Source organism: Pleurodeles waltl, chromosome 4_1 (assembly GCF_031143425.1).
Source record: "Pleurodeles waltl isolate 20211129_DDA chromosome 4_1, aPleWal1.hap1.20221129, whole genome shotgun sequence".
NCBI classification, from domain to species: Eukaryota; Metazoa; Chordata; class Amphibia; order Caudata; family Salamandridae; genus Pleurodeles; species Pleurodeles waltl.
The window spans coordinates 768,127,832-768,416,189 of NC_090442.1; the positions used below are offsets into that span (position 1 = coordinate 768,127,832).

Below are 288,358 nucleotides of genomic sequence, written 5' to 3' on the forward strand. Positions count from 1 at the left end.
GAGGACATCATCAAACCCATAGAATCTTCGGAGTAGTTAGCTCCGGTGGTGGTAGCACCAAAGGAGGGTGGGAAGATTTGCTTATATATAGATCTTAGGGATCTCAACAGGTGCATATGGGTCGACCGGCAACCATTGCCTAACATTGCAGAAATGTTGTCAGTAAGAGCAAAAGGGAATGTATTCACTGTCTTAGATATGTCTTCTGCGTACCACCAGATAAACCTACATACGGATTCGCGACATTTTACATCCTTTGTGACTCCGTTAGGGGCATTCCGGTATAAGAGGATGCCCTTTGGACTTGCCTCTGCCTCTGCGGTGTTTCAAAGGATAATGGAGCAAATCTTTGGTGATATGACTAAGGGGGTCATTCTAACTCTGGCGGGTGGCGGAGGCCACCCGCCAGAGTTCCCCCGACAGAACACCGCTCCGCGGTCTGAAGACCGCCGTGGTGATTCTGTGTTTCCCGCTGGGCTGGCGGGCGACCGCCAGAAGGCCGCCCGCCAGCCCAGCGGGAAACCCCTTCCCACGAGGAAGCCGGCTCCGAATGGAGCCGGTGGAGTGGGAAGGTGCGACGGGTGCAGTTGCACCCGTCGCGAATTTCAGTGTCTGCCAAGCAGACACTGAAATTCTTTGTGGGGCCCTCTTACGGGGGCCCCACGACACCCCATACCGCCATCCTGTTCCTGGCGGGCGAACCGCCAGGAACAGGATGGCGGTATGGGGTGTCGGAATCCTCATGGAGGATTCCTGAGGGCAGCGGAAAACCGGCGGGAGACCGCCGGTTTTCCCTTTCTGACCGCGGCCAAACCGCTGCGGTCAGAATGCCCTTGAGAGCACCGCCAGCCTGTTGGCGGTGCTCTCGTGGTCGTTGACCCTGGCGGTCAATGACCGCCAGGGTCAGAATGACCCCCTATGTTTTCAGGATGACATACTGATTGTGGGCGAGAGTGAATCCGATCATGACCTTTTATTTCTGGAAGTGATGCACAAGTTGAGAGGGAATGGACTAACAATTAAGAGAGAAAAATGTCAAATTCGGAAACAGGAGGTGACGTATTTAGGACACACCATAAGTAAGGATGGTATCAGGCCCAAAAAGAGCATAGTATCTGCAATTGAACATGCGCCTGAACCCAGGTCAAAAGATGAGTTAAGGTCATTTCTGGGGCTCGCAGAATATTGCTCAAAATTTGTGAAACATTTTACTGAGATTGTTGAACCACTAAGAATGCTCATGAAAAAAGGTGTAACGTACAAGTGGGATGAGAGTTGTAAAAGTTCCTTCCAAAAATTGAAAGACTGCATCTTGAAAGTTCCTACTCTGGGTATATTCGATGCAAATGCCAAAACCTTTTTAACCACTGATGCCAGTAATGTGGGTATTGGAGCTGTACTGAAACAGGTTAAGGAGGGTGAGGAACGCTTAATTGGTTTTGCGTCTAGAAGGCTGCAAGGTGCTGAGATCTCATATTCTGTAATTGAAAGAGAGGCCCGGGCGTGTTGTTGGGGAATTAACCATTTTAAATTCTACTTGTGGGGTTTACCCTTTAATCTGAGGACAGATCACAAACCATTAACGTATATTTTCAAGGGAGGTCATGGACTGGAAGGTAGCATAACGCCACGAATTTCTAAATGGTTATTATCGGTGTTGAGTTACAATTTCGTGGTGGAATTTGTAAAGGGGAGCAAGAATGTTGTTGCAGATTATCTTTCTAGAGTGCCCGTGAATGAAGAGGAGTTTGTAGAGGATGTTGTGGAAGATACTGTAGGGACTGTTTTGGGTGAGTTGGCTATAACGGCTCAGGAATGGGAAGATGCTGTGACTACTGATCCTGTCCTAAAGATTGTGAAGGAAAAGGTGGTAAATGGTTGGAGAAATGACGGCGAGCACAACTGTGGTGACCTGGTTGGACATCTCAAAGTCAAAGATCAGTTAAGTATAGTTAATGGGAGGTTATGGATGAGGGATCAGCTTGTTCCTCCTGCTGGCATAAGGAAACACATTATAGAGATCACGCATCAGGGACATCTTGGCAGGGTTATGATGAAGAGAAAGGTAAGACAATCGTTTTGGTGGCCAGAGATGGATAGACAAGTTGAAGATGTGGTGAAGAATTGTTTTGCGTGTGCCAATAGTGATAAGACCAAGGTATTAAGACAAGCTCCCCTAGCACCTGTAACGTTTCCAAGTGGGCCCTGGGAGAAGTTGCCAGTGGATTTCATTGGACCAGTATTCAAGTTAGGTGCGAAATGTAGGTACATACTTGTGCTAATTGATTACCACTCCAAGTGGTTTGTCACCAAGGTGGTGGATCATGTGAGAACTATGGAGGTTATTGAGTTCTTTGAAGAGGTGTTCTTGGAGGAGGGAATTCCTAAGCCCATAGTGTCTGATAATGGTGTACAATTTGTATCATTTGAGATGATTGACTACCTACGAAGAGTCGGAATCAGGCATGAAAAAGTAGCTCTTTTCCATCCACAAGCCAATGGTTTAGTGGAAAGAATAAATCAATTGATCATGGATAACATCCAATTATCCCTGGCCAACCAACTTCCTTGGAAAAGAGAATTAAATAAAATGATGTGGACGTATCGCACCACTCCCCATTCTACAACAGGAGTGTCACCTTTTGTATCATTGAAGGGTAGGGAGCCTGGAGTATTGGAATGTCCAGTATGGTTAAAAGGCAATCGGAAAGTGATGGTTGACAGGGAGTCTATAAAAGCTAGGGTTGAGAAATTCCAGGAGAAAAGTGCTTTACAATATAACAGAAGAATGTGTGCTAAACGTTGCCATATACAGAAGGGAGACTGGGTGGCAGTGAGAAAAAGTGGGATTATTGTGAAAGGAGAAAGCAAGTATTCTCCTCCCCAACTTGTACAAGATGTCAGAAAAAAATTGTGATCTTAGAAAATGGCTCCACATGGAGTATGGGACGCATTTGTAAAGTTAATCATTACTATGCTTATAACATTAGATATTATTGCGTATGGTTGTTTAGTTCCGTAAAACAAAGTTAAATTATATTTTTTTCCCTGTTATATTAAAAGGGGGGAGGTGTGTAATGATGTCACCTTCCATTATTCCTTGGGACATGTTTCCCCTGGAATTTGGAATGTGATGAGGTAATGCTGAGGTCAAGAATGGAATGAGGGGACGGACAAGGAGAGCGGAGAGAAGGGAGGTTGGATCAGTGGCTATGCTGAAGGTGTCGTGATTTCTTGTATCTGAGTAAAGAAAATAAACCTGTGACAAAAGAACAGACTTCTAAAGAACTAATCTTTACACTTTTCCCGACCAAGCTTGACCTCTTTCCCACCCCCCCTCCAATTCATAGGTCCCGTACTAGCACCTCAGCCAAAAAATCTCCGGGACCAGTGGTGCCTGTTGTTACAGGTATGTGGAGTGCACCGGGCACCAGGGCAGCCAGTGTGACGCAGAGCCACAGCACAGCCAGTCCCCCCCCCTGTGAAGCACCAGAAGTTGGACAGTGCCCGACGGCAGAGGGTGAAGACTCCAGCCAGCAAAGCCGCTCACAAGGGTCCCGGGGGGAGTGTCGACTCAGCTGTGACTCCTCCCAAGGTGGGGAAGGGGCAGAGGAAATCGCCAAAGTCTGGGAGGAGCAGCACGGCGGAGAAGACCGCCATCATCCTCGCTGCCCAGGAGGCCACCGCCAGCCCAATCGTCACTGGCCAGGAGGCCACCGCCAGAGTCAGTGCCCAGGAGGGCAGCCCGATCGTCACTGGCCAGGAGGCCACCACCAGAGTCAGTGCCCAGGAGGGCAGCCCGATCGTCAGTGGCCAGGAGGCCACCGCCAGAGTCAGTGCCCAGGAGGCCACCGCCAGCCACAGCCCAGTTGCCCAGGAGGGCCCCGGCAGCCACAGCCCAGCTGCCCAATGAAGGACCGCCAGACCCAGCCCAGCTGGGCAATGAAGGACCGCCATGGCAAGCTCCGCTGAACAGGGCAAGCACCGCTGAACAGGTCAGAAACTGCAAACTCAAGCACCGCTGAACAGGGCAAAGACCGCCATGGCAAGCACCGCTGAACAGGGCAAGCACCGCTGAACAGGTCAGAAACTGCAAACTCAAGCACCGCTGAACAGGGCAAAGACCGCCATGGCAAGCACCGCTGAACAGGGTAAGCACCGCTGAACTGGTCAGAAACTGCAAACTCAAGCACCGCTGAACAGGGCAAAGACCGCTGAACAGGGCAAGCACCGCTGAACAGGTCAGAAACTGCAAACTCAAGCACCGCTGAACTGGGCAAGCACCACTGAACAGGTCAGAAACTGCAAACTCAGCACCGCTGAACAGGGCAAAGACCGCCATGGCAAGCACCGCTGAACAGGGCAAGCACCGCTGAACAGGTCAGAAACTGCAAACTCAAGCACCGCTGAACAGGGCAAAGACCGCCATGGCAAGCTCCGCTGAACAGGGCAAAGACCGCCAACTCAAACCCCGCTAGCCCATGGACGGCAGGGGCAGTGACGCAACTGGGACCGTCACTGGGTGAGTGATGCACTCTGGGCACCAGTCCCCCTCCAGAACCAGTGGAGACATGCATCCACTACCTCTGTCCTTCACAGGATGAAGCACTCTGGGCACAATGCCCCCTCCAGAACCAGTGGAGACATGCATCCACTACCTCTGTCCTTCACATGATGAAGCACTATGGGCACCAGTCCCCCTCCAGAAACAGTGGAGACATGCATCTACTACCTCTGTCCTTCACAGGATGAAGCACTCTGGGCACCAGTCCCCCTCCAGAACCAGTGGAGACATGCATCTACTACCTCTGTCCTTCACAGGATGAAGCACTCTGGGCACCAGTCCCCCTCCAGAACCAGTGGAGACATGCATCTACTACCACTGTGGAGCCTGTTATCCACTTGAGAGACTGTGGCTTTGCACTCCCCAGGATGGTACAGTGGGCAAACCACCCACTGTAGAGACTTGAGAGACTGTGGCTTTGCACTCCCCAGGATGGTACAGTGGGCAAGGCAAACCACCCACTGTAGAGACTTGGAGAGACTGTGGCTTTGCACTCTCCAGGATGGTACAGTGGGCAAACCACCCACTGTAGAGACTTGAGAGACTGTGGCTTTGCACTCCCCAGGATGGTACAGTGGGCAAACCACCCACTGTAGGGACTTGAGAGACTGTGGCTTTGCACTCCCCAGGATGGTACAGTTGGCAAGCCACCCACTGTAGAGACTTGAGAGACTGTGGCTTTGCACTCCCCAGGATAGTACAGTGGGCAAACCACCCACTGTAGGGACTTGAGAGACTGTGGCTTTGCACTCCCCAGGATACATCAATGGGCATTGAGCCCCCTCGTGGATCTGGCGTGGTGCACTCATCCGGCTGAGGTGCCCCCCCTTCCCTTCCCCCTGAGGTGCCTGTTGAATTTCTATCTGATGCCCCAGCAGTGTTCTCTCCGTTTTGATCAGGTATCTAGTGTGGGCCTCGCCCATGCATGTTGGACCCAGTGGTCCATGGACAATGAATGGTGCATTACCTGCACTACTAATCGTGGTGTATATTTTGTTTAATGTGTATATATATATATGTATATATTTGGTTACTGTATTTTGATATATTACAATGGTTCCACTCATTTCCTTTTGTCTTTGCATTCTTCCAGGGGGGTTGGGGGTTGTTACTATAATGTTTGGATATGCATTGGTGTATGTTTTGTAGTGGGTGAGGGTCGGGTGGGGGTGTTGCGTGTGTGTGTCCATGTCTTTTGCCTCCCCCTCCCCTATGTCGTAGGTGCAGTACTCACCGTTGTCTTCGCCGCCGGCGTTGATGATCGTCGTAAAGGAGCAGGAAGACTAGTGCAGGAAGAATATGGAGTTCCGGCTCCATGGTGTCCTCGTTCTTCGTGGATTGTGTATAGGTGAGTGTTTTCCCTTTGAAATTCCTGTTTCCGCCGTGTTTTTATCCGCGGTGTATCCGCCCCGGAAAAGGTGGCGGATTGGTAGGTTGTGATACTGTGGGCGGTACTTTGTCTCCTGCCTGTCTGTTGGCGGTGACCGCCGCGCTGTTTGTCTGTACCGCCGTGGCGGACGGAGTGTTAAAGTGGCTGTCTTTGTTGGTGGTTTCCGCCACGGTCATAATTCCAAACTTTTTACTGCTGGCTTGTTGGTGGTCTTGCCGCCGCTTTAACACCGTCCGCCAGGGTTGTAATGACCACCTATGTTTGGCTTTCAAGAGGTTTCTTTCTGCTGATACAATGCATAATATACTTTGCCCATTTCGCTTAAATGACATCAGGCTATTTGTGGACCTTATCGGTCTTTTTTGAGCCTTGAAAAAGTTGTCATAAGATGAAACACGTCAGCTGCCTGTTCTGTGTGGATTAACCAACTTCATTTCGCTAATGGACTACGATCTCTCTGTGTACTAAATGGACAATTCATGTTGTCTTGCTACTATTATTCAATTTACTTGTTTCTGCTCTAGGATTTTGTGCATATTTTTGTGGATGGAGGAATTTCTCTCCCAATGCTTGTGACACTACTGGGGTAGCATGGTGTCTCCTACCTATTGAGCAGACAAAGACGACTTACCTGTACTAGTTGGTTACAAACTTGAAGTGCGGTACTGGCTTTACCACTGCTACCTTCTTTGCTTTTTTGGATCCAATTTATTACCAAATGGATTTTGCTGCATTTGTGCCTTTCAATTGTAAGCCTGTGTCTAAGAAAAATGACATCTTGAAAAATACTCTCGGAATCATATGCTAGTATGGGTACCCACAACTTTAGAGATGTAGAAATAACCACTGATCCTAAACTCCATATCTCATTTCAGAATTACATAAGTTTCTCTGATGCCCATTTTTCACTCTGCCTATTTTGCTACAAGAATTGGTCTATACTTGGTAATCAATGGAAAACAAATTGTAAGATGCAGCTCAGTTGTTAGCTCTCAAAACATTACAAACCCTATATATTCCCACAATCCGAAGGGTCTAGTGGATGTAATAGTATATTGCTTTTGTCAATCAGCCATTGTGACAAAGATTTACAGATGAAAATGTCAAAAATGCCTGTTTTTCCTTCTAATTTTCAATATTTCTTTATTTCAACATTTATTTTTCTTCAGAAAACCTTGAGGGAACTACAAACATGACCTCATACTGAATTCAGAATTTTGTCTACTTTTCAGACATCTATAGCTTTTCTGGCTCGCCCGTGGGTTTCCCACTGGTCACCACCACAAAATGGAAGTAGGTTGAGAGCACAAAAAAAAGGGCAAATAGACTACCTCTTAGACAAATGCTAAAACTGGGGTACAATTTTTTTTTTTTATTCAGCTCAGAATGTTTCTGAAAGCTGGGAAGATGATGACTTTAGTACATCAAATCATTCATGGATGCCATTTTTAGGGGAAAAACTGACACTTTTATCTGAAGCACTTTTTCCCTATTTTTATCAAAAAACTAAGGCCCATATTGATACTTTTTTAGCACCGCATTTGCGCTGCTTTTTGACGCAAAATCGGCGCAAACTTCCAAAATACAATTGTATTTTGGAAGTTTGCGCCGATTTTTATGTCAAAAAGTGGCGCAAATTCAACGCTAAAAAAGTATTAAAATGGGCCTAAAACGTTTGCTATATTTTGCCTATTTTCTCAGTCCCCCCTAGGGGAATCCACAAACCCTGGGCACCTTTACAATCCCCAGGATATTGGGGAAAAAAGGGGGTTTAAGGCCCAACAGCGAAAGGGTTAAAATTGTGTGGCACTTCAGGCTTCAGGAGTTCCTTCAACTATTAAAATGATGATTATTTGTTGGGAGTGGGGACTCCAGGTCATCAGGTAACACCAAGGATGGTAGCTTAAACCATGTGCTATAGAGCCTGGATGTGATGCATCCTTCCTCCAGACAGGAATCGAGTTGTCCTGTTTGGCAAATAATGTAAAGGTGCTGTGTCCTCGGAAATCCAGTAGCAACAGAATAATAGCTGAAGAAATGTTTTTAATCTGCACGTTTTCTACCAACATTCCTAAACAACCTTAAGGAAGAGGATGCCCAAATAGAATGTAACTGTTGTTTTTGAAGGTCTAGTAGGTTGAGACCAATGCACTTTGCCTCCCCCGTTTAGGAATGGATGCATAGGCCTACTTTTTTGGTCTGGTGTGCTTAATGTTGTACCACTTTCACAAATGTCTCCACATATTATGTAATTTACCAAAAAAAAAAAATCCCACAAGTAATTTTAACTTTGGTTTTGATGATTCCTCAGTAGCAAGTGTTAGCCCCTCCCCAGAAGCCAGAGTTTGTTGTCTAAGTATATTTAAAAGAACAAAATATCTAAGGTAGCAGTCTAAATTGAAAGCTAATAAAGCAAGAGGTGTTGTGAAACTCCCTAACAACTACCACCTTTCTTGCTGAAGCAGGCCTGTTGGTGATTATGCCCTCCTTCAGAGTCCTTACCACTATGGCTGGAGATAGAGAAGACTCTTCTCCACCCAATGACCTTGCTGAGGATTGGGAGCTCCCCACTTCCCCTTTGATAAAATAAACATTACACAGTCCACGATGATTAAAGCAGTCTTGAACATGGATCATAACATCTCCCACTACGTTGCAAGGATCCATTCTGTCATCCATATAGCCGAATCCCCAAATCAAAATGAATGGGAAAAACTGTTATGGAAAGATTGGGTTAAGTTAGATATACATACTATTCAGAATTTAACTCAGCCAGGTGAATATCCCATCTCATTCACATCATTACAGGATGTGCATAACCCACCTAGTATATATTTTATCATCTTTTAAAACTTGGGAGTGGCCATAAAGAATATACATAGTTCACATTTTCCGGACAGCAAAGTATTTTCAAGAGAATAGCCAGGTTAAGACGTGTTCAGTAGATGCTTTAATGATCTTGAAAAAAAGATAGCAATAAAATTTAAAAAACAAAAATTGAAAATGGAGGAGTTCATGCTATGCTTCAAATGTTAGACCTCCTACAGGAGAGCAATGGATCAAAATATGCAATTATAGGTTAAATATAAAATGTTTCCCCTACTCCTCTTATGCAATTCTTGGACTTTGAATTGTTGTGATTGGTCTCGTGAGAGACTATTTGCACAGGGTCTATCGGAGACATCATCTTGCAGGACATGTACAGAAGAAAATGACGATTTAGAACATATCGTCTTTCATTGTATTAATGGTGACTCTTTTTGGTATCAAATTAGAGAAACCATAGAGTATATATTTCACATACAAAGGTCACTCAACCCCTGCAACATCATTTTAGGTCATGGCATGAATTCTCGTTAGCCTTTCTTTCGGATCACTTTCTTATTGATTTATTACTCACAATAGAGAGCAAAACTATGTCATGCGTATGGAAATATTTTAAAAATCTTTCTTATTATACTTGATGGGCCTGGGTCTGCTTCATTGGGAGTGAAGATAATAACATCTTAAACAACAATTCACACACAAGAAACCCAAAACCCCTATATCTAATCCCCTGTAGAGATAGACAAAATTGACAAAAAGAGGTACCTCTCCCGAATAAGGAATGTTTGTGTTGTTTCCAACCCTCTTCCCCCATCTACATCACTGCTCCATAGCCCTATATTAGTTTGAATTGTTTGCCCTACAGCAGTGGTTAATAACCTGTGGTCCGGGGACCCCTGGGGGTCCGCAAAGCCTCCTCAGGGGGTCCGCGACTGCTTACAAAATTAAGTCATTTTAATAGATTAAGTCCCCAGCTTCCAGTACTGACTTAGTGGGGGGTCCCGGATTCCAATAATGATTCAGTCGGGGTCCCCGGACTCCAGCAATGATAAAGTGGGGGTCCACAGAAGTTTAAAGGTATGGAACCAATGCCCTACAGTACATTAAGCTGTAGTTTACTCTTTTTACTTTTTTTCTTTACTCCGATATGCATATTTGAATTATCATAACGTTACACAACTGAATACTCAATTTGTTTGTTAAATGAAAGATTAGGCTATTTTGTGTTATAACACTTAAAGCTTCTTTTTTTTGGGGGGGGGGGGAAAGAAAGAGAGATAATTACATTCATACATCATTTGCCGATAAACATACAGTTCACAATGAGAAAAAAATAAATATATGATTACATCTTCCCATTACCCTGGAAAGGAACACTTTTCCCATTTATCATCAAGATAAAACCTTAGATTGAGCCTTCATTCATTGGCCGAAAGCCAATTCCGAAATTGTCCCCAAATTACTTTCCCTTTTTTCCTGGCAAATCTCCCCTTCCGTTCGTATAGGGCAATTTCCAGATGATACACAGACAATAACCGGCCCAGCCACTGCTGCCATGACGGTGGTTGTGGGTTCAGCCATGCAGATGAGATACATAATCGATAAACCGCCATGACAAGGAAAATAAATGCTCTCTGTCGTCCCCTTATTTGCTCAGCAACCCCTAAGACCATGATCTCCGGGGTAAGGACCACATCATAACCCAATATTTCTTTTATCATGAGTTGCATGCCATCTCTCAATGTCGTTAATTCCCTGCACGTGGCAAACATATGAACTATATCTGTTTGGTGGACCCAACACCTTGGACAGTTTATTCCTCGTGAGCCCCCCCACTTAACAAGGTGGGCTGGTGTATAGTACAAGTCGAACATAGTCTTATAATGTTGTACTTGAAAAGACGAAGAGAGTAGCATGGTGTGTCCTAATTCAAATGATTTGAGAAAATTAGCACTTCCATCAACCAGTTTGCCTTTCCACCTTTCGCTATGCTTCCCCAAATCATCGGGTTGTTGTGCCATCAATGAGGAATAAATGTATTTGTTACTCATATTAGATTCCCCCAGGATACCTTTTAACAGTAGGTTACTTTTAAACCCCTGTGGCCTGCCGTTTTCTTGCCCAAAAAGTCTTGTACCTGTAAATATTTGAAAAGATCCCTTTGTTCTAGACCGTACTGTTCTTGAAGACTCTTAAACACCTTCATTCCAAGGTCGTCAAAGAAGTCTCCTAACCTCACTATGCCTTGGGAGGCCCATTTTACCATATAGGTATCCTTAAATATTTTAGGAAGCGACGGGTTGTTCTTAATTCAAGTATAATAGTTAAATCTTCTGAGCCAATTCTTTATACACCATGGCCGCCAGCATTTATAGGCCGCCTCTAATACCTTGTATCGAGCTTTCTTATAGTACCCAGGTTCATGGAAGGTTAACAAACACCCATTAGCGGCGGATCCCACAAGCAAATCATAGATATTGGAACCATCTTCAACCTCATTCTCCCCTACTCTTTCCCCCCATAATGGGCGCATATATTGAAATGCTACTGCCGTTTGATATAGCTTCATATTGGGCCCACCCCCCCTTTTCTCGAGGTAGAGACATAAATTTACCCGCTCTTCTACACTTGCCATATGCCCAAACAAATCTCATAACAACCCGCTCCATATCATCAAACCGAGAATTTGTAAAGTTCAAGGGTATGGCCCTGAATATATACAATAGTTTTGGAAGGAGAATCATTTTGACCATATTACACCTCCCCATTATAGTTATATGCAAATTGTTCCATCTATGCATATCGTTTTTAGCCTTCACAAGTATTGGATCTAAGTTCAGGTTGATGATTTCTCCTACTCTTGGTGTAATATTGATGCCCAAGTAAACTGCATGCTCCACCCTCCGATTGTCCTGAGAGTTCGTATATTGGTTAACCAACAATTGTGTTTTAGTTCTATTTAACAAATACCCAGAGAACATTCCAAACTTGCTCATCACCTCTTCGATTTCTTTCAGTGCTGAATCCGGGTTAGAGGTTATAATGGCTATATCATCCGCATACGCTAGAACTTTTGTATCCCATCAGTGCCTACACACTGGCAAAATCTTCCTATTCCCTTCAAGCTGTCTGAGCAGGGGATCTATGTATAAGGCGAACAGCAACAGGGAACATGGGCATCCCTGCCTAGTGCCTCGCCCTACTTGGATACATTCAGACTGCCCTCCCATTAGTTGTATTCTCACTCCCGGAGACTTATAAATAGCTTTTATTGCCAGGATGAACTTTTCCCGAAAACCATAGTTCTCCATAACCTGCCAAAGATATTTCCAATTAACGAGATCAAATGCTTTCTCTGCATCTAACAATGCGACAGCCATGGGCTCCTCCGCGACTTCTGTTGCGTTGAAAAGCGTGATAATTCTTCGAATATGTTCTACCGTGTCTCTACCAGGGACAAATCCATGTTGTCTAGGTGTTACCAATTTCTTAATCACCAAGGATAATCGGGCAGCGAATATTTTTTAATAGATTTTAGCATCGCTATTAATTAATGTTATCGGCCGGTATGAGGCTGGGCTCTGTGGAGCCTTCCCTTTCTTTAAAAAAACTACTATGTTGGCCATTCCCCATGATGGTGGGGTTTCTCCACCATTCTGTACCTGAATAAATAGCTCTATCATCAGGGGAAGTAGCAATGTTTTGAAAAATTTTTAAAACTCTAGAGGGATCGCATCAGGGCAGGAAGCTTTCCCGGTGGCCAGTTCACTTAATGCCTTGTCTATTTCTAAACTACCGATCTGTCACTCCAATTGCAAATAATTCTCCTCTAATACTTTGTTAAACTTGATGGAGCTTAAAAATTCCTGCATCTCTGTCGCTGAAAATCCAGTTGTATCGCTATAAATCTCAGTATAGTATCCCTGGAACACCTTCCTAATTCCATCCGCGTCCACCACTATTTGTCCCTGATGATCTTGAATCTCTCTAATGACCCCAGCTGCTGCTTTATGGCTTGCCCTTACCACCAACAGGTGCCCGGTTCTTTCTCCGAACTCATAGCTTTCAGAGCGTTGCGCAAGATATTTTTCCACTATTCTTTCTGCAGTGACTTCATTTATTGCTGCCCTTGCTATAGCAATCCGCTCTTGGATATTATTTGTATCTTCCCCCCTTTCTATGGCTGCAATCAGCTGTCTTTCTAAATCTCTGAGCTTCAAATGCGAGTCCCTTACTTTACTTTGTGTGCTTTTTTGTTTCTTCAGGCTGAAGCTCAAAGTTGCCCCCCTTACTCCTGGTTTCAAGGCATCCCAGATTATCTCTATAGGGGCAGACCCCAAGTTAATCTCTAGGAATTCAACTATCCAGTTCCTCATGTAATCACAATATTAAGAATCCTTAAGGAGCCCTCTTTCAAAGGTCCACCTCCTGGTTTTGTACTCGAGACCATTTAACTCCAAGTCCAGTACCAGTGGGTTATGATCTGACATAATCCCTGGATATAATTCCATACTAGCTTGTGTTAACAATTCGGGAGATGTCAAGAAAAAATCTAATCGAGCCAATTTCGCATGAGGGGCTGAGAAATAAGTGTACCCGGGATCTAAATCACATAGCTTAACCCAGGCATCCACCAATCCTAACTCTTTCTGCATACCAACCATTGCCTTAAATACACAAGGCTTCCAACCCGGATATTTCTTAACTACGGGCGCTAGAAGATTCTGCAATCCATCCCAAGAGCCATTAAAATTGAAATCCCCACATAGGATATATGGGGGCGGCTACCCAGTTAGTTCTCCAGCCATGGTGTCCATTACAACTGGGTCATCGGTTACCGCCCCATATACAGAACATAGCGTAAACAACCTTTACCATAGGAATATTCTACAATTGCCCATCTCCCATTCCTATCAGCCTTCTGTCTAGAAACTTTTACTCTATTACTCCGGTCCAATATCGCCACCCCTTTAGTTTTCACATCTTGTTTTGAACATACTATCATTCTCATACCAAGTGACCCTAAAATTCCACGGTTCTTATATTCCACATGTGTCTCTTGTAAGCAGTAAATATCCGCCCAAAGGGTTTTCAGATCTTCCATAACTTTCCTTCATTTCGGGGATCGTTTAAACCGCAAATATTGATAGAAGCTATTCGAAGTCTAGTCATTTTTATCCCCTTTTTCTTTTTCCCTCCTCCCCCTTTCCCACCCTTTTGTCCCTCCCAATCTTTTTCGTTTGATTTCCATCCCGGCTGTATGAAGTCTCACATATACCTCCTTTCTCCTTTCCCTCTCTTGTCCTTATATTCTTCTCAATTCTCTTTATCCCTTCCTTTCCCTTTTTCCTCCCTTTTCCCTTTCACCTTCCCCCTCTTCCACCCTCCCTACCCTCCTCCTCCCCTCCCCACACCACTCCCATCCGCACCCCCTCCCTCCCCACAAGGGCTGGTTGGGATCCCTCTCTCCCTCCCCCTTCCTGTAGAGCAATCAGACCACCTTTGGCCCGAATGTTGGCGTTGCGTAGATATGGGGTGCCCGCCCACCACCGGATTCACTTGCCCTCTTAACCCACATCATTTTAGCCCCATCAAATATTCCTTTGCTTGGATCTCTGACGTAAACCATCTCACTTTCCCATTCATAACCGTTTTTAGACGAGCGGGGGCTATCAAATAGGCTTCCCCTCCCGTATCCAAAAATGGTATAATCAACTGTCGGAGCCGCCATCTACGCTCCACAGTTGTATGACAAAAATCCAGTCGAGTGAAAAAAGTGACCCCTTCTATACTACGAGGGGCGTTAGGGCGAGATTTGTCAAAAACAGCCTGCTGCAGCAAATAATTACCAAAAAACACCAGAATAGCTCTAGGGTATTTTGAGTCTGCTGAGTGTGCTCCCTCCCTCCAAGTGGGAGGAAATCTGTGGACACGCTAAATCTCGTTATCCCAGTCCCAATGACTCAATTAGGGAAATGCCCCCTGTAGTAGCTTAATCGTGTGAGCCCGAATGTCACTCCCTTCCAGCCTTTCGTTTATGCCCAAAAAGCGCAGATTATTTCTTCTCTGTCGGTTCTCAAAGTCTACCAGCTTCTACATTATGTCAGTCAATTGGCCCTCCTGCTTAGCGTTCTGTTGCTTCAGGATATCGATGTCCTCTTCGACTACTGCTATCCTCTCATCCATTGAGCCTAATTTGGCATCTATCTCAGTACATGATTTTGCTACTTTACGAACTGCTCCTTGCAACCCTTTGTGGCTACCCTGGCTGGCGACTTTCAATCCGAGTTTCTGTTTGAAATTCTTTAATTGAGTTATATATCGATTGTAGCATCCCAGAATCAGTGCTCACCATGCATGTATCACTTATCATACCCCCATTACTTCCTTCCATGTTTTTATCCACCAACTGTTGACCACCCATGGCAGATATATCTGTTGTACCCCTTGTATCCGTTAGTCTAATGCCGGAGTAGTCCCATTTTAAAGTCTTACTACCACTTGATGCAGAAAATTCGGTGCCCTCCTGCGACCCAGGCTTCGTTTTTGTACACTTATGCTGCCGCCGCCTCTGCAGTGCTGTGGGTTCATTACTTGATGATAAATTTCCCCTCTCAGAGGATATACTGCTACCGGATTCGCTGAGGCTATGCTCACCACCACTACTGAAATCGGATTCCTCTGTCAGAGAGTAAAATTTGTCCCCACTGTCTTTTGCCCAGTCCAAACTTTTCATCTCTTTTTCGTTTTCCTTGTCATGCCCTCCTGGGTTTAGTGATGTATTTTGCCCAGCTTCGATACCCCGTGTAGGTTTTATATTACTTACATCCTCTGCTTGCATTAAGTTCACAGGCTGCTGCGCTAGAGGCCGCTCCTGACTAATGGGGAAAGCCTTTTCCAACCTTCTTACCACCATGCAGCTGTCTAGGCCCACTAATTCACCATCACCGGGTTGCGCTGCTATTGTAGGGGGTTCCTTAATTTACATAAGAGTCTTTTCACTGAGGGCCCCCACTGGTACACTTTCTGTGACAGATTGACTATCTCCGAAGGAGGGGGTTGTAAGCGTATTACTGCTTTCTTGCATCCCTCCTGCAAGAAAAGACGTGATAGTAGACTGGGTTTTACTTTTCCCCCTAGTCTCCAAGAGGGGGGTAATGTTATTGTTGACCTTAACGTCTTTCCCTTGACTAGTTATGTTTCTCCCAGTTTGTCTGCCCATTGTCAATATAGGCCGTCTGTTTGCCCCAGCTGGGTCCCCTTTATCGTTTCCTGGCCGTGAAATTTTGGCTCTGTCGGTCTTATCTCCAGAGTTCCGAGCCATTTTGGGTGCCATACTTATTTTCAAGGAGTGGGGAAGTGCTCTCACAAATCCAGCTAGTCCTACTACTACTGCTATCACGTTGTGTATCACTCTTTCAATAACACCCCTTGCAGACTGATAGGGGGTGCAAGAGAGATCAGTGGTGCTGACCTGGGTAATCAATAGCATTTGGAGTTGCCCAGTACTTGTTAAGATTGTAGCCTGTAGAACTTTTAATCTTCAATTTTCTTGCTCTCAATGTATTATGCTAAAAAAACTGGTATCTTCGCTTGTTTTTCTTTTACTATAGTTCACGTGGTCAAAAATTCAGTGGGGTGAGTGCCCTCAGTGACCTCAGAACCTTATATTTACATTTAAATCTGTTAGGCTCTTTGAGAGAAAAAAAACAGAATCCTGCTAGTATCTTCTTAAAATTCTAGACCTAGCTAATCCAGTCATTTCCAGCCACTTTCCCCCCTTTTCTTACTTGGTTTTTTTGCAGAATCAGGAGAGAACAAGAAGTCAGGCAGGGTGGGGGTATTTCTCCATCAAATACTCCCTCTTCTCTTGGCTTTTCCTGAATTTTCCAAAAATTAGAGGGCAGCGTGTGCTCGCCCCTTGTGGCGTCACTGTCATCAATCAAAGCGTTCTTCCCGTTCTGTTCACGAAGCCAAAATGGTGCTCTTCTGCACCGCACTTATGCCCATGGGGTCACTCCCGATGCCTCCTTTCTTGCCGCCTTGAACCACGGCATAACGCAAACCAGCCAGTGTTTCATGAAAGGATAGAGCTTCTCTACGGCCTCTCCGCGTCCGCGCCGTGGCACGAGCTGGCAACCGGTATCCGGGGTGGGCAGGGCCGACGAGCCTTCCCCTCGCTACATGACGGCCATCTTGCTCCTGAACACTTAAAGCTTCTATGCATACTTCTAAGCTCATAAAGCGATATAACATTTGTCTCCTTGTGATGATAATGCTAATACCACTTAGCATATGTTCTTATGGTTTATATTTGAAGGAATAAGATATATATTGAACTTTAAAAAAGCCTATCGAATGATGACAGCAAGAATATTCTACTCAGTTTATATACACTGCATGGAATACCAAAACAAGACGACAAAGAGTAAAGGAACCCGAGGTCTCCCGTGAAACCAAAGGATGTCCAGCACAGAGATGTCTCCACAAGCAAAACTTTGACAATGGGTGTTTTGCAAGAGTAGGCTATGCATTTCTTGAGAAGACTAGGTGTGCACATTTTTTATTGTTGGTGTATTGCAAGTAAAGTCTACAAGTTCTGATGGTTGTTAAGAATTCTGAGAAATAAAAAGCAAACTGATGCAAGCTTATTATTGTGGGTGTTGAAGGAGAGAGAAGAATCAAAATGACACCTATGTTATGTGTGAGCCCATCAGTGTAGGGCAACACCAGGGGAGTATGGTCATCAGGAACCAGTACACAGAGAGAAATTATTTCAAAAAAATTATTACAATTTTCCATGAACTGGCGAGAAAGGAATTGATGTCCATCCTGGACCTTATGAACTGCTTAAACTGATTCTGAGAAGCAGGACAATTGCTTGTTAGCTGAGCAATTAGATGCACATCATCTGCATAAGCAAAATGACAATTGCCAAAATATCTAAACTGGGGCTGCAAAGGGGCTACATAGGCATTGAAAAGGATTAGACTGAGAACAGATCACCGAGGAGCATCACAAAAATGCCTTGCAATCAAATCAGTAAGGTGCCATGGACAAAGCTTGTGAGTGGTCAGACACAAACAAGATTGCTACCAGCCTATGAACAGACTATACCACAGCCATCCAACAATCGATCCATTGACTCTGTCCCTTCCAGAGAGCGGCCACAACATATTTACTTGTACCAAGATACTTTATTGGCATCTTTGAAGACCTTCTCCCACAGAGCCTCACAACTCTTCAGGGAACTGGGAAAGTAAAATTATTGGCTCATACTCACCTTATAGTCGAGGTCTTATGTGTCACCTTGCAGGCATTGAATCCCAATATGCACTATGCCGGATAGACAAGGTCAAGATCTGTGGTGGCCAACACAACACATACAGTCATGCCATAGGATGGCCTTAGACCAAGAAGTGAAAGGAATAAAGCCATACCTCCTCCTGCAATGCACCCATGATCTAGAACTACCCAGAAACGCATGCTTCACGCTCGAATTCTCTTCAAGGGATAACGCAGCTGCAAACAAAAAAAGCTGCTGCCCTCCCTCAAGGGCACTGTCTAAAGAATGACATCAACAGAGTGGATTGTACGTGGGTTACTTCGGGGTATCCCACCCACTCCTCCTGCACAGCACCCCACAGTTGTATATTGAGGGTTACACTGTGTAGGCACACGTTAATATTTATACATAATATGAGAGAACAAAAGCAAAGCCTAACACTGCAGAATGAATGTAGACAAACGGTGAACCAACAGGCAGAGACACAAAACGAGGGCAGAACACTGCCAGCGTCACCCTGCAGGCTTCAACCACTGAATGGTGCCACGCTGCAAATGGAGACACTTGATGTTAAGAGACTGCAACAGAAGGCTATCCTGTGCCCAACACTGCATAGAAGAGATGTGACTTCAGGCACATCTCTGCAAAAGCAGCAAACCGGATGTCCAAACACTGCAAGGGCAGCGAACCAAGCGCTGATACTATTCTTGGAATTGTGCCATGCTCCAGCAAGCAAAAAAAGTTTATAGCAAGCCTATTATTGCTCCGAACGCAGCTTAAAAGATCCGTTCTTGGAATGAGGTTCTGGTTTCAATAACTGCGGAAGTCATAAAAGGGTTTTGCCATCTGGAGTGTAAAGGGTCAAAAGCATTGAGGACAGATAAGAAAAAGGCAATACCTGAAAATAGCTGGAACATTTCCCATTGGCGAGACATTGGTATGGAATAAATAGGTGGAATAAAGGCATATGTTGTCAATACGTTAACACAGTAACAACAAAAAAACACTTGAGAGTTGGTTGGGACTCCAATTTGTGAGCTAGGTCAAGAATTTATATCTGGCCATACCCTCAAATTATAAATATTAAACTATACAGTTTTACCAATACAGAATGGCCCAGCCTTAAGCAGTATTAATTCCACCTGCTCAAGTTTTGGCAGAATCTATATATTGGGAGAGCAGGTAGAGTGTGGTAAAAATGAGAAGGAGCTGTCAATGTAATAGGTGGGTTTTTGTGCCAGTCATTAAGTCTTGGATTCAGGTCAGTACTGGAAACCTTGGGATCTTCAAGGCGGGGCTGCTTGGTGGACCTGAAGGCTCCAGTGGTGCAAGATCCAGGAGCGGGTGGTGGATGATGCTCTACTGCACTTTATGGTTCAACTTCATTGGGGTGTGTTGTGGTAGACAGAGCACACGCTGGACACCACGCTTTCCAGATAGAGGGATTTTAAGAATGGTCTCTGCCAGGACTGCTTGCAGGTCACAGTGGTATAGAGTTTGAATCTGGCAGACTTGCCCCATAATTTATCATGTTCTGAATTTTCCTTCAAAAATAGGGGGTAAGACCATACCCTGTTAATATGTGTGGAGTGGGTGAGGGATACTGTCCTCTACTGCACCACAACTCGGTTGGCCTCCTAAATTTGATTACCAGACTTGCAGAATATGTAAATGCGCAGAACTATAAAATTGCAATAATTGTGCTAAAAAGCAAATCATGGTGCGCAGACAAGAATGCAAAAGGGAAACAGTTTGTTGGGCATGGAACAGGGTTAAACTTCAGTCAGTTTTGGACCAGTTACGTTGCATGACTTTTTCATCGGATTTAGAGTGAAAAATCCACATGACATCGACCTAGCAAATGAGTCTGAAATAACCACTAATTTTCTGATGAACTGAATTAACTTTATGGCGTATAGACATTGAGGTCAATATTGAAGGTATTTTAAGCAGAAGTGATTAATGTACTTAAGTCACAACCACTGTATGGAACACGAACAACCTTTCTAGTAGGACGTCATTGGGGCTTTGGAATGTTTCCCCACTTTTGGCTACAAGAGGTTGCAACAACATGCAGTGTAGGTTATTTAAGTTTTGTAATACCTTGTTTTCAGCGTGCTTAGGTTGTAAAAACGGTCTCCTTAACAAAGGATAATCCCTACCCACGAGTATAACTGTACAATATGGTGATGCTTCTCAGGTGGCCAGTTATGTGAATGTTTTGGAGCCTTAAAAATGAGAAGTCTATTAAAAATGAGTGTGAAGAAGCTCTGCTACGACAGGAGTCATGAATGGGATTTGAAAGCTTTACATAGAGAAAGCAGTATCATAGGGAGGGAGACAAAGCCAAGAGCCTTCAATGAACCATTACAAATGCCAGACCCACATTGTGGCAGTAAAAGAAGTTGTAATGGTGACCACAGGAACACTTGCATACCTGGTCTCCCGCGCCCATGCACCTGCGCTAGTAAAATGGTTGAAATACGGAGCATATGTGGAGTTTCTGTAGAATAAATTCGATCTGGCACACTTTCACTCATTACTCCTAATGTGGGCATAAGAGGATCCTTTAGATCCTGGACTGTGGTCGACCAGATCAGCAGAAGCCCCCTGCCATATTTAGAAATCCCCACCTACCTAATGTGGATCCCTCAACCTACGTTGGAGCCAGGCGCAGCTCCACAGTAGGCTTGGTGAAATTCTGAGCGGGCACCCTGTTGTTTCCGCCTGCTCGGCATTTCTGTTTGCTCTACACATTCTGCAAATATGGAATATGTGTGCATAAAACACGCATCACTCACCGTGATGCACAGGAGCTTTCCTTCCTGCGTTTGGGAGAGCCATCTATGATGTTTCACTACCCAGGAACGCCACGCCTGCACAGAGGACCAGGAAGGTAAATAAATCTAGCAGCAATCGCACCCTGTCCCAAATACAGCACGGCGACTGTTATTGGTACCTGGCGAGCCAGTCACGGACTGGCTTCTGGTAATGTGTTTCTCCTGAAAGAGCCAAGAGAGGCTCTTGTGGTGGAAAGCCAGCACTATTCCCACTTCTAAGTGAGGTGGACGAAGTGCAAGGTTGGCAAGCCCGGAGCCCATCGGATTTATGGCAGGACTCCTACTCTGTCAAACTCTGAATAACCCCAAACGCTTAATAGGCGACCTGTTCAAACTCCCTTGGGCGTTCTGGGATTTACAAGGTGAACATTGCTTTGGAAATTCCAGAATAACAAAATCATCGTATCATTTTATGTGGAAATACACCCTGAATTTACATATGAGATCAGGTTAAAATAAATTGATCACTTACAGTTTAGGAGATGGTTCGGCCTTTGAAAACGTGCATTTTTAATGATACAATCCTGAAAACGTTCAACCTGATTTTTTGAAAACTTGTTTTGTTTTTGCAAAAATAAAATGTAGAAGCCCTTCGTGTTTTCACGATAAATTTGCTCAGAATTTGGCATTTTATTCTTTTGAACTGTTTAATAATGCTATTGTAAATCATAAGGGAACATCAATAATGTTTTTGTGTTTTTATTTGAATTGTGCGAGTTCTTGTCACAGGTTTATTTACAATTGTAATGAAAGTTAATTTTACATAGGATGCACTTTAGTGGGAGTGGTTAGCTCACCCGTGATCTGCGATCAAATGCTGATGCCGTGCAAGAAGAGATTTCAGTCGCTGATACACTATTATCACATTCTGGCACGTGCCGAGGCGTTGCCAAATAACGCTGTCTGGTCCTAAAACACTACAGTGAATTCTAATAACTAAACATGCCTAAACAATAGCAGAGTACAAACAAAATGAAAGCCTATTAACTGAGTGGACAAGGAACACATACTGGTGTACAGTAACTAGTCATGTGCTATACTGTTTTGATGAATTAAAAAGCATTTTGCACATTTGTCAGCGTCAGGGATAATAACGGGAAAGAGACACAGCTTTCTGATACTTTTGATAGATAGAAAAATCTCCATTCTCTGACATTAACTGGTGTGTATGTTAGAACTACTAGTGCCCCTGGCCGCACACACAGGTTTCAGCAAGTCTGCACCGACTCGTGCCCTGCTCACAAGTGTGCACACACCCATACTCCAGGATATGAACACTCCAGAAGAGGCAGACTGTCTCCTGGATGTAAACACACATTCACAGACGCAGGTGTGTGTATGAATATTGCATTGCGTACTATATTCTTACACAAGATGCACAAATGGTGTGTGCAGCGCATGTTTACTCCAGCCCTACCACGCTCTCCAGTTGACTGATCTCCAGCCTACGGTAGCCAGCCACAGTCCTAGAAAAACTGATCATCAGACGCCTCACTGACCCCTCAGCCACCACACAACTAGGCTTCAGGCCCACCCACAGCACAGAAGCAGTACTCATTGTGAGCCTAGACAGGGGACTTGTCAGCCCTTATCTTCACACATCTATCAGCGGCATTCAACACTGTTTCACCACCCATCCTCAGCAGACACCCACACGAGATCAGATTCTAAGGATCCACCTTCTGCTGGATCTGCTCCTTTCGAACACAGGGCACGCATGCTGTTATACTGGCACCATACTGTTTGGAATCTGTAGAGCACCCCAAGGATCCTCACTCAGCCTGACCCTCTTCAACACATACCTTTAGCCAGCATCATCTGTGTACACATAAGCATCCTTTTCTATGCTGATGACACACAACTGATTCTCTCCCTCTCTGACAAGCCCCAAACACAAGAAACAAGTTCACCACCTGTCTTGTAGAAGTCACCGAATGGCTGAAATCCAACTGCCTCAAACTCAACACCTACAAGACAGAAGTAGTGATCTTTGGCAGCAACACAAAAGGCAGCTATCACCTGCTGGATGGCCAAACACAGACTCAAACACAGCACCCATGCAAGAAATCTTGGTAGCATCCTCAACAGTAAACTAGCTATGGTTACACAAATCAATACCATCACAGGATCATGCGTTCACACCCTGACGATGCTGAGGAAGAATTTCAAGTGACTCCTCAACCGCACCATGAAAAACCATCACTCACACCCTTGTCACCAGCCAGTTGGGCTATGGGAACACCCTGCATGCTGGAATCCCTAAGCAACTCATCAGAAGACTACAAACAACCCAGACCTTGGCAGCAAGACTCATACTAAACCTTCCATTCAGAAGTCACATCACACCACACCACACCTCAGGGAGCTCCGCCGCACCACTTTCAACCAGCAATACAGACACTCCCGCTCCACTGGGCTACAAGCAGCACACATCCGACACACATACAAACATAGATCCAGAACCGGACATCTCCTATGTCACTCCTAAAGAATGGAACAGCCTCATTCTACACATCAGAGCCTCCTCCCCCACTTCTCATATTCCATATGAAACTGGAGACCTGGCTCTTTGACTAAGCTCCTGCTAGGCAGACTTAGGACTCACTCGTCCTCAACACCATGATAACCTTATATGTGATAGCGTGCTGTACCAACATAAAACAACATAACGCAAGATAAATGAACATGACAGGACATAACACAACATAACAGGTATGTACAGTTACCTGTTTGCAAATGAAGTGCAACTGGGGAGGGCAGGACTTGAATGGAAGACTCTTAGATTAATTGTACAGTGGAAGGGGCAGGATGGATGGTCATAGCCCATTGGCGCAGTCTACAGAAATGTCTCCTTTTGAAAGAATCCATGAAGTGTGTTGCCTGGAATACTAAGAGCTATACATCTTTAGCATACCATAACAGAGACAAACATTGACTTAGTTAAAAAAAATAACCCTGTAGATGATATCATGATGCAGTAAAGACCCCTTCAATGCTGCCAGTGTTCCACTGATTCCTTACACATTTAGGGCGTACATATTAGCCCATAGAGTAGGGAAAGACAATTGAAGAAAGGAGTAGAGCATCTTCCATGGCTCCTAGTCTTCCTCCGTAAATCGAAGCATCTCTCTAGCGGAGACATTGCCTGGGTGGGCAGGGAAGGAGAGTTGCTACAGAGGCTACGGTGGTCCCACTATGTATCTGGAAGGAGTTTCTGGGAGTTTACATAATTTGGTCTTCATGGATGACTAGAGGAGATGGGTGTGAACCCTGAGTCGGTGATTATCAAGCATAATCTGTCATGCTCCTATGAGTCCAGAATGACCCTGTCTGTTAGAGTGTGAAACACATCAGATGCTAAGTGAGGACTCGCCTGGGGGGAGATGCACTGGGGCATCATCAAAGAGGCCCAGGGCGATGGACGTTCTTGTGCACATAAGAGCAGTCAGAGCTGAAGCAGGCCTGGAACCCAAGGAGTCGCTAGGTGCTACACTAGGCCAGCATGCTGAAAGACTTCATGGCACTACTGATCTTTTTCTCCGATCAATTGCTGCGCATCTATCCATGTGCACCCACACAACATATTTACCCAATAGGCACTTGCACTCACCGGACATACGGTTGCATTTAACTCAGGTAGGCATATGAGCACTCACCCAATGCACATTTACACACGCCCCAACCACACTGCAAATCAGACTATATATTACATGTTTGGGAGCTTTCATTGCACAGATGCAATGGTATAAAACTCATGTTTCACAGGGACCAGTAAAACATCAAAAATATGTCATGGTCCCCTGTGAACTATGGATGTCATCATCATAGTGGCAGCACCAAACAACTCTCCTGAGCTTTACCTTTGTCAGCGCTAGTAGGACTGTGCCGCATGGAAGACCAAATTATGTGAAAATGTTATCTAATTTATGTGGCAAAAACACAAATTATGTGGCACAATCTGTGGCAGTATTGTTTTCATTCATTTTAGCTATTAAAAACTTTTTATGAAATATGCATATTATACAACCTGTTTGGCAAATTATGTGACAAATTAAGTACATTCATAATTATGCAGTAAGCGCTGCAGCCACAGAATTGCATAAATCCAATGACTTTTACCACTGTCCATTGTTTTATTAACAATTTGTAAAACGTAAACAAAACCGAAACATTCTAGTTTAAATCGGATGTCCATTTTTTACTGCACTTTGAAGAAAACAGCTTTTTAACCTACATCAAAACAAACATGTAATATAAAAAATACATAATGGGCAACATGTACAATATGATCCTATGTTGCTATCTCGGGTTTCTGGTTACATTTACCAACCACTCGGCTTTTGGCCTCGTGATTTATGATGTCACCATAGCCCTCTAGGCAATATTGAAACATATTACACAGTTACTCGTTATGTAAGTGTGTGTTTATAAATATACACACACACACACACAGGGATAGATAGATAGATAGATAGATAGATAGATAGATAGATAGATAGATAGATAGATAGATAGATAGATAGATAGATGTCAGTTATCCACGAATTTACAGATATAGATACAAACGCACTTCTTTCACGCAAAAACATACACAACGACTAAAAACTTTACAAAACGCATTCCACATTGACACACGAGTCTCCCTTTTAGGTGCATGACGTAGAAAACGGACATCAACACACGGACAACAACCGTAGGCTGTTTCTCGCAGATACAGTCTCTCTTAATGCACTTAACAGACACACGCAGATACCGTACGCCCCCAGGTGGCTGGCTGGGTGAATGCAGGGTAGAATTACTTATCACTCTTGTCTTCTGCGATTCTATGCACTAAAACTCTGCTAACCCCCAACGCCCTGTGAAAACGTCTGACTGGGGTTTGGAGGAGGAGGAGAGGCGGTGAGGTTTGCATGTGTGTGAAGAGGTAGGAGCAGACTGAGGTGTCCTGAAGACTGGTGTGAAAAACACAGAAATTATGAGAAGCTTAGAAACAGACAGGCCAGTTCTCCAGTACATGCCGGTACGGAACCACGAGGGCATGCGTTACATAGAGTCCAGGCCGGGGCAGATGCCGCACGCAGCTCAGCCGCTTTAAACCCAGTTTGTTTGAGAAGGAAGGAGGCAGATAGTGCCGAGGAGGCCTAGTCCAGAAACAGCGCGGGACACATGCAGTCGTGTGCCGGCGCAGGGCCCTCACTGCAGAGGGCCGCTTAACAAGTGCACGGGGCAGCAGAGTGCAGGCTCGTACCCACTCTCTGCCATATGTACAAAGTACGCAGTGCCTAGAAGCACGACCAGCAGCCGCATCAATGAATATATTTAAACAGAACACAAGCTGGCGTTCGCTATTGCCTCGACGGGCGAGTAGACCCCCCAGCGGCCGAGAATCAAAGCAGCAGGCGTCTAAAGGGGTTCTCGGTGAGCGGGTGGCAGCAGCAGGAAGCGTCCCATGTGACTGGGATAAGAGAAGCAGTCTCTGGCCAAAGTTCGTTTACAGCAAGAGGATGCCAATCCGGGTGCAGGAGGAACGAAAGGGTGTTTGACAGTGTAGTTATATGTGACTGCATATCTGTGCGGCTGTGTATGTGATTGCATGCATGCGTGCATCTCAATCCGAGTGTCTGTGTGAGTGAGAGGCAGCGCTATAAATATGCCTTTATGCGACTGCTTTTGTGCAGCTCATGTCTTTCTGGTAAGTGTGTAGTTATATACCTATGTGAGTGCGCGTGACTGCTGGATGTCTGAGTGGGTGCGCGTGTGTGTGACAGCATGCTGGTGTGTATGTAACAGGATATGATCCTGTTCGAGATAAACTGCACATATGTGTGAGAGGGAATTTGACTGTGTTTGTGGCAGCACAGGTGTGTGGGTGTTAGTCTGCACGTATATGTGTATGGATGGATGGATGAGTGTGGACGCCTCCATACCTAGTTATGTGAGAGAGAAACGGTGTTGATTGAGACTGCACGCGTGTGTATGTTCGTGTGGATCTACATGTTTGTGTGTGTAGATGTGTGGATCTGCGTGTGTTTGTAACTGCATGCCTGTGTACAAGATCATCTTGTGTGGATGACTGCATTTCTTTTAGTGACTGCACTTCTATGTTTGTGTGGGCGTATGCTGGTGTATGGCTTTATGTGTGTCTTTGTAAGTCTCTGTGCGACTTAAGATCTGTGTGCATGACTGTGTATTACGAAATCCGAGTCTGAAAAGTAACGTCTTTGTCAATGCGCTGGTACTTGCTCTTTAGTGCATTGATATATGTTTCTGTGTCAATACGTTTAACACTTTGAATCTGCATGCATGCCTGTGAAAAGCATCTCATTTTATGGTCAAATGTTTATATGGGTCAGTACATTTAGGTCAATCCCTGACTGTAAATTCATGTACATTGATTTATATTTGTGTATAAATGCAGTTGGCAAAGTGTGTGTGTCAGTGCATATTTGTGTGTGAATACAACTCTCTGGATGAATGCCTGGCTGAATTCATGTCTGTTAATAAAATGTGTGTGTGTATATGTGTAAATACATGTCTACGTCGTTGGACAAATGGGTAAATGCATGTTTGTAATGTAAATAAATATCTAAAAGTCTAAGTGTGTTGGACACGTTTGTAAATTCTGATTTGTTTTTAAATTTTGTCTAATGCATGCACGAATACATGTATCTGTGTTAATGCATTCCGAATACACATCTGGCTGTCAACATGTGTAGCAATTGCCTGCATTACACTTTATGCCAGTTAACATATTTGTGCATGAAAGTGCGTGCCTGTGAATTTGTAATGATGCATGTTTGTATCTGTGTGTCAGTGAATATTTTTGTGGCCATGCATATCCATGTCTTAACGCAATCTGTATATTAACTCTGTTAAGACTCTTTATTAATGTATTTGTCAAGGCATGGCAGCGTGTAAGCAGTTGTTTGTGTGACAATGAATGACAAAAGCATGGCTGTGTACATGTGAACTGCAGGTGCCAGCTTGTATGTCAGCGACGTCGTGTGTTAGTGGATCTCTGTCTGAAGGTGCAAGTCAGGCATCACTAAATGTTTGTAGGCTAATGCAAGTCCGCGGCAGTTCTGGTGTATGCATCTGTACTTGTCCTATGTGCTGGCGCTTGCCTGCACGTCTTTGTGTCAATACTGTCGTCCGTGTGTCAGTGCAGTCTCTCAGTTGGTGCCGGGCTGTCAGAGATGCAGTGTCAGTGCATGCTTGCATGTCGATTCCTGTTACGTGTCACTGAAATCAGGGCATGTATTTGTGTCATGCATACCTTTGTGTTAATGTATGTTTGTGCGAGTGCATACCTGCAGAGTGAACATCTCTGAGCCGATGCCTGTCTGCGCGGCTGTGTTTGTGTGTGTCAACGCATGGGTGCATGTCAGCGCATATCTGGACGTCATCGCATGTCTGTGTGTTGGTGCTTCTCTGTAAATGCAGGTAGACCTCGTTCAGTGCTGAAAGGGCATTCGCGATCGTCAGTCCAGTGCTTTTTTCAGGCCTGGGTACAGGATGACAGCAGCTGTTGCGATGGCGAGGACCACGAGTGGCGTCCACACCCCGGAGGGACCCTGCGGAGAGAGACGAGAGAGCAGATGTAAGAGCAGGGACCAAAATAAACCGCGCCTCCTCAGGACCCACTGTTTACCCAGGCGTCCCTGACCCGCGCCCGGTGATGGGGGAGGGGCCGGGGAAGGCAGGTGTTGTGGCCAACTGGCCATCGCTGTATAGAGTGAGACAGACCGGGCCCGAGCCTGTCTGTGTGTGCTTAACTCCTGTCCCTGCCGGCTGGAGATGTCAGGGGCCGCAGGGGAAGGGCAGCGTGTAATGTCTCAACAGCTCGGTCAGCAGGCAGGCTAAAGCCAAACACAGGCTTCACGTTACATTGAGGGGGTTTACACCTTCGTACAGAAACCGCGCCTCCGAAAAGTATTTTTGTTAAGTATGAGCTGAACAGGGAAACCTAAAAAGAGACCCTAGGGGTAGGCGATTGCAAAATACAAGAGTTGTGTCCACACCAGGTAATACACACCTTTAAGAGAACGCCCTTATATAAATATACCACATACAAAAGGTAACACCCTCACCCCCTCCTCAAAACATCTCGTGTCTCATGCCCTTTGCCCTACCTTCACTCAAGGCATATCACAATCATGGCCCGCCAGATTTCCATAATTCTGGCTATAACTGCTCAGCCACAAGTGCACAAGAGGCCCTAAAAAAACTCCGGATAATGGCATAGTTCAGGATTGCTGATGGCATCAGGAGTCCTCAGATTAATTTTTAGCAGTAAGCAAATAAGTAGCATAATTCAAGTTAAACCTAATCCTTCAAGTAAACACATCGATTAATTGCAAGTTAAATACAGCCGGCCGTGGAAAGAAAATGAGGAAACGGGGCAGGGAGGTAGAAGAAAGCAACGTGGTACTGAGGTCAGTTAGTTGCACAGTCCTCAGTATATACGAATAATGGTTATTGACCTTATCTCGCATATCGTCGCAATACATCTTTTGCATCGAGTTCTGTTAAGAAAAAACAATTTAAACGATCATTAGTATCTGACCCCTGCATGTTGCATTCGAATGTTTTCAAGAATTTGTCTTTATTAAATTTCCATCAGATATGCATCGTCGTTTATTGCTCTAATAATGCCTTTCTTCATGATAATAAAGTTCTAGAACTTGATGTTGCCAGATATATATGTCGGGGTAATAATACTTTTCCCTCCTTTAGAGTGTTCTTTGTGAATGTGCCATTAGATTACCCAAATATGTGAAGTCACGTTGCTGATTGCTGGTGACTCGCATCATGATCACCCCCTTAGGATCGAATATGTGTCAGACCAAGGAAAACTTTCACCCGATCTGCCGCATAGAGATGGTATCGAGGACATTGCCCAGATGAATGTGAATTTGGGGACCACATAAGACTGTTTTGCAGGGAGGAAATAAAAATCAAACAATATTTTGTATTGATGGAGTTGATGCTTTTTTTTTTTTGTCCTCATACACCTCTGGCTTAATTAACTCCATATCGTCCAGACGAAAAAGAAGCCTCACTCATATATGGAGATACATAACGGCAGGGAGCCCAGATCTCTCTCACTTAACCTCAACGCAAAAGTTTACGTTTAAGGATAAAGTTTGATCTGGCCTGTAATCATCGGACAAAACTAAATAATACATCCACTTCAAGTACTACTCTCCTATACCCCATTGTTCCATAGCCCTGACCATATTTCTACCTTCTTTTCCTTATTTAAATAATTCCTCGCCACATCCCACTTTGAGATCCCAATAAGTGCATTGAACTAATCCATATATGGAGTTGATGCTTGCATAGTCCGATATTTAGAACATCTTGTTACGCAACTCAAAAAAACGCCCTAGGGCAATTTCATATGTAGCCACTCTGACCATTTCATGGCCCATTGTACAATATGATCCTCTAGGCTACAAGAGAATGCTTGGTAGTACAGAGATTCTGAGGTGTCTGGGTTTACATATGATCAACTGGATCTCTGGTGAAAATAGCTGGTTTGTGCTCAAGTTTTAGTGAGGAAGTCACGGATCTGTAAACACATTTAAAGAATTTGTAGAGCGGGATCATAAATTCACTAGAGAAATTCTGGAAAGATTTTAGAACCCTTTGATCATATTGCTGATGGAGTAATTGCAAGTCTGTTTTGGGCAATGTAGCCATCGCAAAGATGTGTGTAAATTCAGGGTTATTCTTGATGGGCATATGGCCTTGAAAGGATGGAATTCTGTGTTCCTGGTTCAGATCATGCCATGCGTGCCACGGATCTGTAAGTCCCTTAAATTTGACGTTCTTGGGGTGGAATCGAGGGCTAGTATATCCATAAAGATACAGTTCGAAAAGGGAGATTTAAAGTATATGTTAATGTAGGAGGATTTACATGAGGACACATCTTGTATTCATTTGGCTAGTGCTGGGCTAAGGAAACCCTGTATTTTACACCTACACTGGGGAGTGCACATCCATCTTTCACAACCAGTAATTGTAAAAATGTTGTGTTCAGTAGTTTTTTCTGCATCCAAATAAATGGTGGCTTGTCTACTGCAGTCCTCTTAAAAAAGGTGACAGAAAATATACTAAGAGGGCACAAAAATAAAGTAATTTTGGGAGGAGTTCCCTTTTTATAAGGTTTATGTGAATGATCAGTGTTAGAGGAAGTGTTTCCCATTTTTTAAAGAAAGAGGCTCATATCTTAGAAGACAGGTTCATAATTTAGAGCTCTGAGTTTAAAATACCTTGGCGTTAGCCGGATCCCTAAATATGTGTGCTGAGGTACGATTAACAATCCTAAACTATCTCTGAGTCTTATCGGAAGAATTTGTGCTTTTTCTTTGTTGACTTTATATCCTGAGTTAGAGCAGAAACTGCAAGTCTGATATTTAATTGCTGGGAAAGCTTGCAAAAAGTCTGTAATGGTAATTGGAACATTGTTGAGTAAGACAAAACTCTTGAAGTCCCTTTGGAAAGTAATATTCAAGGGTATGTTTGGGTAGGGAAATTAGAAATTGTTCCATAAAGAAAAGGAAACATTGGACAGCCGAGGGCGGGCATAAAGAAATGTTGAAAGTGACTGAAGATTGGCCGGCTGTTGGTTGTGAATATTGCCCAGGAAGACTGATAAAGGCTTGGGTCCATCTGATGGACTGCACCGGGAAGTCCATCTATCTCATTGTGGCCCACAGGAGTATCGACTCGACCCAGCTGAAGACCTTTTTGGCACCTAAGTCAATCAATGGGAGTTTTATTGTTTGAATCCAGTTGATAATAAATTTGGTGTCACCGGTAAGGTCTCTGCCTCGGGCAAATCAATGTTGTCAGTGTAAGGCTTCCATACCCGTATCTAACTGATTGCTAATGATCGGGCATATATCTTGTTGTCAACATTGAGTAATGGTATTGGCCAATAGCAAGCGAGTGCTAGATTGGGCTTACTATTTTTTCAGGAAAAAAACACTGTTCGGGGTAATTTGGACGATGAGGGTACCACGCATGATGCCTTGAGTCAGATGGACCACCACAGACAGTAGAGCCTCTTTGAAGGTGACAGCATTTACCAGCACCGTTAGTGGTGGGGCACTTGCTATGACTTCTAATAACTTACCTAGCTTTCCCGGGCCAAATAGCTCTTCAGTTTGTACAAAGGATAGCGTTGGTAAAATAACTGCACCCAAATAGCGCTCTGACGTAGGCTTAGGTCTGTTTGACATTCGTAGTATGTAACTCTGGAAGCGTTGGGTGCAGAGGATGTGTGTTCGTTACCGGATCTATCTACAACTTCCACAGTTTTAATGGTATGGTGCTTGTTCCCTCCACCCTGCACCACAGGCCCGTGCCGCAGCTTCCTGTCCTCGTGCTGACACCTTCCCTGAAGGGGACCAACAAGTTGTGTTGTCAAACCGATGATAAGATGCTTCGGCGAAAAGTACTTCAGGAGCCCAAAGAGTAACTACTACATTATTACTGGAACAACTGAGTATAGCTGTAATGGTTTTAATGTTACTTGACACAGCATCTCTCAGCAAGGATGTTGCACTTGTAATGGGATGTGCTAACAGTGCGCAGCACGACGGCCCTATTGTTAGGGGCCGATTGTGGGTTGGGCAGCGCGGTATGCAGGGGCTGGACACCACCGTGCAATTCCAGGAGACCAGTGTCTCCTTAGCTGTACTCGGTAAAACCACTGGGATTCATGGCAGAAACAATGCTCAAAGACTCAGGGTAGCCCCTAAATAAGCCCCTCCCACGGCGCCAGGGGGGGCGGAGCTTGCACAGCTTCCCCAGCAGCCCTTGAGGCGGCCCTGTGCGCCAACACCCTCCCCAAACCACGGCTCAAGCCACTTGCTTAGGAGAAGTGCTAAATACGTGCAATATTTGCCCAGAATCAAGAAAAACCTGCAGTTAATTCTGGATCGGTGTGGCTATTCTCAGAAATTAAGACTCGCACAGGTTATGAACTCACGGGAAGATACGAACCAGAATCGTTAATTCCTCGCTGGCATCTTCCCACAGATTTGTAATCGGGTCCACAGTTTGCAGCTCTTCTGTACTGGCAATGGACAGGACCAGCATTTCTGTGCAAGGCTCACACACACATTTGCTTCGCTACACGACTGTCATATTTTTAAAGTGACAGTGCGATCGCCTTTCTACAAGAAGCATCTATTAAAGAATAAATAATTGCACGTAGGTGTAACATTGCACTTGGAATTTCCAACTATACATAAACATAAAATATTTAAATATTACGGTACAAAGTTCAAGTAAGGTAGGAGATGATCGGGCAACCCTTTTAAACATCACCTCATTGTCCTTATTCGATATTTATCGCTTGAAACGTCCGAATTCAGAAATTGGGAGCGCGTTATTATAGGGCAACACAGCATGTACAGGTTCGGATACTCCTGGGTGATATTACAATTCACATAATTGTGGGATGCTAGGGGGCACTTTTTAGGTCGTGTGCACAAGCGCTGCTTTCCCGACGTCTTGGTATCTATGTGGGTTCGTTCCTGGGCTTGCCTTTTAAAAATCCTTTGTTATCGTTGGTAAATGCTTTACATTTGTCCCTCCTGGGTGGGGGGGTGGGGGACATTTGTTACTGCCTTGGAGACTTATCCTGTTACATGGTTAATTGCCCTTTTGCCCATACTATCACTGCAAGCAAACTTCTTTTTCCTTTTGTGTATCTCCTTGGCGCTCATGCTCATGGTGGCTGTGGTGCTTTGAATCGGCTCGCTTTTGTCAACTGTTTTACTTTTCATTAATCCTTTTGTGTGTCTCCTTTGCTCTGACACTCGTGGCAGCTGTGGCGCTTTGAATCACCTCGCTTATGTCAACTGTTTTACTTTTCATTTTTCCTTTTGTTTGTCTCCTTCGCGCTCAAGTTAATAGCGGCCGTGGCGCTTTGAATCGGCTCGCTTATGTCAACTGTTTTACTTTTCATTTTTCCTTTTGTGTGTATGTGGCAAGAAAAGTCCATTTAGGAACTTACAACACTAATAGCTCTAACTCGAACAAACGCGAGTCCCATTACATTGGAAATGCTTGTTTTGTAACTGAGCGCATCTGCCAAAGATAACACTAACACGCTAACCTCAGGGGAAGCCCTGTGTTTAGCAATAACGTACGATTTTAAAACACCTGCTTGCAGAGTGCCTTGTGCGTCCAGCTTTCAGGCAGCAATACAAATGTCACGATAACTCTTGTGGCTAAAGTTCCTGTTAGAGAGACCAGAGTTTTGTCTAGTAGCAGTTTTGACTCACTATAAAGTAGCACAGAGGGTTAATATGCCTGCTGCAAAGAACAAATCTGTATTTTATGTGGATAAGCTAAGTGGATCAGAAAAGCCAGATAGCTGAGTGGATGAATGCTTTTGTCAGAGAGATTCTTTTGTTACAGAGGTTCCTAAGATACAACTGTGATATAGAAGAGGTACTGTTACAAACTGTCATCAAAGAGCTGCATGCAAACTGCATAAAATTGGTTAGGACGTTATGTTTTTTCCCCCCGTTTTTTTATATCGGGCATGCAAGCGCTTTCTGGCATGTTGTTATCTATCTGTAGGCTTTTAACCTCTTGGGTGCCTTGGACGAGATGATCTCGTCCAAGGCTACAGTTCCCCTGTGCCTTGGACGAGATCATCTCGTCCATGGCACAGGGGAACTTGGGGGCGCGCTAGCGCACCCCCCGTGCACCCCCCCTCCCACCCCAAGGCGGGGATGGAAGGGGAAGACCTTCCCCTTCCACCCCCGCCCCCCCGCCCCCCCCTGTGACGTCAGCGCGCGCGCGCGCTGATGTGTCACAGGGGCCTCCCTCGTCGCGCTGGAAGCTCTGCTTCCAGCGCGATTGAAAAAGAAATGCAAAAGCATTTCTCTTTCAATCACCGGGGAGGCCCGGAGGGGCTTCAAAGGGAAGGAAAAGTATTTCCTTCCCTTTGAAGTCTCTCCGAGGGTTTCAAAAGCCGGATTGCTTGCAATCCGGCTTTTGAAACCCCACTAGACACCAGGGATTTTTTTTTTTTTATGATATTGACAAAAGGGAGCGACCCCGTGGGCAAGGGTCGCTCCCATGGGGGGCATGTTTTCTGGAAGGCCTTTTCTGCAGATCGGCCTACTATTAGGCCGATCTGCCCCCAGGGGGGGCAGAAACCTCTAGGGCACCAGGGACCATTTTTTTTAATTTTTTTTTATGTGTTATTTTTTTTTTTTTGGGTGGGGAGCGACCCCTTAGGCAAGGGTCGCTCCCCTTGGGGTAAAATTATATTTTGGCCATTTCTGCCCCCCTTGGGGGCAGATTGGCCTATTTTAATGAGGCCAATCTGCCCCCAAGGGGGGTAGAAACCACTAGACACCAGGGAGTTTTTTCTTTGCGTGAATTTCAAATTTATTTTAGGCCATTTCTGCCCCCCTTAGGGGCAGATCGGCCTATTATCAGGCCGAACTGCCCCCAGAGGGGGGCAGAACCCTCAGGGCACCAGGGCAATTTTTTTTTGTTGTTTTTTTTGTGTTTTTTTGTTTTTTCGAGATGGGGAGCGACCCATCAGGCAAGGGTCGCTCCCCTGGGGGGCAACTTGTATTTAGGCTTTTTCTGCCCCCCTTGGGGGCAGATTGGCCGATTTTAGGTCAATCTGCCCCCAAGGGGGCAGAAACCACTAGGCACCTGGGATTTGTTTTTTGTCGCCAATGTCACGCAGGGGGAGCGACCCCGTAGGCAAGGGTCGCTCCCGGGGGGGAGTGGGGGTTGGGGGTTCAAATTTATTATAGGCCATTTCTGCCCCCCCTGGGGGCAGATCGGCCTATTATTAGGCCAAACTGCCCCCAGGGGGGGGCAGAACCCTCTAGGCACCAGGGCACATTTTTTTTGTGTGTTTTTTTTTTGTTTGTTTTTTTTTTTTCGAGATGCGGAGCGACCCATCAGGAAAGGGTCGCTCCCCTGGGGGGCAAATTGTATTTAGGCCATTTCTGCCCCCCTTGGGGGCAGATTGGCCGATTTTAGGTCAATCTGCCCCCAAGGGGGTAGAAACCACTAGGCACCTGGGATTGGTTTTTTGGCGCCAATGTCACGCAGGGGGGGCGACCCCGTAGGCAAGGGTCGCTCCCGGGGGGGGGGGTGGGGGTTGGGGGGTCAAATTTATTTTAGGCCATTTCTGCCCTCCCTAGGGGCAGATCGGCCTATTATCAGGCCGAACGGCCCCCAGAGGGGGGCAGAACCCTCAGGGCACCAGGGCAATTTTTTTTTTTGTGTTTTTTTTTTGTTTGTTTGTTTTTTTCGAGATGGGGAGCGACCCATCAGGCAAGGGTCGCTCCCCTGGGGGGCAAATTGTATTTAGGCCATTTCTGCCCCCCTTGGGGGCAGATTGGCCGATTTTAGGTCAATCTGCCCCCAAGGGGGCAGAAACCACTAGGCACCTGGGATTTGTTTTTTGGCGCCAATGTCACGCAGGGGGAGCGACCCCGTAGGCAAGGGTCGCTCCGGGGGGGGTGGGGGTTGGGGGGAAGAAATTTATTTTAGGCCATTTCTGCCCCCCCCCCCTGGGGCCGGCTGAGCTACAGGCCAAACTCCACAGGTAGGCACCTTGCAAAAAACACCTCTGTTTTCTGTGAAAAAATATGTTGTGTCCATGTTGTGTTTTGGGCCATTTCCTTTCGTGGGCGCTAGGCCTACCCACAGAAGTGAGGCACCATTTTTATCGAGAGACTTAGGGGAACGCTGGGTGGAAGGAAATTTGTGGCTCCTCTCAGATTCCAGAACTTTCTGTCACCGAAATGAGAGGAAAAAGTGTTTTTTGGGCCACATTTTGATGTTTGCAAAGGATTCTGGGTAACATAACCTGGTCAGAGCCCCGCAAGTCACCCCATCTTGGATTCCCCTGGGTTTCTAGTTTTCAAAAATGCGCTGGTTTGCTAGGTTTCCCCAGGTGCGGGCTGAGCTACAGGCCAAAATCCACAGGTAGGCACTGCTTTTTATAAAAAAATGTTTTGGGCCCTTTCCTTTCGTGGGCGCTAGTCCTACCCACGCAAGTGAGGTATCATTTTTATCGGGAGACTTGGGGGAACGCTGGGTGGAAGGAAATTTGTGGCTCCTCTCAGATTCCAGAACTTTCTGCCACAGAAATGTGAGGAACATGTGTTTTTTTAGCCACATTTTGAGGTTTGCAAAGGATTCTGGGTAACAGAACCTGGTCCGAGCCCCGCAAGTCACCCCTCCTTGGATTCCCCTAGGTCTCTAGTTTTCAGAAATGTACAGGTTTGGTAGGTTTCCCTAGGTGGCGGCTGAGCTAGAGGCCAAAATCTACAGGTAGTCACTTTGCTAAAAACAGCTCTGTTTTCTGTGATGTGTCCACGTTGTGTTTTGGGGCATATCCTGTCGCGGGCGCTAGGCCTACCCACACAAGTGAGGTATCATTTTTATCGGGAGACGTGGGGGAACGCTGGGTGGAAGGAAATTTGTGGCTCCTCTCAGATTCCAGAACTTTCTGCCACAGAAATGTGAGGAACATGTGTTTTTTTAGCCAAATTTTGAGGTTTGCAAAGGATTCTGGGTAACAGAACCTGGTCCGAGCCACACAAGTCACCCCTCCTTGGATTCCCCTAGGTCTTTAGTTTTCAGAAATGCACAGGTTTGGTAGGTTTCCCTACGTGCCGGCTGAGCTAGAGGCCAAAATCTACAGGTAGTCACTTTGCTAAAAACAGCTCTGTTTTCTGTGATATGTCCACGTTGTGTTTTGGGGCATATCCTGTCGCGGGCGCTAGGCCTACCCACACAAGTGAGGTATCATTTTTATCGGGAGACATGGGGGAACGCTGGGTGGAAGGAAATTTGTGGCTCCTCTCAGATTCCAGAACTTTCTGCCACAGAAATGTGAGGAACATGTGTTTTTTTAGCCAAATTTTGAGGTTTGCAAAGGATTCTGGGTAACAGAACCTGGTCCGAGCCACACAAGTCACCCCTCCTTGGATTCCCCTAGGTCTCTAGTTTTCAGAAATGCACAGGTTTGGTAGGTTTCCCTAGGTGCCGGCTGAGCTAGAGGCCAAAATCTACAGGTAGTCACTTTGCTAAAAACAGCTCTGTTTTCTGTGATATGTCCACGTTGTGTTTTGGGGCATATCCTGTCGCGGGCGCTAGGCCTACCCACACAAGTGAGGTATCATTTTTATCGGGAGACGTGGGGGAACGCTGGGTGGAAGGAAATTTGTGGCTCCTCTCAGATTCCAGAACTTTCTGCCACAGAAATGTGAGGAACATGTGTTTTTTTAGCCAAATTTTGAGGTTTGCAAAGGATTCTGGGTAACAGAACCTGGTCCGAGCCACACAAGTCACCCCTCCTTGGATTCCCCTAGGTCTCTAGTTTTCAGAAATGCACAGGTTTGGTTGGTTTCCCTAGGTGGCGGCTGAGCTAGAGGCCAAAATCTACAGGTAGTCACTTTGCTAAAAACAGCTCTGTTTTCTGTGATATGTCCACGTTGTGTTTTGGGGCATATCCTGTCGCGGGCGCTAGGCCTACCCACACAAGTGAGGTATCATTTTTATCGGGAGACGTGGGGGAACGCTGGGTGGCAGGAAATTTGTGGCTCCTCTCAGATTCCAGAACTTTCTGCCACAGAAATGTGAGGAACATGTGTTTTTTTAGCCAAATTTTGAGGTTTGCAAAGGATTCTGGGTAACAGAACCTGGTCCGAGCCACACAAGTCACCCCTCCTTGGATTCCCCTAGGTCTCTAGTTTTCAGAAATGCACAGGTTTGGTAGGTTTCCCTAGGTGGCGGCTGAGCTAGAGGCCAAAATCTACAGGTAGTCACTTTGCTAAAAACAGCTCTGTTTTCTGTGATGTGTCCACGTTGTGTTTTGGGGCATATCCTGTCGCGGGTGCTAGGCCTACCCACACAAGTGAGGTATCATTTTTATCGGGAGACGTGGGGGAACGCTGGGTGGAAGGAAATTTGTGGCTCCTCTCAGATTCCAGAACTTTCTGCCACAGAAATGTGAGGAACATGTGTTTTTTTAGCCAAATTTTGAGGTTTGCAAAGGATTCTGGGTAACAGAACCTGGTCCGAGCCACACAAGTCACCCCTCCTTGGATTCCCCTAGGTCTCTAGTTTTCAGAAATGCACAGGTTTGGTAGGTTTCCCTAGGTGGCGGCTGAGCTAGAGGCCAAAATCTACAGGTAGGCACTTTGCTAAAAACAACTCTGTTTTCTGTGATGTGTCCACGTTGTGTTTTGGGGCATATCCTGTCGCGAGCGCTAGGCCTACCCACACAAGTGAGGTACCATTTTTATCGGGAGACTTGGGGGAACATAGATTAGCAAAACAAGTACTATTGCCCCTTGTCTTTCTCTACATTTTTTCCTTCCAAATATAGGAGTGTGTGTAAAAAAGACATCTATTTGAGAAATTCCCTGTAATTCACGTGCTACTATGGTCACCCCGGAATTCAGAGATGTGCAAATAACCACTGCTCCTCAACACCTTATCTTGTGCCCTTTTTGGAAATGCAAAGGTTTTCTTGATAGCAATTTTTTACTCCTTATATTTCAGCAAATGAATTGCTGTATACCCGGTATAGAATGAAAACGCACTGCAGGGTGCAGCTCATTTATTGGCTCTGGGTTCCTCGGGTTCTTGATGAACCTACAAACCCTATATATCCCCGCAACCAGAGGAGTCCAGCAGACGTAACGGTATATTGCTTTCGATAATCTGACATTGCAGGGAAAAGTTACAGAGTAAAACGTAGAGAAAAATTGATGGTTTTTTCACCTCTATTTCAATATTTTTCTTTTTCAGCTGTTATTTTCTGTAGGAAACCCTTGTAGGATCTACACAAATGACCCCTTGCTGAATTCAGAATTTTGTCTACGTTTCAGAAATGTTTAGGTTTCTGGGATCCAGCATTGGTTTCATGACCATTCCTGTCACTGACTGGAAGGAGACTGAAAGCACAAGAAATTGCACAAATGGGGTATGCCCCAGTAAAATGCCAAAATTGTGTTGAAAAATTGGGTTTTCTGATTCAAGTCTGCCTGTTCCTGAAAGCTGGGAAGCTGCTGAGTTTAGCACCGCAAACCCTTTGTTGATGCCATTTTCAGGGGAAAAACCACAAGCCTTCTTCTGCAGCCACTTTTTCCAATTTTTTTGAAAAAAACGAAATATTCACTGTATTTTGGCCAATTTCTTGGCCTCCTTCAGGGGAACCCACAAAGTCTGGGTACCTCTAGAATCCCTAGGATGTTGGAAAAAAAGGACGCAAATTTGGCTTGGTTAGCTTATGTGGACAAAAAGTTATGAGGGCCTAAGCGCGAACTGCCCCAAATAGGCAAAAAAAGGCCTGGCACAGGAGGGGGAAAAGGCCTGGCAGCGAAGGGGTTAATCATGCCCATCACTTTCACTCGTTCGTGGGCTCGCGTTTCAAAAATCCTGTAATGTCATTGGTAAATGCTTTACGATTGTCCTGCCTTGGGGCGGTTTTGTTAACGCCTTGCAGACTGACCATGTTCCATGGATAACTGCACGATAGCAGATATACTTCAGCATGGGCAAACAACTTTTTAGGGTTGAGCCTGCAAGTGCATGCACTTATGCATGCGTCTCGCATGCGAGACACTGTTGTGTTCAGTAAAGGGCTTGGAGCCCGCCTGTCGCTCACCATTTGTTGGTTTATGTGGCACTCTTTTTTACAGCCTCGTAATTTGTCCAGGCAAGTCTGGCATAATTTCAGTTCAGCTGTGTGGAGCAGGCATCAAGCATTAATCCATTTCAACTTAATTAGTGCCTGTCCCCTCCTATCGACATGATCGAGGTATTATTTTGGTCTAACTTCCAGTGCTGTGCAAACAGAAGGTTTGTGACTGGCAAAACTGTGCCCAGCAGTACAAAACAAAATTGCAAAGTTTTATTTTTTAAAGCCAACTTTATTTTGTTAAGGTGTCTTTTCTCAGTTTCCACTCCTTTTACTTTGTTTTTGCTCCTGGGCGCTGTTGTCAAAAGATGACAATTAACTCGTTCAGAATTTTAGCGATCCATTGCATTGCAAATGCTTGTTTCTTTTGTCTCTTCCCTTTGTGCTTTATGGCAGCCATGGCCCTCACAGCGCTCACAGAGCCAACAGCATGAACTCCATCAGCGGTATTGGAGCGCTGGTCACATTGTTCACACTGTTACCTAAACAGAGTAATTTCTTTTGGCTCTCTCCTTCGGGCTCCATAGCTTTCCTAAAAATGCTTGTAATTGATAAATGCTTTACTAAAAAGCACAGAAATTGCAATGTGGCAATGTGACTAGGTGAGTGGGGACCCCAAAATAATAACCCCTGCCACCATTCAGTGTCTTTTTAAACTCTCTCATGGCTGGAACCTTTGTTTTACAGGTGGGAGTAGTTTGTGTTCTAAGGACTTTAGTATTGCAGTAGGCTTGCTAGGCCTGACTTGTGTAAGGCACTACACCCTCTGGGAGCTAAATATATGACTGTATTGTATTACATTCTGTCATTATGTTTTCATGTGGTTATGCTCTTTAGGGGCTCACTATATGGTTACATGACAATGTTTCTCACAAATGCTATTTTTATTGTGGTGTTCCCTGGGGGCTGTTCTGACTGAGCATTATAGTCAACATAATAGAATATTCACTGCACTTGATCCCCAATAATGCTTTGCAGGGTATTCTTTAAAAAAATGTTTGCTCATAACTCAGCCTGTGGTGGTCCTAGGATAATGGGACCACCTTCGTTCACCACAACCTGCTCTTTCTGTCTAGATCATCTCTGGGTCCCCACACATGGTTAGTGGGGACCCCAAAATAATAACCCCTCCCACTATTCAGTGTCTTTTTAATCTCTCTCATGGCAGTAACTTTTGTTTTATAGCTGAGAGTAGTTTGTGTTTTAAGGGTCTTGTTTGCAGTATCATTGCAGTAGGCCTGCTAGTCCTGAAAACAGCAATCTGATGGTGGGGTGGTAAAAGTGGTATTCTATGAGAATTAGCATGGCAGATTTAAATTAGGATGCTAAATGCCAACATTTTCATTTTGGGCTGCAGGTAGAGGAAGACAGCATATGGAAGTGCTTTAGTTATATGCAGGGCTTCTGGAATCTTTTGGCAGGGAAAGACAGAATTATTTTCCAACACCAATAGCTCTAACTCAAGCAAGCGCAAGACCCATTGCTTTGCAAATGCTTGTCATTATCTAGTCATAATGTTGCTTAAAAAGGTTCACATGGTTAGTTATACATTTTTATTAGTAAAGCCAGCCTTTACAAGTATTTTAAAACAAATGAAATGTGTGTGAGAGAGGGGCTATGGAGCGATAAGGGGCACTTTTGCCCAGTGGTAGTGAGGGATTTCGAGGAGGAGTCATGGGCAGGCACCAAATATGATTGTCACACCGGGCACCACCAGCGCTCAAGCCAGCCCTGACACAGTCGGCCATTAGTGAGGCATCACAGCACTTTAGTCTAGGGGCGATTTTCTAGACAGCCTTGAGTTTTACATTGTGCTTCCATGAACATTCAAGTTTACAACCCCCACCCAAATACACTGTTCTATTAGCCCTCTGAGTCGCCTTGTCTACTAGGGTGTGAGTGCTGGAGAAACATGCAGTACTTCAACAAAATTCTGCTGTCTCTCTGCTACCAAGTCAGTGATAGGAGCTGGGTTTTCCTAAAGCTGAAGATCCCCTGTGGTAAAAATGCAGCTCCATGTCTGCTCAGACACGATAAAGCATCATTCACCCATGACCCAAGAATCAAATATAGGCAGTTTAACAACCTGCACCAAAACCATTTACCCTGAAACACACTGACAAACTAACGCGGCAGGAAATAATACATGCCGGAGATGTAACACTGGCGAAGCAGGCTTTTTCCACATGATGTGGAACTGCACACTGATTATTGAATATTAGAAATCAGTGATCAATACAAGAGGAGAAATAACATTTTAAAAAACACAACCACACAGGTTCAAATATCTGACATACACACAGGGCAAGAGGAGAATCGCTAGAAGTTGGAAACCACAGTGAGGAGGAAGATTCGAGGTTGGAACATCGGGCACCCTCCACTTAGAGCTAACTAATAAAACAACATTGAGACAAAATCTCTGTTGGCACAGAGCACATTGATGAGAAAGCATAAGTACATCACAAGTATTCCCTGGTAGCACTGCTTAAATTGAGCCAGTTGTTTCCGGTGCTTGGCACCAGCATTTAATTATCAACACTGGAGCTTATGATGGTCTGCCTCATGGTGGCGCTGTTTGTCTGATTTAGAGGTGAGCATAACAACAGTTGTTTAGTAGTTCAATATACATTAAAATAACCAATACCTGCTGCCCGAGCCATTCTTGTGTAAAAGAAGTATAACAAAATGGATTCCACTCTGTATGACAAGCACAGGATGTAACACATTTTAAAACAATAAAGAGTTATTAAAAAACAAGAAAAAAGCATCATCATAATTACAGTTTATAGTTTCAGGAGGTAATTTGCTTCGAGTAAACACTCCTTAATTAGCCAGTGTATCCTTGCGAGGGGTGTCTGAAAACTCAAAAAATATCTTCAGCAAACTTTGTGTATTTCTTGCAAAAATGATAAACTATAAACAAAAGTCGCTTAGTTGTAAGAAGATTAGGCTTTTTCATGTAAATCATAACTTTTACCGTATTTACAAACGCAAGTTTAAGTCATGATTAAGGAAAAGCTATGCAAGATATGCAATCACAAACAAAACTCTTATGTGTTACCAGTCTGACACAATTTCACAGTTCTTGCAGTGCTTTTGCATGCAGGTTCGTTAATGTACCTTTCCCTCATGACTATTGAGTATCTTGAGTCACTCGCCAAGGTAAGCATTATATGTTTTTGCATATAAAATGCTCACAAATTACCAGTGTGACATGGTTTCATAGTACTTGTGAGAAAAAAGGCATCCAATTCAGTACTAATACCCGCAAGAGAAAACGAGGTAGGGGAGTGGGTGAAGCAAGAGAGTGAAATATCGAAAATTATGAGAAGGCATTCTCATAAGAACACAAACTTTACATAGTCCTACTCAATTCTCTTACTGCTTGTATGACCCAACCAAAGCTGCATCGAGCTAGCCAACATGTGCAGTAATTAGGATCAACATATACTGACATAAGCTGGAAGTCCCTGTGCCACTCACATCATTTTCTCAGTTTCTGCAATTTTTATGCTCTGGTGATGGCATCTAAAATAGGGGAATTTAAGTAGTTCACAGAAGTTGCAGCCTACACATAAAAACAGGAATTGGAAAGGCTATGCATGTGCGTAGAATAACAAGACACAATTAAACAGAGCATTGGGTAGCAATCTTGCAATGGTATTGTACACATATTTACCACATTTAGAGGTAAAATGTTGACCAGTTAGGAGCAAAAAAAGAATGATACACTATGGGGAACACTATTCCAAGATGACCACAAGTAAACTTTACACTAGGTGGCCATCTTCAAATGTTGTAGTATATCACTGTTGTACTGATCAAATATGCCCATCATAATGCTTCTGAACATGGTGGCTATCTTGCAAGGGTAAAGCGTTGTTACTCTATGGACAATACAATTCCAAGATAGCCTCCCGGTTTAGAAATTGTGACCACACAGGATGCAGCACATGGCAAATGAAATGAGCAGCAACCAAGGAGCCCAGGAGGTCTGTGGAGAGACAGGGTTATCTAAAAAGAGAAAAGAACAAAAATAAATTAAAGGAGAACTAAAGGACTGGCCACCAGCCCAGACACGAAAATGAACTCGGGTGGATGCGCACATTGGGTGATGATAAATGCTGCTACTTACAGGGCAATACAGCAAACCTCAGAAATGGGCTAACCAATTGACCCATGCATTGTGATGTCATGAGTAGAAGCAGAATGTGAATGCAATTCAAATGGACAAAAGGGCACCGATCCAAACAACCTCTATGTATTTATATGTTAGTAGAGTGTGTTTTTTAATACCAGGGTCTGGAATACAACTATAGCTACCAGGCTGTCCTTCGTGGTAAGTCTGTCAAGTTTATCATAGCGCAATTCCCCTAGCCCAAGGACAAAGGAAGTAACCATTACTGTCCGACTTTTTTGACTATGCAGGGTCATCCCCAATCTTTTTGCCTCCTGCCTCGTATTTTTTCTGATCTGCTGCTGTTGGTTTTTCAACTCTGAGCACTTTACCACTGATAACCAGTGCTAAAGTGCATATGCTCTCCGTGCAAATTGTATTGTTGATTGGTTTATCCATGATTGGCATATTTTATTTACTAGTAAGTCCCTAGTAAAGTGCACTAGAGTTGCCCAGGGCCTGTAAATCAAATGCTACTAGTGGGCCTGCAGCACTGGTTGTGCCACCCACATAAGTAGCTCTGTAATCATGTCTCAGACCTGCCATTGCAGTGTCTGTGTGTGCAGTTTTTAACTGTAAATTCGACTTGGCAAGTGAACCCACTTGCCAGGCCTAAACCTTCACTTTTCTTACATGTCAGACACCCCTAAGGTAGACCCTAGGTAGCCTGAAGGGCAGGGTGCAGTGTATGGTTAAGGTAGGACATATAGGGCCATATGTACGAACACTTTTTCCTATAGACACAGAATGGGTAAAAACCTTTGCTACATCTGGCCCATAGTGATGTGTTTTATATGTCTGGACAGTGAAATATTGCTAAATTCGTTTTTTACTGTTGCAAGGCCTGTCCCTCCCATAGGTTAATATGCAGGCTACCTTTAAATCTGATTAAAGTGTGGATTCCCTTTGGGAGCGGATGGACATGTGGAGTTTGGGGTCTCTGAGATCACAATTTAGAAATATTTTTTTTATTAACCCCTTCGCTGCCAGGCCTTTTCCCCCTCCTGTGCCAGGCCTTTTTTTGCCTATTTGGGGCAGTTCGCGCTTAGGCCCTCATAACTTTTTGTTCACATAAGCTAACCAAGCCAAATTTGCGTCCTTTTTTTCCAACATCCTAGGGATTCTAGAGGTACCCAGACTTTGTGGGTTCCCTTGAAGGAGGCCAAGAAATTGGCCAAAATACAGTGAAAATTTAGTTTTTTTTTAAAAAAATGGAAAAAGTGGCTGCAGAAGAAGGCTTGTGGATTTCCCCCCGAAAATGGCATCAACAAAGGGTTTGTAGTGCTAAACTCAACAGCTTCCTAGCTTTCAGGAACAGGCAGACTTGAATCAGAAAACCCAATTTTTCAACACAATTTTGGCATTTTACTGGGGCATACCCCATTTTTGCAATTTTTTGTGCTTTCAGCCTCCTTCCAGTCAGTGACAGGAATGGGCATGAAACCAATGCTGGATCCCAGAAACCTAACCATTTCTGAAAAGTAGACAAAATTCTGAATTCAGCAAGGGGTCATTTGTGTAGATCCTACAAGGGTTTCCTACAGAAAATAACAGCTGAAAAAGAAAAATATTGAAATTGAGGTGAAAAAAACATCAATTTTTCTCTATGTTTTACTCTGTAACTTTTCCCTGCAATGTCAGATTATGGAAAGCAATATACCGTTACGTCTGCTGGACTCCTCTGGTTGCGGGGATATATAGGGCTTGTAGGTTCATCAAGAACCCGAGGAACCCAGAGCCAATAAATGAGCTGCACCCTGCAGTGCGTTTTCATTCTATACCGGGTATACAGCAATTCATTTGCTGAAATATAAAGAGTAAAAAATTGCTATCAAGAAAACCTTTGCATTTCCAAAAAGGGCACAAGATAAGGTGAAGAGGAGCAGTGGTTATTTGCACATCTCTGAATTCCGGGGTGACCATACAAGCATTGCTAATCTATGTTCCCCCAAGTCTCCCGATAAAAATGATACCTCACTTGCGTGGGTAGGCCTAGCGCCCGCGACAGGAAACGCCCCAAAGCGCAACGTGGACACATCGACAATTTTGGGAGAAAACAGGTGTTTTTTGCGAAGTGCCTACCTGTAGATTTTGGCCTCTAGCTCAGCCGGCACCTAGGGAAACCTACCAAACCTGTGCATTTCTGAAAACTAGAGACCTAGGGGAATCCAAGGAGGGGTGACTTGCGGGGCTCGGACCAGGTTCTGTTACCCAGAATCCTTTGCAAACCTCAAAATTTGGCTAAAAAAACACATGTCCCTCACATTTCTGTGGCAGAAAGTTCTGGAATCTGAGAGGAGCTACAAATTTCCTTCCACCCAGCGTTCCCCCAAGTCTCCCGATAAAAATGATACCTCACTTGCGTGGGTAGGCCTAGCGCCGGCGACAGGAAACACCCCAAAGCGCAACGTGGACACATCCTAAATTTGGGAAAAAAACAAAGGTGTTTTTTGCGAAGTGCCTACCTGTAGATTTTGGCCTCTAGCTCAGCCGGCACCTAGGGAAACCTACCAAATCTGTGCATTTCTGAAAACTAGAGACCTAGGGGAATCCAAGGAGGGGTGACTTGCGGGGCTCGGACCAGGTTCTGTTACCCAGAATCCTTTGCAAACCTCAAAACTTGGCTAAAAAAACACATGTCCCTCACATTTCTGTGGCAGAAAGTTCTGGAATCTGAGAGGAGCTACAAATTTCCTTCCACCCAGCGTTCCCCCAAGTCTCCCGATAAAAATGATACCTCACTTGCGTGGGTAGGCCTAGCGCCGGCGACAGGAAACACCCCGAAGCGCAACGTGGACACATCCTAAATTTTGGAAAAAAACATAGGTGTTTTTTGCGAAGTGCCGACCTGTAGATTTTGGCCTCTAGCTCAGCCGGCACCTAGGGAAACCTACCAAACCTGTGCATTTCTGAAAACTAGAGACTTAGGGGAATCCAAGGAGGGGTGACTTGCGGGGCTCGGACCAGGTTCTGTTACCCAGAATCCTTTGCAAACCTCAAAATTTGGCTAAAAAAACACATGTCCCTCACATTTCTGTGGCAGAAAGTTCTGGAATCTGAGAGGAGATACAAATTTCCTTCTACCCAGCGTTCCCCCAAGTCTCCCGATAAAAATGATACCTCACTTGCGTGGGTAGGCCTAGCGCCGGCGACAGGAAACACCCCAAAGCGCAACGTGGACACATCCTAAATTTTGGAAAAAAACAGAGGTGTTTTTTGCGAAGTGCCTACCTGTAGATTTTGGCCTCTAGCTCAGCCGGCACCTAGGGAAACCTACCAAACCTGTGCATTTCTGAAAACTAGAGACCTAGGGGAATCCAAGGAGGGGTGACTTGCGGGGCTCGGACCAGGTTCTGTTACCCAGAATCCTTTGCAAACCTCAAAATTTGGCTAAAAATACACATGTTACTCACATTTCTGTGGCAGAAAGTTCTGGAATCTGAGAGGAGCCACAAATTTCCTTCTACCCAGCGTTCCCCCAAGTCTCCTGATAAAAATGATACCTCACTTGTGTGGGTAGGACTAGCGCCCACGAAAGGAAAGGGCCCAAAACACAACGTGGACACATCACATTTTTTTATAAAAAGCAGTGCCTACCTGTGGATTTTGGCCTGTAGCTCAGCCGACACCTGAGGAAACCTAGCAAACCAGTGCATTTTTGAAAACTAGAAACCCAGGGGAATCCAAGATGGGGTGACTTGCGGGGCTCTGACCAGGTTATGTTACCCAGAATTCTTTGCAAACATCAAAATTTGGCCCAAAAAACACTTTTTCCTCTCATTTCGGTGACAGAAAGTTCTGGAATCTGAGAGGAGCCACAAATTTCCTTCCACCCAGCGTTCCCCTAAGTCTCTCGATAAAAATGGTACATCACTTCTGTGGGTAGGCCTAGCGCCCACAAAAGGAAATGGCCCAAAACACAACGTGGACACAACATATTTTTTCACAGAAAACAGAGGTGTTTTTTGCAAGGTGCCTACCTGTGGTGTTTAGCCTGTAGCTCAGCCGGCCCCAGGGGGGGGGGCAGAAATGGCCTGAAATAAATTTGCCCCCCCAACCCCCACCCCCCCCCCGGGAGCGACCCTTGCCTACGGGGTCGCTCCCCCTGCGTGACATTGGCGCCAAAAAACAAATCCCCGGTGCCTAGTGGTTTCTGCCCCCTTGGGGGCAGATTGACCTAAAATTGGCCAATCTGCCGCCCCAGGGGGGCAGAAATGGTCTAAATACAATTTCCCCCCCCAGGGGAGCGACCCTTGCCTGATGGGTCGCTCCCCATCTCTAAAAAAAGAAACAACAAAAAAAAAAAAAACACAAAAAAAAAAATTGCCCTGGCGTCTAGAGGGTTCTGCCCCCCCTGGGGGCAGTTCGGCCTAATAATAGGCCGATCTGTCCCCCGGGGGGGCAGAAATGGCCTAAAATAAATTTGCCCCCCCCGGGAGCGACCCTTGCCTACGGGGTCGCTCCCCCTGCGTGACATTGGCGCCAAAAAACAAATCCCCGGTGCCTAGTGGTTTCTGCCCCCTTGGGGGCAGATTGACCTAAAATTGGCCAATCTGCCGCCCCAGGGGGGCAGAAATGGTCTAAATACAATTTGCCCCCCCCAGGGGAGCGACCCTTGCCTGATGGGTCGCTCCCCATCTCTAAAAAAAGAAACAAAAAAAAAAAAAAACCACAAAAAAAAAAATTGCCCTGGCGTCTAGAGGGTTCTGCCCCCCCTGGGGGCAGTTCGGCCTAATAATAGGCCGATCTGTCCCCCGGGGGGGCAGATATGGCCTAAAATAAATTTGCCCCCCCAACTGCCAACCCCCCCCCCGGAGCGACCCTTGCCTACGGGGTCGCTCCCCCTGCGTGACATTGGCGCCAAAAAACAAATCCCCGGTGCCTAGTGGTTTCTGCCCCCTTGGGGGCAGATTGACCTAAAATCGGCCAATCTGCCCCCAGGGGGGCAGAAATGGTCTAAATACAATTTGCCCCCCAGGGGAGCGACCCTTGCCTGATGGGTCGCTCCCCATCTCTAAAAAAAAGAAACAACCAAAAAAAAAAAACACAAAAAAAAAATTTGCCCTGGCGCCTAGAGGTTTCTTCCCCCCCTGGCGGCAGATCGGCCTAATAATAGGCCGATCTGCCCCCAGGGGGGGCAGAAATGGCCTAAAATAAATTGCCCTCCCCCCCAGGGAGCGACCCTTGCCTAAGGGGTCGCTCCCTTTGCGTGAAATTCACGCAAAGAAAAAACTCCCCGGTGTCTAGTGGTTTCTACCCCCCTTGGGGGCAGATTGGCCTCATCAAAATAGGCCAATCTGCCCCCAAGGGGGGCAGAAATGGGCAAAATATAATTTTCCCCCAAGGGGAGCGACCCTTGCCTAAGGGGTCGCTCCCCACCAAAAAAAAAAAAAAATGAAACATAAAAAAAAGAAAAACAAAAAAAAGTCCCTGGTGCCTAGAGGTTTCTGCCCCCCCTGGGGGCAGATCGGCCTAATAGTAGGCCGATCTGCCCTCAGGGGGGGCAGAAAAGGCCTTCCCGAAAATATGCCCCCCCTGGGAGCGACCCTTGCCCAAGGGGTCGCTCCCTTTTGTCAATAACAATAAAAAATAAAAAAAAATCCCTGGTGTCTAGTGGTTTCTACCCCCCTTGGGGGCAGATTGGCCTCATCAAAATAGGCCAATCTGCCCCCAAGGGGGGCAGAAATGGCCAAAATATAATTTTCCCCCAAGGGGAGCGACCCTTGCCTAAGGGGTCGCTCCCCACCAAAAAAAAAAAAAATGGTCCCTGGTGCCTAGAGGTTTCTGCCCCCCCTGGGGGCAGATCGGCCTAATAGTAGGCCGATCTGCCCCCAGGGGGGGCAGAAAAGGCCTTCCCAAAAATATGCCCCCCCTGGGAGCGACCCTTGCCCAAGGGGTCGCTCCCTTTTGTCAATAACAATAAAAATAAATAAAAATCCCTGGTGTCTAGTGGTTTCTACCCCCCTTGGGGGCAGATTGGCCTCATCAAAATAGGCCAATCTGCCCCCAAGGGGGGCAGAAATGGCCAAAATATAATTTTCCCCCAAGGGGAGCGACCCTTGCCTAAGGGGTCGCTCCCCACCTCAATAAAAAAAAAATGAAACAAAAAAAAAAAAAAAAAAAAAAATGGTCCCTGGTGCCTAGAGGTTTCTGCCCCCCCCTGGGGGCAGAAAAGGCCTTTTCAAAAAAATGCCCCCCCTGGGAGCGACCCTTGCCCAAGGGGTCGCTCCCTTTTGTCAATTTCAATGAAAAAAAAAAAAATCCCTGGTGTCTAGTGGGGTTTCAAAAGCCGGATTGCAAGCAATCCGGCTTTTGAAACCCTCGGAGGGACTTCAAAGGGAAGGAAATACTTTTCCTTCCCTTTGAAGCCCCTCCGGGCCTCCCAAGTGATTGAAAAAGAAATGCTTTTGCATTTCTTTTTCAATCGCGCTGGAAGCAGAGCTTCCAGCGCGACGAGGGAGGCCCCTGTGACACATCAGCGCGCGCGCGCGCTGACGTCACAGGGGGGGTGGGGGGGAGAGGGGTTCGGGGGTGGAAGGGGAAGATCTTCCCCTTCCATCCCCGACTTGGGGGGGGAGGGGGGAGCACGGGGGGCGCGCTAGCGCGCCCCCAAGTTCCCCTGTGCCATGGACGAGATGATCTCGTCCAAGGCACAGGGGAACTGTAGCCTTGGACGAGATCATCTCGTCCAAGGCACAGAAGCGGTTAAAGTTGATTTTAAGATCGTGTGTTTTGAAAATGTCACTTTTAGAAAGTGAGCATTTTCTTGCTTATACTATTTCTGTGACTCTGCCTGTTTGTGGATTCCCTGTCTGGGTCAGTTTGACAGTTGGGATGGTGCACCTCACACTAGACAGTGACACAAAGGGAGCTGGGTTGTAGCCTGCATATCCTGATGAGCCATCTGTGCTAGGAGGGAGGGGACAAGTAGTCACTCACACCTGAAAGGGCTGTGCCTGCCCCCACACAATGCAGTCTCCAACCCCCTGGTGAGTGTCTGGGGCCTGGCCTGGGCAAGGCAGGATTTCACATTCAAAAGAGACTTTACTTTGAAGTAGGCCTACTTCAAAGGAGAAATTGGGTATAAGAAGGGCACCCAAAACCACAGACTTTAGGAACACTTCTGGAAACAAGAGGAACCTCTGCCTGGAGAAGAGCTGAAGAGCTGAGGAAGGGCTGCCCTGCCCGTGACAATGCTTTGTGGAGCTATCCTGCAGTTGCTGCTTCTGCCAGAGTAAGAGGGCACAGACTGGACTTTGTGTGCCTTCCATCTTGAGAAGAAATCTCCAAGGGCATGGACTGAGCTTGCCCATTGTTCTTAAGTCTCATAGCCATCAAGGACTTCCCTTATCAGCACCTGGACTCTCTGCTGAGACTCCTGCCCTGACAAGTGGTGCCCTATCCAGTCCCTGGGCCCTTGAAAGGAAAAGCTGGTGAAAATTCAAGGAAATGGACTTCGTACGACTCTGGACCGATGCTGCTGCTAAATTCGGTGATGCCGCCTGCAACTGACTCCGTGATCTTCGCTGGAACACGACGACCTTCGCAGGCCCGACACCGCTGCAGCCCCGCCGAAGTCCACGACTCCATGGAAGTCGGCGCACCACGTCGTCACGGACGCCGCGATCCCCGACTTCGCGCATCGGCCTGTTTTCACTCTTCACCAAGGTACTGTACCTGGGGGTCTGCGTGACTCCGTGGCCGGTGCGGCTGGTGTTGGATGATTGGGAACGACTCCGTCACGACGTCGTGTTAACACCTCATTGAAGCATTTTGTGTTTCTAAGCGCTATTTTTAAATTTAATCTTTAGAAATTCATACCTTGACTAGTGTATGTCGGATTTTTGGCGTTTTGGTCTTGTTATGTTTAGATACACATTCTCTATTTTTCTAAACCTGAGTTGTGTCATTTTGTGGTGTTTTCATTAAGTTACTGTGTGTGTTGGTACAAATACTTTACACCTAGCACTCTGAAAGTAAGCCTACTGCTCTGCCAAGCTACCAAGGGGGTAAGCAGTGGTTAGCTGAGGGTGATTCTCTTTTACCCTGACTAGAGTGAGGGTCCTTGCTTGAACAGGGGATAACCTGACTGTCAACCAAATACCCCATTTCTAACAATTACCAAAACACTTGCTTACAGCAGTAATCTGAGAGACTCCATGCAGCACAATTAATGTCAACAGGTATTAAACACTGTAATGGAAATCCACCCTAAGAGGCCTTTTGGCTTTAACATATGAATTTCACATCTGTCATAACTCTTCCTAATGAACCAATCAGACTGATACCCTTTATCACTGGACTGGCTTATCACCATAACAAATTGTATTGTACATAAGCTATTTATAAGGTAACCATCAAGTACAGGCGGCGGAGGTACTGGATCCCAATACACACAAAGGAATGCATACCTAGCAAAGATAGAAGACAAATCGGACACCACCCCACCTGAAGGTGTGAACACACACATCAATACAATATATAGGGCTGAAACCTAAACCTAACACCCACATGCACACTCAGATACGAGAGTTAGGATATGTTACCAAGTCTAACTCGTGGGATATGCTACATTGTCCCACGCAGTTGCCCATGTGCTCCCTTATTGCGGGGCCTCACTGCTCCCTCTTCTCCCCTCCCCATTGGTACCTTTACCCATAGAAACGCTCACACCACACCTGCGGAATATAGGATAAATAGTATATATCTTGTCAGTGGCTTCCTAGGCTCAATTAGTTTATTGGTTAAGTGTTGATAAATCTTTTTTTCTAGGTATCTTGGTTGGCTCCTGAGACAGCTAACCTCAGATAATTGGATAACATACTGTGCATGTTTGTGTGATGAGTGACCTGTAGAACGATGTTTAACTCAATTGCAATGAAGGTCTTATCCTTTGTCTGGTACTACCATTATTAAAACGAATAAAAAATACGATAAAAAATAACCATCAAGTATACCTTCACACAATTAGAAATATGTACAAAATTTGAGTTGGTAAAACAATGTGCAACCCTTTTATGAGGGCCTATCAAAGGTTAGGGCAAATATTCCATTCCTAGTGTTTTGACAGAGAAGTAACCAACAGACCCCTTACCTATCACTGTAATTTATGCAAATCCACGTAACACAATACAGGTCTACTGGCAATACCACAATGTAATAATAATCCACCCTTGTGAGCCAACTGGTTCTAAAATATAATTTTCGCAATAAATTACTCAGGCCTACTGACGTCTAACTTTTCATAATCAACAGATTAGTTCTATGCAATCTGACATTACTTTCACAAATGAAACAATTATACCTGTAACGTTCATTGTTGGTGTGTTGCCATCATCAACTGAGGTCTACTATATCCGGCATAAGCTTTCTCATAATTCAGCTATGGAAATTACAAATATGTATAGAATTATGGTTGACAAAACAACATAGAACCCCTTTTAAATACATCTAATAAGGGTTATCACAAAGCAAAATATCTACCCTAGGGGTTTATCTGAGGTGGTAACAAAAACCATTTCCTATCAAGAGAATCTGTGAGTTTTCATGTAACGAAATTACCAGCTACGTCCTTCAACACAATGTTTTAAGAACCTACCAATCAAGCCTTTTTGCTGTAATACATGCATTTCACAATAAGTAAGGATGGCCTTTTAAGTAAGTGCGTCTTTTTGTAGTGTCACCCCCTAAATTTTTAGGGCTGATGCTACTGGTTTTTCGATTCTGAGGTTTACTCGGTCCTGCTGACCAGGAAACACTGCATATGCTCTGACCCCTCAAAGTGTATGTGGAATTGGCTGGTCCCTGGTTGGCATATGTAACTTACCTATAAGTCCCTAGTATATGGTGCAAAGTGTACTGAGGGCTAGTAAGTTATGGGTCATTAGTGGACTGCAACACTTCTTGTGCCACCATTAAAGTGACAAGGAGAAAACATGGCTATAGGTCTGGCCCTGATGCCTACAAGGGCAGCTTTTAAACTACAAGCTCGACATGGCAAAACAAACCTTTTTCCCAAACCCTTTTTAATATTTATAAGTCACACTTAAAGCAGCCCTTAAAAGACCACAAGGCAGGTTGCTGAATATTAAAAAGAAGGACACAATTTCTTTTATGACTCATGTGTCCCGACAGGCTGGAATCTCGACAGGCAGGAATCTCATCCAGAGGGGAGAAAAATGTTGCTGAACCAGTATTCCAGGAGGAGTGGCACATAGCTTTGACAAAGGGTACAAATATTGGCAAAGTCAAAGGCTCTTGCCCATACAGGAGCTATTGGCTTTGGCAATGTGTTTTGCCATGTTGTACAGTAGTGTGGCTGCTGTCCAGCATGGCTAAAAGTTAGTGGTGTGGAGTGTTAGAGTGCAGTGAGGGAATAGAGTGTAGTACAGTGGATTTGTTGGAATGTCGTAGAGTGGCGTAGCAGGAGTAGTGTGTTGTAGAATTGAGTAGAGGGGAGTAGAGCTCATGTGGTTCAGTGGCAGAGAGTTTCGTGGAGTGGTATGAAGTAGGGTGGACTGGGTTGGAGTGAAATGAGGTTGTGGGGTGGATTGGATTGGAGTAGAGTGGGGTGGACTGAATTGGGGTGGAGTGGGGTGGATTGGACTGGAGTGGGATGGATTGAAAAGAGGTGAGGTGGATTGGATTGGAGTTGATTAGATTGGATTAGAGTGATATGGCTGGAGTGGACTGGACTGGATTCGGAGTGGGTGGATTGGATTGGCGTGGAGTGGGCAGTATTCACTGGATTGGAGAGGGATGGAATGGAATGGATTGGAGTGGGGTAGATTGGATTTAAATTGGGTGGATTAGATTGGAGTGGGGTGGACTGAACTGGGATGGGTTGGGTGGTTTGGATAGAGTGGGGTGGATTGGAGTAGAGTGTGGTGAATTGGAGTGAGTGGGGTGAATTGGAGTAAGTGGGTGGATTGGTGTGTGGTGGATTGGATTGGAGTGGAGAGGATTGAAATGGGATGAGGTGGATTGGATTGGGTTATGGAGGGCTGCAGTTGGATGGATGGGTGGGGTGGGATGGATTGGATTGCAGTAGAGTGGGGTGGATTAGATTGGAACTGGATTGAAGTGGAGAGTGGTGGACTGGGCTGGGGTGGATTGGAGCGGGATGGAGTGGGTTTAATTGGAGTGGAGTGGATTGCATTGAGGTGGATTGGAGTGGAGTTGATGAATTGATTTTGAGTAGGGTGGACTGAACTGGGATGGGGTGGGATGGTTTGGATTGTGGTGGGATGGACCGGTTTGGAGTGGGGTGGATTTCAGTGGGGTAGGCTGGATGGATTGGACTGGAGTGTAGTGGATGGAAATGGGATGGAGTAAGGTGGATTGGACTGGGATAGAGTGGGGTAGATTGGAGTAGAGTAGAGTGAATTGGCGTGGGATGGATTGGAGTGGGGTGGAGTGGATTGAAATGGGGTGGGGTGGGGTGGGGTGGGGTGGATTGGATGAAGTGAACTGGATTGGAGTTGGGTGGACTGGATGAGAGTGGTATGGGCTGAATTGGATTACAGTGGGGTGGATTGGATTGAGTGGGTGGATTAGGGTGGGGTAGATTGGATTTAGAGTGGTGAATTGGATTGGGGATGGGGGACTGGGGTGGGGTGAATTGGATATAATTGGACTGGGGTGTGGTGGGGTGAAGTGGAGTGGGGTGGATTGGGATGGAGTGGATTAGGGTGGATTGTGGGGTGGTTTGGATTGAAGTGGGATGGATTGGATTGGTGTGGGGTAGAATAACTGGAGAGGGGTGGACTGGACTGGATTGGAGTGGAAAGATGAAGGTAGTTTGGAGTGGGGTGGATTGGACTGGAGAAGGATGGATATATGTGGACTAGATTGGACTAGAGTGGGGTGGATTAAAGTGAATTGTATTGGAGTGGGATGGATTGAGGTGGTGTGGGTGGATTGTATTGGCGTTACAACGGCTGGGTAGCAGTAGACTTGATAGAAGTGGGGTGGATAGGAGTAGTGTAGCTTATATTGGAGTAGGGTGGGTTGGATTGGAGTAGGGTGCGTTGGATTGGAATGGGGTGGATCGGACTGGGGTGGGGTCAATTGGATTGGATTGGACTGGGGCAAAATGTATTGGATTGGAGTGGGGTAAATTGGACAGGGCTGGACTGGGGTGGATTCGTGAGGGGGTAATGTTGTGGCGTGGACTGGATTGTAGTAAGGTGGATTGTGGTGGGCTGAGTGGGGTGAATTGGAATGGAGTGCGGTGGATTGGACTGAAGTGGGGTGAATTGGAGTGAGGCAGATTGTTTTGGACTGGAATGAGTTGTTTGGAATTGGAGTTGGGTAGGATGGAGTGGGGCAGGTTGGAGTGGAGCAGATTGTTTTGGATTAAAGTGGGGCACATTGAAGTGAAGCAGATTGAAATGGATTGGAGTGCGATGGTTTGGAGTGGGATAGATTGTTTTGGATTGGAGTGGGGCAGACTAGAGTGGGGCAGATTGTTCTGGATTGGAGTGGGGCATATTGTATTAGGGTGGATTGGATTGGGTTGGTGTGGGGTGGATTGGATGGGAGTGGATTGAACTGTGGTATTATTGATTGGTTGGGAGTAGGGTGTATTGTTTTGGATTGGAGTGTGGCAGATTAGAGTGGGGCGGACTGGAGTGAGACAGATTGTTTTGGATTCGAGTGGGGCAAACTGGTGTGCAGCCGATTGAAGTGGGGAAGATTGATTTTGATTGGAATGGGGTGGTTTCGAGTGGAGCAGATTTTTTTGGATTGGAGTGGGGCAGATTGGAGTGGGGCAGATTGGTTTGCATTAAAGTGGGGCAGATTGGAGTGAAGCGGGTTAGAGTGGGGCAGATTATTTTGAATTGGAGTGGGGCATATTGTGCTGGATTGGAGTTCAGCAGATTGCAGTGAGGCAGATGTTTCAGACTGGGTAGACTGAAGTGGAGCAGATTGTATTGGATTGGAGTAGGGCTGATTGGAGTGGGGTAGATGGGAGTAGGGCACATTGTTTTGGATGGAAGTGAGGCATATTGTTTTGGATTGGAATGGGGCAGATTGGAGTGGGGCAGATTCTTTTGGGGTGATGTTGATTGTTTTGGATTGAGTGTGGCGAACTGGAGTGGGGCAAATTAGATTGGGGTGGGTTGGGAGGTCTGAAGTTGGGTGGGTTGGAGTGGATTGGATTGGAGTGGGGTGGAATGGTGTGGGGTGAGGTGGGGTGGATTGGACTGGGGTGGATTGTAATGGGGCAGATTGGAGTGGGGTGGATTGGGCTGAACTGCATGATTATGTGTCAAAGCATCATTTCAGAAATTACACATAATAAAAAAACAATGTTGCTTTGCAATATTTAGATAATAGTCATCTTTTGAGAACAGTGCCCCCAAGCAAAAACAAAAGAAAACATCAGTGCAAAGTGAGAAAAGACGACTTGGCAAAGTAAAAGAAAGTTAGCTGTAAAAAATACAATTTTGCAATTTTATTTGTCCTGCTGGGCTCGTTTCTGACAGTCACATGCCTTCTGTTTGCAGGGCACTAGAAGTTAAAAAGAACAAAATGGTACCTCAATCATGTTTGGAGAAGCTGATGGGCACTGATTAAGTTGAATCAATCAAGGCTTGGTCTCTACTGCACACAGAGGAAAATAAATGATTCCAGACCTGCAGTGATGAATTCCAAGACTGTAAAGCAGAGTGCCACGCAAGCCGACAAATGGAATGTGACAGGTAGACTCCAAGTCCTTTATTGTACACAACAAAGTCTTGGAAGCGAGATGCATGAGCTAGTGCATGCACTCGCAGGCTCGATCCTATAAAGGGTACCAGCCTTTTGGATTTAGCCAAAGAGATGTACAGTGAGATTGTTTAGTGTCATCCCCATGGAAAATGATGTAAGGGTGGGTAGAGATGCTCCATGGGAATTGTAGCCTCACTGGCTAGGGAATCCTCCCAACTCACAAACTTGAAATTGGCATAAAAGTGTCACCCTGGTTTCCTGCCTGAGAACACTGTTGAACTCAGAAAGGACAGAAGAAGGATTACACCTACTGCACCTGTGGATTTCGCAAAGAAAGGCTACACCAAGGAAGTCTGCACCTGCTGAACCAAGATAGGACTTCAGAAATAGAAAGGACTATCCTTACAACCAGCTTTGTGGTGAGAGACACCAAGGGCTGGAACTGCTTTTGCTCATGCCAAGGACCAGTGAGTAGACTCCAAGGGCTAGTTGGCTAGCTTCCAGTTGAGCTTCAGGGACACAAAAGCTATAGAAGCCTGCATCTGCAAGTGCCCACCTGACCACTAGCCACTGGACTTGCCCTGGACTCTGCTCATGGGTGTAGCCCATGAGGTTGGATTCTAGCCCCCAAAGGGTGCCTCTCAGGTCATGAACCCTTGGCTGGAGCTAGAGTGTACTCCTTATCACCAGAGAACTGCAATTTGTGAGTCTAAAGTACAAGATGACATTGTTTTGGAGTCCGAGGCCCATAGACTACCACTACTTGCCAGTTCGTGGGTACCATTGAATGCCATCAAGAACCAAGGCTCATCACTATGCCATTGGACTTGGCCTGTTTGTAAACATTGAACCAGGTGCTTGCCTCGAGCTGCAGAGTACCCAGCCAACCTCGCCGTCCTCGAGAAAAAGAACCGCAGAAGTTTCTAAGTGCAAAGGTAAAATCTTGACCAGGACCAACCTGGTGCTTGCATCCAATGCAGAGTTCCATTGTGGTCAGCATAATACGTTAACTTTACCCCAGACTCTAGTGTTCAAGGCTCATAGGCTACTGCTAAGAGTGAAAACTTTTTGGAGTGATTGCAGAGATTTATGGAAGCCTTTAGAATCATAACTCTGGGTCCCTTAATCATATTTTGTCATGTTGATGTTATTTAAAGACATAAATATAAACTATTTTTATAGATTGGAGCAGGATGTTTATTGTGTTGTGTTTCTTTTTTATTAACTGTTTTGGTACTCATAAGTGTTTTACACTTGTTTACCTTTGAGTTACGCTTGACAGGTCGGTGCCACAGCTATCCAGGACTGAGCTAAGGTTTGAATTAAAGAAACCTAACTGGACCTGATGCAGAATAGTGACATTATTAGTTAGTGAGGTCTCTCTACTACCCAAACTAACAATCTACTCACAGGCCTACTATCTTTGTTTTGGACCTTTTCATAATAACCATATTAGGCCTGTGGCATCTAAAATAACTTTTCCCAATGAAGACCCTTGGGGTGTAGCCTAGCTACATGGCCACTTGGACCTGCCTCGGGGAAGCTCCCCACCCAGACATCACAATCCTGTAAAATCCTGCCACATCCATAATGTGTAACAGCCTGAAATATGGGGGGGCTGATCGTGAGGGGCCTGTGAAGCAAAGACGATGAGTGGTGCCCCAGATGCAGTCCTGCGGGCCCCGGGTGTGTCATTGGCAGGACCCAGGGATGTAGTGCTCCTGGATAGACCACCAGAGACGCCCTTGGGGCACTTAGGACCCCAACGAAGAGGACGATAGGCGCGGCGGGCTTGTGCAGTAAGAGGTGCGGTTTGGAGGGGTGGGTTGGCAGCTGTGCAGGACGAACATAACGATGCCGCAGGAAGTAGTGGCAGGTCACTTGGGACTCCCCAGCCCTCAGGGAGCCTTGGAACAAACTGACTGCCTACTGGAAGTGAGCAGGGAGGAGTGACCCCAATAACTGAATGTGCAGAAGGTACTGGGAGCAAGCTGCAGCAAATTGCAGAGTGCGCAGGGCTGTTGGAACCCATGCCTGGGGGAGGACACACCATGTCAGCACTGGGCCCATGTGGAGGACTGTGTAGGAACCAATAATAATTACACTAGCACCTTTGATAGCAAGTGCTCCCCAAGATATCCCCTCCCTTTTCTCCCTTGCCAAACCGTTCCCCTCGTTGCCACACGGAGGGTGACCGGATAGGGTGGCCCTGGAGGACTGAAAATCTAGCAAGACCCATAAATTGAGTGATTGGCCTAGCGGGGCCCACCTGGTGGGGAGACATTCTAATCAGTAGCACAACAGGTGGAGGCCCTAAGGCAGCCGACCAGCGGAGCCCAGCATAGAAGAAGGTTGGATGACAGAGGACATCTTAGCTTGAAAAACTTCTCAATGTGGTGAAGGAAAAATCCCAAGTCAAGTGAATAAGTTAGGGCAGTATATGGTTCTGGGCCAGTGGCCCCTAAAAATGGGCCTACGGACGCTACCACCATGAGACAATAAAGAGCCACCGCAGGGAACAATAAAAATATTGGAAGCCATAAGGGGGTCCCGAGTGGCACCGGAAGCGAAAATGAACTCGATGACCATGGACATAAATCATCTGTGCTTGAACCTACACAAGCTAGCAGAGAGGGTTATGTGAGGAGGACATAACAACCCTATGCACAGCAGTGCAGGAATTGTAGACAACAGTTGTAGGGCTCAAGTGTAGCACGCTCCAAATGGATCTACATCTGGAGGATGTCGAGGGAAGGTCCCAGTGGAATAATTTGCACTTTTGTGGCTTTCCAGAACAAGTGGAGGGCCTGTTGACTGACTTATTCTTGGAAGACTGTCGCACTACTGCCCTCTAGCCAATACGCCTATCGAAATTCTTCACAGTTGAGTGTTCTCATCAGGTGCTGGGGCCTGAGCCTCGCCCTGGTGCTCCACGTAGGGCAATTATAGCCTGTTTTTTAATTATAGGGACCGAGATGTAATACTGCAGCATGTCCCAATCCATGCCCCCGCTATGGAACACACCAATCCAAATATATCCTGATTATACCCAAAAGGTGCAAGAACATTTTTGGCCATTAGGAGGTGCTTGAGGGAGAACAACGTAAAATATAGTTTGATATTCCCAGCAAGGCTCAGAGCCCAGCACAAAGGCAAAGTGTATTTTTATGAGACTCCCCAGGAGGCAAAAGACTGGATGGGTGGCATACGCTTGAATTGGAAAGACCAAAGCCCTGCCTGGAGGGAACCCAGGCACAGGGGACCACGGAGATCCAATTGCAATTGGGAGCCATCCTCACAGCAGAGTAATGCTCCCATTAGTCAGAGGGGAGACTGAATCCTGGTTAACCCTGATGGTAACCTCCGGACCGAAAACAAGGCAAATGAGACACACAGCCCCTACTAACCTCTGCATATTGTCCAGGGGACTCAAAGTGCTAACACACCCATGGAATAAAAAATTAGAGGGGACTCCTGATTGAAGGTGGAGACAGTGGTAACTGGTAACATAAGAATTTAATTTTGCATACAAAGGACATTGTATGACAATATTACTACCTTGATAACTCATACTGGTGGGCGCCGTGTACGGTAGGCCCATGAGGAACAACGGATGTGGCCTGGAAACTGCCAGGAAGGGGAGGTTTGGGGCCTGGACTAACACATATTACTGAGCTATTGCCTAGGGCTTGCGACTAGCAGAGGTTCTGGGGCCTTAGTCAGTTGATGCACTCACTGCTTAGTTGCTTCAGAGTTACAAGATCAAGTAGAGTTTGTGAAGAAAGCTGGGGCGGGGTTTATGGCCCTCCTTACCGCTAGTTGTGCTGGGAGAGTTCAATGACTACTGCCTGAGAGAGGGGAGCGAGTTGAGAACTGTTTGATGTTTTGATTGACAAGATTGCATTTCTACTTTGTTCAAATGTACAAATGGGCTATGGGGGGAGAGGGAGCTTCCATGACTAAGAGATCATATAGAACACGGTAAGCTGTGGCTTCCTCCATGCTGCAAAGAGATCTGTTGACTGACACATGCATATGGATGGACAGAGGACCAGATACAAAATGGTGACCTGGAATGTGAGAGGCCTAAATAACCTGACAAACCTGACAAAACATACTAGAGTGCTCCAATACCTTAGACGATATTGGATACAAATAGTATTCCTGCAGTAGACCCATCTATGGGGGGACTGTTTCAAACACTTGCAGAAATGTAGGCGGGGCCAGGTGTTCACTACCTCCTATTCGGGATTTGCCGGGGGCTTTGATTTGGGTATGTCCGGGGATCCGATTTAGGCCCAGCTGGGTTGATCTGGATGGGGTGGGCCGATAAGTTATCCTAGAAAGGACACTAGATGCAGATCACTTTTGCCTGATCAATGTGTATGCCTCCAACACCGATGATGGTGACTAATTATGGAGATCAGTATTGAAAGCCATAGATACACCACTAGGTTCAGAAGTTATTTTGGTGGGAGACCTCTATTGTGTTTTAGATAGCGGCCTGGTTAGGAATCCCCACTATGCAGGAATTAAGCTGCATGTGATCGCCACATTATTGTAGACACAGAAGAGTCTTCGGGTAATAGATGTATGACACCATGGTCATCCGATACGCACACTTACTCCTGCTACACCCGAGCCATGACCACACACAGCCGCTTAGATTACTTCCTTGTACAAGCAAATGCCGCACAAAGAGTCGTAGATGTACAATATTTGGCCATATATCTCTCGGACCACTCACCACTCTTGCTCACCTATTCCTTGCTCAGGCAGGCCCTGAGGATCCCATTGTGACAGCTTAATGCCGATACTCTGACTGATTCTGGGACTCAATATTAAATGCATTGACTCACTATTTTGAGGACAATTGGGAAACAGTGACTAGTCAGGCAGGGGAGTGGGATGCCATGAAAGTAGTGATTTGTGGGGTGTGTTTGACAACGACCCTGTGGGTGCAAAACACACAAAAGGCAAAGCTCACCCTCCACGAAAAGCAACTGGAGAGACTGGGGGACCTTCTTCCCTTGGATCCCTTAGCTTTGAAAGACTGTGATAAACAGAGACAAAAGGTATGTGAGCTCTGGGACCAATTGGAGAAGTACACTAAATATACAGCACCGAGACAATGCTACCTTGAGGGAGATAAGGCAGGAAGAATGCTAGCGCACCTAATTAGGACTGACTCAGCACTGTTAATTGTACTGTTAATAAGAGACCAAGGGGGGACAGAAGTTCACACACAACAGGCTATTAATGCAGCATTTGAGGCACATATGTAGGAGGTATACAAAGCCCCACACTGAGACGAACAGGCACTGATCCTTGACGATTACCTAGAGAACCTTCCATTACAATGTCTGGAAATGAGGGCCAGGGAGTTGTTGGAGGCTCCGATAACCAAACTGGAGTTACTTGGGGTGTTGAAGACTCTAAAGCCAGCTACGTTGCTTGGGAGTGATGGACTACAAGCAGAGTTTTATAGAGGTTTTCCTCAGCCCTTGTTAGACAGGTTATTAGAGGTATTACCAGAGGCACAAGATAGGGGTGTCCCCTACACCCCTCTTGATCTTTGCCATGGCAATGGAGCCATTAGCATGTAGATTCAATCAGACCCGCTGGGGATGGGGAATAAAGGTGGTAAACACTGAGCATGTAGATGTGTTATATGTCGATGACGCTATGATTTTCCTGCAACAGCCGGACATCTCGGTCCCGATATTGTTAAATGTCATGACCAAGTTCTGGGAGATGTCGGGGCTTAGGATAAATCCAGAGAAATTGGCCCTGTTCCCATTAGGGCACCTAGTAAGACTGCCTCTGACTCGGCTTCTCCAGATCAAATTGCTGTGGAAGGTAGATAAAGTGAAATATCTGGGTATCTACATTGCACACGATCAGACCCGATTCTATGAATACAATATGGACCAAGAGCTGGCAAACTTGTGACCCTCTAATCAGTTCTGCAACACGTTGTGCCTTTTGCTGATAGGAAAAATAGCCCTCATAAAAATGGTGGTATTGCCACGATGTCTATACGTCATGCAAAATGCTTTTTATGAGCTGCTGCGTGAAGTGTTCAAAGAGGTGGACACCTTGTTATTGGAGCTCTTATGGTAGGGTAAGTGCTGTTAAATTGGTCTGTCCACCCTTAGGTGTGAATGGGATAAGGGGGGTATTGAAGTCCCAGACCTCAAACTTTATTCCATGGCATGGTATCCCAGTTGCAGCACACAGTTCATTAGCTAGATTGGGAATCTAATCGGGAGTGATCCCTCCTGGCGGGCACCCATTCTAAGCACCATTTGTCGACCCTAATGATGGGGGTGTCGGATGGACTAAGGAGTTGCCATACTTAATTGATTTGATGGGTAGAATCTGGGAGCGGGCAGTAAGCCAGTTGGTGAGAAGGGCACCATTTGTCCCTGATTTGGACCTCTGGCTAATATACCTCTTTGCTCAGACTGCAAAAGTGATGTCAGTTGACAGGTGGCAGGAGAAGAGTGTATTATGTTGTCAGATCTCTACCCAGGAGGGCGCTTCATTTCTCTACAAGATGCCATTAGCATGTTTTACCTGGGCCCTGGCCAGTTCTTCCAGTACGCTAAAACAGCAGCCATAGCTATTTAACTCTGGACCACCTTCCCAGAGGCGCACAACCCCACGCACACTTTAGTAACTCTTTTGGCAATTGCGGGTGGCTGCAAACCTATCACACACATTTATCGCACACTCTGTTCCAATAGGCAAATCAGGCCGTTGCATATAGAATTATGGCAACAATACCCGGAGGCACCCCTGACACCAAAAGAGTGGTCCAAGATACATGAGAGTGTCTGCAGGGTGTGGGTGAGTGCTAGGTTCAAACAGATACAGTATAGTATGGTGCATATGACGTATCTCTCCCTAAAATGCCTCCATGTAATGTACCCCATGAGAGAACCCTAAGTGCAGGGTTGAGGAGGCAGATTTTATGCATATGTTATGGTACTACCCACAATTGGTCTGCTATTGCGTTAGAAATGGAGTCTCTAGTTCACAGTTTTTTGCACCTTGTCCAAGTAGGGACCCTCACTCTAGTCAGGGTAAGGGAGTCACACAGCTAAGATAACTCCTGCTCACCCCCTTGGTAGCTTGGCACGAGCAGTCAGGCTTATCTCAAAGCAATATGGAAAGTATTTGCACACACAGTAACACAGTGAAAACACTACAAAAGTACTCCACACCAGTCTAGAAAAATAGCCAATATTTATCTGAGTAAAACAAGACCAAAATGCCAAAAATCTAAAATACACAAGCAAAGATATCAATTTAAAAATAGTAAGCCCAATTGTAGTTCCTTGAAATCAATGAAGTGCGTGACTGAGGCAAAGTACCTGAGAGGCATCAAAAACAAAGACTATGTGGGCCACAGGGAGGTGATGCATCGAAAGAGACAGAGATGTGTTGGTTCCTTACTGTCTCAGGAGGTGATGCATCGGTTCCTCACTGCTAGGCAGCGGAGGTGATGCGTTGGTTTCTTACTGCCACAGGGGAGGTGATGTGTCGTTTGCAGCACAAAGCGTTGGTTCTATACTGCAGTGGTGGTGAAGAAAATGGCACCCAGGTACGATGCGTTGGTGATGTGTTGGAAGTCAAGCGTCGATCTCACAGCGATGAAGCAGGAGATGCATCGGAGTCAGGGTGGTGCATCACGAACTTCGGCAATGCGGTGCCCAAAACTCACACAGTGGTGGTTCTTCTGATGCACTGCGATGGAAAGCTGAGGCCTGCATGATAAACCATGGTCATTGTGTCAGGCAGGGACCATGCTCCTATGCGGGCAGTGGAGGTGCATCAAATACTTGCAGTGATGCATCGGTTCGGATGATGTAGTGAGTCGATGCATGGATTTTCTTCTTTCAGCACCAAAAACCTCCATCAAGGGCCCAGACGCAGAAGCAGGATGTAGAAAACAAAGTCCAGTCCTTTCACTACCATGACAGAAGTGGCAAGCAGCAGGCCAGCACAACAAAGCAACGGGCAGAGTAGCAGTCCCTCCTGCAGCATCCAGCTCTTCTTCTGGCAGAATGTCCTTAGTCCAGAAGTGTTCTAACTTTATGGGGTCATAGATCCAGTACTTATACCCATTTCTGTCTTTGAAGTAGGCAAAGTCCAAAGAGAAGTCTTTGTAGTGCACAATACCCTGCCTTCCCTGCCCTGGCCCCAAACACACTTCAGGGGGTTGGAGACTGCTTTGTGTAAGGACAGGCACAGCCCTATTCACTTCAAGGATTAGCTCCTCCCACAACTCCAGCTCAGGAAGACCATCAGGATATGCAGGGCACACCTCAGCTCCCTTTGTGTGACTGTCTAGAGTGAATTCACAAACAGTCCAACTATCATCCTGGCCCAGACGTGTATTCTACAGCCAGGCAGAGGCATTGAATGGTTAAGCAAGAAAATGCCCACTTTCTAAAAGTGGCATTTTCAAATTTACAATTCAAAAAACAACTTTATCAAAAGCTGTATTTTTGAATTGTGAGTTCAGATACCCCAAACTCCATTTCTCTATCTGTTAGCAATTGGAAATTACACTTAAAAGATATTTTAAGGCAATCCCCATGTTACTCTATGTAAGAGACAGGCCTTCCAATAGTGAAAACCGAATTTACCAGTATTTTATTATCAGGGCATGCAAAACACATCAGTAAATGTCCTACCTTTTAATACACCACACACACTGCCCATGAGACTGCTTTGGGCCTACCCCAGGTGTGGATTCCATGGAGTAAAAAGAAAGGTTTGGGCCTGGCAAGTGGGTGCACTTGCCAGGTCGGGCTGGCAGGTCTGAGACATGTTTACAGGGGTACTCATGTGGGTGGCACAGTCAGTGCTGCAGGCCCACTAGTAGCATTTGGTTTACAGGCCCGGGGCACACATAGTGCACTACACTAGGGACTTACTAGTAAATCAAATGTCACAATCATGGATAAGCAAATCACCAATACAATTCAGACAGGGAGCACTTGCACTTTAGCACTGGTCAGCAGTGGTAAAATGCCTAGAGTCCGAAAGCCAGCAAATATGAAACGCAGCACACAGTCAAAATAGGATGGCAGAGGCAAAAAGTTTGGGGTAACCCTGCAAAAAGAGCCATTTCCAACATATTGGTTCCAGATATTAGCCCAGATAAAGCGAGTCATGCATTGCGGCATTCCTCACGCGATTAACCAATGTATATTAGGGCTAATACCAGAGAATCCCAATAAAAAAAAAGATTAGTAGACGATATGCAATCTTGGGTCTCACAGTTGTAAAATGACGTATTGCAATACATTGGATGAGTCCACAGCCCCCAACCAGGAATACTTTGGTGACAGATATGGTGGAGTCGGCAAGGGCAGATGAGGCTTACATGCGAAGAACGAGACAAGATGAGAAGGCACAGGATGTTGTAGTGGCCTGGGCTACAATGACACAGAGGCGGTCATTCTGACCGCGGCGGGCGGCGGTCGCCGCCCGCCATGCGGTTACCGCCGAATGGCCGCTCCGCGGTCAGGAGACCGCGGCGGCCATTCTGGCTTTCCCACTGGGCCGGCGGTCGACCGCCAAAAGTCCGCCCGCCGGCCCAGCGGGAAAGCCCCTGCAACGAGGAAGCCGGCTCCGAATGGAGCCGGCGGAGTTGCAGGGGTGCGACGGGTGCAGTGGCACCCGTCGCGATTTTCACTGTCTGCAAAGCAGAAAGTGAAAATCTGTATGGGGCCCTGTTAGGGGGCCCCTGCACTGCCCATGCCAGTGGCATGGGCAGTGCAGGGGCCCCCAGGGGCCCCACAACACCCGTTCCCGCCATCCTGGTTCTGGCGGTGAGAACCGCCAGAAACAGGCTGGCGGGAAGGGGGTCGGAATCCCCATGGCGGCGCTGCTTGGAGGATTCCCTGGGCCAGGGGAAAACCGGCGGGAAACCGCTGGTTCCCCTTTTCTGACCGCAGCTTTACCGCCGCGGTCAGAATAGCCCAGGAAGCACCGCCAGCCTGTTGGCGGTGCTTCCGCTGCCCTCCGCCCTGGCGGTCAGAGACCGCCAGGGTTGGAATGAGGGCCAGAGTCTTTTGGAACTTTTAGATCCAATTCCACAGTCTGTGACCACAGCATAGGCACTGCAAAGGGAGCAACGGGGTGAGAATGAGTAATCAGGTTTTAGTCTAGTGTATTATATACCTGTAAAGCTGAACAATATTGAAGTGGTGGAAAGCATGGTCAATATCATGGAAGCTTGGGGGGAGGGTGGGATAGGTAGGGATAGCCCCTGACCTGCTGTCGGAAGGCTAGTCATTTATAGCAACTGGAGGAGTGACAATCAACCATGTATTGCACGATGAGTAATAGCAGTTATGAAAATTGTTCTGTAACAACCAATCAGCATTAAGTTTAAATTGTTAATAAAAAAATTACAAAAAAACATTTCTAATGAACCATTTAGACATACAGCCGTCTTCACTGGCTTGTCTCCATGCCCCCTCTGAAAATGTTCCGTTCCCCCCCGGGGGCATATTAAAAAAAAAAAAATGTTAGTTTAGCGACCCCCCAAGTGTTAAAATTAAAAAAAACATTTAAAAAAATGAAACTGACAGGGGGGTCACACGTGAGCAGGGCTGACCCCTGTGTGGGCAATTTTTTAATAGCCATGATCGCCCCCCCAGGGAAACCATACAGCTATTAAAAAATATATAGAGATCTATAGATCTGTATGTATGTATAGATATATCTATATATATCTATATATATATATAAATATATATATATATAGATTGATAGATAAGTAGATCTATATATAGATATATCTATGTATAGATATATATATTTATATATATATATATATATGTAAAGCCACTTCTACAAATAGCATATTACATGGAGATAGCTTTCGCCCGACATCTCTGAGGAAAAGCATACCATATGGAGAGTTTATCAGGATCAAACGCAATTGCTCCACAGAATATGAAATGGAACTGAAATTTAGAGAAACCAGGCAAAGATTTATTCAAAGAAAATATAAACTAAGAGACATAAACCTGGGTGAATGCAAAGCAAAATCCAGATTGAGAGTAGAAATATTGAATAAACCTACGCGGAATAAGGAAAATAAAGACTCTAGCATAAGAATGATCATGACTTTTAGCAAGGAAAACCATCTGATCTTGAAGATACTCAATAAATATAGGGATATCATTAAAAAAGATCCCAATATTGGAAAACTGGTAGGAGAAAGACCGTTGGTGACATATAGGAAGGTGTCATCTATACAAGATCTTCTGGTGAACAGTCACTTCCAGCTAACCAAGCCTGTGAATTGGTTACAGACTCAGACGGTTGGTTTCACATGGTGTGGCAAATGTAAGGCCTGTTGGATAGGTGTGAATACAACAGAATACTTAGATTCTAAGGGCAAGTCAATAAGAGTTATGAAGAGAATCACATGTAACACTACCCATATAGTATATATAATTGACTGTGATTGTGGATTACGTTACGTGGGGAGTACAATTTGTCCTTTAAAAAAACGTATACTTGAACACATCAGAGCCGTGCAGAATAATGATGGAAATTATGCCATGGCAAAACACCTACATATGCATAAAGATACAAATTGAACAAATATGAAGTTCTTCGCTATTGCAACTGTAGATTATAATGAAAGAGGAGGTAATCGGGAGCTCAGGTTGAGACGCGTGGAATCACGATTAATAAAACAGCTTAAAACCAAGTTCCCGAGGGGACTCAACGCTGACGAAGAACTTTATTATCATTTATGAGGAAAATGTTGTTGTAGTTATAAATAACAAGATCTATAATTTAGGTCAGTGTGGGGAAGAAACAGGTACAGAGAGTGGTAACATCAGGGGAATAGGTACTAAGTGACTATGCGAAATTGGTATCATGGCTATCAGATTATCAAAGAAGGTTGAGGACATAGAAATGGAACATATTCATATGAAGTAAGGAGAGTACTATGTGTATAGAGGCTGCCATATATATTCAGAGATAGAGAGATATATGAATGATAACTAAGATCTGTCTCTGATAACAATTGTAACTATATATATTAGACCTATTTATATAAAGATGTACCTTCCAATAATGTACTATACATAATTAATACCAAATATCCTTCACACTAACCAAATATCACAACTACCATCTCAGTATTTGAAAACATATTTTTTGCTCTCATACATGTGAAAATTATTACTATGAATCTCTGTATATATATTTTAGATATAAAATAAATGTTGGAGTTGTTTTTAAAAAAGAAACAAAGATGGGTTTGGGTTGTTGACACTTCTTGCCTGTTAGTAGTTTTCTACGGGACTATACGTCCCATAATGCACTTGGGTAGTAGTAGGGAAACAAAAGTATAAATGGAGACTTATGGGAAGGTGTTTTTTGTAAACTGTGAACAAGACCGAGAGGTTGAAACGCGTTGGTGGTGTTGTTTAGTAATTATTTGGCTATAAGCAATTAAACTTCTGGAGTGCAACAAATCAATTGTTTGACAATTGTTTGCTTTGGAGATTGTAGAGGAATGGTCCTTTCCTCACGTTTGCACCCGTGAAATTTGCACATCACAAGGTGGACCTTTGGATGGTGTGTGTGTATATATATATATATATATATATATATATATATATCACTTTTGTCAATGCATGTGTGGTTTCCCTGGGGGATGCAATCGCCCCCAAGTGATCTCTTTACATATATATATATATATATATATATATAGGTTTTATAAATATATATATATATATATATCGCCACCAGGTGTCTCGCAGCTCACTTCTTCAAAGCAATGCACATACTCCAACAGATGCGTTTCAACTGTAGCTTTTAGGCAGCAAAACAAAGTCAAGCCAACTCTTGTGATTATGTCTCTGCTAGAAAAGGATCTGGCTTTTGTCTGGTGTCAGTTTTGATGCCATAAAGTAGCACAGAAGGTTTATATGCCTACTGCTGTGATCAAATCTGTATTTTATGTGAATAGCTGAGTGGATTAGTAAAGCCAGCCATTACCTGCGCTATTATACAAATAAAATGTAAGTGCAAGGGGGGCTATGGAGAGATGAAGGGCACTTTTGCTGGGTGGTAGTGAGGGAATCCAAGGAGGAGGTCATGGGAGTACGAGCACCAATAATGATTGTCAGACTGGGCGCCAGAGGCGCTAAAGACTGTGATGATTGGTATGTGACAAGGTGAAGTAATAGTGTGTCTTTTTGCCTTTTTGAGTGTCTTGAGAGAACGTGCTGATTGAGGGAAGAAGCAAAGGTAAGGTGACCTTTATTGTTGCACGCATCACACACACACCCACCAGCAATTTTATGCCTGTCTACGTAGTCTAGTGTTTTAGAGCAGCAGTTTAGCCAGTAGCAGATATGGCGTCTCGTTGGATGACTGCTGCTCATGCCCTAACTCGGGTTATAGAAGACAGCTCTGACATAGGATCAGAGACTGAGACACCAGGTACTGAGACAGCATCTCAGGGATAGGACAATGGTGCAGACTCTGGGAGAGGTTTTTCAATTGGAGGAGTCCCATCCGACAACTACTCTTCCAGTGATTCTGAGGGAGGTGATGACGACAGTCCTGCTGTCCCTTCGCAAGCACAGTCTGTGCAGTGGGATAACAGCGGGTTAGCCCAACCCAGAGAGCAGGTGCATGCAGCAGCAAGCACAGAGAGTGCTCTCTTGGGAGCTCCCCAATTTAGTTCAGCCCCAAATTTCACCGCACAAATCGTATTGTGGAGACATCAAAATTATCTATCATAAAAAACCTGGTTTTTGGTCCTGGGCTTGGTGGCCATGTAGGGAAACCTACCAAACCCACGCATTTCTGGAAATTAGACACCCGGGGGAGTCCATGGAGGTGTGGCTTGTGTGGACTCCCCAAAGTTTTCCTACCCAGAATACCCTGCAAATGTGAAATGTTTAATAAAAACTCAATTTTTTCTTGCATTTCTGTCACACAAAATACAGGAATATGCTGCGATCCACAAAATTCCTACCACCCAGTGTTTCCCCACCCGTCCTGATAAAAACACTACCCCACTTGAGTGCCTGTACCTAGTGTCCGCGTCAGGAATGGATCACACACGAAATGTGAGGAAAATGTGTTTTTACCGCCCAGTTTTGAGGTTTGCAAAGGATTCTGGGTGACAGAACCCAGTGAGAGCCCAACAAGTCACCCCATTATGGATTCCCCTAGCTGTCTACTTTCCATAAATGTATAGGTTTAGTAGGTTTCCCTAGATGCCGGCTGAGATAGAGACAAAGATCCACAGCTAGGCATTTTGCAAAAACGCCTCCGTTTCCTTTAGAAAAATGTGATGTGTCCACGTTGTGTTTTGGGGCATTTACTGTCGCGGGCACTAGGCCTACCCACATAAGTGAGGTACCATTTTTATCGAGTATCTTGGGGGAAAGCTGGGTGGAAGGAAGTTTATGGCTCCACATAGATTCCAAAACTTTGTAGCACCGAAATGTGAGGAAAGAGTGTTTTTTAAGATCCAATTTTGAGGTTTGCAAAAGATTCTGTGTGACAGAACCCAGTGAGAGCCCCACAAGTCACCCAATCCTGGATTCCGCTAGGTGTCTATTTTCCATAAATGTATAGGTTTGGTAGGTTTCCCTAAGTGCCGGCTGAGCAACAGCCCAAAATCCACAGCTAGGCACTTTGCAAAAAGCACATAATTTTTCAATGGAAAAATGTGATGTGCCCACGTTGCGTTTTGGGGTGTTCCCTGCGGCGGGCACTAGGCCTACCTGCACAAGTGAGGTACCATTTTCATCAGAAGACTTGGGGTAATGCTGAGTGCAAAGAAGTTTGTGTCTCCCCTCAGATTCCAGAACTTTGCAGCACCGAAATATGAGGAAAGGGTGTTTTTTTTAGCCCAGTTTTGAGGTTTGCAAAGGATTCTGGGTGACAGAACCCAGTAAGAACCCCACAAGTCACCCCATCCTGGATTCCCCTAGGTGTCTACGTTCCATAAATGTATAGGTTTGGTAGGTTTCCCTAGGTGCTACCTGAGCTACAGCCCAAAATCCACAGCTAGGAACTTAGCAAAAAACACATAATTTTTCAATGGAAAAATGTGATGTGTCCATGTTGCATTTTCAGGCGTGTCCTGTCACGGGCACCAAGCCTATCCATACAATTTCTATTGGGATACTTGGGAGAACACAGAATAGAAGACCAAGTGTTATTGCCAATTGTTTTCTCTATATTTTTGCATACCAATTGTAAGGCAGTGTGTGAGAAAGAAGTCATTTTCAGAAAATCCTTGTAATTCACATGCTAGTATGGGGACCCACAAATTCAGAGATGTGCAAATAAGCACAGTTTCTAAACTCCTTGTGCCCATTTTGGAAATACAAAGGTTTCCCTGATCCCTAGTTTTCACTCTTTATATTTTACCAAAAGAATTGCTGTATACCCAGTATACAATATAAACCCACTGCAAGGTGCAGCTCATTTATTGGCTCTGGGTACCTAGGGTTCTTGATGACCCTACATGCCCTATATATCCCTGCAACCAGAAGGGTCCAGCAGACGTAACGGTATATTGCTTTCAATAATCTGACATAGATGCAAAAAGTTACAGATGAAAATGTGGACATAAATGGCTGTTTTTTTCAACTCAATTTCAATATTGTTTTATATTTCAGCTGTCATTTTCTATAGGAAAACCTTCAAGGATCTACACAAATGACCCCTTGTTGAATTCAGAATTGTGTCTACTTTTCAGAATTGGAAGGAGGCTGAAAGCACAAAAAATAGTAAAAATAGGGTATGTCCAAGTAAAAGGCCAAAACTGTGTTGAAAAAATTGGTTTTCTGATTCAAGTCTGCCTGTTCCTGAAAGCTGGGAAGATGGTGATTTTAGCACCGTAAACCCTTTGTTGATGCCATTTGCAGGGAAAAAGCAGATGCTTTTTTCTGCAGCACTTTTGAAAAAAAATAAAACACACATTTTAACTGTATTTTGGCTTATTTCTTGGTCTCCTCCAGGGGAACCCACAAACTCTGGGTGCCTTTACAATCCTGAGAATGTTGGAAAAAAAGGATGCAAATTTGGCATGGATAGCTAATGTGCACAAAACGTTATGGGGGCCTAAGCATGAACTAGCCCAAATAGCCAAAAAGGGCTCAGCAGTGGAAGGGGGTGCAGCAGCTAAGGGCTTAATTTGTTTGTCATAATAAAAAGACCAATTGTCTCTCACATAACTTTTTCCAATGAGCGAATTTGGCCTGTAGCCTCTTTCACTGACTTGTCACCATAACCACATCAGGTGTACTTTATTCCATATAAGCTTTCCCACAATGCAGCTATGGGTATATAGTAAGATTAGAAATATGCACAAATTGCAGTTGGAAAAACACTGTACAACCTTTCCAAAAACAGCATAAGACAGATGCACAAAGTGCAAATCTTTCACCCTGATGGTTTGTCACAGGAAGTAACCAACACCAAAACCATTGCCTACTACGGTAATTTGTGAGACTTCCTGTTACAAAATGGCTGCCTCCAAGCTTTAACACAGTCTGATGACAATTCACTTTTAAAGGCTTCTTGGCTTTAACACTGCTTTTCCGAGTAAGGCAGGCATACTGCCTCTGCCAAGGAAGTCAACATTTGAATAGTCATAAATTTACAAATATGTTAAAAGAAATACATATACAACCCTTCCTATAAACACATAACAAGGAGTTTTAATGTGCAAATCTTCTTTCACAAGGATTTGTCACATGCGCTAACCAACATCAAACCCCTTAGTCTGTGAGACTGACTGGACCAAATAACTGTCTACACGTTTTAACACAGTGTGATAACAATCCATTTTAACGGCTTACTGGCTTAAACATATATTTTTTACAGTAAATATGTCAGGCCTACTGTGCATGTTGTACATTTCTGCAATAAACAGATTATTGGCCTGTCACCATAACCAACTGGCAAATGCTGTGGTGAGCACACACTTCCCCACAAGGAAAAAGTGTAATACAAGCACTCCTTTTCACCAGAAGCACACAACTACTGCGCAATACAATTCTGCATACTAACGCTAACATTTCGGTGGAGGCAGAGCGCCTCTTTCAGTAGTGCTTCTTACATTTGTTTTTCTGTTGAACATATAAGGTATGCTGACAGCTGAACCATCAAGCTAGACCTAATGACATGAACATAAGGACTTTATAATGAAATGCAAAGGAGAGACACAAACGTTTTAACTTGTGCCAGAGACAGACAACTAATGAGGTTAGTAACCCTATGTTCATAGTTTCCCTTTAGGCCTGCCTGCTTTTTGTCTCTGTGTCTGGTTTCACAGTGACCCTAAAGGTTCTATTAATTTCGTATTGTAGGTATTAGCTATGGAAGAAGCAGGGGTCATACGTCTGAAGAACATTTAGAGGAGCAAAGTTGTTTTAATGACATCTTATGTCCCTTCGGGCAGTACTGTTCAATTACTAAACAGGTCAGCTAGAGGTCAAGAAACTTTGAGGCAAAGCTGTTTAAATTGCTACTGTGCATGCACCATGCAGGAATGTCTCTAAATATGAAAATGTGACTTCACGTTTATTCAAGTGGAGAAACTCCTATCACCAAGCTTTGGTGAATTTCTTTTTTTTTCAGTCCATGGTAAGTGGAAATGAATCTTGTGATGAATCCATCTTTTTAAGCACGACTGTAAAGATGAACAAGTAGAATAAAAGCTAGCAATGTTAGCAATTTTATATTTACTCAAAACCATGAGCATTGCTGCCCCTTCTTTTGCCAGAACTAAAAATATATTTTTTAATACAGGCAATGCACTCTGTAGTCCCCAAAACGTTTGTGCAACTATAAGCATTGTCCAGCATCGCAAAGGTGAGCAAGCCGTATTGTACTTGAAATCTATACGCAAGAGACAACCTTCAGTTCAAATTTCTGGGTAAGTGATGTAATATGCCTAATATAGTAGAAATTACACATACTACCAATAGACTAATCCTGCAATTTTCCATGTGGTAGAATTTATGCAAAGCTACATCGCACTAGGTTAATAGATCTAGCCCTGTGTGGAATCCTAGCGGTGTATGCCCTTTTCCTGCCCCTCTGTATAAACTGTGCTTATATTAACAGACACTTGGGGCCATGCAATGCAAATATGTGTTGTGTGCTCACAACAACTTTCCCAGGATGCTTGTTTCCTTGCCAAGAGCACCTGGCCTAGCAGTATGGGCTCTACTGTTCCCATGGGGAGCAGGGTCAAGACTGATTTGCATATGGCTGTGTCCAAACTGGAATGGCGTGGTGAGCAAAATAATGACGGATTTAGGCCCAGATCTGTAACTGAGGGTGAATGTCTGACATTACTCAGCACTCGGTCCATCATTTTTTCTTTTTGCACACAACAACTTTCTAGCTAGAACAACCGTTGGTGCACAACCTGCTGAACCCTATGATTTGTGTTCCTTCGTATGACGCTGTACATCATGTGAGCACTAGCGCAAAAAGATACTGCATTTGGGCATACATGGGTGGCAGGAATCACGTCCAAGGAGCGTTCTTTGAATAGTCAAGTGAGCTCCCTTACTGGCTCATTACAGATGTGACATACAGAGGTGGGGACTTCTGTTGTCTTTGCTTATCACTGATTCTCGTGTAGATTCTGTGAAGGCAGATTGCCTTTCTAGAACAGATCCTCAAATACTGCACAGGAGCACTGCCTGCAAACATCCTCACCTTCAGAGGTCCATCCTCTGGCGACTGAGGAATGAGCCCCCTCCCGTTACCCAGTGGGCATTACACCTAATAAGCAGAATAGGCTGTCAAGCACTGACCCTGGCAGATATCTGGACGTCATAAGTAAACAGACTGCAACTATGACTACAGTGAGTGCCCTATCAACTGAATGGAGTGACAGGTACAGTTAAAGTCCACCCATGATTTTAATTATGTAAAAATTTTGTATTGAAGAAATCTATTTGGTTTTTGATCTCAAAATGTTTACATTTATACATTTAATGAATTGTATTTTGTGTAAGTTTGTCATTTTAAAAGTTCAATCGTTTTGTCTAATTAGTGATTTTATATTTAAGTGTATTTATCGCAAAAGTTGAATCTGTTGTGAAATACATTTCAAATCTTTTTGTAAATGATTTGAACGGTTCTAAATTGGGATGTATTTTTAATCTGACAATAAACTTACTCGTCCATATAGGTTGTGGGCCACTCTTTTGTTAAATGGGCATAGAGACAAGCTGCAAGCAGAGGACACGTCGTAAATCTGGCTTTTGATTCAAGTTTGCTTAAGGTCATTTGGCATGGGATTGGGACGCGCTGGAAGGACTTGTTATCCATTCTGAACACATTCTTGAGAGGGCATAGGTGACTTGATGTTTTGGTACTTCATTTAGGAGAGAAGGACATGGGTATGAAAAAAGGTTTGGCTCTGCTGAAGGATATGAAGAAAGACTTGAAGGAGATCAAAAGAGAATGGTCAGGATGTTTCGTGATCTGAACAGAGTTTATACCCGGGAAAGAGCGGTGGAGGGCTAGCAAACCAGCGGTAATTGACAAGGCTAGACAGACGATTAATAGGGAGATACCAGTTTCCTGCATGGAGGGAGGTCTGGGCAGGATCGAGCTTGCTGATTTGCAGTATGATAATGTGACATTTTTTCATGGTGATGGAGTCCAGTTGTCACGCTATGGTATGGACTTACATTTGTTACAGTTGAGGGAAGTTTTGACATTCACAGGTGTAAGGCAGGGGCCGGGTGGCGGTGGGAGGCCAGAAAAAGTCAGTGAATAGGGCCTTTTTCTGAGTTGCGATTGGCCGGAAGTTTCAATAGGTTTAGCTACTTTCATTGTTGTCATCAGCGAACAAAAATTAAAAGGAGGGTATCAACAACCTCTCACCTGGACAAAGCAATAAGCTAAGGGTTACACTACAGGAAGTTAAGCTAGTTGGATTTTAATAGATGCAGTGATAAGCTGTAGAGGAAGTTGAAGGTCACAACTTTTAGGGGTGGTGGGCAGGTAAACATCAGTGACTTTTGTATAGTGAGGTTTTAGTTTTGTAAGGCGGAAGGCAGAGGAATGTTATGTGATGTGCACCTGTTTAAATAAAAGCACACTTTTTCAAATAAAACTCAGTGGTCTGTGCTGTGCCTCGCTTGCCCAAAGTTGGGTCTTGTCCTTTTGAGGTGTTTTCAGGCTCATTTATCGCAAACAATAAGGTTGAATGGATGAAGGAAAAATATAGTTCAAGTTCAGTGGTTTTCACAGCCAAACACAGAAGGCACATTGGTTTTAGCTCTAAGGGAAAAAGAGTCAACTCATAGAAACTGCTGTGTCTCTAATACTAGCTGAATGCTCTAACAGTGCCACCTGCAGGCAACAGATTCTGATTCATAAATTCTAGGGCTGCTGACATTTTCGTTCACAGAAAGAAGTTAAGGCCTCAGAAAATGTTGGTCATAGACAAAGTCCGCTTCAGCACTGGTGTCACATGAAGCAACAACCTTTTTTGGCACCCCCACATGACTTCCTCCTCGGTTTCCCTCACTAACACCTGGCAAAAGTACCTCTCATCTCTCCATAGCACCTCTCGCATATACATTTCATTTGTTTCAATGCAATGGTAAAGGCTGGCTTTTCTGATCCACTCAGCTTATCCACAGAAAATACAGATTTGTTCTTTGCAGCAGGCATATTAACCATCTGTGCTACGTTATAGCAAGTCAAAACTGCCACTAGACGAATCTCGGATCTCTCTCTAGCAGGAACGTTAATCACAAGAGTTAACAAGAATATTTTTATTGCTGCCTGAAGGCTGGCACAAGGAACTCTGCAGCAGCTGCTTTTAAATTGTAAGTTATTGCTAAACTCAGAGCCCTCCCCCCTGATGTCAGTTCCCCACTCCAGGACATCGCCCATCACAACACCCTGGAGCCTATCCTAGTCACAAGATTAGTGATATGAACCTTGAAGTGGCAGGGGTGGCAGTGAAACCTTTTCTCTGTACTCCTGGACAGTCACCCTTGGCAGTAACTCAGTGTTGTATCTTTAAGGGGGGGTGCCATGAATGTAATTTAAGGGACGCAGCTGCGACACCTGTCTTGCTCTTTGCGACTCCTGGCACTGCCTTTGCCGTCCTGACCTCTATGTAGCGAAATCAGTACCAAGAACACAGGAGTGACATGTTTTCTGTGGTTTTATGCTTTCAAAACTGTCTTGGCCGTGGCATATTGAAAGTAATTATTGTCTTATAGAGACACCCATGATAAAGTAATAGAGCAGGAATACTTAAGGCAATTCATAGCATGACAGACATCTGTAACAAAATATGGGCACTGGTACACTAGAGGTGACTGTTGGCACAATGGGCACCCAGGGTAAAATAATGGTATCAACGTATTAGAGGTAGTTCTTGGCTTATGAGGCAACTGTGGAAAAATGTTGGTACTAGCACATGGGAGGTATTTCTTGACATAAAGGAAAGACAACCTGACATATGGGAGGGGACAGCAATGAAAAAAGGCTGGCCTGCCATACTGAGGTAGTTTGTGACAATAATGGTCACCTTTGACATATGGACCGCATAAAAGCTAAAGTTCTCACACTGGCATATGGGGCACCCATGACAAAATGCTAACCCTGGTGCAATGGAGTTAATTTTTGCTATATGGTGGCATCCATAACACATTTTGAAAAAAACTGGGTCAACTTTTAGGGAGCATATGGTTTCATTAGTTTGGTACACAATGAAATGATTTGAACGTTTAATGTGTGCCATTTTAGAGCCTTTGGCTTTTTAGTAACTGTATGTGCAAAACTGTGCAAACAATTCACTATATGACGACATTCTTTTAAAAATTATCTCGAGGGAGAAACTCCCTAGTCGAGGCCTGGCTTCTTCTCTTTGCTCGCTCACTAGAATAGATGGCAAATATGTCCGAAAACTGTCAAAAATCAAGTCAGCATGATAATGCAAGCGGTATCTGAGATAGATGTCTGCCTGTGTTGTGATATTAATCATGCAGTTACGGTGAAACTTAAGTGATATCAATTATTCTGATGTCATCTCGGTTAAGGTTATGCGACATGATTTCTTGGGAAAAATCGGGATCAATGGTTATAAGACATCACTTCCTGTGATGTCAGTAAGATCAAAGGGTATGTGATATCACTTCCACCACACGTGGCATTTTTGGTGAATTGACACCAATGGAGGGAGGTGTGTGGGTGGAGTATTGTCAGTGACAGCCGGGTACTGTCATTGCATCACTAGAGTTGAATGCATGCAGTGTTCATTTGTGCAGAGGCCTGTGAAATGCTGCGGGTGGGGCACGAGTCTGTTCAGAGCTGCATCCCTGCATGTACCTGTCATACTATCACATAACGGAATAAGCAGCAGTGGTCCAGTCTGGAGTTTTGCTGCGCATCCAGCATTGTTTCCTGTGGTTGCAGAAGACACTCCAAATGTTGGTCTCAATCAGCTTCATCCACGTCTCCTCAAAGCCAACAAAAGTCTCAGAAGTTGACTGACCTGTAACTAGATCAATATTCTTATGACAACCCAGTGTTCTGAAAAACATGCTAGAGTGAGACAGATAATGTGAGGGGTTGAAGTAAGCCTGGACAGTGCTATTTTTAAGGGTGACCACAAATCCTTGTTTCATTTACATGAGCAGTTCTCTGAAAACTAGACAATTTTGATGTTGGCACAATATTTTTGGGCCGAAGAATGAAAGGTTGACATTTTCTTCAAGAGGTTCGGATTGCTTTGATTAGGGGCTCATTCTGCCTTTTGTATATGAAAAATATCTTTTAAAGGCTCTTTCAACTCTCTGCATAACTCTGAGTTAAGCTGAGTGGAAAATGAGAGCATATATTTTAAACAAATATTAAATTCCGCCACGGAGGTCTCTTAGACATTTGTTTGGAGGACGGAAGACATTACGAATGCAAAGAGGGGGAGCTTGGTGCAGAACCGGCTGAGTGAGGGAACCAGCTGTCGGCGGTGTGCAGCTTGAGGACCGCGGTCGCCGATGATAGTGGACGTGGTGTAGGTTTCGTAGAGCGTAAGAGTGAGTGATTTGGCTCTCGCTGCCCTTCCCTCTTCTCCCTCTTCTCCCTTGGAGTAATTTCTTCACCAGCCCAGCCCGCCCCCTCACCCACCCCACCGGCCACAGCCGCCAGAGCAGGGTACGAGGAGCGAGCGTCGCTGGGGCTTCATCTTGTCCACAGACCTCTTCCCGCTTGTCGCATACAGTCTTGCCCTACTCCTACCACATAACTGCCAAATAATTGCTCCTTTGCTGGCTAACTGCAGAAGAGGTGCATACCGGCGCCCAGCTTCTTAACCTGCAGTTGGGTTACGGAGCTACGTGGCATTAGACGACAACAGCCGGTAACAGGCTGCAACCTGTAAAATACCGGCTTAGGGAGCAAAATCAGATACATTAGCAGCACAGCAAAATTCACTGCTTATTTCCTGCACGTATACTGCACAGTCCTGCTCCTCAACTCAAACTACTACTTGCAACTTGTAGCCTGCACTGTGATCCTATAGTAAGGAGCGGTCGGAGGGGCTCGTGGTATTAGCTTCCACTGTCAGCTGGTAAAGGCCTGTGTTGCGGAGGCGGTCCGGCTAGGTCTGAGTGCGGCTTGTGAGCAGATCAGCTCCCCTCTTCCTCAGCGAAGAACCTCAACTGACCAAACTGATACAGAGTAAATCTACGTACCCTCATCAACTTATCCTCACAACCTCATAACTGACATTCTAGCTCCAGGACAGCGCAGGCCCCAGCATGTTCGTCCACCGCCACCCCCACGCCCCCCGGTCGCAACATATGAGGAAGCAAGTGGCATTCAGGGGGGAGGGGGCGAGGTGGCGCCTGTAGCGCGCTTATGCCCCTTCCCTCCCAGTTGCAATATACATAAAAGCAAGTCACATTGGGGGGGGGGCTGCGGCGGCACTATGAGGGCCTGGGGGAAAAAGCATACAATTCAAATTCAATTTATTTAGTCATCAGCAAGCCTGCAAGACATCCCTGCAAGATACTTTTCTTGAGAAGGTACTTACACTAAACATCGCAGCTCCTTCATATACCACAATTAGAATGAGGTCTGGCAAAATGAGAGGTCAGGCTCTAAGGCCCAACAAAAGGAAGCAGGAGTCAAAGACACGAGAGACAGCGTCAAAAAGGAGAGCTGAAGGAGGAACAGCCAAGACCTTCCCATTGGACAATCATGACTCGGTCATAGAGAGCCATAAAGATGTAGCGGGGATCTCACTGGGCAAGGATATTGTGGCCAAAATCCTGGCGTGTCTAAAGCATTGATTGCACCCTTTAAAACAAAGATATCAGATTTCTCCCAGTCACTAAGTGCTGGAGATGGAAGAGTCACAGTTGGGGCAAGTAGCAGCCAGCTTGCTGAGGCGGAGGGTGATTTCACCACCAATCTTAGACCACACAGTCAAGTGGCATTTGGCCTTACAAACAATGGAAACAATGTGGCCATAGTAGAAACGTTTTCTCAGACTCCTCTGTCAGCTGATGTAGTGATCTTAAAGAATCAATGTCTCCCTCACTGGTCTACCATGGATGAGATGGCTGCAGAGGATTCATATAGACACACCCCAAGGGGATGAACAGATCAGCGGGCTGGCATTCTGCACAGACATCGCCTGCACAAGGTCACAAGTTCAGCCCAAAAAGTCCTCAGCTCACATATTTCCATTTTTACAGCATTAAAGGCAAGAAAAAATGAGGTACTGAACTCAGCAGCAGAATTGGTAAAGCCTGCTTCATGCAAATATTGGAGGGAGGCTGTACAACACCCCTCCCACCACCCCCCCAGCCTGGAACCAAAGGTCCTGGCAGGGATGGAAGTTCAGAATGGTGGTACCCAAAGTGTGACAGATACCAACAAGTTGTGGGCAGCTATTCTGAGCTCTATGCAAGCACCTGTTGTGGCTCTCAATCATCACACAAAATGACATTCAGGTGGATCTACTCACCACTATGGCAGTCTTTTTGTCAGGCATTGATGATAAGCTTGAAAAGCTAAACGCCCTGATCACTTGGGTGCAAGCGTATAGGGATAATTACTTCACCATATATTCTTGCAAGGAAGTGGTCGACAAGTTGGTGCAGCTTCTGGTGATCTTTAAAGGAATATTTGGGAGAAGTAAAAGCTAACCTTGCGCCAAAGAGTGCTCACTCAAGGCCCACTGTACGTATTACATAAAATGAATGCACCACCACTAGGTCTTTGGTACATCAGGATTCTCCTGTCAAGGGGCAAAGAAGAAGTTATCGACCACTTAAGGAGCCTGTGGGCAAAGGGGCAGGTCGAAAGCAAGCCCCCAGTCCACAACAGAATACAGACTGTGCGCCTAGCCCACATCAGGTCTTAGCTCCAGCATATACCCATCTGAAGAGGGAACAGAAGCATGCGAGGAAGGGCAGAAATAAAGCCTGCCTCAAGACTGCCAGCACCATAATTCCAATCTCAACTCGGTCTTCTAGGGAGGAAGAGGCCAATGTGAAAAGCTTTGAATGACCGGCAGATGATACTAGGCCAGTTGAGTCTGTGTCAGTAATTGACGTAGGAAACGTATCTGCAGCAGAGGTAACCTCGCAAGGCAAGGAGAGCAACAAAGGCGACAGCCGGGCAATAAAGTTTAAAGGAGAGATGAATCAAACTGCAAACAATGCAGACAATAACTATTCTGCGGACAACAGGTTGACATCACATAAGGAAGTAGTTCCCTGCAAATGCAGAGGGGTGTCTAGTAGGGCAATCAAGTCAGCAAGCCCAGACCAAACAATAGAAAAGGACTATTTCAAAAGCAACCCTAGTTCTTCTAGGCAATGGGATAGGCCCAATGACATGCTAAGACCGAATGAATTAAGCCAAACACTAGTTGCGTATATAGAGCAGGGGCACCAGCTCCTACGCATCCCAGAATTTAAATCCAGGGGTTTGAAGGATGTACTAAATCGTGCAAATGTTCTAAAACTGATAAGGGCATTACAAGGACTGGATCATGTAGTATCAGACGATATTCTTTCCTTTAAGTTCCTCCCAGCTAGAGGAAGGCAGATCTCAGAACCCACACGCATTATGTTTTCCACACAGAATCTCCCAGTACAGGTCTTAGAGAGTAAGAAGTTGCTGAAGTCCTGGGGAATAGGTTTGATAATGTTCCAGGTGGATTGGTACCCACAGCCGCTGATAGAGCAGAAGTACTTCGTCAAGGAGGCAGACCCTTCCACATCTGTACTGAGAGTAGCAGCGGAGGGCCATCCACCTGTTTTTCAACACTCAAGCTCTGCAACACACTCCAGTTTTACTGTCCAAATAAACAGTGAGGGGGGTACCCGCGGAACAGTGAAGGATCATAAGGATGCAAGATGCCCAGAATGGCTGGAGCTCATTGCCATCTGCCTTATTCAAGACAACCCCCAAAGATTGAATGTTGGCTCAACCAAGTGCCAACAAATAGGTTGTCCTAACCATATGCTCATGGAACATGGGATGTCTGCAGTCAAAAATCGAAGAAGCCTCTATAGTGGAATATCTGAGCTCATTTTATATAATAATAATGCAGGAAACATAGATCCAAGTCATAGCAAACCAGCTTAGAAAAGCAGTTTCTTCGGAAGGGCAAAGGGTGGCCTGGCAGGCTACATCAATTCTAACTTGACCGTAAAGATCATAGAGTTAACTACGAATGAACCTTGGCTTTTCACCCAGTGTCTAGACAGCTGGACTCAGCAACCAGGTGAGTCAGGGTGCTTGTAAATGTGCACATTAATTCAAAGAGGAAAGTTGCAACAGCGGATTAGTTAATCACAAATATGTTGTAGTTAAAAAACACACTCATCGTATTTGCTAGTCACTGGCGACTTTAATTTAAACTTGTTTCATCAACCAACTGAAGAGCATGACAAGGCAATTCTGTTCCTCCCAGACCAAAGTTTGCACACTACAAGCAAGGAGATAAGATCAAAGAAAAACTAGTAAGAGCATGCGAGTTAGCTGGCCTCATTGTCCTGGATGGCCGCCTACCAGGTGACATACCTCCAACATGGACTAGGTCATCCATCAAAATTGTCTCCACCCTAGATTACACAATGGTAAATCATCCATTATACAATTGATTGGTGAATTCTAGAATCACCCACCAACAGGAGAGCGACCACCATCCACTGGTAATATCCATTGGGATTAGCAAGTGCAAATACAAGCCAGCAAGGGCCCTGCTGGGAAATGTCTGTTCTGAAAACCTTAAATGTCTGAAGTGGAGCTCCAGCACTGTGAAAGACCTGGTGGAAGATGGTGTGGAAACCCTCAAGTTCTTTGTCCGTGGGGAGCCCATTAGATAACAGCTTAGGAAACCTTCACTGGTTACATGATATCTAAATACCCAGCCAAACATGCAAATAAGGGGACATTTATAGGGCCCCCTAACAGCACAGTTATGCCACGACTCATAATGAGAGCCAAAATTGGCAGAAAGCTTAGGCAGTTATGGCGCTCTCCAGAAGGCTTAGAGCTACTAAAATCCTCACAAAAGGAGAGAAGGTTACTGAAAAGAGAAGTATGGGCATTTAAAAGAAGCAAACAAGAAACCCTATTGCCAAAGTCCTGTATGCTTCAAATCAAAAAGACCTAAAGAAATTTTGGAAGATGATCAATGACATCGACAAAGATTCATGGGCTGCTTATAATGCAAATATAAGCGAGGATGGCTGGGTTGAGCACTTAAAAGTCACACCTCATAGGAAGCATGCACGATGCAGCTGGCCCAGAGTGGCTTCAGGTGAATACCCAGGCAAACACTGCCATGGAGCCACTGGAGATTACAGCAACAGCAATAATCAAAATCATCGAGAAATCCTGACCTGACTGCACCCCCAGCCAAAATGGAATCCCCCAAGCACTCTTCAAACAGAATACCTCGCTCAGGGCCAACTTTTTGGCTGGGATGTTTAATACCAATTTGGCAGAAGAGTCTATTACGGGAAGCTGGAAAGGTTCAATTATTTGCCCAGTCTTTGTAGAAGGAGCAGCCTCCTCACCAAGCAATTACAGTTTAATAGCCCTGTTGGATGTAGACCTCAAGTATTTTTCAACTTTACTATTTCAAGACCAAGAAGCGTGGGCAGGCTCCCAATGAACCAGACGGCGTTCACAAAGAAGCAAGGAACTCTAATAACCTCAAGACAGCAGGACTCATTCTTAGTAGAGCAAAGGGAACTGGCATGCTACTGTATATGTGCTTTGTTGATTTTAAGGCAGTGTTCCACTGCGTCTCACATGGCTAAAGCTTCAGCAGTGGGGAATCCTGCACAACTATTAAGGGCTATTGGGCAGCTTTACATGGACACTTGGGTAAAGATCAAGGTCGGGAATGGCACCCATCTGTCAAGAGAAGTGAGGACATCAATTGGCCTAAAACACGGGTGCATGCTTGTGCCCCTTCTGTTTAATCTATATAATTTGGGCCTCTCTTGGCTTTAGATGGGTTGGTCTCACATGTCTCGAGCCTTGGCGGCCTCCCGCTGTGGAACATCTTGTATGTGAATTACCTGCTAGTGCTTAGCAGCACCACAATAGGCTTGCAGAGATCAATCAATCGGCAGCACCATCAGAGGATAATGGGCTGGAGATTAACCTTACGAAAATGAAAGCGATCTCATTAAATTGCTGTATCTTTAACCAACGCAAATGGTACCTCACTTGAGCCACTATTAATGAGACATCTGCTTAGGTCTATCTAGGCATCAAGATAGACTCAAGGGCATTGTTTGCACCACAAAGGAAGGCAATTAAAGGAAAAGCTTCAACCCTAAATTTTGCATTGTTACCATTTGCAAAAACTATTTGGGAGAACAATCCTAAATGTTAGACCTGTTAGCCTTAGGATGGTCTTCCCCCAAACATTTTGCCTTCTTGCCTCACATTTTTGCTGATTATTTTTTGATGGTCTTAGTACTCTGAGCACTCTACCACTGCTGACCAGTGCTAAAGTGCATGTGCTTCTCCCCTAAACATGGTAACACTGGTGCATACCCAATTGGCATACTTAATTTACTTGTAAGCCCCTTGTAAAGTGGTATACCATATACCCAAGGCACGCACCTTAAATGCTACAAGTGGGCCTGCAGCACTGTTTGTGCAACCATTTAAGTAGCCCTTTAAACATGCCTCAGGACTGCCACTGCAGAGCAGGTCTGTGTGGTTTTAATATTACCTGGACTTGGCATATAAATCTCCTTGCCAAGCCTTATACTCCCTTTTTATTACACACAACTCACCCCTTGGAAGGCCCTCAGCACCCCAAGTTCAGGGTGCTGTGTAAGTAATAGGTAGGACAGGTACTTGCAAGTTTAACATGTCCTGGTAATGAAAAACATCTACATTTGTTTTTCACAACCGTGAAGCCTAATCCTCTCATAGGTTACCATGGGGAATTCCTTAATACACTTTTGAGCTGTAATTCCTGATTAGAAAGGAGTAGCTGTGTCATGTTTCTTATCTTTGGAATGGTAATGATAAATCCTTTTTACTGGCAAAGTTAAGTTGGATTTAAGAAATACCACTTTGAGAAAGAGGACATTTCTCTGCTCTTGCAGTTCTGAGTGCCTGTAGCTTGTCTCCAATACACCTGGGGTGAGTGACAGCTACACTTTGTACATTCCCTCTAGGCAGCCACAAAAAAGGAACGTTAGGTGTGTCTGAGTGCTCATCTGCATTCTGATGGCTCTTGCTGGGCAAGAAGGGCGAGAGGGGATAACACTGACCCCTTAATAGGCAGTACCTGTCCCCACATTAGCCCCTTCTGATAGTCTACAGCCTGGGCTGAATGAGAAGGAATACTTGTGCACTTCAAAGATCTTTAATTGAAGTCAACCCCACTTCAAAGGCACATTTTGGTATACATACTGGGTTTCTGAACCCACCAAATCAGAGATTTCTGGACCTACAACTTGTTTCTATCAGAAGATCTACTGTGCTGCATCAAGGACTGTCACTCTGCTGGACTACTGACCTGGAAGGACTGCTTTTCCGCTGCGCAGCCTTGCTGCTCCCCAAGTGATCTCCGAGGGTGTCTTGGCTTGCTTCCTGTTGTCAGAGACTCAGGGATATCAATTCTCTACCCCTGCTCCCATGCCTGGTTTACTGGGAGTGGACCCAGATACTTGAGCCAGCGAAATTGATGCATCTTCTGCCTGCTTGAAGAGACGACCAACGCATCAACCTTGTTGCGGCAGCAGAACTGGCGCATTGCATTCTAAATCAGTGATTCACCATCACTTTGTCACCGCAGCAGAACCACTCCATTGCTGCCACCGCTGAAGGAACATTGGTGCATCCTTTCACTGTGTGTAGAAACCCGATTGTAACTTATGAGCTGCAAGTAATCAAAGGATCTCTGTGATAAAAGCAGTAACCCACTGAGCTAGCCACATAAAATATAGTTCTCTGATCTGCATGGTACACGGTCATTGCAGAAGGCATATCAACCCCCTGCGCTACTCTATGATGAGTCAGAGCTGCCCCATGATAAAACTCAATATTCCACCAGCAGGAACATTAATCACCAGAGTTATCTTGCATTTTTTTCCTTGCCTGAAAACTGTCCAAGAAACAAGGAACTCTGTAGTGGGTGCACAACAATCCCCCTCCAAAGCTCCTCCCCCCCCAGAGCATTACCTGGTGCGGCTGCACCGACTGTACCATCTAAAGCCAGCTTGTGCTTTTCTTTTACTAACTTGATGTCCTTTTTAAATGCAACTATAATGAATAGGTGTGCGATGGCTATATCTTTTCTTTAATGCTGAGCATCATTAAATATTTATTCATATATTTATTAGGACTTATTAATACTCATCAACCATCTCCTTTCAGCTGCTTAAGAACCAACATTGAAAACCAATGTCTGTAGTTTGCAAAGACGGTGAGTAGAGTCCAAAGCAATCAGGAGAGAAAGGCCACAGTCCAACAATCATCAATAAAACCCACTTTAATGGGGGTTAATTGTAGCCAAGTCTGCACAATTTGATTTTAAGACTACTAGTAAAATAGCTATGCTTAGCTGTCCACAGTCCTTACCCTGGACTTGGAGCCAGGTTTACAATGTGTTGGTATGGGCACTTCTGCTGTGCCAAGCAGTGCTATGTGGCGCAAAGTGGCACAAATAGTGGCATTGTTCAACTTTCCCACACAAAATGTATCTAGAGCTGCAAAATGCTACCCATTGTTGCATAGCGCATCACAAAACTGCTGTTAATAAATTCAGAAAGAACATACTGGGTTGGAACTAGTGTAAATACCCTAGAATTCCACACACAGCCAGATCTACTGAAAGTAGCATGGCTGGCTTTGTGTAAAATCCTAGCAACAATAGGCAAGGGGAAAATCACAAGATATCCCCCTGCGTAACATGTTTTCTATGAAATTACACATTTACATGACTTACTCTTGGGCAGGTTTCAGCGCATAGAAATTTGTACAGGATTGAGTACTTTAAGCACAGACATCATTCAAGATGTGGCTGACTCACCTTTGCCATGGCTGCAAGGCTTAGTATCTTCTAAAATTGCAATTGTTTTACATGACCATGGCCAATTACATCATTGGCATGTCACCCTTTATAAGTATAATCTATGCTCTAGCATCCTGCCCCTGGATGTTTCATCCATTTTAAAGTTTGTGATTAGCTGAGTAATCTGCAATTAAAGGGCTCTATTAGGTATGTAGCAGGATGCTGGTTCCTAAGGGTATGCATGGAATTTGCCAAAATAGGCATTATTAATCTGGCAGATGAATTGTTTGCTGTAATCCAATTGGAGTCAAGGGAGAACTTTCAACCAGGTTTTATATCACCTCAACTCAGGCTCACGAACATTCCGTACACCGCAGCTGCCGTATGATTTTCTTAGACAGTCCAATGTATTTGAGTTTGAAATAACCTAGTTTTGCCATCAGCTTCACCAGCATGTAAATAAGTGCTCCCCATTCAATATACTGAGTGAGCTAAGGAGGTATGCCGTTGTGTGTGTTCTTGAAATTCCGTACTCAAGGGGTTATTTATTTAGAAGTTGGTAGATGTGGAAAATCCACAGCAAATCATCGGATGCCCTTCTCCACCAAACGACTAGTTCACCAAACTCATTAGTAGGTGTGGAGACTACTATTATCAGAAACTCTTTAATTAAAGTACCTGGTGAACCAAACAGCAAGTCAATTTTTTTCATTCAGAGTTCAGAATTCAAAATTTAGGACAACTGAGTTGTTTCAGGCAGGCGATCTGTGGTTTCACCTAGTCTCCCCAATATTATTGTCAGTAAAAGAGGTAAATGCAGTGAAGGTGGGGTCTGGGTGATGGATGGGTATGCCAAGTTGTAAAAGGAACAAAAATTTAAAGTAGAATATAAATTAATTAGTTAAGCTTACAAGTTAGGCAATATTAAGTTGTAAAATATGAAAGCAGTGGACTGGAGATTTAAAGGTAGGCAAAGATTATGAACAGATGCTCGAATGCTGGGATAAGAGAAAACACATACATCGGTAAAAAGGTACCACGGTGAGGGAAGGGAAAACTGGCAATTTTTATGGCGCACCATGGGCCTCTTTTCTTACCAGCATATACTAATTCATCTGGGTACCATGGGGCTGATTTGTACAGCTTCACTGGGACACATGTTTTTGGCAATGCAAGTTTGACATGACCCACCACCTGCGAACAGCAGCAAGATTGACTGGCTGCAATCCAGACCAAAGACTGCAGTCCATTTGGCAATGCCTGTAAGGTTGCAGCATCACTTGGGCAACCACATGTGTGTCCATAATGCAGAAATATGAGCAGCAATTTATGCATGATGGGAGAGAACTTTTTAGCGGCCCATTGACGGACTTATACATAAATACAAACAGCCACTGTACTCATTGGTGAAAGACCAAACTGCCCAAACAGATCACTTATTCATCACAGTAGAGGATAAAGAGACAAATAAATGAATGAACAATAGAGGATCACACTAATAAAAGAAGAGGAATGTGAGAGTAATAACGTGAATAGACAGAGGGAAAACGATTTGAGGAGAATGGGAGCTAAGAATAATTCCAAGCACATGAGATGGAAAGGTAGCCCAAGAGGACTGGTGAAAAAGGAAAAATGATGTAAGGGTAGAGAGAAGAGAAGGTGGTCTAGAACAGACAGATGGAAGAGAGGAAGATGGTCCAAGACTAGAGTGAGGAAAAGGGGAAGGGGATCCAAGAACAGAGAGAGGGAAAATGTTAAGGTGATCTAAGAATAGAGAAGGAAGACAGAAGGTGACCCGGAAATATGTAAAGGAATCAGGGAAATCCTAGAATAGGTGGGAAATGGAACAGGATCCACAATAAAGACAAAAGCAGAGACAACATCAATAACAAGCTAAGTGAGAAGGGATCCAAGAAGCAAACAATATAGGAAATCAGATCCAAGAAACAGAGACAAAAAAGATAAAACAGAAGGCAATATAAAAAACAAGAGAGAGATGAAAATCCAAGAAACAACAACAATAAAGTTTCAAGCAATAGAAAAGAGAAGCAAATCCAAAAAGCAGATAAGAAAAAAATCTGACCAAAGTAGAACAAATTGGAGGGAGAGGGAGAGGGAGAGATAGAGAGAGAGAGAGAGAGAGAGAGAGAGAGAAAAGACGGGCTAAGAAACAGTTAGGATAGATAAGATGTCCAAAACGAAAATCTATGTGGCTGTTATCTAAAAACAGACAAGATAAAAAAGGAGAGCAAATAAACATAGATGACAGGTGGTCCAGGAAACAGACACGGGAGAAAGAGATCTAAAAACAAATAGGATTGGAGGAGATTCAAGACAAACTATATAAGAGAGGAAATCCAAGAAAAAGACAAGAGAAAAAGTGATCCAATATCAAAGGCTAAAGAAAACGAGATTGAAGAAGAAAGACAAGAAAGAACAATATCCAAGGAAAATGACAAGAAAAGAGGGAACTATATCCAAGATAAACACTGTAGGACTGCAGTTTAAAGAAACACCCTCAAAAAAGAGAAAGAAAAAGACAGGCAAGCAAGACATCCAAGAATCAGACATAAGAGAAGGAGAGCCAAAAAGAGGAAGGGAGTAGGAGAACAAAGAAACAGGCAGATAAGGAAATAGTTTAAGAAAAAAACGTGAGAGGAGAGCTAAGGAAAAGACACAATAAGAGAGTGTGATCAAAGAAACAGATGCAAGAGGTTAAAGAACGATACAAACTAATAAAGAAGAGACAGGAAAAATACACAAGAAAGGAGATAAGGCAGAATGGACAACACAGAAGAGCAGTCATGCTAATAAACAGACAAGGAAGAAATTATCCAAGAAATAGACAAGCGAAGAAAAGAGATTGAGGAAACAGATAAAGAGGACCAAAATTAAGTAGGATCTATATACAATGAACACTACCAAGCACTCTGTATCGGAAGATCTTCAAATCCCAAGAAGGCAAAAAATAGTGGAACAAAATCAGAGGAAAAACAGGCAGCAATCTACAGCATGGAGAGGAGAAAGAGTTAGAACACTAGAGAGTAGAAACAAATACAAGACTAAAGAAAGGTAGATGATAGATCGGAGCACAAAGAGAAAAAATAGACAGCGTGGTCCAACTACAAAGACAGTAAAGAGGGATATAAGCAAACAACAGAGGGACAAGATAGGTAAGTGGATTCATGAATAAAGAGACAGGAGAATGAGATTCAATGAGCCAGGGGAAAAGGGGTAACGGATATAACAAGTATAGAGAAATGAGAGTTTAAGATAGATTCTTGGGCACAGGAAGGGACAAATAAAGTGATCCTAAGGAGAGAGACAGTAGTGTTAAAGTGGACAAAGAACACACTATAAACACAAAGAAAAAATCACAAGAGGTGATCACAAGAAAGCATTAGAAAAATGAAAGAATGTAAGGAAGAAAGAGCAAAAGATATATAGAAAGAAGGAAAGGGGCAGAGAAAGAGATGCAACCATAGAAACAAAGGGAGAAAGTGAGGGCAAAGGTAAGAAAGTAAAAGAAAGGAAGGACATAAGTAAAGGAGAGCAAACAACAATGAATCTGAAGTTAGATTTAAAGCATCAGACTGGACAAGAGAGCATCATAAGGTAGAAAAAGTAAGGTAAATAATAACTGTGAAAGAGAAACATAAATGAGAAGCAACAAAACAAGTATAAGCAAAAGCAGGCAAGTACACAAGAGCGAGACACAATGGTAAAGAGAGGGTTTGAAGGGAGCGGAGAGACAGAAAGGCTGACACACTTTCAAGTGAAGCGGAGGAAAAGCGATCTAGAGAGAGAGCAAGAGAGAGAACACAAAAGACAGCGAGCAAGCAGAGTGGTTCGGGCAGTGCCAGGCTTTCCACAGTTGCCACTGAGCACAAGAAGCAGAGATACAGTATACCAGTACCTGATCGCCTTAGGAGGTCTCTGCCCACCAGCACCAAAGCAGGGCCACTATAACAACCAGTCCTACGAGGGGAACGGAGAGAACAGGGGGGTCAGAAACAGAGGGGTCCTAAGAAAGAAGGAACAAGGCAGGAAGGGGAGGAGCCAAGCAAGGGAAGTAGAGCATGAAAAGGCAATGGAGAAGAATGTACAAAGGAAAACGTAAGGCAGATAAAATCCAGCAAAAAAGGCGATAAATATGAGAGTGAGGTGTACAGAAGTAAGTGACACATGAGAATGGAGAAAAATTGAAATTATATCGTAGTGGGGAGATATAAACGACATAAGATGGGGAAAGAGAAAGAATGGTGGAGATATGAGGTTGAGGATGCAAAGAGAGTGGGCAAGAGAAAACGGGGAGCCAGGAATTTGTTGAAAGGCAGACAGGAGGAGAGAGTTATGAGTAGAGTCATCGAGATAGATAAGATACGTGGAGGGCAAATAAAAAGATGGTAAGGATGGAAAAAGAAGACAATGTGAAGGTTGCGAATGGGCGGTCAGGGAGAGAAGCATTAGGAGTTTCAGGTGAGAAGGAGAGGAGACATGTCAGTTAGATGAAAACAGGTGAAGATGGAAGATAAGAGGGAAACAGGTGAAGATGGAAGATAAAAAGAAATATAAGACAGGAAATGTTATGAAAAAACAGGGAGAGTGGAATTGAAAGAAGTTGTAAGAAGTGAGAGGAGAAGGTGGGAAAGGAAAGAGATGTAGAAAGAGTACAAAGGATATGTAACAATGAGAACAAAAGCAATTGGGAGTTAGAAAGAAATGGAGTGGGAGGCAAGGTAGAAAAAAACCAGAAAATAAATGATTGAAATATCAAGTGGGAGAGGGAGTAAAAGAGTAAAGATGCAGTAATGAGAAGATAAGAAAGGCATACAAGGTAGAGGGGGGAGTAGTGGCGGAAGGTGGGAGCAAAGGTGATACGGTACATGCAGGCAGAAAATTATGTATATATTAAAAAAAGAGAGGGCAATGGCAGAGAAAGGCATAAAAGGAGAAGGGGACAGCAGAGTAACCACAAGAAGAAGAGAATAAGATGTAGGAAATCAAATGAAGAAAACATAGTAGACAAAAGAAAGAGAAAATGGAAGACACAATTAGGAATGCAGAAAGAGACAGAGATGGAGAGACACAGAACCAGGAAAGAGAAACAAGAGAAAAAGAGAAACAAGGAGAGAAATGTGAAGCATGAAAGACAATCAGGAAGGGGCATAGAGAGAGGAGCAATATAGATAGTATTAAAACAGCAAGATAATGTTGGGGTAAGGGAAGATTGGGGGAATGAGGAACATGAATACAAAGGTGAGAGGTGAAAACCAAGAGAAAGAATGAAAATGGACATGTAAAAAATAAAGGATGGAGTTGAAGAAGATTTCATGCCAGCACCAGGAAGGGATGGAGAGAGGTGATTGGCCACACAGAGAAAAGCATGAGATAAAGTTGGACATGTGTTTCATGAGTGCACATCAAGTGGATAGGTATGTGCAACAGGGACGGTAGAAACAAATTAAGAGACATGAGGAGAAGCAAAAAAGGGAAATGAAAAGGGGAGAAAAAAGAGAAATTGTGGTTAAATACGACAGAAGACAAGGCTTGCTTCATTGACATTGCTCCGTTAATCCCTCCACTTTGCATTAACCAAGATCAGAATTTATGTCTATGTTTTGTTTGCTTTATTTTCACAAACATTCCTGTGGTGAAGGGGTTAAGAGTAAAGCAAGTCCAGCAGAAGGAATGCAGACAATGAAAGAAATGTAGGATGCATGAAGTCAAAGTTTCCCTCACCAGCCCCAATCGGACCGCCCCATTCAGAAAATTCCTACGTCCCAATTACATACATTGTGTCAGTGGCTCATTGGTCTACTTCACCAACTACTATGAACTTGGTGGAGCCCATAGAACATAAGCCAGTGACAATGGGCCTTTGCTTGAAGCCAGAAAGTTGTGAGTTCCTGCCCAACAGAACAACTTTGCTCACTGTGAATTGTATTCGAACTGTGGGGTGTCAAAATACTGCATAACTAAACTAAAACAATATTGACTGCACAGTACTATCACTATACTATCAAGGTAGGTGGTAATAGTAAATCTCTATTTGCATCTAAATTTTACTGTGACAATATAGTGACAGCCTGTACTGTTAATGTATGACCAGGTTCACGTTAACAACCCTCATATTGTGAAATATAAACATGAGTTCTGTACAGTGTCCTTAAATTGTATCCTTTTCCTCTACTTTTGCCCCTTTTAATAATTGGATTGGCTGTGTTCCTCTTGTTAAATTGGTACCTTGATTCAAAATGTGATCTAGAAATGATCATATCATATGTGTTAAAACCATTGTTAAGAAAAAAGATCAGACAGGGATTTCCAGCATGTATCATTGGACTTCTGTGTCTTAGCTGGTACTCTCCCCCTACCTCTTCTTCAAATACAGCTGTATGTCGAGTCTTTTTAAATTCTGATGAGGGGGAACACACCCTTCATCACTCATCTGTTGCTGCCCTAGAGGCACCTCATACTATGACCTTATAGAACAATTTCCGTATAGACAAGTCTCAACAGTGGAGTCTTCTAAGAATTCACAGTATTTATTATATAGTAATATACAAATACATTTTCAGATCACCTGTGAACACAACTTTGCCCAGAATATCATACGTGGTTAAAACACACCATAAACACAATAGCCATCAACCAATGTAGGTCTTGATCAAAGTTCTCTCTCATTATTTTTGATGTGTGTGGCATAAGCAAGGTAGTGTGCAAACGTTTATTGACTGAGCGCAGAATGTAGAGTAAGTTTTGATGAGCTGGTTCAAGGGTGATTATGTTGAGCGAGGAATGGAGTAGGTATTGGGCAAAGAAAGCTAAAGAAGGCCAGTAAAGATGCATTTAAAAAACAGCAAAAAGGCAAGAACATCCTCTGGTTTTTCAGGGCTCTTCAGTTGTGCAATTTGGACCCTCGATTTGAGCAAAATGACCTCCACTGAAAGTCAGAGTTTTATGGCACCGTGTCAAGCTCAATTATGTGTAATATAATATAATATGATACTATATATCTATATATATCAGTCACCAGTAGGTAGTTATAGTTACGACCTAGTTTCCATAGGAAAAGCGCTTTTTGACTTGGCTCTATCTTTGACGCCGTTTGAAAAATCTTCACAGAATTTTCCATAAAAAATGCCTTCTTGGGTCTTGTTATGCATGCAAAGTTTTGGGGTGATCTGTCAAGTGAGGGCTGAGAAAAGAAAAGGGGGTAAAAAAGTGTGTTTCCCATGTTAATTCTCATAGAGATTTTAGACACAACTGTAGACTGAACTGGTGAATGGAATTACATTAAATTTAGCAGGAAGGTAGCTCTTGGTCCAGAAACCAAGCTTTTTGTTATTTGGTATAAATCAATTCTGTAAGTTTAAAGATATTAAAGGAAATCTAAATTTGCATATTAGGGGCAGAGCCTAAGCACAGATCTTATGGTGAGATCTGATTGGCTGTCGGCACTTAAACCACACAGTAATGACAACCCTCTTGGGACCAATACCTGATAGCACCCCAGTGAAATGTATTGTAGTGAATGGCAGGTTTTGAGGGTCAAAAAAAGGAGAACGTATAAAGGGTGATAACAGATTTTAGTTAAAATATAAATCATTTGTTGCTAAGGTGATTTTACCCTGTGAAAAAAAGCCTTCTGCTGGGATTTCATGAATCATATTTGAGAGAAAACTATTTTCTCATGCTTTTCCCATAGAGGTTATGGAAGGTGCTCCAGAAACTAAAATGAGAGCATATTTTCTGTAAGTTCACACTATCTTTTTCAGCCACATGAGAATGAAGTCAGATATTCTCAGTAAAACATGTACTTTCAATAAGAGCAGCCTGTCAGTTGATTCCCCTGTGTTCTACTGCAGCCTTCCAGAGTATTCTAAAGAACAACTAGAGCGCTAACAGTCTTATGACAAAAGTGTGACACACCTAACGCCATCTTGATTGAATCAAACTGGTAAAACACAAAACATTTATTTTAGAAAGGAACAAAATGAGGAGGTTCATTTTGCCATAGTAATTATGGTTAGTGCTGTAGAAAGAAAAATTCGCACATATTTTAAGTGAGTTCTCAAATATCTTTCTCTTCTGTTTCATTAAAACATTCTGACATGCAAATTGAAACATGCACTTTCAATTCTATGTCAGGACCCGATTATGCATTTTCTTCTTCACTTTAATGTCACAGCATTTTAAAGAATAAACAATGTAAAACACCGTAAGAAAAAAACATTAACACTACATATCCCAAGAGCCCCCAACAAGGGAATACTCCATGGCAACCATTGTCTAATAACAGTACAGTCTGTAGGATAGATCCATGTGACATCCCTTCCTCTTCCTTCTTCTTCCTTCGTCAGTTAAATCAGAGCCTTTTCCCTTTACGCTTAACTGTTGCATGTCATTCTATGAATTGTGTATAGACTTGACTTTATATTGATCTCCGACTGTTGATTTTGCTGTTTCAACAAAAAACTAAGTGGATTTGTCCACACAGCAGGCTCTGGCCCGAGCACACTTGGTACCATGCAGGTCTGCCAGAGGGCGCTCTTTTGCGCCACAGGAAGATTCGTTGGGTGAGACGAGAACTGTCATGGCAGCTCAGTGAGCAATTGGACAGTTATGCGCTTGTGCACGGCAAGCACTGAGAAGGATTCCCCTTGAGGATTCCCTCAGTGCGTGCCTGCCAACCCCCGCTGACACCGCTTATCGCTGTCAGATGCCCAAGATGAAAAAGGAAATACGGAAAGTCATTAGAAGGGCCAGAATCTCCCTGAGACAACTCACCAGAATAGTGGGACTCCTGTCGTCATGTATTCAGGCCATATGCCGGGGACCTCTCTATTACAGAGCCCTGCAGATACTGAAAGCAGATCACCTCAGGAAGGGTTTAGCTTACTCAGAGCTACTGGTCCTGTTGACAGAGACCGGATCAGTGTTTCAATGGTGGCTGGACAACATGGAGGCCTGGAACTGCTGAGCGATATTCGGTACAACCCCGGACCTGATCACAGAATCGAACACAAGCCGCCTCGGCTAAGGATCAAGATGTGGAGAGATCTGCATTGGAGCAACTGAAGCTCCACATCAACTGCCTGGAACTTCTGGCGGGGTCCTTCATGATCAAATCACTCACCATGGACAAGATATCCTGTTGAATGCTGCTGAAGATGGACAACATTTCAGCTGTCTGATATGTCAACCATTTGGGGGGGGTGGTGACTCGGTGGAAGGTCCTGTCAAAATCTTGCAAAGGACTTCTGGCACTACTGCTTCGAGAGACAGATTTCAGTGACAGTGGAGTACCTCCTAGGAATCAGCCATATGGTCGCAGACTAGAACTCCAGGAACTTTGTGGACAGCAGTGACTGGCAACTTCCTAGCCCTCATGGTCAGTTGTGGCCCATGCAATCTGGACCTCTTTGCTTGCAGACTGAACCAGCAACTGGCAAGGTTTGTGAGTTGGCGACTGGAAGCCAAAGCGGTGGATGTGTTCCTACAGGACTGGTTTAAGAACAGTCCATAAGCCTTCCCACTGTTAATGATGATTGCCAGAGTGGTGGCCCAAGTTCGGAGACAGAAAGCGTCATTGATTCTGATAACCCTGATCTGGAGGTCACAAGCAGGTTTCCCCAGTTGATGGAACTCTCTTTGGACCTCTCAATTGCTCTGCCCTCGTTCCCATCTATACTCAAGGACCCCCCTAAGAAAATCCCATCCGTTAGTTCTACAGGAGCATCTAAATCTCAAGACATGTAGGATTTTTGGTGATGATGGAAAGATGACACCTTTCACAGGAGGCTTCAAAATACATCCAGCAGGCATGGGCCAAGGGCACATCCAAGATATATCGTTCAGCCTGGAGACAATGGCATTGTTTGTGCATGGAGAGACAATTGGATCCCATGGGGACAGAAATTACACAGGTAATGTTTGGCAGAAATGGCCCAATCAGGTTTAGCGTACAGCACAGTAAATTCCATTAGATCCACCATCTCAGCAGGACACAATGCCATTGACAGTGCTCCGTTTGAGGACCATCCATGGGTCAGCAGACTTATAAAAGGTATTAGACTCAGTAGACCACCGGAGCCTCTGTATTAAGAGTTATGGGATGTTAACTTAGTTATACCACTCTTGATGAGTTGGCAGGATGACCAGTACTCGTCGTGGAAGGAATTGTCTGCAAAGCTAGCTATACTTCTTTGCCTCATCTCTTGCAAGAGGGCTTCAGATGTGCGTGCATTAGATACATCCGCCAGGGTCTTCACCCCGGAAGGGGTAACATTTACAGTCTCCAGGATAACAAAAGCCAACACCAGGTCAGTATCCTATCTTGCTTTTCCAGAGGCTCCTAAGTTGTGTGTGGTGCATTGCATTAAGACATATGAAGAGTTGACCGGTGAGTATAGGCCTGCAGGTGAGAGACAATTGCTGATAGTGATCAAAAAGCCCTTTAAAGCAGTTTCTTCACTATCCATCGCAATGTGGGTTCGGTGGGTGATGACAGTGGTAGAAATTGATGTCAAGAGGTTTGGAACTCACTCGACTGGGTGAGCTTTGTCCTCTAAGGCCATACTGGTAGGTGGTAGACTGGAGGACATAATGGATGCGGCAGATTGGTCATCAGAATCAACCTTCAAGAAATTATATTTCAAACCTATTTATGATGCCACAACCTTGGTAGTAAATAAGCTTTGAACATGCATAATCCTCGCCGCCGGGTCCTGACATACAATGAAAATTGTCCTAGCTTACGAGAAGGAAAGTTTCAATTCTATTAAGGACACAGAGGCAAGCATTATCCCTCTCAGGGTGTTGTGGAACACACCTTTCCCACCCTAAGATCTACGTCACAGTAAGTATAGAGTTTCATTCACGTTAATTCGCTAAAAGATTTGCAATGTTTCATAACAGTGAAACGAAGATGAAAATGCAATGTTTGCAAAATGATGCATGATAATGTTTATTAATGGTCATTGTTTATATTTTTGGTTGAATGATGATTGAATTTTATGACTAAACAAATATACTGCTTTGTATTACGTGAGAAAGATAATTCAGGTTAGAGACATAGGTATTGAGATGTTGTCTTGTATGTTTCAGACACCAGTCGATAGTGTTTTTTCACGAGATGCAGTGGTTAACTTCCTACAGTGAAAAAGAAGGAAGCAAAAGGGATGTCACACGGATCTATAGTACGGACTGTACTGTTATTGGACAATGGTTGCCATGGAGTATTCCCTTGTTGGGGCTCTTGGAATATGTTTTTTTTTCTTACGGTGTTTTACATTGTTTATCCTTTGAAACACTGTGACATTAAAGTGAATAAGAAAATGCATAATCCTCATCTCCGTGCCCTTAATAGAATTTAAACTTTCCTTCTTGTTAGTTAGGAAGTGTTTCAACCAGCAGCAGACTGCCAGTTACCTACCTGGTAATAAGCAGCTTATAGGGTTCTAAAGAGCAACTAGAGTGCTGACATTCTAAATGTATGCCACAAATGTGGCACATCTGAATGCCATCTTAATGGAATCAAAGTGGAACACTAAAAGCATTTTCTACAAGGAATACTGTAGTAAATAAGGAATTTAGGGAGCCAGTCCCTGCGTCAAACTCCCCCACCATGCATTGTGACGGGCATCTTACTTAACATTAAAATAAAACTAGAAATTCACTGAAAATATCAAAGGCTACAGGGACTTTATAGTTGGGAAATAGAATCAAAAACAACTTAGAAATTCACACACAATACCATAGAAATTCATCTGTTATCGTTAGAGCTATTTCATGTAACTATAACTTGTGCCCTAGGGTAACTATAACTCATGCTATCACCATGCACTGCTAATTACCCGAGATATTACATCACTCATGACATCTTCTTTGACATCATTGATAATACCACTGTAACATTTGCAGTAAAATTATTAATTAGAAAACTGTGCAATGTGAGGGCGCAGGTTATAGTTACCTTAGGACACGAGTTATAGTTACTTGAAATAACGCCAAGTATAACAGCAGAATTTCTATGGTTTTGTGTGTGTAAATTCTGAACCTAACTATAACGTCCCTGTAACCTTTGTTTTTCAGTGAATATATATATATGAAATGTTCAGTAACAACGTAACACTTTAAACTCTAATAAATACAGAAATTCACCAGTTATAGTTACAGTTATTGCAAGTTGCTATAACTTAAAGTAACTATAACTCATGCCCCCACCATGCAGTTTTCACCTCAATAATTTCAGTGCAAATGTTGCAGTGTTATTATCAAAGATGTCATAGAAGATGTCATGAGTGATGTAGTATGAGAGATAATTAGCAGTGCATAGTTATAGTTACCTTAGGTCATGACCCCGCTCCCCGAGTCAAATTAGGCCCTGGAGATCCCATCTCCCAGGGTCTTGTGTTTTTTTTTTTTTAAACGGAAGTGGGGCCATGGGACCCCCCCTCACTGAGCCTCATTAGGCCCAACGGACCCCATTCTTTGGACTGTTTTCTTTTTAAAGGGGGGCGGACACAATATTTATATATGTCATAAGGGGTTGGGGGCGCACGGCCATCCTCCACATGCTTACTTTAGCCCTGGGGACCCCTTCCTCGAAGGGTATTCTTCCCCGTGGACAACATCCTTCAGTGCCTGCATCAATTAAAGGCGAGTGCCCTTGTGCCCACACTCAGAGCACCCACTATGCAGATATTGGGGGTCAGGGCGCATGGGGGGCGCTACCTACGTGTTGGTGATTCTGAATTGTTCCCCTCCTTGGCAAGAGGGAGCAACATTTTACACTGCTCCCTCTGGATGGGAGCAATATCTTGATCTATTTCCCTGCCCGCATCAGTGTAGAACAGGAAACAAATCAAAAGTTTGCACCCAGCAGGCAAGAGCATTTTTAAAGCTCCTGGCCGATGGGAGCAGACTTTGTGTTTGCGCTCGTTTGCAGGTGTTTCAAAAATGTGCCTGCCAGGTGGGAGCAAACACAAGTTTCCCTGCCCATGCCAGTGTCCGGGGTTGGGCTCTCCAGAACACAGGAAGTGAGTTGGCTCCAGGAGATAGGGTCCCTGGTGCGCCCCCTTCATTTTTAAATTAATTAGCGGACCTTGGGATTGTGGTCCCCAGTGCCTTTTAGAGACTCGGGGAGAGGGGTCCTGCTGCCTCCCCTTAAAAAATAGAGAGGGCCCTAGGGGATGGATACAGCTCAGGCAGGGGAGCTGGGCACCCTCTCCCCTAATTGATTAAATTAGGCCCTAGGGAATGGGGTCCCTTGAGCCAAAAGCAGCTCAAGTAGGGGAGCCTTGTGCCCCCCTTCCCTTTAAAATAATTTGGACACTGGGGTATGGCGTATCTGGGGCAGAAAATGGGCTGAGGAGAGGGGCTGAGCACTCCCCTTACAAAATATCCGGTGCCCTGGGATGGGGCCAAAAATGGCCTGTGTTGGGGAGCCATGCACCTCCTCCCCAAAAAACCTAATATCCATCATCCCGCTGGACACTGCTTCACTTCAGGGGTTTTAAAAAAGAAGCGTTGGAGTCTGCGCTTCATTTTAAAAAGAAATCTGTGGATCCGCAGGTCGTCCTCAAATTCACATCAACTTTTTTTTAAACAATACGTTTTTGGCCCTAGGCAGGGACCCTCATGGACCCCACCACTAGGCAAAGGGGGTCAGGGTATCCCTATTGTGCGCCCTTACGTCTTTTTTTAGGACTAGGACTTGAGTCCTAAGATGGCTGCCACCACTTCTTGGTTGAGGTGGTGGCTACCAATCAGATCTCAGTTTGAGATCAGGGTGCTCCATGCATTCGCCACTGTAGGATATATACAATTGTTTTAACCTTAATTTCTCCAAAACTACTGAACGGATTTACACCGACACACAAATAAACTCTCTTTCTGGTCCATGACCTAATCATGCTGCCACATTTGGTTTAAATCCATTCAGTGGTTTGGGCTGTAGCAGTGTCTAAATTTCATATGGAAAGATAAATGGGGAAAGCGTGTTTTGGCCCCCCGCCCCCCTTTACTCGGCCCGCTTGACAGATCACCCCCAAAACTTTCCATGCGCACACTAGTCAAACAGTAGCACTATTTTGGAATGTTTTGTGGAGATGTCATACATGCCAAAGTTATTTGCAACACAAAAAAATGCATTTCCTATGGAAACACGATCCTAACTATAAATATATAATAATAATATATATATATACACATATATATAGGTGTATGTATATAAACTATCCAACTAACCATATTTTTTCAATATTTAACACACTGACAAAAATAGTAATAAACAGGAGCGAGAAAAAGGGGCATGAAGGTTTTCACATATTGCTTTTAAACTTTGCTTTTGTACAAGTCTCATTCGGGGGAGGCGGATATTGGGCTTAACATCCTCTCTTCGCCACCCTTCAAGGAAAATAAAGTGGACACACTGTACTTGGTCATGTTTTGCATCCAACTCATTCTCTGTACTGCTAATGGGTAATATTATGTGTTAATGGTCTTTGAACTAGGATCTTTTGCACAACATTTCCCTAACCATATTATTCTGGCCAAGCAAATTATGACAAGTATACTGAGGTGGCAAAGTAGGGGTTGAATCTAAATGAGTTCCAGACCAGAGTCACGCATGATTCGAACTTACCACAGCACTCCCACTGTGGCTGCTTGGGATTTGGGTAACTCATGCAGTGTACAACAAATGCTAATTTCCTGTCTCTTGTGTAGTCTAACATTGCAAAACTAAACACGACGCACTACAGAATGTCCTAAAGCTGTCACGCCAGGGGTTGCAGCATGACCCGTTGCACACTCCACAGCCTCTCTGGCATCCCGTGTTATACTGCAAAATGCCCTAAACACTTACCTGGAGAGTCCCGCAAGGGGTTGTGGAGGGCCATTCTTTGCCTTGTTTGTCTGGTGGGCTGCAGACATTCGTCTCCTTGGGGCCATATTCTTGCTCTCTGAAGTTTCTTCTTCCCTGAATTCCTGTGGAAGGGATTTTACTTAACCAATACATCATGTATTCCTGCAAGCATTTACCAGTCTATCATGGCGGCTTTGTTTCTTCCTCTGTATCACTTCCTGTTTTGGGGTATATAGGGAGCAGAACTGTCTTTCTCCTTGCATTGCAACGCTCCTCACTCCTGCTGGTATGTCCTCCTGCTGGTGTCTCCGCACTCCTCGCGCCTGCTGGTGTATCTTCACTCCTGATGGTGTCTCCTTGCTCCTGCTGGTGATTCTTGCTCCTGTTGTTTCCCTTCTGAACCTTTCTATTTCCTGGATTTTGGCATTTCACTAGCCTTATCTGCCCCTTCTGAGCCTTGCTGCAGTCTTGGTCTTCTACCATCAGTACAAGTCTTCATCAGCCTCCTGAGAGCCTCCAGTCGCCATCAGAGGTTTTTCCCCTTTGAGGTTTTTCCTCTTGAGGGCTTTTTCTGGAGGGCACTTGCTGTGATATTCCATTTTTGGCAGCATCATGGCTACCAGAAGGTGTCGTCGCTACCTTTGGTAGACAAGAACAGTCAAAACCTAGAATTGGATTTTCCCATTGCTCCAAGGCTGCAAATAGAAGTCCGTCCACTGAAAAACCTGACAAAACGACATCACTGAACGCAGCTTTGCTTCCTGTAGAAACGTTTTGGGGGCTCCTTAGAGAAAATTTCACACTTCAGTTTGCTGGTTCAAAAAAATCTTGTTTACACAGGCAGGACTCAGACTTTAAAAAAATATATGTGCTTCATATTACCCGCACATTGATCATATGGGAGACAGGAGCTGCCCTACAAAAGGTGTCATGCTGGAAGCAGTGCTCTAGAAACACATTTATTTTTAGAGTTGCTAACTGTTGTTAATGAGCTGCCTTTGTGAGCGCATAAATTAGACTGTCCTAAACCAGCAGGGCACATTCCCTAAATTCTTTCATGATACCATCGCCAGGAATGAAGGTGCTGGGTTAATTCCCAGTCACTCACTGCACGGTGTAGCCGTTTCTCTGCGCAGTCATGTTCTCAGTGCGCGGCATGAGTAGAGGGGGCGCCTCTTAGAGGGAACACAATCGAAAACGAGATGCCATGCGGGATCCACTCATAAGTCACCTTCTAATAGTTGTGAAACTCTGATTATCTTGGAAAATAACTGTCCTGTACTGCAGTTTAGGAAATACAAAACCATTTATAATGCTAATCTGAGTTCAACCGAAAGTGAGAAATCAACAGGTCAATGCTGCTCTAAACATGTAGGCCAAGCAGGCAAATTATGGCCATGTCTGTACAAATCAATCCTGAAACACAACCTAATCACCTAAGAACTGGTGTTCATTGTGGGCAGCAGCCTACAAAAGGCAGGATTGTAAGTGCCGAAAGCAACGTGACATCCTGGGCTGCTTACCTACCTAGGCCCATACTTGCTTTGTGCCCTAAACTAAAATAAACTGCACAATTCACATGCAAGATAGTAAAGAACTGTACTGAAGTCTCAAAGGCCTACAGGACAAGCATCTCTGTTAGTTTATTGTACTACATTTCGGTGCATAAAAGAAGCCATCACTGCATCCCTCGACAATCACGAGCAGTATACAATCACCTGCCAGAGGTTCAAACACGTGCAGTTAAAATGAGAGTCAATATTATGTACTTTCTAAGAACTATAGTAACTTACAGCTATGCCTACACGTGAAGACTTAGAGCTGGTTTGGTTTCATCTGCATTTTCTTTTCAATTAAAAACTGCTTTCCTTTAAATCAGGTGTCTTCACACTGGGGGGGGGGGGTGCCCCCCTCCCTCGGGGGGGGGCCTCAAGTGATCCCTAGGGGGCGCCAGGCTCTGGCTAAAAGAAGCATTATACAGATAACAGTGCTTTATTTTAAGCAGAAAATAATTTATTGCATTAGCTTAATTTATTGTTAAGGTAACAGAACTTAACTGCAATGTTTAAATAAGTCTAGACATATTTAAACATTGCAAACTTAATAGACTAATTGTGAGAACTTCTGAGGGGGGGCCATGATTTTTTTATCAAAGGGGGGAGGGAGGAGGGTGCCATTAAAAAGTTTGAAAACCACTGATCTAAATCAATATGCTTTGAATTACTACATCACATGGATGATTTAAAACTGAATCTTGTGTCTGCATAGAAGAATACATCAGGCGTTGGGGGTAAATGATCGCCTTGGACATTAGCTTAAGTGATCGCTTTGAGTGACGTGGGAGAGATAATTCTCCCTTTAAAAGGTGTGTGCTGCTTTCGAATTTGAGATTTGACCATGTGCAGACGTAGGTGAGATTAAGTCGCAAATAAAATAAGTAAATTTATTAAATTAAAAACCCATCAGCTAGGTGCACAAGAAATGACCTATCATGTATATTTGCTAGCTGTCTACTTTATTTATGAAGGCAAGAGGTACCAAAGTAGAAGGCATGTCGGACAGATAGGACAGGAACTACCTAACAGAATGAAGATAACTCGATAAAGCAAAATGCATCATATCATAAATGCGTCGATGCGACGCAGACGTCATCTTTTTCCTCAGGAAAGATACATGCTACAGGAACTTACAATGATCATATTAGGGATGCTTTTGTGAACACAAAACAGCAGAGAAATTGGTCATTGCATTGCCACATGTATTGTATCATGGATCTATATAGCATCTATTACACGTGACGAGGCGTTGAAGCACTATGCAGATGGACAACCTACTGCTCCGTGGAGCCCAGAGTTAGTTTGCAGTGTTAGTTGTAAAACTGCAGTTAGTCATATATTAAGCAACTTTAATAGAGTTAGTATACTGATTAGTTGGATGCAATTTCTAGTTTAAAGGAAACGGTCTAATAGACTCACGTGGTGAGGCCTTTTTGAGATTCTGAGCTTGTGGATAAACTAGCTCTCTCTACTTTGAGGCGGGGTGCATTTCCTGTTGACGAGGATATTGGTACATGGTCAGAGATGGAACATTTGTCCTCAAAAACATAATTGACTCTCTGGGGTAGGTTGGGTGAGCAGTTAAGTTTTAGTTTATGAAAGGTGAGTCAGATGCAGTGCAATACAAATATTACTCATATACGATAAATATGAGAGTGTAGCCAGGATGATCACATTGCATGAATTAACACTATATAATAGAATTAGAGTTATGGTACAAGATATACGAAAACTAGTTGGAATATTCTCACAAACCTAATCTACAGCTTAAAAGATACTTCAAAAACAATTTTAGAGTTAGGAGGACACTGATCTGCAGTTTACAGATCATTCTAGAGTCTGCTCACAGCTCTAGACGTTGGCTCTCCCCGTTAGGTATAGGCTCCCAAGACTTTAGGGTTTAACAGCTCTGGTCCTAATACATCTATTCCAGAGACTTCCACGCACCAGGAAGATAGCAGGTTTGAAGTCCAGCAAGTTCTATCATCTTTCTAAAGTTGATCAAATTAATGTCACTGCATCAAGTAGTAACTAATACTTGTTAAAGCTGTCTAAACATTAAACAAGTCATTAAGTGCCCTGTACAGAAGTGTGCTAAGTTTTATTAGTCATAAGGATCCAACAATCCTGCATTCATGAGGGGACCTTCTTGTTTATGGTGGGATTTGGGACTGTTCCAACACCAATACAACGTGTAATCTCAGCCCAGAAGGGCCATGAAATAAGAATTTACCAACCCTGGATCTAATGGATACAGCTGAAGGTGGTTGGACCTCTGCATAGATCAGCAAGAAGAAGAAGTTACTTACCTTCGGTAACAAATGATCTATTAGAGACATTTTCTAGTTGCAAATTCTGTACCATAGAATTTCCCCAGAAGTCAGACTGCATCTGGAGATTTTTCTTTGAGCAGTATCCTTGAGGGACTTCAGTCGACTCTGCGTGTGTCATTGGCATCGTGTTCACCGTGATGACGTCGCAGTCATATATAGTGATCACCCCGGCGCGCTGACATCAGTTTCTTTTCACAACTTTCCACGCCCGGAACGCGGAGCCATAAAGAACATGAGATTGATGTGCCAGAACTTGGGCCCTGAAAAGGGAGTCACTGTCCCTAGAAATCAGTTCGCGAAGCGAGGAGGATGGGTGGTCGGTAAGGAATCTGCAACTATAATATGTCTCTACCAGATAATTAGTTACCAAAGGTAAGTAACTTGTTCATCTGATACAGACTTCTAGTTGCAGATTCCTTACCCTAGAATAGATACCCAAGCAATAGCATCCTCTGCAATGGGCTGCTAACCAAGATCAAACTAAAAAGTCCTATGGAACCGAACGGCCAAAGTAGCTATCTCTGCGGAACCGATTGTCCAGGCAGTAATGCTTTGTGAACAAGTGCAGAGACACCCACGTTGCTGCCTGGCAGATGTCCAGGACCGGAACTCCGCGTGCCTATGCTGTGGATGCAGCAGTTGCTCTGGTGGAATAAGCACGCAAACTCTCAGAAGGTTGCTTTTTTGCCAAAGCACAGCACATCTTGATGTAAAGGACAACCCAAAGAGAGATGGTCCGCTTCTGCACAGCCCGTTCTTTCTTCACCCCCTGCAAAGAGTTAATCGTCCACCTGGAAATCTTTTGTATGATTGAGGAAGAAAGCCAAGGCTCTTTTTGAATACAGACAGTGGAGTCTCTCCTCTTCCTGTGAAGGATGTGGGGGTGCGTAAAAAGTAGGCAAAGTGATGGATTGGCCTCCATGAAAGGGCGTGACCACTTTATGGAGGAAAGAGGCCCTGGTACTAAACACCACCTGGTCAGGATGGACAGATAGAAATAGTGCCTTCGAAGAAAGAGCTTGTAGCTCACTCACTCTGTGGGCAGAGGTGATGGCAATAAGGAAAGCAGTTTTAATGTGAGGAGGCACAAAGGACAATTCTGAAGTGGCTCAAGATGAGCGCACATAAGGTATGTAAGCACCAGGTTCAAATCCCACTGGGGCATTATGAACAGCTTAGGTGGATACATGTGGGTGAGTCTCTTATGAAACCTCTCCCAGTAATGGGAGATTTGAACAAAGAGGGTTGATCTGGCAGTCTAAGGAGGGCAGAGATAGCAGACAGGTAACCTTTAAAGGTGCACAAAGCAGAGCCCTGCTGGGCAAGAGAGAAGATATACAGTAGAACCTCAGACAAAGGTGCAGAAAGGGGATCAATAGACTTGTCTTTACATCATGCCACAAATTTATTCCAAAGACAGGCATATACCGTTTTTGAGGAGGGACGCCTGGCTGCCGAGATAAATTTCAGACTTCAGTTGGAAGGTCAAAAGCTGTCAACTGCTGCTGTTCAATCTCCACGCAAAGAGGTGGAGACTGGAGAGGTTTGGGTGGATAACCGTCCCCTGCTGCTGCGATAAAAGATCCTCCTGAAGGGGCAGTCTGATCAGAGGATCGAAGGCCATGCTCAGGAGCTTGGGATACCATACTTTTCATGCCCAGTCCACAGCCACAAGGATTACTTGGGCTTGGTTGTTCTTGATCTTCGTCAGTACTCTGGGCAGAAGTGGTGGTGGTGGAAAGGCGTAAAGGAGGCCCGAGTTCCTCTCAAGCCGAAAAGCGTCGCCGGGCGAGTGCCACCTTGGAAACTCCAATGTGCAAAAAAGCTGACATTGCGCGTTCTCTGTGGAGGCTAACAGATCTAACCAAGGCTCTCCCCACTGCTGAAAGAGACCTTGCATCACCTCCGGGTGGAGACGCCATTTGTGATTGACCATGCATCGATGGCTGAGCTCATCTGCTCTAGCGGTCAGAGAGCCCGCAAGATATTGAACCACCAGGGAAATACCCTGACGTTCCACCCATGTCCAGAGGCACTGAGCTTCTTGACAAAGGGTCCACAACCCCACTCTGCCCTGCTTGTTTCATTACCACATGGCAGTGGTATTGTCGGTGAACACCTGCACCATTACCCTGTTCTCCCTGAACTCCAGAAGACTGATGTGGATCCCGGACTCCACCAGAGACCAGATGCCTTTGATCTATGCCAGACCCATGTGGCCTCTTCATCCCAGGAGTGACGCATCTGTTGGGAATGGGTGAGGGATCTGCCTCTGACCCAATCACAATTGGAAAGCCACCACTGCAGATCTTGCGCTGTTCCTTCCAAGATGTGGACCATGTCAGAGAGATGCTGTGATGCTGTGCCCACTGGAACTTCAGGTCCCACTGAGGAAGCCTGCATATGCCATCTGGCATGTGTGACCAGCAGGAGGCCATGAGGCCAAACAGCCTCAGAGTCATTCTCCCTGAAACCCAGGATAGAGGCTGAAACATCGGTATCATAGCCCGAATATCCTGGACTCGCTGCTCAGGTGTCCAGAACAGCTCAGATGAAAGGAAGCGTCTGAGAGAGAGTCTGGTGTGACTCCTGCACGTTTATAGTGAACCCTAACCGTAGCCTGAAGGTGGGAGATGACCACCTAGGGTGAGCTCACCTTCAACAGCCAGTCATCGAGGTAGGGGAAGACTAAAACCCCTTGCCTGCGCAGATGAGCTGTGACCACCGCCATCACTTTGGTGAACACCCGAGGGGCGCTAGTAAGGCTAAAGGGAAGCACAGTAAACTGAAAGTGCTCGTGACCTACCACGAACCACAAGTAACATCTGTGGGCAGGCAAGACAGGAATGTGGAAGTAGGTGTCCTACAAGTCCAACACTACAATCCAGTCTCCAGGGTCCAGGGCAGATAGGACTTGAGCTAGAGTGAGCATTTTGAACTTCTCCTTCCTGTGGAAGAGATCGAGGGACTGGAGGTCTAGTATAGGTCGAAGGCCCTTGTCATTTTTGAGCACCATAAAGCAGGGGAAATAACAACCACTGCCTACTTCTGGCACATGCCCCTCTCTATGGCTCTCTTGGCAAAGAGAGCTGTAACTTCTTCGCGGAGCAGTGATCCTCCGTCAGCTGGTCATAAGATAGTGCCATGACCGGCAGGGTAGTTTTGAAGGTGAGGGGGTAACCCCTTTGGACTACTTGCAAAACCCACCTGTCCGTCACGATGGATTCCCAGTGGGGCAGTTGATGCTGAATCCTGCCTCCAACTTCTCCGGGATGGAGTAACAGACTAGGAAGGTTTGGAGGCTGCAGTGAGAGTAGTGGTAGACTAGGCAGATTCTGGCTCCCTGATCCACAAGGATGTTGGATCTCGCATCCGTGGCCATGCAGAGGCTGGGCAGCATGCGCAGCTCAGTGGCTGGTGGGGAAGGAATGTGGTTGGGTGCCCCTTCCGTAGCCACGAAAGGGACGAAAAGCGGACTGGGGGGAGAAGCAGCTGCGAGGCTAAAGGACCGAGCCATAGCCCAGGACTCCTTAAAATGCTTGAGTGTGGAGCCCGTTTTGTCTCTGAAGAGACAGGAGCCATCAAAGGACATGTCCATGAGTGATTGCTGGACATCCCCTGAAAAGCCAGATATCCTCAACCCGGTGTGGTGCCATAAGGCCACTGTCGACGCAACCGATCCACCCAGTGAGTCGGTCGTGTCCAGCCCACAATGTATTGTGAACTTGGCTGCATCTCTCCCGTCAGCAACAGCTTGGGAGAGAATGGCCTGGACCTTAGCTGCCCTTCTCACCACCATGGAATACAACACTCCCTCCTCTGTAGCCATGGTAGGGGGAGAAAGCCTGTCAGTGTCAGGAGAGGTATCCAGACCGCTAGCTTCACCCAGTTCCTGTACCCTGTCCTCTGAGTCTTCCAGCTGGAATTCTAAAGGGTCCAATGACCCTTCCACACTTTCCCCAAACCTGTACTCATAAGAATAAGGGTCAGGATCCAACCTTGGGAATGTAGGCCCCATCGAAGACGGAACCGGGCTGGCCCTGGGCTGGAGTGGGGAGTAAGTATGGAATCAACGTTGATCGTGGGCCCGACTGAAGACAGAAGCATCAACGTCTCTGCTGGCACAGGGGAAGGTCCCGTTGGCATGACCAGTGTCGGCACAGATCCGAGAAAGGATCCTTAGGGGACCTCAGAAGCCGGGGCCACCGGCACAGTACCCGAGTGGGTCCCCTCTGACTCTACTGGGCCTGAAAGCATCGCATGAGAGTCGGTCTGCCCAAAAATGAGGCACATGGCCTCATAAAGCTCCTTGAGATGGGCAGGCGTGGCTCCGGCTCCTGGAAACTCAGGGAGGTGTGGAGTCAACCCAGAAGCAGGCTCCAAAGGCAGAGGCCTAGAGCGTTGACGCTCTTCCCATGTTGCATCGCCCGAGGGACAGGGTGAAGTTGAAGAAGATTTGTTCTTCTTCGACTTCTTCTTCTTGTGACTCGAATGTCCCAAGGACTTACATGGCTCCGCGAGCAGTCTTGTGAACTTCCCCTCAAATGAGACCTAGAACGATGTGGAGCTGACTGCCAAGCCGCTATGAGCTTTAGGGACCACTCCGTCAAAGCCTTCGGGTTCATGGTCAGGCAGTCGGAGCACAACAGTGGGTCAAGGTTGCGCTCTAGACACCACAAGCACAGGTGATGCGGATCCGTCACTGACATCATGCAGAGACAGAAGTCACACAGCTTAAAACCGGTCCGACGTGATATCCTCGACGCACCAAAAAAGTGTAAAAAAAAAACTAGACAAAACAGTAAAAGTCTGTCAAAAAATGAATGGGGGTAGCTCTCTCTGGATCTGCATGTAGGTTGGCACGGAAAGAAAAGAACTGACATCAGCGTACCGGGGTGGTGCCTATGTACGACCGCAACATCATCACAGCAAACATGAGGCCAACGTTGCACACGGAGTCGACCAACGCTACCTGACTGCACACACAGATACTGCTCGCAGAAAAATCTCTGGACCCAGTCTGCTGCCTGGAGGAATTTATAAGGTAAGGAATCTGCAACTAGAAGTCTCTATCAGATCAGAAAGAACTCCCAGTGTGGCGTGGTGACACTTTTCCAGTAGCAAGGCCTAAAACTTGTGTGACCACATTCTCATGTCATTCTGGTGAAGGATTCAGGATATCAGGGGTGATGAAAAGGTGTGAGTCTTCACTTTAGCAAAAAGGTGATTCAGCCACACAGAGTCTTGACTCCTAAGGGACAGACCACAGGTAGTTATTTCTGCAGTCCACTGTCACTGATGAGAGTTTTCTGAAGGGCTTCACAGCATATTCTGTGGCTACTCATCTCTCCTTAAACTCACTAAAAGTTACCCTTTGGACAGCACTCCCATTCAGCCGGCAGCGGCAGGGTCACATTCAAAACTTCAACTTCAGAGTTGGTCCCAGCCAAAAGGACAGACAGGAAACAGCTTTGGTCCCAGGGGTGCTGGCAATTCATGCAGGCAGATTTCTTAGCACACTTTCCCCTTCTCATTAAGATGTAGGTAGGTTGGAAATTGCGACTTGCAATTTGCGAGTCTGTGCGACTCGCAAATTGCAAGTCGCAATTTGCTATGCAGAAAGGTGTCTCAGACACCTTCTGCAACTCGCAATGGGGTCGCAAAGACCCACCTCATTAATATTAATGAGGTGGGTCGCAGTTTGCGACCCCATTGCGAGTATGGGCACTCACGGGGATGGTGGCCTGCTGGAGACAGCAGACCACCATGTCCGTGACTGCTTTTTAATAAAGCAGTTTTTTTTTTCTATCTGCAGCCCGTTTTCCTTAAAGGAAAACGAGCTGCACTTAGAAAAAAAAACGAAACCTTTTGTTTCGGTATTTTTCAGAGCAGACAGTGGTCCATAGGACCACTACCTGCTCTGAAAAATTGTTTTTGTGATCATTCACAAAGGGTAAGGGGTCCCATGGGGACCCCTTCCCGTTTGCGAACTGGTTACCATCCACTTCAAGTGGATGGTAACTGCGATTTCATTTGCGACCGCGATGGCATTGCAAGTCGCAAATAGGAAGGGAACACCCCTTCCTATTTGCGAGTCGGAAATGCATTTTGCGAGTCGGATCTGACTCGCAAAATGCATTTCTGCATAGCGGAGCGGCTTTTGCGCCTCGCAAATGGCGTTTTTTGCCGTTTGCGAGTCGCAAAACCCTTCGTACATCTGGCCCTGTAGGAAAGAAGCAAATTGCGACTTGCAATTTGCGAGTCCGTGCGACTCGCAAATTGCAAGTCGAAATTTGCTTTGCAGAAAGGTGTCTCAGACACCTTCTGCAACTCGCAATGGGGTCGCAAAGACCCACCTCATTAATATTAAGGAGGTGGGTCGCAGTTTGCGACCCCACTGCGAGTATGGGCACTCACGGGGATGGTGGCCTGCTGGAGTCAGCAGACCACCATGTCCGTGACTGCTTTTTAATAAAGCAGTTTTTTTTTTTCCATCTGCAGCCCGTTTTCCTTAAAGGAAAACGAGCTGCATTTGGAAAAAAAAAACGAAACCTTTAGTTTCGTTTTTTTTCAGGGCAGGCAGTGGTCCATTGGACCACTGCCTGCTCTGAATTATTTTATTTTTTTCCAGTCACAAAGGGGAAGGGGTCCCATGGGGACCCCTTCCCGTTTGCGACTGGGTTACCATCCACTTCAAGTGGATGGTAACTGCGATTTCATTTGCGACCGCTTTTGCGGTCGCAAATGAAATTGAATAGCATTGCGAGTTGCAGATATGAAGGGAACACCCCTTCCTATTTGCGAGTCGGAAATGCATTTTGCGAGTCGGATCCGACTCGCAAAATGCATTTCTGCATAGCAGAGGGGCTTTTGCGCCTCGCAAATGGCGTTTTTCACCGTTTGCGACTCGCAAACCCTTTGCTACATCTGGCCCCAAGTGTCAGGGGCTTACACTGGTTAGACATTAGGTATATCTCAAACCAAACCCAAAATAGGACAAAAGCAATCACTGAAAGACAGTTCCCTTTCTTCGGTTTCTGGGCATGTTTTGTAGGTGCCTTTCAGCCAATCTGGAAAAAAGGGAGGAGTGGGGGATGAGCACCTGGCAAATTTACACAACGTCTCTCTCTCTACTCAGGATGACGTCTGGCAATCAGGGGCACAACACAGGCTGGTCATGGGGTAAGGTAGTTTACACAGAAGCTGTTGCCTGACTGGTTGATGGGTTTGGGCTTGACTGGAAGTCAGTAGAACGTGGCAACTGATGAGGACTTCCAGGCTACATCTGCTGTTTCTTAACCCCAAAACAGTATGTGGTCTTTTGAACATAGCTAGAGACCAATTACTATTTTTGAGTTAACAAAAAGCAAGGGTAGCATGGAAGTTGTCATATGCTGCCACGTTCTGCTTCCATCCCATCATACTGAAGTCCATCATCTAACAGTTTCTTGATTTTATTAGGGCCCTTCTTTATATCACTCACTCTGTCACTTATCGCCAATAGTTATCAAGAGCCCATGGGTTTCCTGCCAAGCATGCTTCTCTCATTAGCTCATACAAAGTGTACTGTGGAGAGTTCCCGGGGCAGTGGAGCTTCCGCGCCCCCATCCCTTCCCCTGGATGTTGAGAATGCTCTGCCTAGAGGTGAATAGCTTGACCAGCGAAGGGTGCACCCTAGTGTATGCCAAGTGCCTCAAGGAGTGGAGATTATAACTGGCAGCTAAGAATACCGAGTGGGGAAAAGTACCCCAAGACGTAGTGGGAATACTGAGCAGTTCAAAGTAACCTAAACTATGGACATTACATCAAACAGTGGTGAGTACTCTAGGCTGCGCACAGCCCCAGAGGAATAGTGATTATTTTATGTAGTGAAGAGAGCAACATGTAAAGTGAAAAATTCTCCAGATAGTCTTGAAGACCCATAACAGTGAAGAGTAGCCCAAGGAGTGGAGAGTAATTCACCCATAGAGACTAACTTGAGCAGTGACTAGCCCTAGAATTGAAGAATACCCCGAGCAGTAGAAAATACCTTCACTGGGAGAGTACCCCTGACTGTGTGGAGAGCACTGAACAAGCGACATTTTCTTTATAAGTAAAGAGTAACCCAAGCAACAGAACCCATCCTTAGCAGCGGACAGTACCCCGAGCAGGGGAGAGTAACATGGACTGAGGTGAGTATCCCAACCCATGGAGAGCATCTGAACAGTGAAGAGTATTTTTAGTAATGGAGAATATCCAAAGTAACAATACGTCCCCTCTAAACAGGTGCAGTGTCGATTACTCCATGCAATGACAAGAACACTGAGGAGTCTTGCATACCTAATTCTTGGTGTATATCCCAAGCAGTAACAAGTACTCCAATCAGTGCAGAGTAACTCATGCATACGAAATAACATGAGAAGTGGTGACTAAACTTATCATTGAAGAAAAACCCAAAGAGTAGAGAGGACTTCAAGTGGGAAAGACGTAAAGACTAACCCAGACAATAAATAATACTCTAAACAACAGGAACCATCCTAAACAGTGGAGAGTATACCAAGCAATGGAGAGTAACAGGGGTTGTGAATGATATGCTAACCAGTGGAGAGCATCTCAAAAGTGAAGGTTAATGGAGAATACCCAGAGCACCAACAAGTACCCCCACACAGCAGGAACAGTGTTGAGTACCCCAAAGAGTGACAAGACCATTGAGCAGTTTCATGTACCTCACTTAGTGGTGAGTACCTGAAGCACCAACAAGTACTCCAAGCAGTGGGTTACCTGTGAGCTGGAGCCCTTCAGTCGATGGATCTCCTCCCGACATTGCTTCAGCTCCTCCTGCAGCTTCTCTTGCTCCTCCTGGCTCAGGCGGTGCCGCAGCTGGAGCTCCTGAAACTCAGTGAGGAGCCCTTCACACTGCACAGGAAGAAGGGCAGGAGGGGAGACAGGTGGAGAGAGAGTTGAAGAAAAGAAGCAGGAAAGAAGAGACGATGAGTGTGAAGGAGGAGCAAGAAAGATGGAATGGTAGAGGATGGGGAAATGAAACAGACGGAGAGGGGAGGCAAGAGGAAGGGAGGGAGACTCCACAAAAAAGCCAGGTGGTGATGAGTGGTATACAGCCAATGGAAGACAAGCCAAAGAAAAAGTGAAAGCACAGAGTTAGGAGAGCAGTATGGATGTCCATGGGTTGTATATGGAAGAGGGAGTGGAATAAGCATGCAGTTAGAAGAGGAAGCACACATGGGTATGAGAGAAGAACAACAACAGTCAGGTGACAAGGTAACAAGTCCCACAAAGAGCCATGTTTTACTAAAACTCTAACCCAGAGCATGCCACCATCATTCAGGCACTATCTGCACATAACAATATATTGAGTATCGGGTGAGAGATGGTTAGGAAGTAAAGTCTTTAACATCAGGAGGGAGATGGGGGCTGGATCACTGCTAGGTCAAAGTTATCATATCACCATGCTGTGCACTGGATGAATATCGTCTCAGAAGACAGGGTGACTATTACCCCATGAAGTAATATGTTGGTGCTGGCACAGAGGATAGTATAACCCTATTTTTCATGGGGCTTTGTGCCGAGAACACAGACGTTTTAGTGCTCCTCTCTCCATGTGGGCATTTGGTTGATGCTGGCATGGAGGAGAGATTAGTCTCTGACACAAGAGTGGGATTCTGTGATTGCAGATCAAAAGAGGAAATCTCCCTTACCTCCATTCTGGTATCTTGGTCAGAACAAGTTCACAGATTATATAAAATACAACACTTTAACAGTGGATTGGACACTGAATTCCCTGCACTTCTTCCAGTCATGATTTTCTTTCTCCCTCCATGAGCACAAGTGCCAAGAAGTCAGCTCTAATCGCCATCTTGGTAAGAAGCATGTCATGACATACCTCGTTCTGTGCACGCTGGACCTTCTCCTCTGCACTCTGCAGCTGCTGCCTGAGGCCAAAACCTTCATCATCTCTTTGAGTCTTTGGTGTCTCTTTGTGGCACATGACCTTGGTGGAGGCCTCCAAATGGACACAGGATGCTTCCTGAACCTCCTCCTCCTCCTCTTCCTCCAAAAGAGGAGGAAGGCCCCTCTCTTCCAGGCTTGTATCGCCCTGCCTCCAGGCAGAGATGCTTTCAGTCCTGGGTTCATCCTCGTTTTGTTCGGATTCCATCTTCGGCGTCTCTCTTCCGCCCTCTTCCTGGTTGTCATTTGTGTCCCGACCTTCCTCTTCTGCTTCAGTGATACTTCCGTCCCTGAGAACACAGATACACCGTGTCAGAGTTAGCAAATCAAAAAGTGCATAGGAGTGCAGAGATTAATTAATAAAAACAGTAATTGCCAGGGCCCTTCTCAGGAGGCCACTGCAGCCAGCACTACCTATTGCCCCTGCCAGCACTGCCAATGAAAGTATCCACACCTACTAACCGTTGCACTCCTAAAAGTGTGATAATTCAGACTATGTAAAGTCACCCAAAGCTATAACAATGGAATGAGCGTCAGATAACCTTCATTTTTAATGCATATTGACTTATTAAGCACTGTTATTTCACTCATATCAAAATAGAGAGACAGCGTCAGCATGTGGACTGTCACTAGAGACAGTGCTGTCAATTAGGTGCCGGCGCCAAGCACCAGAAAGCACCAGCTCAAATTAACAACTGTAGGAGTGACAACCGAAAGCTGCGAATCAACCAGTGTTTTAATTGAAAAATACCAAATCTAAGGTCTGATAATGAAAATGTAAGTAACAGACTCCTAAACAAAGTGCCTACCCCCGCAGCAAATAGCACAAAATACATATTGGCTGCATCAGGAAGTGAAAAAGGAAATCTGTATGGACCTAGTGGCCCCTCATAGATATTGTTATACTTTGTATAAAAATAGGTATGTCAAAATCAGATGTCTCCTTCTTAACTGTAGGTTTAAAGTGAATGGGAATAGTGCTCACAATACTTGGTTGAATATGAGATCGAAGTGAAAATATAAAAAACATCTTTCACTGTCTAAAAGGGTTCACATATTTTCCTAGACATGCACAACATACACATTTATGGGTGAGAAACCTGCCTGCTCTCTACAACCCCAGAATCATTCTGCCTGGATCATCAACCATTTTTACCTCAGCTGAGAACCTGGGCTCAGTCCAAATACTCTTATCCTTAATGGCCTGTTTAGCAAGTGTCACCTTTCGGATCTACTTACTTATTCAGTGTTTTGTAGCTGTACTGTACAGAATCCCCGATGCTCTGCAGCCTGATTAAATAAGATAAAAAGAAAGCCTATGATGCAGCCGGCTGATCCGAGTTGGATCGGAAAAGAAAAAGAAAAAAATGTGCAAAAGCAAGTTTTTTGAGGTTCAGGCGGTAGGGACCAAAACACAGAGGGTGCAATAATTGGGGTGGAATAACATGGAGGCTGTGGGTAGGGAAACACACAGGGTGCAGGCGGGGGGAGTAAGACAGAGGGTGGGGGGTAGAAGCAACATGTAGGGTCGGGTTGGGAGGTGAAGCAATGGGCAACAGAGAAGGAGGGCGCAGGTGAGGGGAAACAGCACAAAGGGCGTGGGACGAAAATTAGACATAGGGTGGGAGTAGGGAAGAGAAAGGGTGACAGACAAGAAAGCAATGTGGAGCAGACACAATCTCGAGCAACATAGAAGGGGGCAGGCAGAAAGACATGGTCAACAGTGAGTAACACGAAGAGCAGTGGGAAAGAACTACATGAAGGAGACAGCTAGGAAACACAGGCACTCTTGTGGAGTGCTTAACATAAAAGAAACAAACAGTGCTTGAAAGGCAAGCAGTGGAAGCAATCAAAAGAGGCTTTGCTCCAAGGGAAGGACAAACACAAGATTGACAAGCTGGGATACAAATAAGGATCAGGCAAATGAGAGTAATAAGGGGGGGTGCTCCAATCCCCTGGACAATCTTGGTAAGCCCACAATATGTCTTTCACAACCAAACACCTATCCTAAAATGATGTAAAAGTGGAAGGCTATTGTGGCTTCTGCCCTCATAGTCCCTGGTAATTGGGCATGCAAACCAGAGCAATTTGCCACACTATAATGTAAAAGGGCACTATTAGTTGGCTCCTTATCGGATTGCAGATTGGTCACCATAGGACCAATGATAAACGTGGTGAGGTCTGTTTATTTTTTTGTAGAACCAAATATATTAGTGTAGTACATGTTCACAACAGCAACCTTCCCTCATAGAAAATTAGGGTTCTTGGCCTAAATTCTCAATCCTTTAAACAAAATATTTTACTCATGTATGGGTTAAACTGCAGTTGAAGTAAATTTCCATTGCAAGGAAACTTCACACTTTAGCTTAATCTTAAACCTGCGGCTGTTGTTAGCAACTGCAATTTACACTTCCCAATTACTCTTTTTACTAACTTTTACACAGAAATACAGGTTAAAAGCAATTGGTTTACCATGTTTTGTTTTCGAAAACAGAACACAGGATTTTAATAGATTACTTTTATTGTTACAGGTGCCTTAAGGGGCAAAACAAGAATAGGGAGGAAAACCAACAAATAAGGAGCAAGAAACTTAGGTAGGCAAAAAGCCATCCAACATGAGCAGGTGAGAACTCAGAGACCACTCTACGTATATAGGGCACAAGTGATACTTACAGAAATTAAAGTTGTACATATGCTGCTGAAGTAATTGTTAGCTATTTTAAAAGGGGGCAGAGGTATACATTTGTGCTTCTTAAAAGAAGAAGTGACTGGTCTACAAAGTTACACTTTTCCAACAACGGTAGACAGGGGTATCTTGATCATTACAATTGATGCGTAAGAAGTTTGCTAAAACAGTTATGCTTTTCTGTAGCAAATCCTTTATCAATCCCTATAGAGTATGATTCAAAGATAGATAGATAGAATAGATGAATATACCCGAGCTGCTGTCCCTCTGCCTGTTCGTGCAGCTGCCTCCTCAGCAGGTTGTTACTCTCCAGCAGGGACCTGCGCTCACCCCTGAGCTGCTGGCACTGCTCTCTCAGAGCCTGCAGCTCCCCTAGGTTGAAAAGAGAAGCATGAAACTGAATGAAAAAGGACCTGCATTCGCGACTTTTTCAACCCTGCCCTCACCCTTTCTCTCTACCCCCTCAACCAATAACCTATTCAACTCCAAGGTGAGACTTCAAGTATTCACCTGCTCCCCCGCCATGTTCTGAGCACTCAAACCCTGAAGGATTCACCTTCAACTCCCCTTCTAGTCTGCTAAGCTAAATATTAACATTTTAATAATTAGGAAAAAGAAAACTCCCCATCCCTCCCCAACAGAATCATTAACTTCATAAAAAATACTTTTCAGTTTGAACAAACGTGTTTGTTTTTATTGGCTTGAAAGGCATACATTTCAAAACTTTATTGATTTTGGGTGCTTGTGAGAGACGAGTCTGAGGTAAAAGCTACACTGTTCCATTAATGCACAGTGCTCATGGAGGGTGAGGATAATGTGAGTTATGACAAACGTTCGATTCCCAGAGGAATGGCTTCAGTGACTTGCCCAGACACAAGTATACGGTCAGGTTATATAGAAACCTCTTATTTATTTGATGAGTTTTATATAGTGTGAACATGACCCGAAAGGGTATCAGAGCACTGAACATAACGGAGACAAGTCATACAGAGAAGGGAGGAAAAAAAATGCGAGTTGCACATAAAGCAGATAAGTCAAACTTAAAAGGGAAACAATGCAGGAATTCTGTAAAGCGTCAATACATAATATAATATGATATGATAATCAGCCTGGCAAGTTCACACACCAGTGGTGTCCACAGGAAATCAGTCTTGCTGAGCGACTTTAAGGCTACTATTGAAGGAATCTATTCAACAGAAGCATTTCAACTTCTTTCTTGAAGGTGGTTGTCGAGGGGTTTGACCTTGTTTTAAGAGGCAGTGTGTGTTCCATATGCTTGAGGCTAGGCCAGAGAAGGAGCAGTTGTAGGTTTTCTTTTTTTTAAAACTTCTGTTGTTTCGAAAGTAGGGAGTTGGCATTTCTTAAGGAACGACTACCACTAAACAGCTCAAGTTTTTTGGCCAAGGAGACGGGCCTTGTGTTTCAGGCAGGCTATCTTTATCTGGATCCTTGTTTCAAACGAGAGCCAATTTAGATGTTTTACGTCTGATGTAATGTGGTCGGATCTTCTGGAACCCTTGATGAGCCTCACAGCTAAGTTCAATATGACTCTTAATGGGGCCAGCCTTGCTTTGGGTAACACTGCAAGAGTAGAACTCCTGTAGTACAACTGGAGATTACTACGTATTAAACTGCTTACTGAAAGTCATCTGTTGGTGATAGACTTTTCTTCCTTGGCGTGGTATCCCTTAACTTTTTGCCTCTGTTTCCCAGGTTGTTGGTGTGTGCTGGACTCTGTTTTTGCTGTTTTTGTTACTCTGGCCACTTTACCACCGCTAACCAGTGCTAAAGTGCAAGTGCTCCTATACAAAATGTGTATGTAATTGGCTTATCCATGATTGGCATATTTGATTTACTAGTAATTCTCTAGTAAAGTGACTAGAGGTGCCCAGGGCCTGTAAATCAAATGATACTTGTGAGCCTGCAGCACTGGTTGTGGCACCCACCTAAGTAGCTCTGTAATCATGTCTCAGACCTGCCACTGCAGTGTCTGTGTGTGCAGTTTTTAACTGTAAATTCGACTTGGTAAGTGTACCCACTTGCCAGGCCTAAACCTTCCCTTTTCTTACATGTAAGACACCCCTAAGGTAGGCCCAGGTAGCCCCAAGGGCAGGGTGCAGTGTATGGTTAAGGTAGGACATATAGTAATGTGTTTTATATGTCCTGACAGTAAAACATTGCTGAATTCGTTTTTCACTGTTGCAAGGCCTGTCCCTCTCATAGGTTAACATGGGGGCTACCTTTAAATATGATAAAAGTGTAGATTCCCTTTGGGAGCAGATAGACTTGTGGAGTTTGGGTCTCTGCGCTCACAATTTAAAAATACACCTTTTAGTAAAACTGATTTTAGGATTGTGTGTTTGAAAATGCCCACTTTTAGAAAGTGGGCATTTTCTTGCTTAAACCATTTCTGTGACTCTGCCTGTTTGTGGATTCCCTGTCTGGGTCAGTTTGACAGTTGGGCTGGTTGCACCTCTCACTAGACAGTGACACAAAGGGAGCTGGGGTGTAGTCTGCATTTCATGATGAGCCATCTGTGCTAAAAGGGAGGGGAGGAGTGGTCACTCACATCTGAAAGGGCTGTGCCTGCCCTCACACAATGCAGTCTCCAACCCCCTGGAGCGTGTCTGGGGCCTGGCCTGGGCAAGGCAGGATTTCACAAACAAGAGAGACTTTTCTTTGAAGTAGGCCTACTTCAAAGGGCAAAATGGGTATAAGAAGGGCACCCAAAACCACAGACTTTAGAACACTTCTGGAAACCAAAAGGAACCTCTACCTGGAGAAGAGCTGAAGAGGTGAGGAAGAAGTGCTGCCCTGTCTGTGCTTTGTTGAGCCCTCCTGCAGTTGCTGCTTCTGCCTGTGCTAGAGGACAAAGACTGGACTTTGTGTGCCTTCCTTCTTGTGAAGACATCTTCAAGGGCTTGAATTAGAGCTTGCCTCCTGTTTGAAGTCTCAGGGACAGCAAAGACGCTCTCTGCCAGCACCTGGAGTCTCTGAAGAGACTCCTACTCTGCCAAGTGGTGCCCATACAGTTCCGGGGACCTTGAAAGGAGAAGCTGGCAGCCCAAGAGTGAGAAATCCACGCACCGACCGCCGTGCGGGGAAAAGATTAAGCAACTTCGATTTGTGGCTGAAAAATCGATGCGCCGCCGGCTTTGCAGCTAAAAATCGACACTCGGCAGCAACGCGATCGGAAGATCGACACCCGGAGCTGGGGAAATGACGCACAGCATCGCTGACGGAGGCTGGTGAGATTGCAACCCGCGCTGTGTGGTGTTCGGATCATCGTGCGGCTGAATTTCTGATGCAAACACCACTGGGCATGTAAAAACGATGCAAGGCCTGCCCGACCCGAGAGTGCTGACCAGATCGAAGCATCGTTCTCCTTCGGAGAGAAGAAACAACGCACGCCGACCCGACTAAAGGAGAAACGACGCAAGGGGTTATTTTTTTACGCGCCCAAGGTACATTTTCACTCTAACAGCGTTAGTGTGTGTTTAAAATTACATGAAGACTCTTTTTGGTTTTTAATTGATAACTTGACTTGTGTATTGTGGATTTTTGTCATTTTGGTTTTGTTTTGTTTAGATAAATATTTTCTATTTTTCTAAACCTGTGTTGTGTCATTTTGTAGTGTTTTCATTAAGTTACTGTGTGTGTTGGTACAAATACTGTACACCTAGCACTCTGAAGTTCAGCCTACTCCTTGTGCCAATCTACCAAGGGGGTAAGCAGGGGCTAGCTGAGGGTGATTCTCTTTTACCCTGACTAGAGTGTGGGTCCTTGCTTGGACAGGGGGTAACCTGACTGCCAACCAAAGACCCCATTTCTAACAGTTGACAAGAAGGGTTTGATTTGTCTTAGTGTGCTCAAACAGTAATATTCAGGTATTTATCCAGCATTACACCTAGTGATCTAGAAGAGTCATTAAAGTGGGGGAATACAATTGAGAGGAGTTGTTTGAGTCATTCTTCTATGGGGCAGAGTGATTGTGGGGGCAATCAATAGGAATTCAGTTTTGTGTTTTAAACATAATGTGATTGCAGGTTAACCAATTTTGGGTTTTCAATTTGAGGCGTTTGTGATTTTTGATATCTTCAGTGAGGAGATTTTCAGGTACAGTTGTGTAACGTCAGCGTACATGGGGTATTGGATGTTTCACATCTTCAGAATTTCGGGGGGAGCTTCCATGAACAAGTTGAATAACGTGGGTGGGAGTGTGGAGCCATGAGGCACTCCAATTGAGACCAGGGTCATGTCAGAAAGAGTCTGATTGACTTTGATTATTTGAGCTCTGTTATGTAGGAATGAGGCAAACCAGTTTATAATGGGACAAGATAGACCCATCCTATTCTTCAGAAGGTTAATCATGCTGTCATGTTTGACTATATCAAACGCAGAGGAGAGATCCAGTAGAATAAGCAGGCAGTGTTCATTCAAGCACTCTCAGGGCATCATCTACAATTTGTGTTAGAGCTGTTTCATTGCTGTGACCCGTTCTGAAGCTTGATTGGTAGTGGTTAATGAGCTGAAAGTCCTCACTGTGTTTGCAAATTTGCAGGTGCACGCATTTCTCAAGGAACTTTGCAAGTGTGAGGAAGTTGGTAATTAGATGAAAATTGTTAAGGCCAGACGGGTCTGCATTTGTTTTTGTAAGGATTGGGGTAACCTGTCCTATTTTTAAGCAGTCAGGAATCAAGTCCTGAGAGAGAGATGCACTGACAATTGTTTCTGCGAGTAAGAAGATCATGTGATGGACAATTTTACTTTCATTCTTGTGGAAAAGACCTAGAAAGTATGGAGCGTGCTAGTGCAAGGGGTATGTGAAAAGGGACAGGGTGTATTGTGCTTTATCCGAATAGGCAACAGATGTCCTGCGAATGGGGTTAACAATAGAGGACTAAAGAGTATGAGAGTGTATGTATTGCAGACATCTTTCGGGAGGGCGGGTAGGGCAGGTAGGGAGTACTAAAGGCTCAGAGTAGCTGCCAAAAAACATTAGTCATCTCTGCTTTTGCACTTTAATTGATGCTTGCTAATTGACGTTGGGCCTAGTGGAGTGGTAGGATTTTATTTTGTTATGGGTGTGTTTAAGACTAGAGAGCTGTTATCCTTTAAAGGAGAAGCATAGCATCAGGGGTCGAACTAGAACCCAAAATGAGCTCGAACAGAAATTTTCATACCAGCCCAGATTGCAGGAGTCCGCAACCAGAACATGGCCATGTTGTCTTCACCTTTTGGTCATGGTAGCCTGGGCAGCTCTGAAAGCAGCCCCTTAACCGCCTGCAGCCTACCAGGGAAATGCCAAAGTTGCAGAAAGGCCAGTCTAGCCCTGCATGGAATTTGAAAAGAAATTCTGGCCTGTGCTGGGGTGGCATTAAAGGCTTATGTAGTTGGCCTTCTGGGTCAAGGGGGGATTGATTAAGGAGCTCTGCTATAACAGGGTGTTGGAAGGCCACTGGAACATATCCCGCCAGGACATATTGACGAGAGCTTGAATGGTTAGAATACCTGTTTGAGCAGCTGCAATGGAGGTAACAAATTGGCATTTTCTGAGCCTGATGCTTTTTATTAAGTAATGAGTTTATGGGGGATCCGCTGGAGCAAAAAAGAAGCTGTTAGAAGCTCAGACGATGGACTCCTGAGGTGTTATGGGGCTTGCTTGCTTAGTGGTGGTGGTTTGGTCCCTCATCCAAAAGGTTCTTACGGAACTTGTTATATCCTGAAGGTTCTGCACCTTCATTGTGCTTTGACACAGAGAATGAAAAATATACCATGCAGACCTGAGCCAGGTTTTTTCATCTGGTTTTAAAGCGTAGTGTATAAACTTGCCTTCAAAGTCTTTAAAATGCTTAATCCAAAGCCCCCATCTCTTTACTATTAAATACCACATCTCTGACTGACTCACAGGTTTAAATACATACAGCATGTTAAGGTGTTCTAAATGTATATTTTTATCCTGTTTAAGTTCCATCACCCAAGGTTTCTACATCAGTATATTATTTCTATGTTATCACTCTACTGGTAGTTGTTTATAGGCCATGCACTGAGTTTGCTGCTCAGGGAACTGAAGACATCTCATTACACTCCAGAATAAATCTGTACATCAGTGCCTGGTAGAAGCCAAACAGAAAATGATGTACATTTAACAGACAAATGGGGAAACTGGACCCATTTGGAGGGAGAACTGAAGCCTATGTAAAGATCAGGTGGTCGCCGTCAACATCAGGAAGAATTGAGGTATCTATTTGCATTTGTGACAGGCCCACCTCTTCCAGCTTACCTTCATGTGCAAGAATCTCTCTTTAATATGAAGAGGAATATCATGGTCAATTTTTTTTCCTAAAGTGTACAAAAAGTGATGGATGGAAGTCTTGACCCTGCTCCAATGGGAACAGTCAACCCGACCTGCCAGGCTAGGCTAGGTCCTTCCTGAACCAGAACACAAGCAACCCAGGACTCGTTTCGGCCCTAGTTAGGGATCAAAAGTCAGATATAGCTTGGTTGCAGTCACACACTGATTGCCATATGGCTGAGTCCAAACTGAGGTGGCATGTGTGCAAAATAATAACAGACTGGGATGTGGCCCTGAATAATTGGTGGTGGCTGAGAATAATGCAAGCATTCCACCTATCACTTTTTTGTATACTTGAATTTGTTTGATTGGCTGGAGCTGCCCTTCTCGCCATACCATCCTCCGTCAGGCTAATAAATTTAAAGCCTCAGTAACCAGGGGTCTACTCACTTCCATGCTCAACTCACTGCATGTGTATCCTGAGCCGACTCAGCTTTGCCATCCATCCTGAAGATGCCACTTCACACCTACTCCCAAATCTGCAATGCAGAGGTGACCACTTAGGAGTAAGGATAATCAGTTGCATTTCCAGGGCATTATGTAGGTGGCTACAGAACCTGTTATATCTGTTTGTCATGGACTTAAACTATCCAATATAACAGTTTCACCATAGTAACTCATAACTGCCATGTTTTCTTGCCCCTGTTAACGTTAACTGGAAATGTCAATCTCATGAACCTCCCCACATAGCTGTCAAGTTTCCTAGCTCCAAGTGTGATGTGCTTCTCCAGTCCAGGTTTTTTATTTGAATTCTTAGGGCCTGATTTAGAGTTTGGCGGATGGGATACTCTGTCACAAACGTGACGGATATACCGTCTGCCACATTATGATTCCCATAGGATATAATGGGATCAAAATGCAGAGGGTGGGATATCCGCCACATTTGTGATGGAGTAACCCCTCCACCAAACTCTAAATCAGGCCCTCGGTCTTGTAGCCGTTTCTTAATTGACTTGCAGTATTGTTTATTCCTAGAATTCAAAACTAAAAACGTGGACTGGAAAAACACCACCTGCATGGACCTGGAAAACTTGACAAGGCTGGCTTCTGCCAAGGCAAGGATTTTAAATGTTCACTTGTTCTGTAGAAATGCTGTACAAACGTTATTTTCTGAAGGGTGTCTACTCTCGTACTCCTGAACTTAACCATGCACCTGCTTGTACCATACTGAGACTCTATAGGCAGGAGACCAATTCGATATTTTTCTGTATTAATGTATAAACATTTGTGTTGTGGTTGGCCTTGAGAAGCTTGACTCTGAAGCAGACGCTGGGGAATCCCCTGGATTTTTTATTCTGTGATTCACAAATCCTTTAACAAATATGTTTTCAGACTCATCTAAAACCTTAAGTTGGGGGTTTCTTTCAGAGTAGCACAGCACCAGTCACAGTAGCTGGATGACTGGATCAGGTTACTGATTAATCAATATGAGACTCTAGACTGGCTGATGAGATGCTGCAGACTCTTTCATTGTATTTCTCTACATATTAGAATTCTAGGAGCCCCTCCCTTACATCTGGGATGACTGCCAGCTAGTAAAAATAATTTTTCCCAATTCATTCCAGCATCCCCTGCTCACCTCCACAGACACCTGCCTTTTCCAAAGAGATACACTTCCCGATATTTGCTGAAGCCTAACCACAGAAATGTATTTCTTTAACATCCCCTAATTTCTTCCCATTGGAGCTAAAAGTCCTCCACATGGCTTGTAGAAGCTGTTCTATCCTGCTGTGCCTTATTTTAGTAAACCCTGTGTTTTTTCTGCAAAGAGCTTGACAAGTGTGTGAGTCCACGACAGTTGCTCCATAATTTTCCATGAGCGGGAATATCCAAAAGTGTTCCCGTCCTGAATGAGTGTGACAAATAATCCAGGAATCCAGGAAATAAGACAAGTAATTGTAGAGGAGGGCAGAAAGCTTAGGAGCAGCACCTTTTATGCTGTACACCTCTGGGGATACTATCTACAAGCTCTATGCAGTTAACAACCCCAGTCACCATAAATGGAATAGGAATGTGTTTGTGTAATGCACGTCTAAACTGCACGGTTCCAGAGATATGGCAGAGGCCGCCCCCGAAGGGGGCATCAAGGGTGGCACAATAACAGCCGCCGGGGCCCCGGGAATGACCACATTAAGCCGCTTTAGCGGCAAACCAACAAGGGGAGGGGTATCCTGCTCCCCCTTAAATGGGAAGAAAAGCGCCCCAAGGGTGACGCGAAGACACCGGGCCAATGAGTGCCTGGCAAAGTGAAGTTGGGGAACACCACCGCACTCTTTGCTGGGGCACAGGGAGGGTTTAAAAGGACTGTGCTGCCCCTACCGAAACTACATTCGTGGGGCAAGGCCAGCGCACAAGAAATGCAAGACCCACCCATCCCAGAACAGCAGCATTGTCGCAGAGCTGAGAGGGCAGACGAGCGACAGTAAAAGGGGTACGCTGGTTGGTAAAGGAGACACACTGGAGGGCGGTGTGCCAGAGGAAGGCTACTTACTTGGGGATGCCTTACGGTAGGGTAAGTAGGCAGATGGGGAATAAGCGGAGCACGGCACTCGCAGCCCAGACCCGCTGGTTGGCAGGGCACAAAATGGACAGACAAGGCAGCGATTTGAGCCTAACAGGAGTAAGAGGCTACCCCTTCACAATCAGAGGAAGAACCAACAAAAGACCAACAAAAACTATATGACCCCAAAATGCGGCATTGTGGATGGCCTCTTCAATAACAGGTGGCAGAATTGTGACAAGCAAATGACAAGGACTTGATTGATACATGGCAGAGATGATTGAGGACAAGTGAACTGTTAATGTTTATGACCTGTCATGAACCAATGTCTTTATGATCCTGTCAAAATGATTGATGTATGGGGAAGATGATGTATGACCCATCAATGGTGATTTATGATCTATCTCTCAGTTATGATTTATGATCATATCAAGAATTATGTGTGGCACTCAGGAGTTATGACACTGTAAATAACGTTTATGGCCTTGTCGTGTTGAGACATGACTGACCAAAGTGACTTACAAGGTTAATGATGTACTGTTAGAATCCATGTATGTAATAAAACTGCGGTCAAGTATTTCCACAGCAAAATACAAGCCCATGGCTATGTGTTAATTTATTCAGAGACATAGACAGGGCCGGCTTAAGCACTGGTGGAGCCCTGTGCAACAGTCTTTTTTGGTGCCCCCACCACCCCTTGACCATCTCCTCGGATTCCCTCACTACCACCTGGCAAATGTGCCCCTCATCTCTCCATAGCCCCCTTTCACATACATTCATTTGTTTTAAAGCACTTGTAAAGGCTGGCTTTAGTAATCCACTCAGCTATCCACTTAAAAAATATAGTTCTGTTCTTTGCAACAGGCATATTAACCCTCTACGCTACTTTATGGTGTGTCAAAGCTGCTGCAAGACAAAGCTTCCATCCCTCTCCCTAGCACGAACATTAATCACAAGAGGTGTCTTGACATTTTAATTGCTTCCTGAAGGCTGGATGCACAAGGAACTTTTCAGCAGGTGCTTTTAAATCACAAATTTCATAAGGCATTGCTAAGCACAGCACCCCCCCTGAGGTCAGCACCCCCCAATCCAGGTCAGCACCCGGTAAGGCCGCACCATCCTAAAGCCGGCCCTGGACATAAATATGGAATCTGCACGAATGGGAGTGGGCTGAGTGCGGGGATTATTAACTTTTGAGACTGGGAAAGACCATAGCACGATCAGCGCTTCTGGGTCATCCTGTAGGTGCACCCACCACCAGAAAATCCCAACTACAACTGGTAGAGTCTACGCTAAAGTTTTTTGGTCGAATAGTTTTTTTTGGGTGCTTTTATTTTTGGGTGCCGAAAGCTCAGGCTCTGATGCTTCAGCCCACTGAGTTGTCCAGCCTGATACCCAATGCTGGACCAATATAGCTTCATGCACATGAATCCCTTGCCTTTAAAGAAAACCTGACCCACAAGCATGTGCTGCTTCCTCGGGCCTTCGGTGACTATACAGGGAGTGCAGAATTATTAGGCAAATGAGTATTTTGACCACATCATCCTCTTTATGCATGTTGTCTTACTCCAAGCTGTATAGGCTCGAAAGCCTACTACCAATTAAGCATATTAGGTGATGTGCATCTCTGTAATGAGAAGGGGTGTGGTCTAATGACATCAACACCCTATATCAGGTGTGCATAATTATTAGGCAACTTCCTTTCCTTTGGCAAAATGGGTCAAAAGAAGGACTTGACAGGCTCAGAAAAGTCAAAAATAGTGAGATATCTTGCAGAGGGATGCAGTACTCTTAAAATTGCAAAGCTTCTGAAGCGTGATCATCGAACAATCAAGCGTTTCATTCAAAAAAGTCAACAGGGTCGCAAGAAGCGTGTGGAAAAACCAAGGCGCAAAATAAGTGCCCATGAACTGAGAAAAGTCAAGCGTGCAGCTGCCACGATGCCACTTGCCACCAGTTTGGCCATATTTCAGAGCTGCAACATCACTGGAGTGCCCAAAAGCACAAGGTGTGCAATACTCAGAGACATGGCCAAGGTAAGAAAGGCTGAAAGACGACCACCACTGAACAAGACACACAAGCTGAAACGTCAAGACTGGGCCAAGAAATATCTCAAGACTGATTTTTCTAAGGTTTTATGGACTGATGAAATGAGAGTGAGTCTTGATGGGCCAGATGGATGGGCCCGTGGCTGGATTGGTAAAGGGCAGAGAGCTCCAGTCCGACTCAGACGCCAGCAAGGTGGAGGTGGAGTACTGGTTTGGGCTGGTATCATCAAAGATGAGCTTGTGGGGCCTTTTCGGGTTGAGGATGGAGTCAAGCTCAACTCCCAGTCCTACTGCCAGTTCCTGGAAGACACCTTCTTCAAGCAGTGGTACAGGAAGAAGTCTGCATCCTTCAAGAAAAACATGATTTTCATGCAGGACAATGCTCCATCACACGCGTCCAAGTACTCCACAGCGTGGCTGGCAAGAAAGGGTATAAAAGAAGGAAATCTAATGACATGGCCTCCTTGTTCACCTGATCTGAACCCCATTGAGAACCTGTGGTCCATCATCAAATGTGAGATTTACAAGGAGGGAAAACAGTACACCTCTCTGAACAGTGTCTGGGAGGCTGTGGTTGCTGCTGCACGCAATGTTGATGGTGAACAGATCAAAACACTGACAGAATCCATGGATGGCAGGCTTTTGAGTGTCCTTGCAAAGAAAGGTGGCTATATTGGTCACTGATTTGTTTTTGTTTTGTTTTTGAATGTCAGAAATGTATATTTGTGAATGTTGAGATGTTATATTGGTTTCACTGGTAATAATAAATAATTGAAATGGGTATATATTTTTTTTTGTTAAGTTGCCTAATAATTATGCACAGTAATAGTCACCTGCACACACAGATATCCCCCTAACATAGCTAAAACTAAAAACAAACTAAAAACTACTTCCAAAAATATTCAGCTTTGATATTAATGAGTTTTTTGGGTTCATTGAGAACATGGTTGTTGTTCAATAATAAAATTAATCCTCAAAAATACAACTTGCCTAATAATTCTGCACTCCCTGTAGTGGCTCGTTTCGAAGCCCCTCATTGGCTGCAGTCGTTCGCACAGCCCCGCGATGCCTGCAGCCTAAGCCACAGGCATCAAGTTTTTTTCACTGCTTCCGCAGCCCGTTGGTGCACAAGCTCTGCAGACAGTTGGTGATCAGCTCTTGATTCAGGAGTTCCCTGCTGGCCCCAGTGCCATTTCTCTGGACCAAATAAGGCTTGAAGGAGTGAGAGCGCTGCGGGCACCGCGCCAACTTGAGCTGCATCCCAGTGTGTGATCCAGCCCTGGATTGCTTGCTTTCAGGCCTGCCCAGTGCATGGGACGCCTCAACTTCTTCCCGCCGACAGAGTGGGTGCAGACTGTAAGAGACAGGATGTGGATGAGGAGAGGACCGGGGACACTGGGACACAGAGTGCGAGTGTTGGGGAGAGGGTGTATTTGACGGGCCAGGGACACGGAGATTAGGTGCGGGGTAAGCGTGCGTGCCCGCATGCGTCAGACGTGATATGAGCGCAGGCCTGATTGAGAGCAAGATGGGGTTGATGGGAATTAACAAGGTGTGATGCCCTGGACTGTGTGAGATGCGGGGATAGGACACCGATCTATCTAGCAATGCGGGTGAAGAGACACGGGTCCCTGCAAAAGATGTCTTATGGGCAAAGGGCAGCGAGGAAGACAACGAGGCCAGGCTCATTTACTTGTCGTCAATGTAGGCGCTGAGAAGGATGAGGCTTCTTAAACAACTTTAACAAACGGAGGGTGGCGTGCAATGGGACAAGAAGATAGGCGCGGGGCAAAGCGATAGACAGTGAGACAGGTAAAACAAAAACACGCGCTCACCAGGACAATGAAACACAGGGACAGGAAAGCACGGACACTGAGGCAGGAGACAAGGACACGATTTAAGGGAGATTAAGTCACCGTGGGAGAGAGAGGGAGACACTAAGAGGAAACGGAAGCACGTGGGGAGTAACACAAGAACACTATGGTGGGTAGACTGCCACAGAGAGAGATGGAACAAGACAGGAAAGCACAAACTATGTAGTATACAGACATTAGGGCAGGGAGACAGCGAAGCAAGGCTTGAATGGAGCACGGTAATACGGGGACAAAGAGAAACGGGACAGGTAAACATGGACACTAGAACACAGACACAATGTGTCATGGAAATATAGTATAACCACAGGAACGGGGCACCATGCACACTGTGGCATGTGAAAGAAAGTCAGAACAAGAAAACGTGCACAATGAAAACACTGAAAGGACACTCCAGCAGGTGACTAGGCATATCTTCTAGCAAAAACAAAAATCTCACCGTGTGAGAAGGGGGCAGGGTCTTGCAGCGGGTGGGGATTCTTGCCAAGAAGCATGCCCCCAATCCCGCCCCCAAAAGGCTGTGCCGATGTCCTGAGGTGTTTTCACGCCCCTTAATGGACATCAGCAGTTCAAAGCCTCTGAAAACTAGATGGAATTCCACTATTTCGCAGTTCGTTTTCCCTGCCACCATGTGATTTTGGCTCTTTAATCAATTGGGATTTACAAAGCATGGCAAATGACCAAGTGACTGTGAGAAGGGAGACAACATTGTGTGTCACGCTCTGGCGTGTGATTTGGCGGGTCTGGATGGGGCTTGAGTGGTGCTGCATGCTGCTCCAAAGGTTACCCATGAGCCCCTTGGGACGATCATGTTTCAGGAGTGGTGCCGCAGCATCCAGTCTGGGCAGGAAAGAGTCTAGTGTCCATGAAAACTGCATGCACCCTGCGACCCAATCACAGCAAGGAGCCAGACATATAAATTATAAATTGTAACAAGCTGGGTCCAGAGATAGTTTCCATGACAACCACAGTCACCTCTTCTCTCGGTCCTATCTGAGGCATATAAAGATTAGTCAGACTACTGCTGACAATACACATGCCGCGCTGAGAGAAGAGCACCTCGGGCACTGCAAAGGGGCTGTCACGCATGCATGACAATTAACTTTAGTGTGGCAGTGCAGAGAAACGCACCAAAATGCGTTAGACTAACCCGTAACGTGTGGCACTTGGCAGGACTGGCATCAAGCAGACTTTCCGATCAGTCATTTTCCCTTCCCCCCCCACCCGTGCAGCCACGCAAAGAAACATAAAAAAGATTTCTGATTCGGCTACCCTGTCCTAGGAAGGATGCAAGGCCCTTAATGAAATCCATCTGGGAAGAGCCTCCACACCCCACTTTAAACTCGTTCTGTTTAGGAGCCTCTACCTTATCCTAAGATATCCACTCTTCACCAGGTGACCGAGCCAAAAGTCACAGTAACATGTGACACACTACTGTGGCACCATCTGAGATTGGGATCCATGAACACAGGGAAAGCAAGGCACAATATTTTATATACAAGACGTGGATTCCTGTTGGCAGAGAGGCTGCGGATCAGGGGAACATGGACACTGGGTCAGGAAAACAAAACTTATCCAATGAAATACACACTCTAGGATAAAGAAACACAGACCTTGGAACAAGGAGACCTGCATACTGGGACAAGGAGGCATATGCATAGGGACAGAGAGATATGCATACTAGAATGAGGAACTCCAAAGGTGCAACATAGAGGCTTGACACAGAGACTGAGGAACACAGTTTACAAGGAAAGAAAAGAGTTTTACACTAAGGATTCTCCAGTCTGCAAAATACCACAATTCACATCTTCACCGTTCAGAAAGCCTACAGTATTATTGGAGGAATATCAGATGCAGAAGTGCCCCACAGAAGTACCAAGTAACATAATATAATATGAATAACAAGTGTTGGAGTGACCCCTTTATAGGGGCTTGAGGGGTTTAGCAGTACAGAAGGGAGTCCTAAGTTTAATTTTAAATCCTGCAATTCTAAGGTCTCTGTTGATGGTCTCCTAAATACAGGCCCCACCTTAAGGCAACAGTTGACAACTGCCTTATGACACCATACAAGAGGTAACAAGAGCATGCCAGATTGCAGCAAATATCTTCTAAAAAAGACAGACATTGTAGCTGGGTTTGGAGAGCATCCAAAAGCAAAGTGTTTTTTTTTTCTGGTGAAGCTCCAAAAATCTTTGTACTGGACCTGACTAAATATTACAGCTAGAGATGCATAAGTAGCAGTTTCCTTTACAATAATATATTATTGCCTAGCATATTTTGGAGCAAATGCATGTAATTGTGGGATTGGGCAAAAATGTTCATATTAAAGTATATAGTAGGTGCATGTTGACATTAATACAAGATATTTTACTGAACCTACCAGAACAGCTTGCAGGGGTGGTATTTTCAGTATTAACCACTAAAGCATGTCAGCATGCCCACACTGGGGAGTATCCCACATGTCAGCTACTCCGTGTGGGTGCATTCACACCACTGTTCAAAAGATACTTTTCGGTCATGCATCTCACATAACATGTTTTGGTAAGGCCAGACTTATAAGAGTGTTTCTGCACCGCATGGCAATACATACACGAGGTTAGTGTATCCGAAGGTACCAGCAGGACTGACCAATGTGAGACATAGAGTGAACACAGTCACGGTTAGGAAGGAACATTTCCAGGACTTAAAGCAGTTCACATATTGAGATATTGGTAATGTGTAATGCATGTGCAGCACTACCGCAAACAAGTTTGTGAGAGGCTTTATGGGAATGTTAAGATGGAAGTAGGGTTATTTGTAAGGTAAAGTAGTTTCCAAGTTGGCCATATTGTGAAAGGTGTGCTAAGTAGGCAGCTCACATTTTTTTTTTTTTTTAAATAAAAGAGGAGTAAGTAAAAATTTGCAACTCTATTGCACAGGTTGAGCTGGGGGAGGTGGAGGAGGATGAGAGTTGGGGAGCGAATAGGATATAGGACAGTATATTGTTGTTGAACCCATTTGAGTAGCCTGTTATAATTTTCTGATTAAAAAACCTCTAATTCTTTTTTTTTTGTTAAAAGCAAGTGGCGCGAGCAGTAGTGGGTAAGCTGGTGCACTTGTGAGATGGGGTCAGTGAACATAACCACAGTGGTGATAGCTGAGTTGAACATATTGGGAGTCAATAGAATTGATAGTAGTGGAGAGTGGTGGAGCTACAAAAACAAGAGCTCCTTCAGGTAGAGGCTGTGATAGTCCACACAGCGAGGGTACAGTAAGAGAGGAAAAGGTCATGCAGATAGATGACAGAGCTGCACATAACTGGAGGGCTGAAGTATGACTGCACACAGTGAGAGGAAGTGAAGAGTGCACATCACTTCCCTCTCAGAGCAATGGCAATCATGTTTCACACAGTAAACTCAAAGGCAGTATGGAGCCTTGGAGTCCTACACATGAGATGTTACGTTCTGCAGATTCTTAGAGCGCACTAACACCCGTTAGGGTATCCTGGCAAAATATTTACATACAGAAGGTTTGCATACACAAGCGTTGTAATCAGTAGAGTTTCACATAGTGAAGGTGCATGCAGTGGCATGTAATGGAACAGGATGCCAGTGAGTTTCAGGCAGTGAAGTGACAGAACTTGAACTTGCAAAATGGAGTGGCATAAACTGGCAGGCAGTGAAGCTGCATGAAACTGAGTTGCAGGCAGGGTTGCATGCAGCGCACCTGACTGTTATGGAGCAACACAAAGCGAGGGCAGTCGAGTTGCATACCTTACCAAACTATGGCCTTTCTTATAGTGGCACCCCGTGGAGCTGCACACAGTGGAATCGTGGTGCAGTGTTGTGCTAAGCTGTTACATGCATTCTTTGACTGCATATTTGCATGCAGTTGAGTTTCATGAAGTGGTGAGATATAAAGTTACATACAGTGGTCTGGCATTAGCGGGCAGTGACGTTTTATGTAGAAGTTGTGCATAGTGAGAACAGTGAAAGTGAACAAGGTGGAGCTGTGTGCAAGCGTGAACTGGAGGGTTACATGCGCTGGTGTGCTACTCGCCCACAGCTGTTTAGCGTGTAGCATGTAGGCAGGGCAGTGGGATTTCATGGAGTTGGTCAGAGTATAGTTGTAAGAGGGGCTGGTTCCTTTTCCGGGGCTTCAGGACGTAGCCCTGCCACCTGTTAGCTGCCACAGTGCCACTGCTAAATACAATTATTACAGTTTTATTAATTTAATTTAGCATTGTTCAGAATTTCTTCTTTACATGAACTCTGCAGTGCACAAGTAATCCCTCTCAGCCTCTCCAATAGGCTCCTGATGACAGGAGGACGAGGGGGAGGATGGGTTGAGGATGATCCAGCTTCAGAGTGCTGTTTAAAACACAGCACTCTGTGGGTGGATGTCTAGATTGTGCCTGTGAGGGGCGTAGTACAACTACAATCCCCTAACAAAGGACTAGCCTTTTTATTTAGCAGTCATGCTGCACATGCCTAAGGCAGCACAGTCTATCTGCTAAAATCGGCCTGTCGAGGCTCACATCAGTAGTTCCCTGAGGCCAGTGAGGAGCCACACAGAGCAGCATCAACAGGATCCCCAACACTATCCCAGCTTCTGCTAGGGACAAGCTTTCCCGCCTTCAGCCCTCTCCCAGCTTCTCGAGGGCTCAGGGCGGGGTCTTCTTGTTAAACCAGGCCCTGCTGCTCTGTCTGGCTCCTCGCTAGAAGTCATGGCTGCAGGTTCCAATGTGCAGCACAGGATTCCTGCTCTGCTGCTGCCATCGAAGCGCTGAGTTGCCAACAAATGAAGATAGGTGTGTAAAAAAACGATTCAGTGTTGTTTCTCTGTGTACGTGTGAGTAAAAGCGTGAGTGATTGTGAGATAATGAGATTGAGTGAAAGTGTGTGTTAGTTTAATGTTTTTAAGGGTGTCAGTGAGAATGAAAGAGTGAGAATAAATGAGTGAAAATAAGTATGAATCAGTGAAAGTGAGTATGAATACGTGAAAGTGAGGGAGTAAGTAAAGCAGTGTGAGTGAGTATGAATAAGTGAAAGTGAGTATGAATAAGTGAAAGTGAGGTAGTGAGTAAAGCAGTGTAAGTGAGTTACAATGAGTGAATGAGGTGGAGATTGTGAGAGGGAGTGGGAGTGAGTGGGGGGTTCCTCTATCAATGGTCCTGCAGGTGTAGTTGCCTTAAGGCAAAGACGAGCTGTTGTAATTGCAACTGCTGCACTATTGAAGCACAAATCTAATACCACAGGAATTCGAATCAGAGCCCCTGTACACCTGTAGTTGAGTGAGAGTCAGTGATTGTGAAAGTGTAAGTTTGTGCAAGTGTGTTTGCGAGTGAGAAACAGTGAGTGTGAGTGGACTGGTACATTTGTGTGTGAGGACACTCAACGCAAATTTTGAAAACAATGAGATGAACTCATGGCAAGTATTAAGCCACACCACTTTCAGGGATCACCAGACGCCACTGGTTGTTTGCAGTGGCATGCAATATAGCTGAGCCAACCTGAGTGCCCACTCATTACAGACTGCAGCACTACCCTCGCCTGAAGTACCTTGCAGCTGCACCTCTTCACTCTCCTGATGCCCACAGCTCTTCATCTGTATCTCTGCCCGCAGGGTGGTGATCTCCAGCTCATATTCGTCTCTTGTCTGCTGCAGCTTCACCAGCTCTGCACGCAGGCGGCACAGCTCTTCCTGCAAGGTGGCAATGTCATTCTCCCGCTCAGCAGCAGCATCCTCAGCTGCTGTCCGTAGGGCCAGGATCTCCTCCTGAGCACACTTGAGCTCATCCTCCACCTCCTGCAGCTCACTCTCCTTTTCTTCTTCCAGACTGTCAATTTCTTCCTGCACGGATCGCAGTTGACCTACAGACAGTGAGAGGGAAACAGAATCACTCTACAACAAATGATGGGCTTACAACAGGTAAAACACATCTTAGAGGCATCCTCAAGTGTATCTTGCCAGTAACCCTGGCTTTAATGTAACAATGTCTACTCTGTATATCGAAGATCACCAAGGCCTTGACGGATGCCCAAAGAGTCTATAGAAAGATGGTGAAACAGATTTCAGCCCAGTCCTACTCACTGTACTTTGAGGGTGACCTATGCAGATCTCAATGAAGCTCCAAACACTCAATATTGTGATGGTGACACAGATTTCAATAAAATGGCAATCATTCTATAAATCAATGGTGACGTAGGCTCCCTCACTCTAATCAATGGCGACACATGCCTCGGTGAAGACCTACATACTCTAATCATCACAGGTGACACTTTCTAAAATGTAAGTTTATGCACTATGCATTGATAATGAGACGTTCTTTATTAACCTATTAACTTTACAAGGGTAGGGAACATCCGCTTTACTGAGTTCCACTCAGCATTAACACCAATGGCAACACTGGCCTCAAATGGGGACCCACTCGCTCTATATATTAATGGATAAAAACACATTTGTAGAGGCCCCGTTGATCTGTACACCTTTCACAATAGGGGTTCAGTGGAGGTTCACTCTGTACTAACGTCAATAATTACCAAAGCTTCAATTGTGGTCCACTCACACTATAGATTGAGTGCAAAATGGGTGTTGATGGAAGCTTACTCCATATTAGAAGATATCTGGATGCTAATTGACACCAACTTATTCTACACACATATTGTGGCAGAGGCTTCACTGAAAGCACACTCACTCACCCTCTGCATCCTTGCTTTCCAAGGTTTCAACAAATCCCTGTGCAATAAGTACATCAATAGCAACAAAGGCGTAAATGAAGGGCCTGTCACCCTATACACCCTTTGGAAAACATACTTTGTGCTAGGCCTACTAAGCTGCTAAAGGCAGATTAAACCATTTCTATGCACACCGGGCAGTTTAGATGCACGGCACACTGTTCAATTCTACATTATTTGCCTCTAAACATGTATCATATCACTTATTTTAGATCAGTAATTGCCTCATTCAACCCACGCAGCCTTACAGTCAAACATTCTTACCTAGTAGCTAAACACCCTAAGATCAGCTCTCAGCCTTCCATAGGGACCTTCTCAACATGAAATGGGTGAATTACGAAGGGGGCATCCACAACACAGTTCTAGATTTTGCAAATAGGTTGCATATCCCTGAGCTAATTAGACATTTTTGTTGGTTGAATGACTGAAGGCAGTTATCCTGATGAACATGAGTACATTGAGTTCCAGACAGACACCCATGCTTGCATCAAATGCACTTTCGGGTCATCTAAGGACTTTTATTCTCGACCTCAAAAAGGCAAAATGAAATAGTTACACTCTCTCATTCAATCGGCTGTCTCGCTGGAGCAGGCCACTGCACTGGAATAGACTTGTTTTGCCACAATACTGGTAGTCTGAGAATGGCTGACTTCTAATCATGCAGTATGCCTGGGCCATGTAAGTACATATGATATTCAGGTACATAACCAGGTTTCTGCATATTCTTGGCCATCATAAGAAATTGTAGGTGTTATTCCTTTGAGTGTTTATCTTTTCACTATCATTGTTATGTTAGTTCCTGTTAGAAAGGAGTCTCTAGTTGGCAGTCGGTTTGCACCCTGTCCAAGTAGGGAACCTCACTCTAGTCAGGATAAGGGAGATACCAAGCTCAGATAACCCCTGCTCACCCCCTTGGTAGCTTGGCACGAGCAGTCAGGCTTATCTCAGAAGCAATGTGTAAAGCATTTGCAAATAACACAAAGTAATACAGTGAAAATACTACAAAAGGACACCACACCAGTATTTATTTGTGTAAAACAAGACCAAAACGAGAAAAAATCCAACACACAGTAATAAAGATCTGAATTTTGCAAGAATTAACTGAAAAATACAGTTCCTTGAAATCGATAGCTCTGTCTGGTGCTTTCACGGCATCATGAACAACAAATCCACCAGGTTCAGGCCTGCCACTGCATTGCGGGCCAGCTACGGTGTCGGGAAGACCTTCAAACAGTACCTCGGAAATGTAGGGCATTGTGATCCTCGCAATGAGATCCAGAGTGCGGCGTCGCAGGCGTTGGTTCCTGAGGTCGGTGCGGGAGTCGTTGGGCTCTTGAAGTCACACTCGTTGCAGATCGAACTCCAGGCTGATGATGAAGTCAGAAGCGCTGGCATGGATGGCGTCGGAGCTGCGGTGCGAAGTAGGACTGTGTGACGTGCGAAAGCCCCCAGGTCACAGTGCAGGCAGCAGCTCGGTGACGGCATCCTGCGGCGTCGGTGAGACCAGGGCTGCGGTGTGAGGCAGGGAAGTGCGAAATGCAGTGTCTCCAGGTCACATGCAGGCAGAGGCGTCATCGTTGCAGAATCGCTGTTGTCGGTAGGCTCTAGGCAATGGCGCAGGGCAGGCTCCATGTGGCACCCACGGGTCGCGTTGCAGGCAGGGGCATCTGTTGACGACACTGCAGTTGATGGTGCTGGCGTCGGGGGACCGGGACTGCGGTGCAGGATGACAGTGCTCTGTGTAGCTCACAAGCAGTGTCCTCAGGCCATGGTGCGGCGTCGGTGTCAGCATGGAACGGCGGCGTCGGGGATGCCAAGGCTGCAGTGTAAGCAAGGCGATGCGGAGTGCAGGGCCCAACAGTCATGGTGCAAGCAGCGCTTCGGTGACAAAGTCAGGTGGTGGAGGGACCAGAGTTGCAGTGCGACATGGGGCACAGCTCTGTGTGGGGTCGTTAGGTCATGGTGCAGGCAGTGGCGTAGTTGATGGCGTTGCAGTGGTTTTTCTTCTTTTGCAGCACAAAACGCACAGTTTCCAGTGCTGTAGGCAGATGAAGCTGAAGTCTTTGATATCCTCCTCTAGCTCTTCAGCTCTTCTCCTTGGTAGAGGTTCCTCTTGATCCAGAAGTGTTCTAAAAGTCTGGTTTTGGGGTTTTAGGTACTTATACCCAGTTCTGCCTTTGAAGTAGGCAAACTTCAAAAGAAAGTCTCTGTTGTTGAGAAGCTCCTGCCTTGCCCAGGCGTGGCCCCAGACACACACTAGGAGGTCGGAGACTGCACTGTGTGAAGACAGGCATAGCCCTTTCAGGTGTAAGTGTCGGCTCCTCCCTCCCCACTCTAGCCCAGGAGACCCATCAGGATATGCAGGCTGCAGCCCAGGTCCCTTGGTGTTACTGACTGAACCAATTTACAACTGTTACAACAGCCTAACTGTCAGCCTGACCCAGATGTGGAATACACAAGCAGGCAGAGGCACAGAATGGTTTAAGCAAGAAAAATGGCCACTTTCTAAAAGTTGCATTTTCAAACTGACAATCTAAAAAACAACTTTACCAAAAGATGTATTTTTAAATTGTGAGTTCAGAGACCCCAAACTCCACATCTCTGTCTGCTCCCAATGGGAAACTGCACTTAAAATATATTGAAAGGCAGTCCCCTTGTTAAACTATGAGAGAGATAGGCATTGCAACAGGGATAACTGAATTTGGCAGTACTTCACTGTGAGGACATGTAAAACACATCAGTATATGTCCTATCTTTAACATCCACTGCACCCTGCCCAGTGGGCCACCTAGGGCCTACCTTAGAGGTGCCTTACATGTAAAAAAAGAAAAGGATTGGGCCTGGCAAGTGGGTACACTTGCCAGGTCGAATTGGCAGTGCCAGGCTGCACACACAGACACTGCTGTGGCAGGTCTGAGACATGTTTACAGGGCTACTCACGTGGGTGGCACAATCAGTGCTGCAGGCCCACTAACAGCATTTGACTTACAGGCTCTGGGCACACATAGTGCACTTTACTAGGGATTTGTTAGTAAATCAAATATGCCAATCATGGATAAACCAATCACCAATACAATTTACTTAGGAAGCACCTGCACTTTAGCGCTGTCTCTCCAATAAATCTTACAAAAGTAACCTTAGATTTCCTGGGATTATTATAAAATTGGCGACAAGCTTCTATGCAATCTCTACATACTGACAGTACATGAGTGGTGCAGTTTTAGACCGATGCATGCAGTTTGGATACCACTTGAGGTGCAGTTCGTTTGAGGGAGGATTTCATTATATTTCTTCAAACTCCTTTATCTGTTTGGCGGAGGATGAACACTCACTTGGATTTAGTGCTTTACTATGCCAATGAACAATAAACAAACCCAGTAAGTACTGTAGTTATAACTTAGCATGCTTTTGCTTACATTTGAAAGCTGCTTTAGTGACTTTGCCGCTCTGCTGACCATTCTGACTCGCATGGTGGTCCTGCGCATCTCTGGAGTCTCTGCCTTAGGCTGCGATTGGTGTTTGCACGTCATCACGTCACGCAAATGCCATAACATCACAATGTTTGCGTACATGGGTAATGCCACCTTGGATTTGGCCTATACACAGCATCTCTGGAGTCTTTGCCTTTGGCTGCGAATACATGTCACCACGTCACGGTGTTTCCATATGTGAATAATGCCATCTTGGCTTTGGTCTACACATGGCTGTGGGTATGTAAACGCTGATACACGTGGCTTGGATTTGGCTTCCTCTATGTGTATAATGCACCATTGCGCAAGCTTTATTTCGTGTATACTACCACGCCGATATGCACGGAGAGTACACAGAAAGATTGAAATTTAGCATTACAAAAAATTCCATTTCATCATACTGGTACATGCAGCTGATATTCTAATATATGCAGTAAGAGTTATTCAGTTTCATTTCTTCAGCGCTGATGTGCACAGCAGACTATAAATTAATTATCCTTTTCATTTATTTCGCGCTTATGAGCACAGCAGACTATAGAATAATACATTATAGTATAACAGAAGAGTATATTATCTTTAAAATGATTTACGCCAGTATAATTGGAACAAATTTGAACAAAGTTGTATAACAGTGATTTCTTTGAAGTTACAGCACTTTATTGAGAACATGCAGTTTGAACCTCCTGCGAACTTCTTGCAGAATAAAGGTGATCCTCCTCTACCATCGACGAGGTGAAACAACGAGTTTTTAACTTATATGAAAGCTATAGATGGTGATAGGATGGGTGCAAAAAGAAAAAAATGTACTTCTTCATTGTTTAGGGTCAGAAGGCCAATTAACTTTTAGAACTTTGCCACCTGTACCACCACAAGAAGATGGGGAATGTAATGTCTTTGAGGAAGCTCTGCTACAAATAGAACTTAGATTTAAACCTTGTTCAAGCTTGGCATTGAACAGGGCTCAACAGGAACCGCAGTCCTTTGATAATTTCCTCACCGCATTACGAGGCCTTGCCTTAAACTGTAGTTTTGTGACTATTTCTGAAGAAATTATAAGAGGTCAGATTATACTGAATGTCAAGAATAAACAAGTGCAAGACCAATTGTGGGTAATCGGGGACCCAATATTACAGGATGCTATTTCCACTGCTAAAACAATTGAACGATCAGAGAAGTGGATGAAGTCTGTACATAACAGTGTTGTAAAGAATATAAAATCCAATGATGAGGTGTGTGTAGTTGTGGAAAATATGGGAGGGAAAATGTGCCAGCTGGAAAAAAGTATGACAAGGCACCTACAAGTTACAGATGTAGTAGTCTCAGCCATTTAGCTTCATCACCACACTGCCCCGCAGTGGGTAATGTGTGCAGCAATTGTGTGCGTATGGGACATTTTGCACATGTGTGCAAGAGTGAGAAGAGAAAAGGTGTGGCTCCTTCCAATAGAAAACCCATGGGTGTAAAGGAAGCAACCTGTGTTAAATGTGTGTCTGAAATACACAGTGACAAGGAGAAAGATATCGTTTTATCTATGAATAATCAAGAAGAGGGGAGTGAAGTTACCAGACCTCCCAAATGCAAGGTTCAAGTCCTTAACAGAGAGCTGGAACTTATGGCAGACTCACGGTCTCCTTGGACTATAATTACTGAGCAATATTTTCTGGAAAAGTTGGGAGACACCAGTAAGCTTGATGATTTAAAAGAATCAGATATAGTGGCACAAAGTTTTTTTGGCTCTACAATTAATATGAAAGATTACCTAGTGGTGGACATTGTGTTCAATGATAGACAAGCATTCATTAAATTGTATGTGGCAAAGAAAGGAATAAATGTGTTGGGATGGAAGGATCAGTGGAAGTTAAGCATCATCCTTAATCCACACAGCAAACAGCCAGTACTGGTTGTCAATGATCCTGATGAATATGCTGGGTTCATTTCACAATTTTCTAATGTATTTACAGAGAAGCTAGGCAAGTTGCAAGGGTATGCTCATCGTATCAAACTTAAAAGTGGAGTACTTCCAGTGAAACAAAAACTGAGAGGCGTACCCATTAATGTGAATGAAGAACTTAAAAATGTTCTTAACGACATGTTGGGAGAAGGGATTATTGAAGAGACTGAGGCCCTCATTATGACCCTGGCGGACGGCGGTATAATGGAGAAAAGTACTGCCAACAGGCTGGCGATACTTCTCCCCATAATATGCCAAACCGCCAATGTACCACTTCAGTCTCCAGCCCGGCGGCCCTCACTAGACCGCCCGCGGGATTATGACCCCGCCTACCACCATGATGTTCGTGGCCTCCTTACCGCCACGAAAACCATGGCGGTAGGAACTATCAGTGACAGGGAATTCCTTCCCTGTCACTGATAGTGGTCTTCCCTGCCCCTCTCCCCAGATTGCCCCCCATCCCCCCTCCCTCTCCAGACCCACACCCAACATACACGCACCTTCACGCACCATCACACGCACTCAAACACACACGTATACCCACATGCACCCACGCATGCATTCATCCATTCACACACACATCCAAACACACTGACATACAAACAAGCACACACGCATTCATATTACACAACATACATGCACTCACACATCCACACACATACCACATGCAACGTACACCCGCATTCACACACACACAAACATACACATACACCCCCACACACACACAACACCCTCCAACCCCCTCCCCGTCGAAGCACCCGACTTACCTGTAGTCAGGGGGTCCTCCGGCAGTAGACGGGACAGGGCGCTGCTGCCAGCAGCAGCATTCGCCAGCAGAACACCGCCAGGCCGTATCATGGGTCATGATACGGTCTGCAACGGTCTACTGGCATGGCACTGCTGCTGGCAGCAGCGCCACCTTACCGCCGTCCTTCGCCATGACCGTAGCCAGAATTCCACCATCCTTATGGCAGAATTCCGGCTACGGTCATAATGTGGCGGTCAGCTGGTAGCCATGGCGACAGTCTTTTGGCGGCCGTCGCCACGGCGGTAGGCGTTTTTTACCGCCACTGTCATAATGAGGGCCTGAATCTTCTGAATGGGTATGTTCGATAGTTTTGGCCTTCAAAGAGGATATAACTTTGAGACTATGGCGGTCATTCTGACCCTGGCGGTCAAAGACCGCCAGGGCGGAGGACCGCGGGAGCACCGCCGACAGGCCGGCGGTGCTCCAATGGGGATTCCGACCGCGGCGGTAAAGCCGCGGTCGGACCGGCACCACTGGCGGGCTCCCGCCAGTGTACCGCCGCCCCATTGAATCCTCCAAGGCGGCGCAGCTTGCTGCGCCGCCGAGGGGATTCCGACCCCCCCTACCGCCATCCAGATCCCGGCGGTCCGACCGCCGGGATCCGGATGGCGGTAGGGGGGGTCGCGGGGCCCCTGGGGGCCCCTGCAGTGCCCATGCCACTGGCATGGGCATTGCAGGGGCCCCCGTAAGAGGGCCCCTAAATGTATTTCACTGTCTGCTGCGCAGACAGTGAAATACGCGACGGGTGCAACTGCACCCGTCGCACAGCTTCCACTCCGCCGGCTCGATTCCGAGCCGGCTTCATCGTGGAAGCCTCTTTCCCGCTGGGCTGGTGGGCGGTCTGAAGGCGACCGCCCGCCAGCCCAGCGGGAAAGTCAGAATTACCGCCGCGGTCTTTCGACCGCGGAACGGTAACCTGACGGCGGGACTTTGGCGGGCGGCCTCTGCCGCCCGCCAAGGTCAGAATGAGGGCCTATGTGTTGACATTAAAGCACTGAATGCTAAAATAGTTGTAGACTGCCACCCGCTACCAAATATTAATGAAGTGGTGACTATGTTGGAGGGGGTGGCAGTGTTTTCTATAGTGGATTTACGCTCAGCATATCACCAAATTGAACTCAGTGAAGAATCCAAGACCTTAACTGCTTTCATCACTCCACAAGGGTTCTTCCAATTAAAATGGATGCCGTTGGGCCTGGGGTCTGCGGCATCCCTTTCCCAATGAGCAATCTTTCATATTTTCAAAGGAATGGAAACTTTTGTCAAATGTTCAAAAGATGACATTTTAATTTTTTCCCATAATAACCAAGAGCACTTGGAGCATTTGGAGAAAGTATGTGAGGTACTGAATAAGCATGGTTTGAAATTGAAGGACAGCAAATGCAAACTGTTTAAAGAATTTTTAGAATATTTGGGGCATACTTTGTCTAAAGAATGTGTGGTACCTAAATGATCAAAGGTGGATTCTATTGTCAACACCCCTGCACCCAATAACAAAGAAAAGTTACTCTCATTTTCAGGTCTATGTGAATAATATAGTAAATGTATATTTAACTTCATACGCTCCATACTTTGTGCTAAGAAATACTTAGGTACAAGTGAGAACACACAAGAGCCTATTGTTGGTGGGAGACACCACTTACCTTGTAGATTCTGGATCTGCTTAGTGAAGATCTCAGCCTGCTGGGCACTGGCCAGGCGCTCGTCCTCAAGAATGCCTGCAACAAAAGGAAAGTAGAAGGTCAGAGGCTAGGATTAAAGAATCAGACCTCCCCTGCGGTCCCAGGTGCCTTTCAATTCTCCAAATTCATGCACACATGTGCTCTCATAGAGATCTTTCACATAATCTAGTGAACACACTCTCGAGGTACAGGTCTTCATAGACTCTCACCTCACCTCAAATATGAAGCCACAAGAGCATCAACAGGGAAACAGAGACAAAGTGCAGAAATTAGAACGAGAAGAATCAAACCTACGATTCCAAAGGCTCAAGGAGAGGGTGGATGTAAGTGTGTTTGGTCGATTGTAGTAACATAGGGATCCTGGGAAGCATGAGCTAGTCAAGATGCAATTGAACACAGGCTCATGATTTTGTGGTAAGATGTAGTCTTCTGATTTTTTGTTGCAGCTTGTAATCATGGGCAACAGTCCTGCAGCTCTTCAGCTTGGGTTTATTAGGATGAGACAGAGCTCAGCTTTATGAGAAGGGAGTGTGGGCAGGTTCCTGAAGACACTCTATAGCTTGAGCTATGAAAGTGCAGTGAAGGTTTGGTTTATGAGTTAAAGGATATGCTCATGAGGATGTGGTAGAGCCTGACACTAAGGTAATAAGGTAAAACCTAGGCACATGAGGATAGAGGACTTTGGGTTTTTGAGGCTATGGCAGATGTAGGGCTCATGGGGATGGGTAAATCATCAGTTTAGGACATTCATGACAGTGGGTCACAATTCAGGCTCTTAAAAAAGTGATAGGAATGGGGGTGATTTTAAATGCAGTAGATGTTAGGTTACTAGGGTTACTAGGGATGGTATATGTGACAGGACAATGAGGATGTTGTGAAGCCTGGCTGTATGCAAATGAGACAGAGATGAAGCCCATGCGGATGTAGTAAATCTTGGTTTCATGAGGGTATAGTACAAACCAGGCTCATAAGATAGGTAAAGGTTTGGCTCATGACGATGTGGAAGAGCTCAGGTCATTGGGATGAGGGAGAGGTCAGGCTTATGGTACTATGGATAAGAATGGGCTTGTGAAGATATGGTAGAGATCAGGCCGTTGAGGAGACGTTGTGGTTATGTGGTACAGCTTGAACTCATGAGGATATGGTACCGATTGGGCTCATGTAGGTGGGCTGAGCAAGGGTTCCTAATCATGTTATAGACCTTAAGAACTTGGAGATGCTGAAGCTATTGGGAGTGTGAGGATATGAGTTATGTACCCCTCACTGGAACTAAAAAGGTTTTGTTTTATGGGAATGTGTTTGGAGTTTGGTACATGAGTATAAGGCTCATAAGGATGTGGTAGCATTTGATGTCTGGAGATGATAGAAATGGGGCTCATAAGGGTTTGTAGAGTTTTGGTTCACAATTATGTGGTAGAGGTTGGGCTTGTGTGGATGTAATACAGCTTGCTCTTGTTAGGGCAGGCAAATAATTAGCTCATGAGGATAGGGTAAAGCTTGGACTCATGAGAATGTGTTCTACTTTAGACCAAAGAAGATGTAGTTGAACATAGTCTCATGATGAAATGAAATATCTAGGACTCCGGAAGATGGGTAAACCTTTGTCTCATGAGGACCTATGTGCATGAGCAGAGTATAAGCTGATAATGTTGCAGCAGGTTATGGGGTTTCAATACGGTGATATGTCATAGTCTAAAGATGGTATAAAATGCAGAGCCTGCATTCTTGCGAATACAATAAAAATGAAGGTACAGATATTGGGCTCACAAGGATGAGGTTGAACTTGCACTGACATTGATGTTGCTGGGTTGGAGGGAGGGGGCAGAGAAGCTGAGGTAGTATACACTAGGATCAATAAGAGCTTGGGCTCAAGAGGTATTAGCATGCCTTGACTATTGTGAACGCAGTTGAGCATGCATTAATGATAGTGTTAAGGAGCCAGCTATAAAGAGGTTGTGGATTTTGGGTGTGAGAGCCAGCTATAAAGAGGTTGTTGACTTTGGGTGTGTAGGAGTCTGAACTTATGAGAGTGTAGTTCAGCTTAGAATGATGATTCACTTGAAGAGCCTTGGCTCATGAGATGAGGCACCATTTAGAGTCATGAAGATAGGACAGAGCTTGGACCCAGGAGGACATGGCACAGAATAGGCCTATGAGAATGGGTTAGTGTTGACTCATGAGGATACAGATCAGCTACTGTTCATGATGATGTGGTAGACTTTGGGTCGCATATGGTAGGGTCTGGGCAACCAAGAGAGTGTAAGAGCTTAGAACAAACGAAGGAGAGGAGTAGTTGGAGTGATGCTGGCCCTCAGAAGGTCTTGACAAAACAAGATGAGTGATATCCATGGTTATTCAGGGGCATTATAAGTTATAAACAAACTAAGAGGAGTGCTAAATGAGATCGTGCAATGAAGCCATGACATCTGTGCAGTCCACTAGCATGGGAGTTTGGTCATGCATGGCTCCATCACAATCAAACAGCTAGAGGGTATTGCAAAACGAGTTCCAGTGAAGTCTGTGAAAATCAAGAGCAGTGTTTAATGAGGTAGTGCAGATTTGCTCTGGGGTCCAAGCAGATGGTAGGTGATGTTAGGTGAGGTCCTGTAGGGATGGGATGAGATGCAAACACTAGTTGAACCAGTCAGAGGGAGGTGGTAAACAAGTAGTAAATGATGATGAAGAGGTGCAATAGAGAGAGGTTAAAAGCAAATGAGCTTCACACAGATCGTAAGCTGTACAAATAAGGTCTGAGTCGGTGAAACAGTGGCAAATATATCACCCTGTGTTCCAAAGCCCATTGTTTATGTGACAAAAATAGCACATATGACATTTTGCAGGTATTACTCAGGAAAGCAGGACATATCATCATATTGGTCTAATGTGGTGGCATGGGTGATATGATTACATGCCGCAGCCCCACCATAGCATACCTTGATCCTAGGATGAGAAGATGTAATGACAATGAAAACTACTGTAAGGAAGCATTATATCAATCACTGAGCAACTATGAAATTGAGTGACCTAGAGCTGGAGTTGTGGACTAACCAGAAGGTGCAACAGGTGTGGTCTATTGTAAACAGTCTAGTATAATGTCGGCAGTGTATCTAGTGAAGGTGAAAGGATTTACTGGGGATGTGGTGCAGTGGACGACCTTTGAATTTGAGATTAGCATGAGCACATTGCTATAGCAAAGAGCGAACTCTAGTACACAGAATTAAGCAATATCATTTAAGAGACATGGTTTAGTTTTGGAAATAATGTCTAGTTTACGGTGCTTGTCTAGTGTAAGATACTTGTTTTGGGACAAAGGCATGGTCTAATTTAGTAGGTCTTGTCTTACGCAAAACGTGGTCTCAATCAGGAGTTTTGGGCCTCACTTGAGATTTGTCGGACTAGTCACTGACCAGCCATTGAACAAACATCTGGTCAAAGCAAGAAGATTTGTCCAAAACATTCCACCTCAAACAAACATCAGGTACAGGGATGGATCTGCAGCGGGGTTAAAAAAAAAAAAAAAAACATGGCAGCAGGGCCACCATGACATGCCGGCATGGGAGGATCTCTCGTCTCTTCCTAAAGTCCTGAAGATAGAGCCCCAAACGGAATGTCCAGCTTTAGGAATAGCACCACTAATGTTCCAGACATGCTGTAAGTTTTTAGGCTGGCTGATGGGAGACATTTCAGGACTTTTGTGTCCACAATCACTATTGTTTACATGGCAGTCCATGTATAAATTATAGTTCCCAATATGAGTGCTGGTGCCAACCACTGGCAACAACCGACACAAAGTAAGCACTGGGGTGTTATCTCCGAAACATGCAGTGGTTTAGCAGGACAAGATGCAGATATGTGGTTGGGATGTGGTCTAGCAATGAAGGTGTGCTCTAGTGGATAAAGTGAGGTATTGTGGAAGATTTGTGATATATTGGATAAACTGCGGTATAGTAGAGGGCTGTGGTTATGTGAAGGAAGTGGGGGGGGGTCTAGTTGGGCTACTTGTAGCAGAGCTGGAAGAGCTGTATCCAGTGGAGGTGGTGTAAGAGGATATACACCTTACATTAAGAGGCAAAATCAAATCCATTGATAAGCGGCTGCTACCTCACTGAGGTAAACATGGAGAAGTATAGTTTTCACTGCCTGATACAATGGACTTTGTTCTCCATTTAATTCCTGTAACATGGGTGTGGTTTTGTATTGGCCGTCACTTGAACATCATGACTTTCATCAAATGTCAAGTACTTCACACTGACGAGCACCTTAGAGAATATAACCAAGTCTGTGATTGCTGAAATCTTTGAAAGATGTCATTTTGAATAATTTAAAATGCGTTTAAACATGGCCTGCTATTACATGTTTTTATTATTATGCTAGGAAAAGTTCAAGCTAGAAAACAGATTTCTTTATCACAGCCCCCACACATCACTCTTTTATATGCACATTCACAAGTTCTGCATACTTGCGTCTGGGATGCAGATCAGGGCTTTAGGTCGACAGGATCCTCTGGGTCTCAGACCAGGTAGCAATTGAAAACTGACATTCAAACTGGCTCCAATTGGAACCTATATCATTTCCTTAGCTTTACTGGTAAGAACACTGATCGATTTCTGAACAACTAATTTATAAAATGTTACGGTGATCCATGTCAGCAATTTAGTTCCTGTTTAAATGTCACGTTTTAGTTAACCCTGCATTTCCTACTATATATACCTATTATATATTTTTTTGTATTTCTCCCATATAGGATATTACTCCCATATAGGGCTTTCTTTCAACCGAGTTGCCTCCAGTTGTTTATAACTAGCCATGATTAAGAGCTCTGTATCTGAGACTGAAGGCAGTTCAGGTTTCTTACAGTGCCTGTTAATGGGTCAGAAAGATATTCAGAATACATGGTCATCCAATCCTTGGCTTCTCTGCAGAGAGCACAGAGCGATGGTCATGTATTCCAGTTGCAACTGTGATTCTGTGCAACTCTGCGTGAAGGCGATACACAGTTGTCAAAATATTGACAAGGTGAAAGTAAACTAAATTCCAGTGCTTACAGGCATGCGAGTGTCTTGTGTGTTTGAGGGGTGGTGACCTGAAGGAGATGTGAGGGAGTGCATTTAGGAGAGAATGGAAAGAGGGTGCTGAGGGAAAAAGAGATGAGGTGTAAGATATGTGCAGAGAAAATGGGCTATACATGTCTAACAGAGTGAACATTCCGGGAGTGAGTGAGACACTCAGAAAACCATTAACCCTTTTACAGGCCTGAGTGACATTTAATTCACAGTCTCACAATTTTAGAATTTAAACATGTTAAATATTTATTATTGACAATAAAATAACTGTTGTTACCCATTTATCCTAAAGAGCTATTTATTATTGACAAAGTCAATAGTCCTGGCTGGTTAAAGGTGTACACCAGTTGTTATATATCTGGCTGCAATAACAGAAAGCGCAGAGAGGCACGAATATACTGGTCAGGTGGCACACTACACGAATCACAGAAATGTAGTTTAGTTGTTTAAGTCATATCCCTAATTTACATAATTGACATTACCCTGCAGCTCCACGAAGCTTTGCTCATGCTTCAGTGCCAGCTCCCGGGTCTCTTCCAGCTCTGCCAGCAGCTGTAGGGCTTGAGTCCGCAGGTCATCTTCTTCCTGGGCCACCAAACATATATCATTTACGCACTCTCCGGCGGACCCCGACTTCCATACCAAAACGTCTTCTGTCTCCAACTCCGGTGGTTCATCATCATCGTAGTCTAAAATGAAGGCATTTAGAAGACATTATATGCATTTGTAATTCAGCCATCTGGCCACAGGAGGGCAGTACATTCCAGTGTTTAGAGCTTACAAAGCTTGAAAAGGCCACGCACGATTAATACGCTTGCTGCGGTGTTGCTGCCATGCTTTTTGTGGTGGTGTGGCGGAGCGTAAAATATACAACTCTGGGATCCACGGGAAGGAGCAGCCCCCTTCCCTGTACCCAAGTGGTGCTAGAACAATATTCAGGGGTGGGGATGCTGCTGTCAATATAACATCCAAAAAGTCATAGGGATAGTGAAAAATCTAAGTGTAACACAAAGAACAAGATTAGCAAATAAGCCAAGTCTATTCAGCAGGAGAGTGGTGGTGGTGGTGCCTTTTGGAGCACACTGTCACAAATATATTACTAAATAATGATGTGTTTGTCCCCTGTCATTTACAGAAAGCACATTTTCTGTGAAAATAGCCCTTACATTTTCACAGACTTGCAGTTTTACTGATAAAACAATGCAGGGCACAAACAATACATAATGCGTGGAGTTTCAGCGAGTATTTTTCATTTTTCATCAGCACACTCCCGAATTACAAAAAAAATGCTTATTTTGTGGTTTCCTGACAAATGATGTATTTTAAAATATTTGCACACTTAATTTACAGGCAGTGCTTTAAATGGAAAACATAAGTGCAGGTACTCATCAAAAGGAGAGGTGGATGGGGGTGGACTTTGGGGGCGGGCATAAGGGAGGTGCTCAAGGCGGAACAAAGGGGCGAGCTATGTTTTTGACCTTTCTAAGCTTTGTATGCAACAAATCTGCATGCATTGTTAGAATATCAGATGTATTTGCTCATTCATTTTTTTATGCTAATAACAATTCATATATCACTTACTAATAAGTGTTTATCACTATCCAAAGTAACCTTTTTTTAGCAACCTTAAAATATGAAAAGACTGAGTAAAAACCAGTAAGGTTCTAAATATATGCCTTGTTGTTTTGAATCAGGTCCTTGATGCAGGGTCATAACTCACTAAACTATGTTACAAGGATGTTCACTTGTGACCTACAAGTAACAAAGGGATCTATGCAACAAACATAGTAGCCAACTGAGCTATCTACATAAAAAACAAATATTTGATCTACACGTTGCATGTTGGGCTTTTTAGCAGGCACATTGCCCCTCTGTGCAATTTTATGGTACGTTGTACCTTTGATTAGAATGCACACAGATCTTTCTAGCAAATGCTTTACCCACCAGAGTTCTCCACTCTATTGCTACTTATGGTGCCTTGAAATTACTTAAGATAGCGGCCCCTGCTACCTGTTTCTCAATATTCGTAAATGCTCAGCTGCAAAAAAAAGCGATCAATTCATCTGGCACTCTTTTCATTCTCTGCACTAGTGGGTATCATAGTTTTCCTCAATACTTATTTCAACATGGCGGCCGTCATTGGTCCTGCCTTTATTTTTATTGCCTTTTGGCACTTGCTCCTTTACATAATCAGCCCCAATATGGTGGCTGTCTGTGTCCTTCCTTTATTTCCTGGTTGTGGGAGGTTTTATTTTGTGGCTTCCGGGTTCCGGGCGTTCACCACGAACATACCCGGACCGGAGCTCTCTCCCAAGGGCTTCCCCCATGGCGGTCGGCCTCGCAACTGGGCTGGCAAAGGCTGTGATATGTCGCGGTTGTTTTGACCGCGGTTTTGAAGCCTTCTCGAACGCTGATACGTATCATGTGATGAGCGGTAAGCTTGTGACTAAGCTTTTGATTTACTCACTGTTTTTTTGGCTCCCCATTTTAGTTAATCCACACGTATGTTCCACATTTCGATACCTCTAAGCGCTCACCGCATATGTGAGTTCAGCTTAATTTTGCATATGGGACACAATTGTTTCTGTTTTCTTTTTTACAATTTCAACTATTTTTTACTTCTTGGTCTTGTTTTTCTTTGGGAATTCGTCTTTTTGATACATTTGCTACTTCTATCTCTGACTGGATACCATCCATGGTATGTTTTATATCAGTTTTTCAGTAGTTGGTTTTATTAATGCAATTCAACACTTGGATGCCTCCTGCTTTCCCCCTTTTGGGATTTCACTTTTACTTCCACTATAAACATTTGATATACATATCTTTTCACAATTAAGTCTCAACCTTATTAATATTTAACTTATCGTCTGATCACTTGTTTTATACTACTCACAATACTTGTTTGTGCCTGCATGTTCCTGCATATGCTCTGCACGGACTTATCACTCCTCTCAATGTGTTGGTACGCGGTTCTGTTCCCTTTTGACTTATTTTCATGATCTATATTCTTATACTTACCTTTATAGTTACAATTTCTTTGTGCAATGGATAGCACAGTATATATATGTTTTTTCTGGTTACGTTACCGCCCTGAAGAAGCCCTTCTGTTGGGGGAAACGCGTTGGCTGTTTATCTGCACTTCTCAAATTGTTCATGGAATTGCAAGAACACATGGCTTCTTTACTTCACTTCTCTTGATTCTGACTTATTTTAGCTATGGAATCATTTGGAACCAATATCTCAGACTTGTTATGAAGTATTAAAAAGGAAAGACTACTTATCTGCACTGTCAGAACACTGGACTCTTTCTTTCTTCTCTATGATATAAATCTTCTGCACAGAGTGTGGTGCACCGCCTTGTAGAGTATTTACCTGTGGGGCTGCTTTCAGCTCCTCTTAAGTTCCTTTGTTGCAGCAGGAACTATGGTGTAGTTGCACGCTTACTGTAATCCAATATTATTGTTCCTTACTCATTTGCTATGATTGGGTACTAACAGGGATAGTGCGTTGTCTATGAGCTTGCTGCAATCCTTGTTTGTTCTGTTTTGTTCTGTAAGGCTCCTACGCACTCCCCACACTTAATATCATGTCACATTTCAAAGATAAAAGTAAAGAACTAGCCAGAGAACTATTTAGTTCTTCACCCAATACTAATCTTTCTGATGTACCAACACCCAAGACACACAGTTTGAAAGCTAAATTAAAAAAATTGGAGAGGCTTAAGAAACAGGAATTAGCTAGATGGTGGGACGGGATCACTTTACAAAAATACCTGGACAATAATAAGATACCAAAGGGACTTAGAATTTTGATTTTTCCTACATATGAAGATCTGGATGAGGACTCATTAAAAGAGTGGGAGGTCAATTTGCAGAATGCATCTTTTAACATGATGCGCATACTAATTGGGCATACTGATAAAAAGGTCACTAGGCTTCAGGGTGACATTGAGGTACTAGAAAGGGAGATTGATGATGTCACCCAAAAAGATTTGGTGAAGAAAAATTATGAGATTCTGGATAAAATAATTGAAGATTACCAAATATATTTGAGGGATAAAAAACAACAGAAGATTAAACTTGATGATTTAGACTACAAACTGGGCAGAATATACACTTTTGCACGTAAATATGATAATGTGAAAATTCTAGAGTCTTCTACAACTAGGGCACATGATACTGATGTTACAGATATATCCAGTGGGGGTTCCATGTCTTCAATTGACAGTTGCACGTCCAAAGAAAGTGGTTCATCTACACAGCCCTCTCTTGATACTTCTAAGAGTAATTTTTTAGTAGAAATGGAACGGTTACGTCTAGGCACGAAAATTATCCACAAAGACACAAGACCAGAAGGGATGGGAAACAATGGAAACAAAGATATAGGAAAGTCGGGGGTCAGAACCAGGTCCAAAAAGGATTAACAGCCATTTCACCCTTTGTGGATAAGACTGATGATGATCTTACCATCATCAACTTGTCCGATCGAACTCTGAGCACCACTGAATGCAAACTTTTAAGTAAAGGTTTAGGCTTTTGTCCTTCTCCGACCAGTGACCCTGTAGAGGTTTTTGTCGATTTATTCAAATTCACACGTCTTCTTAAACTTAGAAATTATTTTTCTTCTCTGCCAGATGGGGGCAGGGGTAGACCTAGAACAGAGACACATGACGAAGCCACTTCTACTCCTGATACTTATTCTGGTATACAGTCGGTTTCTGACCTGCATGATGTGCAGTTACTTATGTCCCTGGAAGATGATTGCATGGCAATAGAAGATATCTGGGCTGACCTGGGGATTTCAGAGAAAATTGAAAGTACTACTAGATCTAAACCTCTATCAAAATTCACACCGGCTTGTACCCACAACAATATTGAGCTATTTGCCAAAAGAGTCTCCTCGGACCTATATCATACTTTGAATACCCGTATATACAATTAGCATCATCTCAACAATTTGTCGGTCACAGAAAGGGAGGCACTTCGGAGCCGCACAAATGATCAATCGATTGTTATACGTGAGGCGGACAAGGGAGGTAATGTGGTGGTTATGAACCACAGGGACTACATGGAGGAAATTAATAGACAACTATCTGATACTACTTGTTACAAACATCTCACATTCAACCCCATTGGTGGCCTGATTGAATATATTAACAACAAGCTGTGGGGTTGGCACAAACAAGGTTTACTTTCTGATGACAAATTTAAATATTTATCTGTCAACAATCCGAAATTTCCCTGTATTTACACACTCCCTAAGATCCATAAGGGCGGCGACTTTCCCCCTGGAAGACCTATCATTTCAGGGATAGATTCCCCAACCGAAAAAATATCTGAATACGTTGATTTTTACTTACAGAAATTTGTCAGTAATTTGCCTTCTTTCATACAGGATAGCAAAGATATCCTCAATAAATTTGATGATTTCACCTGGTCTGAAGATCTTACTTTTGTCACTATGGATGTACACAGTCTGTACACATGTATACGTAAATCTTTTGGGATTCAAGCAGTCACCATGTTTCTTAATTCTAGGACTGCTGACTGCTTTGCACATAATCAAATGCTTCTTCAGATGATTGATATTATTTTATCTAAAAACCTTTTCTTGCACAATAATGAGTGGTACCAACAGACACAGAGGACGGCGATGGGTTCAAAATTTGCCCCATCATATGCCTGTTTGTTCATGGGCTGGTACGAAAAAATACACGCCTGGGGCAAACTTGCCTCGCCCTGGACTGACTTTATTGTCTTTTGGGGGAGATATATTGACGATATTATTATTATCTGGAATGGGACCATTGATCAACTTACTCAGTATCATGCTTTTCTCAACAATAATCCTTACAATGTACAACTTAGTTTACAGTACAGTAAACATACTATAGACTTTTTGGACATTAGATTCTTTATAGAACATAACAGAATACAAAGTGCATTATTTAGGAAATCCACCGCATGCAATAGTGTCCTTCACGCTTCCAGTGCCCACCCTCCTTCGGTTATTCAAAACATCCCATATGGAGAGATAGTACGCGTTAGACGGAATTGTAGTACTAATGACATTTTCTGTACACAGATTCAGCATATACGACATCGTTTTAGCAATAGAGGCTATGATGCCAAATGCTTGACACAGTCAGCTCATCGCATCATGAAGACTCCTAGAAGGGACACTTTGACTGTTAAAACATACGGGAAAGATAAGACTCAGAAGGACTTGTTACCTTTCTTGACTCTGTATACGGCCCATAGTCAGGCCATCTTCAAAATTCTTAAACGCCATTGGCCCCTATTGACTGATGTCCCTGGTCTTAAAGGAACTATTTCCAACAAACCTAGGGTCACTTACCGTAGAGGAGTAACTCTTAGAGACCATTTATGTCCCAGCTACATTTCTTCTCCAAGTCCCGCTAAGTGGCTTTCGGTGAAACCTAAGGGTTTCTACACGTGCCATGATTGTAATATCTGCATTTACGGTCGCGATAAAATCAAAGACTTCTGTTATCACAATAAGAAGAGATTTACTATTCATCATTTTATTAATTGTAACACCAAGTTTGTTGTTTACATCTTGGGCTGCACATGTAATAAGGTTTATGTGGGCAGTACAATACGCCCATTAAAACTCAGAATACAGGAACATCTACGAGCCATAAGAAAACATGACTTTACATATCCACTTGCGACACACATGATATCTGTTCATCCCAATGATCAAACTATTTGGTTTCATGGCATTGAACACGTTCCCATTCACCCTAGAGGAGTGGATAGAGAAAGGACTTTGCGGCAGAAAGAGGCGGCCTGGATTTGCCGCCTTCAAGCGGTTGATCTGGGCCATAATACGAATCATGAGTTTCATTATTTTCTTTAATATGTCTGTATGACCTGTATTGCTACGTGCCTTCCGCTATGTCTGTTAACCTGTTAAGTGGTGGATAATATTTTGTAACCTGATTGTAATACACTTGCATTATGTTCATTGTCTGTCTCGATATCTACATTTGCTTGTTCTTTCTTGAACTGTGGTTTTTATCTTACTGTATGGTGCATATTATGTTACCCAAATAATATATGCCAATTGGTTTGATTTGTCTTCATATGTATTGTTTTGAATGTTTATATTTCTCTCATCAACATGTATACGTCGTTTCCCACGTTAAATAGAGTATTCATGATCACATCACTCTCTTGGGCTCGTCTCTTTTTTCTTTTTTCCCACTCTCTTTTTCTTATATATTTCTTGATCTCTACCCTCCCACGGTATACTAATTACTGTTACTGTTTATGGCTAATATTTTTTGGTCTATTTGTTTTCATTGTATATTCTGGTTTATTTTAAATTTTCATGGGGTACCCAGTCAGTTGTATATGGTTTTTCTAATTTTGATGATTCACTCTTAATATAATGGTTGCTATTTGTTCATTTTTTCATTTTTATTATAATGCTCACCCAGTTTCTCTCATAGTTTTCCTCAATACTTATTTCAACATGGCGGCCGTCATTGGTCCTGCATTTATTTGTATTGCCTTTTGGCATTTGCTCCTTTACATAATCAGCCCCAATATGGCGGCTGTCTGTGTCCTTCCTTTATTTCCTGGTTGTGGGAGGTTTTATTTTCTGGCTTCCGGGTTCCGGGCGTTCACCACGAACATACCCGGAACGGAGCTCTCTCCCAAGGGCTTCCCCCGTGGCGGTCGGCCTCGCAACTGGGCTGGCAAAGGCTGTGATATGTTGCGGTTGTTTTGACCGCGGTTTTGAAGCCTTCTCGAACGCTGATACGTATCATGTGATGAGCGGTAAGCTTGTGACTAAGCTTTTGATTTACTCACTGTTTTTTTGGCTCCCCATTTTAGTTAATCCACACGTATGTTCCACATTTCGATACCTCTAAGCGCTCACCGCATATGTGAGTTCAGCTTAATTTTGCATATGGGACACAATTGTTTCTGTTTTCTTTTTTACAATTTCAACTATTTTTTTACTTCTTGGTCTTGTTTTTCTTTAGGAATCCGTCTTTTTGATACATTTGCTACTTCTATCTCTGACTGGATGCCATCCATGGTATGTTTTATATCAGTTTTTCAGTAGTTGGTTTTATTAATGCAATTCGACACTTGGATGCCTCCTGCTTCCCCCCTTTTGGGATTTCACTTTTACTTCCACTATAAAAATTTGATATACATATCTTTTCACTATTAAGTCTCAACCTTATTAATATTTAACTTATCGTCTGATCACTTGTTTTATACTACTCACAATACTTGTTTGTGCCTGCATGTTCCTGCATATGCTCTGCACTGACTTATCACTCCTCTCAATGTGTTGGTACGCGGTTCTGTTCCCTTTTGACTTATTTTCATGATCTATATTCTTATACTTACCTTTATAGTTACAATTTCTTTGTGCAATGGATAGCACAGTATATATATGTTTTTTCTGGTTACATTACAGCCCTGAAGAAGCCCTTCTGTTGGGCGAAACGCGTTGGTTGTTCATCTGCACTTCTCAAATTGTTCATGGAATTGCAAGAACACATGGCTTCTTTACTTCACTTCTCTTGATTCTGACTTATTTTACCTATGGAATCGTTTGGAACCAATATCTCGGACTTGTTATGAAATATTAAAAAGGAAAGACTACTTATCTGCACTGTCAGAACACTGGACTCTTTCTTTCTTCTCTATGATATAAATCTTCTGCACAGAGTGCGGTGCACCGCCTTGTAGAGTATTTACTAGTGGGTATTGATGTCAAACCTGGAAACCAGAGTGGCTTTCCTTCAGTAAGCATCAAATTCTCTCTTTCTCACTGCCACTGGATGAGAAATGTTGACACAGAGACACTGGCGAAATTGCTACTGGTGGCTCAGCCTTTCAACATTCCATTTTATGTGGCTGAAAAGCACTGGTGGATGGAGTAAACATGCTGCACATGTGATTTCAAAAAGAATAAAGGGATCTAATGGGGTTAACTGGCTACACTCTATGTAATGAAAATGCACACCGTGATCTGTGACAGGACACATGATGAATAATGAATAAACGTCTACGTTGGATTATTCAAAATGCTTTATAATCTGTTGTTGGCATTTCTTTGCAGTATTTTCGGTGATCGCATGTGTGTTAATTTTTTATAATAATTCACATCATATGCCTCAAATACTGACAACAGGAAATGTCAGATGTATTCTTTCATTTTCATTTGTCTATGAAATAAATATTAAAAAGAAAAGGAACGGATATTCACATAACGTTACAAATGGCAAGTGTGTCTTTCTGATTCAAAATATGACTACTGACATGAAGTCCTGGTCAGGAAATGGGGAATTTTACAAATTGATAATGTTTTCTGTGCTTGTACCAAAATAACGTGTACCAGTGACCACCTGGGGGTGCATAATAAATGAAAAATGTCCTGCTTTTGGCATGCGCTCACAGTGTGCAATAAATTGCAACCATGAGTGTGAATTACACGCACATACCTAGAAATGCGATCCAGTTATTGACTTTTGTTACAAATACAGCCTTATGCTTCTTTGTGAAGTGTGAGCCCAGATAATTTAGCGTGGGCTGCAAGCATCTCTGTTCAAAGAGCATATCACATTTTTCCCTGGGCTTCTCTTCTGTTTAAGGTCGATACAATAGGGATCAGACAGTTGGGTAACAAAATCCCATATTATTTACACTAGCAAATGGGCTATTCAGTTGTGCAGCATTGTTTAGCGATGGTGAAAGCAAGTGCAAACTTTCTTTCGTTCTGTCCACCGCATATTAAAAATACATCCACAGGAAAAAGCGTTTTTTTTTTACTAGAAAAAAGGCTTGTTTTTGTTTTGTAGATCCACAATATCAAGTATTTGACTTTTGCATGGTGCTCAACATCTTGTCTTGCGACACATGTACTGGCTAATATGTGTTAAAGTCTAATGACAGCAGTTTACATATAGCGATTTCTGCTACAGAATAGTCATTGCAGCACTGTATTTCCGTGAACAATCTCTCCCACGCCCTCGTCCAATAAGTTTTACAGCCACCTCTCTGCGCCCGCCTGCTGTGTAAGATTAAAGGACACACTAAACTCCCTGCAGCCACAACCCTGCCTTGATGACACACAGAGCACTGTGTACTGGTAACAAGAGCAGTTGTTCTCTTCTGCAACTCAGCCCAGGCTTACACTGTGATTGTGCTGAAGGTGCTGCCAAGGTACAAAGTGATTGCTGAACGGAGGGCGACGTGGCAATTCTAGGGTCTCATAAGTAAATGAGTACTGGTACTCTCCTTGTTCGAGGAAAAGTGCTGGTACTCAATGAGAGAAAATGAAAAAGTGCCGGCACTCAGTACCGGTGAGTACCGGCCCATTTAAAGCACTGTTTATAAGTATGTACATTTGGTTGAGTGTTAAAAAAAAAGACATCATACAGCCTTCTCTTTCACGTTGCCTGTATACCAAGCAAGATAGTCACATAGTTCATAGTTCACTTTACAAAATCCTATAAAATTAAAATCAGAGAAAAAGGTTGTAGGAAGCTGGCTCTCTATATAGTGCACTAAAATGAAGTACATAGTGCAGAGTCCAGTGGATCCCCAAAGATTTGCAAAGGCAGAAATAGGTCGGTCTAGTGTTCTTTGTGGTAGTGTCTGCCTAACCCAGCTCTACAGTATCAGTTAAATCCCGCAATATAGGTAGACATCTACACTCCCCCGATCATACTCTTTATAAATTATACAGTTGAAAAAGAATCAGTTTCTCTCCCCCTCAAAAAGATAGGTTGAAACCTGTAACAAAAACTCCCTCGATCAGACCATCACAATTTTTGCGCCAGCACCCTTTGCATCGATCCAAACTCCTCTAAAACGTTCCTGTAATGCAACTTCAACCACATTTTCACAGCTACCATCTTCATGGCTGACTAAAGTTTTGCTTCCACTTTCAGGATATGTTTGAGCCCAACTAAAAATCTAGGAAATAGCACTGACCCACTTAACTTGAGCAGCACATACTTCCTAGTGTCATGGAACCCAAAGCAGCCTTTGATTCAGTATACCAGTAAATCTTCTCTCATGTCCTCCGAAGGTAATGACCTTTGACTCCTCCCTGTCATGCCTAACTTTTCTCTCTGATGTATCGCAGTGACTCAATCCAAGCCCACCTCCCAGCACGTCTCCTGTAGCGAATAGGAGGCCTCACCGTGACACTTCAGTATCCCTCTAAGCCCCCTCTGGAGTTCACTGGGGAGAGGATGGTGCATTACAGCCAGAGCTGCCGACTAAGGAGCTGGGGAACCAGGCTTGAGTATTTATGTTGGCTCAACATCTAATGATTTTGCGCAAATCACTTAATGTCCCCATGCCTACAAAAACATGAATTTGTCCTTGTGTAATGTAACTGGTGCTCAAGTAAACCACTCCAATACTTCGGGACGAGTTTGCGCTATATAAAACTGCAACAAAAAAAACCTCTGACAACACAACCTTTAATCTATTGATGACTCTCAGATCTACAACAACATCTCCAAAGAGCCAAATCAATACCAGTCCCCTTGCTTGCAGTACCAACCAAACCTACATATTCATCTCTACGAGCCCAGAACAGAAAACAGCATTCAATCTCTTATCTCTGAATGGTTTAACATGTCGGCACCAAACTATAAGCAGTTTAAAAGCCCAGCAACTCCATCTTCCAGCCCTTAGTAATGCTTACCTGACTTAATGTCATCACTCAGGCAATCATTCAATCATTCAAGGTTAAATCATCCACAAATGACTCCATGGAAGGCCTCCAAGACCTCTAAAATAGCTCAGTGTCAAAAAAATCCCCATATCTGTGGACATCCAAGCAGCACATCCAACGAGAACATGCTGCACATCTGGAGAATAGGCTGATTCTTAAAAGAAAAGGAACAATGTTTAGTCTGGGAGGCTGGGCCGAGGCGATGACTTCCTTGTACATCCGCGCGACAGCCACCCCTCGATTTCTGCCAAAAGGGAAACACTCATTTTAAGCCATTTGTGTCCACTCCTTTATTTATTAAGCTCCCTGACGTGATTAGTTTCGTAAGGGAGTGCTCTGCAAGCAACTCATTCATTCTATCAAAAAAAATCTCTTCCATATGATGAGTTCTATGACAATAGTAATTTCTGTAATTTCCCAGAAATGTTGCGAGGACTGCAGATTTTTCACTCTGAGTTAGCCAGTCACAAATAGAAAGTGGACTGCGCTCTGCTCGGTGACTGCGCATCACCTGCGTTTTGTGACGTGCCTGTAAGGAGCCGTTGTTGTCACCCATCAAAGTAGGCAGAAGTCACGTGCCTGTCCGCGTGTCACAGGGGCAACGCCGCCACGAAGCCTACGCCATTGCTGAATACACGATGCGGCAAAGAGGGCCCTATTTATTCAAGGACGTAGTTATTTCTGAGCTGCTCTCATCAGCTGGCAAATTGCAGCACAGATTTATTTTCCCGGTGTCTTTAACTCTTCCTCACCTCTCGCTGGAGAATGGAGGTGCGAAAGATGCCTCATTAGAAAATAACCTCAGGCAGGCGCCAGAGCGTCTTGTTAAATACATCTTCGTACGTGACTGAGGAAGCTTGCAAGGCCCAGATGGGGCCCAGAAAGGAGGCCAGCAGCTCTCCTGCTGCTCTGGGCCTTACTGGTTTTTCTGTCTATGGTAAGCTCCCTCCTTATATTGTTTTATGTTTAAAATGTGCCTGTTATGCTATGATGTTCGTGTTATGTACATTTTGTTGCAATTGTTAGCTTTGAATATGTTATGTTGCATTATATGATGACGTTATGTTGTGTTTATGAGTTTATTTTAGGTTATATATTTTTTGTATGTCGCTTTTTGTTTTTATGTTACATTCCGTTATGTTATAGCAATTCTTTGTATAGCCAACATGGTGTTCTTAGTTCATCTCAAAGCGCTGGGATAAATTAGAGATAGATTCCCTTACACTCCCTCAACAACAGCAAGAAACAATAGCAATACATTGCAATATGCAATCTATGAGACAGTAAACAGAGTTTTTAATAAAAAAAACTTGTTCTAATCCGGTAATGAACTTTAATTTGACCTTTGCTCTGTAGATATACATGTGTGAACGTGCATTTATTAGTACAACTGCGCTAAATTACTTGTTATTGGGCCACATTTATTTTTACTGAGAGGGACATTTGGTGCCCACAGGCTGGCCAGTTTTCTCATTTTCAATGCAGACATTGTGTCAGTGTCTGTGATCCACTCATTAATCACAGTACTGAATTAGTCCAATTAGTTCACTTGACGCAAATCAGGACAACAAACCCCAGAATGCATGAAGGTGCCCAGTGAAAGCCCTGGACTGGAAACTGTATTTGTGATGGCATGAAGTGATGTGGCCACCTTAGGTCCTCATCTTCTGGTGCTCACATGTTGGAGTCACCGACATAGGTGAGGTATTTCTCTCCTGACACGTTCATGGGCTGTTCCTTTATTTGTAGGCAATCTCTCCCTGATGAGTCACTTCAGGACCTCTCAAGCTGCCTGCTGTTGAGTATGCACTTAAGAATTAATGTCCTAATAACCACCAGGTTCTGCTATGCTTTTGGGAAGCCTGATTCTACTATACATGACTGTGATTTGCTGCTGTGAGGACCACTTTGCAAATAGCACTGTCTTTCAACGCACCCCAAGCTCTGCATCCGGTTTGTGACAGTCAAGGCTTCCCAGCTGCACAGCCCACTATCTTGAGCACGTGCACTCAGTCTCCAGGTGCACTCTTAGCTGGGCTGGTAAGGACGAGGCTGCAGAGGGGGAGAGGTGCTCCTCGGCACATGGAGCAGTACATGGGGAGAGGCCGCTGCCTGCACTGGAGCGTACAGAGTCTTCTGTGCTCTCCTTACACGTTGCACTGGCCCAAGAAATCCTCCACCCAAAATGAGACCAATGAGTCTACTCACACAACAGCAGGCAGACGATGGGATGGCCATAAGGCACAAAGGGGCACAGTGATGGAAGTCCAGTGGGGACTAAGGTGCAACCAAGTGCCTGTGCGCAATGTTTCCCAGGCCCAAGAGGAGACGGGTGCTTGGTGCGATTTGTGGTACTAGTTATCAAACTACCAGCCACAGTCAAATCAGTGAGCGCAGAAGAAGTACAAGCACTCTTGTACAGTCTCCGGTTGCCCAGCTGCAGCAGTGATGTGAATGTAGGCTATGTAACTGAGTGGTTCTTTGCCTTGTCTACCCTCCCAATTCACTTTCAGGCCAGAAGGGAGGGACCGGCATGCGTGAGGCCCTATTAGGGGCAACCACGGTCAGACAAGGAGTAAGGTGGACTCATCAAGGTTCTCTGCAATCTGGACATCCCCCTGGGCTCCACCTGCTGCCGGTTGATATATAATTCTAATTCCTCCTAAAGAGCTCCACTGCTCTAGGTCACTTGGCTGTAGATTCGTCCTCTGGGAAGCACTCTCACATACCGATAACTCCTATAACCACTTCTTAGTTTAGGAAGCAGACTCCTTCCTTAAAGGGTCTTTCACGCAGCACTAATAGCAGGATACAAAGCGTCAAGTTTGTTCCCAGCCTGGCAGATTGCTTGCTGTCAAGGACAATAGCCCTGGAATTCATGTAAAACGTTCAACCCTACACTGCGGTGTAGTCTGCACTCCGGTAAGCATAAGCAAGAAATCCCTGGAACACTTCCCTGAGGATTCTATTCCGTATTTATATTAGCTTGGTAGATGCAGATATGTATGTCAGAGCCCATCTCTGTTCTGTAAGGTCTGGTTTCAAGGAAGTGCACTTGGTTCACACAGGGTGCTCAGACACATTTTTTGATCTGCAGATTTGACAGAAAAGTGGGGTGGATCCGGGTGTTTCTCATCAGTGAAAGAAAATAAAAAGTACAAAAGGAGAGGGGTCTTCCCTACTTGGCTACTACAAAAACTGCCTGCAGTACTCCTGTGGATAGGAATGAGCCAAGAAAGAGGCAGGTGCTGTCCGTGCACTTCCAGGGGGACTTCTGTCACCCATCCTCCGTTCATGTGAGCCCGGCTCACTTCATAAGGCTTAGAAACGCTCTCTGGCCTTCTACCAAATATCCACTGTTGGGCAGGCTCGTCCTCAAGCCCCATCTGCCTGCCCCCTACAGGCAGGACTCCCTTGATGCATCCCTGCCAGTATACAGTAAAACACAGCACACGCACTCTGTGCCCACTCTACTTCAGACAACAGAGCAAATACACTGATGCACTGTTAAAAGAACCGGCCGAGGCGTGAGAGGCCTTTACCCATGTGAATGTGCCTTAATGAAAGTGGCTGTAGCAACTATGAAAGGGATGAGTCTTCATAGGTGGTGTACTTATATTACGAAGGTTGAAAGTGAGCCCTAAGGAAGCGGCAGTATGCAGCAAAACACATCGGCTCCATGTAAAATACAGTTTTTTTGTTTTACATTAATGCCTATAATGCCACATCAATCAAAGATTTGACTTATAATTAATATTATGTTCAATCCTTTGACAGCTTTTGAGATAATTTTAAATCATGTAGATTACCAGAAAACATTGAATAAGAATAAACAAATCAAGTGGACTTTAAAGGCTTGTACACAGAAAAGGACGAACATGTATACGAAACCTGATGGATTAATAATCCTGGAGTCAGTAGAATCATTACCCATGATATTTTTTCAAACTGATATTTTTAAAGTGTAGTTTTTACATGCTGTATTAAGAATAATTAAAATGTGGTTATATAAATTGTGATGCAATGCAGAAATGTGTTTCCGGAGAAATGCACCTCTTATTTGGTGTTTTCTATACAGTACAGTTGCCTAATACAAAATGATGGGGCCGCCTTCTGAATGTGACGAGGGACCACGGTGTCTCCCAGACTGTACATATATTCATTAGTCCTGGGCTCAACAGGGGGCCCCTGAACGGTTACCCACCCTCCCCTGGGGGAGGGAGGTTGGGGGGGCACACTGCGCGGGGCTGCCGGGGCCTCAGTTACATCCCTACGTGTATATCGTGAGCTATATTGGTTTATGGCTGAATGGGTTTGAGCGAGCACAAGACCATGTGACCAGAGGAACCTAATTTGTTTTTTAAAGGTTACAGAGCAAATGTACATGTCCTACTCATGTCCCACACGTATGGACTGAAGGCCCCTGATGAAAAGATCTGTAAGTGCCTTTTAAACATGAGATGCCAGCATCTCTCCCACGGAGGGGAACAGTTGAAAAGACCTGCTATTTCTGCTGTGATCATTTGCTGCCACCTCTGCCAGTTTTTCTCCGACCAGTGAGATGACGCTATCCACACGCATCAAAGTAGGGCACACCAAGTGCGTCCTTCCAGCAGGCAGAGCCATGCTCAGTCTCAAACCATTTCTCAGAAGGCCTGAGTGCATAGGAGATTGTCAGGTGTACTGAGGCAAAAAAACAAAAGGTATAGATACATGCTGCGAGGAGAACCTAAGGCAAGGGGCATGCTGTAATGAGCCATGAACCTAAACATTTATGTCCCGAAAGTGTACGATTGTTACTTCTGGTTTTATATCTTGTTGAAAGTCTATTCTGCTGAATGTTGTAACTCACCTTTCCTATGGCTAGATGGTGAAGTGGTAGAACACGTAGCTGGTTAATGTTTGTTTTTATCCTAGTTTTGACTCATGACCAAATATTGTGTGATTGTGGACAAAACACTATGGGGGTGATTCCAAGCCGCCCGCCAAGCGGGAACCGCCAGAAGACCGTACCGCGGTCAAAAGACCGCGGCGGTCATTCTGGGTTTCCCACTGGGCTGGCGGGCGACCGCCAAAAGGCCGCCCGCCAGCCCAGCGGGAAACACCCTTCCACGAGGAAGCCGGCTCCGAATGGAGCCGGCGGAGTGGAAGGGGTACGACGGGTGCAGTAGCACCCGTCGCGAATTTCAGTGTCTGCTAAGCAGACACTGAAATTCTAAGTGGGGCCCTCTTACGGGGGCCCCTGCAGTGCCCATGCCATTGGCATGGGCACTGCAGGGGCCCCCAGGGGCCCCACAACACCCCATACCGCCATCCTGTTCCTGGCGGCCGAAACCGCCAGGAACAGGATGGCGGTATGGGGGTCGGAATCCCCATGGCGGCGCAGCAAGCTGCGCCGCCATGGAGGATTCCCCTGGGCAGCGGGAAGCCGGCGGTACACCGCCGACTTTCCGTTTCTGGCCGCGGCTGTACCGGGACCACGGCCCTGGCGGTTTTTACTGCCAGGGTCAGAATGACCGCCTATATCTCCCTGTGCTTCAGATTGTACATAATGTGAACCATAAAAAATGTCTAATGTAGAAAGTACCTGTACAATGGCAACTAGTACCCAAATAACCTATTTTTCTGGGACTCCTTCTTGCATTCTGCTTTTCGTAATCTGGTTTCATCTGGACCACACACACAGTATTGTTCTACATCCAGCATCTTAAGGTTGAGAGGCCCCTCCTGACATTAAAACTATTAGTAGAAATGCACTCTGCTGCTCCCTACTTCGCATGCCTTAAGCTTTCAAAAACTGGAGGTTACATAAAAGTATGGAACAGATGCATTAACCTGCAATATTATCCGATTGGCATTAGAACCAGCGACCAACAATTTACATAAAGATCACTGCACAGGAACCTGACATCTTGAGCTATCTGATTGCGACTGGAGTCTGTGACTGCATGTCGCAGTGTCTGTGGCATGTGCGCAACTCACTGGCCTATTGCCAGCTTTCCATAAACTATTTATATACAAGGTACCAAGATCTCAATAGCTGGAAAAAGATGAAGGGTTTCATTTATCCTATTCTATGGTTGCTTTATTTAAATTATTGTCTTAGAGGGATGAAATTGACAGCATCAGGACAGAATATTTAGAGTGAATGGACTTGAGGTTGTTAATGACAAATCTTAATATATTAGTACTAATTTAATCAACCTCGAAAGGAAAAGAAGCTAAGTTGACCTTTCCCACGTTTGAAGTTGGGAAGCTATAAATTAAGCAGATTTCTATAGCATATTTATTAACCAATCAGTCATTTTACTAGAAAGGGGGAAAAGCAGCAGCTCCCTTTAGAAATCCAAAGAGCCAAACGTATTCATAATTGCTTTAGGTGTCCCAGTACTGAGATTTGAGCATACACTTTACGAAAAAACAAGTTAATTTGTGAGATCTCTGTGAGTGTGTCAGTACTAGTACACTAATGCACTGTGCAAACCAGTATAATGGTACACTGAGAGTGTGGGTATGCTAATAGTAGGGTAGTGGTGCAGATCAGGAGAGCAGTGCATCATAAGAGCCCTGTAGACAACTCACTGCCTGAATTTCAGTTCAGGGTCGAGGTGTGGATCACTGGTAAGAGTGCCACGAGTGATTTACTGCTGCAATATCAATGCATAATGAAAGCACGAGTATAGCTGTATTGTGAGAGCTGTGTCACTATGCCTTCACTGGATAGCTGTGCCAGTAGTCACAGGTCAGAATAGATGTGCAATATGAGAGCTATACAAACATTCTCAATGTTGAGTATGAGTGTGTAGTACGAGACAAAATAGAGGATACTTATTGAATTTGAGTTTTAAAGTGATGCCAGTTCACCTAGCCCAACTGTTGGTGTTTTATCAATTATTCCATTCCAATATCATTTCGTTTTAAAGCACAGCATAAAAAGAAAACTCTTCGTAGAGGACAGGTGGAATTTTAGAAATGCATCATAGACTTCATTGCATTAATAATTAAGTTAGTGGGGCAGCCAATCAAAGACTCCAGAACGGAGACTGTAACTCCTGGTACAGGCCCTCACAAAAAGGAACTGATTCTTTAAAGAGACTATAGAATGGGGTGGTTGCAAAGCTAGTGCTTTAGAAAAGACAGAAAAACACATGCTGATGCAGCCATGTACTTGCACACAGAGAAAAATGCCCTCTCTCTCACACCGTCCTGATTTCTTTCTCTCCCCCTCTGTGTTTCTTTCTCTCTCCCCAACATGTTGCCATCATTTCTTTGTCACGCCTTCATCCCTCTCAAAGGCGCTGCCCCACATGCCTCCTCATTTCCATCACGTCTCCCACCCATTGCTTCCTCATGCTTTGGTTCTCTCCTGACCCTTTTGTCCATCCTTCATGTTTGGCCAACCAAACACGAAAGGATAGGCTCCACATAATGCGGTGATGATGATGCGATGAGGCGGGAAGCGCAACTTGTGGAGGGGCTTTCTATTCACAAGTTTCATCCCCTTGAGCCCTACTGTATTCATTCATTCTTCACACAGTCCCCACACCCCAAAGGAGTGCCTTGAAATTGTCAAAGAGCTCCAACTACCAAAACATTACACAATATTACATATGGGCTAATGGTGTCAGAGGCCCAGGAATAAGTCAATAATGTAAGTTATTTCACCTTATCTTCCTTATGCATACTTGCCTGTGGCTCGGAATCCTAAGCATGGTTAGAGCTAGTAACTATTGGTTTGAATCAGCTCTTCAGCTAGTAACATAACAATCTGAATGAGTCATTTACTTGTGACGTAGCTTATGGTTCTTTATATTAAAGATACTAAGAATACCGTTCCAGAATATTGTCCTCCCTCTTCTGGGACGCCTGGTGTCCTGGCAAGAACACTTTCCCAACTCTGACCCATTTGCTTTCATCCCTCCCTTTTTCCTCTCTCCCTCTGGTGGGACCATTATTTTTGTGTATGTGAGGCTGTTAAAATGATCATGTTTTTTATGTTCTAGGTATCCCCCTTTTAGGTTACACATGTTAGTTATTTACATATGAATGACAAATATAGAATGCATCTCTGTTTAATGTCACTTTTCTTTGCTATGTGATAATCAAGCGTGTTTGAATACATTCACAGTATTTAATCTGAGTTGACTATTGTAAAATAATTATTTCTGAATTGTGCATGAGCTTTCATGAAGACTGATAGTTGTATTTCTTGTTCATTATAATAAATCAAAGAACAAAAATATGTTTAAAAAAATAGGCACTTTCTGGTAATTGTTTATTTTAAAAGGTTCAATAATAGACAGATACAAGTGTATAAGTTAGGAACAGAGGGGGTCATTCTGACCCTGGCGGTCCATGACCGCCATGGCGGAGGGCGGCGGAAGCACCGCCAACAGGCTGGCGGTGCTTCCTGGGCTATTCTGACCGCGGCGGTAAAGCCGCGGTCAGAAAAGGGGAACCAGCGGTTTCCCGCCGGTTTTCCCCTGGCCCAGGGAAACCGCCATGGCGGCGCTGCTTTCAGCACCGCCATGGGGATTCCGACCCCCTTCCCGCCAGCCTGTTTCTGTTCCGGAGCTGCCAATGTTTGAGTGGCCAGTTTACTCCTTGTGGCATTGGATTAGTTCAATGAGTGCATATCACTGCGCAATATCCAAAGTGAAATACGAATACTAGTATGTGGTTATGGAGACAAGATGTGTCCTGCTTGCTACTGGACTCCTTGCTCCAAGTGAACAAGGATCACAGAGGTTTACGGAAAGCAGTAATCAGACACCCACTTACCATCCACGACTTCCACAGTGAATCGGGGATCCGTCGGCATCTGCTGTTGTGGGACCCATCTGTCTGAAACATTCCCCTCTGTGTAATCATTATTGACCACAGGAGTCCAGGAGAGACCTGAGAATAAGATAGAGAGATAGTCAGAGATTTCACATGCACAGACTCATTGGGCCTCCACTGAAATGTTGCATGGACAATGGCAAAATTCACATCGGCCAGTTGAACAGGATAAGGGAGACATGCACTGGTGAAGTCGGTCTGGTTTGGGTGGTGCACAAGTATGGCACTTTTTGTACACAAATTCAGTCCCATCATAACTTAATTAGAGATGTAATATATAATGAGTCTTTACCAAATGTTATCCATATTTTAATAGTGTAGAGATCATCCAAAATATCCAACCAGCCAATGCATTCCAATGTATAACTCGAGTTGCAGCAGAATTTTAATATCAGAGAATCCCATTACAAATCTGAAAGATTGACAGCTTTGCAAAATAGGGTTGTGGCACGTCCCGCATTTGTCATGACAGTTGAACTTTTTTTCTCCATGTGTCCTGGCAAAATTCAGTACATTCAGCACATATACCGGTTATCAGACAGAGATGACTAAATACGGAGTGAGTCAAGTTTTTATATGTTCCAATGCAGAATTATTCATTAGCCAGTAGCAGAACGCAATTTAAGAAACATAGATTCTACTGTGTGTAAATGCTGCGTCTAATTCCTCCTAGTACCTTATTTCAAATGTTTTCAGTGTTCAATGAATGTTGTCAACTAAGTCCACTTTTGTTCTGTTGTTGGTTTTCAGAATCTGGTCACTCAGTTGCAGATGTGTTGTAACTTGCATTTGTGCCCTCCTCGACCACAGGTTCTCCTTTCCACAGCAAGCCAGAGTAGTGCAGCAGTGGAGTGCCACAAAGCCACCATCACAGACAGTGAACTGGCTTACTCCATCACTGAGCAACTGTTCTTTGTGGGAGAAAAATACCCTGCGCCCACCTGGCTCTTTATCAAAAGGTTCACTTTTTTATCAAAAGAAATACTTACTGGCTTCAGGCAAACACTAAAAGTTTTCGCTTCCTCACCAGAAGCTTTCTCGAGGGGGCTTTATTCTGGTAACCTCCTTGTTTATATTAATTATTATCAATTACATACAATTACTTTTTAGGTTTAATGGTTAAAAGACAGTTGAAAGCACCCAAGCTTATCTCTTTAATAGCATTTCTAGAGTAATTCCCCTAATTTTCTTCAGCAAGAGATTTAATAGTTCACTTAACCAGTAATTTATCGACTCGTAGTTACAATCAGGCATTGTACCAGTCTCTTACCAGGTATGGCTATTTTTTCTAAAGGACATTAATTTTTTCTTATAAATATTTTCTCTTTCTATTTAAGATCCACGCCTTATATAAATGTATTGCAATAATATTTTCAGTATCACCAGGATCAATCCGAATTGCAGTAGAACCCTTCATAACTTTTTAAGTGTAAAACACTATCCAATTCTCATAATATTTTTTTATATTTACACATAAGCCAAGCATAAACTATGCATTTAGCAACCATATGAATCACCCCAAAAACACAAGCATTGATACTTCTATGATCATTCACTTTAGAAAACTGCAGTTGATCTCTAAGTTCATTACATTTTACGCTTTCAAGAGAATAGCTACGTGTTACACCCTCCCATACATTTTCCTGCATGTATTTGTCTCCTATGGATTATATCCTCACATTTTATTCTGTCCATAAGGACATAATGCGCACTTTATGCGTACCCTAAAACCCAATTCCTAGAACTCATTGTTCCAAGTAGTGTCTGTAAAATACCTATTTATTATTTACAGAAGGCCTTTTATGAGATAGTTACGTCTTTCAGATTCCTAAGAAGACTTTTGTGACTCTGTCCGAATTGCCAAGAAGAGAGAGCATGAAAATGGTGTCCCCTTCCTATCTGGAATTCGGAGAGGAATGTATCGGTGGTGTGTGTGACCACAATTGCAGTTGCAAATCATTGATCAGAAACAGACTCCTCGAGGGAGTTAGAATCTGTTTCTTTAGGGGGAACCTGTCCTTGTGTGACATCTTCCCATGTTTGAATCATGACAGCGACTTTAGGGGGAGCAGTCAGTCTTTCCCCAGCCAATCCCCGACAAGATCCTTTTTTTTTTAAGCAGCGTCAGTCCCTTTGAAGAGCATGGGCAGGTTTTTTTTACAAGAAAATAGGGTTTCCAGTTGGGGAGTGCAAATGCAGAGACAGCGGTCTGTTCAGGAGTCCCTTGCAGGTTTCCATCCCTGTATTTGGAGGCAGTCATACAGGGCCACAAACTGTGATCTGCCTAATTAATATGTATTAGGCAGGTCCTTCTGTGACCCCCTCAAATTTTACATTTGCAATACAATGTATTAGTACAAGGTAAACAGCATCACAAATTGCAGTGTGCAACCACACCACTCATACTCTACTCTGTACCACTCCACGCCACTGCACTCTACTCTGCACCACTCCACTTTGCACCAAGCCACTGAACTCAAACCCAGTCTGCACCACTCCATTGTACGACACTTCACTCTACACCTCTCTACTCTGCACCACTCTACACTATACTAATAATGCCACTGTACTATGCATGACTGCACTCTTCACCACTGTACTGTACACCGCTCCAGTCTAGGCCACTCTGCTCTACTCAACTCCACTGTATGCCTCTCTGCAACACTGCACTCTACATCACTACACTGTATGCCAATGCACTCTACACCAATGCACTCTACTCTGTACCACTGCAATCCCCCTGACCTCTATGGCAATCCACAGTACACCACTCTAATCTCTACTCAGCACCACAGCACTCTATGCCACTGTACTCTACACAACTTTGTCATTACTCTATGCCACTCTACTCTGTGTCATTGCACTCAACCCTGCACCACTCCACTCTATGCCACTTCATTCTACCCTGCATCACCACTGCACTCTACTATATGCCACTCCAATCTACACCACCTCATTGTATGCCACTGAATTCTATGCCACTGCACTCTAGACCACTATACTCTGCAACACTCTAGGCCAGTGCACTCTACTTGAGTCCACTCTACTCTACTCCATTCCACTGTATGCCACTGCACTCTACTCTACTGTAGTCAATGCCACTGCACCCTACATCACTCTACTCTACGCCACTGCACTCTGTCTCAATGCACTCTGTGCCACTCTATACCGCTCTACTCTACACCGCTCTACTCTACACCACTGCACTCTGTGCCAATGCACTCTATGCCACTCTACACCACTGCACTTTGACATTCTGCTCTGCTACACTGTATTCTGTGCCACTGAACTCTGCACCATTCTACTCTGTACTACTGCATTCCATGCCAATGCACTCTACTCCACTATCCTCTACTCTGCACCACTCGACAGCACTGCAATCTATGCCACTCTATGCTACACTGCTCTGCATCACTCCACTGTACGCCACTGCACCTTATGCCACTGCTCTACAGCACTAAACTCCACTCTGCATCACCTTATGCAACTGCACTATATGCCACTCTATTCTACTATGCACCACTGCACTCTACACCACTCTGCTCTACTCTGCACCACTCCACTCTGCACCACTGCGCTCTACTATGCAACACTCTAATCTGTGTCACTGTATTCTATGATGCTGCATTGTATGACAATTAATTCTATGCTTCTGTGCTCTATGCCACTTTACTCTGCAATACTCTACACCAATGCTCTCTACATCAGTTCACTCTACTCCATGCCACTCCACTGTATGCCATGCTAAGCGACTCTAGTCCATGCCACTCCAACACATGACACACTGTGCCACTACACTCTGTGACACTCTACTCCACTCTTCAAATTTGGTTGTGAAACATTAATACATAGCACTGCAACTCCTTATTTAGAAAGGAAGCCTTAAACACGGCCATTTCTAATATTGAAACAGAATTTGGCAGAAAACGCAAATTCCAATTCAGTAACAAGTTACTGTGTCCCAGTTTGGTGTCCGTCCATTAAAAAATAATTGTTTAGATTGCAAATGACCTGATTTACACATATCCTGTTTGTGACCTCAAAATGCTTTATATAGCTGGCTGAAAGTTCCTTCAATTTGCAGATTTTTATTGTCTGGCTCCAGCACAATTAAGTGAGCAGCACTAGAGAGAGGCTTTGGCTCCACCCACATGTGGGGAGCCAGGAGTGCATGTTTTGATGAGGCAGAAGTTGTGTGCTTCCTCTAACTTGATCATTTTATTTATTTATTCAGCTGTCTAGACTTGAACATTCATGGGCTCATGTGTCATGGGAATATTATTATGGTGCCTTAGATAACTAGATAATGTATGTTGTTTTTTCTCTGGAAGGAGCATAGATGGGAGAAAGGCAATCATTAACCTACATGGATTTTTAGGTCTGGCTTGACAGTGCAACTGTCAGCTGGCCTTTTAACCTACACAAATATTACTGTATAGTTCTTTGCTTCCACAAAAATATATATCTATCCCCATACTCTATACACTTGTAATGCTTCACATTGCCATACACCATTCCTTTAAAGCCAGACCTATTGGCAGTGCCACATGCTTTTTATTTGTCTTTCGGAGATTCTGTTATGGAACCCTACTTCTGTCTTCACAGTGTTCATCACATGACCATCTGAGCAATTCCTGATCTTCCGACAAAGATAAAATAATATATTTTTCTCATTGCCTCTCTTGAATTAGATTGCCAAAGTCTGATCACTGTGTGGGTTGATCTCTCTCTGGGCGTTTTATTTTGATGTGGTATTTTTATCCTGGGCTGTAATGTTTTTATGGAAGTTTATCTTATGGGATGCACTTAGATCTTCTTTGGAAATTCACAAGCACCAAGGAGGAGGGCAGTACTTTACATATACTCTCTATAAAGGCAACCTATGTGAAAATTAGTGGACTTGTAATAAAAGATGGACGGAATGAAAGACTGTTCCCATGAATTCACTAAAAGCTTAATTTCACTTTTGCCCTACCCTTCCCTGCCGCTAGATGTCGCAGCACAGACAGGACATGAGGCTGCATGGAGTTGCAGTGTGAACGCTGCCTGGCAGTCAGAAAACATAATAGGCGCCAAGGGCTTCCTGCATTTTGCGGTGTATCTCTGGTCCCAGGGCTGAAACAGAAGTCACTATTTAAATATATTTAAATACAAATAAATTGTAAACATTTGAGATGAAAATGCAAGTAATATATTTGCAAGTGTGTGTCCTGTTTTTATTCTGCTGACTTCAGTTTCACAAATAAACTTCTTAAGTTTCAACAGAAATGTTGTGCAATTCATTGTGTTCGTCTTCTTGGTTCTTATGTAAGGTCAAAGCTTGTCAAGCCATGGTTAGGGGCGTGTGTAATTTGCTTATGTGTAAATTACATGCATTTTTGCAGAATTACACATATTAATGTGAGATGCAGATCTGACATTTTACACTGTATTTTAACCTGAAATGCGTTCTTGTGTCACTTTTTGATATGATGATGCTTTTTGCACTACAAAATAGTGCATAAAAAGCAAAAGTACTGCAAGCAATCGCTGCTCGCATACTGTTATGCCAGGGTATTCACAGCACATTTTTACCGTAAATTTATGAATTACACCATCGTAATTTAAGTTTTGCCCAGACCAAGTCGTGATGTGGGAGAAGGTAAGGTACTGTGAGGAAGAAGGCTAGAATGCAGCAGGTGCAGTGTCTGAAGTAAAGAGAATCTCAGGAAGAGAATCAGACAGATATCCTTTCACGTAAGTTAGTGTATGCACCCAGCAGGTTGGACTGGGATACATGATGAAGTTGATCCAGGGTGCCTGGAGATCTGAGCACATCTGGGAGTGGGCTGTGGAGGTCAAAGAGGAAACGGGCCGCATGTCTCTGGGTCTGGGGCACTAGGCAGGGAGAAGAGTGAAGCATAAATATGCCACATTGTCTCTGAGGCCAGCAGTGCTGTGGTGGATTCATTCACTTCAGTTCTGCAGCTAAGTGGGGATAGGTATATTTTAGCCTGAGTAGGAGCGGGACTGTGGGTGGAGGTGAGGGGCGGCAGTGCGGTGGTCAGGTAGGTACTGACAGCTACGGCAGGGGTATGTTCTCCCACAGATGAGCAGTGACTGAGGTGGGGGCGGGTGAATTGTGAGTGAGGTGAGGCAGGGTGTGGTGGTGAGGCTGGTGGTGACATAAGGGGAGGAGTGTGAAAACAGGTGGGTGGTCACTGAAGGGCAGGGAGATGGAGAAGATGGGTAGTGATACGCAGGAAGTGCGTATAGTGATGGTCTATAGTGGTATGCGTGGGGACGGGGGCAGTGAAAGGTGTGGAAGCATGTGGGTAGTAAGTGATGGGGAACACAAGCAGTGGTGTGGGGCAGGTAGCGAGTGAGGTGGAACGGGGAACAGGACAGGTGAGTAATTAGAGGTGGGGGAAGCGAGTAGTATATAATGTGGTGTAATGAGTGTAGGGAATGAAGTGTGTGATGGGCTGACAGAGTCTGGACTATGGGCAAGGGTGAGACAGTCAGACCATTAGTGAGGGTTGGGGTAGGAGTGTGGTGAGTGAGGTGGGGACCTAGGTATGGCGCACAAACAGGTATTGATGACTGGGGTCAGGGTATATGTTGCTGCAGGTGGGTAATGACTGGAATGGGGACAAGTGAATTGTAACTGAGGTGAAGTGGGTGTTTGATGGACAGGTTGGCCGGGATAGGTTTGAGTGGATATGGAAGCAGGTGGGTTGGTTGGTTCTGACTGGTGTGGAGTAGGGATTGGGAGAAGACAGGAAGTGATAAGCAGAGTACAAACAATGACTTAAGGTTGATTCAGGGTTATAGGGATTGGTGGTTAATGAATGAGGTGATGGGAGAGGTATGGGCTGTGTGGATACTATCTGTAGTATGGGCAGGGTTGTGGTTGTCAGATGAGTAGTGATAGGCAGGTGGTATTGTGTAGGGACAGGTAGCCAGTAACAGAGGTGGGAGCAGGTAAGTGGTGACAGAGATTGATGAAGGTGAGAAGTGCCTGGGGGCAGGGGCAACTGAGGCTGATGGGTAGAGAATGAGTTGGAGCAAGAGGTGGAAAAAGCTGGATTATGGCTTGTGGGGAAGGTGAGTAGTGCAAAGATGTTGTCAGGCATGAAAAGGTAGGTAGTAATTTAGATGGTTCAGTGGGTAGTATCTCGCGTGTGGGCAGATAAATGGCAGTCAAGCGGGCAGTGGTGGGTGGAATAGGGGTGTGGGAGGAGCTGGGAGGTGACAGAGATGGGAGCAGGTGGATAGTGACCGAGACGGATGTAGTTGTTGACCGAGATGGACGAAGGTAAGAAGTGACTTGGGGACAGAGCAGAGTGATGGAGGTAATTTGAGGAGAGGTGCGCAGCTGAGGTAGGGGTTGGTGGGAGGATGGGGAAAGAGGTGTTGGGCTGGCACCTAATGACAGGAGTGGCCACACTCCCTGCTCCTGTCACTTTCCCTGCCCAAGTCACAATCCCAGAAGCTGGAACTCTCAGAAACAAGTACCACCCGCCCCACCCGTGTCATCCTTTATCCCATGCATTCCTGGTCAACGTCCCAGCCCCAATAACCCGGTTATTATTTGTCATTCTCTGGTTCCCCATCACAGTCCAGTCCCTCTCAGACTCCTGACTACATCGGTGATCCTTAGCATCCTGAACAATGTCCCATATAGTCTTGGACAAAGCCCTCAACTGGATCTCCTCCTTTCTCTCCGACAGAACCCAGAGGGTCCGACTCTCACCTTTCCACTCCAAAGCCACCAACCTCATCTGCGGCGTCCCTCAAGGCTCCTCACTAAGCCCAACGCTATTCAACGTCTACATGGCCCCCCTCGCACAACTGGCCCGCCAGCACAACCTCAGCATCATCTCCTACGCCTGACGACACCCAGCTCGTCCTCTCCCTGACCAAAGATCCTCTCACCGCCAAAGCCAACCTTCACGAGGGACTGAAATCCATTGCCGAATGGATGAGCAACAGCCGTCTAAAACTTAACTCCGACAAGACGGAAGTCCTCATCCTCGGACGCACCCCCTCGGCCTGGAACGACTCGTGGTGGCCCTCCGCCCTAGGCCCTCCTCCCACCCCAGCCAACCACGCACGAAATCTCGGCTTCATCCTCGACTCCGCCCTCACCATGTCCAAACAGGTCAACGCAGTCTCATCCTCCTGTTTTAACACCCTCCGCATGCTCCGCAGGATCTTCAAGTGGATTCCAACAGGAACCAGAAAGACGGTAACCCAAGCCCTCGTCAGTAGCAGACTCGACTACGGCAACGCACTCTACACAGGCATCCCAACAAAAGACATCAAACGACTCCAACGCATCCAAAACGCATCCGCCCGCCTGTTCCTCGACATACCCCGCCGATGTCACATCTCCCCTCACCTGAGGGACCTCCACTGGCTCCCCGTGGACAAGAGGATCACCTTTAAACTCCTCACCCACGCACACAAGGCTCTACACGACACCGGACCCACCTACCTGAACACCAGACTCAACTTCTACGTTCCCTCACATCAACTACGCTCTGCCAACCTTGCCCTCGCCATCATCCCCCGAATCCAGCGCAAGACCTCTGGCGGCAGATCCTTCTCCTACCTCGCCGCCAAGACCTGGAACGCACTCCCTACCTCACTACGCCAGACCCAGGACCTCCTCACCTTCAGGAGACTCCTCAAGACATGGCTCTTCGAACGATAGCAGCACCACCCCCCCCCACCTAGCGCTGCGCCTCGAAACCCTAACAGGTACATAGCGCGCTTTATAAATTATTGATTGATTGATTGATTGACCATCTCTGACTTGATGGGGAGGGCCCTTGATATAATGGTGGCAATTCCTGGCATTTGTAGTGAAACTGCTGAAAAATACATGGTTGTGCAACAATTTTCCATAGATTTCTTGCAGTGGGTAAATACCAAATATTCCTGGCGAGGGTCAGGTGTTCTTGGCACACAGTGAAGGCACCGGAGTACATCACGAGTGCACATTCCGAAAGTATGCATGTTTAGCACACTTAGGTACACCTAATTCACTGCTGCTTTTTACCTTACTTAATTTTGAAAGTTCAAAAGCTGTGACTGACCACGGAGCCCTGCAATGAGCATTTGAACCCATTTGGCAAAAAAAAAATAAAGTGGTCGCTCCTTAGCAGCCGTATTTTCCCCTTTCCCCAGTGCCGGAAGTCCAGCCCAGGGGCATACACGAGCGGACAAATGGAAGGTTGCCATTGGGTGTAATCCATGCATTTACGTGGACAGTACTTCACTGGCTTATATTGGTAATAAAATGGTGTGAGTTTCATGTAATGTATGACTACTCTGTCGTGTCTGTAGACACGCAGGCACATTGCTCTTGTTGCGCGCATGCAGTACGACTATCGTGACATAAATTACACCAAGTAGACAGGGTAGTTTGCATTGGGCTGTGGCCCAGCAGTCGTGGTCACCCGTTACTCCTTGCTTCCAACTCTGACCACGCCAGCTTACTGCACGCTATTTATTGGACTCCCCACGTGACAAGTGGGTCATAATATAACTGCGCAACAGGAGGGGTTGCATCTGCAAAACCCCTCGCATTTTGAACTAGATGGTAGTGTACGCAATCCCGTTTCGTCACGGGCGTGACACTACATACTCCTCCATACTTGCCTCTGAAAAGTTGGTAGAGCTGGAAAGCAGACACTTGCACATCTGCCAATTGGCCCGGTGTATTGTGTGTAACCCAGAGCCAGCTCTGGCTTATTAGCCAACAGCGACTTTGGAGGCCACACATCTAATGGAAGGAGCGGGCCCCCGAAGGCAGAATGCACCTGGCTGAAGAGCCCGGCAAGGTTAATCGTGTCACAAGAAGAGGGGCAACTTGGCATCATTGCCTTTGCCGGTCAGGTTTATATCTGAAAAACGAGTGGACTTGGGGCAGAGTACATTCCATTGCAGCTTTTACATTGGTAGGCTGGTAGGACGGTGCAACAGCCAGTCACATTAGAGGCACATAGGGCTGACGAAAGGGTCCGTTGTATGACAGATGTGCCTCTAATTAGTCAATTGGGCTGAATTCTCAAGGAAATAACAAAGGCACCACCCCTATGTTCGCACATTACTACAAAATTCTTACTATGTAGGATCACATTACAGTCACATTCTACCAGTGAAGCACAGCGAATAGACTAGTGTCCTATCAGACCACAAACGCTTCTGGGCTTTGGCCGGGTATGAGGAGCCATACAAGTACTACTACAGTACAATATACATTGGAGTGGTTGTGCCATATATTCTTAAACAGTGCTCCCCGCCTCCCCCAGGGCTCCGCTTCTATACATCAGTCCATGCTCCTCTGCTCCTCGGTGCAACTAAATGCTGCTGCTCAGTTCATGTGCGTCAATCACCAAACCACACTGCCAACCTCAATTTCAGTGCAGTGCTCGATTAATCAGTGCCACACCAGGCTTCTGGGCACTGTACTGCTGTATCCGAGCTTGGAGTATCAAAAAGACTGAGCTTTAACACCAAGAAGGTGCTTTACGTTGTTCAATGGCGCCTATGTAAATAACACTCTGAGTCCTTCGTTCTTGCACCTTGCTGGGTGGTCACTACGGGTACTTATCTGTGATGTAATAAATGACAGAAGTGAAGCAATCTTTGTGCGTGTTGACATGTTACAGATAATGTGAAATAATCCATTCAACTGCAGGACGTGAAATTTAGGCAATACTGTTGTTATAAGGTATGAATGTATCTGAGGCTGAGGTGCGGAATAATTTTTGTATGTTTTTTCTCCATTTTTATAAGTTTCTCTGACAAAGAATAGACATTGACAACAGGTGAAATAATGAGATTAAGGTCCTCTGGGGACATCTGTACGGATATTGAGGTCTTGCTGAATGAGGGGTTAAGGATGATTTCCAACAGTGAATAATAGGATTACGGTACGGGTAGAACGACTGTCATTAATTCTAAACACTTTCATAGGATCCCCTATCCTCTAAAGAAAGTGGTGTGAGCGCAGATTTGAAATGAAATAATTATTTTATATAATCATACTGATGCACTAACATGAGAAATGCTTCAAATGAAAAATAAATATTAAAATGAAAAGTGTGCCTATTTAGTGGCCGCCATCAGAGTGAAAGGTCTGCACATATTTTTTGTAATGTGTTAACTTAGTGATGAAAGAAAAATATTCTGTCTCTTTAAGAACTTGTGCTTTGAAAAATAAATGTTGAAATAAAATACGAGAAATTCTCGAGTTTTCTGCGGTGTCTTTCGGCAGAACAAGGCCAGAGCTAATGTTGAAAGTCTGCCAAAAAGAACTGAAGACATTTGTTCTCTGCTGTGTGTCAAGCAAGCAAGGTCACAGCATGTAGTTATTTGCCTGCCAACCTAAGCTAAAGTATCAAATATAAAAAACGTTATTTGTGAAGAATTACAAGCTTCCTCTGTTTTAATCACAAATTTATTCTGTGGCCGTACTAGTGGAATGTGTTTCTCTCAATGGGAAGATCTGCTTTGGGAAAATGTTTCTACTCCTTCCTGACTATCGTCCGGCAGCAAGTGCATTCTGAAATGTGTTGAACAAAAGACCTTCACTAAACAGTGCGGAGGAGAACTTAGAAATAATAATTAATATTGTTTGGGCTTACGCAAAAAGGAAGAGGCCGAGAAATACAGAACGTTTAAGTTAATAGTGGAATATTTACTGATTTGATGAAGGTCTGTGATTGGGTGATTTATGTACATATGCAGTTTTCACCCAATTACAGACGTTTAGCAAGTTTAATTTAATGTTTGTGAATCAGACATTGGCATTCATTTTTCATTCATTCATTGCTTCCTGGTTGCCAGAGACTTTGCTTCTCATTTCTTATGATCTGTCACTTTGACATTTCATGCTTCAACCAGTCAGTCTTTTTTATTATTTTGGATTATTTTCCAGGCTCCATGCATTAATGCTTGTGCTTACTTTAGCATTTAGTGCTTAAAGCCTATAGTGTTATGCTGCCTGACTTAAATAATTAATCTGATGGTTCAGAGAACTTACGAGTCCAAATTTCTGAATTGTCACCCCTTTCATTGCCTCTGTCCTGATGCTGTACTGATGCTGAGGTCCCCCTGATGAAGTTGTAACCCGATTGGTGTTTACCTTAAGGAAAGGTAAATGTATGCATGCTGTGTATTGTATTTGTTTTTTGTTTTACAGGTACCAGCTTCTACTGTTTAAAATGCCTGCTGCTATTTTTTATAGTGCCATAGCTAGATGTTTTTTAAATTAATGTTACTAAAACTTTTGCATGATGCCTAACATGCTAATACTAATTTGAGGTTACTGAGAGGTTTTCTCTATGTCTATGATTTGATATTGTTTATTTACTGAATAAAATGTATACTATCCCTCTTACACAGATATTCATGTTATTGATTTGTGTTCTAACTATTGAGTACATTGTTTTATTTTCTCTGTTTAAACTAAGATTTTTCAGGCCAATTTGTCAGCCTGTGACACTACTTTATTTGTATCATTTGGTGTTGAGAATAATTTTTGTGACCTTAGCATTGTTAATATAGGGAAATAAATATTTTAATTGATACTAAAAGGTGTGGTTATTCATGGCCAAATGGGTCATGGTGCGTCATATATTGATTCTTTGGTGATTATTGTTATTGTTTAATGTTGTTGTTTTATGTGTCAATAATCAATATGTCAATCAATGTGGTAATCAATATAATCCGTTCAAGTCTAAAGGTTCGTCGACCTTAAGGCAGCGTCCAATCACTCACTATTATGAAATAATAAGATGAGACAAGGATCTGCGCTGCAGCAGGGGCAGGCCTAAAAGTCAGAAGTGCAATGAAAGAGAACATCCCCCCCACACATCCTAACTTTCCTTTTGAAGGGACTGTTATTGTATTTTTGTTTAAGTGCATTTATATAGCACTCCATCACTTAAATAGTCTCATAGCGCTCTGCGGACATGTTTCATGCATACTTTTAGTTTATTCTGATATCACCTTTTTATTGGGGGGGGTTCATGAAACAGACTCATTTTCAGCCTTTGCCTGCAGTCTTGCCGTATTCCAATTTACAGATCTGGAAAGTTAATGAAGGAAATTCCACGGATGACACGGACTAGTGGAGCAGACTATCAGCCATTTTGGTGGTGACGTTCTTAGAACGCAGGGCCAGCACAGCCTATGTGCGAGTGAAACAAAATAACTCCTGATTGGTCACCATTTCAGTGGCTGATCCTAGGCACCTGATGTGGGCAGTGAATGATTTCCTGACACTGAATATCACTGCCTTCAAGAGCAGGACATGGCCACCCACAGCCGGCCAGGTTGACTAACCTTTTCTTTGGTGAAGTTGGTCTAAGTGATTCCACTTTTCCTGCCTTCAAAAGAATAGCATCCTTACGACACTTGACTTTGCTTGATTTTGTGGATGAAGTGTTCTGCTTCGCTCAGCCCTTACCAAGATCCCCCACATAGACTGAGAGAGGGCAAAGAGGCCTATTGTTTCACATAGGCCTCTGCAGAGAGTGGGGCGTACCAGGGAGAGTGCACTGATACTGGGACTTGAACTAATTACCTATAGCACTCCTGGATGGGGTGGGGAAAATATATAGTAAGCTTCTCCTAAACTATATGTAAAAATGGGTAGAAAATAACAGCATTCTTATCTACCTCCATATTGGTATCTTGAAAGGGGTAGATACGACTGAGCAAGTAATAAGGCTATAATCAACAACCACCTCTAAATGCTGTCGCTAAAAAAATGCCTAGCAGTTTAAGACATTTATCAACTTATAATCAGCTTTTACATTTGATCATTACCAACTCCTCTGGTCGGTGGTGCATGGCTTGGGCATGGAAAGAGCTTGACCGAGTCTCTAAATCACCGGGATGAATGTCCTACTGCCAGAGTGGGGACGGGAAGTCAAGTAAATATGCAAAGACATTCCCAGCAGCCAAGGGGGTTTGGAAGGAGCACGGACTGGAACTAGCGTTTAGTTTGTACCTAAACGATGTTGGTGAGTACCTTGTAAAGTGAGTTAGATACTCCCGGGTTTGGAGGTGAAGGGAAATCGCTCTACATTTCTTTGCGGAGGATGATGCAGTGCTCTTACTATTTACTGGGATCGCCATGCACAGGCTATTGGAGGGCTTCCAAGGCTACTGAAGCGGATGCAAATTAATAGTCAACACAGGCAAGACGAAATGTATGGCACTGGACCCGAAAGGCTAGTAATGGCACACCTTTAGCATTAGAGGAACAGCCAGAGAGTCAACCATTATGACTGCCAATGTATTAGAACAGACCACAGATTGTCATTATTGAAATAAAGGGACAATTACGTGACTATGTTAAATCAGACTTCTGTTCTAAGATGCAATAACAAGTTGACAGTGACTTTTTGAGTGCAGTTCTACAGGTATACAGAATAAAGGCAATTACCGTTAATACATACAGTGCAGACCAGTGGGCTCCTTTAACGCCAGTGCTAGTGCTAAAACTGAAAGCCCTTTCGGAGCCTTCTTTGCAGCTAGGCACAGGCATGCCACTAACGCCATTAACCCTTTAGCTAGACATGAACTACATTTTTTTTTTAACTGCAGTGTGTCCGCTTCTGTTTTAGGTTAAGCTCTATAAAAACGTGTGAAATTGATCCAAGACATTTTGAAAATGGAAAACTCAACAGAGTGTCCGTGGGTATGCAACTTGGAAAAGACACAAAACAGAATTGGGTTCATGGAGATGTGGACCAACCCAAATATGACAAACCTGGACACAATCCATAACATTAAAAAAAGATATTAGTTGGAAAGACAAGAAAGAACATTAAAAAGTGTCCGAGACCATCCCTTATCACTAGGTTGTATGGCAATTATTTTGGTCCATAGTTTAAAAGTAATCGTAGATGGCATTTTCCTGACGATACAACATACACGGTACTTAAGAGATAGATTTGGTCTTGGCAATATGAGATTATAATGTAAAATGGAATGCACACAACAGCACTCGAGGAAATTGTGGCTGGAAAATGGGTGGAACAGAATCACTTCGAAATGTTCACTTTTTTTAGCGGAAAACCACCACGTTTCGGAAGAGATGGTTATTATCTCTGTTTAAGGGCTATGATTTCAGGAATAATAACACGCATGCATTATGCTATTGATCTGACACAGTCCAGTAGTTGCCTGTTGCAACTCACTTATGGTCTGCTTGACTAACAACACAGAGATCAACTCGGTAAGAAGTTTAGGCATCCTACTGGTGTTCCGTTTAATTTGTACACAGATGTTTTTAAGGATCCTAATTTTAATATTGCATAAATTATGAGTATTTATCATCTTCTTTCTTCTTTTTATTGACTGATTTTGTAAAGCTTACACACGGAACAATCAAATGTAATTAAATTGAATGATAACTGCTGGAGAAGAAAGAGGGGGTGTTCACTGGGACCAGAAGGCCCTGCAGAAGACGGGGCGACCAGATTCCTATTGACTACTACTAGGTTGAACCCCTAAAGAGGTTGCGATTGGAAGTAATAGAAAGAAACTTTAACCTTTTTGCCATCGGCCAATACAGAGGAAGAGAGTACCGTAGGCGCTAGCCTGTGAATAGCGTGAGCGTGAAGGGGTAATGGTAAAGTGTAGTCTTGTGCCAGGGCCCTCTGCAGAGGAGGAGGACACCCGAGGCCCCGTTAACTAGTGGTAGTAGGAACTTAAACAGTTGAATTAGTAATCAAATCTATATAGAGGGAGGTGTGTTCCAATGGGGTCTCAGGGATCTTTGAGACCGTGGCTGTGATGTAGGGCCCCGACGCCAGGGGCCTGCACTGAAACCACAAGCTCTCAGCGGGGGCGGGAGCAGCGAGAGGAGCTACGGCCTCATTTACAGATTCTTCTAAGTGCCAAGGGAGGTCGAAATCCCTTCTGCGATGGAGAGGGAAACTGCCCTCCTTCTGCCATGCCCACTGACAGAGCCGATTAATCTTTCAGCAGCACACGAAGCTCCTGTTCATTTCACAGCCTCTCTCTCTCTCTGCGCTTCCTGCAGCCTGGTGAGCGCCTGGAGGCCTTCCCGAGGGACCCGGGGCGCCATGTGAAGCGCGCTTCCTCACCATTGGCTCGGGGCGCCCCCCTTTGGGCCCTTAATACCGCAGTGTGACGCCGAAGCCACAAGGATCACAGAATAATGCCCAGCGATGCAGTTTGGTAAATGCGCTGACTTCCTCCCTAAAATGAAATGCGTCACACGCCGGCAACTGTGAAGTAGTGCCAGAGCCGACTTTATGTAACCGCCCTTCCTGAAAGGGGGGCCGCCATGTAAACCGGGCTGAAGAAAAAGATCTAGGGAAATCCCGGCTCCTTCGTTCTGCTCTGGGGTTACGCAAATATATGTGCTCTGCATGTGCTCCTGTTACCAGGGGACTTCCTCGCCCACCTCTGCCTTCCTTGGGCTGTCCTTGTAGAGGAGAGCCGCCACGGGTGATGTATATCTTCGAACGAGTCTATGTGAAATATTAGGCGTCACTCGCCAAATTGTGTAGGGTTACTCGTTTTGCCTTATGGACCTGTCCAGTTCTGTTTGAAGTGCATCACATGCCAAAGCAACTTTTAAAGTAGGCAGTAATAACCATTTTCTCGCGCCTGCTGAGTATTACAAATATACATTTTTTTTGTTAGTGACACCCTGTTTCAATAAGCTTGCGATCGAAACAGCAAGTATCAGATTCCTTGAGACAGAGCTTAGCAGTCAGAGGTGGGTGCATATTCACGTTTAAAAAAGCCGCAGAAGGGAAAGGCATAACAATGCTGTTATCTAGCTTAGATAACACATCACAGCCCCCTCGCAGAACAGCTCTCTGATTGGCTGCTTCAGAGATGACACGATTCAACATGGACAGTAATCACCCACTGGGGTGGAGATAAACCTGCTTTCGACTTCTTACTCTGTTCATCCGTTATTTCATTGTGCTCATAAGAGCTGCTGTGCAGATCATACGCAGCATGCCCCACACCTCTTCTCTCAATAACATGAACACACATACCCACATAAAGAATTACAAGAGCACAAAATGGAAACCACAACTTGTTGCTAGACAAAGATTGCTGCAGGTTTATTTCAAATCAGCAACATAATGGGATAATACGGGTGACCCAAGGATGGCCGCCGATGCTGGGACCTAAGCTAGCCACTCGCCTGATTAGCCACTGAGAACCGGACTTATCCTTGACAGGTGTTTATACCTGCTGAGTTGGTTCACCCTTTCTCTGCACCAGATCAAACATCAGCACTGGGGCACATCATTAATCCCTTTGATTTGTATCTTATTGATAGGCTACACCTATAAGCTGAAACCCAATGCCCGAACCAGGGAGACCAGCTGGTGATTATATGCGCTGACAACTCAACTCTTAATACTTTGCACCTCTCTGCAGCACTATCATGCAAAGGGGTAGCATCAGAGCTGTGGTGACACACCTGTAGTGTGGCCTATGCTTCACACAAAGGCCACACTAAGAAATGCATTCTGCCAAACATACACATCAGGAATGTCAGCCTCATAACCAAACTGCACAAGGCAGTGCTTCTGGCCACACGAGTGGTGCGAAGGCACTAAATAACTGATATAATATAATGCAGAACAAAGACACGTAGCGTCACACAAAATGCATGAACAAAAACGATAGAAATATTGCGGTGAACTGTTTCCACGCGCTCTCCGCTCATCTGAGCAAAACTTTTCCCAGACTCCCCAAACAGACTGCAGCTTAACAAAACAGAAGAATTGGCAAAGCCAATAGGTCTCGCCTATGCAAGGCCTCTTTGCTTGCCAATATGTTTTAGCCATGTTGTACACCAGAGTGGCTGTTGTTCAACATGGCTAAAAGTTAGTGGCGTAAAAGAGAGGGGCATGGAGTAGAGTGGAGTGTTGTAAAGTGGAGTGGACTGTTATGGAGTGGTAAAGAATCAGGCAGTGGAGTGGAGTGGTGTAGAGTGGCATAGAGTAGAGTTGAGTGCAGTTGCAGCTTGCAGGTGTTTAAGGGAGCGGGGTGGTGCGCGCAGTTGAGGGAGGCAGGGGCGTGTCGGGGAGATAGTAATACAATTTAAAAAAAATAAACTTACCTTGGCTCCTGTGCCGCGCACCGCTCCTCTGCTGGCTGGAGTCAGGCACAGGCTCCCAGACTGCCCTGCAGCCAATCCTGACGCTGCTCAAAGCAGCGTCAGGATTGGCTGGAAGCCCCAGTTTGCTCCCAGGCAGAATGGAAGCCTGTGCAGGCTCTCTCCAGCCAAGCAACAGTGTTGCCGGGCTGGAGAGAGCCCTGTGCGCATGTGTGTTTGGCCGGCCCGAGACGGCTGGCCAAACACACATGCACTCCCCCTCAGAACACCATGGAGGAAGTAGAGTGGCATATAGTGGAGAAGAGTGTCATACAGCTGAGTGCCATAGAGTGGAGTAGAGTGGAGTGGACTACAGTGACAATGAGTGGAGTGGCATAAAGTGTGATAGAGTGGAGTGGCATAGAAGGTGTTGCTTAGAGTGGAGTAGAGTGGCGTAGAGTAGAGTGGCGTAGACCAGAGTAGATCATCATAGAGTGGAGTAGAGTGTGGTGTAGAGTGACGTGGCATACAGTGTGATATAGTGGAGTGACATAGAGTGGAGTAGAGCAGAGTGGAGTAGTGTGTCATAGAATAGAGTGGAGTAAAGTGGAATCGAGTAGTCTAGAGGGATTTGAGTAAATCATCGTAGAGTAGTGTTGTAGAGTGGCATAAAGTAGAGCATTATAGAGTGGAGTGTCAGAGTGGAGTAGAGTTTATTGGAATAGAGTCTTATAGAGTGGAGTATCGTGGAGTAGAGTCTCCTAGAGTTGAGCGCCCTAGAGTGGCTTAGAGTGACATGGCATAAACTACAGTGGTGAAGAGTAGATTGACGTAGAGTGCAGTGGCATATAGTACATTGATTTTTAGTAAAGTGATGTCAAGAGGACTAGCGTAGAGTGCAGTTCCATAGATTAGAGTGCCATAGAGTGCAGTGGCATAGAACCATGTGGTGCAGAGTAGAGTGGTGTAAAGTGGAGTGGCGTGGCATAGAGTGCAGTGCCATACAATGGAGTGACACAGAGGGGGTGGTGCAGATTGAAGTAGAGTAGTATAGAGTGCAGTGGAGTAGAGTAGACTGTTTCAGAGTAGAGTGAAGTGGCACAGAGTGGAATGGGGTAGGGTAGAGTGGAGTGGTGCAGGGTAGAGTGCAGAGGGGTAGAGTTGTGAGGGGTAGAGTTTAGTGGCATGAGTGCAGTGGCATGGAGTGCAGTGGCACAAAACAGATTAGAGTGCAGTGGCATAGAGAGCATTGGCTTTAAGTGGACTGTTTCAGAGTAGTGTGAAGTGGCACAGAGTGGAATGGTGCAGTGTAGAGTGTAGTGGTGCAGAGTAGAGTGCAGTGGTGCAGAGTAAAGTGGTAAGTGGTGTAGAGTTCAGTGATGGAGAGTGCAGACTTGCAGAGTAGAATGCCATAGAGTTCAGGGGTGTAGAGTAGCGTGTTGCAAAGTGCATTGGCATCAAGTGCATTGGCATAGAGAGCAGTGATGTGGAGTACAGTGGTGCAGAGTAGAATCGAGTGGGGAATAGTGTAGTGACTTAGAGCGCAATGGTGTAGAGGGGTGCAGCATGCAGTGGCATAGAGTACCTGGTGTAGAGTGAAGTGGTTTAGAGTAGAGTGGCATAGAGCACAGTGGCATATAGTAGAGTGGTGCAAAGTAGAGTAGAGTAGCACAGCGTAGAGTGCAGTGGCATACAGTAGATTGTTTCAGAGAAGAGTGAAGTGGCATGGAGTGGTGCAGAGTAGAGTGGAGTAGGGTACAGTGTAGTGGCATAGAGTAGTGGTACAAATAGCACTGGCATAGAAATGAGTAGTACAGAATAAAGCGCACTGGCATAGAGTGCTGTGTTGCAGAGTAGAAAGGCACAGAGAGGGAAGGCGTAGAGTGGAGTGGTGCACAGTAGAGTGGAGTGGAATTGACTGGAGTAGTATAGAGTGCAGTGGTGAACAGTGCAGTGGTGCATAGTAGAATAGAGTGGTAGTGGAGTGCACTGGCATAGAGTAGAGTTGTGTAGAGTAAAAAGGTGTAAAGTGAAGTGTTGTGGAGTGCAGTGTCAGAGTGCAGTGGTGCACAGTAGGTTAGAGTGGGGGAGTGCATTGGCATAGAGCAGAATTGTGCAGAGAAGAGTAGAAAGGCATGACGTGTTGGAGAGTGCTGTGTCAGAGTGCCGTGGTGCACAGCAGAGTAGAGTGGCATAGAGTGAATTGGGGTGTAGAGTGAAGAGGCGTAGTAGAGTGTAGTGGCATAGAGTGTAATGGCAGAGTGCATTGCGTAGAGTGCAGTAGGGCAGTAGAGTGGTTTAGAGTGGTGCAGAGTAGAGTGTATGTGCAGCGGCATAGAGCACAGAGGCACAGAGAGGAGTGGCGCAGAGCAGAGTGGTGTAGAGTTCAGTGATGGACAGTGCAGTGTTAAAGCGTAGAGTGCAGTGGCATCGAGTAGAGTGGCGTAGAGTTCATTGGTGTAGAGTGCAGTGACAGAGTAGAGTGTGACAAAGTAAAGTGACAGAGCAGTGGCGCAAAGTAGAGTGATGCAGAGTGAAACAGAGTGGAGTAGAGTTCAGTGGCATAGAGTACAACGTACAGAGTGGAGTGGCATAAAGTAGAGTGTTGCAGAGTGGAAAATAGTGGCATACAGTGCAGTGGTACAGAGTAGATTGTCATAGAGGGCAGTGGCATAGACTGTATTGGTTTTGAGTAAAGTGGCGTAGAGTGCATTGGCTTTTCAATGCAGTGGCATAGAGTGCAGAAGCGTAGAATAGAGTGTTGCAGTGTGGAGTGATGCAAGGTAGATTGCAGTGGCATGTGGAGTGACATAGAGTAGATTGTTTCAGAGTAGGGTGATGTGGTGTAGAGTGCAATGTCAAAGACTGAAGTGGAGCAGAGCATATTAGAGTGGCTTCGAGTGGTTTGGCATAGAGTACAGTAATGCAGAGTGGAGAAATGCACAGTAGAGTGCCATACAGTGTAGTGGTGTACAGTGCATTGGCGTAGAGTGCAGTAGAAAGACATAGAGTAGAGTGGTGCAGAGGAAAGTGAAGAGGCATAGACTGCAGTGGTGCAGAGTTGTGTAGAGTTCAGTGACGGATAGTGTAGTGTTGCAGAGTAGAGTGCCATAGAGTGAAGTGGCATAGAGTGGAATGGTGCAGAGCCGAGTGGAGTGGTGCAGGGTGAAGTGCAGTGGTGTAGAGTGGAGTAATGCTAAGTAGAGTGGCACAGAGTGTAGAGGCATAGAGTAGCATAGAGTAGAGTGGTTCAGAGTAGGGTGCAGCTGCATAGAGTACAGTGGTGTAGTATTCAGTGGCAGAGAGTACAGTGTTGCAGAGTAGACTGTCAGAGTGCAGTGGTGTATAACAGAGTGGAGCAGAGTACAATGGCAGAGTGCAATGGTGTAGAGTGGAGTTTTGAAGAGTGCAATGGTGTAAAGTAGAGTAAAGTAGCATAAAGTGCAGTGCTGCAAAGTAGTTTGGTGTAGAGTGCAGTGTCGTAGAGTACATTTGTTTTGAGTAAAGTGGTGTACAGAGCATTAGCATAGAGTGCATTGGCATAGAGTGCAGTGGTTGGAGTAGAGTGCAGTGGTGTAGAGTATCACAGAATGGAGAGTTGCAGCATAGATTACAGTGGCACAGAGTACAGTGGGGAAGAGTAGATTGCTTCTGAGTAGAATGAAGTAGCATAGAGTTGAATTGCGCATGGTAGAGTGGAGTAGTGCAGGGTGGAGTGCAGTAGCACAGAATGCAGTGGCATAGTGTGGCATAGAGTTTAGTGGTGCAGAGTAAATTAGAGTAGCATAGAGTGAATTGATTTAGAGTGCACTGGAGTAGAGTGGAGTGTTATAGATTAGACTGCATTGGCATAGATTGCAGTGTTGCAGAGTACAGTGGCAGTAAGTGAAGTGGCACAGAGTAGAGTGAAGTGATGTAGAGTGCAGTGGTGAAGAGTGTAATGGTGCATTGTAGAGTAGAGTGGGGTAGAGTGAATTGGCCTAGAGTGGAGTTGTGCAGAGTAGAATTCAGTTACATAGTGTGGAGTGACGTAGACTAAGTGGCATAGTGAGGAGTGTTGCAGAGTAGAGTGCAGTGGCGTGGAGTGGTGCAGAGTAGAGTGGGGTAAAGTGGAGTATGCATGGTGTGGTAGTGCACTGCCATTACAGACATTGCATCCTCAATTGAAATGAACATTACATTTGCACAGACATATAGTTTTACTGATATAAGTATGCAGTGCACAAACGATAATGTATGGAAATGTCATCACCTAGTGTATTGATTAGTTTTGATCATCTTAACATATTTGTCAGAATAACCAAAAATGAGCTTCATCTGTGCTTTCCTAATTCTGATATATTCTAAAATATCTGCACAGTTCATATACAGACATTTACATTTTGTTGTGTGTTAGAAAAAAAATAACAGTGTGCAGCCTTCCTCCAGCACAGCCACAGTAGCCAGCATGATTGTCACATAAATCCTCTCACTTTGAAGTCATAGAAAGAACAGTAAATACCAAACCTCCGACGAAGACAGAGCCTAACATCGGACCTATCTTCAAATGCACATCAAATGTGACAAGATAAGAACAAGATTCAAAGGCCTGTTTACAAAAAGTGAGTACTGGCGGAAGAATACAGTAAATAGGGTATGGGTCACGGAAGGGACAAACTCAAGCAAGACAGCCTAAAGCAAATAAAGTCAGCATATAGAAAGCAGGCAAATGTGAGATAAAAAGACAAAGTCAGTGGTAAGCAGTGGGCAGAATGCATTCCCAGGGAAGCTTTCTGACTGTTCCAAAGCTGCGCTGTCTGGTATACTTCAACCTAAAAAGAATTAGGCATGCACTTGACGCAGACAATGAAATGTTTTAATTCTGTCCACCTGCATAGAGCTAAACCACATTGCTTCCACAAAAAAACAAGTGCATTATTCACAAATCAGTGCAAGTGGAAGCACTTTCCAGTCACCAAAAACAATACTTTTAACTGCCATCACTAGCCTGTTGGGTCAAAATGCTGCTTCATCTCTCATAGTCTGTTCCTTCTTCGTCATCTTCATCTTTTTGCTGCATCCTCGTGATGATACAAATGCAGGCTCCGGTGGAACCCAGCTGCAATCACTATCTCAAATAAAAGACTGATTGTAGACTCTCACTCTCTATGCCACAGCTCCATGAGACAGACAGAGAAGTGTCTTTAGAGGCAGTGGACTTCATTCTGTGAAGAAAGAACTCACACGTGGGCAGAACCTGGATGATAGAGGTCCATATGGTGCTTTAAGCAATGCATCATGCTCCTAGTACCATGCATAGGCCCTCTCACATGGACAATAGACCTCCATCAAGCAACCTCCACAGAGGCCGAGTAGAGTAATCCAGGGCCTCTCCCCTGACCTCTGGGAATGGAAGCATGAAGTGAGTCAGCCAGAGCTCCTGCTCTAACCTCCAGGAATGGAAGACTGAGGTGAGTCGGTCAGAGCTGATCCTCCTCTGACCCCACGACCATTGAAGATGGAAGTTAGAGCTCCTCCTCTGATATCCAGGGACGGAAAACTCAGATCATGGCCCTTAGCTAGACTGACGTTCAAAACCAAGGACTTGCAGCTCCTATCCCAAAACTATCCTGATGCCATATATTAACAAACAAATAAATGGTGCAACAATGTACAGCATTGTTTTACAATCTGACTTTACCACTGTTCTGCCACCTGAACACACAAAAAATCCCCACAGAGCAAGATGCAGTGATCAAGTACATTGATCCATGGGGAGGATTGGTGCTTCACCAATGCTGCTAGGAACGAGGCAAGCTTATCAACGCGGTGCCTAATCCCTTCTGGGAGGCAACAGCGGCACCTATCATTGGAAACTCATGACAATCCGAGCACCTGCTTTGTCACTTCACCGTCTGCCTCTCCGAGTACTACTACCTAGAAGCTTTTCTCCGTACAGTGCACGGGATGATGGAAGACTCGATATGGAGTGATGGGAAATGCAGAGTGGGTTTGTTTAAACTGAAGTTTCCACTATATGGGGGAGGCTGCAGCCTCGGATTTTGAACATCATTATTTAGCAACTCGGCTTCAATGACCCTTTCGTTGGCTAGCTGGCAGATTGCTACGGAAGGCGGGACCTCCTTCACAAATGCCATCATAAATGTAGCCAGAGTTCATCCTATCTAAAACGTCACTCACCAGACAATCCAACAATTGCTACGTATAGCTCATGATAACTACCGTAGAGCTTTACAGTTCTTGCCCACTGCTGTAAACTGTGCCCCAGAGATCCCTTTGCGAAGTTTCTGCTGTTGCAGAAAGTGCGTTACATCAACTTCTGTCCATGCCTGGGATAACTCAAGGCGCTCACTGTGTGGGAGATCTATTCCAAGATGGAACTGTCACCACAAACCACCCACATCCCTATCCCAGGTGAACTATGGATAAAATGGGAAACAGACGCATGATGTACATTTACACAAAAGGAATGGGATAAAGTAATCTTCCATCCCCACAAAACTTTAAAATGTCATGCATTGCTAGATTCCAATACATTCAATTAATTATCCTACACCAGGTGCACCTTGCGCCAGCACATCGGAGTAAAATGTATACAGCTGGTAAATAGCTTGCCCCTCATGCCAAGCTACAGGCACAGGTAGTAGTTAAAAGGAATAACTCAATACGCCCTTGTGAGCTTGGGTATGAATGAGATAAGGTAAAGGTGCCAACAAGGTACTTATTTAGACCAAATAAATGTAAATTAAATCATGAATAATTTCAAGATGTTCAAATCGTATATGGAATTAAGCTAATAACCATTTGCTGTGATCCAATCACAAAAGAATAAAGCTGCAGGTGTATAGCCACAGAAAGCTTTTGTAATTTGTGCAATCAGACATTGTGTCAGACATTGAACAAAAACTCATAGGGATAAATAAAAACCACCGCCACCAATTGGTGCTGTAGGGCAGTTAAAACAAGACTGGCCACAAACTCAAAATTCAAGCCGGTACACATTGTTTTATCATTATCACAACATGATGCATATACAAATGACAATAATGCAGGCGTTACCTGGGATAATAAAAAACTAGGGGATACAGTATCTCCCACATGTACAAGCAAGCACCTTGAAGACCATTAGAAACTAATCAAGTCTGCGCATCAGAAGCATGTTCCAATATAAACAGGAAGTGCGTGCAAGAGCTAGTGCGCTAACATGTGGAATCCATCTTAGATGTGAGAACAGATCATCATCAAAGTGCATAAAGAAGTCGATAGCTCAAAGAAAGAGAGAGTAAAGATGGGGCAACACATATGTATTGAAAATAAATTGAAGCCCACAAGTGAGAGAATCAACCAGAGACACAATTATGAGCAAATAATAATATATAAAAAATATTGTATCAGGAGTAATCAAACCATATCAAAATTAAATGTATATAATGACAGAAAGGTATTTTACATTGGACAGTGAGTAAAACAGAAGGAAAATTGTTGCATAAAAAAGCCCATTATATTTTTAACAAAGTCAACATTAAAATTAGTACAAAGCTGCATACTGAACAAGTAAAATATCTAGCAATCGACAGATAAATATAAGATATATAACATCCAGAAATGGTATAGTGTCTGAGAAATCTAAAGGGTTGCTAAGGTTAACCATTCCACCAAGAATTTAAACCTCTATGAACGCTGTCCAATATCCAAATACATTGATTTTCTTTAATAGTGTGTATACGATCAACGTTTGTAAATCCGAGTGAGGTTTTAACATCAATTACCCATCATACAATATAGTTATCTGTGTCATGAAACTGTACAAAACGGTCAACCATGGGTTCATGTTCAATTTTGCACCTCAATCTCGACTGATGTTGCAAAACACGTTTCTTGATTGTCTGTGTGGTTTTCCCAACACCGGGAAGTCCACAAGGGCACGTGACACAATAAATAACATTGCTCGTATTGCAATTAAATAATTATTTCAGGGTAAAATGACATCACTTAATATTGAATGATTTAGTCAGTTTGACGGTATTGTATGCAGCACAGTTGTTACATTTGTAATGTCCAGAAATAGGGGGAGTTGAAGCATCTGTTGAAGATTAGGGGTAGCAGGTTCAGTGTATGCTTTTTCAAGTCTATCTCTTAGGTCGGGCCTCCACTTAAAAACAAACAAAGGTCTATCTTAAAAAATAGGGTTACTTGGCAGCAGGTTCCAATATTTATGTACAATCTTTTTGAGTTTATTAGAGTGAATACCAAAGGTAGTCAAGCATGTGAGTTTGGATTGTTGAGACCGTTGTCTAATTTCTAAGAAGGCTTCCCTATCATTATACCATGCACGTTTCATTGATCTTTTAACCAATCGCAGTGGATACCCGCGAGCAAGTAACTTCTTTCAATTTCTGTGCATCTAAAAATAATCACCTTTTTTCACGCAATTACACCTTGGAGAAGGAACTGTCCTAATGGAAAGTTGTTTTTTAATGATTGCGGGTGATGGCTGTTATATCTAAATAGTGTATTGCGGGCTGTCGGTTTGGTATACAAGGTGGTGTATAGTTTATTACCTTCCGATTTGATGGTAACGTCAAGGAAATTCATTTCTGCAATACTGTGATCAAGAGATAATTTAAAGTTGGGATTACGTGTGTTGATCCAGGCACAAAAATTCAGTACGTTCTTCACATCTCCTTTCCAAATCGTAAAGATGTCATCAATATATTTTATCCATTTATTAATTTGAGAACAAAATGATTTGCTATCAGTCTCAATAAAAATGGGTTTCAAAATTAGCCACGTACGTATTAGCAATATCTAGAGCAAAAACCGCTCCCATCGCTACTCCTTTAATTTGCTTCAAATACAAAGAAATTGCAATTCAGAGCTATTTCTGAACATTCAACAATAAAAGAAATGGGTAGCCGATGTGGGAGTGGCCTAGTCTCTAAAAGATGGTCAAGGAGACTCAGAATTGCAGTTTGAGGAATATTTGTGTAAAGGCTTTCAATATCCACAGTGACCATTATTTCCTCATGATGGTTAAAAGGTTAACCGTCAATGGAATTGATAACAGCCAAAGTGTCTCAAATGTAGGTGGAATTGTTAATGGCAAATAGCCGAATGAAAAAGTCTGCATTTTGTGCTAGGGGCTTCAGAAAGGAATTACACTCTGAGATGATAGGCCGACCAGGCGGTATGATCAGGAACTTGTGCCGCCTAACTGAATTCTGGATATTAATGCAAGTTAACAAAGGCTGAATCCTGGATAACAAAGTAAGTCAACAAAGGCTATTGTTATACATGAATACAAATGAATGTACATAACATCAAATTCTATTACCGTGTCCCCATCCTCACAAAACGCCTAGTATTTTTTTCTTGAGAAAGGTGGCAATCTCTAATTTGTAAATTGTCATTGTGGTAAAGGTGATATGCTTTTAAAAGCTAATAGGCTCAAAGGCTTGGAAAAATGCAGTAGCAATGGCATGGAAATAAAAAGACAGAAATTGGTACAAATACCCAGAATAAAAGACATAGAATCAGTGAGGATCTAGTTTGTTCCATTTTTAAAACCGGATGAGTTTTAAGGAACAGACGTACAGTGTGAATATATAGCTGCCAAGTACACCCCTGTTAGAAAATGCATCTCTAGTTGGCAGGGGTATGCACCTTATCGAAGTAGGGACCACACTCATAGTCAGGGTAAGTTAGTTACACTCCCTAAATTAACCTGTGCTCACCCTCTGGTAGCTTGACACAGAGCAGTCAGATCCCCTTCAGCCCGCTGAACACCATACCTTAAATCCTGGTTCCCAGACTGCACAGCATTGCTTTGAAAGGCTTTGCAGCAGTTCCAATGAGGACCACAGAGGGCAGAGTTCCTTAGGGCCACTTCTAAGGGTCCAGGACTGAGGTGGTACCACTTGGCATGGCAGACTCTCAGATGGCAGAGTCCAAGTGCAGGAGCAAGTTGGTTGGAAGTCTTTTGGGTCCCTGAGACTTCAGAATACAGGAGGCCAGTACGCTGGCCTTTGGAGTCACTCTGGGTTGTGGGTAGTAGAGGTGCAGGTCCAGTCCTTCTCACTCCCAGGCAAGAAGCAGCAGGCAGAAGGCCGACACAGCAATGCAGGTAGCAAAGTGGCAGTCCCTCCTACAGCACAGCACACAGCAAGCCGTAGGCCAACACAGCAATACAGTTAACAGAGTGGCAGCCCTCCTAGTAGCACAGAGGTCCTTCTTCCTGGTACAGTATCCAAAGGGTCAGGAGTGTCGTGATTTGGTGGGGTATGGGCTCCAGTACTTATACCAAATGTGCCTTTGAAGTTAGGGAGACTTCAAAAAGGCCTTTGAGGACCACAAGGTCCCTGCCCTTTCTTCCCTGGCTCCAGACACTCTACAGGGGGTTATGCAGCAATTTGTGTGGGGAGGCACAGCCCTACTCAGGTGTAAGTGAGGCAGTGTTAAGCCCTGTTCCCCCCATCAGGCAAGTTAAAGGCCCACCGGCCTGGTGATGGGCCATCAGGATGCAGATTTCACATCCCACCACCCTTTGTGTGCCTATTTGGAGGGAATGTACTAAGCCCAGCAGTCATCCATCACAGACATGTATTCAGAGACAGGCAGAGGCACAGAATGGTTAAAGTAAGAAAATGCCAATTTTCTAAAAGTAGCATTTTCAAACTTACAATTTAAAATCCGACTTCACCATTAGTTTTGATTTTAAATTGTGAGCCCAGAAACACCAAACTCCAAATGACAAAATTTTCCCAATTGGACATTAAACTTAAAGGATGCTTCAAAGTAACCCTAATGTTAACCTATGGGAGAGATAGGCCACGCAGTAGTGAAAAACGAATTTAGCGGTTTTTCACTACCAGGACATGTTACACTTAAAAGTATACGTCTAGCTTTTTAAATACATTGCACCCTGCCTTTGGAGCAGACTAGGGCCTACCTTAGTGGTGACATATGTAATAAAAAGGAAAGTTTTGGCGTGGCATGTGTATGGACTTGCCAGATCGAAAAGGCAGCATAAAACTACCCACACAGGCTCTCCAGTTCCAGGCCTGAGACATCTTTAAGAGGCTACGGTAGTGGGTTCCACAATCAGTGCTACAAGCCCACTAGTAGCGGTTAATTTACTGGCCCTGGGCACATATAGTGCACTTGACTAGGGACTTAGAAGTAAATGAAATATGCCAAATGTGGATACACAAATGTCACCATGTTTTAAGCAGAGAGCACATGCACTTTAGCACTGGTTAGCAGTAGTAAAGTGCCCAGAGTCCTAAAGCCAACAAAATCAAGATCAGAAAACGAGAAGGAAGAAGGCAAAAGGTCTGGGGATGACCCTACAAAAAGGACCATTTGCAACAGCCCCAACTTATGAGACCATTCACCCAACCACATTGTTTTTACCAAATCACAATTGAATCGTGTACTTCCATTGGCAGCACTGCAATGATTAGTTCTAAAAAAAACTAGCATGCACATTTGCGTATAGCAAAAAAACAGAGCTTGCTACAAATGCTGTCTGTGTCATGCATCTATTAAACACTGAGTGGCATTCAAGTTAACCAATTACATATGGTTTTGACTGGATCCAGTTTCTAGTAAGTGAGTTTTTGGATACCTAATGAACTGCTTTAAAAGAAATCCACACTGATTTCATGTACATCTATGTGTCTTATGGTATTTATTAGTTTATTCCAATGTCACTGGAATTATGCAGCAGGGGGGTGTCAAATTATGCAGCAGGGTTGACTCATTTATAGAGCAAGAAAAAGGCAAATCATGTAGCATAATGTGCCACATTTTATGATGACATTGCTTCAGTGTTTTGTCATTTTTACACTTGTTTAACACTGGGCATTGGTTGCACCTCATTAGCACCAGTTTACCACCCAAATATAGCGATAAGCCTCAGAAAGATGACAAGTCAGCCTTGGGAAATGACCTTCCACTTCACACCAATACATGTTGCTGCATTTTTAGAAATTGTTGAACCGTTTAAGCTAAAATAAAAACAAATGATAAACTCTGCAGATTTTGTGGCAGATGACGGTTTACGAGGCAAATGCAGCTTCTATAAATATGCAAAAAATGCTGTGGTACACGGTCGCATAATTTCAGCGGCCCTGGGTTTACCTGGCATTTTTAATTAACCGTTATGTTCGCTGAATACACACAGCACAAAGTCCGAAAACGAACTCAGCATTGTAATTGCATGTACTTATAAACAGCGCTTACTACCCCTCACGAAGCTCCGGAACCCAAAATTTGTGGTTAGTTCAGGTTATTGGGATTAGTCTTGTGCTCTCAAGAAAACCACTCAATGCACAAATCCATTTGTAACTGGTTACCTTCTATATGCACCATCGCAAGCATACACCTTTGCAAAGCTAAAAAGAGGTGGCTCCTGGGTTGTACAGCTTCTGCCAGTGCCGGATTCTGAGGTGAAACCCTCGAAGAGAAGCATGAGGGTGGCTGTAGGTTAGACACAGAATCATGTCTCTGCTCTACTGCCCTCCTCATTTAGGATCTGAAATAATCTGATGCCAGTATAAACGGTTTTTTTCACTTTGAAAGCATCGGTGTTTGTCGCAGTGTGCTAGCTGCCTGCAGCCAAGCTAGTAAATAATGATACTTTTTACCTTAAAAGCCCTCTGTGGATCAGGAGGCTGCTGCTGCAGCAGAGCGCCACCTTGTGGGCCCGAGCTGCTGATGCCGCCTGTTCAGAACAGACAGGGCGGCAGTAAATTTATATAGTATAATAATGCAGATATTTCTGCACTGGAGAGGGGCGATGGAGGGGTGGCTGATTGCCAATTGTAATGTCTTAAGCACTGTGTGTCTTCTGTAGAAAGCACAAAAATGAATGGAATAGAATAGAGGGCATGCAGGTCACGTGATACCAGATATGGTAAGGTCAGGGGCTTATGATATTATGGCTGCAGGTGTAGGGCGAAGGTAGCAGTTTCTGAGCAGACAAAAAAAAGGGCCAGAACGGGACGACTGAGAGGAAAAAAAGCGAACGAGAAAGGCGTCGGCAGAAATACTGAAAAAAGAAATGAAAGCGAAAAGGGGTGAGGAAGTGAAATAAAAAGGAGATGACATAGCAATGATGAGAAGGAACGAGCGAAAGTCTGCACGAGTTTTAGGGGGCTATAGTTTGCCATCAAAGGGAAATGTGGAAGGCGAAACAAGGGCGAGGAAAGCCTGGGAACGGATGAAGAGGTGAACAGTTGCATTTATATAGCGCTTACTAAGTAGCGAGAGAGTGAGAGAGAATGAAAGAGAAGTGACAACTAGATAGAAGAATGCAGAGTTAGAGGGGATCACAAAGATCAATAGAAGGTGAGCTGGAGAGAGCGAATGAAAGAGAAAGGAGAGGGAAACTAAAAAAGGAGTCGGTGGGAGAGAGTTGGAGACGGCGATCCTGCGAGAGATGAGAGAGAGAGATGTGAGAGAAGACAGGGAGAATGAAAAAAGAAAAGCGAGTGACAGAAGAGAACTATGTGAAAGGAAGCGAAAGAGAGTGAAGGGGCTTGAAGAAAAGTAAAGAGCGAGGAAGAACAGACAGGATGGGGAGACAGGAAGAGAGACCGGGCTCAGGTGTAAAGGAACAGAGAAAGATCAACGGGTTAATGACAAAGGAGACGGGGTGAGACCGATAAAGGAAAGGGAGAGGGTAAACGATGCGTTGTTCGGGCAGCAGCAAAATCTGTCTAAGTATTGCTGTGTTTTTGCGGCTTACAAAATATGAATAGTGGCGTAGATGAAGCCAGACTGTCGGGGCGGGGGGGGGGGGGGGGGGGGGGTTGCGAAGTGGTGCTATTTGTAGGAGGATGGGAGTCAAGGAGAGAGGGAGGGAAGGGACAGGCAGGGCGGAGAGATGGCGGGATGAGACGCCGGCGCCTGCAGCATTACTGACCTGCCATGTCCTGCGCCTTGTTGCCCTCCATGGTCACTGTGGCAGGATGGCCGCCATTGAGAGCTGGTGAAGGTGGGAGGGGGCTCAGGATGGAGGAAAGAGAGGAGGGGGTTCAGCCGGTAATCACTGGCGCCTGCTGCTCCCCCTCCCAGCGCGCCTCGCAGACGCAGCCTGTGATGCTGCCAGGGAGGGGGCGGAGGGGGCTCAGCTGGGACACTGCGGGAGAGGAGTCTAAGGAATAGCGAAGGACCCGGGTACACGAGGGGGCCAGGTGAGCTCGTACAGGTGCTCTTGGCGTGTGCACATACGGTGTAACGTCGACGTTTATCAACACACGGGCAGACAGAGTGACGTATGCATGCACGTTTATTTTGAATACAGAAGAATACACGTGTACATGCATTCATGATGATTCATGTTTCATGTACACTCAGACGCACGTATCAGCATATGTACAGATATGCACAGAATCACATACACGCACACACACATATGTGTATGTGTGTGTGTAAATACTAACACGTACAGATAGATACATACGAATCAGAATACTCCTGCCTAGAAATAGCCAGACCATCCACAGACATGTCATGTCTGTCACTACCTTATGACAAGAATCCGCACACAACATTCGAGCCCAGGGGCGTAGGTTCAGTGGAGTGATGGGGTGTTACAACCCCCAATAAATCTATTTCCTGATAAATAGTTGGGTGCAAGTGCTTTCGGTCGGGTATGGTGAGGTGTCGGATTTCACCAAAAGTGTTCACACATAGACAAAAATGCACACACACACACTCTTTCCCTCTCATTGTTTGGAAAGACTTAAAGAATGTTGGTTATTTCACAAAATTATGGGGCAGATTAATGAAAAGTGGCTCTGCACCTAGTGCAGCAACCACTTTTCTTGCGCCCCTTAGCACCCCCCTAACGCCACCATGTGTGTGCCATATTTAAAATACGGTATGCCATGGTGGTATTTAGAGAACTAGCATCATAATTTTTGACACTTTGCAGGACTAGCGTCAATTTTGACGCTAATCCTGCAATGCTCCCAGAGGCCCATTGAAACCAATGGGAGCCTCCTTTTAACGCCTGCTCTGAGCAGGAGTCAAAAATACTGGAAAAAATGACGCAAAGAAATCTTTTAGATTTCTTTGCTCCATTTTTTTGACCCCCCCCCTAACGGGGGAACCTCCCCCCATTGCATACATTATGTCTGGCACAGGCATAATGTGGCACAAGGGGTTATAAAGTGATGCAATGCATGCATTGCACCATTTTGTAAACATGGCACAGCGTTTTTGGCCTTCCATCGACACAATAGTGTAAAAAAAATGACGCTAATGTGGCATTGGAATGGCGCTAGGCCCTCTTAAATCTGAGCCTATGTGTTTTCTTACAGTTAGTACCCTTACCAATGCACATTCCTCTCCTTTTCCACTGTAGCTTAGGCCCACTTCATGCACTCTGCTGATCATATCATGTATTTGAACATTATTTGTTAGCGTGATTGTTGAGAAATCTGAAGCCCCCCCCCCCCACTGCCAATCAAACTGAGCAAGCTGCGCCCTGTACCAGCCAGGCCCAGGGCAACGTGCAGCCCAAACACACACAAGGAGATGCAAAAGTACAGACGCCCTACAAGCTACACTTTAGAGACAGTTCTCGAGAACAGGGTGTGTCCGGATACTGTCCCCATCAAGATTTCAGCCACACTCGCCTCTCAATGTACAGCGCCAATCCAAATTTTCTGCTCGCCACACCTAGCAACCACGTTCTCCCTAAACTGACCACCAGAGCACTCAAAACCCAAGTGTCAGATGGTCCTGATCACCATGAAGAAGATGTAACAATGGCAAAGTGGCAAGTCCTTACAGGAGATCTTAGAGGCCCATAAGGGGACAGGTTGACGGTGACATCTAGGTACTGCATCTCCAAAGGCCAGGCTGAGATTGGCTGAGGAGCTTCCCACTCTACAGGAGAAGGGTCCATGCGCCCCAGTACTGCTACAGTCATGAAGCACAGCCTGTCTGCAGAGGAGCTCCTATGAAAAGCTTTTCTCCTGGGAGGACCTCAACTGGAGCTGTGTGTGCTCAGAGGAGGAGGCTCTGTGCTCTGGATTGAACTCTGAAGTCATGTGACTAGTAACCTCAATGAATTATTCGCAAATAGAGGACCCTACTACCACGATTCTCTCTTTTCGTTTGGAATGAGACCAAATCTTAGGTACTGTTGCTGCTGTGTGTCTGCAAAGCCTTGTTGGGCCCCACCACTTGAAGGAGCCCAGATGGCCTTAATGCTGCCTCTGAGTGGACAGCCCTCTCAGGATTTCTGTAGACATCCATGGACTGGAAATATGGAGACTATCATTTCCCCACTGCATCAGCACCATCTTTTTATCATGTTGTCAGACGGCTGCTCATGCAAACATCTGGGCAAGTAAGCCAGTTCTCATTTTTACCTACTGTCAGTAAGGAAAATATATATCTCAAACTTAGAGATATGCTAGCATCCTGGGTGAGATTCAACTGTTGCAAGTATTGGAAATATGATTCCATGCACTCAGGGGGCTCCTCAGAGGACCTCCAGCATTGCTACCACCAGTCTTACAGGGTTTTCCAGGAAGCTCAAGCTGCTGCCACCCCTCAGACATGTTTCTGCCCTCCTGCTGCTTGATCTGATCAAGCACAGGAAGGCAGAACAAAGGATTTCCTTTGGGAGAGGGAGGTGACACTCTCTCCCTTTAGAAATAGGTGTGACTGTCTTGGGAGGGGTAGCAAACCCAAGCCACTGCTATGCCTTGAAGGGCACATTTGGTGGCCTCCATGCATAAACCAGTCCACAACGGTTCAGGGACCCCAGTCCCTGCTCTGCCACGAAACTGGAAAATTGAAAGGGGAGTGACCACTCCCCTGTCCATTACCACCCCAGGGGTGGTGCTCAGAGCTCCTCCAGAGGGTCCCTGATTTCTGCAATTTTGTTTCCAAGGTTGGCAGGGATCTCTGGGAGCATCTGAGTGGCTAGGCCAGGCAAGTGACGTCAAAGCCCCCTCCTGATAGGTGCTTACCTGGCTAGGTGAACTAATCCCCCTTTCAGGGCTATTTAGCGTCCCTCTGTTGGATGGGTCCTCAGATTTGGCTTGCAAGATTCCAGCAGGACTCCTCTGCAACCTCCACTTCAACTTCTGGCATCCAGAACGGCAACTGGAACCTCCAGGTTCCAACAAGCTGCCTCCACGAAGAAGAACTCTTCTGCAACATTGTTTCAAGGGCTCCTGCCAGCAATTGCAACATTTTCACCGGCTGTGCATCCACTGAGGGTGGCGTGTCTTCAGTCTGCACTAGAAGAAAGAAGGAATCTCCCTTGGAGTGAAGGAGTTGCTCCCCTGCATCCGCGGGGCACCTACTGCAACGACGATCGGCTGCATGGATCTCCACTCATCCTCAGCTACGTGGATCCTGCATCACAGGTGGTAGTCCAGAATTGTCGTCTTGGTTCTCTCTGCCAGCTGTCCAATTTTGGTGGAGGTAAGCCTTTGTCTTCCCAGGCAGGATAGTACCCCTGTGCACCTCGTCTCTGGCAGCTGACAAGGCTTGTTTGTATCTCCTCCAATGAATCTTCAGGTAAATTGTAGCTCCAGCCCCAAGCACTCCTTCCTATGATGCTCAGCCCTCTGCATGGTTCTCCTGCGGTGTGGGATTCCTTTCTGTAGTGCTGCATAGGCTCCTTCTGCGACTTCTGTGTCCCCGTCCTGAGGGAATGCTGTGGGTGCTTCCTCTGCTCCTGTGGGCTTTTTCTGTCGCTGAGGGCCCCCTCTGACTCTCCCTCCTGAGTTGAGTCCTCCTGGGCTTTGCTGGTCCCCGGCAGCTCCACTTTTTCACTAACTGCAAATTTGCGTGTGCCAAGGCCTGTTGGTGGAATTCCTGCACCTACACCCATCTGTAATCTTCATTCCAGCGTGGGACATCTTCTGCATCCCTCAGGAACTCTTCTCCGGCTCCAGGGCTGCAGTACTGACCTGATCTATATAACCATCAACCAACTCCTGCAACTACAGCTGGGTGGGTAGTAGCTCCTACTCCTCCTGGACTCCACTATGACTCTTGGACTTGGTCCCCTCTCTCCACAGGTCTTCCTTTCCAGGAATCCACTGCTGGTCCCTTGCAGTCTTGTCTGGGTGTCTTCTTTTCTTATTTTCCTTCCTTTTGGGTGGTTTGGGGAAATTCCAGTGATTTACTCCTGCTTTCCTGGTCGCTGGTGGGGTACTGTGGTACTTACCTCTATGGTTTTCTAGTACTCCCAGCTCCCCTCTAGACATTTCACTTATCTAAGTGGGGGTCTTTTGTTTGCATTACATTCTTTTAGTATATGGTCACTATTGTTTATTTTCAACTGCACTGTCTTCTACTTTTTCTATGCCTATTACTGTTTTCTAGTGTAAATAATCACTATATTACTTATCTCCTAGTGAGGGGTTGTCCTTCTAGTATCTTGTGGTATTTTGTGACCAAAAATAAATAACATACCTTTATTTTGTATAACTGAGTGTTTTCTTTCATGTGTGTAAGTGATGTGTGACTACAGTGGTTTTGCATGAGCTTTGCATGTCTCCTACATAAGCCTTGGCTGCTCATCCACTGCTACCTCTAGAGAGCCTGGCTTCTGCCTACACTTCACTAAGAGGGGATACCCACCACATACCAGGATAGTTTCCTACACTTACCATAAAATTTTAATGGGGGTCTAACTTCAAAACATTGTCCTTAGGGGGAGCTCAGAACAAGTTTGAAGATATATGTTTAGACTCAGATGCCTTCTAAGTTGTTTCAACATCCCATTGATCATTGCTGAAGGGATAAAATACCTGAGAATACCCTCTGTTTAATCTCAGACCACTGATGGAAGGGTACCCCTTGCTTCAGCTTTGCAGGTCCTCATCAGCTGCTGGTGTCTGCACCTCGAAGCATTTCTAGCTCCTTCATTGGAGCTTGCCTGGCCTGCCATTTGCAATAGTTCTTTCCTCCGTCCCAAGCTGATCATGGCTTAATCTTCCAACGTGGCCTTCCATGGCATCATTGGCATCAGCCACTGCTGTTAAGGCCCAAACTGTACAGCTTCTATTGGATTCACCTCACATCCCAGGGACATTTAATTATTCTATAAAGGTCCTAATGGTGATCAACAATGTGCCCGAATAGTGTGTAGAGGGACGCATTCCTGGAGAGGAAGCCAGATATTTTAACCTTTTGGTGAACCTGCTTATAATATGCTTCCATGTGTCACATATTTACATCTTCCTGTTGTTTGAGAAAGTAAATCCAGTTTGTTTATTCTGCACATGCTTTCCCTATAGTGTTTGTCCTATCCACCTTGTTATGATGGATTGTTGCACATGTGGGTAACCTGCAGAAATAAATCCATTTTTGGTGTCCACTGACATATGTGAACACAGCTAGCCTGTTTCTCTATAGGAACATTATATGTTGTAGAGCATGGGTACTCGCAAACATTTTCCCAGGGGCAAAATAGTTTGGTCTGTGATGTCCCTGGGGGCCGCATAGATGCCAGGGCAGTGATGGTGGGGTGGGGTGACTAGAGGGATTGGTGGCAAGGTAGGTGTACGGGAAGCAAAGGATATACATCTAGTGGGTGAAATAAACAATGGGAAACCAGAAAACCTGGAATTAATCCCGGCTTACCCACTTTTCCAAATTTTGTGATCCTACGCAATTGTTTAGTGTCACTTTCCTGCCTTTTTCTGCATTATCACATTTAAGATGACCATGATTCATGGTGTGTGCTGCACAAAACCTGCTTTTATGTTTGATTTAATAAACTATAATGTTGTTTATGTATGATAGAAACCCAGGCCACCCATAAAGTGCACATACCAAGTGACTTGCCTCTTTAATTTACTATTGGTGGTGTTCTCAGGGAAAGGGAAATAATTAATGTTTCCATATTTATGTTTGAAAACTATCACTTTAAAATGAATACATCTCAATGCACTGATAAAATAAATTGTACTAAGGCAAAAAGGTTCTGCATGTTAACAAAATACACTTAATTAATTTTGAAGAGACTGTCTTAGTTTTACACTCATGCTGCAAGATGTCTTTAAAAATGAAGGCGTTTCTAAAGTTAAGTGCAGAAGTCCCTAGTTACTTTCTTTCTTTAACAACAATTAAGTTTGAAATAAATGATTGTGTGGGTATTTAATATTTTTGTTAGTGCGGAGTCGAGCAAACAGCTGCCCAGTGCTCCTGTTGCCCCAGGGGCCTCATGTAAAGGTCAGAGGGGCTGCATGAGGCCCACGGGCCGTACTTTGAGTATCCCTGTTGTAGAGAGACACTCTCACCGCCCATCCACCACCAGGGTGTGGTGCTCTATACAAATGGTCATGCCCAAATATACATTCTGTCTAACATGAATATTGTGTCTTAAATATTATTTCGAAAGATATTGTACCACTGGATTGTACTACTGAAGATGGACCAGCAGAATATTGTGGTATAGGAATATTGAGGACAGAACATCAAGGGACAAAGGGGGTCATTCTGACCGCCAGGGCCAACGACCGCGGAAGCAACGCCAACAGGCTGGCGGTGCTTCCTGGCCAATTCTGACCGCGGCGGTAAAGCCGCGGTCAGAAAAGGGAAACCGGCGGTTTCCCGCTGGTTTTCCCCTGGCCAAAGGAATCCTCCATGGCGGCGCTGCAAGCAGTGCCGCCATGGGGATTCTGACCCCCTTCCCGCCATCCTGTTCCTGGCGGTTCTTACCGCCAGGAACAGGATGGCAGGAACGGGTGTCGTGGGGCCCCTGGGGGCCCCTGCACTGCCCATGCCACTGGCATGGGCAGTGCAGGGGCCCCCTAACAGGGCCCCATAAAGATTTTCAGTGTCTGCTTTGCAGACACTGAAAATCGCGACGGGTGCCACTGCACCCGTCGCACCCCTTTAACTCCGCCGGCTCCATTCGGAGCCGGCTTCATTGTTGAAGGGGCTTTCCCGCTGGGCCGGCGGGCGGCCTTCTGGCGGTCGCCCGCCGGCCCAGCGGGAAAGTCAGAATGACCGCCGCAGTCATTTGACCGCGGTACGGTCTTCTGGCGGTTCCCGCCAGGCGGGCGGCTTCTGCCGCCCGCCGGGGTCGGAATGACCCCCAAAATGTCGAAAGGTGAGTTCATATGAGGGAGTATCGATTTACTATTCCTAACTCCACATCAACATACCTTGGAAATATATGTACAGTGGTATTCTCTTCTTCTCTGTGGTCACTGTAGAATCTTGGTTAGCAACATTCCACGTATGCTCGTTGTTAGAAATGGGGTTTCCGGTTGGCTAGGGTATGCACCTAAGCCAGGCAGAACCCACCCAATCTAGTCCGGGCGATGGAGTCAGGACTCCCGTGGCGACTCCACTACGAGCCACCACTGTTAGTCGGGTCCCTTACTTATGGGACTGTTCCCCTCCTCCACAGGTACGGCCAAAATGGGGGGAGAGGACACACCGCTGCAATCCACGGGAAGATCTTTAGGGTCTTCTCCCGCGCTGTACACAAACCCGGTCAGCCACCTGAGAATGGCGTGTACAAGGCGGATTGTCCCATGGCTCCTGGACACCACCCCTGCTTTAGCCGAGGAGGCCTCCTTGACCCAAGGAGGATTCAGGAGTGAGGCTCGCTGGCCCCTGCCACAGCGCAAGTCCTCCCTCCGCCCTCTGTCTGGTTCCCGGGGGTAGAACCAGCCATGGGCGGATTCCCTCCTTCCTCTTCTCATACCCGGAGGTCGCGGCCACGGCTTCTAGGGACAGGGCAACTGCACTGATCACCTGGTTAGCATCTGCTGCCCTCTCCAGCTCTTCTGGCTGCTGCTGCTGCCTCTGCCTTTTGCCTGGGACGAACTGAGAATCTTGTGCCTGCACCTCATCCCTGGTGATCTAGTGGCCATCACAAGTAAGTATTATTCTCTCTGTCGCTCTTTCACTGTTGCTCTTCTGCCTTTGCTCACTCAATTTTCCTTTTCTTTTCCATCTCTCCTCCTTTCCTCTGCCCTCTTTCACTCTTCCTTTTCTGTTTTTTTCACTCATTTTCTTTCCTTTTCTTTTCCAACTCTCCTTTCCTCTGCCCTCTTTCACTCTTGGTTTTCTGCCTTTTTTCACTTGTTTTTTCCTTTTCCTTTTCTTTTCCATCACTCCTCCTTTTTTCTGCCCTCTTTATTGTTGCTTTTCTGTCTATTTTCACTTGTTTTTTCCTTTTCTTTTCCATCTCTCCTCCTTTCCTCTGCCCTCTTTTACTCTTGCTTTTCTGCCTTTTTTCACTTGTTTTTCCTTTTCTTTTCCATCTCCCCTCCTTTCCTCTGCCTCCCTCCCGCGCCGCTCCGGCCCCTGCAGCCCAACCAACCTCCCCCGCAAAGCACCTTTCTTGCCCTCCCGCCTTCCAGCTGACTGCCCCCGATCCCCTTTCCTTCTTAGTGGCGTGCCAAAGGCAAGCATGTCCACACCCAGACCGTGCCTAGTGCCAGGAACCCTGGATCTCTGTTAAACTACCCCCTGGCCTGCCTCGGTTACGACACAAGACCCTTCTCCACCTTAACATCGGACGCCTCAGCAACTGCTGCATCATCTCCCTCAAGGACACCCAGAGACCTTTCACCTGCAGGAACTGCAACTTCAGTACCAGCCTCAACAAGATGAAGGTACTCTCCACACACAGAGATACCAACAACCTCCACAACCCCATCAACTACCTGCTCCTGAACATCCGCTCCCTCCACAAACACGTTACCAAATTCTGGGATTTGTTCAACACCGCCCAACCAGGCATTGCCTTCCTTACTGAGACCTGGACCAACCCCACCTTGGGACCAGACATTGCCATAGCCATTCCCAATGGATACAGCATCCTATTGAGGGACCAGCCCTCCCTCCCATGCGGAGGACTCGCTATCGTACACAAGCCCTCACTACGTGTCAAGGCCCTCCCAGAAGAACAATGCACCACCATGGAACACCTTCACTTCCTGGTCCACTCCAACCACAACTCCTCCATCCGTGGCACCCTGGTGTACAGGCCACCTGGCCCCTACCCACCTTTCATAGACAATGTTTTAGACATTGCTACCCCCCCAGGTCCTGGCGTCCGACGACTACCCCCTCCTCAGTGACCTGAATTTCCACCTCAAGGACCGCACCAATCCAAACACCACGCTCTACTCGACAACCTCGCCACCTTTGGCCTCAGACAGCTGTTCTCCGCACCCACACACATCGCAGGACACACACTGGACCCCATCTTCACCTCAAGCAACCGGATCACCATCTCCATCCCAGACTGGACCGACCACCGCTGCATATACTTCACAATCACCACACCCAGCAGCTGCACCTGCACCCTCAGAACCCCCCACAGGCAATGGAACAAAATCACTAATGAGCAGCTCACCTCATCTCTCGCCAAATCCCTCCCTCCTACCTCCGATGACACCACCACAGTGGCGTGCAATCTCAACGCATGGATCATCAAATGCGCTGACACTCTAGCCCCTTCCGGCTGACATTGGTCAAACGCGTACCTAAGAAAGCCAGCTGGTTCACTACCAAACTCCAAGAATCAAAGTGTACCCGCAGACGTTTAGAGAATAAATGGAGGAACAGCGAAACTAGCGAAGACCGTGCCTCCTTCAGAGCTGCAACGACCACCCACCGCCAAAAAATCAAGAACACAAGGAAGGACGCACTTCGGGAGCGCATCAACTCCTCCACACACAACTCTAAGAAACACTTCTCAGTCATCGAGTTCACGGATCCACCCTCCAAAGCCACCAGCATTCCCCTGTTACAGGACCTCTACGACAAACTTGCTATCTTTTTCCACCACAAGATCCAGGAAATCTATGACAGTTTCCTCCCAGAAAATCCTGGCACCAGAACCTGTGACCGACCAACCGCCCCCAGAACCCATCCAGACCATCCACAGCTGGTCCACGCTCACCACAGAGGAAACAGTCAGTATCATGAACAGTACCCACCCCAGAGGCCCCACAGACTCCTGCCCACACCACATATATATCAGAGCCAGCTCATCCATCACCCCGAGCTCCGGAACACAATGAACTGCTCCATCAACACTGGCACCTTCCAGAGGACTGGAAACACGCTGAAATATGCCTTCTCCCCAAAAAACCTTTGGCCGACCAATCAGAACTAAAGAATTTCCGTGCCATCTCGCTGCTACCCTACCGCGCCAAAGTACTGGAAAAAGCAATCAACGCACAACTACTGAATTTCATCAAGGCCAACAAAGGGCCAGGTCAAACAATCATGTGCAAGTTTGAAAAATGCTTTTAGTTTGCAAAGTTTTGAACCAGGACATGAGTCTATTATTGCCAAAAGGGTAGGGGCAGTTCTTCTGCAGAAGCATGATGGTGTGGAGTGCACTATAATGTTCATTTGTAGAGGTCTAAAAGGAGCTGAGGTAGCTTTGGCAGTACATTAGGCAGTGAAGAATTTAAGGAAGATCACCTGGAGCAGCAGATTTATGATCAAGACTGATCTTAAACCCCTAAAGGAAGTTCTTGAAAGACTATGGCCCTCATTATGAGATTGGTGGTAAATCCCACTTACCGCCACGCTGACTGCCGCCAACTTACCGCCACGGTGGTGGAAATCCATTCACATTATGACACACACACCAATCCGACAGAATACAGCCACACACACAAATCAGCCAGTCCAAAGGTCAGTGATAAAGTGGCGGTATCAAAACCCACACCGTTACGCCAACAGAACAACGCCCACCACATTATGACCCACGAATCACCACAGCGGACATTCAGCGGCGGTAAACCATTGGCGGTACATACCACTGCGCTCCAATTGGACACCCACAAACAAAACAACACTACATTGGACAATTCAAACAACACACCTGACACCCATACACACACCACACCCACACACTCACACCACTATAAAACACTCACCCACATTACCCACAACCCTTTACGAATACAAAGCATTGCCACCCAACTGACACAACTAGAGCCACACACTACTCACACCTATACACCACTCACACACTCCACATTACACACCCCAACACATTACCTAACACACCCTCACCAACACACCTCACAGAACACCCATGGCACTACAAAGACACCCCCATTTCGCAGAGGAGGAGCTGAGGGTTGTGGTGGAGGAAATCGTCAGGGTAGAGCCACAGCTATTTGGAGCACAGGTGCAGCAGATATCAATAGCCAGCAAGATGTAGGTATGGCAGAGAATCGTGGACAGGGTCAACGCCGTGGGACAGCACCCCAGAACTAGGGATGACATCAGGAAGAGGTGGAATGACCTACGAGGGAAGGTACGTTCCATAGCAGCAAGACACCAGCTCTCTATCCAGAAGGCAGGCGGTAAACCCCCACCTCTTCCACCACAATTAACAACATGGGAGGAGCAAGTCTTGGCAATCATGCATCCTGAGCGCCTCGCAGGAGTAGGAGGAGGACTGGACTCTGGTAAGTCAACTCTTTACTACTTTCACCGCCCTACCTGCATGCCATCACATACCCCCACCCTGACCCTCACTCCCATCACCCCACCACCTCCCACACCACCCCACCACCTCCCACACACCCCCATCACAACCCACCCCTCCCAATACCAAGCCCTGCATGCATCACCAATGCATGGACACCTATCACTAAAGCATGCACACTAGAGGGAAACAGCTAGCCCACCAAATAACAACTCAAACAAGGCAAAGCTGCCAGGGCAATAACAACCATAGAGGGCAACACACCCATGCACAAGATAACACATGCATAAACAATAACACTGCATTTACATCCCCACAGCTCCCCCAGCCAATGTCACCGGAGAGGAGGTGCCAGCAACATCCAGTCCCCCCCTGAAGAGGCCCACAGTGATGACAGCAGCTCTGCTCACCTGGATCTCGATGACCAACCTGGCCCATCAGGGATCTCTGGACAGTCGGTTACCCAGGCACATTCCCATACCACCACAGATCCACCCCCCTCAGGAAACACCAGCACAGTACCCACCCAGTGGGCCCATACCTCTGTCCCCAGGACACGTCAATCAGCAGTGTGTCCACCACTACAGGGACCCTAGGGCACACCACAAACACAGGACGATCAGGGACCTGGGATCAGTGGCAGTGGGCACACAGTTCAGGGGACAGAGGCACAGGACAACAGGGAAGCTGGGAGGACTGCTGTGCGACAGGCGAAGGAAAGGCCCAGGGAACTGACTCTCCAGAAGGCACTCACCACGATCCTGGGAACATACCACCATTACCAGGAGACGATGGGCCAGATACTGGACAAGATGCAGGAGAACCAGCGGCTGCAGGAGGAACAGTACTTGTGGATCAGGGAGGACTTGAAGGACATCAGCACCACCCTGGTCACCATTGCAGGGGTGCTGGCAGACATGGCCAACACTATGAGAGAGGCAGTGGCACACCACTGGGCACCTACCACTAGCCAAACCGATGAACAGCCCTCCACCTCCGCTGCTGCTATGGGCAGGAGGCCCTGCCACAGGACCAACAGACCACCGGCACCCCTCCTCCTGCAGAAGGAAAACGACCTCACAAATTTTCCCTGCGATCCAGGCAGAAGCCAGAGACTATTGCCAAGACCCCCGCCAGGAAATAACACTCTCTTGAATGTCACCCTTGTGTCCCACCCTGTCACCCTGTCCACCTTGAACTGCCATTGCTCCCCTTCCTATGCCCCCTTGGACAATGCGCCTGTGATCCACATAGACTGGACTCTATCCCAGACTTTCCTCCACCATCACCCCAGCCCATTGCACATCCCCCTCTATTTATTAGCACTTAAATAAATATCCTTTGAAAAAATACAAGTATGGAGTATGTCAAATGATTTAACTATGTATTTGTTTAAGAAGGTTTAAACACTGCAATACAATTGTACAGTAATGTATACATAGGAATAACCTGTAGTTGGCTCCAGTCAACACACCAGGAGCAATAGTGGGGCACAAATATCTGCAAATAGAGATGCCAAAGGCTACAGTGAGTGGCCATAGAAGTGGGAAAATCAGCCTGCCAGTGACAATGTCAAACACAAAACTGTCAATTAAAAGTGAAGTTACACTGTCTTACCTGTGTGTCATTGGATGTACTGAAGAATTATTGCACTTCTGTTGTCCTCATCCTCATCTTCCGCCTCCTCATCTTCACTGTCCACAGGGTCCACTGCTGCCACACGCCCATCTCCAGCCTCATCCTCCTGTAGAAAAGGCAGCTGGCAACGTAAGGTAAGGTTGTGCAACATACAGCATGCCACGATGACCTGGCAAATCTTCTTGGGTGAGTAGTACAGGGATCCACCTGTCAAATGGAGGCAACAAAACCTAGCCTTCAGGAGGCCGAATATCCTCTCTATAATTCTTCTTGTTCACCGATGTACCTCATTGTAACGTTCCTCTGCCCTTGTCCTGGGATTCCTCACAGGGGTCAGTAGCCATGAGAGGTTGGGGTAACCAGAGTCACCTACAAATATTGAGGGACACCTGTTAGACACACACTAACCCTTAGTGCCCATACCATACCCATACACCAACATCCACTGGGTGGGAACCAGGGATCACCTATTAGCCACACCCGGTGCCTCTGGAGTTGAGCCATCACATATGGGATGCTGCTATTCCTCAGGATAAAGGCATCATGCACAGACCCAGGATACTTTGCATTGACATGGGAGATGTACTGGTCCCCCAGGCACACTATCTGCACATTCATTGAGTGAAAGCACTTTCGATTTCTGAACACCTGTTTATTTTTCAAGGGGGGGGGACAAATGCAATATGTGTACCATCAATTGCCCCAATAATGTTGGGGATATGTCCCATTGCATAGAAATCAGCTTTCACTGTGGCCAAATCCTCCACCTGGGGGAAAACGATGTAGCTGTGCATGTGTTTAATGAGGGAAGACAACACTCTGGTCAGCACTATAGAGAACATTGGCTATGACATTCGTGCTGCCAAGCCCATCGTCACTTGGAAGGAGCCAGTTGCCAGGAAATGGAGCACTGATAGCACTTGCACAAGAGGGGGGATCCCGGTGGGGTGACGTATAGCAGATATCAAGTCAGGTTCCAATTGGGCACACAGCTCTGTGATTGTGGCCCTGTCCAGTTTATAGGTGAGGATAATGTGCCTGTCCTCCATTGTTGCCAAGTCCACCAGGGGTCTACACAGGGGGATGTTTCCATCTCCTATTCATCCGAAGCGGTGGCAATCTATGGGGCAGAACAGTGAGCAGCTGGTCATTTTCCCATATTTCCAAACACTACATTTCATTGCATGTTGTGATTGTAACAGTATATTGTTGGATAGGTCTAAATGGTGCTTATGTGTACTGTGATGCAGTTAGGTGCCATGGCATTCCCCCCCCCCTTTGAAATGGCATCTGTCTGTCCTGTATGGAGGGACATGTGGAAATGAAGTAATTCCACTGACGTTGTGTGCCGAGAACCGCCGTGCAACTCATCATTGGTTACCATTGGGCCCTATGGGTTACAGTGACCAACAGTGATGTACGCCGGCAATGACAGTACGCACCGCCGCAGACGTGACCGCCATTTTCTATCTGTTCACTCACTTGCTACCTGACCTTCAACTGGAGAGGACGTACACTTCATATGCTGCTGTGACCTGTGTCTGGAACCGACCATGGCTTGTGTCACTGGGGAAAGGGCCCCTGCCTTCACTGCGGCGGAGTTGGAGAGACTGGTGGATGGGGTCCTACCCCAGTACCGATTGCTGTATAGGCCTCCAGACCAACATGTGAGTACACTGTAGGGAGGGGTTGGTGGAAGGGCCCTGGGCAGCGTGCTGCATGTATGATGGGCCATGTCTGTGCGTAAGGGGATGTGAAGGGCTATGGTGGGCCATGAGTGTAACAGGCAGGACAGTCTGACTGATACCTTTTCCTATGTGTATTTCTCTGCAGGTCAGCGCCCATCAGAAAAAGGGTATATGGCGTGCCATCGCCAAGGACGTGCTGACCCTGGGGGTCTATGGCAGGCGGAGCACCCACTGTCGGAAATGGTGGGAGGACCTGAGACGCTGGGCACAGAAGACGGAGGAGGCTCAGCTGAGGATGACCTCCCAACGAGGAAGGGGTGCCCGTCGAGCCGTGACCCCCTGATGGCCCGCATACTGGCGGTGGCCTATCTGGAGCTGGATGGGCGCTTGGGGGCATCACAGCAGCCACAAGGGGGTGAGTACAGTGCCCCAATATACTACTTGCGCATGGTGGGGTGGTATCCGGGTGGGGGATGTTGGCCTGTGGGTGCCTCTAGGCCAGGCCGGACATTGCAGGGTAGGTCCTATGTTGGGCAGGGTCTAATGTAAACTTCCCCCAACCAAGCTAGTAGGCATCCACTACTGGGCAGGGGTCTGTGGCTCTCAGGCATGCTGCAATTGGCGTTTGGTGTCCCTGTCCATGGGCTGGTGACTAGCATTGTGACCGGTAGTGCATTGCCTAGTGCATAGGACTGTTCCCTGTGTGTGTGTGTCGTGTACGCCAAGGGTGGTGTTGTTGCCGCCATTGACCAAGTGTATCCTTTGTCTCTTCCCCCCTTTTTGTTTTGTCACCCTGTCCTTATGTGCATTAGCATCATCTGGCAGAGGAGCAGAGGCACCAGCAACAGAGAGAGCTGCATCCCACAGGGACCATGAGGCCGAATCCACCAACGGTGATGGCACCAGTGGGACGGAGGGCGAGGGGAGCACACGGCGGAGGCTGGAGGGGACAGTTCAGACAGTGATACCTCCTCCGATGGAAGCACCTCTGTGTCCACCCCAACTACAGGTATAGCTGCCACCCCCGTACCAGCACCGCCCTCCCAGCAGCCCCTCAGCGTGTTTCCTGTGCCCGCTCACCCAGGAGGGTGGGCATCTCCTTCGCCCCAGGCACCTCAGGCCCTGCCCCAGTTAACCCTGCTGCCCTGAGTGAGGAGAATATTGACCTCCTAGCGATCCATCTCTGTTGGGCAGTCAACCATTGTGGGAAACACCCGGAACAACGACTCCGAAACCACAAAGTCGTGAAAAACGAGAGCGAAACAACGCTTTAGTTTTCCACGACTTCCTGGTTTTGGTAACTTAACCACGCATGTCTGAACCACGAACATGCGTGGTTAAGGTACAAAAGAAGGGAGTCGGAGTCGACGCGACGAAGGAGGAGGTAAGTTGGGCTGGGACTGGGGATGTTTTTTTTGGGGGGGTGGAGTGAGGTGGGGGCTCAGGGTGATTAGGGTTTGGGGGAGAGGGGTGTTAAGGGTTAAGGGTTTAAGTTTAAGGGGTGGGTTGGGGTAGGGGTGTTTAGGTTTTAGGGGCAGGGTGGGGACTCAGGGTATTTTTTTTTTGGGGGGTGGGGGCTGGGGGTGATTAGGGTTTGGGGAAGGGGGAGTCAGGGTTTAGGTTTAAGGGGTGGTTGGGGGTTGGGGTGTTTAGGTTTTAGGGGCAGGGGTGGGGACTCAGGGTATTTTTAGTTTTTGGGGTGGGGTGGTGGCTGGGGTGATTAAGGTTTGGGGGAGGGGGGTCAGGGTTTAGGTTTATGGGGTGGGTTGGGGTGTTTAGGTTTTAGGGGTGGGGTGGGGACTCAGGGTATTTTTTGTTTTTGGGGTGGGGGCTGGGGGTGATTAGGGTTTGGGGAAGGGGGAGTCAGGGTTTAAGTTTAAGGGGTGGTTGGGGTGTTTAGGTTTTAGGGGCAGGGGTGAGGACTCAGGGTATTTTTAGTTTTTGGGGTGGGGTGGTGGCTGGGGTGATTAGGGTTTGGGGGAGGGGGGTCAGGGTTTAGGTTTATGGGGTGGGTTGGGGTGTTTAGGTTTTAGGGGTGGGGTGGGGACTCAGGGTATTTTTAGTTTTTGGCATGAGGGGCTGGGGTGATTAGGGTTTGGGGGTCAGGGTTTAGGTTTAAGGGGTGGGTTGGGGGGTTGGGGTGTTTAGGTTTTAGGGGCAGGGGTGGGGACTCAGGATATTTTTTGTTTTTGGGGTGGGGTGGGGGCTGAGGGTGATTAGGGTTTGGGGGGAGGGGGGTCAGGGTTTAGATTTAAGGGGTCGGTTGGGGTGTTTAGGTTTTAGGGGAGGGGGTTGGGGTTGTGGTAATTTTGGAGGTGGGGGTTGGGGTAGTTGTGCTGATGGGGGGGTCGCAGTAATTTTTGGGGGTGGGGGTCTAGGGTGGAAGCATGCTGGAACCGTGCATGCTGATCACTAATGCCTTTACCAGTAATGCGTTTACAACGGAAAATCTTTGTAAACACATTTGTGGTAAAGGCATTAGTGATAAGAACGAGGTCGTTGTTCCGACCTCGTTGTTGACCCATGGGTGCTTGAAGCACTTGTGGTTCTGACATAAAACCAACCATTGTGAATGCCATCCAGGGGCTGGCAGCCCAATTGCAACAGACATATGCATTCCTGGAGGGCATTCACACTGGCATGGCAGTCCAACAGAGATCAATCCAGGCTCTGGCCTCCTCTCTGATGGCAGCCATTGTCCCTGTTTCTAGCCTCCCCCCTACAACTTCCTCTACCCAATCCCATTCCCCTCAACCTCAACCTATCCCAAGCACACAGGCAGACCAGCATGCACACAAGACAACATACAGGAGTGGTTGTGGCAAACACAAGCATCACACATCATCCCACAGGCACTCACACAAATACTATCCTGATGCAGACATACCAACATCCACTGCCTTCACTGTGTCCCCCTCCTCCTCGTCCTCCACCTCCCTCCCAGTTGCGTTTACATTCACACCTGCATGCACCACATTCCCATCCATTACCACCATCACCAGCACACCTGTCAGTGCACACCCCTCACTGGCAGTCACCATCCCCACGACCATGCACACATTCCCTGTGTCCTCTCCCACTGTGTCTGTGCCCCCTCCTCCCAAAGTACACAAACGCAAGCACTCAGACACCCAACAGCCATCCACCTCACAACAGCATCCAGCTCATGCACCTGCACCCAAAATCCACAGACACCTCCTACAACCACTTCCTCTTCCTCCCCTCCCAGACCGTCACCCTCTTCTCTCCCCAATGTCCCTAAAAAGCTTTTCCCCTCCACTGTTGACCTCTTCCCTACAACTCCCCCCGTCCTTCACGTCGGGCCAGGGTGGTCAGAACCCAGCCGAGCACATCAGCCACCCAGTCCACGGCCACAGTAGTGTCAGCAGCTACTCCAGGTGGGAGAGGATCCCAGGCACCAGGCAGCCACACTGAAAGGGTGCCTGCACCAGGTGCTGCAAGGAAGGCCAAGGAGGCACCACCAGCTACGTCAAGGAAGGGCAAGGAGGCACCACCAGCTGCATCAAGGAAGGATAAGGAGGCACCACCAGCTGCGTCAAGGAAGGGCAAGGAGGCACCCCCAGCTGCTACAGGGAAGGGCAAGGAGCAATCCCCGGCTGTTGACAGGAAGGGCAAGGGGCCTTCATCAGCAGGCAGGAAGGACAGGAGGCCTGGTGCTGGTACTCATTCTGAGCCCCCACCACCAACCATGGGGGTTCAGCTGTTCGAGGCTGCAGGGGAAGGGCTGGAGCCTCTCCCCACCACTGCCAGCACTGCCACCAGCACCGCCACCAGCACCACAGCCAGCAGCAGCTGCAGCCGCAGTGGGCAGCCGTCCGAGGCTGCAGGGGATGGGCTGGAGCCTCCCCCCACCACTGCCAGCACCACAGCCAGCACCACTGCCAGCAGCAGCAGCCCCAGTGGACAGCCATCCGAGGCTGCAGGCAGTGGGCTGGAGCCTCCCCCCACCACTGCCAGCACCGACACCAGCATCGCCACTGCCACCACTGAGCAGCTGTCACCGATGGCAGACAGTGTGTAGTCCTGCATCTATGGGCTACTGTGTGGCCTGGCCCCTCCAAATCCTGTGGGTCTGACACCCAGGTGAGAGACTATGACCTTATACTCCCCAAGATCTGCATCACAGGGCACAATGCCTCTTCCAGAACCAGTGGAGAAGCCATCCACTCACCCCATCCTTCCCAGGATGAAGCACACTGGGCACTATGCCCCCTCCAGAACCATTGGAGAAGCTATCTACTCACCCCGTCCTTCCCAGGATGAAGCACACTGGGCATTATGCCGCCTCCAGAACCAGTGGAGAAGCCATCCTCTCACCCCATCCTTCCCAGGATGAAGAACACTGGGCACAATGCCCCCTCCAGAACCAGTGGAAGAAGCCATCCACTAGAAAGACCGTGGCCTTGCACTCCCCAGGACCAAGCAGTGGGAAAACCACCCACTAGAGAGACTGTGGCCTTGCACTCCCCAGGACCAAGCAGTGGGCAAACCACCCACTAGTGAGACTGTGGCCTTGCACCCCCCTGGACAGTGCACAGGGCATGTTGCCCCCTCCAGGACCAGTGGTGTTGTACCATCTTTCGGCTGAGGTGCACCCCCCCATTCCCCATCCCCCTGAGGTGCCTGTCTATTTTCGACCTGATGCCCCTGCAGTGTTCTCTCCGTGTTGTTGCAGGAGTGAGGTGGGGCCTTGACCTATGTGTTGTGGCCCTGTGGCCCACGGACATTGAGGACTGGGCAGTGTCACTACATTTGTAAATATGTATATACGTTTGCATTATGATGCACTTATTCATAGTATTTTATCGTATTACACTCACTTTCTTCAAATCATTTTGTCCTTGCATTACGGGGTAAATATGTTATGTTGCTGCATCCAGTTGTGTGTATGGTGTTGCGTGTTGCATGTGTGTGTCACTCTCTTTTTCCTCCCCCCTCCTTTGTGTGCTAGGTGGAAGTACTCACCGTGATGGTCTTCGCCGGCGTTGGTGTTCATAACGAAGCAGAAGGCAGACAAGCTTGGGGAAAACTTGCAGCCCGGGCTCCATGGCGTCATGGTTGTTCCCTGAGTCTCCACAGGTGGGTCCTTCGACTTCTGAGTTCTGTTTCCGCCAGGCTTTTGATGTTGTTGGTACCACTCCAGCATCGGTGGCGGACAGGCCGGTCCAAATAGAGTGGGCAGTATATTGTATTCCGCATTACTGTTGACGGTTACCGCCGTGGTGCTTGTTGATTCCGCCCTGGAGGTCGGTGTGTTAAAGTGGCTGTCCGCCTGAGCGGTTTCCGCCATGGTCATGATTCCATTTTTGTTACCGCTGGCCTGTTGGCGGTATTACCGCCGCTTTATCACCGACCACCAGAGTTGTAATGAGGGGCTGTGTTTTGACAAGATGTCCTAGTGTGATTGTTGGGAAATCTGAAGCTTACAGCCCACCCCTCAGTCATACTAACCAAGCTACATTCCTGCAAATGTCTGCTTATGTAAGACAGCTCTACTCTTCTCTTTCTCATATATTTCTTTAGGTGTCAAATTTATTTATGCTCCAGAATCGAAAAGCAAGTCTACCGCAGTGACTTCAATTTCCACCATCTCCATGGGACACTAATACCTTCTGTCACTTGCAAAATTATTTCATCACACACATCCTCATCATAAGTAAGGTCCATAACTTCTTTTCTTGACCCTGCACTCCTACAACATTTAGTAACATGTCCTTTCCTTCTATAGGTCTTACATGTACCTTTCCATCCTATGCAGTCCCTGTAGTTGGCAAAATGGCCAAACTCTCCATACCTGAAACAACAACCATGTACTTTTTTTACTGCCTCTCTCAGGGTCTCTACCTTGTTTTCTGGTAGCTATAGTGTTCTTTAATTTTCTTTTGTGATTGCACTAAATGATCTCACTTTCACGTTTCGTAACAATACCCTATCTTATTTCACCCACACAAGCCAGACTGTTCACATGCTTTGGCGATTGTAAGCTCCTCAGTTAGAGATGGATTGTCTTTTTGTCAAAATGATTCTGTGGCCTTCTCTAAATTACAGCCTGACATGAATTGGTCCCTCAATCTTCCCTCATTACTCATTCCAAAACTACACATTGATGCTCACTTCCGGAACACTGTCACGTATTCTTCCACTGTTTCACCAGATCTCTGCATGCGCTTGCCAAAATGGTAGCTCTCCAAAACTGTATACACTTTTGGTACAAAATGTAAAACCATGTTTTTAAACAAATTTCGTTTTTATTCAAATCACAAGTCTCTTCCGATGTGTAAGTAAGTGTTCAGGTAAGTGTTCGAAAACGTCTTGACACCCTGGACCCAAACAGTGTATTAACAATGATGTTTTGCATACCACACTCAGCGATGTGCCGCACAAACGCACATCTCACTCTCTATAATAACAACCCTCATCCTTCACACCACATCCTGCTTTGCCCTCTCTCCTTTGAATACTAAACACCCCTCATTCGAATGATGCCACTCCAAGGTCTTCCTGAAAGGAGAAATCCATAGAACAACACGATCATGCATGGAATGTTGCTAATCAACATTCTGCAGTGACTAAAGAGCCAGAGAATACCACAACAGTGTAGATACACATGTATGGAGTTAGGTTTAGAAAACCTTCACTTACATACCTATCAATATTTTTTTTATATTTTGACCTGGCTATTGAGTGGCATCGAAATTCTGCTGTCGATATTCAGGATGCACACAATCCCTGTGGGTTTAGATTTCCGATCTTTAACTCCAAAGAGACAGTGCTTTTGTAAACGATATTCTGATGGATACAACTACCTGTGGATTCCTCACCTGATGAATACTCCCATGGCGCCAGCATTTGACGGAAATCTTCTTACTAGTCTCTGCACGTCGACGAGGACGTCACTCTAGCCCACGCGACGCCGTCTGACGTCATACAGGCAATAAGAAGTCCTCGCCGACGTGCCGATGACAGTTCCCTTTTTTCCGTGCATTCGAAACGGTTATCTTCGAGGGAGTTACTGTTACCTTCGTGGTTACAGTGTATTGTCTGCTGCGTAGTCTTCTCTGCGGTAACAATGTCTCAGAGGAAGTCGGGTTTCAAGCCCTGTCGAGAGTGTGGGGGCAAGATGTCAGTTACAGATCCTCACTCCGACTGTCTATGGTGTTTGAGCTCCGACCACGACGTCTCGACTTGCGATTCATGTCAACACATGAATCCGAAGGCCCTCAAAGAGCGCGAGGCCAAGTTATTCATGGCAAAGTCAAAGAAGAAGGAGAAACATCATAAGAAGTCTTCTTCGCCAAGGTCTCACCGGCGTCATCGAGACTCCCGGCGCCGTAGAGACTCACGACGTCACTCCAGCAAGGAGTCTCGTTCGAGGTCACCTTCGGCTCGGCGTCGGAGGACTTGGGAGGTCAGCCCCACGGTCACGCCGCATCCATCGACGCCGTTGCCCTCTCCGGCGTCACCGACTTCACCTGGTCAGGCGTCAGTGATTGAGGTGGTGCAGCCTCTTGTGTTTTCTCCGGCGTCGCAGACGTCGAGGCCGGCGTCGGGGTCGCCCTCGATCCAGGCACCCCAGTATCCGGCTTTTCCCACTCCTGGAGCCGATAGTACCGCGTTTCTTAATGCGATGTATACCATCTTTCAGCAGATGGCTCCAGGAGCTGCTCCGGCTGGTCCTTCGGGGCCCTTGGCCTTTTCGTTGGGTGATCCTGCGCCTCTTCGGCCGGCACCCTTTATGCCCTTTCTCCCTTTTGGGAATGTGGGCTCGGCGCCGGTGCCGGCGTCGGTGGCCGCTCCGGTGGCTTCGGATGTTTCGGCCCCGGAGGTTGCCCCTCCGTCGAAGTCAGGATTTTGCCCTGTGACTCCGGTTGGTCCATCGGCTCCAAGACCTCGTCCTCCGGCTCCTGCCTCGGCGCCGAAGCTGCCTGTGGCGCCGGACGCGGCGTCAGATGCTTCTGGAGATCGGCGCCGTTCTTCGACGTCGGCGGAGGCCATGTCGACTCCGCGTATCGAGGAGAGACTTCTTTCGAGGAGGCGTGCTCTCCGTCTTTTAGAAGAGCAAGAGTACCAGCGAGTCCTAGAGGAGGGAGAGATTGAGGACTCTGGAGACGGACTGCATGGTCTGGATACAGCCAGTGGGCTGGACACTTCCCCTGAGTGGGACCTTTCATCTCCAGGGGAATATACGGAGGAGGCGGCTTCCTTTCATGCTGTGGTGAGGAAGGCAGCGAGCTTTTTGGACCTGCCTTTGCCGGTGGCAGAGGCAAAGCAGAATTTGCTGACAGAGGGGCTGTGGCCAGGAGGTATCGAGCTGCACCATCTGACCCTGGCTTTCTCTCTAGACACCCTACGCCGGAGAGCTTGGTGGTGCAAGCCTCCTGTTCCTCAAAGTCAGCGCCTGGTTCCTTCCCGACGGTGCCTGGAGACAGAGACTCCAAGAAACTGGATGCGCAGTCCAAGAAAATATTTTCGTCATGCGGTTTGGCGTTGAAGGCCACCAACGCCACGTGCATTCTGGGGAGGTACATCCATGCGCTGATGGATGATATTTCGTCTTCATTCACGGAGCTTCCCCAGGGTCTTTTGGATGTGGTCTCGGACGCCCAGGCTGCCGCGACCCAGATTATCCAGTCTGGGCTGGACACGACCGACTCGGTGGCCAGGGCGATGGGCACGGCTGTGGTGGCAAGAAGACAGGCCTGGCTCCGAAACTCAGGGTTCTCTGCGGATGTGCAGTCGACCCTGCTGGACCTCCCGTTTGATGGGGACAAACTGTTTGGAGCCAAGGCAGATTCAGCCTTGGAACGATTTAAGGAGAGCAGAGCCACAGCCAAATCGTTAGGACTGCAAGCTCCTTCTTCCTCTGCCTCTTCTAGAATTTTCAGGAGGTTTCGGGGATTTGGGCGTGGCTCTTATTCCTCTTCCTTTCGGGGGAGGTTCCAGCAACCCGCCTCTTCCCTCCCCTATAGGTCATTTAGAGGGAGGGGGAGGGGTGGGGTCCGTACCAGAGGAGCCTCTCAACAGCACTCTGCCTCTTCCTCGTCCTCTGGAGGGGTGCAGCAGGGGAAGCAGCCTTAGGCTTCCACCGTTTCCCACTCACTCCTCTCCTGTAGGGGGAAGATTACAGCGTTTTCTCCACAAGTGGAAGTCTATCACAACGGACACTTGGGTTCTCGGCATTGTGGGAAAAGGCTACGCCCTTCCCTTTCGGGAGTTCCCGCCCCTCATCCCGCCCCGCCCATCTTATTGTTCAGAAGAACACCTCCTGTTGCTAGAACAGGAGGTTCAAGTCCTCCTTTCAAAGGGCGCGGTAGAGTTGGTCCCAGAGCAGGAAAAGGGTCGAGGTTGTTACTCAAGATACTTCCTGATTCCCAAAAAGGATGGTCAGTTGAGACCAATCCTGGATCTGAGGATCTTGAATTGGTTCCTCAAACAGGAAAAGTTCAAGATGCTGACCCTAGCACAGGTGCTTTTGGCGTTGAACAAGGAAGATTGGATGGTGTCTGTCGACTTGCAGGATGCTTACTTTCATGTCCCGATACTCAAGTCGCACAGGAAGTATCTCCGGTTTGTGGTAGGGTCGCAGCACTATCAGTTTGCGGTCCTCCCGTTTGGTCTTACTTCAGCACCTCGAGTCTTCACAAAGGTGATGTCAGTGGTTGCGGCGGAGCTCAGAAGGAAGGGGATAGCAGTATTCCCTTACTTGGACGACTGGTTGATCAAAGCCAAGTCCCCGGAGCTTGTGTCGCATCATCTGCAGTCAACAACCCAGTTGTTGTTCGACCTGGGCTTTTCGGTGAACGTGCCCAAATCTCGCCTGGAGCCCTCTCAGCGCCTCCTGTTCATAGGGGCAGTACTGGATACAACATTGAGTCGAGCCTTTCCTCCGCCTCAGCGGATTCAAGATATTCAGGAATTGGTTCCAATGTTTCGAAATGGAGCGGTAGTTCCAGTCCTCAAGGTCCTTCGTCTGCTCGGTCTGTTCGCCTCCTGCATTCTGTTGGTCACGCATGCTCGCTGGCACATGAGGGCTCTTCAGTGGTGCCTCCGAAGGCAGTGGTCTCAACACAAGGGAGATTTAGAAGGTACTGTCAAGATCTCCAGAGATGCTGCTGTGGAATTGAAGTGGTGGATTGCGGGCAACAATCTTTCACAGGGGAAGCCGTTCGCGCAGTCGCCACCAGTGGCCACGGTAATAACGGATGCCTCCACCCTAGGATGGGGAGCTCATCTGGGGGATCTGGAGATCAAAGGGCTTTGGTCTCCAGAGGAACAGGTGTTTCATATCAATCTGTTGTAGTTACGGGCTGTACGTTTGGCTCTCAAGGCCTTCCTCCCATCCCTTCGTGGTCAGTCGGTACAGGTCCTGACGGACAATACTACCACGATGTGGTACATAAACAAACAGGGAGGAGTAGGGTCGTACCTTCTCTGCAGAGAAGCTCTTCGGCTATGGTCCTGGGCAAAGGACCATCAGATTTGCTTGGTGGCAAATCATCTGGCCGGGGTCTTGAATGTACGTGCGGACAGTCTCAGTCGCCAATTCTCGGCAGACCACGAGTGGCGTCTCCATCCAGATCAAGTCTGTTTAATCTTCCAGATGTGGGGGTTTCCTCGGATAGATCTGTTTGCCACTCGGGAGAACGCGCATTGCCCGTTATTCTGCAGCCTCCAGTATCCGATGCAGGGAGCGTTGGGGGACGCGTTTCAGATAACCTGGTGCGACCAGTTGCTTTACGCGTTTCCCCCCATACCCTTGATTCCTCGAGTGTTGAGGAAAATTCGCCAAGACCGGGCCCAAGTCATCTTAATAGCTCCGGATTGGCCAAGGAGGGTATGGTACTCCGACCTTCTCCAACTCTCACTGTGCCCTCCGCTCCGTCTCCCTCTCAGGGCAGACCTCCTCTCGCAGTCGCAGGGGCAGGTTTTACACCCCAACCTCCAGAGTCTGCACCTACATGCTTGGAGATTGAACGGGGCAACCTGAGTTCCTTCTCTCTCCCGCCTGATGTAGTGGATGTTATCTTAGCGGCCAGGCGACACTCCACTAAATCTATCTACGCTAATAGGTGGTCTAAATTTGTTATGTGGTGTGGAGAGAGACAGATTGATCCCTTACATGCTCATCTGTCACATGTTTTGTCTTTTGCACTGTCTCTAGCGCAGAAAGGTTGTGCAGTAGCTACCATTAAGGGTTATTTGTCGGCCTTGTCAGCCTTCATTTGTCTTCCAGACCAACCATCGTTATTTAAATCCCCTATTGTTCTCAGATTCTTGAAAGGTCTTCTGAATCAATATCCTCCAAAACCATTCGTTATGCCTCAATGGGATTTGTCCTTGGTCCTGACTTTCCTTATGGGGTCCCCTTTTGAGCCTATGCATTCTTGCCCCTTAAGATATTTGGTTATTAAAACAGTATTCCTGGTAGCTATAACATCTGCAAGGAGAGTGAGTGAGTTGCAGGCCTTATCGGTTAAACCCCCTTATATAACGTTTTATGGGGATAAGGTGGTGTTGAGGACCAAGGCTGCTTTCCTTCCGAAGGTTGTTTCACCCTTCCATTTGGCTCAGACAATCACTTTGTCCACGTTTTATCCTCCGCCTCATCCTTCAAAGGAGGAAGAAAGACTACATCGCCTGGACCCAAAAAGGGCGTTGAGCTTCTATATCGACAGAATGAAGGATATCAGGCTGGAGGATCAGCTGTTTGTCGGATACGTGGGCAAGAGGAGAGGAAAGGCAGTCCACAAGAGAACACTCTCCAGGTGGGTTGTTCTTTGCATTAAAATCTGTTACTCTTTGGCAAAGAAGGATCCGCCTGAGGGCATTAGAGCTCACTCCACCAGAGCTAAGTCGGCCTCTTCGGCCTTGGCCAGGGGTGTTCCTGTGGTTGACATCTGCAAGGCCGCAACTTGGTCGTCCCTTCACACTTTTGTGAAACATTACTGTTTGGACTCTGAGGTCAGAAGGGACGGTCATTTTGCACGGTCAGTGCTGCAGGATTTCTTGGTTTGACCATTTAGGCACCCACCGCCGGGCGTGGTACTGCTTTGGGACTCTATTCATCAGGTGAGGAATCCACAGGTAGTTGTATCCATCAGAAGAACGAGTTACTTACCTTCGGTAACGACTTTTCTGGTGGATACATTAGCTACCTGTGGATTCCTCACGGTCCCACCCGCCTCCCCGTTGCCTTTTTGGTCTCTCCAAGCAATCCTTGAGTGTGCTCCTTTTGGTCTTCAAAGTTGCAATACATTTTGCATGTATGATATTTGTATATATGTGTATATTTATATATAAATCTATATATATATTGGGTATATACATGATTCGTATGTATAAATATATTTATTTGTTTAAAAAAAAAAAAAAAAAAAAAAGTTATATTAAATCTACAGCTATTTTATTGCAATGTTGTGTGATTTACAATATTAAGAGATGTTGATTTGCTCTTTCATTGCATTGGGTTATTATTATTATTCTCATGCACGTAAAAAATGTTGGTACTGTCATCGGCACGTCGGCGAGGACTTCTTATTGCCTGTATGACGTCAGACGGCGTCGCGTGGGCTAGAGTGACGTCCTCGTCGACGTGCAGAGACTAGTAAGAAGATTTCCATCAAATGCTGGCGCCATGGGAGTATTCATCAGGTGAGGAATCCACAGGTAGCTAATGTATCCACCAGAAAAGTCGTTACCGAAGGTAAGTAACTCGTTCTTTGGGACACTATTTTGGTCAGAGGATATTTAGTTAATGAAATTCTAGTACCATCCCACAGAAACTCCCATAGAGGTACTTGTCTTGTTGTTCCCTCCTCTATAAATTAGCATGCATATCCTTCTCTCTAAGAGGATGGGGCGGCAAAAGCACCTTTTGCCCTCTAACCCCAGAAATATGCACCTCCTCTAAAAATAAACCTCACAAATTCATTACAGCACGTTAGACAATCTGCACATATGCCTTCCAGCCACCACAAGGCAACAGAAGACAGTACAAGCCACACTTATTTGTAGTCAAAGGGACTGATACTCATCCTATATGAAACTAGCACAAAGACACCTACCAAGAAAAATGTCAATATTGCATTTAGACTTTAGTAGGCCTCATGTATTACTACTAATCAGACACCATAAGCCATCCTCCTCTCCCACAAGAAGCAATTCCTCCCTCAGCTGTTAACTCTATGGTCCATTCCAGCAGATCGCGTGGCACACACAGTACTGATGACAAAGCACATACCCAATTATCTATACACCAATTAGTAGTAGAGCAGTCCATGTTAACTTTCTCAGGGGCAACCACATCACAGCAACATCTGCCACATACAAAATGCAGGGCACACAAACCACTTTTTCTGTCACACATTTGCTGGAGAACTTCACTTATGGTACATCCCAGGGGCTCCACAGTAGGAAACCTCAGCACTGTAGAAATATACGGTCCAGAATTACTACCCCTTTCCAGTTCATCCTGCCCATCAAGAGACAATGCAGTCCAGAAGAAGGGTACAAAACGCTACTTGCCCACATACACAAAGGTGCTAGAGTGGGTGCTTATACAAACCTAGGCCCTCATCATGACATTGCCGGTAAGTGATAAAGTGATAAAGTGGCGGAACTACCACCAACAGGCCGGCGATAATTACCGCCAAATTATGACCATGGCGGTGAGAACTCCCATAGACAGCCAATGTACCACACCATCTGCCAGGGCGTTAACATCACGCACGCCGGCGGTCACCATCAACAGCCAGGCAGAAGACAAAGTACCGGCCACCATATCACGACATAGTACACCACCACGATTTCCAGGGCAGAACCAACACCATCAAAAGCCTGGCAGAAACAGAACACAGAGATGAAAGACTCACCTACAGAGACACAGAGAAGACCAATGCCGCCATGGAACCGGAACTGCAAGTCTTCCTGATGCTCTTCTACGCCATGCTCCACCTGGAACACGAACGCCGACGACAACGGTGAGTCCAGCCCCCTAGCACACAAGAGAGGGAGGGAGGAAAACGAGAGTCACACACACACACGCATAACACACACTATCCACACACACACCATACACACAACCAGCTGGAGACGAAAAACAATGGCACACGACACAGCAGAATAATGCAAGGACAACAAGAAGGCAGTAATGAGAATGTATTGAATGTGAAGAGCTACCAAATGAACCAATTAGATAAAAAAGAGGTACGTATAAATGTCCACGAAGGGCCAATGCCCAGTCCAAAGTACAAAGGGCCCACATGGCCACAGGGCACAGTCCAAGGCCCAACTTGTCTCCTGACATCATTTGCACAGAACTCTGCAGGGGCACCAGTTTGAAAGTGGGCAGGCACCTCAGGGGGATGGGGGTTGGGGAGCACCTCAGCCAAAGTCAGGAACTTGCCCAATGGTTCTGGAGGGGGCTTCATGCCCATTTCTCCGTGCTTAGGAGTGCATGGTCACAGTCTCTCAGTTGGGTGACTTGCCCACTGGTTCTGGAGGGGGCTCCATTCCCATTTCTCTATGCTGGAGAGTGCAAGGTCACAGTCTCTCAGGTGGGTGACTTTCTCACTGGTTCTGGAGGGGGCTCCTTGTACAGCAGTTCCAGGAGGGTGACCTCTGCTGGAGGTGAGGGCTGCACTGTCTCATCTGGAGGTGAGGGCTGCACTGTGTCAGCAGGTGAAGGTGCCTCCTGGGCAGCCTCTGCTGGAGGTGAGGGCTGGACTGTCTCAGCAGGCAAAGGTGCAGGCTCTGCAGGAGGAGTGGGCTGCACTGCCTCAGCTGGAGGTGAGGGCTCCATGACCACTGGTGGTGGTGGTGCCATCCTGCCAGCCTCTGCTGGAGTCGCGGGCTTCTTTTACTTCATGGCAGGAGTCAAGGGCTTCTTCCCCTTTGTGGCAGGAATCGAGGGCTTCTTCCCCTTCATGGCAGGAGTCGAGGGCTTCTTCCCCTTCATGGCAGTGGGTGTGGGATCCTTACCCTTCCTGGCTGGTGGAGTGGGATCCCTCACTGTCTTGCCTCCACGACTAGGAGGTACCTCCACTGTCTGCATGGACTGTTTGGCTGAGGTGCTGGGGTCGGTCATTGGGACCCTGCTCTTACAGGCAGGATGGGGGGAAGAAGAGGGAAGAGGTCAAGTTGGGCAATGAAAAGTTTTTTAGAGACAATGGGGCAGGAAGAGGGAGGAGGGATGGGAGTGGAGGTTGAGGAAATGGTTGTTGGAGGAGTATGTCTGCTGGGCTTGGGTGCAGGGGCATGGGGAGTGTGCTGATGTGAGGTGAATGGCTGTTGGGTATCCGAGTGCTTGCGTTTGTGACCTATTGGACATGAGGGGACAGACAGGGTTGGAGAGGACAGAGGGGACACATGCATGGATGCTGTGGAGGCCTCTGCTAGTAAGGTATGTGTGCTGCTTGGTGTGGTGATGCTGGTGGTGGATGTTGAAGCAGTGCATGCAGGTGTGAGTGTGGATCTGACTGTGAGGGAGGTGTAGGAGGAGGAGGGGAGACAGTGGAGGCAGTGGATGTGGTTGTGTCTGCAACTGTCTGGTGTTTGCGTGAGTGCTTGTGGGCTGAAGTGTGGTGCATGTGTTTGACTGTGCCACTCTTCTGTGTTGTCTTGTGTGCATGCTCGTCTGTATGTGTGCATGGGATGGGTTGGGGTTGAAGAAACTAGGACTGGGTTGTGGTAGTCGAAGGGGGGACAGTAGGGACAGGGACAATGGCTGCCATCGGAGAGGAGGCCAGAGCCTCAAACGATCTCTGTAGGGCTGCCAATCCACCGTGGATGCCCTCCAGGAATGCATTGCATTGCTGCATCTGGGATGCCAGCCCCTGGATAGCATTCACAATGGTTGACTGCCCTACAGAGATGGATTTCAAGAGGTCAATAGACTCCTCACTCAGGGCAGCAGGGCTCACTGGGGCAGGGCCTGAGATGCCTGGGACGAAGGAGTCGCCCACCCTCCTGGGTGAGCATGCACGGGCAAATCGCTGATGGGCTACTGGGAGGGCGGTGCTGGTATGGGGGTGGCAGCTGTACCTGCAGCTGGGGTGGTCACAGAGGTGTCTGCCACCACCAGGGAGCTTCCATCTGAGTAGGTATCTGAGTCAGTGTTGTCACCTCCTGTCTCCATTGTGGTGCTCCCCTCACCCTCCGTCCCACTGGTCCCCTCGGCATCGGTGGACTCTGCCTCCTGGGTACTGTGGGATGCAGCTCCCTCTGTCACCGGTGCCCCTGCTCCACCGCCAGATGATGCTAATGCACACATGGTCAGGATAACAGAAGAAAAAAGGGGGGGAGAGGGAAAGGGAGCACTAGGTCAATTACTGCACCAACACCACAGAAGGCATACACAGTATCATCATAAACAGGGATCAAGATTTAGCATAATGCATTGCCCTGCCAAACAATTGGCTATATGCCACAGCAAGATGAGGGCCAACCACCGCCAACTGCACCCCTCCTAGCCCACTAAGCCCTGTCTGACATAGAATGCAACCTAGCTAGGTTACCTTGTTTTCCCTTTCAACCATTACCCTGGAGCTGGATCAAGCTGCATTGTCTGTCCTGGCATAAAGGGGCACCCACTGACACCCACCAGCCGGATCCCATGCCACGTACAAATTATTGTTGTAACGGCCACTGTACTCACCCCCTTGTGGCTGCTGTGAGGTCACCGTCGTATGCGGGCCATGAGGGGGGTCAGTTTCTGACGTGCACCCTTTCCTCATTGGGAGGTCATGACCAGCTGGGCCTCCGTGGTCTTCTCTGCCCAGCATCTCAGGTCCTCCCAACGTTTCCGACAGTGGGTGCTTCGCCTGCCATAGACCCCCAGGGTCCGCACGTCCTTGGCGATGGCACGCCATAATGGGCGCTGACCTGCAGGGGTGCTACAGATGGGAGGACACCATTACACATACAATCCAGCCTGTGACACATAAGGGCCACCAATCCCGTTTCCTTCACCATTGGGACACACTTCGCCCAGCACACACCATGTACACCACCACATGTCATTCGCCTCTGATGACACAATGCTTGCACACACATCTCCATGCATCCATCCAACATGCATCATGCCCAAGGTGTGCTCACCTGTTGGTCTGGAGGCCCATACAGCAGTCCATACTGGAGTAGGACCCCATCCACTGATCGCTCCAACTCCTCCGAAGTGAAGGCAGGAGCCCTTTCCCCAGTCACACGGACCATGGTAAGTTACAGACACAAGTCACAGCAGCACACGCAGTGTAGGTGAAGGTCAGGAAACAAGTGAGGAATCAGATAGAAAATGGTGGTCACGTCCGCGGCGGCGTACACTGTCACCGGCGGCGTACACTGTCACCGCCGGCGCAGATCCCCATTGGCCACTGTACTCCATAGAGCCCCATATTATCCAATGAGGAATTGCACGGCGGTGCAACACCGCCTTCCACCATGACGCCCAACTATGGCAGAGTTACCTCACTTCCACCTGTCCCTACATACAAAACAGGCGGTCGCCATGTCATGGTGATGGACAACGATCAGATTATCCTTTACTGTGTCACTGCCTAGATTTGCACATACCTTGCCATTCCCCACTGTCCCATCACATAAATGCAACATGTACACTGAGGTTGTGGTTCCATTGTTCAAATTGTGACAGCCTACTCATGCTTGTGTCCCTTAGATACCTACTGCTGCGGGTGAATGGGAAGAGAAGACGAACCCCTGTGTACAGACCCCTTGTGGACTTGGCTACACCGGAGGACATTACACTGACTTATAGACTGTACAGGGCCACAATCACAGAGCTGTGTGCCCAATTCAAGCCTGACCTTATATCAGCTATCCATCATCCCACTGAGATCACCCCTCTTGGGCAAGTGCTCTCAGTGCTCCATTTCCTGGCAACTGGTTCTTTCCAAGTGACAGCGGGCTTGGCAGCTGGAATGTCACAGCCAATGTTTTCAATCGTGCTGGCAAGAGTCTTGTCTGCCCTGGTGAAACACATGTGCAGCTAAATTGCTTTCCCCCAGGTGGAAAATTTGCCCACTGTGAAGGTAGGATTCTATGCAATGGGACATATCCCCAATATTATTGGGGCGATTGATGGTACACATATTGCGGTAGTCCCCTCCGCCAGAATGAACAGTTGTTCAGGAATCGTAAGAATTTCCACTCACTGAATGTGCAAATGGTGTGCCTGGCGGACCAGTACATCTCCCACGTCACTGCCAAGTATCCTGGGTCAGTTCATGATGCCTTCATCCTGAGGAATAGCAGCATCCCAAATGTGATGGCTAAATGTTGTCCCTCAATACCTGCAGGTGACTCTGGCTACCCAAACTTATTGTGGCTGCTGACCCCTGTGAGGAATGCCAGGACAGGGGCTGAGGACCGTTATAATGAGGCACATTGGTGAACCAGAAGAATAATCGAGCAGACCTTGGACCTCCTGAAGGCCAGGTTCAGATGCCTACATCTGACAGGTGGATCCCTGTGCTACTCACCCGGAAAGATCCACCAGATAGTAGTGGCATGCTGCATGTTGCACAACCTGGCCCTGTGCCATTTCTGCAGGAGGAGGGGACTGGAGATGACCCTGTGGCAGCAGTGGACTCTGAGGACAGTGAGGATGAGGAAGCAGAGTATGAGGATGAGGACAACAGAACATCAGTTATACGACAATACTTCCAATGACACAAAGGTGAGACAGTGGAACTGACCATTACTCTATTGATTTATCTGTGTGGCTGTAGCATGATGGCATTCACTTCCTTTGCATTTCAACTTACTGTCACCTATGGCTTCTCATTTTGTTCGGATCATTTGCACTCAATGTGACTGTTCCCACAAATGCACATTTAAAAACATAAAACAGTGTTACTCAAATTGTGTTCAAGGGTGTTTATTGTTGTGCTATAAAATTGAGGGTAAAGTGCAATGGAATGGGGTGATGGTGGAGGAAAGTCCAGGGTATTGTTCCAGTCTGTTTGGAGCACAGGTCCAATGACCAAGGGGCCATAGGAAGAGGAGCAAAGGCAGTTCAAAGTGGACAAGGTGACTGGGTAGGACACAAGGGGGACAATCAGGAGTGTCTCATTTCCTGGCAGTGGTCTTGGGCTTGGCAAGTGTCTCTGGCTTCTGTCTGGTTCACAGGGAATGTTTGCAGGGTGGTTCACCTTCTGCAGGGGGAGGGGTACTGGTGGCCTGTGGGTCCTGTGGCGTGGCCTCCTGTCCACTAGCTGCAGCGGATGTGGTGGGCTGGTCAATAGACTGGCTTGTGGTAGGGGCCCGCTGCTGTGCAGTCCATTCCCTCATGATGTTAGCCATGTCTGCCAACACCCCTGCTATGGAGATCATGGTGGTGTTGAGGGCCTGCAAGTCCTCCCTAATCTCTTGATGGTGTTCCTCCTGCAGCCGCATGTTCGCCTGCGTGTTGTTCATGATCTGGCCCATCGCATCCTGGGATTGTTTGTAGGCACCCAGCACATTAGTCAGTGCCTCCTGGAGAGTGGGTTCCCTGGACCTGACCTCCCCCTGGCGCACGGCGGTCCTCCCTGTGTCCCTGTTGCCCTGTGCCCCAGTCTCCTGAACGGTGTGCCCACTGCCACTGAACCCAGGTCCCTGATTGTCCTTGGTATGAGGTGTGGACTGGGGTCCCTGCACAGGTGGGCACACAGCTGATTGACGTGTCCTGGGGACAGAGGTGTGGGGACACTGGGTGGGTGCTGTGGTGTTGGTAACTGATGGGGGAGGCCCTGTGGTGGACTCTGTGTGGTCTGGGGTGACCGACTGACCAGTGGTCCCTGATGGGCCAGGTTGTTGATCCAGATCCTGAAGTTCAGAGTTACTGTCATCACTGGAGGCATCTTCTGTTGGGGGACTGGACAGTTGTGGCACCTCCTCTCCACTGAGATTGGCTGAGGCACCTGTGGGGATGTAAGTGATGTATTATTCTTCATGCCTGTGACTTATTGTACATCCCTATCTTCCCCTCTATTGTTGCAATTGCCCTGCCACCTTTGTTTGTGCATGGTGGTATATTGTCTGTTTGTTAGTTCTCCATGCTGTGCATGCTTTGGTGATGGGTGTCCATGCAGGGCTGGGAGGGGCTGTACATGCATTGGCATGGCATGCAGGGCTTGCATTGGGTTTAGTCATATGTGTAAGTGCAGTGTGTGGAATGGAGTTGAGTGATGGGAGTGAGGGTGAGGGTGTGAGATGGCATGCAAGTATGGGGAGTGATAAGTGGTAAATGTTGACTTACCAGTGTCCAGTCCTCCGGCAACTCCAGTGAGTCCCTCAGTGTGCAGTAATGTCAAGACTTGCTCCTCCCATGCTGTGAGCTGTGGGGGAGGAGGTGAGGGGTCCACCTCCAGTCCTCTGTATGGCGAGCTGGTGCCTTGCTGCCATGGAACATACCTTTCCCCATAGGTCGTTCCATCTCTTCCTGATGTCATCCCTTGTTCATGGATGCTGTCCCACGGCGTTCACCCTGTCCACAATTCTCTGCCATGGCTCCATCTTCCTTGCAATGGATATCTGCTGTACCTGTGCTCCAAACAGCTGTGGCTCTACCCTGACTATTTCCTCCACCATGACCCGCAGCTTCTCATCTGTGAAACAGGGGTGACTTTATGAGGTCATGGGTGTTGTGTGGTGTGTGTAAGTGTGTGGGTGTTGGGTAGTGTTATTGGGTGTGAGTAGTGGAGTGCGTGAGGGATGTATGGGTTTGTGTGTAGTTATTGCAGTGGTCTTGATGTCTGTCTGGTGGCAATGATTTGTATTCGTAAAGGGTTGTGGGTAATGTATAGTGGTGTGAGTGGGTGTGTGTGGTGTGTGTATGGGTGTCAGATGTGTGTTTTTTTAATTGGCCAATGTTGTGTAGTTTAGTATTTGGGTGTCCATTCTGAGCGTGGCAGTGTGTACCGCCAATGGTTTACCACCATTGAATGCCCGCTGTGGTGATTCGTAGGTCATGATGTGGTGGGCGTTGTTCTGTTGGCATAACGGTATGGGTGTTAGTACCGACAGTTTACCACTGACCTTTGGGCTGGCGGACTTGTGTATTTGGCTGTATTCTGTCAGTTTGGTGTGTGTGTGTCATAATATGCCGAACGGATATTCACCACCGCAGCGGTATGTTGGCGGCTGTCAGCGTGGCGGTAATCGTTTTTTACCGCCAATGTCGAAATGACAAATATTTGTATCAAAACATGAAGCTACAGAAGACCCACTGCCTACACACAAAGGGATGAAAGGGAAGGTCGCACTATGGGAGACCCCAAAAAACAGAAACCTAGGAATGGTTCTGCGCATAGGTGCAGTAGAAGGCCATAAGAACCCACTCCACAATAGGGAATAATCAACAACAGAGCTCATAAAAGATTATCTACACTCACGCACACATGCATGAATTTGGAAAAAAAAGACATAAGTCTCAGCGTCTTACAGGCTCTGTCATAGAAAACTCAGATGGCATGTTGCCTTTACCCTACAACTTTTACCCGCATTACCTTTACCACACAGTCTTTGCTTTGCAGGAACCTTTACCCCACATGCCTTTACTCCACATTGTATGGTAAGGATTGGTAATTATATGATCCGTAATAGATTAATAATATTAATATTATTATTAATATTCTAATAAACTGTAAAAAATAAGAGGTCTGGTGAGGTTTACTACCCCACAATAAAGAGTAAAAGTAGCATTAATATTTTATCAAAAAAGTTTAAAAAATGGGTGTTGGTAGATTTATCCACCTGATAATAGAAGGGTAAGTGTAAGGGTCGGTGTGTTAAAGTGGCTGTCCGCCTGAGCGGTTTCCGCCATGGTCATGATTCCATTTTTGTTACCGCTGGCCTGTTGGCGGTATTACCGCCGCTTTATCACCGACCACCAGAGTTGTAATGAGGGGCTGTGTTTTGACAAGATGTCCTAGTGTGATTGTTGGGAAATCTGAAGCTTACAGCCCACCCCTCAGTCATACTAACCAAGCTACATTCCTGCAAATGTCTGCTTATGTAAGACAGCTCTACTCTTCTCTTTCTCATATATTTCTTTAGGTGTCAAATTTATTTATGCTCCAGAATCGAAAAGCAAGTCTACCGCAGTGACTTCAATTTCCACCATCTCCATGGGACACTAATACCTTCTGTCACTTGCAAAATTATTTCATCACACACATCCTCATCATAAGTAAGGTCCATAACTTCTTTTCTTGACCCTGCACTCCTACAACATTTAGTAACATGTCCTTTCCTTCTATAGGTCTTACATGTACCTTTCCATCCTATGCAGTCCCTGTAGTTGGCAAAATGGCCAAACTCTCCATACCTGAAACAACAACCATGTACTTTTTTTACTGCCTCTCTCAGGGTCTCTACCTTGTTTTCTGGTAGCTATAGTGTTCTTTAATTTTCTTTTGTGATTGCACTAAATGATCTCACTTTCACGTTTCGTAACAATACCCTATCTTATTTCACCCACACAAGCCAGACTGTTCACATGCTTTGGCGATTGTAAGCTCCTCAGTTAGAGATGGATTGTCTTTTTGTCAAAATGATTCTGTGGCCTTCTCTAAATTACAGCCTGACATGAATTGGTCCCTCAATCTTCCCTCATTACTCATTCCAAAACTACACATTGATGCTCACTTCCGGAACACTGTCACGTATTCTTCCACTGTTTCACCAGATCTCTGCATGCGCTTGCCAAAATGGTAGCTCTCCAAAACTGTATACACTTTTGGTACAAAATTTAAAACCATGTTTTTAAACAAATTTCGTTTTTATTCAAATCACAAGTCTCTTCCGATGTGTAAGTAAGTGTTCAGGTAAGTGTTCGAAAACGTCTTGACACCCTGGACCCAAACAGTGTATTAACAATGATGTTTTGCATACCACACTCAGCGATGTGCCGCACAAACGCACATCTCACTCTCTATAATAACAACCCTCATCCTTCACACCACATCCTGCTTTGCCCTCTCTCCTTTGAATACTAAACACCCCTCATTCGAATGATGCCACTCCAAGGTCTTCCTGAAAGGAGAAATCCATAGAACAACACGATCATGCATGGAATGTTGCTAATCAACATTCTGCAGTGACTAAAGAGCCAGAGAATACCACAACAGTGTCGATACACATGTATGGAGTTAGGTTTAGAAAACCTTCACTTACATACCTATCAATATTTTTTTGATATTTTGACCTGGCTATTGAGTGGCATCGACATTCTGCTGTCGATATTCAGGATGCACACAATCCCTGTGGGTTTAGATTTCCGATCTTTAACTCCAAAGAGACAGTGCTTTTGTAAACGATATTTGGGACACTATTTTGGTCAGAGGATATTTAGTTAATGAAATTCTAGTACCATCCCACAGAAACTCCCATAGAGGTACTTGTCTTGTTGTTCCCTCCTCTATAAATTAGCATGCATATCCTTCTCTCTAAGAGGATGGGGCGGCAAAAGCACCTTTTGCCCTCTAACCCCAGAAATATGCACCTCCTCTAAAAATAAACCTCACAAATTCATTACAGCACGTTAGACAATCTGCACATATGCCTTCCAGCCACCACAAGGCAACAGAAGACAGTACAAGCCACACTTATTTGTAGTCAAAGGGACTGATACTCATCCTATATGAAACTAGCACAAAGACACCTACCAAGAAAAATGTCAATATTGCATTTAGACTTTAGTAGGCCTCATGTATTACTACTAATCAGACACCATAAGCCATCCTCCTCTCCCACAAGAAGCAATTCCTCCCTCAGCTGTTAACTCTATGGTCCATTCCAGCAGATCGCGTGGCACACACAGTACTGATGACAAAGCACATACCCAATTATCTATACACCAATTAGTAGTAGAGCAGTCCATGTTAACTTTCTCAGGGGCAATCACATCACAGCAACATCTGCCACATACAAAATGCAGGGCACACAAACCACTTTTTCTGTCACACATTTGCTGGAGAACTTCACTTATGGTACATCCCAGGGGCTCCACAGTAGGAAACCTCAGCACTGTAGAAATATACGGTCCAGAATTACTACCCCTTTCCAGTTCATCCTGCCCATCAAGAGACAATGCAGTCCAGAAGAAGGGTACAAAACGCTACTTGCCCACATACACAAAGGTGCTAGAGTGGGTGCTTATACAAACCTAGGCCCTCATCATGACATTGCCGGTAAGTGATAAAGTGGCGGAACTACCACCAACAGGCCGGCGATAATTACCGCCAAATTATGACCATGGCGGTGAGAACTCCCATAGACAGCCAATGTACCACACCATCTGCCAGGGCGTTAACATCACGCACGCCGGCGGTCACCATCAACAGCCAGGCAGAAGGCAAAGTACCGGCCACCATATCACGACATAGTACACCACCACGATTTCCAGGGCAGAACCAACACCATCAAAAGCCTGGCAGAAACAGAACACAGAGATGAAAGACTCACCTACAGAGACACAGAGAAGACCAATGCGGCCATGGAACCGGAACTGCAAGTCTTCCTGATGCTCTTCTACGCCATGCTCCACCTGGAACACGAACGCCGACGACAACGGTGAGTCCAGCCCCCTAGCACACAAGAGAGGGAGGGAGGAAAACGAGAGTCACACACACACACGCATAACACACACTATCCACACACACACCATACACACAACCAGCTGGAGACGAAAAACAATGGCACACGACACAGCAGAATAATGCAAGGACAACAAGAAGGCAGTAATGAGAATGTATTGAATGTGAAGAGCTACCAAATGAACCAATTAGATAAAAAAGAGATACGTATAAATGTCCACGAAGGGCCAATGCCCAGTCCAAAGTACAAAGGGCCCACATGGCCACAGGGCACAGTCCAAGGCCCAACTTGTCTCCTGACATCATTTGCACAGAACTCTGCAGGGGCACCAGTTTGAAAGTGGGCAGGCACCTCAGGGGGATGGGGGTTGGGGAGCACCTCAGCCAAAGTCAGGAACTTGCCCAATGGTTCTGGAGGGGGCTTCATGCCCATTTCTCCGTGCTTAGGAGTGCATGGTCACAGTCTCTCAGTTGGGTGACTTTCCCACTGGTTCTGGAGGGGGCTCCATTCCCATTTCTCTATGCTGGAGAGTGCAAGGTCACAGTCTCTCAGGTGGGTGACTTTCTCACTGGTTCTGGAGGGGGCTCCTTGTACAGCAGTTCCAGGAGGGTGACCTCTGCTGGAGGTGAGGGCTGCACTGTCTCATCTGGAGGTGAGGGCTGCACTGTGTCAGCAGGTGAAGGTGCCTCCTGGGCAGCCTCTGCTGGAGGTGAGGGCTGGACTGTCTCAGCAGGCAAAGGTGCAGGCTCTGCAGGAGGAGTGGGCTGCACTGCCTCAGCTGGAGGTGAGGGCTCCATGACCACTGGTGGTGGTGGTGCCATCCTGCCAGCCTCTGCTGGAGTCGCGGGCTTCTTTTACTTCATGGCAGGAGTCAAGGGCTTCTTCCCCTTTGTGGCAGGAATCGAGGGCTTCTTCCCCTTCATGGCAGGAGTCGAGGGCTTCTTCCCCTTCATGGCAGTGGGTGTGGGATCCTTACCCTTCCTGGCTGGTGGAGTGGGATCCCTCACTGTCTTGCCTCCACGACTAGGAGGTACCTCCACTGTCTGCATGGACTGTTTGGCTGAGGTGCTGGGGTCGGTCATTGGGGCCCTGCTCTTACAGGCAGGATGGGGGGAAGAAGAGGGAAGAGGTCAAGTTGGGCAATGAAAAGTTTTTTAGGGACAATGGGGCAGGAAGAGGGAGGAGGGATGGGAGTGGAGGTTGAGGAAATGGTTGTTGGAGGAGTATGTCTGCTGGACTTGGGTGCAGGGGCATGGGGAGTGTGCTGATGTGAGGTGGATGGCTGTTGGGTATCCGAGTGCTTGCGTTTGTGACCTATTGGACATGAGGGGACAGACAGGGTTGGAGAGGACAGAGGGGACACGTGCATGGATGCTGTGGAGGTCTCTGCTAGTAAGGTATGTGTGCTGCTTGGTGTGGTGATGCTGGTGGTGGATGTTGAAGCAGTGCATGCAGGTGTGAGTGTGGATGTGACTGTGAGGGAGGTGTAGGAGGAGGAGGGGAGACAGTGGAGGCAGTGGATGTGGTTGTGTCTGCAACTGTCTGGTGTTTGCGTGAGTGCTTGTGGGCTGAAGTGTGGTGCATGTGTTTGACTGTGCCACTCTTCTGTGTTGTCTTGTGTGCATGCTCGTCTGTATGTGTACATGGGATGGGTTGGGGTTGAAGAAACTAGGACTGGGTTGTGGTAGTCGAAGGGGGGACAGTAGGGACAGGGACAATGGCTGCCATCGAAGAGGAGGCCAGAGCCTCAAACGATCTCTGTAGGGCTGCCAATCCACCGTGGATGCCCTCCAGGAATGCATTGCATTGCTGCATCTGGGATGCCAGCCCCTGGATAGCATTCACAATGGTTGACTGCCCTACAGAGATGGATTTCAAGAGGTCAATAGACTCCTCACTCATGGCAGCAGGGCTCACTGGGGCAGGGCCTGAGATGCCTGGGACGAAGGAGTCGCCCACCCTTCTGGGTGAGCATGCACGGGCAAATCGCTGAGGGGCTACTGGGAGGGCGGTGCTGGTATGGGGGTGGCGGCTGTACCTGCAGCTGGGGGGGTCAGAGAGGTGTCCGCCACCACCAGGGAGCTTCCATCTGAGTAGGTATCTGAGTCAGTGTTGTCACCTCCTGTCTCCATTGTGGTGCTCCCCTCACCCTCCGTCCCACTGGTCCCCTCGGCATCGGTGGACTCTGCCTCCTGGGTACTGTGGGATGCAGCTCCCTCTGTCACCGGTGCCCCTGCTCCACCGCCAGATGATGCTAATGCACACATGGTCAGGATAACAGAAGAAAAAAGGGGGGGAGAGGGAAAGGGAGCACTAGGTCAATTACTGCACCAACACCACAGAAGGCATACACAGTATCATCACAAACAGGGATCAAGATTTAGCATAATGCATTGCCCTGCCAAACAATTGGCTATATGCCACAGCAAGATGAGGGCCAACCACCGCCAACTGCACCCCTCCTAGCCCACTAAGCCCTGTCTGACATAGAATGCAACCTAGCTAGGTTACCTTGTTTTCCCTTTCAACCATTACCCTGGAGCTGGATCAAGCTGCATTGTCTGTCCTGGCATAAAGGGGCACCCACTGACACCCACCAGCCGGATCCCATGCCACGTACAAATTATTGTTGTAACGGCCACTGTACTCACCCCCTTGTTGCTGCTGTGAGGCCACCGTCGTATGCGGGCCATGAGGGGGGTCAGTTTCTGACGTGCACCCTTTCCTCATTGAGAGGTCATGACCAGCTGGGCCTCCGTGGTCTTCTCTGCCCAGCATCTCAGGTCCTACCAACGTTTCCGACAGTGGGTGCTTCGCCTGCCATAGACCCCCAGGGTCCGCACGTCCTTGGCGATGGCACGCCATAATGGGCGCTGACCTGCAGGGGTGCTACAGATGGGAGGACACCATTACACATACAATCCAGCCTGTGACACATAAGGGCCACCAATCCTGTTTCCTTCACCATTGGGACACACTTCGCCCAGCACACACCATGTACACCACCACATGTCATTCGCCTCTGATGACACAATGCTTGCACACACATCTCCATGCATCCATCCAACATGCATCATGCCCAAGGTGTGCTCACCTGTTGGTCTGGAGGCCCATACAGCAGTCCATACTGGAGTAGGACCCCATCCACTGATCGCTCCAACTCCTCCGAAGTGAAGGCAGGAGCCCTTTCCCCAGTCACACGGACCATGGTAAGTTACAGACACAAGTCACAGCAGCACACGCAGTGTAGGTGAAGGTCAGGAAACAAGTGAGGAATCAGATAGAAAATGGTGGTCACGTCCGCGGCGGCGTACACTGTCACCGGCGGCGTACACTGTCACCGCCGGCGCAGATCCCCATTGGCCACTGTACTCCATAGAGCCCCATATTATCCAATGAGGAATTGCACGGCGGTGCAATACCGCCTTCCACCATGACGCCCAACTATGGCAGAGTTACCTCACTTCCACCTATCCCTACATACAAAACAGGCGGTCGCCATGTCATGGTGATGGACAACGATCAGATTAACCTTTACTGTGTCACTGCCTAGATTTGCACATACCTTGCCATTCCCCACTGTCCCATCACATAAATGCAACATGTACACTGAGGTTGTGGTTCCATTGTTCAAATTGTGACAGCCTACTCATGCTTGTGTCCCTTAGATACCTACTGCTGCGGGTGAATGGGAAGAGAAGACGAACCCCTGTGTACAGACCCCTTGTGGACTTGGCTACACCGGAGGACATTACACTGACTTATAGACTGTACAGGGCAACAAACACAGAGCTGTGTGCCCAATTCAAGCCTGACCTTATATCAGCTATCCATCATCCCACTGAGATCACCCCTCTTGGGCAAGTGCTCTCAGTGCTCCATTTCCTGGCAACTGGTTCTTTCCAAGTGACAGCGGGCTTGGCAGCTGGAATGTCACAGCCAATGTTTTCAATCGTGCTGGCAAGAGTCTTGTCTGCCCTGGTGAAACACATGTGCAGCTAAATTGCTTTCCCCCAGGTGGAAAATGTGGCCACTGTGAAGGTAGGATTCTATGCAATGGGACATATCCCCAATATTATTGGGGCGATTGATGGTACACATATTGCGGTAGTCCCCTCCGCCAGAATGAACAGTTGTTCAGGAATCGTAAGAATTTACACTCACTGAATGTGCAAATGGTGTGCCTGGCGGACCAGTACATCTCCCACGTCACTGCCAAGTATCCTGGGTCAGTTCATGATGCCTTCATCCTGAGGAATAGCAGCATCCCAAATGTGATGGCTAAATGTTGTCCCTCAATACCTGCAGGTGACTCTGGCTACCCAAACTTATTGTGGCTGCTGACCCCTGTGAGGAATGCCAGGACAGGGGCTGAGGACCGTTATAATGAGGCACATTGGTGAACCAGAAGAATAATCGAGCAGACCTTGGACCTCCTGAAGGCCAGGTTCAGATGCCTACATCTGACAGGTGGATCCCTGTGCTACTCACCCGGAAAGATCCACCAGATAGTAGTGGCATGCTGCATGTTGCACAACCTGGCCCTGTGCCATTTCTGCAGGAGGAGGGGACTGGAGATGACCCTGTGGCAGCAGTGGACTCTGAGGACAGTGAGGATGAGGAAGCAGAGTATGAGGACAACAGAACATCAGTTATACGACAATACTTCCAATGACACAAAGGTGAGACAGTGGAACTGACCATTACTCTATTGATTTATCTGTGTGGCTGTAGCATGATGGCATTCACTTCCTTTGCATTTCAACTTACTGTCACCTATGGCTTCTCATTTTGTTCGGATCATTTGCACTCAATGTGACTGTTCCCACAAATGCACATTTAAAAACATAAAACAGTGTTACTCAAATAGTGTTCAAGGGTGTTTATTGTTGTGCTATAAAATTGAGGGTAAAGTGCAATGGAATGGGGTGATGGTGGAGGAAAGTCCAGGGTATTGTTCCAGTCTGTTTGGAGCACAGGTCCAATGACCAAGGGGCCATAGGAAGAGGAGCAAAGGCAGTTCAAAGTGGACAAGGTGACTGGGTAGGACACAAGGGGGACAATCAGGAGTGTCTCATTTCCTGGCAGTGGTCTTGGGCTTGGCAAGTGTCTCTGGCTTCTGTCTGGTTCACAGGGAATGTTTGCAGGGTGGTTCACCTTCTGCAGGGGGAGGTGTACTGGTGGCCTGTGGGTCCTGTGGCGTGGCCTCCTGTCCACTAGCTGCAGCGGATGTGGTGGGCTGGTCAATAGACTGGCTTGTGGTAGGGGCCCGCTGCTGTGCAGTCCATTCCCTCATGATGTTAGCCATGTCTGCCAACACCCCTGCTATGGAGATCATGGTGGTGTTGAGGGCCTGCAAGTCCTCCCTAATCTCTTGATGGTGTTCCTCCTGCAGCCGCATGTTCGCCTGCGTGTTGTTCATGATCTGGCCCATCGCATCCTGGGATTGTTTGTAGGCACCCAGCACATTAGTCAGTGCCTCCTGGAGAGTGGGTTCCCTGGACCTGACCTCCCCCTGGCGCACGGCGGTCCTCCCTGTGTCCCTGTTGCCCTGTGCCCCAGTCTCCTGAACGGTGTGCCCACTGCCACTGAACCCAGGTCCCTGATTGTCCTTGGTATGAGGTGTGGACTGGGGTCCCTGCACAGGTGGGCACACAGCTGATTGACGTGTCCTGGGGACAGAGGTGTGGGGACACTGGGTGGGTGCTGTGGTGTTGGTAACTGATGGGGGAGGCCCTGTGGTGGACTCTGTGTGGTCTGGGGTGACCGACTGACCAGTGGTCCCTGATGGGCCAGGTTGTTGATCCAGATCCTGAAGTTCAGAGTTACTGTCATCACTGGAGGCATCTTCTGTTGGGGGACTGGACAGTCCTGGCACCTCCTCTCCACTGAGATTGGCTGAGGCACCTGTGGGGATGTAACTGATGTATTATGCTTCATGCCTGTGACTTATTGTACATCCCTATCTTCCCCTCTATTGTTGCAATTGCCCTGCCACCTTTGTTTGTGCATGGTGGTATATTGTCTGTTTGTTAGTTCTCCATGCTGTGCATGCTTTGGTGATGGGTGTCCATGCAGAGCTGGAAGGGGCTGTACATGCATTGGCATGGCATGCAGGGCTTGCATTGGGTTTAGTCATATGTGTAAGTGCAGTGTGTGGAATGGAGTTGAGTGATGGGAGTGAGGGTGAGGGTGTGAGATGGCATGCAACTATGGGGAGTGATAAGTGGTAAATGTTGACTTACCAGTGTCCAGTCCTCCGGCAACTCCAGTGAGTCCCTCAGTGTGCAGTAATGTCAAGACTTGCTCCTCCCATGCTGTGAGCTGTGGGGGAGGAGGTGAGGGGTCCACCTCCAGTCCTCTGTATGGCGAGCTGGTGCCTTGCTGCCATGGAACATACCTTTCCCCATAGGTCGTTCCATCTCTTCCTGATGTCATCCCTTGTTCATGGATGCTGTCCCACGGCGTTCACCCTGTCCACAATTCTCTGCCATGGCTCCATCTTCCTTGCAATGGATATCTGCTGTACCTGTGCTCCAAACAGCTGTGGCTCTACCCTGACTATTTCCTCCACCATGACCCGCAGCTTCTCATCTGTGAAACAGGGGTGACTTTATGGGGTCATGGGTGTTGTGTGGTGTGTGTAAGTGTGTGGGTGTTGGGTAGTGTTATTGGGTGTGAGTAGTGGAGTGCGTGAGGGATGTATGGGTTTGTGTGTAGTTATTGCAGTGGTCTTGATGTCTGTCTGGTGGCAATGATTTGTATTCGTAAAGGGTTGTGGGTAATGTATAGTGGTGTGAGTGGGTGTGTGTGGTGTGTGTATGGGTGTCAGATGTGTGTTTTTTTAATTGGCCAATGTTGTGTAGTTTAGTATTTGGGTGTCCATTCTGAGCGTGGCAGTGTGTACCGCCAATGGTTTACCACCATTGAATGCCCGCTGTGGTGATTCGTAGGTCATGATGTGGTGGGCGTTGTTCTGTTGGCATAACGGTATGGGTGTTAGTACCGACAGTTTACCACTGACCTTTGGGCTGGCGGACTTGTGTATTTGGCTGTATTCTGTCAGTTTGGTGTGTGTGTGTCATAATATGCCGAATGGATATTCACCACCGCAGCGGTATGTTGGCGGCTGTCAGCGTGGCGGTAATCGTTTTTTACCGCCAATGTCGAAATGACAAATATTTGTATCAAAACATGAAGCTACAGAAGACCCACTGCCTACACACAAAGGGATGAAAGGGAAGGTCGCACTATGGGAGACCCCAAAAAACAGAAACCTAGGAATGGTTCTGCGCATAGGTGCAGTAGAAGGCCATAAGAACCCACTCCACAATAGGGAATAATCAACAACAGAGCTCATAAAAGATTATCTACTCACGCACACATGCATGAATTTGGAAAAAAAAAGACATAAGTCTCAGCGTCTTACAGGCTCTGTCATAGAAAACTCAGATGGCATGTTGCCTTTACCCTACAACTTTTACCCGCATTACCTTTACCACACAGTCTTTGCTTTGCAGGAACCTTTACCCCACATGCCTTTACTCCACATTGTATGGTAAGGATTGGTAATTATATGATCCGTAATAGATTAAAATAATATTAATATTATTATTAATATTCTAATAAACTGTAAAAAATAAGAGGTCTGGTGAGGTTTACTACCCCACAATAAAGAGTAAAAGTAGCATTAATATTTTATCAAAAAAGTTTTAAAAATGGGTGTTGGTAGATTTATCCACCTGATAATAGAAGGGTAAGTGTATTATTAATATTGAAAAAAGAATAACAAAGGTGTTTGGGGTTTACCTCCCCAATATAAAGATTAAAAGTAGTATTATTACTTTATAAAAATTATAATAAAAAGGGAGGCTTGCGTGGAGGGTTTACAGGCCCATAATTGAGTGGTTAGTTTACTAGTGATATTTTATTAATAATGTAAATAAAGAGGGTTTGAAGGGGTTTACCTCCCCTATTAAAGAGTAAAAATAGCATATTTTATAATAATAGTAGTATATTTTATAACAATTACAAAAAAGTTTTACTACACTCCCCACCCATTTCCCTTATAACTCTATCATCCTGCTCCTAAATTTTACATTTCTTACTTTTTTCAAAAATATTTTACATTTTGTTACTAATAATTTCCCAATAAACATCAACTGTTAAAAATAATTCTCCAATATCCTTTATCCCCCTAAAATCCCACTCCTAAATTTGAATAATTAATCTGTATTAAATATTTTATTAGTAATTAACACTTCTAATAACGCAGCACAGATGATTCCCCTGACATTGACCGTTTAGATGCCAAGTCAGGGTGGCAGTGACACTGCGCACACAGGCTCTGCAGTGGCAGGCCTGAGCCATGTCTACTGAGCTACTTAAGGGAGTGGCACAATCAGTGCTGCAGACCCACTAGTAACATTTAATTGACAGGCCCTGGCCCCTCCACAGAGTGCTTCCAGGCCACCCCGAAGCACACCAAAGGACCTTTTTCCTGCCACACCTGCAACTTCTCCTGCAACAGAACAACGAAGCCAGCAACAACCAACACCAACCACCTGCACTGCATCCTCCTCAACACACGCTCCGCACGAAAACACGCCATCGAGCTCTGGGACCTGCTCGACACCACCACCCCAGACGTGGCCTTCCTGACCGAAACCTGGTGGAACGACTCCTCGGCCCCTGACATCGCCATCGCCATCGCCATCCCTGACGGATACAAGATCACCAGAAGAGATCGCACCAACGGAATCGGCGGAGGAATAGCCATCGCATACAAATCTTCCCTCAAGATCCTCACCCACACGGACGACACCCTCAAGTCAGCCGAACACCTCCACTTCCAGATTCACACGGACCCCAACACCACCCTCAGAGGAACCCTCATATACCGTCCGCCAGGACCAAGAGCCCCCTTCAGCGACACCGTCTCTGACCTCGCAAGCACCCACGCCCTCGCCTCTCCAGACTACATCCTCCTGGGAGATCTCAATTTCCACCTGGAGAACAACAATGACGCCAACACCGCATCACTGACCACCAACCTCTCCAACCTCGGACTCGGTCAACTGGTCAACACCCCCACCCACATCGCAGGACACACCCTTGACCCACTCTTCACTTCAAGCAACCACATCTCTTTCAGCCACACCTCCGAACTCCATTGGACTGACCATCACTGCGTACACTTCACCTTCAAGAAAAACACCGAACACCACCGCACCCCTCTACCGCCTCACCGCCGCTGGGGAAAAGTCACTGAAGAACAACTAGCCAGCACCCTCGCCAAAAACCCACCACCCGACCCCACCGACCCGGACTCCGCCACCATCAACCTCCATCAATGGATCCTCAACTGCTCCAACATCCTAGCTCCACTCAAGAGACCCACCGCCAACCAAGATAAGAAAAAACCAGCCTGGTTCACAGACGAACCGACCACCTCCAAACGCACCTGCCAGAAACTCAAGAAAAAATGGATCCTCGAGCGTACACCCGACAACCTTGCCACCCTCAAGGAAGCCAACCGCAGACACCACCAACTGATCCGACTCACCAAGCGCTCCCACTTCACAGAACGCCTCAATAACAACGCTCACGACTGCAAAGAACTCTTCTGCATCGTGAAGGAACTTTCCAACCCCAACGCCAACGTCAACAACGTCCCTCCTTCCCAGGAACTCTGCGACGAGCTCTCCACCTTCTTCTACCAGAAAATCGCAACCATCCACGACAGCTTCAACACCTCACCTCCCCCGGACCCCACCCCCAGCAACTCCTCCCACGCCTACCGCATCACCACCTGGACTCAAGTAGATGACGCCGAAACACGAAAAACCATGAACTCCATTCACTCAGGATCCCCCGCTGACCCCTGCCCACATCACGTGTTCAACAAAGCCGACGCCACCATCGCCCCCAAACTCTGCAAGATCATCAACCTCTCCTTCGACACCGCTACTTTCCCGGACAGCTGGAAGCACGCAGAAATCCAACCCCTCCTCAAGAAACCCAAGGCTGACCTCAACGATCTCAAAAACTTCCGTCCGATCTCCCTCCTCCCTTTCCCAGCGAAAGTCATCGAGAAGATCGTCAACGCACAACTCGCCCACTTCCTAGAAGACAACGCCATCCTAGGCCCCTCTCAATCTGGTTTCAGATGAAACCACAGCACTGAGACCGCACTCCTCGCCGCCACAGATGACATCAGACAACAAATGGACAACGGCGAAACCTCAGCCCTGATCCTCTTAGACCTATCAGCCGCTTTCGATACAGTCTGCCACCGCACCCTACTAAACCGTCTCCACGAGGCCGGCATCCAAGACAAAGCCCTCAACTGGATCTCATCCTTTCTCTCCGACAGAACTCAGAGAGTCCGACTCTCACCCTTCCGCTCCAAAGCCACCAACCTCATCTGCGGCGTCCCCCAAGGCTCCTCACTCAGCCCAACGTTGTTCAACGTCTACATAGCCCCCCTCGCACAACTGGCCTGCCAACACAACCTCAGCATCATCTCCTACGCCAACGACACCCAACTCGTCCTCTCCCTGACCAAAGATCCTCTCACCGCCAAAACCAACCGCCACGAGGGACTGAAATCCATCGCCGAGTGGATGAGCAACAGCCGCCTGAAACTCAACTCTGACAAGACGGAAGTCCTCATCCTCGGACGCACCCCCTCGGCCTGGAACGACTCCTGGTGGCCCACTGCCCTCGCCCGCCACCCACCCCTGCCAGCCACGCACGAAACCTGGGCTTCATCCTCGACTCCGCTCTCACCATGTCCAAACAGGTCAACGCTGTCTCCTCTTCCTGTTTCAACACCCTCTGCATGCTCCGCAGGATTTTCAAGTGGATTCCAACAGGAACCAGAAAGACGGTGACCCAAGCCCTCGTCAGTAGCAGACTCGACTACGGCAACGCACTCTACACAGGCATCCCAACGAAAGACATCAAACGACTCCAACGCATCCAGAACGCAGCTGCCCGCCTGATCCTCGACGTACCCCGCCGAGGTCACATCTCCCCCCACCTGAATAACCTCCACTGGCTCCCCGTGGAAAAGAGGATCACCTTTAAACTCCTCACCCACGCACACAAGGCACTCCACAACACCGGACCTACCTACCTGAACTCCAGACTCAACTTCTACGTTCCCTCACGTCAACTATGCTCTGCCAACCTCACCCTCGCCATCGTCCCCCGAATCCAGCGCAAGACCTCTGGCGGCAGATCCTTCTCCTACCTCGCCGCCAAGACCTGGAACTCTCTCCCCACCTCTCTTCGCCAGACCCAGGACCTCCTCACCTTCAGGAGACTCCTCAAGACATGGCTCTTCGAACGTTAGCAGCACCCCCCCCCCCAGCACCTCGAAACCCTAACGGGTACATAGCGCGCTTTATAAATCTTTTGATTGATTGATATAGTATATACCACTTTACAAGGGACTCACAGGTAAATTAAATGTGATAGTTGTGAATACTACAATGTTACTATGTTTAGTAGAGAAACACATGCATTTTAGTACTGGTAAACAGTGGTACTGCACTCTGAGACCAGGGGCCACTCCACATAAAGAACAAGCAGCACAAGCCTGAGACCTCGTTTGGCCGACAGCGATGGCCCGGCGGGAGCAGGTCATATATCTGCATATCTGCCTGAGCAGCACAGAGGTCCTGGCAGACTGGGACCCTCAGTTGGTGACAGAGCAGAGAGAACACAGGAAGCAAGGAAGGACTTGTGAAAGGCAGGAAGCACGGACCCCGTGGTGTTGCCTAGAACTGGAGAAGTAAGGCATGCCCACCCATCCCCGCTCAGCCCCCCCTGGGTGGGGTGCCACAGGCTTGCACCCAAACACTCATACACAAGGGATCTTCTACCAGAGACCCTTATAAGGCGATAAGGCACATTTGAGATACAAAACCAAAGGTCCCCCCCTACCCAGTGCCCTGCACTTTGCATCTTGGCTGAAGATGCTGGTGGAACTCAGAGCCTGGTAGGCAGAAAAAGGACTGGCCTCTTCCCCCCTACCTACTCTTTTAAGTGGGCCAGTCCTGGACAGTTGTAGTATACAGCAGACACTGCCACCAGACAGTGCAATGTTTGGGAATCACAGTTTAGAGTAAAGCCCTGGAAGCGGGGGGAGGGGTGGTGACAGGCCAAGATTGATAAATATGCTAAGCCCACCAGAACAACAGGTGGACACTGTGAGGAGGTGGTATTCTTGAAGGAATGGGTCTTGCATGAAATGATTTACAGGCAATGTAGGCCACCCGGTCAGCATTGGAAACAAAAGTGTCACTGGAGGTGTCACGGCTGGCTTTTACCTGCAAAATGTATTGGACTGCACCAAAGGGAGGGAAGAGCATATGTCTGCGATGGAAGATCAGCTCTGCACACTCAAGACAGATTGCCTCAAACTCAAGCATCTTACAACACAGCTAGGCAGGCTGGCTGAGGACACAGAAGCCAAGTGCTGCAGGAACAATCTCAGGTTAGTGGGACTGCCTGAGGGGCAAGAGTGCCCGTGTACAGTGATCTTTTTGATATACTAATTCAAATTCTGGGTCCCTTCTTATTCTTTTGCTTTCTCCTGGAGCTCTCCATGCTCTGGTCCCAAAACTTCCTCCTGAGGCCCCTTACCGCCCAGTGATCGTGAAGGTATTAAATACACAGGCAGAGACGCTATTCTGAGGGAGGCAAGGGCACAGGGTAACATGCACTGGAATTCCTCTTAAGATCCTAACCTTCCCTGCTACACTTTCAAGGTACTAAAGCAGCACAGATCTTTCCAGGAAGACAAACAAAAACTGCAAGACATGGAACACTAATACATATTACTTTACCCAGCAAAATTGAAAGTTATCTACCAAGGGAAGATGCATTTTTTCAACTCCCCAGAGAGTGCTTGGGAATGGTTGGAGAAGCATGTGGACATTCAGAGACTCCTGTGGAAGGCCAGAACTAGTGAGGGAAATGTGGATTTGAGGTTGAATGACAAAACACTGCATACAGTGTGACCCTGCAGCAAACCCCAGATTTGGCAGGGATTTAAAATTTGGAGGTCAGAAAGAGGATCTGACAATGCTTCCTCAGATTCTGGAGAAGAAAGGGGACTAAAGTGGGGGGCAGAAAACAGAGGTAGGGGGTGGCGGAGTGACAGGGGAAGAGGGAGATTATATTGCTCCCTGAGAGCCGGATACCAGGGACTCTGAGATTTACTACTTAGCTGCTGGTATTGCATTGTTTAATATTAAGTGCAGGAAGCAGTCAGTTGAATCCAGGGCCTGAATAAGGTCATACAATTTGAGCTGAAGGGTAACAGATGCTTCATGTGGGATGGGGAGATGTTGAGGAGGGCTGCAGTTCTGTTTCAGTTAGCTTTTCAACGCTACATGATCCATTCTCCAGTGATGATTCAAACCATATCAGGAAAAATTTCACATCTCCCCAGGCATGGCATTAGCTGACTTTAAGGTCATATCCTGGAATGGTAATGGTCTGAATAATAGAGTGAAGAGAGGGGCAATATTTCAATACCTTTGGAGACCAAACCTCTAACTCATTGTTACAGGAAACCCATTTGCTGGCCACTAGGTGTGGTTTTCTAGGCAGGCACTGATTCTCCAGGTTATATCATACAGGGTACACTTCAGGCTTCAGAGGAACTGCTAAGCTGATTCATTGCACCTTTCTTTACATTGTCCATGGGGTGCACAACAACCTGCTGGGTTGATGTTGGAAATGGCCTGTAGAAGTGTGGGTGTAGCGGGCGCGGACAGAATAGACACCGGTCGTGGGTTTAGTGATTTAAGGTGATTTTTATTCTATATTTTCCTTAAGACTTTCCCTTTTATGCTATTTATTATGTCCATGTCCTAACAGTTCTTATTCTTAAGATCTTCTATGTTCTTCTTCTCAGGTGTCCCTTCGAGTGAAAGCCTCTGGCATCTCCGCTCAGTTGAAAGGTCGGTGGTGTGGACGGCCAGCATAGGAAACGGGGAAAAGAAAAGGAAAGGTAAGTCTCAGGATTAGGGAACTTGGATTGTGGTTAGAAAGAGTAAGGTGCGGTAAGGTGTGAGGGGTCTTGGGGTACACCCGTCTTATGTGCTCTTTATCTGCCCGGTTGTGCTCCCCCTTTATTTAGTGTATTTCTCTAATTTAACAGAGATTGTCTCCAGATCCAATAAACAAGAAGATGGATAAGAAGAAAGAAGAAGAAAAAGGAAGAAAAAAAACCCAACATAAATAAAGAAATCTCAACCTGTGGTTGGAAGGGGCTGTTGTTTTAACAGTGTACCCCCCCCCCTTTCAGAGTGGCTTACAGTGGGTTAACAGGGTGGTGCCCACAAGTTTTTTCCTTTGGCTTTATTAATTTAGATCAGTGCGTAGAAAATAAGGTAAAAATAATGAAGACGGAAAAGAAGAACATGTAGAAGGGGAAAGAAAAAAAATAGAAACTGCTGAAAGAACCCTCTTTTAGCTATATATGAACTGGTTCTTTCATTATTATCCCTCTTTTCTCGTGGGGTCGTCCCCTTTGTACTCCTTTCCTCCTCCCGCTCCCTCCTTCCTTCCCAAAAGAGCCCGATATCCAGTCTGCAGGCACGAAAGTACCTGCCTTAGCCACGCCCCCCCAGGGACGTGGCGGTCGTGTGCTTCCCGGGGCTCCTGTAGCCCGTGTCGCTGTATGCCCCTGGCTCGCGTTGGGGAACTCCTGTGTCTCCTCTCTCCCGGTCCTCCTTCGGCTCGCTTTCTTCCTTCTCTGACGCAGTGCGCATCGTGAGTCCCTCTTTTGTGTTCAGGGAAACCCGGACTTCCGGGTTTCTAGGGACTTCCGCTTCCAGGGTGACGCCCGAGGTCCCCCCGGGGCACCTTTCCTTCTGGCTATTCTGACGCGGTGTAACCGGGGTAGAAACCAGACGGTTACATGGCCTTTCTGCAGGGTCGCTACCAAACGTTTTGCATTCCTCCTCCACTTGTCTTACCTTATTTTTGCTGGCTTTAGAACTCTGTGCACTTTACTACTGCTAACCATTGCTAAATTGCTTGTACTCTCTCCCTTAAACATGGTAATATTGGCTTATACCCAATTGACATATTAAATTTACTTATAAGTCCCTAGTAAAGTGCACTACATGTGGCCAGGTCCTGTAAATTAAATGATACTTATGGGCCTGCAGCACTGATTGTGCCACCCGCTTAAGTAGGCCCCTACCTAGGTCTCAGGCCTGCCATTGCAGAACCTCAGTGTGTGCAGTTTTAAACTGGCATGTCAGCCTGGCAGGTTAACACTCTTGTTAGGGACAAACCTTCCTTTTTAAATCACATTAATGACCCCTAAGGTAGGCCCCGGATAACCCAGAGGGCAGGGGCAGTGTATTTAAAAAGTAGGACATGTACTTTTAAGTTTTACATGCCCTAGTAGTGTTTTCCACTACTGCAAGGCCTATCTCTCCCAAAGGATAGCATTGGGATTACCTTATGTTTGAAATTGGGTCTCTATTTGGCAGAGGTGTGCGCCCTGTCCTTTTGCGTTTTCCACTTTGAATTTCTTTTTCTTTCCTTTTGCGCTTTTCCACTTTGAATTTCTTTTTCTTTCCTTTTGCGCTTTTCCCGCTTTCCTGCTGCTGCCACCCGTGCGGCCCCGCCCCCCCTGCTCCCATTCGCTGTCCTCCCTCCCACCTCCCGCCTCCCAGCTGTACCCTCCTCCTCCCCTTCCCTCTTATGGCGGCCGCTGGCACACCAAAGGCAAGCCCGTCTGTGCCCGTCCGCGCCTGGACCGCACCCAGCGCCAGAACCCCTGGCCCCCACCGCACTCAAAACACCCGACTAAGATACAACACCGTCTCCCTCAACACCCTCAACCCCGGATGAACAGCCACCTGCTACCAAGCCAGCCCTAAACAAACCCATGGACCCTTCACCTGCCAAGCCTGCAAATACACATTCCGCTGAACCTGCAGACCACCCACCGGCCCTCGCAACAACAACCATCTCAAGTGCATCCTCCTCAACACACGCTCCGTCAACAAGCACGCCATCGAACTATGGGACCTCCTGGACACAACAGCACCAGACGTCGCCTTCATCACAGAAACCTGGATGAACGCCTACTCACCCCATACATCGCCATAGCCATCCCCGACGGCTACAAGATCGCCCGGAAGGACCACGTCAACTAAACCGGTGGAGGAATCGCCATCATCTACAGGAACACCATCAACATCACGACTACCACCGAAGACACCCCCCTAGCCGCTGAACACGTACACTTCCAGATCCACACCGACCCCAGAACCACCCTCAGAGGAACACTCGTCTACCGACCCCCGGGCCCACGCACCCAATTCAGCGAAACCATTGCAGACTTCATCAGCCTGCACGCCCTTGCCTCACCAGAATACATCCTCCTCGGGGACCTGAACTTCCACCTGGAGAAAAACAACGACAACAACACCACCACCCTGCTCGACAACCTCGCCAACCTCGGACTCAAGCAACTGGTGAGCACCCCCACCCACACCGCTGGCCACACAATCGACCCCATCTTCTCCGCCAGCAACCACATCTCCTTCAGACACTCCTCTGAACTACACTGGACCGACCACAGATGCGTCCACTTCACCTTCAAAAGGGAGACCCACCACACACAACAAATCCCCTGCAGACGCTGGAGCAAAATCTCCATAGAGCAGCTCCTCTCAACACTGAGCCAAAACCCACCAGCCAACATCACGGACGCCTACATCGCAGCCCACAGCCTCACACACTGGATCACCAACTGTGCCGAAAACCTCGCACCACTTAAAAGCCCCCCAAGCGGGACCAGCATCAACAAACCCCCATGGTTCACGGACGCCCTCATAGAATCTAAGAAATCCTGCAGAACCCTCAAAAAAACCTGGCGCAGGGAACGAACCACAGAAAACATGACAGCCCTCAAGATTGCCACCCGTGAACACCACCAACTGATCCGCTCCACCAAAAGGACTTCATTCAAAGAGCAACTAGACAACAACACCCACAACAGCAAGGAACTCTTCAACATCGTCAAAGAGCTCTCCAACCCCAGGTGCCAGCTCCAACGACATCACACCCTCACAAGAACTCTGCAACTCCCTCGCTACGTTCTTCCACCGAAAGATCGCAGATCTACATGACAGCTTCGGACCCCAGACCCTGCCCTCTACCACCGAACCAGCAGCCCCCACCACTACACTCAGCCACTGGACCCCCATCAGCTCAGAAGAGACCAGAAGCATCATGAACACCATCCACTCCGGCTCCCCCTCGGACCCTTGCCCCCATCACATCTTCAACAAAGCCGACTCCGTCATCGCCCCCATCTCCGGAACATCATCAACAGCTCATACGCATCAGCCACCTTCCCTGAGAGCTGGAAACACGCGGAAGTCAACGCCCTCCTGAAAAAACCCACAGCGGACCCCAACGACCTGAAGAACTTCCGCCCCATCTCTCTTCTCCCCTTCCCGGCCAAGGTCATCAAGAAGACCGTCTATAAGCAGCTGACCGCTTTTCTCGAGGCTAACAACTCGCTCGACCCTTCCCAATCTGGATTTCGAGCCAACCACAGCACAGAAACCACCCTCATCGCAGTCACCGACGACATCAGGACTCTGATGGACAACGGAGAAACAACCGCCCTCATCCTCCTGGACCTCTCGGCTGCCTTCGACACCGTGTGCCATCGCACCCTAATAACCCGCCTCCGCACCACTGGAATCCTAGGACAGGCCCTAGACTGGATCAGCTCGTTCCTCTCCGACAGAACCCAGAGAGTCCTCCTCCCTCCCTTCCGCTCAGAACCCACAGAGATCATCTGCGGCGTACCCCAAGGTTCCTCGTTCAGCCCAACCCTCTTCAACATCTACATGAGCCCCCTCGCCACCATCGCACGCAAACACAACATCAACATCATCTCCTACGCCGACGACACCCAGCTGATACTCTCCCTCACCAAAGACCCAACCACCGCCAAAACCAGCCTACAGGAAGGAATGAAAGACGTTGCGAAATGGATGAAGCTCATCCGCCTAAAACTGAACTCAGACAAGACGGAGGTCCTCCTCCTCGGACAATCCCCATCCGCCTGGGACGACTCCTGGTGGCCCATGGCACTGGGCACCGCACCAACCCCCTCGGACCACGCACGCAACCTCGGATTCATTCTAGACCACCTCCTCACAATGACCAAGCAAGTCAACGCCGTCTCGTCATCATTCTTCAACACCCTACGCATGCTCCGAAAAATCTTCCGATGGATCCCCGCTGAAACTAGAAAGACAGTTACCCATGCCCTCGTCACAAGCCGCCTGGACTACGGAAACACCCTATACGCAGGAACCACCGCCAAGCTTCAGAAACGTCTTCAACGCATACAGAACACCTCCGCACGCCTCATCCTCGACATTCCTCGCCACAGCCACACATCCGCCTACCTGAAACACCTGCACTGGCTCCCCATCAACAAGAGGATCACCTTCAGGCTCCTCACCCACGCACACAAAGCTCTCCACAACATGGGCCCCGAATACCTCAACAGCCGCCTCTCGTTCTACACGCCCTCTTGTCAGCTCCGCTAAGCCAGCCTTGCCCTCGCCACCGTCCCACGGATCCGCAGAACCACAGCCGGAGGAAGATCATTCACCTACCTGGCAGCTAAAGCATGGAACTCCCTCCCCGCACACCTAAGAACTACCCAGGACCATCTCGCCTTCAGGAAACTCCTCAAGACCTGGCTCTTCGAGCAGCAATAACTCCCCCCCCCAGCACCTTGAGACCCTCTCGGGTGAGTAGCACGCTCTATAAATGTTCTGATTGATTGATTGATTGATTCTTTCCTGATAGAGAGGGGGCTGAGACAGTGCTGCCCAATCGCCCTGCTCCTGTTTGCCCTGTCGATAGAGCCCTTGGTGATATGGATCCAAGGTGATGCCCAGGTGTGGGGGCTGCACTGGGGAGATGAAGAGAAAGACCATATATCCCTGTTTGTGGACAACGTGTTATTAGATCTAGAATGTCCACACCTTTCAGTCCGTAGACTTTTCGGGTTCTTTTGATATATGGAGAAACGTCAGGTCTGAGGGTTAATTGGCATAAGTCGGTGGTAGTTCCTATTGGTCTGCCCAGACAAGAGTCCTGGCCTGCAATTACGACCTTCAGGATGTCACCCAGCACCTCAAAATACCTGAGAATACAGATCTCGCTAATTCCAGATGGAAACTGGAATCTCACTATAGCTTCTACTCTTGATAATGGAGCCGTTTGTCCTGTGCAAATTTATTTCTCTTCCACAGATACTCTTCATTTTGCAAATGTACCTGTTCCCCTACCCATGTCCGATTTAACAATTTGGGTGCACCCTTTTCATTACATGTCTGGAGAGGCCCCCCTAGAGTGGTGCTCGTAAATGTGTACAATAAACTTAGGATGAAAGTCTAGGAGTTCCAGACATACAATTGTATTATTGGGCTGCACACTTACTTTTCATCAAAGACTGGTTCTGCTCTGCTCGGGACAACAATACAGTGGGAATTGAACTGCGAGAGGTGGAGAGATATGGGGTGCTGATGTTCCTATATGGTGCTAAACCCGTGGAGGACCTTTTATCTGTCATCAAACTAATGATCTGTTGGTTTGAGGCACCTAAACACACCGCATTGATAAAACGCTGCCATAATTAACCCCTACATGGGCTGGATATTGGCTGCCCTCAGTACCAAGACTGCAGGGATTTGAACTCTGGGACAGAAAAGGGATCTCGGTTTGGGAAACATCTGGGCTGCCTTGAATAGGAAATCATACGCAGAATTGGGAGTGGAGTATAGCCTTCCTACATCACAATTTTTCCTGTTTTTGAACCTACTCCATGTATTGAAAAAACACAGGGCATGATTCCGACCTTGGTGGTGGGGATTACTCTATCCCAAATTTGAGGGATGTCCCCTATTACAAGTTCCATAGGATATAATGGAACTTGTTATACAGCGGTTGGGATATCTGTCACATTTGGGATGGAGTAATCCCCTCCGCCAAGGTCGTAATCAGGCCCACAGTCTCTTATTCCCATCCCGGGAGATAACCCCCTCGAATCCTAGTTGGCAGTCTTAGTTGTGGCAAACACGGGCATCTCAAGACTACAAAACATTGGTGATCAGTGCATCTACACATTTATACTTCTGAGGGAACGAAGAGTGGCAGGTTTGGGGGGACAATAGATAAGGACGACTGGCTGGAAACTAAAATGGCAGCCAGGACACCGGCAATCTCTTCGAGGCTGCAATTAGTGCAGTTTATATATTTCCACCACATTTTTTATACAACTGAGAAACTACACAAATTAACAAAACCCCGACAGAGATCTGCATCCGATGTGGGTTGGGGAAGGGAACCTTGTTACATATGATCTGGGAATGCCACCAGATGCTCCTGTACAGGACGAAAGTTCATGCTACATTGCAAAGCATTATGGGCTTCTCAATGTCACCTGACTCTCGCAGAGATTTATTGGGTATCCATCAAGGTTGGGATGGGACGAATAGAGACAAATTATTCTACAATATCGGATGCCTGTTGGCCAAGTGAGACATTGTCAATCACTGCCATGGCGCTGACAGAGGGCCGATGACAGAGTGGCTCCAGGGTATGGACTAATGTGCATTGGCTGAGGCCACATTTTACAGAACTCTTTGCTGCCTTGGGAAGCATAACAAGATATGGGGTAAATGGTTGGATCACTTCCAGGAACTATTTTGCCTACAATATGACATTGTGCACTGTATCACATGGTTGTATATCTTAATACCTGACTGGGCGGAAAGGTGGGGACCAAATTCTTGAAAAGGTTAGATCGGTATTCTGTCCCTTGATTTGTTGTTATGGTTCATATGGAAAAAAACATAAAAATGAATGAAAAAGAAAATAGCATTCTATACAAATATATGTTAACATATGCCTGTATTTAAGGAAATCCTGTTTTCTAACAACTCGCTAGTCCAACTACTTTAAGTATAACTGGGCCCTCTACCATGCACACTCTTCTCGTAAAATATCATTTTAGATGGTATGAGTGTTTTTAAAAATGCTATGATTGTACATGCTAAAACAAATGTAATATGATAGGGTATAAGCAGTGCATGGGGAAGGCACAAGTTATAGTTAATGTAGTGTGGCTAGGGAATTAACAAGTCTCTGCACAGAAGTGCTCAGGTTATAGTAATATTGGTGTGGGATGTAAATTTACTTTGTTATAACTATAAAGTTATAACTTTAGTTTTTCTACATTTTCTGTAGTTTAAGTTGGTTTTGTATAGTAATAATATATTAAGTTTTTCTAACTACAATTAAGCTTTCACCTTTGTTTTTTATATATATATATATATATATATATATATATATATATATATATATATATATATTTGTGTGTGTGCGTGTGTGCATGTGTGTGTATCTATATATATCAATATATATACATATATATATATATATATATACAATTATAGATATACCAATGCTGCAACAGAAATGAAGAGTCGCCACTCACAGGAAGGGTATTCGTTCTTTTATTCGAACGGTCACAAACACAGATGCATTTCAGCAAGCGCCTTTGTCAATGTAGGTGTTCCACAATGAAAGGTCAAATAAATACAATACATTCATTGGTCAAATTATTGAACAACAGAAGAAAGAAAGGACTACCCAAATTTCTTACTTGCAGAACCATTACAATGTGGTTGTCAGATTTAGATAGCATAATTAATTCTTTGAAGTCAATGGGTACATATATAAAGTGTCAGGATAAAATTCCCAAACCTTGATCAACCATGTCCCAATCTAACAACATACCAATGATACTGTAATGGCATTAATTATGTTGCCTTAACTTGCAATCAATTGGTTGGAGTAGAAACGTTCACAATTTATGATGTCACTCGATTCTGACTTTCACGTCTGCTTCCACCTCCAAAAAATAGAACAATTGAAAGTCAAACTGAAATACCATAAATCGAAAGTGTGCCCCTACCCTAAGGCAACTGCCATCTCTGAGTGCTAAATCGTGGTACATAATAATGTGGCCAGTCATAATCCCCATGAGAAACGTAAACTTAAGTAACAGAATAATTGCACTAAATCAAAATTGAAAGAAAGAGATCCAAGGTTTTTCACATTCCCATTCTGTTCATCACATTGTCACCTATCTAATGCTCCATATCACTTTACACATACAGTTTTCAAATCTATCCCAAATGTATCTTAGGCTCTTCTTCACTATTTAGGCCGGAAGGTAATTTTGTCTGTAAGTCCATGATGTAACAGGGCTCCAAATATCTTAATTACAATACTCTGCCACCTTCTCTTTTCCACTGGGGTACATGATCCAACCAGAAAAAAGTACCACCTGGACGCCCTATTATTCTTCCCAAGGTAGCCTCATGGAACACATGTCCATGTATGTTGATCGTGCCCTAAGGTACCGTAAGGTGCCATGTATGCTGATTGCCCTATAACTCACGCCCTCACCCTGCACTTTTTTCTCATCAATAATTTTACTGCAAATGTTACAGTGATATTATCAATGATGTCAAAGAAGATGTCATGAGTGATGTAATATCTCGGGTATCAGTGCATAATGAGTGCCCAAGTTATAGTTACCTTAGGGCACGAGTTATACTTACTTAGAATGACTATGACAGCTGAATTTCTATGGTTTTTGGACTATAAAATCTGAACCTAACTATAATGTCCCTGTAACCTTTGTATTATTTTGTGATTTTTAAAGTTTAAAAAAAATTCTATTTCATAACTATAACATCCCTGTAACCTTTGTTTTTTTCAGTGACTTGCGAGGGTTTTTTAACGTTAAATAAGATGCCCATTGCAGTGCACGGTGGGGGTGAATGTAGGGCCTGTGAGCACGTCTGACCTTATTGGGTTTCTTATCAGGTCATTTATAAGGGGACGCGTTAGAGGTTTGATGGACCTTTTGACTACGCTTAGAGGAAATCCCGCCATAAGACTCAATGTCAATACAAATGAATAAAAATATCAAACAATAACATGAGTTATCTTTGGAGTCAGTAATTCCACACACCATAACCCCTTTGGCCATAAATTACCACGCCTTTCTTGTAAAAGTTAGAATGTTTATTTCCCTATATTAACAATGCTAATATCAGGTAACTTAATCTCAAAATCAGATGATACACATACAGAAACAACACTGGTTGACCAAATCTTCTAAAGACTCTCAATTTAACCAATGCATGGATTGTTACGCACTCTAGAATTACAGTACAAATCAATAGTAGGAACATCTTCACAACAGAATTAGCATACATTTAGATTCAGCAAAGAAACAACATCAACTGTTGTAAATGATTAGCAAACATTTTCTGTGGGTCTCTTAGCTAACCTTCTGATAAGAATAGCATGTTTCGGCTTCATGCAAAACAATTTAGTCAATACAATTTGGAAAAACATCTAGCTATGGCTATATCAAAATTAGCAGTCGGTACCTAGAAATAAAAGACAAATTACATCAAACAATAACATTTGATTAATACCTCTCCTCAGATTGGATCAGCAAGCTGTGACTCGTCAATTGGATATCTGTTCGGTCAGCATCAGAATCGGACCATGAAAAGGAATGGTTCAGAATCTGAGGACTCTCACTATCCGAATCGTTTACAAAACATAGGCCCTCATTTTGACATTGGCAGTAAAAAAGGCCTACCACAGCGGCGACGGCCGCCAAAAGACCTTCGCCTCGGCTACCAGCAGTCTGCCATATTATGTCCACAGCTGGATTTCCGCCACAAGAAGGGCAGAAATCCGGCTGTGGCCATTTTGGCTGATGACAGTAAAGTGGCGCTGCTACCACCAGCAGCACCACACCAGTAGACCGCCGCCAGACGTATTATGACAAATAATACGGCCTAGTGGTGTTCTGCTGGCGAGCGCTACTGGCGGTAGCAGCGCCCCGTCCCGTCTCCTGCCGGAGGACCCCCTGGATCCAGGTAAGTCGGGTCTCCAACAGGGGAGGGGGATGGGGGAGGTGTTATGTGTGTGTGTGGCGGCGTGTGCATGTATGTGTGAGTGTGTGCATGAATGCGGGTATGTGTTTAGTGTTGATTGCGTGTTTGACTATATTGAAGTGTGAGTGCATGATTGTATTGAAGTGTGAGTGCGTGCATGTATGGAATTCGGAATGCGTGTCTGCGTGTATGTTTTGAAGTGTGTGCTGATGTGTGTGTGAGTGGATGAATGCATGCATGTATGTATGTGTGAATGAGTGTGTGTTAGCCTGTGTGTGTGTGTGTGTGTGAAGGGGGCGTGGAAGTAGAGTGGGAGGGATGTTTTTGTTTGGAGAGGTAGGGAGTGGGGGACACCTATCAGTGACAGGGAAGGAATTCCCTGTCACTGATGGGGCCTACCACCATGGTTTTTGTGGCGTTACCATGGCGTTACCATGGCGGTGAGCGGAGTCATAATCCCGCAGGTGGCACAATGGCGGTCGCCGGGCTGGAGATGGATATCCAGCCCGGCGGATGCTACCGCCATGTCGGTTGGAGTGGTACATTGGCGGGTTGGCTTCAGCCAACACGCCAATGTCATAATGTGGCAGTAAGTACCACCATCCTGTTGACAAACTACTGCCACATTAACGTCGACCGCCAGGGTCATAATGACCCCCATAGTCTAAGAATCAGCATTCAGCATAAAAAGTCTAAGCAAAAAAGTTAAAGATAGAATCCCCCACATTACAACATTGGCTGTAAAAGCCGCTTACCGCCGTGCAGAAGACCGCCAACACACCGCTGCGGCTGCGGAATTCCGCCACAGCTATTGTGACCCACATCTCGGAATCCGACAAAATTCAGACACCCACACAAGTCCGCCACACAAAGGTCAGTGATAAACTGGCGAAAAAAACCCTCCACTGTCACGCCAACAGAAATACGCCCACACTATCACAGCACACAAATCCACGCGGCGGTCTTTCACATGCGGTATTCCATTGGCGGTACACACCGCTGCGCTCAAAATACACACACATCTACAAAACACAGCCACATTGGACAATTCGAAATACACACACCTGATACACATACACACACCACTCCCCCACACCCAATACAATATAAAACACACACCCACATCACCCACAAACCCCAACAACCACTATTACAGAGAGAAGGCCAGAGAGAGACACCACCATCCACAAACTAGCATCCACAGGCACACAACACCATCACCCACACAACTTCCACGCACAAAACACCAAACACCACTACATATCACCACACTTATCACCACACACACCATCCCACACATCACCTACACCACCCCATGGCACGGCAAAGACACCCCAGGTTCTCGGAGGAGGAGCTCAGGGTCATGGTGGAGGAAATCGTCTGGGTAGAGCCACAGGTATTTGGATCACAGGTGCAGCATACCTCAATTGCAAGGAAGATGGAGCTATGGCGAAGAATAGTCAACAGGGTCAACGCAGTGGGACAACACCCAAGAAATCGGGAGGACATCAGGAAGAGGTGGAACGACCTACGGGGGAAGGTGCGTTCCGTGGTCTCAAGACACCACCAGGAGGTTCAGCGGACTGGCGGCGGACCCCCAACTCCTCACCCACAACTAACAACATGGGAGGAGCAGGTCTTGGCGATTCTGCATCCTGAGGGCCTTGCAGGAGTCGGTGGAGGAATGGACTCTGGTAAGTCAAACCTTTAACTACCATATCCCCCACCCTACCTGCATGCTATCACATACCCCCACCCTCGCCCCCACCCCTATCACTCCAACCCCTCACAAATGTACCAATATCACAAATCACCCATTCCAACACCAAGCCCTGCATGCAACACCAACGCATGGACACCCATTACTAAAGCATGCCCAATGCACATACCCATACACCTCCCTACACAATCATCACACAAGCCCCCACACAGGAATGCCAGCACTGGGGTACAGGGTCACCCACCCATTGCACACCATGACACACACAGATGCAATAATCATGCCTTTTCACCCCTGCAGGACCACTACCCAACGTCACCAGACAGGAGGGTCCAGACATCTCCACTCCACCCACAGAAGAGGCCCACAGTGATGACAGCACCTCTGTCCACCTGGATCTAGATGACCAGCCTGGACCATCGTGGGCCTCGGGACAGTCGGTTCACCTCACACAGGCACAGGCCACCACAGACCTTCCCCCCTCTGGAAACACCAGGACAGCACCCACCCAGCGGGCCCATACCTCCGTCCCCAGGACACGTCAATCAGCTGTGTGTCCACCACTACAGGGAACCCAGGATAACCTACCACCCCAACAACAACAGGGAGCTGGGGGCAGTGGCAGTGGGCACACGGTCCAGGGGACGGAGGCCCAGGAACACAGGGGAACTGGGAGGGCTGCTGTGTGACAGGGGGCGGACAGGCCAAGGGAACCCACTCTCCACGAGGCCCTCTCCTCCATCATGGGAGCATACCACCACTCCCAGGAGACGATGGCAACGGTACTGGCCAAGTTTCAGGAGACCCAGCGCATGCAGGAGGAATAGTATTTGGGGTTCAGGGAGGAACTCAGAACCATCAGCTCCACCCTGGGCACCATTGTAGGGGTGCTGAAGGAAGTACTCAACACCAGGAGGGACACTGTGGCACTACAAGGGCCCCCTGACACTAGCATGGACGATGAACTGCCCACCACCTCTGCCGGCGCTAGAGGACAGGAGGCACCGCCACAGGACCACCACACCAGCACCCCAACCCCTGCAGACGGAGAACCACCCCGCAAACGGTCCCTGAGATCTAGGAACAAGACAGAGCACGATGCCAAGACCCCGCCAAGAAATGAGACCACCCTGATTGTCATCCCACTGTCCCACTTTGTCACCCTGTCTATATTGAAACTGCCCCAGCTCCACTTCCTATGCCCATATGGGCAATGCACCTGTGAGACTAATAGACTGGACTCTGCCATGGACATTCCTCCGCCATCATCCCTCATCATTTCACTACCCCCTCCAATATAAAGCATTTAAATAAACACACCTAAAGCACAAAATGATCTGGAGTCTGTCTGTGATTTCGAAATAGTGTATTAGCAATTACAGTGACAAAATGTTCAGGAAATAGTAATGTCAACATACCTATGTCACACAGCTCTAGTGCCTCAGGAATCTAAGCAGATGACACACGTTAGGACCCACACCTGTGAAACCGTAAGGGAAAGTGACAACTCTGTGACCATACACTGTGTGAAATCGACAGACAGGATAGAGGTAGAAGTGTAAAAGTACATGTAGTAGGCAGGAATGTATTCTCACCTGTGTTTCACTGGAAATATTGCTGGATGACTGAGTCCCTGTTCTGCATGTCTTCTTCCTCTGCTTCCTCCTCATCACTGTCCACAGGCTCCACATCTGCCACAACACCGCCATCTGGACCATCCTCCTGCAGAAAAGGCACCTGTCGTCGCAAAGCCAAGTTATGAAGCATACAGCAGGCCACGGTGATCTGGCACACCTTCTTTGGTGAGTAGAATAGGGATCCACCTGTCATATGGAGCCACCTGAACCTGGCCTTCAGTAGGCCGAAGGTCCGCTCGATCACCCTCTCAGTTCGCCCATGGGCCTCATTGTAGCGTTCCTCTGCCCTTGTCCTGGGATTCCTCTCTGGGGTCAGTAGCCATGACAGGTTGGTGTAACCAGAGTCACCTAATAGCCACACACGGTGCCTCTGGAGTTGACCCATCACATAAGGGATGCTGCTATTCCGCATGATGTAGGCGTCATGCACTGAGACAGGGAACATGGCATTCAGATGGGAAATGTACTGGTCTGCCAAACATACCATCTGTAGATTCATCTAATGATAACTCTTCCAGTTCCTGTACACCTGTTCACTCCTGTGGGGGGAGGGGAGGCAAAGCCACATGGGTCCCATCAATGGCACCTATGATGTTGGGGATATCTCCAAGGGCATAGAAGTCACCTTTCACTGTAGGCAAATCCTCCACCTGAGGGAAAACGATGTAGCTCCGCATGTATTTCAGCAGGGCAGACAACACTCTGGACAATACGTTGCAAAACATAGTCTGGGACATCCCTGATGCCATGGCCACAGTTGTTTGAAAAGACTCACTTGCAAGGAAATGGAGCACTGATAGCACCTGCACTTGAGGGGGGATTCCTGTGGGATGGCGGATTGCTGACATCAGGTCAGGCTCCAACTGTGTACACAGTTCCTGGATTGTGGCACGGTCAAACCTGTAGGTGTAATTCCTTTCCTCCATTGTTGACAGGTCCACCAGCGGTCGGTACACTGGAGGATTCCGCAATCTTCTCACATGTCCCAGCGGACGGTGCCTATGAAGGACAACAGCGAGCACAGAGTCAAACAACTCAGAGGTATGTACCCACAGTCTACACAGAGCACCATTCATACAAAAAATGTGGCATGTATGTGTGTTGAGAGTAGGCCTAGGTATGTGGGACGCAGTTGGTAATTAGGCCATGTGGGCCCCTGAAATGGCGGCTGCCTGACCTGTAAAGTGGGACAATGGGATGTGAGGTAACTGCGCTGGCGTTGTACACCGTCGCGGTAGGCGGTCGAAGACCGCGGCGCAATGCTGCATTGGTTAACATTGGACCCTATGGGTCCCAGGAGCCAATGACGATGTACGCCGGCGGTGATGGTACGCACCACCGTGGACATGACCGCCATTTTCTATCTGTTGAATCACTCAATATCTGATCTTCGACAGGAGAGGACCTACACTGCAAGTGCTGCTGTGACCTCGGTCTGGAAGAGACAATGGCTCGTGCGTCTGGGGAAAGGGTCCCTGCCTTCACATCGGAGGAGTTGGAGAAGCTCGTGGATGGGGTCCTCCCCCAGTACATGCTACTCTACGGTCCTCCAGACCAACAGGTATGTACACAGGGAGCATGTTGTATGGGCTATGCCTGTGTGGAGAGTGCTGGTTGTAAGAAGGAAAGGGACAGAGTTCTGCGTGCATGAAAGACGGTGGGTGCATGGGCCACATGGCAAGGGTAGGGATGGGGGCCACTCACTTTGACGGCGCAGTTGGTAATGACTTCTCTTCTTCCCCTGTACATTTAATGTAGGTCAGCGCCCACCAGAAGAAAGATATTTGGCGTGCCATCGCCAAGGACGTCCGGACCCTGGGGGTCCACCACAGACGGAGCACCCACTGACGGAAAAGATGGGAGGACATTCGCCGCTGGAGCAAGAAGACGGCGGAGGCTCAGCTGGGGATGGCCTCCCAATGTGGGAGGGGTGCCCGTCGAACCATGACCCCCCTGATGTTCCGGATCCTGGCGGTGGCCTACCTGGAGTTGGATGGGCGCTTGAGGGCATCACAGCAGACACAAGGGGGGTGAGTACACTCTCATTCAGCTGACTTTACACGCAGTGGAGGGGTCTGGGTGGGGGAGGAAGGCTGTGGGTTTCCCTAGGCCAGGGCGAGTTCCGTAGGCTAGGCCCCTTCGTAAGGCATGGCCCTGTGGCCCCCCACCCCACCTCTGTAGAGTGCCAAGTACAGCTATTCATGCACCTGTGTCATCTATGTGTGCATATGTCGTCCATAGCCTTGTAGTCCATTTCCCAGGAATTGCACTGTTGAGCCCAACAGCGCGACGTAGTGCAGGGGGCTTCTGTGTCTGTCTTGTCCGCCAATGGTAGCGTTAAGCCATGCACTCAACATGTCTTTCTTCTGTTTCCCCCCGACTTTTTTGTGGTCTCCCTGTTCTTGTGTGCATTAGCATCATCAGGCGGAGGAGCAGTGGCACCGGAGCACAAGGGAGCTGCATCCCACATGGCCATGGAGGGCCACACTACGGACTCTGAATACACCAGTGGGACAGAGGGTGAGGGAAGCACCACGGCGGTGACAGGAGCTGAAACCAGCGACACAGACTCATCCTCCTATGGGAGCTCCCTTGTGGTGGCGGCAACATTTGTGCCCCCCACTTCTACAGGTACAGCCGCCAACCCCCCTACCAGCACTGCCCTCCCAGCAGCCCCTCAGCCTTCGCCCCGTGCCCGCTCACCCAGGAGGGTGGACATCTCCTTCGCCCCAGGCACCTCAGCCCCTGCCCCTGTCACCTCTGCTGCCCTCAGTGAGGAGGCCATTGACCTCCTCAGGTCCCTCACTGTTGGGCAGTCTACCATTTTGAATGCCATCCAGGGTGTAAAAAGCAAGTTGCAACAAACCAATGCATTCCTGGAGGGCATTCATTCTGGTCAGGCGGCCCTTCACCGAACCTTTCAAACTCTGGCCTCAGCACTGATGGCAGCCATTGTCGCTGTGTCTAGGCTCCCCCCTCCAACTTCCTCCACCCAGACCCAATCCCCTGTACCTCTGCCTATCCCAAGCACACCATCAGACCAGCCTCACCACACCTCACCACACAAGGGAAGCTCAGACAAACATAAGCACCACACATCCCACAGGCACTCATGCAAGCATCACACACATACAGACACACCAACATCCACTGCCTCTACTGTGTCCCCCTCCTTGTCGTCTCCCTCCTCCCTTCCAGTCTCGTCTACACTCACACCTGCATGCACTACCTCTACAGCCACTACGTCCCGCACCAGCACACCCACCAGCACACCCCACTCACGTGCAGTCACCACCCCCACTACCATTCACACGTCCCCTGTGTCCTCTCCCAGTGTGTCTGTGACGCCCCCTCCAAAGATACACAAACGCAGGCACACACCCACCCAACATACATCCACCTCACAACAGCTTCCAGCGCATGCACCTGCACTCAAAGCCACAAAACTTACAACTCCTAAAACCCCCACCTCTTCCTCCACTCCCAAACCCCCTCCAGCTACCCGTCCCAGTGTCTCCAAACAACTTTTCCTGTCCACCCTTAACCTATTTCCACCACCCTCCGTCCAACTCATAGGTCCCGAACTAGCACCTCAGCCACAAAATCTCCGGGACCAGTGGTGCCTGTTCTCACAGGTATGTGGAGTGCACCGGCCACCAGGACAGCCAGTGTGTCACGGAGCCACAGCACAGCCAGCCCCCCCAGTGAAGCACCAGAAGTTGGCCAGTGCCCGGTGGGAGAGGGAGAAGACTCCAGCCACCCAACCTTCTCCCAGGGGTCCCGGGGGGAGTGTGGACTCAGCTGTGACTCCTCCCAAGGTGGGGAAGGGCCAGAAGAAACCCGGCAAGTCTGGGAGGAGCAGCACGGCGGAGAAGACTGCCATCATCCCCGCTGGCCAGGAGGGCCCCGCCAACCCCATCGTCGCTGCCCAGGAGGACACCGCCAGCCACAGCCCAGCTGCCCAGGAGGACACCGCCAGCCACAGCCCAGCTGCCCAGGAGGACCCCGCCAGCCACAGCCCAGCTGCCCAGGAGGGCCCCGCCAGCCACAGCCCAGCTGCCCAGGAGGGCCCGCCAGCCACAGCCCAGCTGACAAATGAAGGACCGCCAGCCCCAGCCCAGCTGGGCAATGAAGGACCGCCAAGTCAAGCACCGCTGAACAGGGCAAGAACTGCTGAACAGGGCAAGGACCGCCAAGTCAAGCACCGCTGAACAGGGCAAGCACCGCCAAGTCAAGCACCGCTGAACAGGGCAAGCACGGCTGAACAGGGCAAAGACCGCCAAGTCAAGCACCGCTGAACAGGGCAAGCACCGCCAACTCAAGCACTGCTAGCCCATGAGCGGCAGGGGCACTGACGCAACAGGGACCGTCACGGGGTGAGTGATGCACTATGGGCACCAGTCCCCCTCCAGAACCAGTGGAGACTATTATCCACTTGAGAGACTGTGGCTTTGCACTCCCCAGGATGCAGCAGTGGGCAACCCAGCCACTGTAGAGACTTAAGAGACTGTGACTTTGCACTCCCCAGGATTGAACAGTGGGCAAGCCACCCACTGTAGAGACTTGAGAGACTGTGGCTTTGCACTGCCCAGGATTGAACAGTGCGCAAACCACCCACTGTAGAGACTTGAGAGACTGTGGCTTTGCACTCCCCAGGATTGAACAGTGGGAAAACCACCCACTGTAGAGACTTGAGAGACTGTGGCTTTGCACTCCCCAGGATGCAGCAGTGGGCAAACCACCCACTGTAGAGACTTGAGAGACTGTGGCTTTGCACTCCCCAGGATACATCAATGGGCATGGACGCCCCTCGTGGATCTGGCGTTGTGCACTCATCCGGCTGAGGTGTCCCCCCTTCCCTTCCCCCTGAGGTGCCTGTTGTATTTCTATTTGATGCCCCTGCAGTGTTCTCTCTGTTTTGATCTGGTATTGTGTGTGGGCCTCGCCCATTCATTTTGGGCCCAGTGGTCCACGGACTATAGATGGTGCAATACCTGGACTACTAATCTCGGTGTATATTTTGTTAATAGTGTATATATGTATATTTTTGCTTACAGAATTTTGATATATTACAATGGTTACACTCATTTCCTTTTGTCTTTGCATTCTTCCGGGGGGTTGGGGGCTGTAACTGTAATGTATAGATATGCATTGGTGTGTGTGTTGTAGTGGGTGGGGGTGGGGGTGTTGCGTGTGTTTGTCCCTGTTTTTTGCCTCCCCCTCCCCTGTGTCGTAGGTGCAGTACTCACCGTGGTCTTCGCCGCCGGCGTTGGTGCTCCTGGTACAGGAGCAGGAAGACTATCGCAGGAAGAATATGGAGTTCCGGCTTCATGGTGTCCTCCTACCTCGTGGAGTGTGTAGAGGTGTGCGTTTTTCATTCGAAAATTCCTGTTTCCGCCGGGTTTTTATCCGCGGTGAATCCACCCCGGAAAAGGTGGCGGATTGGCCTGTCATAATAGTGTGGGCGGTACATTGTCCTCCGCCTGTCTGTTGGCGGTGACCGCCGCGCTGTTTGTTTGTACCCCCGTGGCGGTCGGAGTGTTAAAGTGGCTGTCTTTGTTGGCGGTTTCCGCCACGGTCGTAATTGCAAAATTTTTACCGCCAACCTGTTGCCGGTCTTACCGCCGCTTTAACACCATCCGCCAGGGTTGTAATGACCACCAGAATTCTCTAAGTAAAAGAATCAAATAAGAATGAGCACAGAGTTGAGAATAATCAAAATGCTGCGCTTCTCAGTAAAGGGATTAGGAAAAATAAGCACCTCTCTCTCTCTGTAGTCGGGCTAAGTTAAAATCATCTAAAACTCTTCCCACGTTGCCATTGGTCAAAGAAACGTATGTCTACATTTAGTCCAATGAAAGTAGAATTTCAAATCTAAGATATAACTAAACTGTCTTTCACATGTCGATAATTGGCTCCTCTTCTGTTCCCGTCAGACTCGTCAGGTAACAATTTTGTATCTCTTTGTCTTCAATCAGTGCGTCCATTGTTAGCTCCTGGGAACATCGATTTCTCACACACTAAACTTTACATTGTAACAATAACTAATACAATATATTCTAGCAAGCAGTTCTAATGGGAAAATAAACCGTCTGCTAGTGTTTGGTCAACTCAGTGAAACAATGCAAGTATTCATTTCTCTAAACAGACATTTTATGTATATTATTTAAACAGTGCAACTTAACAAGAGGCTGTACAACTAAGCCCAAGACCTCGCTAACTTAAGGCCTACAATTTAATAAAGCAAATATATAATATGTAATCATTAATATAACAGACTACTACATTAGTCGAAACATGAGCACGTAAATTTATTTAATAAGCAGTTAATAACACTTCATGATTGAAGGCGGCCACTCAATAGGTTACATTTTCCGAGTTGTGCATTATTTTCTACAATATATTAAGTCAAATTCTATTCAGATTCAACATTCAGAATACATGAATATTTATTAGTAAACATTCAGCGTTCACAGGCCTGCTTCCCTAATTTCCTTGTTTCCTGCAGTATCCTCACTAGAAAATGCATAAATTCAGAATGTTAGCACTCTAGTTGTTCATTAAAACACTGTAAGGTTCTGATCACCAACTGGAAGCCTGCTGCTGGTGTTGAAAGTGCATGTTTCAGTCCGCATGTCAGAATGTTTTAATGAAATAGAAGAGAAAGATATTGAAGAACTCAATTAAAACATGTACTAATTCTTCTTTCTACAGCACTAAACATAATTTCTATAACAAAATAAACCCCCTTATTTTGTTCTTTTCTAAATTAAATGTTTTAAGTTGTACCAGTTTTATCAGTTTGATTCAATCAAGATGGCTTCAGGCGTGCCACATTTATGTCATAAGTAAGGCTGTTAGCAATCTAGTTGTTCTTTAGAACACTCTGGGAGGCTGCAATAGAATCACCTGACAGGTTGTTACTGTTGAAAGTGTCGAAAAGTACTCTCATCTGGCATGGTTACCCCCACTTTTTGCCTTTTGTCAGTATGTTTTGACTGTGTTCATTGGGATCCCCAGTCACCCCAGTCACTGTGCTCTCTCCCTTTAAACTTGGTTACTTGGATAACATACACCCCACATTTGGCATACTGGTGCCCCCTTCTAAGTCCCTAGTATACGGTACCCAGGTACCCAGGGCATTGGGGCACCAGGGGTCCCCCATGGGCTGCAGCATGTATTATGCCACTAATGGGGAGCCCATGCAAAGTGTATCTGCAGGCCTGCCATTGCAGCCTGCATGAAACGGTGCATGTATCCTTTTAACTACAGGTCACTGTACCAGGTCACTGTAAGTCACCCCTACGGCAGGCCCTCCTAACCCAGAAGGCAGGGTGCAGGCACCTGTGTGTGAGGTCACTCCTGCATAAACAGAGGTGCCCCCACTGACTCCAGCTCCAGCTTCCTGGACTTTGTAGTGCGGGAACACCATTTTACGTGTGGTGCTGAGTATTGGTGTAATGATGAACGGGGGTGAACCAAGCAAATCATGGAACATATCTTCGGCCTCCTGAAGGCCAGATTCAGAAGCCTCTGGTCCGCCAGGCATACTATTTGCACATTGAGTGAGTGGAAACTCTTCTGATTCCTTACCACCTGTTCATTGTGCCGGAGGGTGGGGGTGGATAATCGCAATATCTGTTCCTTCAATTGCCCCAATAATATTTGGTATTTGTCCCATTGCATAGAATCCTGCCTTCACAGTGGCCAAATCTTCCACTTGGGGGAAAGCTATGTAGCTGCACATGTGTTTGAGCAAGGCAGACAAAACCCTTGCCAGCACGATTGAGAACATTGGCTGTGACATTCCTGCTGCCAAGCCCACTGTCACTTGGAGAGAACCAGTTGCCAGGAAATGGAGCACTGATAGAACGTGCACAAGAGGGGGGATCCCAGTGGGATGAAGGACAGCTGACATCAGATCAGGCTCCAAGTGTGCACACAGCTCTGTGATTGTGGCCCTGTCCAGTTTATTGGTGAGTATTATGTGCTTGTCCTCCATTGTAGCCAAGTCCATAAGGGGTCCAGTGTAGCCAAGTCCACAAGGGGTGTGTACACAGGGTAATGTCTCTTCCTCCTATTCCTCCGCAGTGGTAGGTATCTAAGGGACGCAAGAGTGAGTAGGTTGTCACAAATTGAACAATAGAACCACCACCTCAGTGTACATAGAGCATTTATGTGATAGGACAAAGTGAATGGCAATGTATGTGCAATTTACAGCAATGACGCAGTTTCTAATTGCTGAATGTTGTCCACCACCACAAAATGGTCCTGTAAGTATGGACAGGTGGAAGTGAGGCAACTCCACCGATGCTGGGCGCCGTGACGAAACGCGGTTTTGAACCACTGTGCTATTCCTAATTGGCTAAAATGGGGCTTTATGGAGTACAGTGGCCAATGGAGATCACCGGCGGCGGTGACGGTGTACACTGCTGTGGATGTGACCGCCATTTTCTGTCTAAAACCTTACTTGATTCCTGAATTTCCACAGGACAACACCTCCACTGCGTGTGCTGCTGTGACCTGTGTCTGTATCTTGCCATGGCCCGTGTGACCGGGGAAAGTGCCACTGCCTTCACTTCAGAGGAGTTAGAGCTCTTGGTGGATGGGGTCCAACCCCTGTATGGACAGCTGTATGAGCCTCCAGACCAACAGGTGAGTAAACTATGGGCACGATGCATGTGACAAGGTTGCATGGAGATGTGTGTGCTAGAAACGAGTCATTTGGGTGGGGGGGTATGTCTGGTCGTAGAGTACATGGCGGGTGCCAGGTGATCTGTGCCAATGGTGATGGAAATGGTATTTGTGGGCCATATATGTGACAGGCTGCATTGTAAGGTTAATGGTGTCCTCCTGTCTGTATTACCTCTGCAGGTCAACGCCATCAGAAGAAGGGATTGTGACGTGCCATCACCAGGGACGTGCGGACCCTGGGAGTCTATAGCAGGCGGAGCACCCACTATAGGAAAAGATGGGAGAACCTGAGACGCTGGGCCCGGAAGACCGCGGAGGCCCAGCTATGGATGCCCTCCCTACGAGGATGGGGTGCACGTCCGAACCTGACCTCCCTGATGGCCTGTATGCTGGCGGTGGCCTACTTAGAGCTGGATGGGCGCTTGAGGGCAGCACAGCAGCCACAAGGGGGTGAGTGCAGTGAGCGTGACAACAATTATTGTTGGGTGGCATGGGATCCTGGTGGTGGGTTTCAGTTAGTGGGTGCCCCTTAATGCCAGCTCAGCCATTGCTGCGTGATCCAGCTCAAGGTAAATGGGTGTATAGCAAAATCTTGTAATACAGCTAGGTGGCATTCCAGGTTCATCAGGGCTTAGTGGGTCCTAGGAAGGGTGCAGTTGGCGGTGGTTGACTCTCAACTTGCTATGGTACCTAGCCAATGGAATGCCAGTGCAACGCATAGTGCTCAATCCTGTTCCCTGTGTGTGATGGTAATGTGTATGCCATCTGTGGTATTGGTGCTGTAATTGACCCAGTGCTCCCTTTCTCTCTCTCTCCCCCACTATTTTCTTCTCTCATCCTGTCCATGTGTGCATTAGCTTCATATGGCAGAGGAGCAGGGGCACCGGAGACTGAGGGAGTTGCATCCCACAGGACCCAGGAAGCAGAGTCCACCGATGCCGAGGGGACCAGTGGGACGGAGGGTGAGGGGAGAAACCGGAGGAGACTGGAGGTGACAACACTGACTCTGAGTCCTCCTCCGATGGGAGCTCCCTGGTGGTGGCAGACACCTCTGGAACCACCCCAGTTACAGCTACAGCCGCCACCCCCATACCAGTGCCGCCCTCCCAGTAGCCCCCACCGAGTTGCCTGTGCCCGCTCACCCAGGAGGGTGGGTATCTCCTTCGCAACAGGCACCTCAGGCCCTGCCCAGTCAGCCCTGCTGCCCTCAGTGAGGAGGAAATTAACCTCCTGAGATCCATCTCTGTAGGGCAGTCAACCATAGTGAATGCCATCCAGGGGCTGGCATCCCAGATGCAGCAATGTAATGCATACCTGGAGGGCATCCCCGGTGGGTTGGTGGCCCTACAGAGATCGTTTGAGGCTCTGGCAGCCGGTGTCCATGTTCCTACCGTCCCACCCCCAACTACCACTTCCCAGTCTCCTCAACCCCAACCCATCCCAGGCACAGATACAGACAAGCATGCATATAAAACTTCACAGAAGGGTAGCACAGTCAAACACAGGCAGCACACTTCAGGCCACATGCACTCACACAAACAACAGACAGTTTCACACACAACAACATCCACTGCCTCCACTGTGTCCCCCTCCTCCTACGAATCCTTATCCTCTTCCCTCACAGTCACATTCACACTCGCACCTGCATGCAGTACATCAACAGCCACCACCACCATCACCACATCTAGCATTACACACACAACACCCATCCATGCGTCCCCTTTGTCCTCTCCCACCCTGTCTCCCCCCCAAGGGACACAAACGCACGCACTTAGACACCCAACACCCATCCTCCTCACACACGCACACTGTCCGTGCACCTGCACCCAAGTCCAGCAGACGTACACCTCTGACAACCTCCACTCCCATCCCTCCTCCCACATCCCGCCCCAACGCCCCTAAGAAGCTTTTCCTTGCATGTCCTGACCTCTTCCCTCCCTCCTCCACCCCCCGTCCTTACTGCAAGAGCAGGGTCCCACGACCCAGCCCAGCACCTCAGCAAACAGTCTGCCACTGCTCCCCTCAATTCATCAGCTGCTGGCACAAAGGGGTCCCAGAGTGTGACAGCTGCCACTCCTACTGGAAGCACACCTCCGACTCCGAAAGGGAGGACTAGGGTGGTGAAAAGCAAGGGACAGGAGACAGGGACAGTGGAGGCAACTCCTAGTCCTGGAGGCAAGGACACAAGTGACATGTCAAAGGCCAAGGGGACCTGTAACAATAGGGGACACATGGATCCCTTTCCACCACCAAAGATTGGCAAAGATCCCCTCCACTAGCAAAGAAATGGTAGGTTCCAACTCAACCATCAATGAAGGGAAAGGTTCCCACTCAACCACCAATGAAAGGGAAGGTTCCTACTCACCACTCAACCACAAATGATAGGAAAGGTTCCCACTCAACCACCAATGAAAGGCAAGAGGCCCACTCCACCAGCAGAGGGCAAGGAGCCCCCACCTCCAGCACAGGCAAATGAGTCCTCACCTCCAGCACAGGCACAGGAGCTCTCACCTCCAGCACAGGCACAGGAGTCCTCAGCTGCAGCGCAGGCACAACAGCTTTCACCTCCAGCACAGGCACAGGAGCCCTCACCTCCAGCTGAGGCACAGGAGCCCTCACCTCCAGCACAGGATCCTTCTCCTCCAGCACAAGCACAGGAGCCCTCACCTCCAGCAGAGGGCATGTAGGCCACCCTCCAGGGACTGTTGTACAAGGAGCCCCCTCCAGAACCAGTGGGCAGGTTCCCCACTTCAGAGACTGTGGCCTTGCACTCCCCACCAAAGTTAGATGGGCATGGAGCCCCCTCCAGAACCAGTGGGCAAGTTCCCTACTTCAGAGACTGTGGCTTGCACTCCTCACCAAAGCCAGATGGGCATGGAGCCCCCTCCAGAACCAGTGGGCAAGTTAGTTCCCTACTTCAGAGACTGTGGCCTTGCACTCCCCACCAAAGTCAGATGGGCATGGAGCCCCCTCCAGAACCAGTGGGCAAGTTCCCCACTTCAGAGAATGTGGCCTTGCACTCCCCACCAAAGACAGATGGGCATGGAGCCCCCACTTCAGCTGAGGTGCCCCCGCCCCCTCCCCTCTGAGGTGCCTGCCTATTTCAAACATGACGCCCCTGAACAGTGGATTTTGGAATGTGTCAGGAGTCAAGTTGGGCCTTGGATTGTGCCCTGTGGCCACGTGGCCCTTTTGTACTTTGGACTGACCATTGGCCTATTCTGGACATTTTCACCTCCATTCATATTCGGATGGACAATATGGTAGCTGTTGGCATCAGATTACAGTGTTTGTTGATAATCATAGTTGTCCTTGTTTTATTTTAACGTGTGTCCTGTGACATTGGCTTAACTCTGCAGCTGGTTGTGTGTCTGGTGTGTGTGTGTGAATGGTGTGTGTCGTGCGTGTGTGTGCCACTCTCCTTTTCCTCCCTCCCTTGTGTGCTAGGTTGCTCTACTCACCGTCGTCTTAATCGGCGTTGGTGTTCCAGGTGGGCCATGGCGTAGAAGAACATCGGGAAGACTTGAAGTTCTGGTTCCATGGTGGTGGCGGAGAGTACTTGTTGGTGAGTCTTTCGTTTTCTGTGTTCTTTTTCCGCCAGGCCTTTGATGGCATTGGTACCGCCCTGGAAATCCTGGCGGTATGCTGTGTCATAATATGGTGGGCGGTACCTTGTCTTCCGCCTGGCTGTTGATGGCTACCGCCGTGGTCAGTGGTGTTAACACCCTGGCGGTTAGTGTGGTACATTGGCTGCCTATGGGAGGGATCACCGCCATGGTCATAATTTGGCGGTAATTACCACCAGCCTGTTGACGGGATCACCGCCGCTTTAACAGTCACCGCCAATGTCATAATGATCACCTATGTGTTAATCCAACCACTGCTGCGCACGGCCTTAGGCTGTATGCAGCGGGGTTAGCCACAGGTCCTATCTCTGTCAGTGGATCTGTGAGTGGGTGTGTGAGTGAGTGGGTCTGAAAGTGGGTGTGTGAGTCTATGAGTGGATCTGAGGGAGTGCATGAGTATCTGAGTGGGTGTGTGAGTGGGTGCATGAGTCTCTGAGGGGATGTATGAAAGAATTAGTGTATGGATGAGTCTGTGAATGTGTTTTTTATTTTTTTTCCTTTATACCCGAATATTCAAGAATATTCGCGAAAATCACTTTAAACCCATAATTTGACCCTCAAGCACCCTTATATCACACCCTTGGTGTCAGGGTACCTCCACCTTGACCCCTTATGCTACTATTCATTTTATTTCAGGCCCGGGGACCATGTCCAGAGACTTTAAAATGTCAGCCACAACGTTCTGTTCAGGTTGTGGCCAGACAATAACAGTGCTTTTATTTGCGCACATTCGTGAATATTTGCAAATTGTTCATGACCTCAGATATAAAAAATTGGATTTTCCTTAATTTCTTGTAAACTACTGAACGGATTTATATCAAATATTTAAAAGCATAATCTACATACCGAAACCTATCTCTCTGACAAATTTGGTGAAATTCCGTCCAGCAGTTCGGGCTGTAATTGTGTTTAAAATTAACATGGGAAATGCATGTTTTGACCCACCCCCTTTTTCTTGGCCCCCACTTGGCCAATCACCCCGAAACCTTCCATGCACAACAAGAATCACGGCACACTTTTTTAGGAAATTTTCATGAAGATTTGTCAAATGGCGCCATAGATACAGGCATGTCAAAAAAATGCTTTTTCTATATAAAAAACAACGCTGTTGCATTTTGTAATTAACTTTTGACCCATGGTGATTTGAGCAAACCAAGTCAGGAAGAACTCGAATGAATAGAGAATTGTATGGTAAAAGAAAGTGCTTGGTGCTTTAGGATTCGAGCTACTTTTGATTCTTTTACGTATTCATCACTAGACTGCGAACAATGGCTGAGAAAATGTCTAAACGAGAACAGATCATGAAAACTCTGTATGAGGAAGGGGGTGACAAGAGTCTGCAGGAACTATCCACCTCAAAAAACTGTGAGCTACCTTTCAATTTATTGATTAAAGAACTAGAGCAAGTTAAAACAATGGAGATCAACCAGTGCTGGGAGAAATCCACATTACAAAAATACATTGTGTGTGGGAGAGTCTCTAGAGGGCTAAGGATCTTTATATTACCAACACTAAAAGATATGGATCCGGACCTACTTAAACAATGGCAGGCAGACACAGTGGAATATTCCATGAGATTGATGCAAACACTTGTAACACAATCAGAGTGCAAACTAGAAAGTGCATTACAAAGAATTAAAGATATCAAAAATCAATTGGAATCTGTACATATCACAGAAGAAACTAAAGATACAATAGTAGAGATGGACAAAAAAACTTGAAAAACATGAAAAGGAGATACAAATGAAAAAAGCAAACACATTTAACACAGATAAAATAGATTATTTCATGGGCAGGATATATGCATCTTCAGAGTTTTTTGATTCATTTTACAATAAACAGACTATGGAAAAAAACATTGAACAAGACAAAGCCCTCTCAAGTGTTGAAAGTTCTGATCTCACCTCAGGGGATGAGCTACCAACAGCAGTAGGACCAAAACTGGATTTTTCTGGAGAGATGTGCATGTACAACATGGAAACGAGGAGGCGAGGGGTAGTAGTACAAAACAAAACAGGGGCAAGAGCACAAGGAGATCCCAGAGCAAGAGGAAAGGACAAAAGATATGAAGGAGGATAAAAGGAGAGAATTTGATAGCCCATGAAAACTCAGTGATTAATCTCTCCTCATAAAAACTTGATAACCATGTAAAACTATAAAAGAAGGGAATGAGTTTCTGTCCTATAGCAAAGATGAACTTGCCAATTGCCAGAACTGACTTATATAAGTTCTCCAGAAAACTGAAACTGAAACAAATTTATGCAAAAAAAACTCTACAGAAAATCCAGAGACAAGCAAAGATCAAACCTCAAGAAATTTCCCCATTAAATACCACCGATATGAGGTTTTTAAGAACTTTTTCAGATTTGGAGCATGAATCTGAGATGACATCAGAGGGACCAAATTACAAAGACTTCTCAGACTATGAATTGTGCCAAACATTAGGATTATCAACAAATGCAACAACTTCTAGTCAATGTAAACCAAAGTCATGGTTCTGTCCTCAACTTCCCACTGGGAAAAAGATAGACCTATTTCAAGAAGTAGTGATGGATGGGCTA

General features: G+C 46.2%; 1 protein-coding gene across 5 annotated transcripts; it reads right to left on the reverse strand.

Moving 5' to 3' along the window:
* Nucleotides 1-21,611: 21,611 nt before the first annotated feature.
* CCDC136 (coiled-coil domain containing 136) lies at nucleotides 21,612-206,917 on the reverse strand. 5 transcript variants are annotated; one of them, XM_069229401.1, is made up of 11 exons: nucleotides 206,574-206,739; nucleotides 174,484-174,600; nucleotides 154,443-154,649; nucleotides 148,859-148,933; nucleotides 139,811-140,122; nucleotides 121,748-121,868; nucleotides 120,050-120,100; nucleotides 118,746-119,100; nucleotides 117,626-117,760; nucleotides 94,018-94,125; nucleotides 21,612-28,480 (listed from the first exon to the last, which is right to left on the reverse strand). In XM_069229401.1, exons 1-10 carry the CDS (start codon nucleotides 206,602-206,604, stop codon nucleotides 94,027-94,029), a joined length of 1,503 nt encoding a protein of 500 aa, XP_069085502.1. In that variant the 5' UTR covers nucleotides 206,605-206,739; the 3' UTR covers nucleotides 21,612-28,480; nucleotides 94,018-94,026. The 5 variants fall into 5 exon arrangements, with proteins under 5 accessions (XP_069085502.1, XP_069085505.1, XP_069085507.1 ...); XM_069229404.1 differs by lacking the exon at nucleotides 120,050-120,100 and having other exon boundaries at nucleotides 206,574-206,917; XM_069229406.1 differs by lacking the exon at nucleotides 120,050-120,100 and having other exon boundaries at nucleotides 94,018-94,079; nucleotides 206,574-206,751.
* Nucleotides 206,918-288,358: the final 81,441 nt, after the last annotated feature.

Coding starts and splice junctions, on each gene's coding strand:
- CCDC136 (XM_069229401.1), bottom strand. CDS start 206,604: ATGGAGGGCAACAAGGCGCAGGACATGGCAG. Junction 174,601..206,573: donor CAAGGCGCAGGACATGGCAG/GTCAGTAATGCT, acceptor TCTTATTCTCAG/GTCTCTCCTGGACTCCTGTG. Junction 140,123..148,858: donor GCAGATCCAGAATCTACAAG/GTAAGTGGTGTC, acceptor CACTGTCTGTAG/GTCAACTGCGATCCGTGCAG.